We start from the raw sequence: 288,358 nt of genomic DNA, 5'->3' as shown, positions 1-288,358 counted from the left end.
ATAGTGTCCTTAGTCTTCTTTCTGAGAAGATTGTGAGCCAAGTGATGGTTAGAGTAAGGGTTCCTCAACACTGGCACTATTGACATTTGGGGTCAGGTAATTCTTTGTTGAGGGGATCTGTCCTATGCATTGTGGGATGTTTAGCAGCATCCCTGGCCTCTACCCTCTAGATGAGAGAAATGTCCCCTGAGTTGTGACAAGTGAAAATGTCTCCAGGCATTGCCAAGTGTCACCTGGGGCAAAGTCTATTTAATTGTGTCCACTTTTTTACCTTGCTTGTGGGTATGCTATTTGATACCAATCTTTTAGTAAATTAGGTGGGCTAAATACCAAAGGCCTTCATATGTTCATGGCCTTGGCTCGATAATTTCATTTCTTGAGTTCTGCCACACGGAAGCAATTTGTAAAGGACTCTGCCCAGAGATTGCCACTGGAATATTGGTTTCAATAAAGAAAAATTGGAAGCAATAAAAAATGTTTAAACAGTAAGTAGGGAAACAGTAAACTATAGTAGATCCATGTACCTGCTAAAATATGTTTATGAGTTTAAAATAGCATGGGAAAATACTTATGATATAATGATAGGTGAGTAAACAAAAAACTGTGCAGAGAAAAAAAAGGTAAAGAAATTCACTAAAATGGCAGACTCTGGGAAATGGGATAAAGAGTGACTTTTCCTCCCTCCTTTAATTTTTCTATAGTTTCCAAACATTCTAAGCTCAATATGAATGACTTTATACCAAACTACAAAATAAAATAAACCAACAAACAAGAAAAGATCCTTATTTAAAAAAATACATTTCGGTGCTTAAAGGAGGAAGGCTGTATGTACAGCACTCCTTGGCAATTAGCATCTCTCCTGAGGGATCCATGAGATGCTTACAGACATTCCTGCAAGTGGCGTGTTCTGGAGAGAAAGGCACCGTATTCCTTCCTGCTCAGAGCTGACACCCTCTATGCACAGTGACCTTGTCACCCTGGCCACAGCCCACTGGACCGGGGATCTCTGTTGAAGGGAGGGCTCCGGCGGGCTCCGGCAGGCCAGATATAAGGCAGCCCAACCACCTGTGAGAAGGCTTGACCCAAGACGCTGCCAAAAAAGGAGCCCTCCATAAGGGGCAGCAACAAACAGGGCCAATCAGATGCTCGCTGAGGAAGGATGCCTATAAAAAGCTCAGGTAGAAAGTGTCTCTGCCCAGCCTTGGAAAGGATAACAAGGACAACCAGGCTATTAAGCAACAGTAAATCCTAGCAATGAGAACCATTATTCTATTTCTCCATGAGGCTGCAGAGGTGGCTCTCCCTGCACCTTCATTTTCTTACAAGAAGCGTCTACCACCCATGGAGATCTTGGCAGATGTGACCCAGGGTCTAAACAAAGCTTGTTTTCCTTTGGGTGTACCTAATAGACACGACAGTGGCAGCTGGAATCCTCCTCCCCACCCTAATGGCCCCAAAGTCCACTCACGGATGGGTGGCATGGGAAACTTGTTAAAATTCAGCATTCCCACCTACCCCCTCCCACCAGGTAATCTCATTTAGTAGGCTTAGGGGGCGAGGGGCCCAGGAATTTGTATTTTAACAGTTCTCAAGTAATTCTGATGCATGATCCGGTTCTGGAAACATTGTTTCACCCACTGCTCAGTTGTTGGATCCTGAGATGTTAAGCAGGATTACTTAAGAGTTAGAATGTGAGGGTGCGGTTATCCAGGGACTCCACCAATTTCACAGGGGCTGCTTAAAGCACAAGTGGAAAGACACTCCATTGCAGGTACGTTAGAGACTGGCAGTAATTGCTTGCATGCCAGCCTGCTTCCTGCCTTCAGCTGAGATAAAAGTCCCATTGCTTTGCCTGTTGGTGTCACTCTACATACAGGGGTCCTACCTCCATGGCAACTATCTGTCCAGGAAGGAGGCTTACCCCTAATGACCCCCTCCACCCCATCCCTCCTCTCTGCACTCCCTTTGCCCGGTGCTGCCTGTGCCTGGCTCTATGAGGTCGAGTCTCTGCCCTCTTCGTCAGCGTTCTCACCCTTGCTCGCCTTGCACACGTTGGCTGCTCTGCATCCTATTTGAGTGATCAAGGGTTACCTGAAAAGAGTCCCCCCTTTTCCCCTGGAGAATGGGGGCACTCTAGACACTGCAGCCTCCTCCTCGTCACCTGCAGCATGCCCCTCTTCAGTGGATCAGCAAACCTGCTCCTCCTCTCCCTGCTACCCTTTGTGAACAGTAGTGGCCAGAGCCCTTCAGGTGGGACCACACATCGGAGGATACTCCTAAGATGAGCACACTTACACAAAACAAAACACGCACCATCAACAACAGACAAAGCAAACCATGAGATTCCTTCTAGTAAGGAAATGAATCACTGCAAAGGAATCACACCCAAGAAAATGACTTTTTTTTTTCATAAAACACTGTCAGAGATAGACATTTTTATAATAAGAAATGAGCAGAAAACAAGCTTCTTTTATTATATCAGGGCCCCTCATCATAAAATAAACGAGAGAGAAACAGGAAATGGAAGACTGAGAGAAATCTGTTCAAAGAAAAATCATTCCAGAAGCTTATGTGGAGGTCTTTCTGGATCTTTAAAAATGTCTCTGAAATGGTGCGAGTTTAAAGCAATTTAAATGCTGCGGTCTCCCCCCACATTCCCCAAGGCACGTGTTGACTTCCTCTCTTATAAACAAAATCTTCCCTTGCTGCTTGAATACATTTGGTGACTCTGAGGTCTCCTTGTGGTGGACACCCCATAGGAAAGCCCCGTCCCTTGAATCAGTTGAGAATTGAGAAATCCTTCGTGGTGGGTGACGACTTGTTATGAACAAAAAGGAGACATTTGGGGAGCAGGTGCGAGGTGAGATGTTTTGAATGGAGGGAGGCATTTGTCAGGTAAGTTCAGAAATGTGACAGACTACGATTAGGGTGATAAACTGCTGGTCTTTGTTTTCACAGAGGTGAGGAAAAAAAATCAGCTTTAAGTGCAGGATGAGGGATGTCTGAGTTAGGATTAAGTCTGTCTGCAGATGGGTGGAAACTCAAAGCAATAGGGGATTAAACAACATAGAAGTTGTTTTACCTCCTGTAAAAGAATCCAGAGGTAGGGTGTCTGGGGCTGGTGTGGTGGCCTTGTGAAGTTGTCATGGATCCAGCTCCTTCCGTCTTGCTTTCTGCCATTCTTAGCTCATGGTCCAATACGACCATACGGCTATTCGAGCTTCAGCTGTCAAGCCTAACAGCTGGCCTGGGGGAGGAGGGAGGGGTGAAGAGGCCCACTCCTTCCAATAACTGAAGTTTCCCATGGCACTGCCACATATCTCACTGGCCAGAACATATTCTCACAGCCACGCCTCACTATAAGAGAAGGTGGAAAATAAACTCTTTATTCCAAGGAGCTGTGCTGCCCATCTAAGAAGGGGAGAACTGATGTCGGGGGAGACAATTAGCAATCTTTGTCGGTGGGGAGTTGGTTGGAAGATAGGACTCTGAAAGGAGTTCTTATGTGGTACAGATACTGAGACCTTCTACACAGAACGCTTATAGATGCTGCGGCCTAATTGTCTCATCTAATCCTTAAACACAAAGGTACTGAAGTTCACGAGTTTATGTTACTCCAGAAACTACCATTGGCCTCCAAAGCCTTCATAATGAGCGCAGTGTGAACCCAAAGGCCCTTCCTTTGTAGCACTAAGAGACGGTAAGTAGAGTGTGGCCTGGGGGTGGTTGTTTTGCTCCACTTTCTCTGAACTCTGGGCATGGTCACTTCTAAACATCTATTTCCTCCTATCTCCAAAGCCTGCCATGGAGAAGCCTGGGAGCCCAGAGCATGGTAAACTGGACACATCACTACAGCACTTTTACCCTTGAGGCCTGAAAACCTAGCTTGGGCAGCTGGCTTGTTGGTGAGCATTCTGGGCTGGACTTATTCATGGTAGGCTTGATCCTGGGGGCCCCTTTAGCTGAGGACATGCTTGCTGCTGAAAGAGGAGGGTGGTCATCGCAACCTTGGGAGGGCCACTGAGGAAAAGGAGCACCAACCGCTCACGGGGCATCCCCCCAGGGCTGAAGGTCTGTGGGTAAGAGGGAAAATCCAAAACCAAGAGAGCTAGAAAGAAGCCCCCTTTTGCTGACACTATTCTCCTTGATGGTTATGTGGATTCCTTTCCTATTGTCCAATAACTCCCTTGGGGGATTAGGAAATTTGATGTTTAAATTATTGATGATGAGAAAGAAGCTAAGAAGAGGAAACCTAAAGAAAGACACCAGTGGCCTGAGTCTTGCTCCTGACTGGGGCTGCTCCTCCATTCCCGACACCCTGGCAGAGGGTTTCCTCTTTGGGAGATGGCTGGATGCAGCCTGGCAGTTCTGAAAGAGTGCAGATGGCTCTGCCTTGAGGGGAGGATCACAAAGGCTTCCTATTGGTTCTGGGGCAAGTCCGTTCCCATAGGAGTTTGGGCTGACTTCCTTAGAAGGATACCTCCTTTGAAAGAGGACAGAATCTGGGTTGCTGGCTCCCATTACAGACCTTCTTTATTCCATGGCTACACCTTCACCCCACTGCGTTTAGGCCATTACATAGAACCTTCCAAAAAACTTTTAATTATTGTTTGTTGTTAGATAATTCTGTAACAAAAAAATACATAAAAGTTAGTGCTTGTTTATTATAAACAGTTTAGAAAATAGAGACAATTAAAAAGAAGGAGAGACAAATTACCTGTTACTCCATTACCTGTAGATAATTGTGGTAAGTTTTTCATATATTTTTCTATGCATATATACATGCATGTATGTATGTATGCATATGCATGTGTATATAAAATATTTTGAAAGCTAAAGTGGGATCAGACTATGACCAGCTTTTTGTCACTTAGCAATATGTCATAGACATGTTTTCTGTGTCAATAATTCTGTATCTGCAATATTGTTTTCAATGGCTGAGGATATGCCATTGCACCTTCATTTTTAAAAATCCCCTATTATTTGACAACAGATTAGTTCATTGCTGTAGTTTGTTTTTTTTTTTTTTTTTTTTAAAGTGTTATTGTTATAAACAAGACCTTGTGGCTAGATCTTAGGGCACATCCTTGATTATTTCCTTAGGGTAAATTCCTAGAAGTGGGATGCTGGGCAAATGCTTTGCAAACTTTTAGGGATTTTTTTCACAATTATAGTCAAATTGACCTACAAAAAAGTTGTAATAACTTACACACCTCCCTACCATGTGCAGATCCCCTGCAGTCTAATTTATTCCAGACACTAGGTTTTTCCTTAAAATTCTGAAATGTCAATGTCATGTAGTCTTTTGGGACAGGACTGCAATTGTGCTTTCCTTCCACAACGACTCCATCAGAGAACTCAGGACCAAAGGCTGCTAAAAAGGAGCCGATAAGAACCGAATTTGGATGTCTGTGTCTCAGAACATCCTGTCATTTCACATCACCCTCTGAACACGTCCCCAGCCAAACATCTCTCTGTTAATTGTGACCTAGAGGGGAGCCAATGCTGACCTCTCAGATAGAGAATGCCTGCTATCTCATTACCCGCTCTCTGAACATCTGGTCTTGGCTGGCTTACCCACACAGTTGGAAACTTCATTACTCAACTAGCTTCTCTCATGCCAGTTTTCTAATAAAAATTCTTTCCTACCTTGCTGTTTACACAAAGAGAGGCTACGAATGTCTTTTGCATATTTGTTTTCCTGATAGCCAGGTCACTTCTTTTTTTCCCCTCTTTTCTTTAAACCTTTTTTTTTTTTTTTGAAATAATTGGAAACTTACAAAACAGTTGCAAAAATAATATAAATCCTATCCTATACAAAAAACTCCAACAGCTCCCTCTCCCCCAGATACCCTGATCTACAAGATTCACCAGTTTTAACATTTTGTCACATTTGTTATCTACCTGTTTGTATGTCTATACATCTATCAATGCATCCATTTATCTGTCTTAGCTACCGATCTGTCTGCCTACATGTCTATCAGGTTATTTGGATATTTTCTGAATATTTGAGAGTAGGTTGTATGCATCATGCTTTTTGAACTTTAATACTTCCATGCAGGTCGCTTATTTTTTAAACCTTGACAACCCTATGGATTCTATCATAGCTCCCTAAAAGCTCTGGGAGACAGAAGGGGAGAAAGAATGGATTCCAGCAGTCACAAGGACTTGGGACTGGGAGAGTTGTCCCTGCAGGCTACCTCATTTAAATATTTAAAATATTTGTGGGTGGGGGGGAAATGCCAATTATCTTCAAAACTGGGGCTCTGCTGTTGACTACAAGTATTTTTCCAAATTCTTAGAACTAAAGCAGATTGTTCTCCCAAGGGCACGAGCTATTTTTGTCTGTAACAATATGGAAGGCGCACACCTATTTGCACGTACGTCTGTGCACACGGAGGCTTGTGTCCCTTACGCTGAGGCAGAGCTGAGCCACAGTCAGCTGGGTGCTTTACCCCTTCATGGAAGTATAGTGCTGTGGATTATTAAGGATTATTTTCCTTTATAGTTACTCATTTTCTCAAATGATAGTTTGAGATCTTAAAATCAATCTTGTGAAACAAATTAGGCCTATTTTTAGAACCCTCCATTGTTAATTGTGTTGTGTTCTGGTCGTCTCTATTCTGTTGGCTCAGGCATTTATTTAATCATGCAAAACATCCACATGGAAGGTCAAATGTGGGCAAAGCCCTCTGCCGGGGCTGTGGGAGGCATCAAGACTGAATCCCTGGTCCAGCTCCGTCTCCGAGGCCCTTTGCCTCCGCCAGGCTCATTCTATGCACCCTTAAAATTAGGCACCTGGGCTTGTTGTCCCAGCGGGCATCCACCCCCCACAAGTCCGAGAGGCGGGGGCGGGGGCGGGGGCTCACTCTGGAGTTGAGGAGGTCAAAGCCCACTTGGAACTGTTGGCCAAGCTGTGGCTGCAACCCTGGGGAAGCCCGAAGGATGCCGGAAGTGTCCGCATAGCACATAACAACAATTTGAGGTTATAGAATTGTCTGCCTATTTTTAAAATGTTTTGTTATGAAAATTTTCAGAAGTATACAATGTAGACAGAGGAGTATACTGAACACCCAGCCCTCCGATCACTCCGCTGCCACAATCATAACTCTACCCACCGCTGACTCCCTGACCCTGTAAGTCCCAGACATCACGAGGTTTACCCATAATTATTACATCAGTGCGCCTCTGTAACTGAAAGGACTGTGCAAAAATACAACCACTGTGCCATTAGCCACCTCACAAAGTTAACCATCATTCTTCAATTAGATTAGTTCTCTTCAACATGTCCTCATGGGGTTGTGTCTTCAAATCAGGATCCAGACAAGGCTCACACATTTCATGTGATGCATTTGGTGGTCGTATCTCTTCACCACCTTTTTTTTCTTTTTATTCTTTTATTCTTTATTCTTTAACAGTTTTATTCTTTTATTCTTTAACAGTTCCCACTCCTTGTTTTTTTCTTTCTTTTTTTTCATGCCAATGGCTTGTTGAAGAAACTGGGTCATTTCTCTTACAGAATGTGGTGCTTTCTGGATTTGGCTGATTGCTTCTTTGTGGTGTATTTAATTTGTTCTACAATCCCCCAGATTTCCTGTAACCTGGAATGGATCTAGAGGCTTGATTAGATTCAGGTTCTTTTTTTTTTTTCTTAAGGCTGGAATGTGTCATGATAATGCCATGTATTTTGCCTCCCCTCACCTCTGGAAGCACATAGGGTCTGGTTATACCACGTTTAGTGATTGATCTGTGTATTTAGTGATGTCAGCCTGACCCCCCTATTACCAAGTTCCCCATCAGCTTTTCCCCTAAGGTTTTCAGCACCCAACGATAATTGTTTTCTAAGTCCATTATTTCATTAGAGCTCACAAGTGGAATGCTGTCATTCCTTCTGCATTTAATAGTGGAAATTCTTCTATAAAGAAGAGATTTCCCCACAGCAACCAGTTGGCTACCCTAAAATACAGTTATAGGAAAAGATAGACTAAATGCTGATGGTTTCTCTTAATTTACTAATTTTTGAAGAAGTGAGTTAAAATCCTAGCAACCACTTATAGAGACCAATGCTTTTCTTTTCTTTTCTTTTCCTTTCTTTCCTTTTTTAAAGGAATATTTTGAACTCATGGATTTTTATGCATTCTATGTGTTTTTATCAATTGCTCCATTATTCTTTTTGCTGCTGAAATTGTTCCACCTTTGGCCAGTGGAAATCCCTTTAAACTGACCCCTGGGTCCCTGTGACATGACCCCATTAGTCTTCTGCTGTTTTACAGAAAGTTCCCTTTCTGGTGTGAGCTGACCCAGGCTCTTCTGGTATATTTCCTACCCACCCTTGGAATCAGTTATTTCTCTAAGTACTGTGGCACCTTATTGGAAAATAGTATTTTAGAAACCACAGTCTAGGCACCAGGCACTCATCACTGCTAGGCCTTTTCAGTGGATAGTGCTACAGATAAGTACTTTTTAAAGAGGAAAAAAAAAATGAGTTCATATGCTATTTCCAATTCATATGGAAATATGGAATCTTTAGTTAACTTTTTTGATTTTATACTTTTCATTCTCTTACACCGAAAATCTTGGTTCCCAGGACTACTGACATGATTACTTATTTTTTTTATTCTTCAATATGCCTTTAAAAATTTCATAATATCAATACCAATAAGCAACTAAGTATGTATATATTCATATCCCACCCCCCATCCTGATTCTTACTCAAAAGGTGACATAGCATAAACACTATTCTACCTCCTTGTTTTCTTCACTTGGTATATATCCTGGGGATCACCCCATATCAGTATGTAGAAATTGCTCTTATTCCTTTTTATTGCTGCATAGTAGTTCAATATGTGGCCCTATTACAATTTATTTAACAGTCCTCTCTATTGTATGTGTTAATGCATGTGTGATGTCTGCTTTTACTCCCCCATTCCTGCATCTTGCCTGGAAAAGTACATGCTGAACAAAAACATTTGGGATGAATGGATGCATGAATGTGCGAAAGTCCCTTCCAGCCCTGAGATTCTGGCCTTCTTTGACCCAGCTCCAACTCACCAAGTTACAATCCAGAGCATTCTCTTTGTTTTCATTTTAAACCCATGATCCAGATGCTTAGCTGTGTTCAGGGAGCTGGAGGGTTGTGGTAAATGGCAAAAGGCAGAGAGAGGGTGTGGGGGCATCTGATGGGAAATAGAGAAATATATTACACCTGCCTCTGGCCCCCTCTGTGTTTCTGCTCAGTCAACCCAGGATTGTGTTCCTTTAGTTCAAGGACTAGCCGTGCTGGCAGATCCCCCCATGCTGTGGGCCAGGACAGAGAGGGCCTGTGAGACTTCCCTTTTCCACTAATTAACGAAGGCATTACATTGCCCAGTGGCGCCTCCATGGGACACATTCCTTGTTGTGGTTGCCTTTTTACTTTAAAAATAATATTTTCTCCACTTCTTGTATGTGCTTATTTTGAGACTATTAGAGAATAGAGAAAAGCATAAGGTAGAAAAGGAAGCTTGCCTGGTCTCCTGCTATCCTGGGCCACAGTGAGGGCTTTGGTGGCCTCATGTTTCTTCTTTGGTCCACGCTCCATGTGGCTCTGGGCCCAGAGCCTCACCCACAGACCCTGTGCCCTCATGTATGGCTGGGTTTGGTGACTGGGAGGCCTGGCAGGAGGGAGGAGAGCAAGGTTGGGGAACTCAGCCTCTGGGCTCCCTCCCTGCGCAATCACCTCTCCTGGAGCTCAAGGAGCTCTCAAGACCCAGGGGCCCAATAAGACACTCTCTCCTGCCAGGCTCTGGAAATGGCCCCTCCTCTCCTCCCTCTGGGCCTAAGGGTGGTCAGGCCTGAGATTCTGCACTGTTGATTTGTCCCTTCCCCGCACCTCCCATTTGTGGATAATCCCTCCCAAGCCATCCTATTTTGAGTGTGCCTTCTGTTTTCTGTTGGGAACCTGATTGACTTACCTTCTGACACATTGATATTTTGAGACCTTTCCTTTGAAGCTTCCATTGCTATGGCCTTTTCTGAGATTTCCAAAGCAATGTAGGAAGTGGTGCCTAGCATAAAGCTGGGGGTCCTTGGATGAGAAGGCACTTAATTTCCTGACTCTTCCCCAGTACCACCCTCACCTCGCCTTGCAACCAAGCTGGCCCAAGCCCATGTTCACTTACGTGGTATGAGGGATTCCATACCTCCACCCACTTCCTCAACTCCTACTGCTACTAGCCCTCCATTAAAGTCATCTCTTCCTTTCCAGAATTAGCTCCAGAAGGTCCCAGATGGAAAGGAAGTTGCAGGGGATAAGGAATGAGCCATGGTTTGCTCGCTCTGAGGCCTTTGCACATACTGTTCTGCCTGCCTGTAATGTCCTCACTCACTGCCTGGCCAAGTCCTGCTGATCTCCCCTGTCTCAGCTTTGAAGAGGCCTCCCCACCATGAAGCCTTCTCTGAACTCTCCACCCTGGTTAGGGACCCTTCCTCTGTGCGTCCTCATGGATCTTGTTACAACATGTTCTAACCCTCCTTATGAGGCTGTGAAGTCCACTAAGGCAGGAACTGTGTCCTTGTCACCCTTCCACAGCCTACTCCTAGCATAACATCTGGAATATAAAAGCACTCCAGAAATATGTCTTGAATATCACACATTTGGGATGCCCTCCAGAGTCAAATTTCCCCATTAGACCCATTTTGAAGGACTGTTTCCAATTGGGAGAGGTCTTGATTTGAGTGACTCGGTCACCTCCTCCATGAATGCTGTGTACATGAGAATCCATTTACCCCATCCCACAGGTGCCAACGGGATGGGACTCCGGACAGGTGTTTGTTGGGGTGCGGGATGTGTAGAACAAAAGGTGGACCTTGGTCAGAGACCTCTGTGGAGGTTGTTGACATGAGGGTGCAGAGGGGGTAGAAAAGTAGAACCAGAAGGATGAAAGAAAACTTTCCATTCCACCAAATGTAGGAAGGACTAAATGTAGAAAGAAAGGTCAGTGCTGCTGAAGGTCATAGGAAGACAGACTTCAGATGCAATTTCAGTCTTCGAGGTCACTTCTGAGTCACTTCTTTTGTTTAACTTTACCTTCTAATGTAGGGTCAGGGGAGCTTTGTGCATTATTGAAATATTTAAAACCTCCATTTTAGAGGAAAATATAAATATCTCTATTTGCATAATGAAACACTGGAAGGATATGCAGGAAACTAATAAAGTGGTGGCTTCCAGGGGGTGAGGAGGAGGTTTCAGGCAGACTGAAGCTGAAATAGGGGTGAAATTTCTCAATTATACCTTTTGATATTATTTTGACTTTTGAATCCTGAGAATTTATGACCTATTTAAAAATTACATTACATTAAAAAAATAATCTCAATAACCCTCAAGCATTTTTTACCCCCTCAACTCACTTAGGTGGGGCAAAAGACCTCATTGTCCACCATTCTACTCTTTCCCACTTGTCAGTGGATAAAAAGACGAGACCTGTTTATAATAAGGAACTGTCATTGTACAAGTGGGTTATTTTTGGTGGAATTATTTAATATTTGCCTTTGCAATAGTGGTACCAACGATTCCTATTTGAACCGCAAAGTATGCATATCTTTTAATCTAGTTATTAGAAAATTACAGGGCCCACATACTGATATGGCAAATGTAGAATCCTAAGCATTTTAGGAAAAATCGGATCGTCTGCAGCCAATGCATGGACAACACTAGAAGCAACTCATGAAAGACAAAAAACTGGCATCCTCCCAAGGGTGAGCATTCCAGTGAGCCACAAGTGTTGATGCACAGCGGGAACTTTGCGAGTTGCCACGGGTTGCGTGGATGATGGATTAGAACACAGAATTAAAGAATTCTAGTCACACACTGATTTTGGTTCACAGATTCCAAATCCAGTCACCCATGTTGATTCACTTATTAGGTTACTAGCGAGGAGTGATTAGTTCTCCATAAAGAATTACAGTTGAAGGCTTATGCAGCATTCACACAGAAGAGCAGAAGAAAGCACTTACATGTTTGGAGGGCAGTTGGCACTCTATCCAGAGAACCCTTGCATCCCACCAGTGGCCATAAAGCCCTCCTTTGAAAATGACAATGTTAGAATGACTGCAGAAATGTAAAAAACTGCTCTGTTGTCAGTCAGCCAAAGTTCTAGAGAATTTGGCACTTTGTGATGGAAAAGACCAATCATCCACATCATGCCTTTTCCCACTGGGAAGCAGTCCTACAAATGATAAAGGTCCTTCTGATGCATTGGCTTTGGCATCTGGGACTTCCTTTCCAGAAAGAACTTGCTGTGTGAGCTGTAAACCCTTGGCAAAGTCTTTTCACAAGAAGCAGGTTCTAAGAGCTGATGAGTACAGAGGAGCTCCCTGCTCTACGTTTATGACCACAGCTGAGCTGCCCATGCACAGACATGGTGGAAGCTTTTTAGGTTTTGGACTCTCTTGCTTCATGATCCTCTGGTCTTCCTGACCCTCGTATTCCAGGATCTCCCCAGCATCTGCCCTGCTTTGTCCTGTCTCTCAGATCTGATTCCACCCTTGTCCTTTGGACTTGGGAACCCCTTTAGACCCTCCAAGCTTTGATCATCTCATGCTGTCACTCATGATTTGCACCCACTCTGTTGTTCTCCCTACACCGTTCACCTCAGGTGTTCTTCCCCTACCTGACCCACCTCTGTTTCCATCACCAACCCCAGGGGGCTTGAACAGGCCTTCAGAGGGGCCCAAACCCATCTGCTTCTTGGCCTGCCACAGTTAACCTCCTTGCATGCTTAGGGACTGGTGTGTGTTCAGTCACATGCTGTGGAATCTGTACTTTCCAGGAATTGAATATGTGTGAATTCATTGTTGATAACTGGTTAGATACTGAATTATTTCATACCATTTGGTAAATAGGCACTGTCCCACCACTCCTACTAACTAGATCCCTTCCCTTGGACCGTACCCTAATCTTGCAACTAAAGGGGCCATGCCTGGCCAACTGGGGTGGGAGTGGGGGCAGGGCTCTGGTTGAGTACCAAGCCAACATCGCTTCTGATTAGTCATTACCTGAGCCATCTTAACTGTTATATATCTTAAATATCAACCCTGTGTGTGAGCCGTGGTCCTAGAGATTTCCATACAAGTCACACAGGTGACTGCTTTACCAGATACCCCCAGCAGCAGCCTGTTCTTTTCAAAGTCTGCCCCAGAGGCGTGAAGGTTTATTTGCATCAAGCAGATGATTTGTAAATATTGATCTTTGCCAAGTCCCCAGAGGCCCTTGAATGTTGGGTGCTAATAAAGCTCAAGTTATTATTGAACATGCAGTCCATGCAGGTCATTGCCAAGGACTAACATGATGAAAAGCAAAGAAAATGTGCCAGCCCCACATAGTTAGAACTGCAACCCCTTTTCCAAACAGGTCTCAAGCCTGAAATCTCTTTTCTCTTTAGTCTCTCAGAAAGACTTGATTTCCCCACCTGTAAAACAAGACTCATATGAACAACCCCCTTCACCAGCGTCTCAGGATTTTTGACAAGAAATAGGCCTCTCGAGAAGAAAGTGGCAGAAAGCCCCCCAGGAAATAGTATTGGGAGATTCTCCCTCATCCTGTAGCTTTAGGTATTTAGTCCTGGCCACGTCATTGCACATTTGGCTTTTTCTTGCATGACAACCCCAGAGAAGGAACTTGGCCAGGAGTGGGAACGGGAAACAGATTGAGGCATTCAAGGACGCACTGTAGGAAACTGCAGATGTGTGAGTGTGATTCTGCTGTGGAGGCTTTTTTCAGAAGCTCACAGGAAGATGACCCATGTCAAGCTTTCAGCCACTTGAACCACTTGAACCCCAAGGTTCAAGGGTATTCTTTTGGGCGACCTCTTACCAAATAATAAGGAACATGCTCATTTCCCAAGCATCCTGCTGGGTGGTGACAAACCCTTCCTTACCAAGGTATTCCAAGCATAAGTGTGTCAGTGCAGGCAGGAGAGGCAGCTGGACTGTCTGAGGTCTAAGGGTGCAATTGAAGGCATCTGGGGGCATTGCTGAATCCTAGATGTCCTAGTAGGACAATCCTGGGAAGAAGAAAGAGGTTGGACCGGGAAGAGGTGGTGGATCCATCTCTGCTAATATGGCGGTGGGAGGGAGGTTTCCAGGCTGGGTCATGCCATCTGAATGCGGCAGAGAATGGGAAACTTTACGGAGAAAGAGCAGGAAGAGGGGAACCCAGGCTGACCCAGAGGAAGGCTGGGGCCTGGGGATTTCTGCCATAGTGGAACCCAAACCTGAGTTCTGAGTGTGTTGTTTTTTTTAAAAAAAAAAAAGAAAAACAAAAACTCAGCTAATGTACACTCCCTTCTGTTTTACAGAATATTAGAGGTGAACCTGCATCTTTGGTTTTATTCGTGTGTTAAATAAACGTATGTAGTGTTAATTCGGTGCCAGGCACTGTTCCAGTGCTTGACAAGGTTTAACTCATTTAGTGCCCGCAGTGATTATAGGTTCTTAGTGTGATTACTCCCATTTTATGGTAAGGAAGTGGAGACACAGAAGGGTTAAGTGACTTGCATACAGTGGCAGTGAGAGAAGGAGCTGGGAATGGACCCCAGGTGGCCTGGCTTCTGAGTCTGTGCTCTCAACCCTGGGTTTTTTTTTTTTAATAGATGTTATTTTTAGAACTGTTTTAGATTTGCAGAAAGATTGAGAAAATAGTACAAAGGGTTCCTGCACCCAGTTTCATATACCTTGCACCCACTTTCCTATATTATTAACATTTTACATGCGTATGGAACATTTGTGATAATTAATAAACCAGTACTGATACATTATTATTAAGTAAAGCCCATAGTTTATTTGGAGTTCTGTAGTTTTTACCTAGTGTCTTCTTTCTGTTCCAGGATTCTTTCCAGGATACCACATTACATTTAGTCATTATGTCTCCTTGGGGCCCTCTTGGCTATAGCAGTTTCTCAGAATTTCCTTGTTTCTGATGACCTTGACTGTTTTCAAGAGTGCTGTCCAGGTGTTCTGTAGGACGTCCCTCTATTGGGATGCATCTCATGTTTCTAGCATGATTAGACTGGGGTTCAACCCTGGACTTTTGATAGGTCCGGTGACCTCTTACAAGGCAGGATGTGAGTAAGAGAGACACCTGTGCTGGTTTCACCATTATATGCATAATTCCACACCAGGTATTTTTTCTTTACATTTGTGTTTCTTTTCAGAAGGAAGAGGAGAGACCTATGTTATAGTTTCAGCAGATCATCTGGTTCCAATTAAACAGATTCACCCCAACACAGACACTTGTCTCATCTCCAGCTGGTGTGAGGCAGAAGGGCCCTTGGTCTATGCTAGTGTCCACATTCAGGGTTGCAGGGTTGCATTTGGCTCTTCAGCATGCCTTGCTTATCCCTGCTCAAACAAATGTGTAAAAGGAACACTGTTGGGGACTTGGCTTGTAGGGAACTGCTCTACCCAGTCATCTGTCATTTCACTCTTCCTCGGGGCCAAACCTTGTTCACACGTTTGTTTCCTTCCTCTCTTAACCCAGAGCCACAGCCCATGACCTGTGCGAGCCAGGTACCTTCCAGCTCCTGACCCTTGGCTCTGGCTCTGGACCCCTCCATCTCTGCCACCTTCCTGGAGGCATCTCCTCAGTTAGCCCTTTGAGTGCACATTTGTAGGACACCCCCTCTTCCTCAGGTGCTATGCTGGCAGATGGATCCAGACACCCATCGAACCCACCTTCCCAGGCTCTAGACCCATTAAATGGGTCCTTATGGTCCAGAATGGGGATACATCCACTTTCTCTTGCCAGAAAGAATTCAGATCACAAAGATGTCTACACGTGGGAAAAGTGCTTGAAAGAGAGTTTTGAGATTATTTACACCAAAAGCACAAGCAACAAAAGAGAAAATAGATAAATGGGAACTCCTCAAGCTTAGAAGTTTCTGCACCTCAAAGGAATTTCTCAAAAAGGTAAAGAGGCAGCCAACTCAATGGGAAAAAATTCTTGGAAACCATGTATCTGACAAAAGACTGATATCTTGCATATACAAAGAAATCCTACAACTCAATGACAATAGTACAGACAGCCCAATTATAAAATGGGCAAAAGATATGAAAAGACAGTTCTCTGAAGAGGAAATACAAATGGCCAAGAAACACATGAAAAAATGTTCAGCTTCACTAGCTATTAGAGAGATGCAAATTAAAACCACAATGAGATACCATCTAACACCGGTTAGAATGGCTGCCATTAAACAAACAGGAAACTACAAATGCTGGAGGGGATGTGGAGAAATTGGAACTCTTATTCATTGTTGGTGGGACTGTATAATGGTTCAGCCACTCTGGAAGTCAGTCTGGCAGTTCCTTAGAAAAGTAGATATAGAGTTACCATTCGATCCAGCAATTCCACTTCTCGGTATATACCCGGAAGATCGGAAAGCAGTGACACGAACAGATATCTGCACGCCAATGTTCATAGCAGCATTATTCACAATTGCCAAGAGATGGAAACAACCCAAATGTCCTTCAACAGATGAGTGGATAAATAAAATGTGGTATATACACACGATGGAATACTACGCGTCAGTAAGAAGGAACGATCTCGTGAAACATATGACAACATGGATGAACCTTGAAGACATAATGCTGAGTGAAATAAGCCAGGCACAAAGAGAGAAATATTATATGCTACCACTAATGTGAACTTTGAAAAATGTAAAACAAATGGTTTGTAATGTAGAATGTAGGGGAACTAGCAGTAGAGAGTAATTAAGGAAGGGGGAACAATAATCCAAGAAGAACAGATAAGCTTTTTAACGTTCTGGGGATGCCCAGAAATGACTATGGTCTGTTAATTTCTGATGGATATAGTAGGAACAAGTTCACAGAAAGGTTGCTATATTAGGTAACTTTCTTGGGGTAAAGTAGGAACATGTTGGAAGTTAAGCAGTTATCTTAGGTTAGTTGTCTTTTTCTTACTCCCTTGTTATGGTCTCTTTGAAATGTTCTTTTATTGTATGTTTGTTTTCTTTTTAACTTTTTTTTTCATACAGTTGATTTAAAAAAGAAGGGAAAGTTAAAAAAAAAAAAAAAGAAAGAAAGAAAAACAAGGAAAAAAAAAAGATGTAGTGCCCCCTTGAGGAGCCTGTGGAGAATGCAGGGGTATTCGCCTACCCCACCTCCATGGTTGCTAACATGACCACAGACATAGAGGACTGGTGATTTGATGGGTTGAGCCCTCTACCATAAGTTTTACCCTTGGGAAGACGGTTGCTGCAAAGGAGAGGCTAGGCCTCCCTATATTTGTGCCTAAGAGTCTCCTCCTGAATGCCTCTTTGTTGCTCAGATGTGGCCCTCTCTCTCTGGCTAAGCCAACTTGAAAGGTGAAATCACTGCCCTCCCCCCTACGTGGGATCAGACACCCAGGGGAGTGAATCTCCCTGGCAACGTGGAATATGACTCCCGGGGAGGAATGTAGACCCGGCATCGTGGGACGGAGAACATCTTCTTGACCAAAAGGGGGATGTGAAAGGAAATGAAATAAGCTTCAGTGGCAGAGAGATTCCAAAAGGAGCCGAGAGGTCACTCTGGTGGGCACTCTTACGCACACTTTAGACAACCCTTTTTAGGTTCTAAAGAATTGGGGTAGCTGGTGGTGGATACCTGAAACTATCAAACTACAACCCAGAACCCATGAATCTCGAAGACAGATGTATAAAAATGTAGCTTATGAGGGGTGACAATGGGATTGGGAAAGCCATAAGGACCACACTCCACTTTGTCTAGTTTATGGATGGATGAGTAGAAAAATAGGGGAAGGAAATAAACAAACAAACAGACAAAGGCACCCAGTGTTCTTTTTTACTTCAATTGCTCTTTTTCACTCTAATTATTATTCTTGTTATTTTTGTGTGTGTGCTAATGAAGGTGTCAGGGATTGATTTAGGTGATGAATGTACAACTATGTAATGGTACTGTAAACAATCGAAAGTACGATTTGTTTTGTATGACTGCGTGGTATGTGAATATATCTCAATAAAATGATTAAAAAAAAAAAAAAAAAACACATGCAATCTTTTAATACCATGGCAACACAAGAGGCAGGGATGCTGCAAATTAAAGTGTATTTAAATTATGGCAACAGGCTACAGGGTTGGAAATGAAGTCTACTAGGAAAACAACTGGAGGGAATAGACTCCCACCTTCATCCTCACCTATGTTGTACCCCAGCTCAGAGCCTCAGAAAGTTCCAAGCCTAATCCCCAGTAAATGTTTGCTGGCTTCATGAATGAATGAATGTACAGAAGACATTTTCCAGCCGCCTCTAGTGGGTCACAGCCTGTACTTCTTTCCATTCCTTTCCCTCCTTTCTTTTGGTCTGGACAGTCAGATAGTAACAGCTTTGTGGCTCATGTTTCCTTCCCAGCCCTCCTTGTGCTAGGTGGACTTACTGGCCTCAGTTCACTGCCTTTTGCTGCATCCACACCCTTTGCCATGTGACTTTGCAGATCCTCCCCCAATCTTGGAAGCAGACCACATCCCTGCCCCTTGACTTTGGGCTTAGCCATGGGATATTAGCAGATGTGACGTATGCAGTGTTTGGACCATGATTGTGTATTGGCATGTCCTTTTGTGCCTCCGTCACTGCTACAGGAAGAACATGCCCCAGCTAGCTTGCTGGTCCGAGGAGGATGAGAGCCATGTGCAGCAGACCTAGACGCAAACTGCAGCTTGGAGCCCAACCCAGCTGATCTCACCAACAGCAGCCAAACCCCAGCTGACGCGCACATGTGTGAGCTGGAAATAAATGCTCATTGGTGTGCTGTCTAGCAATAGCTAAGGGGTACCCTCCTCCACCTCCATATCCCTCTTGCCTCCCTGAGAACAGGAGTCTTCATGTGAAATCCTGCCCAGGAGGCCATTCCTCATGTGGACCTTGCCAGTGATGTCACAGTTGCTGTGACTCACCTCTCCCAGAAAAGCATTAGTGTATTAGTAACAATAGTAGTTAGCATTCACCTGGAATTTATAAGCAGAAGGTAGCTGCAATGTACAACAGCCTCAGGAGGTAGAGAGGCCAGGATTATCCTATCCATTTTGCAGAGAAAAAAATTAAAAAAATTCAGACAGGGTGGTTGACTCACCAGGAGTGGCCCAAAAGCAGAATGGGATAAGGAGTTCCTTACACCCAGGAGCAGTCACATTTGCGTGTATATATTTTAATCATTATAACTTTTTTGTTATAAAAGGTATACGTGCGAATTGTAGAAAAATCAGAAAATGTAGAAAAGCATAAAGAAAATAAAATTTCCCATGCTACCTATTAGTATTTTGATTTATTTCTCTTTATTTTATGTATTTATTATATGTTTATAAATTCAAATCATACTTTATATGTAAGAGGATTCCATTTAGAAATTTAACATTTTTAAAGTCAGAATTTTCAATGCATGCAGTTACATTCTATGGATTTGCTCTCATTTGTTTAAGCATTCTCTATTATAAAAGTAGCTTGTTTCTAGTTTTTTTGCTATTAAAAGCAATGTTTTGGTGAACATCTTTTTACAGGAGATAATTTATGTGCATGGCACATAGTAAGGGCTTAATAAATGGCAGTTAGTGTAAATATTTGTTTAAATCTCTGATGGTTTCCTTGGAAGAAACTTCTAGATGAATGAGCTGGGCTAATGAATTTAAACATTTAAACAGTGTTGATACATATCATCAAAATGATTTCCACGAAGTATGTCCCTAATTCTATTACTAATGACAACATATGAAGGTGCCTCCTCACTCACCTTTAAAAGAGAGCACTGCTAATTTGCTAGTATCTCACTGTTGCATTTTGAATTACTAGTGAGCCTAAAAATCCCCAAGTAATTATTAACCAGCAGTCACAGGCTGACCCAGGGGGGCATTTGGGTCAGGGCCTGGCATAAGAAGTAGTTTTGAATGAGTGAACGATAGAAGGCTACATGCTAAGGACTGGAGTTGTTCAAGAGCTGACATGTGGACAGCGGTTTATTCTCAGTCCTTACTCAATTGAAAGTACTCTCAGATGGACAAAATTCTGAGGTAGAAGTGAGTTTGGGGTGTCTCTTGGGGTGACAGTACTGCAAAGGGAATGCTGGGCTTTGGAGCCGGACAACCAGCCGGGGAGAATCTGAGTAGGAAAAGGGGCCAGGAATACAGCCCCTGGCCCACCCTTTGGGGCCTGGCACTGCCACCTGCCCCCTCACTCTCCAGTCTCCCGTCCTCACCCCAAGCAGGCACCTGTGTGGTCCACGGAGGCTGTGCTGTCTGGACTCTGCGCTTCTGTTCTTGGTTAGGAGGCTCAGATGTGGCCTTGAACTTTCCCATCTGACCGTGTTGTGGTTTGACTCAGCCACTAGACTGGTTGAACTGGATCAACCCCTACCCCGCTCCAGTTTTTCTGTCCCTCTAGGCCTCACGGAGACTCTCTCTCTTCCAGTGTCTTCCCTCCCACCCCATCCCAATCCAGAGCTCTGTTGAACTACTTATGACTCTCCTATGTAATTTTTCATTCACAAGTCACACCCTTCTCCTTGATACAAGCTACATGAGAGTAGAGATAGGGTTTTATTATCTTTTATCTTCAGCAGCTAAGTGTGTGGGAATGAATGAATGAATGAATGCCCAGGAGCTGCCAGAGTACACCAAGAAGAAACCAGGACCTGGAGACTTGGAGGAAATAGCCAGTGCTCCTTCTTTATTGATCAGTTTCATCGCTGAGTTTTGCTGGATGGAGAAGTTACAACTTGGATATTAGCCTCTGTGGTTGGTTGGTTTTTTGGCAGATACTACACCATGCATCCCCCTGCATTGGAGGTTTCTGTTTTTGCTGTGGTTTGGCTTTCCACCGAAAGCCAAGCCTCAGCAAAAGCAGAATTTAAAAAAAAAAAAAAATTCTGCCCAGCTTTCTTCTAAAGTAGTGGTCTTCAAACTTTATTGAGAATCAGAATCACCTGGAGGGCTTGTTAAACCACAGAAAGCAGAGTCCTACTTCTAACAAGTTCCTGCTTATTGTTCATGCCGCTTGTCCAGGGACCATTCTTTGAGACCCACCGGTATAAATGTTTTAATCTGGTTCCTGGGCAGGGTGTGAGGTTGAAGTGCCTGATCTCCTCTTCCAGTCCAAAGAGCTGGGTGTATAAAGTTTCCTGCCACCCTGCCAGGCCCCAGCTCTATTCTCATTCATCCCCCCAGCAGGCTCCAGCTGTCTTTTCCTGGAAGTTAGGCACAGGCAGACAGGGCCTTTGGGGCCAAAATATTACCACTGTGGGGACTGAAACTATCTGGTTACTGTCTAGCTTTCTGGAGAAGCATGTGAAGCTTCAGGGATGGTAGAATTTTACACCTTGGAAAAATCCCGAGCTCCAAGAGCAACCTTTGTACTTGGGGCCATAGCCGAGTATCTCACCTCCCCTTCCAGAAGATGGAGACCCCCAGCCATTGTCTGAGAGGGTCTTTGTGAATTCCCCACTCCCCCGTGTCTTGTGACATAATCCCTCATTTTCTTCTTGACCTTGACAGGAGAAGGGGAGAACCAGGTTAAGATTTGCTTGCCAGATGCTTCCCTATCACCCTTCAAATAAAATCCAAACTCCTTTCCATGGTCTGACCCCGCCTGGTGCTCAGACCTCCTTCCCCTCCTCTCCAACCTGCCCACACCACTCTGGCACCCTGGCCTCCTTGCTGTCCCTCAAACACCAAGCTTTTACCATCTTGGGGCTATGCAGACACTGTTCCCTCTACCTGCAAAGTCGGGGCTCCACGGGAGATATGAGGCTGGTCGCCCATCCCCTGTCCGGAGTTTCAGGTCAACCTCCACAGAGCAGCCCACCTCCCACTGCACCCCTGTCCCCATCCTCAGGGTCCTTGTTGCCATCTGACAGGTGCTTACTAATCTGTTTGCTTGTTTGTTATCTGCCTCCCCCTCCCCCACCAGGACATAAGCCTCAGGAAGGGAGGACTCTTGTCCGTCTTTCCACTGTGTCCCCAGCACCTAGGACATGCCTGGCACGTGGGACATATCCAGCAAAGGTGTATGGAATGAGTTTGTGGGCTCTGCCAGGGTCACAACGGAAGGCAGGGTCTGGGATCCTTAAAGGATGTATCTCAGAACTTGACTCTGACCCCCTGATTCGGGCTCCAGGTTTACTTCCTAACAGCTTCGGACGGGAAGAGCCGGGGCCAGGAATGGGGTTTCTGTCACCACCCCGCAGTTCTGGAAAGGCCTCTTGAGTTACGTCGGCCCCATAGGAGGCAAATAACATCCATATTGCCTGCCCACAGGACTATCTCGAGGCTCAAGTGAAGTAACTGCTGAGAAAGTACCCGGCCAGGAAAAAGGTGATGAGCCAGTTCAAGGTTTGGGGTTTAGGTTACTTCTCTACGGCTTTAAAAACTGCCCGTGTGACAATTTTAGATGAGCTTTTCGTTCTTACTGTGGTTTAAAAAATAAATCATTGTTTAACTTTCTCATAAGCTTAAGGCAAGCCCATCACAGACCAAAAAACTAAGGCATTACATTTGGAAAAAAGAATTCTGGAATTTGAAGCCCTGCTCAGGGAGCCTCACCTGGTCATTTCTCTGCCTCCATGTTCCTGACCATCAACACACTCACCTTGTCCCCCCCAAAAAGGGCCAGGCTTGCTTCCAGGGTATTAGGGAAATTAAAACCGGGAGGCCAAGCTCCCTCGGTCCTAGTGTAAGTCCATATCTGGGACCCAGGAACAGTTGTGGGAGGACCTCAAACAGCTATTTAAGTTGACTTCAGATAAATGGCTTGATTGGAGAGAGCTGGACCTCCCATGTGGCCTGAACAGAGTCCTCCAAAGTTATCTGGCCTCCCACTTCTGACCTGGGCAGGGAATTAAAGTAGAAAAGTCTTTCTGGTGAAGCTCTTGGGGTAGGGTTGCCAGGCATAGCAAATTAAAATACAGGATGCCCAGTGACATTTGAATTTCAGGTGAACAATGAATAATGTTTTAGGATAAGTATGTCCTATGAGATACTAAGCCCCTCTCTGAGTTTTTAGTTCTAAGAATAGAGGGATTGGAAGACTGCTTGCCCTTTTCCTAACCCATTTTCCTGTACAGATGAGGAATGTGTTGCTGAGTCTCCAGTCACTGCAGTCCTTTCCCACCCTCCTGGTCCTGGCTGTGGGTCATGGGCAATAGATGGGCATGACCTTAAGTAATCCCAACACAGCTGCACTCCTTAGAGTCTGCAGGGCACTTGCCAAGGCACGGATGCCAGGAAAATGCTCAGGTCCTAAGACAAATCAGTTCCGAAGAGTTTTATTGCTGTTGGGAGCATTTGTTTTTTAGATAAAGGGACTGGGATGCACAGGATACTCCCCTAAATGCAGAGCGAAAGTCCTGTGTTAGCTTATTTATTTTGGTATTATTAAACATCACTTCTTTAATAATAACACCTTGCATTCATGTTATACTTTCATCTGGGGATCTCTGGGTGATTTATTAACATTAAGTAGCATAGCCATATAACCCCTGGATTATATAATTGTACACAGAGCTTCTCTGGGTAGAAGGCCTGGGTCTCCACGGAAGAGACCTGGACAGAAGTTAGGAGTAGCTGGGCCCAAACCTGAGCTGGGTGGTGAACTTGTAGATACATGCTCCTACCACACCCTGTTAGGCTATAAGCATGAGGACAGTGCTGCCTTGTTTTTGTAGCATGATTACTGGAACATATTAGGTACTCAATAAATGCTTGCTAAATGAATAAAGGAGCAACGAATACATAAATGAATAAAGGAGTGACGAATACATAAATCTGGAAGCAAGCTTTGGGTTCCTTCCTCCTCTTTAGTTTCCTGGGGGTGTAGCAGATGCTGTCGGTCCTGTGCCCGTATCCCCACAGATCCTTTTGACATTGCCAGGCTCACTGGTGCCCCAAGGACTTCTTCTCCCAACAGCACCTTCATCTCTTTGAGGGAGGATGACTGCAGGTTGCTGGAAGTGCTTTGCCTGGGTGCACTGTATGCATCCCCACCCTTGTCACCCCATCCTGCAGCCCTTGACCAATGACTGCGGGGTCAGGAGTATGAATTCCCCAAAGCCCTCATCTCTCATGGGGACATTTAGTTGTGACCTATGCTGTGCCTTGGGCCCCCAGGTGACTTGCGCAGCATTATCTTCCAGGGGACTTGGCTCGACGTCACATTCTCCTTCCCTTGTCGGTCTCATTTCCCCTTTCTACTTTGGGTTTTCCTGAGAACACATCCCAGTGAGTCACACTCACTAGAATCTCCCAGGGTCTGCTTCTGAGGAACCCAGCTCGAGACACGGGCATTTGGATTTCTAGCCTGTAGCTCATGTTCTCAGTCATGCTGGCCTTTCTTTCCTGTACCAGGAAGGACCTTCTAATAGAAAACAGTAACAAACCATATTACTATTGGATGAGAAGCAACAATCAGGACTTCACATCCACTGTGAAGGGGACAGGAATACAGAATTCAACCCGGAGTTTTCCTGAGCAAAGACAGCACAGTTATGGATCACTGCAAAGTAACCTTCACATTCTTAAATGCACACGAGCATGTGGCCCTTCTTACAGGCTCTCCACCTAGAGGATGTCTTCAGAAAAACCTCTGTAGGGATCTAAGGCTCAAGTCCAGGGGTTGCTGAAACATCAAAGCAGGGCCCTTTGGTGGAAGGACAGTAGGTCTTTAGATCAGGGAGTGTTTCTCTGCCTCCCCCATCCAAATCAGAGTGGCCGTGTTTATTGAGAAAAACTATTAAAGAGTCATTTCTGAATTTCCTGTTGCTTTCTGGTTCAAAGGCTTCCTTCCCATTTGTAGACAGAATCAAGCTTAGGTGTTTGGAGGGGCATCATTCTCTCCATCTGAGAGTGTCAGGCAGACAAGATGGAATGGCATTTAATAACTTTTCTGACTGTCCTACAGGGACAACGACTGGGTTAGGTGTCCCTGAGCTCCCTGAGATGTTATGGGTTTGTTATATTTTAAAGGGCTCCAGTGATACCGCCGTAACCTACTTTGGAGGAAAACATTTATTATTAACACAGGTTTAACACTTAACTTTCTAGGGTATTTGTGGATGACACAGTCATACATCTGCCTTTTTATAGTGCTTTGCGGCAGAGCACAAGACCTTCCAGCTGACACCTCATAGATCATCAAAATTAAGACCTCTAGGCAAGTAGAAGAAAATAGGGCAGGGGTGGGTTGGGGACAGCAACTGGGGATGACGTGAATGGTTTTCAAGTTAACTTTCCTTTAGACAGAGACCATATTCATTAAGGATCAAATTATTCTAAAAATTAAGACTTCCTTGTTTCCCTGGCAACCCATAACAACTTGTAAGGAATGATCCATGAGGCCATGCAGCAAATGATGTTTCCTACTTGATTGGTGGCTGGTGGAGATTAACTCAGAGCTGGGGTCAGCCAGCCAGGGATCAACCTCTAACTGTTTGGCATTCAACACCCCAGCCCTCTTGTGTTAAAGCCAGAATAAATCAGGAAATTAGCAAGCCAGGACAAAAGTAGTTCTCCATCTTTTATAAACATAAACTGGACCATCATATTGTAAGAATTCTGGCTGGAGACTTAAAAAATGATAATAGAAAATTATTAGCAAAGGAAGAAAAACATTTAATTTTTTTTACTGAACTGCCCTTCAAGGTCCAGTGTTGACTGACAATATAAAAAGATGGGCCCTTGCTCCAAGGGCCAAAGTGGCAAGAAGTAAGTTCTTTTCTGCTGCTCTTTAGCAGAGATCATGTTGGCCATACTTGATCTGGGCCAAAAAACCTACTTTGTAACAAAGGACCTGATGTTTATTTTGGGAGGAAGCAACTTTTATTGTCCTAAAGTCCTGGGACCACCAGCAATTTTGAGGAGGAAAAAAATAGACCCATGAAAGGGAAAATTTCCTGAGAAGCAGCTAAAAACCACAAAATAGCCATTTGGGGAATTCTTGCTTAAGGTGACACAGAACCTTATACCTTTTCCACTTACAAAGGATCTGCTGTTTGCCCTGGGTTGTCGGGAATCAAGTGTGTGTAGTATGAAATGTAAAACCAGTCCATCTGCTGGGACCCCTTTCTTCATCTTCTTTTGTCAATGATGTGATATTAACATCACCATGTGATATTTGCGTCATATACCAAGTACAGTGTGGTTGGTTTTCACACAATATGTCCCGAGAGAAAAAGCATTAGAACCCCAGAAAGGAAGCGATCAGTAAAGCTCTCCTAAAAACCCATGCAGTGAGAGAGGGGAAGAATCAGGGATTGAGAAAGCGAAGCTTCAACTGCTGTCAGAATGATGAAAACAATTGCCTTAAGCCGTAGCTCTCTCCTTCATTGATATCCTTTCTCCTAGTTCAGGCGTATTCTCTGTAGTTGTCCATTCCCCCTTATACTTAATGTTTTAATTACCAAATGATGGGGCAGTTTTCTATCTCAATTGTATGTGTGGGCAGGAATGTTTATAGAAAAAACTCAGACTGTTGTATTAATCCAGCAGGGCACAGAAGCCTTTATGGAGGACAAGACTAGGGGTTTTTGCCCATCACCTGCATGCTGAGAGAGGGAAGACAAAACACTGAAACTGAAACGGAAGGTTCCGAACACAGCTCCCTTTTGACATTGTTAGGGTGGCTAACCATAGAGCACGTGCTTCTGCTGAGCAACAGGTAACCAGTTTGTTGGTCATAAAGATAACTGAATAGGCCTAGATTGTTTGGTGACTGCTAATAAACCATTCAGGGCCGATGAAAGACCATGGGGCTGGCATCACATCAATCCGTTCATCTTCCAGGAACTTTGTGTGAAGTGCTCAGCTGATCTCTGCACCCTGCCTCCAGCCCTCCCTGAGCTCAGTCCCTCTCCTATCTGTACAAGCACCAACAGGAAGCTGTCGTTTCCCTCTGTCCTGGCTGTCCCCTCCCGGTGCTGACGCATCAAGGCCAGCGTTCAGGATGGAAAGGACTTTTCCTCTGACCCTGTGCACCCGGCGGGCACAGCCTCTCCAGAACTTCGGATGGGGAAGACTTTTGAGTCGCACTGACAAAGACAAAGTGTGGGTGTGGTGAAGGGCACACTCAGGTTCTAAGAATGTGGCCTGGAGGAGGATCTGGCTTGTGTGTGTGTGTGCATGCATGCACGCGTAGAAGCCATTTACTAAAGGACAAAAAAAACAACAACCCACAAACAAACCAGGACTTACCTGGCTGGGGGCCTGTGCAAACCCCCCACATTCCCGAGTGGAACAGCAGCTGGCTTCCTCAGCCTCCAGCTTCCATCCCTCAACTCACCTGGACCCCGCAGACTCCAAGGCCTCCCACTGGGATTCCCTCCTTGTGGTCATCCTTAAATATCTCTAAGCCCCACACCCTGGGCTTGAACAAAGCCAGCTAACATTTTAAAGAGATAAAGCTACAGATTCCCACTTGAAGGGATAGACACTCTGGTGTGTAGGCCTGATGACAGATACAGGGGAAAGAGAAATGTGTGATTTCCCCCCCAGTCTTTCCTTAATTTATCCTGAGAACTGGTTTAGTGCAGTGACTGGGATCATGGACTCTGGGGCCAGCTGCTTGGGTTTGCATCTGGGCACTGCCAGTGGCTGGCTCCAAGACCCTGGGCATATCATTTAACCTCCCAGGGCCTCAAATTTCACATCTGAAATAAAGGGAGTGATAACTCACCTGCCATATGGGGTTGTCAGGAGTAGTCAATGAGTTAATACACATAGAGCACTGAGAACAGTACCCGGGTGTTGTAAGCACTACCTAAGTATCAGCCCTCATGTTTGGCCACCCTGACAGGCAGGGCCAGCTCCATAGGCCTGAGACCTGTGCAGTCACACAGGGCCATGCACTCAAAAGGGCCCCACACTTGGTTTACTGCTCTGCTATCACCATCTTGAAATTCTCAATAACTTTATCTTTGAACTTGTGCTTGGAAGTGAAGTCCAATAATGAAATAATGGAACATGCACATGAGCAGGGGTGATACGGGTGGTGTCTGTGCCCGCCGGGCCTTGTTGTGCCATTTGCACTTTGCATTTGCGATGCTCTGTGAGCACATAGTTCCAGCAGATCCTCAATGCCTGGGAGTTCAGTGAGATCCAAAGCGAGTATAAGAGAAGCGTATCACCTGCAGGACTAAGTAAGGGGTCACTGCCAGCCCAGAGAGGCCATGCTTCCCATTCAACCAGAACTTTCCTTAATGCAGAAAAGAGGTGGTGCTGTTCTAAGAATGACTAAGGAACCCTATGACAGCCTTTCTTTCTCATGTCACTTCCCTGAATTAACCAATCACTTATACTGAAAATGGTGACATGGAGAGGGACAGACAGGACAACCCATGGTTTCTTTTCCTTTCAGTCCTTCCTTACCCAACAGTAACATGAAGGTAGAGAGCATTGGTAGAATGAATGCATATCAAGAAGTGGCATAAGGAGAGTTGAGTTAGTTCTGTGCAGTATTTCCACTGTTGTAGTATGAAGGAAATAAGCATGTATGAACTATGAAAATTGTGTCATTTTGGTGATTCCACATCCTAGTTAAATGCTCTTATATTTGCATCTTTATGCAATAGAGATGAATGGCAAAATTCATGCTAAAAATGAAAAAAAATTTTTTTACTTAGAATTATATTATATAGAAAATAAAAAGCATGGTGATAAGTCAAAAAAGAGACCATGGAAGAAATGGAAAAGCTGTATATTTCAGTACCTTTCATGGCACTTTCTCTTGCTTGCTCAATCAAGGGGTCCTGCATTTTCATTTTGCACTGGGCCCTGCAAATGATGGAGCTGGCCTTGCCCACAGGCATCCTCCCTTGATGCTGTTGCTCTTGAGCCTCTTTTACAGCTAGAGGGGTGGGTGGGGGTGGATTGGGTTAAAGAGAGGAGCTGGGGGAGATGGAAGGAGGAAGGAGGGCTATTGAGATCTTTTTCAGCAGGGGTCTGACTTCCTAGGGGCATCCAGTTCCTTTGAGGGCCCTTGGCAACCTTGAACAGTGCTGTCACCAAGTCAGAAAATGGCATGGTCCCCCACTCCTGCTCACCCACCCCACACCATACCTCCCAGCCCCGCCCAGGTTTGCTAGGTGTCAGGCTTGAAAGGACTTTCAGCCTGAGGAAAGGAAGAATGCCACTGAAGATGGGAGTCATGTAGGCAGGCATTGCCGGCCAGCTGGAATTCAGGCCTGAGGACCAGCCTGATGCCATGCTTTGAATGGCAGGAGTGGAGCAGGGTTGTCATTTTTCTTCCTCGGATCAAAATCAGACAAATCTCCTATTTGGCTTACCAGGCAATAAGTGGATAACGCCAGTGAGAATGTCACTGCAAATTACAGTTCCAGCCTCCTGTCGTCAGCTGTGTGCTGCTTCTTGTCACTTTAATGCAAAGAGACAGCACGGAGCTGATAACAAGCCAGGAGGGTGGGGGATCAGAGGGGGTGACTGTGTCAGAGACAAGACAAATGCATGCCAGAGAGACCGATTCAAGACAGTGAAACCCCACAGAGACGCTTTTCTCTTGATTTCCTGTTTGAAAGGGGGCATTTAAGGGAGGTGGGTGCCTAGACAATGCCACTTAGATAGCCACAAAACCCAGCAGCTACCTCATCCATTCATTTACCCACCCATCCACACACCCATCAACCCATCATCCGTCTCCTCTGTAAGTGAGAGCTAGACTTGGGCCTCCTGGCACACTGCAAATTCTGAGGGACTTGTCTACTGCTTGCAGCCACTTTCCTGGAATTGATTCTAAGAAGTTTGAAGAACTATTGGGAGAAAACACTTCACTTCCTAACAAAAGCAAGAGTTTTGGACCTTTTAATTTTGTTTAAGATTGTCCAGTGACCATTCAAAATCTCCAGTTCTACTCAATTAAATTGTATTTTCTAAGTTGCTGGGTGGATGTTACTATCTTGGGGACTCCTTAGCTAGGAGATAAGATCTCTTGTTCAGCCCCACTGAAAGAAGAGGGAATCTTGCATTTTGCATGCCAAGATTAGAGTGTGTCCATCTGTCTTGAGTTTTCCAAGGGTCACCTCACATTAATATGCAGACTCACTGTGTCCCACCTACGCTGAATGTCTAAGGAACTGATGCAGTCAAGACAGCCCTTGAGGCAGTCAAAGGCTGTGCGGGGAAATTAGTATCAGAGGAATTGGTAAAGGGACCAAAAGAGTAACTGTGTAGGATGCACACCTTGTATGCCTTCTTAGGTTCCCTCAGTGGCTTCCTTATCTCTCTTGACTGGTGCTCTACTGGCTCCTGGATGCCCTCCACTCTTGGACTTGGATGAAACACTGCACCATGGGGTGTGGAATCTGGCTTCCTGGGCAGTTGTCAAGGGGCTGGATGAAGCAAGGGAGGTAACCTCCCATGGGGTGAACACTGACCAGTACTAGAGAGAAGACAGGCAGGGGCAAGGCAGATAAATTCCCCTACCTTCCTTTCCCCCGTGGATGGCTCTAGGTGGTGATTCTGCCTTGCAGTCTTTCTAGAGAAGCCCCCATGCTGATTAAACAAGCAACCTGGTATCTCATTGCTGCTCAGGGTGAAGCAGATGCCATCACAGTAACTCATTGCATTGTAGCACATCACTTCTTCTCCTGCCTCTCTTCCTTTTTCCTCAACTCCATTGCCCTTGGCTTGCACCTTCTAAATAAATTTTTAGATCCTTAATCCTTGCCTTAGGTTCTGCTTTTTGGAGGACCTGGACCAAGGTGGTAAATGATATTTGTTCAAAACCTGCCTATGCCCACAGACGCTTTCGATACATGCAAAACTGATTATGAGGTTTGGAAAATTCACTCAGGAGGGCAGGAAATGTGTTCCAAAAAGCAGAGTGGGAGTCAAATTGTTGAAACTAAAGTAAAACAACAGCTGGTGAGAAAAAGAAAGAACAGTTGTGGGGGGGGGGGCGGGGGGGGGAGGTGTTGGAGAAGGTCCCCAGGGGTTAAGTGAAGAAAAGAGGGACTTCTATATTCCTTGAGACTTTGGGTCTACATTCCAGGCCCCCAAAAAAGTTCCCAAAGTAAGGAAGATTCATTTAATATTTAGCCTATGCAATGTGTTTGTTTTCTTCAGAGCAGAAGTGAAGAGTGAGAAAGGGACAGTTCTCAGTGTCAGTGTATTAGTTACCTATTACTGCCTAACAAATTATTCCAAGAACTTGGGGGTTTACAACAACAGTAAATAATTGTTATCTTTCACAGTTTCCGTAAGTCAAGGATTTGGAAACAGCTAGGCTGAGTGGTTCTGGGCTCAGGTGTCTCATGAGGTGAGGTCAGATATTGGCTGGGGTTGAAGTCAACTGAAGGTGTGACTTGAGCTGGAGAATCCGATTCATGTAGCTGTTGCCAGGAGGCCTGAGCCCCTCTCCATGAGGGATGTCTTCACAGGGCTCCTTGAAGTCAGCTAGGGTGGCTGACTTCTCCTAGAGCAAGTCACCCAAGAGGCAAAGCCGAAGCCATAATGCCCTTTTTCAGGAGTCACACACTGTTCTCTCCACCCTACTCGACTACTGGGCACACGGAAACCCCTGATTCAACACAGGAAGAGACTATTCAAGGGCAAGGATACCAGGAAGTGAGGATCCCAGGGGCAGGGATCATTTATGAAGGTTTGACGGCAACCAACATCCTGGAACATTGGAGCTGGAAGGGTTCTTAGAGATCATCTGTTTCAACATCTTTAGTAATTGAGAAGCCCAAAGGTCAATGAGGTTAAGCAACTTGCCCAAGTCACTCAGTGAATCATCTATTCACCCTTAATTCAGGACTCAGCAGGTCTGCGGGAAGCACGTTTTATGGGGCCATGTGAGAACTGTAGCCCATGGTTAAACAGTGTTACTACTGATAAAGAAGGAAGGAAGTCAGAGGTGATGTTTATGCGAGAGCTGCTGAATGGAATCCATTGCAAAGCTGAATACAGTTCATTCATCCAGTGAAAATACATTTATTGAGTGCTTACTTCATGTCAGGCACTGTGCTGGGTGCTAGGGACACAGAGGTGAACAAAAAACTTGTTCCTGCTCTCATGGACCTTACAGTCTAGTGGGGAAAATGGATTTTAACTGTGTAGTCCCACAGATAATGGAGCAATTACAACAAGTGCTTTGAAGTAGAGGCTGAAGCCCTGCGAGAGCACAGAATATTGGGTTAGTTCCTGCCAGAGAGGCTCCTCCAAGGAAGTGATGACTCAATTATCACTCAGCAGCCTGAAAGTTCCAATGAGATTGATGACTTTTTGTTCATAATTTATTTGTTTTTCAGATATCATATTTTCTACTTCTAGATGTTCATTTGGATTTTCTTTTATATCTTCTGTTTCTCTCGTAATCAAGTTCATGTTTTCCTTTAACCATCTTGAATATATTTATAAGATTTAGAATAGCTATTTTAATGTCCTTGTCTGCTAGTTTTATCATTTATGCCATTTCTGGGTCTGTTTTTATTTTGTTCTCCTGATTATGAGTCATATTTTCCTGCTGCTCTGCATGCCTGGTAATTTTCAATTGGAAAACAGACACTGAGAATTTTTTGGTATTGGGTGTTGGGTTTTGTTGTATTCTTTTAAAGAGCATTGGAAATGTTACTTGGAAACAGTTTGATCTTTTCAAAGCTTGCTTTTAAACTTTGTTATGATTGGTCCAAAACCACCTTCAGTCTAGGATAATTTAGCCCATCATTAAGGAAATACTGTTTTGAGGGCTCTACCCATGTATTACAAGGTCTCTCTAATTTAGCTGGAAAGAACACCAACCATTCCTAGCTCTGTAAGTTATCCAGGAATTGTTGTCTTTTCCTTTCAGGTGGATCTTTTTCCCTGCCTTAAGGAATTTCTTCACATTAAGCACTGATCAGAGATCAAAGACTGGAGGTCTTTACCTGATGACCCCTGAAGTTCTCTCTCTGGTACTCTGAGAGTACCTGCCAAGCTGAGCTGCCTTGGCCTCCCAGAACTCTGAACTCAGTCTCCCCGAATCCAAGAGAACACGGGCTTTGTTTGGGTTTCCTCTAGGGAGTGAGCTGGCACCATCACAGGGCTCACCTTGCTTCCCTGCTCTCGGGGATCATAGTCCTGCCTTGACTGTTGTCCAATGTTGACATTTGTTGTTTTACATATTTTTTCTGGTTTTCTGGTTGTTTAAGGCAGGGTAAACATCTAGTCCCCATTACTGCATCATGACATGTTTTTCCTTTAATATTTTGAACAGCTTTATTGGGATAGAATTGATATAATAAACTGTACCTATTTAAGGTGTACAACTTGGTATGTTTTGACATACATATATACCCATGAAAATGCCATCTCAATCAAGAGAGTGGACATTTCCTTCACCCCCTATGTTTTCTCATGCCCCTTTGTATTCCCTCCTCCCAACTCCCCGGACCCTTCTTCCCAAGGCAACTGCTGATCTGCTGTTACTCAAAACAGATTAGTTTGCATTTTCTAAACTTTTATATTTTCTCTGACTTCTCTCACTCAGCATAATTATTTGGAGGTTCATCCACATTGCTGCGTGCATCAAGGGTTTCTCCTTTATATTGCTGAGTAGTGTTTCATTGTATGCATGTACCACAATTAGCCCACTTTTATTTATTCATTATTGATGGACATTTTATTGTTTCCAGTTTTTGGCTATTACAAACAAAGCTGCTCTGAACATTGGTATAAAAGTCTTTGTATGGACACTTGCTTTCTTTTATCCTGGGTAAATACCTAAGGGAGGAATGCCTGGATGATATGGAAGGTGTATGCATAACTTTTTAAGATACTACCAAACTGTTTTCCAATGGCATTTGTTCTAAAGCCAGTTTTGTTTGTTTGTTTTTAGATCCATGCGGGGATGTGGTAAATCTGTGAGAAGTTTGATTGTAAATATCACCTTCTTCAATTCCAAAGCAATATATGCTATGGCAGCCATTGTGCTGATATATGCAGGGTTGGTGCCCACCGGGTGCCTTGGAAAGCAGACTTTCATCACAACTCGGATAAAGAAGAGGGGAACATACGAGGAGCTCTCAGCCTGCCTGACAGCAGTGGGAAAAAACCTTCTGACCCTTGGACTTTTTGCCTTGAGGCAAATTAAATGGAAATAAAAGTGAATTTGTTCTTTTCGGATAGCTCATCCTTTTCTTGTGATTTTTTGAAAATCTGAAATGTTGGAGAACTTAGGTTAGGGTGGTTTTTTGAAGTTTTTGAGCTGTTTCCTTGATGTTTCCACTTTGAAGCTCCTGTCTGCGAATAAATTCAGCCTTTGTTTCGCCTTTCCTGACTGAACAATGCCAGTGAGTTAGAAGGAAATATCCAGCAAGGATAAGTAGTTTTTCTTTGATCCACACGCAAACCAAGCTCTGTTTAGCCAATAAAAAGTGGGATTCCCAAATGCCCACCTGGCTCTGAACCATCCACTGTATTTAACAGAACGGGCCTACAGTAACACCATCCATCTCTAACTACCCACTTCCCCTTCTGAAATGCCCCAACACAGGTGGGTTCCCTTAAAGGAGCTTCCTTTTGACAGCCACACACAACAACCAATATTTTTATCCTTCCATTAATACCTCACATGGTTTGAGATTTCTGGCACTTGGCATAATTAAGCACAGAGAATCTTGAAAGCTGCATAAATGCCTGGGATGGGAAGATATAGTTTGAACAAAGTGCTGATTTATTCTTCTTTTCAGCTATTTGTCATCTCAACAATGTGGAAGAAATCAGAGACGAGATGGTCCTGAGGATGCCTCCATCTGATTCAAGGGTAACCAGTGGGGCCCTCTGCTGTGGCCAGGGTCTCCTGACGGCCTCCAAGGAGGTAGCTGCCTCTCTGGGGAAGGCAGACGCTGCTCGCCGAGAGCAACCCAGTCCTGTGACAGTGTGGCCGGCTTAGCCCACGATGCAACAAGGAAAATTGTAATAGATCATTGGTGTCTGTGAACATAAACCACCTCACACAGAAATGGTGAACCGTCACCACAACGCTTTTTCTTAGCCTGACCTTATGGCAAATCTTCAGCGCTGTGATTTTGGCTGCAACTGGAACAGGACCTGCTAATTATTCTTAGCTTCCTGTCGTTTGGCTTTAGTTTTATTCTTCATGAGGATGGTGCTTCCTGTTTAGCTGTGTGGGTTTAACCTCCCACCTTCCCACCTTCCCACCCACTCCCGATGGTAATGCGGGTAATTTGTTTGGACCCAGCCTTCATAGGCCCTGGGGTAGAGGCCACTGACCCCAAGCTTGCGGCTGAACCTCCTCTCCTGGGTTCCCAGCAATCTCCCGATGGCAGGAGATCAACGGTGGCTACAGATAAAGAGTTAGACACAGACACGGCTGAAAGAGACATCACAGTGCACCCGCGGGCAGACTGGAGAAAGAAGGGCCAATCCCCGCCAACCCCCAGCTCTTCGGCAGGGGACGGGTGGAGGCCCCAGGGCGGCTCCCTCTTGGCTTCTGCCTCCTTAGGGATTCTGGTTGTGCTGGAAAAATAAATTGGTATTTATTTCAATCGATATTGTTGCCTCTAAACCCTCGATACTGGGCTGAATGATGCTGGTTGTCATGGCAGCGAGCAACATTTTTATTATCACCTGTGACCTTTTCCCCTCCCCTGGGAAGCGTTTGACGTCATTCTGGTCCTCCACTCTAGTTGTCTTCCTTGCCTTTTTGGGATGGCTGCTTCCTCCTTGCCCCTGACTGGAGAGAAGTTCTGTTGGTTTGGAGGGGCTGGATGATAGGTGGGAAAGATGGGGGTGGGGTGAGGAGAAAAACAGAGGGGAGAGAGGCGATAAACATTTGTGTATTGGAGGAGCCTGGGATGTGGGGACAAGGGAAGGGAAAAGGAACCAGTGGGGAGGCAGGGACAGAGAGAGCTGGAGTAGGGAGAGATGCAGGGAGGGGAGGGAAGACGCCTCAGGACGCTCCTTGTGTCCACATCCACATAAGCCCCTACACTTCTGACGGGGCCTCTGTCTCCCACCTCCCTGCACTCGGCTTGCTTCAGAGGCCCTGGCGCAGTGCCCGCTGCCTGCTGCTTTGTGGGGCAAGGCTGTCCTTTGTCCCTCAGTCACTACCACATAGCCTCTACCACATGCCCTATGGCCATAAGGAATTCAACACTGGACAAATGAAGGCTTGAGAGAACGTTCAAAACCATTTACGAATTATTGCTGTTCAATAAGACTTTGCAGGACTGATTCATGAAAATCCAGGTCACCATGCTAATCATCACCACACTGCTGTGACCTTAGATTCCTCAGCAGCGTCCCAGGGGCCAACCAAAGGGGGCAGTGGGACCCTAGGACAGCTCCGTTGTCATCTGGGGATGGTGTGGCTCCCAGTGACTAGCAACAGTGGGGAAGGAGGAATTGGTGTTCTGTGTGTCTCATGAAAGCTGGGGCCTTGGAGGAGGGGCTGTGGCTGCAGAACCCAAGACCAGTGGAAAGCCAGCCAGCCTGGGCACCCACTGAGGCTGTCCGTGGAGGTCAGTCCCCTGGTACCCATCAGGGCAAAGACAAGCAGAAAAGAGCTCAGGGGGTCAAGGGAAAAGGAAGAAAAACCATCCACAGAGCAGACATTCTGATGCCAAACAGGGAAGAAAAAACTTGGAGAGCCCTTATTCCAAACTCAAAATCTGTGTTCAACTCCTGACTCTGTATCTCACTCACTTTATCTTGGTCAGATCTCTGAACTGCTCTGATCCCCCGGTTTTTATTGCTACAGGGGGATGGTAAGAACTGTAAGGCACTTTGGTCCTGGACTGCCTCTTGGAGTAGGGATGGTGACTGCTCTGGGCACATCACAAGGGCCTGGAACCTGGGAGAATACTTGCTGGCTCCTAGAACAGGGCGAAGGTGATGGGGAGGACAGGATGAAATGAGGAAGGCAAGGTGAGGATGCCTCCAGCCTTTCTTTCCTAGGAGAACCCCACATGTGAGGCTGGACTTTTATTTCTTCAGAGATGGTCAGAGCTATGTGTGACCTCATGTTTAAGCCCAGCCTTGGGAAGAGGAAAAGGTTTACAGTGGAAAAATCCCAGTTTATGTGCAGGTATCAAATAAGGAATCTGATTCGTGCTGACCAAACTCACAGGGGGCTGATGGATAAATCTGACCACTACTTTAGACATTTGTACTGAATTCTTCAACTTCCTTGATATCTGTCAACCTTCTCTCTGTCTGAGAAAGATCAGAGCCTCTGCATGACTTATCATGTGGCACTGTCTATAAAAGAAAAACAAAAGGGTCCATTAAGCCTTGTTCTCGAGAAAGGCAGGAAATAGGACAGGGAACAGGTTTTTTGTTCTTTGCCCTTAATAATTGTAGTTTTTTGACCCAAGCAAGTGAACTTGATTAGAGAAGAAAAAAGATGAATTTCCACAAAATGAAGATACCAGTACTTTCCTCATGGATATGTTAAGTAAAATAAAATGGCCACCTGCATTGGGCATTGCCGGGAGGGACTCATTTCTGAGAAAGGATTTTCCAGAAGACAAAACACAATTGATTTGCATTGGCTTTCCAAGAAAATGGAGCAATGGAGCACACCCTACAGAACTGCAGACAAACAACACCTGGTGAGAAACCAGTTTCAGTCCAGGAGAGATAACTTACAGAATGGACATACCATACAAATATATCTACTCCCCACTTTGTAAGACCCCACTGTATAAAATGGAAACTTAACATCAGCCAGTCAGAACGTTTCCTTGCTTGCTCCCGCAGTTACCCTGTATAAGCTTCCCCTTTCCAGCTCCCTTGGTGACACTCCTTTCCCTGTGCTGTTTGGATGCTGCCTGATTCATGAATCATAAACTGTTAAAATAAACTCCTATAAATTATACATTCTCTAATATTTTATTTTAACAGATATAGCCCAGATATTAGTGGCCCCGCCCCCTGCCTGGTGGAAATCCAGCCAAAATTGGCTTGAGCCATGAAGTTTGTGGCTTTTGGGAACCCAAAGCTCTCCCCAAGATTTCTGTGCATCCATGGGGGGATTCAGGGGTTGTGGTTCCTTGTGTCCCCATCCCCCGTCCCAGCTCCTCCTTGTATGTGTCACCCCTGACTGTTGCAAGGCACAACGTTTGTCAATTTACCAAAATTTCCTCTCACGCAAAATATTTACGAGCAAAGCAGAATTTTCCAACCATTTCAGAAGTGAAAAGCTAGGAGGAGAGATGAGGCCAGGTTTATATCATAGCAACACAACTCCAACATCCAACAAAAGAGCATCTCCCACCCCACAGGCCCACACAGACATGCCCCTCACTTTCTCCCAGCCTCTCTCCATCTTGTCCTCTCCCTTTCTCCTCCTTCTCTCCATTCCCCAGATCTCTTAGAAGCGAAAATTTAGCTTTATTATTATTTACGACAGAGCAGCTTCAACCTTAATGTTCCACTTTGCTAATGCTCCCTTTATGCAAAATACCAGAAATGGACTGGCTTTTATAAAGGGAGCTTATTTGGTTACAAATTTACAGTCTGAAGGCCAAGAAAATGTCCAAATTAAGGCATCAACACCAGTATACCTTCATCGAAGGCTGGAAAACCTCTGTTAGCAGGAAAGCACATGGCTGGCATCTACTAATCCCGGGTTGTGTTCCAGCTCCTCTCTCAGCTCCTGTGCATTCTTCAAAACATTGCTCTTGGGGTGTTTTGTCCTCTCTTAGCTTCTCCAAAGTATCAGCAAAAGTCTGCTTTCAATAGCTATCTCCAAAATGTGCCTCTCAGCTGCAGCTGCTCTGAGTTCCTTCTGTTTGTGGGCTCTTTTATATGCCTCCAGTGATTAAATCAAGACCCACCCTGAATGGGTGGGGTCCATATCTTCAAGGAAACATTCAATCAAGAGGTCACACTCTAATCAAAGATGTCACTCGGGTGGGTCACATCTCCATGGAAACACTCAATAAAAAGATTCCAATCTAATCAACACTAAATGTATCTGCCCACAGAAGATTGCATCAAATAACATGTCATTTTGGGGGCCATAATACATCCAAACAGGCACACTTAAGATCTCACTTTCTACCCCAAGCATTTAATAAGTTATTTTTTCCAAACAAAGGTGGTAGCCTCCTGAAGAGGCATGCCCATGCTGCTAAGATAATAGAGTCATTTGCATTTCTTTACTGCAATTCTCCACCCCAGTTTCTCCTCCCAAAAGCTTAGCTACCATTGGTCAACTGATACTCCTTTTAGGGAAGGTTTCTGACCAAACCCCTCATTATTTCCCGACTGCTTCCAGAAGAAGCATTTACCAGCGAGGCAGGTGGTAGGAGTGCAGGGGGAAGGAAGTTCCTTTTGTGTGTGCTAGGTGTTGGCTCTTGGACAAATACTTAACCCCTCTAAGTCTCCTTGAGGTGAGGAGGGTGGTAATAACAGGTAACATACAAAGCTGTTGCAAGTAACACCATGGATGCGAAAATGCTTTGTCAGCCACGAAGCTCAGAGAAATTTATGATTGTTTACTTGTGGGGTCATGCCTGTGAGATACCAAGCAAAGGTCCACTGATTGTTAGGAGTCTTTGTGTGTCTTCCTTTCTTGGTGGCAGCAGCCACACTGATGCACTGGTCCAAACACTCTGGTACCTCTTACTCACATCCATTCAGAGGTTAGTCCAGCTGGTGAGTAGGGAACTAACAATCCTGCCAGAGACAGAGTATCCTAGACTATGGAAATTCTCTATTTGAAGGGCTTAAAAATACTTACATGCCAACATACAGCCTTTCTTCCAAGTACTTTATAATTTATAGCAAGCACCAGTTTTTTAAAAAACCATCAAAACTATTCCTCTATTTTAACTTTGTTTTACAAACAACATATTGTTTATTAGAGAGAAGGAGAGAGTGAGGGAGAAAGAACAGTCTTTGCCCCCATGCCAGTTTAGATGTATTCTATCCCCCAAAATGTCATGTTCTTTGATGCAATCATGTCGGGGCAGACGTATTAGTGTTGATTAGGTTGGAACCTATTGATTCAATGTTTCCATGGAGATGTGACTCAATCAACTATGGGTGAGACCTTTCATTGGATTATCTCTGTGGAGATGTTGCTCCACCCATTCACAGTGGGTCTTAATTGGATCACTGGAGTACTTTAAAAAGAGCCACACAGGCCCGGATGCTGCTGCTGCTTACACAGACATTTTGAAGATGGCCACTGAAAGCAGACTTATGCTAGCCCAGAGTTTGATCTGGAGAAGCTAAGAGAGAACAAAATGCCCCAAGAGCAACATTTCAGAGAAAGCTATTTTGAAACTCAACCTAGGAGCAAGCAGACACCAGCCACATGCTTTCCCAGCTAACAGAGGTTTTCTGGACACCATTGGCCATTCTTCAGTGGAGATACCCTATTGTTGATGCCGCTAGCTTGTACACTTTTATGGCCTTAAGACTATAACTTTGTAGCCAAATAAACCCCCTTTATAAAAGCCAATCCATTTCTGGTATTTTGCATAACAGTGGCATTAGTAAACTGGAACAGCCCCCTACCCTGAAAAAACCACTGTAATACTTTACTATCAGTGTGGTCATATTGTTTCTATGTATACTTCACTTGAACTCCTCCAAGACATTTTTGTGCATAGTAGGTCATGCTTCTTTAATTTTTCCAAAGTTATGTTTAAACTACCTCAGTCACTCATCTTTTAAATCCATTCACTCAACAGATATTAAATGCTGATTACATACCAGGCTTGCTTCTGAATGCTGGAGATATAGCAATGGGAGAGAGAGAATAAATCCCAGCCCCTGTCTAGCTGACATTCTGGAGGGAAGCACAGACAATAAACAAATGAATAAGAAACATGGATTGTATGGCACCTGGAGATAAAGTGCAATGGAAACATCACAGCAGGGGAAGGGTTTCAGGAGTAGTGGAGGCTGCGATTTAAAATGGGTGGTTAAGGAAGACCTGAAGGCAATGATTCCTGATACCAAAGCTGTATTAGTCAGGGTTCTCGAGGGAAACAGAACCAACAGGAGAGATCTATAAATATTATAAGATTTTATAAAAGTGTCTCAGGCTGTGGGGATGCACGAGTCCAAATTCCATAGGGCAGGTGTAAGCTGGCCACTCCGATGAAGGTTTTTGATGAATTCCCCAGGAGAAGCTGGCTGGCTGAAGTAGAGATGAAAATTCTCTCTTCTGACAGCTGAAGTCATCACTTCTCCTTTTAAAGCCTTCAACTGATTGGATTAAACATCTCTCATTGCTGAAGACACACTCCTTAGTTGATTGTAGATGCAATCAGCCATAGATGCAATCAACTTACTGATGATTTAAGTCCATGAAATGTCCTTGCAGTAACAGGCCAGTGCTTGCTTGACCAGACAACGGGGCACAATTACCTGGCCAAGTTGACATGTGAGCCTAATCGTCTCAGTTCACCCCTTGTCAACTTGGCAGCTATACACGTCACCTTAAACCATGCTTAATCTCTAAATAAAAAACAATAACAGTTATATTTTTTGCCTAACAATACTCAATTGATATGATAAGGGGATAAGATAGGGAAGAAAACAAAGATATTTGCTTTATGTGCATACACAGACATACTCATAACAAAACAAGGAAGAAATATTATAACATTACAGTCCTTTCTGTGACTAGTCATGTGGCCATCTGGAGATCTGGGGGAAGAGTATTCCAGGCAGAGGGAACAGAGGGAACAGCAAGGGTGACAGCCCTGAGGCTGCAAAACCGAATACCACACTTATGTGTAGACGACCAGAGAGGCACGCATGCACATTCACACACATGCACACAGACAAATGGGATCATATTTTATAACTGCTCCTTTCACTTAATAGTGTATCATGACTCTCATTCAAATAAATATACTTTAAAAAATAATTTTAATGGTCATGTATCATTCCATTTTGTGGTATACCCACAATTTCGTAGCCAGTCCCCTATTGTTGGCCATCTGGCTTGTTTCCAAACCTTTGCTACTATTAAAAAACTGAAAAGTCAAAAACAAAGCAAAGCTACTTGAGCTAAATTGGTTCACATCCTTGATTCTTTCCTTAAGCTAAATTCCTGAAATTGGAATTGCTGGGTCAAAGGGTAGGCATGTCTTTAACACTTTGGTTACACTTTGCAATATTATTCAGCAGATGCCATTGACATAGCTAAATATGCCAAGAACCAAGAGAATAGAAAAACAAATCAGTTTACTTTGTAGGCTGACGCCCACTGGGGACTTCCTCTGTCCTCCATAGACCCTTGCACTGTGCTGGCTACCTTAGAACTGCAGCTCACTGCGCATGGGCTGAGTGGTGGAGAAGAACCACTGGGGAGGGACGCGTAGGAATGGGCTACTGTTCATGGCTCCCAAGGGTGAGCAGGGCCCTCCCCTAGCTGGGTAGAGGTAGATGTGACGGTGCCGGGGCCCAGCCTTGATGCTCTTTCTCTGTGTCTGAACTGATCTAAAATCAGAAAAGGGACATCCTCTGGCTTCCTTTGTCATGGGATCCTCCAGATGACCTGCTACCAGGACAGCTATTTGTGGGCTCAAGAACAGACATGGTGTTTGCTTTGTCTCCAGGTCCATGGCTGGAACCTGGACCCTTGTGAGCCATTTTCACTCTCAACGATTCCTGGAATGTTTGTGCTCTTTGGATCGCATCTCTGAACAGTTGCTTAGCTAATATTTTCCATGAAGTGCCTCCAAGGAAAACATGAGCACGCACAGCCCCATGGAGGAGCTCCTGGTCATGGGAATGTTTTTTTGGTAGCTGGAAACAGAAGCTACCGAATGGCTTTTGGCTTCTGAGGGAGAGAACTGAGGTAAGTCTTACTGTGCCCAGGGCAGGCGCCTCCAGAACAGGGAGGGACATCTTACTCCCCCGGGCTCCCAAGAGTGTGGTGGAGGGGTTAGGATCAAACAGAGCTCGATTCATAAGACCTCCGTTCAAATCATGGTGCTGGCACTTCCTCACTGCAGGAATGTGGGTCAATTGCATTTCCTTAGCCAGAAACTAAGGTGACAAAACTTGGCACCTGGGGTTGTACAAGGGCCTAAGCGGTAATGCGTATACACTTGGCCCATGGTAAATTCCCAATGAGATGTTACTATAGCATCAATCCTACCATATCAAGACAATCAAGAAGCCAGAAAAGAAAGTCCAAGAAATGGATAAAGAGGCCATTGGTCATTTTGCCATCATCATTCAAATATTACATACCAATATGTCCCCAGGGACAGTACTTAGTAAGTATTTGATGAATGAATGAATGAATGAATGAATATGGGCTAGACCATGCCAGACAGGTAGATAGAAGCAAAGGTGAGGAGCTGGTCCCTGGAAAAGCTAAGAAAAACCCCATGACAATAATAATAGTATTAACAAAAGTAGCAAATGATTACGTAACACTCTATGCAGGACACTAGACCCCACCACACCCTTATTAGGTGGGTGTTCCCCCTCCATTTTACCAAAGAGGAAACTGAGGCACAGAGAGGTCATGTAACTTGTCCCACGGCATGTAGGCAGGAAGGTTGGAGCAGCATCCACATCTGGATCCCAGGATGGGGGGCTCAGTCCTAGGGATGGTGGACCTGAGGATCCCCTGGCTTGGCTAAGGTGGTGGGCAAGGAGAGTGAACTCAGGTCGGCATGGATGGGGACAAAGATCCAGTCTCAGAGAGATGGCATTTGCTCACCCAGGAGAGGAAGAAAAGGCGAAGTGAAGGAATAGAGCAAAGCCGGGAGGACTGGGAAGAGCCCATGGTTTAAGCCTCTGAACAGTTTCCTCTGCTATAAGGTAGGAGAACATATTTATGCACAGGGTGCCAGGCCCTGTTCTAAGGGTGTCATGCATAGTAACTCATTCGATCCTCATAATGACCCTCTGAGCCAAGTACTATTATTACCTCCATGAGGAAATGGAGGCACAGAGAGGGTAAGTGATGCTCACACAGCCAGCGGATGGTAAGCAAGGATTTTCTCCCAGATGGTTTCACTGCACAGGCCACAGCCCTTCTGCAGAGCCATTCTGCTTCCAAGTCAGGCCCCCTGGGGGATGGGTGACAGGATTGTCCACAGGTTAGCACGTGTTTTCTGAGGATCTACTCCATCACCAGCCTGCTTTGGGTGCTGGGGAGACAATGATAAACAGGATGGGGGTGTCGCCTTCAGGATGAGAGCCGGATGCAGCCGGTTGCTCAGCTGGGACTGGGTTACGTGCGTGGTCTCGCCATGGTTGGTTTCTACTGGACCTGAGCCTGGAGCTGCAGCCCCTCAACACCTCGAGGATGGTGAGCCCCCAACGTGCCCCACTGTTTGGGGTTGAGGAGCACACTGCCCTTTGTAAGATGATCCAAAACACTCTGGCAGGCTGTGTGCCTCAAGGTTTGTTCAGTCGTGTTGCAGTTTGTTTTCATCACTTTGGATCATCGGGTTGATGATTTTTAGCTAGAATGACAATACACAACTATTTAAAAGATCTTTATGACTGACAGTCTTACAGGGGAAAAAATAGTGTTGTTATAAATCTGAAACTCCCCAGACCACAACCTCATTAGCCATTATTTTAAAGCTTGGGAACACAATTTTGTTTCTGTGAGGTTTCTTGGGGACATTTTTATGACCCCTATCTAAGCACATGCAGGAAAATACCAGGAGCAGCAAAGTCGTCTCCACAAGGCCAAAGGTGCTGGATGGGGGAGCGCTGCGGGAGCTGGGTGGGGTCACCGAGCCCCACAGCAGGTCAGTGAAGCCACCTGCTTCCCAGTTTACTTGGACCTCAGCTGTGAGTGCCGAGCCCAAGCCTTGGCCAGCTGCTGGGGTGTGACCAGACATGTCAGCTGTGACACCTGCCATCTGTCCTGGCCTTCCTCGGGGAGGACACTGGCTGGGTGAAGGGTGTCCCAAGGAAGCCTGCTCCATGGCTGGCATGACACACATGTGTGAATGTCATTAGAGCTGCCTCCCTCTAGGTTGTGACCCAGGCATCCAGGAAAGAGACCATGAGAATCCCTGGAGAGGTGGCCCATCCTACAGTCATAAACTTCTGAGAGTGGCTGCTGCTGGATCTGGGTCTCTGACCTCTGTTTCAGGAATGCCTCACCATCCTTAGATCCCACAGTGTTATTCCCAGAGCATCCTAGGCTGAAGCGAGAGACCCTGCCTCCCTCCTTCCCCTGTTCTGTCTCAAGTCCTGGCTGGAGCAGGCTGGGAAAGGTCCAGCCATGGGCAGCTTGGGCAGCTGAGTTTCCTCCCCTAGGTGATCTGAGGGTCCAAAGGGCTTTTCTGGGCTATAAAAGGACCACATGTGACTCATCATTCCCAGAGAATAGCTCTTGCTTTGATCCCAAGACTGTGCACAGGAATGTGGAGCACTTGTGGCCTTTGACCAGCCAAACACCAGCTAGTATACATGAAGTACAGCTGCACTGACCTTTGCTTTCAGGAAGGCAGTAGAAATTGGCCATCTGTGGGCCGCATCACCTCTTTAGGCCTCAGTGTCCACGTCTGCACCTGGGGACAGGGGCTTTGATTCTTTGGGGGATGGGGCTTTCTGGCTCCTTTGGTTTTGTCTTGGATGTCTGATTGGATGGCTTAATGCCTAGCTTATCAAAATATAGTCCCTGGACCAGCATATCGGCATCATCTTGGAGCTTGTTAGAAACGCAGATTCCTGGGTCTTCCCCAGATCTGCATTTTAACAATATCCCTGGGTGATCAGTGTGCACATTAAAGTTTGAGCAGCTCTGGCCAAGACTTGGCTGTTTTTAAACCTGGCTGCATGTTAGAATCACATGCATGTTAAATTTTACAAAATGCCAATGCCAGGGATACCCCAGATCAATCAAAAGAGTAATCTGGGGGTGAAAGGTGGGACCTGGGGAGTCTGTATTTATTCAAATCTCCTGGGCATTCTAGAACCACCATTTACAGCTTCCGTATACCCTCTCCTGTCTTCCCCTGGGAAAATTGAATCAGCAGTTTCCTTCCCATGCCTTTGCACTACTGACTCTTGCCTTCCTTTCCTTCTGCTTTTATCAATGGACTTGTTTTTCCTTCTGTTCTAGGTGGAGTTGGGAGGAAACCCCTTAGATCTGGAGATTACTCAGGCCCATCAGCATTGCCCAGGCGCTGGCTACCCCCCACCAAATTCCCACCTTGGCCTTGGTTCCAGTCACAGGGCATGCCTTGAGAGAGGTGCTGGGTACACCTGGAGGGTGTCAGATGCATCTTGAGAAGGCCTAACTCATGACCAGCTAGCTCTAGTAGGAGAAAAGCAGGTCTGCCTAAAGTTCAATTCATGGGCATGACTGGTGACCTCCCAACCCGCAGCCCCCCCACCAAACTGGCTTCAGGCTCAGGTGCCATAGGAACTGTTCCTGGTCTCCATCCGGGATAAAGAAGTGGCAGTGAGTTCCTGCCAGGGCCTGGCCATGCCTCCAAGGACCCCTGTGGGGCTCTTAAGCTTGTTTATGTGATAGGGCTAGATAGAAAAATAAGGACCAAGAGCAGATTCCTATCTTCCTTGGGACTTACTTTCTCTATGTGAAGATAGAGCCTTTCATTGTTCTAATCAAGGTCAAACCTGGAGATATGTGAGCCAAAGAGAAATATGGGAGTCTTGAGGGAATGGTTGAGGAGACCAAGCTTTGGTTCTCAGAGAGGAGGACCGAGATGGTTTGAAGCTGTACACACCCCAGAAAAGATCAAGTTCTTAAAGCTAATCCATTCCTGTGAGTGTAAACCTATTGTGGGTGGAACCTTCTGTTAGGTTATTTCAGTCAAGGCATGCCCCAGGTGGGTCGTAATCCTGGAGCCCTTTATAAGAGCAGGAAATAGAGAGAAAAGCCAGAAGCTAAGAGAGAAGGAAACACACAGAAGCTCAGAAAGAAAGCCACAGACAGAGCAGCCAGAAGCTGAAATCAATGAAACTGGGCAGGGAAGGACCAGCAGACATCGCCATGTTCCTTGCCTTGTGACAGAGGAGTCCCGGATCACCAGCAGCCTGCTTTCAGGAAGAAGGTATTGTCTTGATGCCTTGATTTGAATATTTTCGTGGCCTCAGAACTGTAAGCTTGTAAGCTAATAAATCCCCATTGTAAAAGCCAACTCACTTCTGGTATATTGCAATTCAGCAACTTGGGCAAACTAAAACAAGGGCCTAGGATGGGGCTTGGGCAAGATGGCTCCAATCCCTGTGGCCTGTTCGTATGTGCCATGTCCTTATCACATCAGCCAACATTCGCAGTTTGTCTTGTAGGGTCCCATCTAATCTAATCTAGCTTTCTGCAGGGCTGCCCCTTCTCCTCCACCCAAGTCTCCCCAACATATAGGAAACTTTTTTGCAGCTTCTGTTTCCCTCCTGAACTTCTTCCCCTATCTCTGAGCCCCTGGAGGTAAAGAAAAAGCAAGGCAGCCACTTGTGGGGCCCCTGAGATTGGGATTGACTGCAAGCAACAGAAATTGATCAGCCCTTAGTTGACTTGAGCAAAAGAGAAATGTATGGGAAAGACAGGAAAACAGCCCCAGAGAAAGGCATGAATCGGTTTATGAAGTGATTTTCATATTTGTGCAGCTCCACCAAGATTGAAATTCCTGGGAAGAGGAATGGCCTAATGGGTTGGGGTTAGTGGGGGTGCTGGGCTGACATTTCCACTGATGGTGGAAGCATTTCCCAATGGAAAATTGTCAGGTAGGCAAAACAACTGATTTCATCACAAGGTCATTGCTCCTTGGAACATTCTGGAGACACTTTATGCTGATAAAGGGAGGGAAGTCCTGCTATTTCTGGTCTTTGAAACTGCCAGTAAAGGGGGCTTGGCTTTTAGAATCCCACTTGGCCTGAAGACTGATATTTTTACTTTGTTGGTGTATCTACAGTGATAATGCCTTTCTTAATGGATTCAAAGTGTTTCACATCCCCTGACTTATATTTTCCTCAAACTACTTGTTACAGAGGTGAACAAGGCATATTACTCCCATTTTTCAGGTGAGAAAATGGGGACTAAACAACATTAGTGGCAAGAACCTAAAGGACAGGCCCTTTCTCCTCCTTCTCGGACCGAAACCAAGACCAGAGGAGCTTCTGGCTCCTTCATGTGCCTTGGTTTCCACGATGAAGATGATGATTATCAGAAGATTCCCTGGCCATGTCTTTAAAGGGGAAATGCCTGCCTCTGAACTTTGAGAATTCATCAGCTTTCCTCTCAGATACATCTCTCATAGTGATGATGCCAACCACCACACTTCTTCCTTTCCTTTGGGGAATCATGGAGTCTCGGGTTTGTGAGTGTGTTTTGCATTCCAGTTACCAGTGACTGCAAGCAACTTATTTTGGGAATCCGAGGTCAAATGTTTGTGCCTGTTTGGGGTTATTGATGTTCCAGAGAGCTCCCGGAGCCAGCCTGGTGCTGTCCCAGGATGGGAGAGGCCCTTATCCCCCGGGCTGGCAGCCCAGCTCCTGCATCAGGTACAGGAATCAGGAGGTAAATGGTTCTGAATTATTGTTTTGCAAGTCAGCAGTGAGTTTAGACTTAATTTGCTATAGGCTCTTGTTGTCTCTCTCTTGACTGCCACAGTCAATCCAGCCGAAGGAGATATTTGCATTCCCTCTGCCTGTTGCCCTTATGTCCTTCTTTCTTTCTCGTTCCTTTTCTCCTCTTCCTTGGCTTTTCTGCCACCCTCCTTTTTATGCTCCCTAATCCTCTTCTCTCTTAGAATCCCAGCACTGCCACAGTTTCCCCAATCCCTGTGGGTTGGAGTCTTAGACTCTAGCCCATGGGGAGGTGCCTTAGCAAGTGTGCATCACATATTATCTATTACACAAGCGGTAGTGTTATTGTTATTGTTTGGGTAGGCTATCATAGAAAACACACGGACACTGGGACAGGCTGTGGGTTAAATCTTCCTCTGCTGTTTGACTTTGGGCGACTTGTTTGACTTTAATGGGCTTCAGTGCCTCATCTGTAAAATGCCTAATAATCACAGCTCATCTGCTGTGTGGGTGAACAATGTAAGAGATCACAGGTGTAAGGGCTGGCCGGTGTGGGTGCTGGTCACTGCCAAGGCCTCCCCTGCTATGCTTCTTCCTGCATTCTCCTCCCACGCATCCCTGTGCCCAGGAGGTGAGGCAAAGGCCAAGCAAAAAATGCAGAAATGTTTCTGCTGAAATGTGTCCCTTCATGCCAGGTCCCAGGGAGCCCAATTCCTCTTCTAGTTTTGTTCTCACTTTTTGGTTTTCTCATGTAACTGTCCTGACCCCTTCCCACTGGGGCAAGCAACTGGGGTTGCTATTGATGGAAAAAAAAAAACATACCTGCCCCCCCCACCCCCGCTGAGAGTCATGAGTGAGAAGCCCCAGCTTCTGCTTCCAAGGCTGTGGTTTAATCTCCAAACAACCTGAGCAGGGGTGAGGAATAAGAATTCAGGGCTGGCAAGCTCCAGGAAGGAAATGTGAAAAAATGCAGATAACAGTGTTTAGAGCCAGGCTGGTACCAGCTCGCATCCTGAGTCCTTGTCTCCAAACTCTATGACCTTGCCTAGTTATTTGTCTTGAGTCTTGGTTTTGTCTCTGTAAGGGATTGTTGGGGAGGATTGAAGAAGATCATCTGTGAAAACCCTCTAATACATAGTGGGTACACAATAAAGCCCCTCCCCTCCCCATGAGCCCTACCCAGGGCCTCGGCCTGAACAAGCAATGTCAGCAAACACTGACAAGGGGCTCGCTGCTTGCCAGGGCTTTTCTAAGTGACTTATGTTGTATTCCCAGCACAACTCCCCATGGTAGGCTGTACTGTTATCACACTCATTATCCAGGTAAGAAAACGAAAATGGAAGCACAGAGAAGTTGAGTGACTAGCTCAAGGTCAGCTAGCATCTAGCTTGCAGAGCTGGGAGTGACTGTGGCCTTTTGCAGCTTGGTGCACAGGAGCTTTGGAGGAGGGATGGGAGTCCCACGATCCAAAGTGGACATAGGGCTCTGGTCCCTTCCATGGACCCCTGGCATAGGGAACCCACAGGGAATGAGGAAGTTGCTGTCAGGCCAACCCTCTGGAGCCAACTTCTGTTGACCCCCACCTTCCTCCCACTTCACTTGCTTGGCCATACTTTACCAGGACTGCCACTCTTGTCTGGAGCTCCTTCCAGTGATTTGATTAAAAGATGGATGAAGTGAGCAGGACCAACCTGGATCTCAAAGGTCAGGAGGCTTCCGGCCACAAAGCCTGAAGCATTTTTGCTTTACCTGAAATCATTTTTTCAAACATGAAAGGGTTAATTTAGAATGATCCAGGGCTCCAACTGGTGAAGAAAAATGTATTTCAAAAGCCAAATGCAGATGAAACAGATTTTGCCTGTGCAACTCTGCTGGGCTGCCTCCTGGCCGGGACGTTACAATAGCTCAGGTTGGGCTCTGGCCGCCTCTGTGCACGTGGTCAGGATTTCCCATGCCTCCAGCTCACCGTTTCCTCTCTGCCTCTGAGCCGGTGCCTTCGTTCCTTCCTCTCCCTCCCCCCACAACTTGTGCAGGAATGTTCTGGGAAGTGGGAGCCTTTAGGCTCCAGCCAGATAGGGGTTCAAATTCCAGCTCGGCCATTTTCCAGCTATGCAAACATGGGCAGCAGATTACTTCTCTGAGTGATGGGTTTTCATCTGGAAACTGTGAGAATACATGACAACGATTTAGCCTGGAGCCTGGCACAAGGTAAAGGGACATCAGTGAAAGCCAGTGGGGACAAGCCTTTCACCCAAAGCTAAGTGTGGGTCTGAGACAGACAAAGTTTGTCTTTAGGGCTCCCTGGCTCACTTCCCTTTAGTCTCTCCCCAAAGCCTTTCCCCCAGTCATGGGATTTCTCCCACTCTCCAGTCAGCCTCTGACATGGTTGGGGACCATCTCCCTACAGAGCCTTCTGTGGCTCCCTTCTACCCAAGACCAGCTGAACTGATGAACTAACCTAACACTTAAAGGACTGAGGACTTATCTTACCAGGGCCCAGGATGTCCCTCGGCCAGGATCTCCCAAATGCCTTGGACCAGGAGCTTGCTTTTGGCAATGCTGCCGTGAACCATGCCATGAAAGAGCAGCAGAGGGTCCATGGGGGAGGGATTTGTCCTTGAACTTGAAGTCACACTGCTTAGGTAAATCCTAGGCCAGCCTGAGATCCATTACCTCTACCATTCCATGGCAAGCAGCGAGCCAGGGAGAGGACGAGCTTCCCTAGAGCCCTGTAGGCAGAGCACCCTCTCTTCCTCCTCTTCCACCCTCCCTCCCTTGGGGTTGAGGGCAAGGATCCAACACGGCACCAGGAGTCAGGGGTCAGGGTTCAGCCCTGCTCTGCTCATGACTCATGAATGACAGAGGGCAGCTCATTAACCCAGTCTTCTGGCTAAAAGGCTATCACAGCATGTGGCTATCCCTGCCTTGTAATGGTGACTCTGAGGATTAACGAGGGAATGAGTGCGAAGCTTTGTGAATGGGAGCTATGCTGCCCTGCGGGTTCCTCTGATGATTTGACCAAGCTGATGAGACATGGCCAAGGTCAAAGTTCTCTTTATGTGAGGTTGAGAACTTGCTTTAGTTTCCTAGGCTGCTCAAAGCAAATACCATGAAATGGTTCGACTTGAACAATGGGAATTTATTTGTTTACGGTTAGAGTCTGGGAAAATGTCCAAATCAAGGCATCATCAAGGCGATGTTTTCTTTCCAAAGACTGGCTGCTGGTGATCCTTGGCTCTTCTGCCACATGGCAAGGCACATGGTGCTGTCTGCTGGTCTCTCCCCTCTCTTCCGGGTTTCTTTGATTTCAGCTTCTTGTTTACGTGGCTTGCTTTCTCTCTGTGTACGTTCCATTTATAAAGGACTCTGGTAAGAAGATTAAGACCCATCCTGAATGAGTGGGTCACACCTTAACTGAAGTAGCCTCATCAAAAATCCTTCTTACAATAGGGGCACACCCACAGGAATGGGCTAACTTTAAGAACATGCTTTTCTGGAATACATCTGGCTTCAAACCACCACAGGCCTCACATGGCAGGAGGCACCTGTCCCGGCTTGGTGTGGTTCTGAGCTCTGCTTCAGGGTCACTGTCACCAGAGAACGAAGACATGTGTGAGTGGGTGAACATGCTCCCAGCTCAGGCCACGTGCCTGGAGTGTTTACTGTCACCGGGCAGCCAAAGGTTTTAGAACCTTCCAGCAGCAAAAACTTAGAGACTCAAGAGCACCTCTCAGGGCTGGAGTGAGCATGACTGTTGTCCTATATCTTCTTCTGAGATGCTGCTTTTCAGAGTTGGTTCCACCTGTTTTCCAAGGTCAACTTTCCTATGACATTTAGTTTTGCTATCTTTCTTAGTGAAAAAACCCGGTGACACCACCTCTGGGATACCAGCGGCTGAGGCTGGAGCTCTGGAAGGGCAGGAGGAGGGGGAGAGAAGCAGCTAGGGCAGCTGGTTGTGGCCCTGTGTTATGGAACCAACTTGAAGCAGCCACTTCCCTTGGTGTCTCGGCTTTTCTGGCTAGAGATTTGGAGCTTTTGTGGAGAAAGATCTGGATGGTATCCAGCAGATTATCCTAGAGAATCAGACTTGGGGTAGAGCAGGTTCTTTCAAGCTCAGTTTTGTTTGACTAGATAATGATTCATATGGTACAAAAATCAAAATAATGTAAATTGGATACAATGAAAAGGCTTGCTCTACCTCTGCCCTGGTCCACACAGATTTTCCCACCATCCCCCCTTGAATAAACGACTTTTATTAGTTTCTTGTGTATACTTCTAGCATTTCTTTGTGCCAGTACAAATATGTATGGTCATTCTGCCTCTTCTCTAAATTACACAAAAATTAGCATATGGTATACCCTGTGGATCGGTCAGGGTCTCGGTAGGAAACATGTAGCAGACTCAAGCTGGATAACTGGGCAGGGTTTAATAAAAGCACTGCTGGCAAATGGTCATGATGTGGGGGGAGAGCAGGAATGGTGCTGTGTCCCAGGGCCGCTGACTGCCCGGAGCCCTGGGCCTGCAGGGGTGAAGGGAAGGAGCAGATGCTGGAAGCCAGAGAGAGGATGAGTCAGAGAGACAGAGAGAGAGAACCATGTGGACTGGGCTCTAGAGAGAGACAGCCTGCCGCAACCCTGCAGGGAGGGAGCCAGGGAATAAACCGGCCAACCTCACTGCCCTCCCACTCTCTGGATCTTCTGCAGTGCCTCCATTGGCCAACCCTACCAGAAGTCGTAGGGCAAGGGGGCCTGAGGATGTGGTCTTTGCAAATTGGCCTCCTGGAACCAGAGCGGGCTGGAAAAGCCTGTGGGTGACCCTGGAGTGACATATGGAAAACGCACAGCACACCCCTTCAAGGACCTTGCTTCTTTGTTCACCCAGCAGCATGTCCTGGAAATCGTTCCGTATTATGTTTCAGTATGGATTTTTAACATCGTGAATGTTCCACTCCTCACCTTCCCACCCACTACTGCCACCAAATTTTTCCAACGACTGCTGCCCACCACTGCACAGGGTATTACAGCGTGCCGAACTAACCAGAAGGTCCTGGTGTCTGCTAGCCTGCTGGGGTAAACCTTTCCTTCACAAACCAAATGAAAATCTCGAGTCCCACTGCACATCCTGTCAGCAGTCCAGTGCTCTTCTAGACCCTTCCACGGATTTCTGGGGAGTCGCATTCTCCTTGCAGCATAGTGAGCCCCTCATGCTGTGCTCTGACTCCTGGCCTCCCCCTCCCCTCTGGCTCCATGGCCATTGCATCTGTCCTCTAGGGGCCCTGTTTGCAAGTCACAGCTCCCCACCCCCACCCGGTGTCTGTATCCCGTGCCCTTGGGGTTTTGTGACAGTAGAGGGGTGTTATGGCATAGAACAGGAGCCCATTTAAAATTTATGAAGAGACCTCATTGCTGGCAAAATTCACTCCCGGTCCCGCCTCAGGGAGCCCTTTCTTGGCCATCTGTCTCCTGGGCTCAGGCCACTGCCACGTTGCTGGAGCCTCCCTCCCACACTGTCTCTATTTCCTCTCTCCCTTGAGTCTCAGCCCCATACTGGGCTGTCCTCATCCAATTCTGCTACTCTCCACTTCTACTTTCTTATACAAAGCCATTTTGCTCCTGTTTGCCTGGGAGTGTCCCACAGTCTGGTTGCAACAACTTGTTCTCTCAAACCCCTTGTTCCCTCAGGCTGTTTTCTCTCCACCTGATTCCTGCTGAACCCCCAGATCAGTGCTGTCCGACAGAAGTATAATGTCAGCCACAAAGGTAACTTTAAATTTTCTATTTAAATTAAAGTTAAATTTCCTATTTAATTTTTAAATTGTTCTGTTTAACCCAGTATAACCAAAGTATTATCATTTCAACACATACTCACTATAAAAATGATAAATGAGATATTTAGTTCCGATATTTCATAAGATATTCTCAATCTGGTGTGTATTTTACACTTAACAGCATATCTTAATTCAGACTAACTCCAAGTGCCCAATAATTTCACACGTGGCCAGTAGCTGCCGTATTGGGCAGCACAGCCCTAGAATACAGAAAGAGCTGCAACTAGCTTTTTAGAAGAAACCAGACTTCCCAACCTCTACCACGCGGGTGCACGCTCATGCCAACACCCCCTATTTTGGTGCTCTTTCTTCTCTTGCTGTGCAAGACTATTGTGTCCCCTTGCAGCAGGCACAGGTGTTTCTGGAGATGAGTCATGCTCTTCTCCCCCAGTCCCCTGAATCTTGGTCTCCTGTCCAAGAGAACACTGAGGCCAGGGCTACCACTGCCACTGCTGCTGGAGCTGCTGGGGAATGTCGGCCTCGGCCCCCAGGCCCCAGGCTGTGGTCCTCCAGGTGCCCAGTGGCCTATGGCTGTGGGTTGTACTGAAAGCATTTACCTCTCAGCACCAGAGAGGAAGACACCAGGCTCCTCGACTCCCTGCCACGCTTTAGCAGTGGGGCCCACAGCAGTGTTGTTTGAGCCCCAACTCTCCCTTTGGGAAGGACCAGTATCTAAGGCAGGCAATCTCTTGTCCTCCCACTCCCTGCTCTCTCCCAAGCACCTGTGCAAGCCTCCTTGCCTTGCCCCATTCACATGCATTTTTACATGGAGAAAAATGGAAAGAGAGAGCACAGTGCTTCCCAAAGTAAGACATTGTTATAATAACCCTATTATTAGAGACAATGGTGAGATGGTCCCATAGTCAAATACATTTGGGGAGCACTGAGTTAAGCAAGCAGGTGTCTTAGCTATGATTCCAAGCCTCAAATATCCTAGTGTGTATCCTAATGTCTATGATAGGCAGCACTTCCCAACTTATTTTGGGAAATACTTCTTGAGTGGCCTGTGAAATAAATAAAAATCTCTCTTTAAGTCTGGTTAGACATATCCCCCCTTCCTGGGGAGGTGCAGGACTTTGGGAAAGAGTCCTTGACTAGCTGTCCTACCCCAGCCCCAAATCATGCCCCATATGCTTTTCAGGGGCATCACGACTCCCACCCCCTGTGTCTGCCAGTTCTGGGCAGTCATTTGACTGATGTGGGGGCTGAAGCCCCCAGACACCCTACTCAAGACAGACTCTCAGAAGGCACGAGCCTCGGGATGGTGGTGTCCTAGAGGCCTTGAAAACAAGCTCATTCTGCCATTTGTTTATCTTATGGAACTTTATTTACTTTAAATCATAGACATTAATATAGGCTACTTATTAACATTTGAACAATAACTCTTCCTTAACATCACCCAATCTCACTGCCCAGGGAGAGCTGCTATTACTGGTTTGGTCTTTAACATCCACTGTTGTCCATGCATTCATTTCCACAGGTATGTCCTGATGGAAACAGACTGTGTTTGTGGGCTTGTTTTTGGTGTAGCACACTGTATGTATTGTTAGGCAACTTTTTCGCCACTTATTAGCATGTTTTAGAGATCTTTCCATGTCAGTATGTATCAGTATTTCATTGTTTTCAACCAAACCGTGTAATATCATAGTATTTATTTGACCATTTCCCAACTAATGGACATTGATGGTGTTTCTAATTTTGTGCACACAGGTGAGGATTTCTATAGGATCTGAAGCTAAAAGTTTTAAACAAAAGTTATGCATTTAAATTTTTAAATAAATTGCCAAATTGCCCTCCAAAATGATTATGCCAATTTACACTCCCACCAGCAGTGTGTGGAGACCCCATTTCCCCAAAACCTAGACAACTCTTAGAATCATCAAACTTTCAATTCTTGGTTAATGTGAAGGTGAAGGAAGGCAGGAGACCAACATGTTTACAAGCCAGCGTCGTGAGAGGTAGGCTCGCAGACTGCCAGGGAAACAGGGTTAGCAGAGAAAATGTAAGGAGACTTCAAAAGCAGTGCAATTAATAGCCCCAGAGAAGCTGAGGAGGACATTCTATCCATAAAAGAGCTGGGTGATATGAAAAGAGAAGCAATTAGAGATACTGGAAATGAAAGTTGGATTATCAAATTTAAAAAAAAACCCTCAATGATAGAGGTTCAATATGGCTAATGATTCACTGATGTTTACCTCTCCTCTTCCCCAAAACCTATTGAAATGAGAGAAGAAATATAGAAATAAAAATCGAATCAGAGTGGCTGTGGACAGCTAAGAGCAGCAGGAACAAAGTCCGGAAGATTAAGGAATTTCTGGTAAGTATAAGACAAATAGGAACAGATTGAAGACAAACAGAAGCTGTGAAGCCCCAGAGCTGAACATGCATTCACCCCGCAGTGAATTCTCCCAGCAAAATGCCAGAACACAAGGCAACAAGCACTGAAAGGGTGAGCTGCAGGGGCTGTAGGACAGTTGGGTTATTCTGTCTACTAACTGTCCACTAACCCCTCTGTACACACATAGCCATATTGAACTGTAAGACACTTAAGCTGCATTTAGGATTTATTTCATGAGACTAAGTTACCAGAAGTGGCATTAATTGGATCAAAAGCAGGAATGTTTTTGAGGTCGTTGATGCATATTCTCAAGTGCTTGCTAGACTGAGGAGCAGAACAGAGGGAAGGCATTGGCTTTGGCGTGGGAAGAATTGGGTGACAATCTTGGTTCCTTCTCTTGCCAGTTGCATAATCTAGGTGAACTAGGGAAACTCTGAAACTCGGTTTCCTCATCAGTAAAATGGGGATGGTAATGGCACCAACATTTATGAATACTATGGGGATGAATATGTATAAAGCATCTTTCCTGGGGCTCAGCCTTAAAAAGTTGCTTGATAAATGCTGTTAGTTCGCGTTGTTTCAAATGAATGGTTTGTCAACATCAAAGAATGTTGGATTCAAAAAGGGGCTTGGGAAGACATTCTCTTTCTTGGTCACCAGCATTTCATGCTCCCAGACAAATCACTTTCTAGCTTGGTACCTCCATCCCCAAAGAAAGAAATCCTATTCCTACCTGCCTCTCTTTGGCTTCTCTGATGATTTGCTCTTATTTAGAAAGTCCTTTGAGATGCTTAAATGAACACTCCTGTGCGTACAATTCCTGTGTGTACAAAATTCCTGTGTTGTTTCATAGGAACGATGGGTCCTGAGCACGTGCCCCCAGCTCCAGACTGAGTCTCTACAAGACAGATCCCACCTTCTGAGCTTGGGTCTAGTCTCTACAAGACAGATCCCACCTTCTGAGCTTGGGTCTGATCGAGTGTAACCTTCTGTGGAAGAAAATGTCTGCTCTTTATTCCGGGCAAAATTCCAGAAATTCAATTTCTTCCCCAGCAGGTATGTTGGTTTTAATGACTTCCTTTTCCCATTGACAACTCTAATCAGAAACCCCCCAGCAAATCTGCTCCAGGGAGGCCAGCTGCACCCTAACCACGGCCCCATGCCAGTCCAGACCCAGGGCTGTCAGGAACCATGTGTTTCCTCTATGTTCCATCCAGAGCAAGGGCTGGAAATGGCTTTTGCTAGAACTTCAGAAACCACTGGCCAAGGCGATGTGAGAAAGCATAAGGGATAAGACTATTTACAGGAAACCAGCTCAAAGGCAGAAAGCTTGAGGGAGGGTGGGGGTGTTACTTCTAGAACAAAGACAAGCCCAGCTCAGTGGTCAGCCGGAAGCCGGCACCAAGAAAGGTCACTGAGGCAAGGTTTCAGCAGATTGGAACTGGGGTAAAGTGGGGTGAGGTGGGAGGAAAAGAAAAGGGGAAAACCATTTGGAGAAATAAAGTTGTGGGGCAACCACAAGGCCTGAAAGGTTTTACTTTCTTTTGAGTCAGTGAGAAGTCAGAAAAAACCAAGGTGCAGGGTATGAATTTGAGCAGGAGCTGGCCTTTGCTCAGGAAGAGCTGTCACCATGAAGACCTCTTCCTTCTTCCTTCCTTTTTCCGCACACTCACAGCAGGGCTGGCAGCCGCCAACCTGGGAGGAGGCTGATGGGGACAGGTGGGGCCAGCAGGAAAAGCCCTCCAGAGACTGAACACACAGAGGGTGAGAAGGACACGGGGAATGGGCGAGTCCTTCAAGGAGACCGGTGATTAATTCACAGAAGAGCCCTTCACTCCCCCATTCCTTATCCCTTGTCATGCAGCCAAGTGCACAGGGATGAGGGTGGGGAGACCTGGGAGCCTTCCTCCAGTAACAGGGATGGCGGCGATAATGGCTAAACTTTCCTTGACCTCACCACATGCCAGGAGATAGAAACTGAGGCACAAGTTCATACTGCTAGGAAAGGGAAAGCTGGCAGTTTCTAAGGCTTCTGCATAGTATAAGTGGCCCAAGTAAAATGGCCCAAGAGGTTCTAGAAAAAGGCAGATGTTCTAGTTTGCTAATGCTGCAGAATGCAAAACACCAGAGATGGACTGGCTTTTATAAAAAGGGGGTTTATTTGGCTATACAGTTACAGTCTTAAGGCCATAAAGTGTCCAAGGTAACACATCAGTAATCAGGTACCTTCACTGGAGGATGGCAAATGGCGTCCGGAAAACCTCTGTTAGCTGGGAAGGCACGTGGCTGGCATCTGCTCCAAAGTTCTGGTTTCAAAATGGCTTTCTCCCAGGACATTCCTCTCTAGCAAGCTTGCTCTTCCTCAAAACGTCACTCACAGCTGCACTCCGTTCGGTCTCTTTGAGTCAGCATGTTTTATATGGCTCCACTGATCAAGGCCCACCCTGAATGGGTGCGGTCACGCCACCATGGGAGTATCCCACCAAAGTCACCACCCACAGCTGGGTGGGGCACATTCCAAGCAAATCTAACCAGCACCAAAACGTCTGTCCCACAAGACCACAAAGATAATGGCATTTGGGGGACACAATACATTTAAACCGGCACATTCCACCCCCTGGACCCCGAAATGACATTATCTTTCCAAATACAAAATACATTCATTTCATCACAATATCACAAAAACTTAAACCATTTCAGTAACAAAAGTTAAGTACAAAATCCCATCAAAATCAAATATAGGTGTGGTCAGTCCTAAGGCATACTTTTCCTTTAGCTTGGATCTGTGGACTTAGAACAAGTTATATGCTTCCAATATACAAAGGAGGGACATTCATAGGATAAACATTTCCATTGCCATAAGGAGAAATAGTAAGGAAAACAGGGTTAACAGGACCAAAACAGTTCTTAAAACCTGCAGGACAAACTCCATTAGATTTCAAAGTCTGAGAGTCATTAACAGAATAACGTTGCATCCTTGGGGCTTGAGAGAGCGGGAATCTAACCCTTCCTAAGGGCCTTTGTGGCAGCCCTTTCCTCTCCAGACGCTTAGGTGAGTGCTCCAACATACCCACACATTGGGGAGACCACCTTCTCGGCCCCAGCCTCCTCAAACATCGGGGCAGCTCCCGGATTCCCTTCCATCTCCGGGGCACACGCTCAACCCCTTGAGAACAGTGTGGTGGCAGCCAGGCTCTCCCCAATTCCCTGGGAATGTGCTCCACCCTCTTTGGGACCTGAGGTGGCAAAACTCTTCCAGAGCATCGAGGTGGAAAGCCCGCCCTCGACCTCCAGGGCAAACTCACCCTTTCCATGCATGTGGGCTGCTCCGCTCTCCCAGCTCAAGACCTCCTGACTCCAGACCTCAACCTCCATGGCTCTGTCTTTGAAGAAATTTTTTCTTTCATTTTTTCCTTGTCTGTCTCCTCCAGTCCAGACCGGCAATGGCTCTGTCTATAAAGATCTCGCAAAAATTCTGTTGGCTTTGCATGAAGCACACAGGGGTCAAAGCCATCAGACAATAGGAGTTTCCACAAATCCTTTCTGGATAATTCCATCTCCAATCTTGGCTTGTACTGAAATGGCGGCTGGGTTCCATGTTCGGTTACATCCTCACGTTGGGCTGTAGCTTCTGGGATTCCACCCCCTGGAGGCTCGTAATTTTCAGCTTCTGGTCTCTTTGAACCCAAGAGTTCAGTTCTAAGTTTATCTCTTTCCGCTCGCATTTTACTATAAGCTGCAAGGAGAAGCCAGGTTACATCCTCCACACGTAGTCTGGAGATCTCCTCAACTAAGTATTCCAGGTTGTTGCTTCCAGATTCTTCCTTCCATCTGACACCAGGACTCAATTTTGCCAAATTCTCTGCCACTTTAAAACAAGGGTCGCCTTTCTTCCAGTTTACAACAACATATTCGTCATTTCTGTTCAAGGCCTCATCAGAAGTATCTTTAGAGTCCATATTTCCACAAACAGTCTCTTTAAAGCAGTTTTGGCCTTTTCTATCAAGCTCCTCACAATTCTTCCAGAAACTTCCCCTTATCCATTTAAAAAGCCGTTCCAACGTGTTTGGCATTTGCAAACTCAGCAGCAAAAGCACCCCACTTCTCTGGTACCAAAATCTGTCTTAGTTTGCTAATGCTGCAGAATGCAAAACACCAGAGATGGACTGGCTTTTATAAAAAGGGGGTTTATTTGGCTATACAGTTACAGTCTTAGGGCCATAAAGTGTCCAAGGTAACACATCAGTAATCAGGTACCTTCACTGGAGGATGGCAAATGGCGTCCGGAAAACCTCTGTTAGCTGGGAAGGCACGTGGCTGGCATCTGCTCCAAAGTTCTGGTTTCAAAATGGCTTTCTCCCAGGACATTCCTCTCTAGCAAGCTTGCTCCTCTTCAAAACGTCACTCACAGCTGCACTCCGTTCGGTCTCTTTGAGTCAGCACGTTTTATATGGCTCCACCGATCAAGGCCCACCCTGAATGGGTGCGGTCACGCCACCATGGGAGTATCCCACCAAAGTCACCACCCACAGCTGGGTGGGGCACATTCCAAGCAAATCTAACCAGCACCAAAACGTCTGTCCCACAAGACCACAAAGATAATGGCATTTGGGGGACACAATACATTTAAACCGGCACAGCAGAATATAAGGTTTCCAGAAGGCTCTCAGAACATCTCAGCACTGTGGGCCAGGGCAAAGAGTTTTGTTTGGGGTTGGATTGGAGAGAAGGAAATGACTGCTGTCAGCATGGTAGGGCCAGGTGCAGCCCTTGGGAAATGAGTTCTGGCTCCACTGTTCCTGCAAAAACTCAAATTCTTTTTATATTTGGGGAGATTAATAGTGAAAAAAGAGAGAAGGAATGAATCTTAAATCCTACTGGGACACATTTCTTGGTTCCAGCCTATCTCCCTGGAGACAGGCACCCCCCTCCTCCCTCCCCTTCTCTCCCCCAACTCCCTTCTGCTAACAAATGTTGGGTGTCTTGGTTTCCTTATGCAAACTTCTCTGGGTGCAAATATGCCCAAGCTCCTGGGCACATTTTGCCTGGGCATACTATTCACTTCTCTTAGACCTGCATATTATTCACTTCTCTTAGACTAAATCCTCATACACCTCTTTTTGGGAAGTAGAATTTGTTTTTGATTACAAAATACCTGCTAAATTAAAAATTAAAAAAAAAATTTAATGCATGAGTTTAAAGAATCTTACAAATGGTGCATCTACAATATGGAGGCCTATTCAGCCATAAAAAAAAAACCAAGGCCTCTTGTTATGATCTGATATGGACAAGATTCATCATTAAATGAAGAAAGTAGGATGCTGGACACTGTGCAGAGCATTTGCCGTTTGCATCAAATTCCCCAAAGCATACTCAGGCAACCGATAAGACTGGATGCTCTTTGGAAGGAGAACTGGGTGGCTGGGAGACCATAGTGCTGTGTGATTGTATTACTTCTTCAAAGCTTCAGTAATGATTTGAAAAAGAATAGTTCATCATGCATTACTCAGTGAAAATCTCTCTTTTAATATATTTCCTTCCAGATTTTATTTCCTGTGACACACATGCATGCACACATACACACACATATGCATACACACACATGCATTTTCTTTACATCTGCAAGGATGAGATCATGTTATGAATTATAGCCTTACTATATGGTGGACTACTTTTCATATCAGTATATACAAGTCACCATTATTAATTTAAGTGGCTGCAGAGTAATTTCCTTTTACCTTAATATTTTTAACCATCCCTTATTATTTTTAACAGCTTTGTGACAATTCACATACTATAATATTCATTCACTTAAAGTATACATTTCAATGGTTTTTAGTATAGTCACAAAGTAGTGCAAGCATCATCACAATCTAATTTTAGAATATTTTTATCATCCCCCAAAGAAACCCCATACCTATTAGTAGTCACTCCCCATCTCTTCTACCATTCCCAACCATGTGCTACCACTAATCTACTTTCTGTCTCTATGGATTTGCATATTGTGGACATTTCTTACAAATAAAATCATACAATAGTGGCCTTTGTGCCTGGTTTCCTTCATGTAGCAAAATATATTCAAGGTTCATCCATTCTGTAGCATACATCAGTACTTCATTCTTTTTTATGGTTAAATAATATTCCTCCATATGGCTATGCCATATTTCTGTTTATCCATTCATCAGCTGATGGACTTCGAGTTGTTTTTACTCTTTCACTATTATGAATAATGTGCTATAAACATTCATGTACAAGTTTTTGTGTGGACATTGGCTTTCACTTTTCTTGGGTAGGTACCTAAGAGTGGAATTGCTGGGTCATACAGTAACTCTAAGTTTAGCTCTTTGAAGAACAGCCAGACAGTTTTCCAAAGTGGCCGCATCATTTTACTTTCCCACCAATAATGAATAGGGTTCCAATTTCTCTCCATCTTCGTTAACAATTATTTTCCTTGTTTAAAAATTGTAGCCACCCTTGTGAGTATGACGTGTTATCTCATTGTAGTTTTGATTTGCATTTCCCTAATGACTAATAATGTTGAGCATCTTTCCATGTATTTATTAGCCATCTGTGTATCTTCTTTGGAGAAATGTCTATTTAGTCCTTTGCCTATTTTTAATTGGGTTATTTGTCTTTTTATTATTGAGCTGTAAGAGTTCTTTATATATTCTGGATATAAGTTCCTTATCAGCTATAATATTAACAAATATTTTCTCCCATCTGTGGGTTGTATTTTCACTTTCCTAAACCATTAGGAAAGTGAAAATACATTTGCAGTAAAAAAGGTTTTCAATTTTGATGCAGTTCAACTTATATATTTTTTCTTTTATGAATCATGCTTTTGGTGTCATGTCTAAGAAACCATTGCCTAACCCAAGGTTACAAAGATTTACACCTATATTTTCCTCTAGCAGTTTTATAGTTTTACCTCTTTTATTTAGGTCTATGGTTCATTTTGAGTTATGTTTTTGTGTGTTTAATACAAGGTAGAGGTCCAAATTCATTCTTTTGCATACAGATATCTAGCTATATCAGCACCGTTTGTGGAAAATACTATTTCTTCCACATTGAATTGTCTTGGAAACTTGGTTTACAATCAATTGACCATAAAAGTTTTTAGTTCCTTAGGGTGGAAAGTTGCATTATATATTTGAGATCTTTTTAAATACAGGCATATACAGTTATAAAATTCCCTTCAAGAACTGCTTTAGCTGCATTTTGTAAGTTTTGGTATGTTGTGTTTTTATTTTCATTCATTTCAAATAATTTTCTAATTTTTCTTTTGATTTTTTTTTTTATCCATTGGTTATTTAGGAATGTGTTTTGTAATTTCCACATATTTGCAAATTTCCCAAATTTTCTTCTTTTATTTATTTCTAATTTACTTTCATTGTGGTCAGAGAACATGATATCTATGATTTCAATCCATTTAAATTTATTGAGGCTTCCTTTATGGCCTAGCATATAGTCTATCCTATAGAATGTTTCACGTACTCTTGAGAAGAGCATGTACTCCGCTGTTGTTGGCTGGGGTGTTCTATAGCTGTCTCTTAGGTCTAGGGTTCATAGCTTTCAGGTCTTCTATTTTATTGCTGATCTTCTGCCTACTTGTCCTATCCAGTATTGAAAGTGGTATTGTTGTCTCCAACTACTAGTTCTGAATTGTCTATTTCTCCCTCCAATTCTGTCAATTTTTTCTTCACGTGTTTTGGAGCTTTGTTGTTAGGTGAATATATGTATGTATTCATTACATTTTCCTAATGGTTGGACCCTATTTGCCTCTGTAAATAATTTTTTTCTTAAAGTCTATTCCATCTGATATTAGTATAGCCAGCCCAACTCTCTTCTGGTTGCTGTTTGCATAGTATACCTTTTTCCATCTTTTCACTTTCAAACTAATTGTGTCTTTGAATCTCATGGATAGCATATATTTGTTTCATTTTTAAAACCCATTCTGCCAATTTGTGCCTTTTTTTCTTCATTTTTTAAATTCATTTTTATTGAGATATACTCACATACCACGCAGTCATACACAGCGTACATTCAGTTGTTCACAGTACCATTATATAGCTGTGCATTCATCACCAAAATTAAGTTTTGAATATTTTCATTACCACACACACAAAAATAATAAGAATAAAAATTAAAGTGAAAAAGAACAATTAAAATAAAAAAGAACACAGGGTTTTTGTCCCCATTTTTTTACTCATTCATCCATACACTGGACAAAGGGGAGTCTGGTCCATATGGTTTTCCCAACCACATTGTCACCCCTCAACCCCTCATAAGCTACATTTTTATGCAATCGTCTTCAAGATTAATGGGTTCTGGATTGTAGTTTGATAGTTTCAAGTATTTACCACTAGCTATTACAATTCATTAGAACCTAAAAATTTATGCCTTTTAATTGGAGTATTTAACTCATTTACATTTAATGTACTTACTGATAAGAATTACATTTGCCATTTTACTATTTGTTTTCCATATATCTTATGTCTTTTATCCTCTTCCTCCATTACTGCCTTTTTCTGTGTGGTAAATAGATATTTTCTAGTATACCATTTTAATTACCTTGCTGTTTCTGTTACCATATATTTTTAAAATTTATTTTCTTAGTTTCCTGGTGGATTACAATTATTATCTTAATTTAAAACAATCTAGTTCAGATTAATACTAATTTAATTTCAATATTAAGCAGAAACTTTGCTCCAATATTGCCCTGTTACCTTCCTCCTCCTTTGTGCTATTATTTTCAAATGAATTTCATCTTTATATATTCTAATTCCATTAATCTGGTTTTATAATTAATGCCTTATGCAATTATGCAATTGTCTATTAAATCAGATAGGAGAAGGAAAGAGTTACAAAACAGATACATTTGTACTGTCTATCATATTTACCTAAGTAGTGACTGTTACTAGCACTCTATTTCTCCATGTGGATTAGATTACCATCTAGTGTCCTTTCATTTCAGCCTGAAGGAATCCTTTTAGTATTTCTTGTAAGGCAGGTCTATTAGTGACTTTCTCTGTCTCTCTCTGACTATCTTAATTTCTCACTCAATTTTGATGTACAACTTTGCTTGTGATAGAATCCTTAATTGACAGTCTTTTTAAATTCAGCACTTTGTATATGACATCCCACTGCCTTATGGCCTCCATGGTTTCTGATAAGAAGTCCTATTAATCTTATTAAGGACCCCTTGGACCCTATGAGTAATTTTTCTTTTGCTGCTTTCAAGATTCATTCTGTGTCTTTCAAGATTCATTCAACAGTTGGCTATGATATGTTTTGGTGTATATCACCTTGAGTTTATCCTTCTTGGAGTCTATTGAGCTTCTTGAATGTATGGATAAAAGGTTTTTCATCAGATTTGGGTGTTTTCAGCCATTATTTCTTCAAATATTTTCTTGGTCCCTTTCTCTCTCTCTCCTCTCCTTTTGGGATTCCAATTATGCATATTTGGTACACTTGATATTGTACCACCGGTCTCTGGGGCTCTGTTTATTTTCTTTAGTCTTTTTCTCTGTGTTCATCAGAGCAGATTATCTCAATGGATCTATATTCAAGTTCACTGATTCTTTCTTCTGCCAGCTCAAATCTGTCATTAAGCCCTTCTAGTGAATTTTTAATTTTGCTTAATATACCTTTCAACTCTAGAATTTCTTTCAGTTCTTTTTTAAAAAATAATTTCTATATCTTTATCAAAATTCTCTATTTGGTGAGACATTATTGTCATGTTTTCTTTAGTCCTTTAAACATGGTTTCCTTTAGCTATATGAACAAATCAAAGAGCTGATTGAAGCTCTTTGTCTAGTAAGTTCAGCATCTGGGCTTCCATAGGGACAGTTTCTACTGATTCCTTTTATTTCCTGTGTATGGGACATAATTTCCTGTTTCTTTGCTTGTCTCAAAAATTTTTATTGAAAACTGAACATTTTAGATAATGTGGCAATTCTAGAAATCAGATCATCCCCTCACCAGGATTTTTTGTTGTTGCTGTGAGAAATGGGAGATCCCTCATATTTTTCCCTGGGCATGTACAGAGCTCTGCACATGCCTGCAACTTTCTAATTCCCAGGAATATGTCAAAACTTTTCAAAATTCACTATGGGAATTCCATTCCCTAGATATTCCTTTTAAAATTTTGACCAGGCTCTTGATCACCCCAACTGGCAGCACAGCCTTAGGCAGCTGTAATGTTACACACTTATTGCTGATTGTTTTTGGACAAACATGCTGAGGATAAAGGTTTTCCCACAAAGCAAGCTCTGAGTTAGGTCAACAATGGTCTGCAAATGGGGTGTTTCCAGGGAGCTGTGGTCAAATAGTGGCAATGCTCTGGGGAAAGGGATTTTTCGACAAGCTCCAAACCTAGTCTGTCTCCTCTGGTGGCTGCTAGGCTGCTGGTTTCCATGGTTACTGTGGAGCTGGTGGAAGGCGATTGTGAGTAGGTCAAATTACAAAGCCATAAACTGGGCTGTTCTTATTGCAGCTCAGCAGTTCTTTTTGAATATATGCTCCTCAGATTGTTGCAAGCCTTTGATGAGTTTTTAGAATTCAAAAAAAGTTATTTTAACAATTTTGCAGTGTTTTTATTGCTTTTATGGAGGACTAGATTTATGGAGGTCCTTGTTCTGCAATTCTGGTCCCCTATTAATTTATATTTAGCAGTTTTCACTTTTTTGCTAGTCTCACAATACTGCTGTAGACATTCTTGTTCACATGTCTTTTGGGCATTTGTCTGATTACTCTCTTGCTAGATGAGTGAGGTCATATTTAAAATTTTGTATTTACTACCAGCAAGGTAGTTACTATCTACAGTCTCATCAACAATGACCCTTTCCAGCATTAGGTATGATCATTCTTTTTTACTCTTTGCTGATCTGATATGCAAAAATGGCTTCTTCTTTGAATTTGCATTTCTTGATTACTGGTGAAAATGAACATATATTCCAATATTTATCTCCATTTGCTCTTCTTTTGTTTATAGCACTTGTCCATACCACCCCCTACTCTCCCCATGTGAAGCCTGAACTCTTTGGAAGTTTCCATCCCATTAATTGCTTTCTAACCCAATATAGCTAAGCACCAATAGAAAACTTAGATCAAGTCACCAATAGAAAACTTAGATCAAGTCAGAAATGCATGATGAAGTCATACCTAAACATTTTGGTGTAATCAGATATTGCAGCTTCAGCATCAGTAATGGCACCGCTTCCTACAGTTGCTTGCAATGTCCTGGTTCCCTGGAGTGGCATGGGCAACACTCTCACCCTAACAGGAGTTGGTTTTTCTGCTTTAGAATGTACTTAGTAACCACCAGTTAGGTCTGTCATATCCCAAGCTATTGTTAGCTCTTAAATTTTTCAAACTGAGAGATGGGGTGGGGGTGGAGGGATAAATCTAATCATCTAAGCGGCAGAGGACAGCCTGTAGTAGCCCCACCCAGACCCTGGATGCAATCATCCCAGGCACAGCTCCCTGGAGCCCATCTCACCTTGAGTCACCTGAATACCAAGTGGAGGAGGACCCTGCCTCACCCTGCGGTGGGAGGCTCCCTCACAAGGTCCCGTCTCCTGCAGGAGCAGGAGACCCAGAATACTCACATTCTGGTTCTGCTCCTAGAGGAAGGGAGGACACCCTAAGGCAGCCACCTTGACCTCTTGTAGCTTCTGCTCTGTCAGTGAGAAGATGAGGGCTTGAGGTCCTGTCCAGCCTCAGCCACTTGTGATTAGATCAAAAATGAACACCAGACTCTGTTTTAACATGCTGAACCCAGGGAAGCACACCCCACCCCCAAACCCCATGCAGAGAAGCTGGTTTGGTCTGAGGAGTCAGGCTACCTGAACTGGAATCCAGCTCCACCTCCCATTGCCTGTGTAACCTTGGGCAAATTATTCAGTCCCCCTATTCCTCAGTTTCCTGCAAACTGGCGACAATGCCAGTCCCTACCTCAGGGAGTTGCTGGAAGTGGTTGTGAGTAAGATAACATATGTACAGGGCTTCCAGCCGAGCCTGGCAGACAATAGCATTAAAAAATGTTACTGTTAAAAGCTGTCCTTTTAGAGTTTAGCTGCTGCTCCAAGCCCTGCCCTCTGTAGCCACCATCTGTCCCAGCAGCAGGGGGAAACGTGCTGCGACAGGAGCATACTGGGCACTGTCCATGATGCTCACCACCCAGAGAGCATTGAGAAGACAAGCTGGTGGAATCCCAGAGCCCTGCTCTCCACCGTTTCAGGGAAGGGGCATCCATCCAGACCTGCTCTTGAGTGCATTACAAAGAGCTCAGTGATTTGGAGTCAGAAAGACCAGCCTTTGAGTGCCACTCTGCCATCTACTCCCATGAGACCCCCAGGAGGGCAAGTTCCCAATCTCCAAGTGTCAATTTGTTCATCATTAATATGGGAATAACAGGGCCTTCCACTCACTGTGTGGGGGAGACCATTAAGTCACTAATACATACCCCGAGGAGCATAGGCCCACACATACTAAGGATTAATTTCTGATCATAAGAGTTGCCTTTCTGCTCCTACCTTTTCTCTTTTATCATAAAGAGCCCCTTCAATCCCCATGACCCTATTTCACATAAAGGACATAACAAAGTTTCTGAAAAATGAATCTTACTTGAAGCCAAGCAGAGATAGCTTTGATGTGATAGAGATAAAGATTCAGACTGAGCCCTGATTTGTCCAAACTGTGTCCCCTATAGCTGATAATGTGGTCTGGCTGCCGGGTGAGGCCTCACTTTTACTCCCCAGAAGCTCAGGTTGCTAAAATCAGAATGGGTCTAAGGTTTCCCATCAACTCAACCTGAGTTTCTTCTTTGGTGGCCTCAGTGTCACATGCCATGGGGCCAGGCACAGGGTGTGGCTGTGCTGACAGCTCCTCTGCCCCTTGCTGGGATGCGGGACAGGGAGCAAATGACCTACTGCTCGGAGTAGAGCCACCTACAGACCCATGCTGAGGACTCTAGCAGGGCCACCACTTTGTCTCAACAGAGATCCAGGCCCTCTCCCTTAGAGAAACCATTTCCAGAATGCAGAGCAGTCTCTGGAAAGGTCCAGCCCTGAGCCTTTGCCTCTTCTTGGTGCTGAGCTGGTTTGGCAGGGAATGTGGCAGGCAGCAGTTGGCAGCACAGAGAGGCAGGCTGCATTCTGTGCCATTTTACAGAGTCACGTTTCCGACTTGATTGAAAGGAGAATCTTTAATAATATATATATTTTAAGTGCTTGAAGGCTTGCTGTTGCCGAATCCTAGCATAAAGCATATTTTTACAGCTGGTATGATAAATCCCTGAAAGACGGCACTTACCATGGAAACGCTGACACAGCCTTTCATTCCCTTCACAGTGATTAAAATCCTCATTTCAATTTGTTTGTCTTTATTTTTGAACTGAAGTCATTTGCAAGCCCAGGAATAGCTCTCGCTGTGATAGAAAATGAAATGCTGCCCTCTGTCAGAAATAAGACGGAACTGTTCTTAATTCCTTGAAGGGGGACCCATCTTCCCTTTTAAGGGAAATTTTGATTTGGAGAATCATGGAAACCCCAGGAAAGGGGGTTTTCTTACTAAAAATCCTGCCAGGAAAGAAACTCCTGCAGGACTGACACTGTTTCCCAGGGAAGGGAAAGCAGTCAATAAAGGGTGTTATCAAATCAGCAGCGCTGTGGGCAATCCCCAGGGACCTCTGGCAGCCAGTGTAGACCAGGCACCTCAAAGGCAGCCTGCCTGGGGGGTGCAGGAGCTGGGGAGTTCAGGCACTAACTCCCACCAGCTGGCTGCGGGCTCCCTTGATTCTCAGGCACTTCCGACCTGCTGGACAGAGCGGGCTCTGTTGGCCAGAGGAGGCCCTCAGGCCGAGAGCTGCAGATACTGGCAGCTGGAGGTCCAGCCCCCATGATGACATCACTGGGGCTCGAGTGGGTGTGGGCGGCCAATGACCTGTCTGCGACACCCCCTCTCCCTTCCTCCTTTCATCCTCCTTTGAAGTGTTTTATTTGGGCGCACATATTGTGACCTGGAATTCAAGGTTTTCTCCTTTTTTCTTTCAAGGCCTTTGGTCTCTACTGAACCAAATGCTCGATGATCCTATGCCAAGCAAAAGTAGCTAAGCAAAAATAGAAAGGATGTCTTTCTTCTTTTCCAGAACTTTCAATTGGTAATAAAATCCGTAATAGATCTGGCCCTACTTCTTGGTCTGCCGGTGAGATCCCAGCAGTGTTCCAGGTCTGAGAGCTGACATGGCCTCAAATTTCCCAGCCTAACGATGAGTCGTTCAGCCATGCCGGTCATGTCAGAATGTGGCCTAAGGGGACCCTGACATTCTCTGATTCTGCACAGGGTCAGGGCTTTGAAATAAGCTTTCCAAAAAAGGTGTTCCACGGGAAATCAGTCTGGAAATAGATTCCTCAGAGAAGGGTTTGGAGACCAAGAAGTGCTGCTAGCTATAGTACCCTCTTAAAGATGGTCATATTAAAGTCTTCGGCATATCAAAGATTCTGAGGAGCCTGCAAGGCAGAAATCGATTCGCTTTAACTCAGTGTTTCCCAACTTATTTAATCACGGAGCCACTTCTGCACGGAACATCCACTATCATCCTGTAACCCACTTTGCAATTGTTAACCGAGTTATAATACACTTAGAATGGTTTGTCTCTTGTCTCTTTTCCCTAGCTTGCTAGATTTAAAAAATATATTTTTATTATGCAAGTATTGCGTGTTCACTGTAGAAAAACTGGAAAAATGCAAAAATTGAAAGGCAGGCACTGGGACATAATTACCATGAACATTTTGGGTTCCATCCCCGCTTGTTTCCATGTTGCAGCATTCCTTTCTGAGAATGGGAGTCAGTCTGTATTCCCCAGACTATGTTCAATTTTCTGACCCCTGATTCTATGTTGCAGGTTCTAACGATGGCCGAGAGAATCATTCTGAATTATTTCCAAAACTCTTTGAGGAGGAAAATTCCTCTACCTTATTTTGAAAATTCCACTGCTGTTTGTGGCAGGTCAAGAACATAAAAGAACAGCTGAGAAGATTTTAAAAGTGACACATGATGATTTACAAAAGAGGCCATGGTGCTATCCAAAGTCATGGGGCGAAATCTAATTTGTAATTCCATTTTCCTTTTTTTTTTAGATAACGGATTTTCTGAAAGGGCTGAGGACAAGTCCTTTGTTGGTTGGAAGGCTGTTCTGGGGGTACAGGCTCAGAAGTGACAGTCAGAAGCGACAGCCCCCTGGTTCTTACAGCAGGAGCCAGCCGGGTCCTCCGGGGTCTGCGGCCACACAAGCCCTGGACCCAGAGCAGGCCTGCCAGGCAGGGCAGCCAGCCACTGGCTGCGGGCCGCCGTCCCTGAGTGCCATCCAGGTGCCTCACTGACTCCGCCATTGATGCTTAAGTATGGCTCTATCCTGACTTGGGAGAGAGGACCTAGAGAAAAATGATGCTCAGGTGAAGAAGCACTGACACGTAGTCTCATGCCCTTTTGTCCCCTCCTCATGAGGACCTCCCTGAGCCCCTAATAATGCAGCCCCTCCACTCTCCACCCCCTGCTCCCTGAGTATTTTTCTTCCTGGTACTTGATGTTCTAGCCCTCCCTCCTTCATGAGAGGCACATATGTGAATCTTCTTGTTTACCTTAATTTTTCAGCACCTGGAACACTGCCTGCACAAGGCAGAAGCTCTATAAATACCTGTGGGTTGAATGTCTACCCATCGTTACAGCAGAGTGGGAGTGGGTCAGAGCATCAGGCCTCCAGGTAAGGGCTGTTTTGTGTGATTCAATCAGTTTGGCTCAACTCCGATTTCTGACCCTTGGCTTAGTCATTGCACTGGGCAGCTCAGGTCCCTTCCAGCACCAGGTGTCAGAGCAGCAGAGAAGGAAGCTCAAGCACCTGAGAGATTCTGAGACTTGCTCCTAATATTACAGTATCGCTTTCTGCTGCAACCCCCAGACTTCAGTGGCTTAACACAACCAAAGTCTGTATCTTCCCCCACCTGATAGTACAATCTGGTGTTTCTAGATTGCAGTTAGGGACAAGGTTGGTGGAGGACTTTGCTCGGCTGACAGCAGTTCTGCCACTGTTTTGGTTTGCTAAAGCTGATGAAATGCAATATGCCAGAAATGGGTTGGATTTTACAGTGGAGATTTGTTACCTTACAAGTTTACAGTTCTGAGGCCATGAAAAATGTCCAAATTAAGGCATCAACAGGGTGATACCTTCTCTCCAAAGACTGGCTACCAGTGGTCTTTAGCTCTTCTGTCTCATGGCCAAGCATATGGCTGGTGTCTGCTGGTCCTTCTCTCCAGGGTTTCATTGCCCTCAGTTTCTGGCTTCAGTGGCTTCCTCTCTCAGCTTCTGCTTGTGTCTTTGTCTCTCAGCTTCTCTGGCTCTCTTAGTTTTTCTGGGTGTTTCTCTTCATTTTCTATGTGTCCTTTATCCTCTTTTTCAAGGTTGGTCACATCTCAATTGAAATAACCTAATCAAAAGATCCCATCTAAAATAGGCCTTCGCCCACTGGGATGGATTAAAAGAACATGACCTTTTCTGGGGTACAACCTTTTCTGGGGTACATAACAGCTTCAAACTACCACAGCCACCTTCATCATGTAGCTTCCAAGGTCACCCTGGGTATTGACCTTGAGCTGACCAACAAAAGTAGAGAAAGGGTCACACAGGGGAGGGTTTCATGAGCTAAACCATCCCATTCCACTGGCTGGAAGTCAGTCACATGGCTGCAGCTATTGCAAGGGAGACTGGGAAACATGGTCTAGCTGTGTGCCTTGGAAGAGAAGGAGAAAGTTTGGTGATGAGCAAGCAGGCTCTGCCATGCACCTGAATCTTTATGGCTGTCATCTTGGAGATGTGAAGCTGCTCTCAGTAATTCCTGCTTTTAAAGTTTTAGTCTGTCCCTCGCCTGCTCCTCCTGCCCCAGTCCCACTCTTTTGGGCGCCATGGCCCTGCCTCCTCGCACTGCCCATACCTTTTGCTTAAAGACCAACTCCTGGATTCCTGCTTTTCTCTCACCTGGAAGAACCTCACATATTAGGTTCTTTATGGGAGCTATGTTGTGTGTCTCCTGCTTTTAAACTGCTTAAAAGTTTCTCCTTCAGACTTTTACTACTTAATAGATAATATTCAAAGTCCCCTAAATCAACATTTAAACATAGAAAGTTCTTCCTTTTCCCCCTTTGACTCCTTCCAACTCCTGCCACTTTTGGTTTGCTGTTGCCTACAACTTGTAATCGCCGTTTCAGAAAGAAAGTGTGGTCTTACTTGGTCTAATGCAGTTCCAACACCTCGATACTTCAAAGGAAGAGGGTGGCTGGAAATAGGATTTCATTTCACCCTCAGCACCCATAGACTATGAATATTTCATTTTATCTGCAAGATAAGCCAGGCTCTGCCTGGGAGTCAGAGACTTGCCTGTGGAGCTGAATTTCAAGAGAAAGGCTGGGTTCATGACTAATGAAAGACCTGTGGTTGCTCAGATCGAGAGAGGGGCTTTTGGATCTCATGCTTCAGGACATTAGCTTGGCTTCTAAAGGGTATGAAACAGAACAACATATTCTTCAGGAGCTTCTGCCCCATCCCTTTATCCTGCATCTCTAGAGTCTAGAAGTAACTATGGTTGGAAGTTTTCTCTGACAGATAAGGAACTAGATCTCTATTTATTTGTTTCTTAATTCTTCTTCTGGAGCTCAGATTCTTTGGAATTCAACCTGTTTGAAATGATAAATAGTGACAGAAGTGATAGCCAAAATCACATAGTTGGTTGTGGACAAGTTCCTGTAATATCTGCAGTTATACCATAAGCGTGAATCCTCAGGGGCAACCCCTGTTTCCCAGGTTGGGAGGTAATCATGGGCTGTGGAGAGCATCGGTAACTGTGGCACAGGAAGCTCAAGCCCACTGATGTGGCATGAGACCCACAGTAAGTCCTTTTCCTCTGGGGGCCTCAGTTTCTTCATCTGTAAATTGCAGCAACTGCACCAGATTATCCCTGAAGTCCTTTCCAGCTCTGATGCCCTCCCACTGGACATAGGCCTCCATCAATGGCTTCTTCATCCTTGGAAGAATAAACCAATGCTTGTAGTTCCTTGAGATGCCAGCAGAGGGCAGCAGGCAGTAAACGCAGGTGCGGCCAGAACTGCAGCGCACAGGAGGAAGGATTTGGAGTGGAAAAAGTAGCATTGCAGCCGCTGCAAACCTTGAGATTGTTTCCCCTTGTCACAGAGGCAGCCCCACCGTGACAGAGCCCTGAGGTGCTGTCTCCTGCAGGGTTACCTGATTTTCAGCCCTCTTGCCTGCTTGGGCCCTGAAGGACCCTTTCCCCCCTCACAGCCACCCTGCCCACCCAGGTACCAGCCCTGGTTTACTCTCACACCTGTGCCCTCCTTTCCCATCACCTCACACTCTCAGTTTCTCCACCTTTGCCCTCCACCCACCTCCACCCCAGGGGAGCAGGAACGCGGCTTAGAGCACCTCCCTAACTGAGAGTACCAACTGCAGCCTTGGCTTCCAAGGAGGGCAGGCCAGGGCCGGTCGCCCGCTGGCGACTCAGGGTCTTGTTTCTGGAAACTCAAAGGAACTTTCTAGAAAAGCCCACTGACCTCTGTGCTCCATGCCCATACCTTGTGCTCTGGTATTCCAGCAAGCAAACACTTGGGATCTGTTTCACAAACACGGAAACTCTGCTATTTTCCCATCCTCTGTGTGCATTCCTAATGGTGCCAGGCTTTCCCTCACGTCCAGCCCCTGCACATTCCACTGCTTCTCCGAGGAGTGTCCCCACCCCACTTCCCCTTGCCAGCTCCTCCTCACACTGTAGACCTTGGCTTCATAGACCCCCTCTTTTTGGCTTCTCTCCCATTTCTTTCCCCTGCCCAAGTCTGTATTCAGATTCTGATTCAGTTAGGGGTCGACAGTCAAGATAAGATACACCCTCTCTGGCTGACATAGCAGAATAGGGAATTTGTTTCAGGGATTTACGATATTGCCAAGTGTGCAGAGGAAGCTGGAGAGTTAGCCGTGGGGACAGGGCAGCAGGACCAACAAGGCAACCGGTGCAGGTGCTGGGCCTGTGTCCAGCATCTCATGTCCCTCAGCCCAGCTGCAGAGGCCTTGGGCCCTGTGGTCGCTCCTGCACTAATAGCCCCTCTCGGACTGTCACGATGTGGGAGAGGCTACGCCACAGTCAATCGGGGTGCCAGTGGGAAGGAGGAGAACAATGCCGGGGTCAGAGAGCAATGCAACCCACCACGGGGCCCTTTGTGCATGCCAGCAGCACCCCGTGCCCACTCCAGTCGTGGCCCCTGCCACACTGTGCTGTAACGCCCTGTTTTGGGGCTTTCTCCCCACTGGTCTGTGAGTGTCCTGAGGCCCGGGAGGCCCTCCTGCCCCCTTCTTCAGCCTAGAACAGTGTCTGGTGCATGGTTTATGTTCAACGAGTGTTTCATGAGTGGATGACTGAGTGAATAAATGACTGGGGTAGATTAGATTCTTGTTTTCTGCTCTTGCTGCCTCCTGCTGCTGCCTGACCTTACAGTGCACGCCGGTGGGCAGAGCCTATGCCCCCTGGCCCCATTGATATGAGGCTTGACCAATGGGGTTTGTTTTGGCCAATGGAATGTGGGCAGAAGGGACAGTGCCAGTCCTGAACCAAGGCCTTAGGAGGCCTTGTGCGTCGGGGTCCTGACCTCCTGTGATCTGGCACAGAAAGAACGCGTCACTTCTGGTCCAAGGAGAACGAGTGAGGTGCACGTGCAGCCAATCTGAACCCAACTCAGAGCCTGAAGCCGAGCCCAGATGACCTATGGCTGGGAAGCATAAATGCTGGTTATGGTAAGCAGCTGAGTGGAGGGTTGCGTTTAGGCAGGTTATAGCAGCTGTCTCTCAGGTGGAGGAGGTAACAGGTCCTTCCTACCTGAAGGAGGATCTGGGCAGTGCATCCAGCATCCACGACCATGGGTGATGGACACTATGGTCTCCATCATGTTTCAGGGCTGCCTCCCCAACACCTGTAATGCTGTGTATTCATAGACTTCAAATACATTTGATTATTTCTAAAATAAAACACCATTAAGGAAATGAACCTGCTTCCATTTAATAAACTTCAAAGTAAAACACAATTTTGGCTTGCATGCTCAATTTTACATTGCCTGTGCACCCAACCCTTGCCCTCCATTAGAAGGGGAGCTGCCTGGTGAGAAGCCACTTCACCGAGAACAGCCCTCTCCCGGGCAGAGGGCCTTCCCTTGTGTCATTTCTCAGACGCAAATGTGTCCCTCACCAACTGACTGAGGGCACTCGTCTTATGAAGCAGCCGTACACTCCCAGCTCCCCTAGGAGATCCCAAAACAGTGAAATGGGGTCCTGACCTGCTCCAGACGTCCCAGTGCCCATGGCTGGCAGGGAGGCGGGATCTGAAGGATCAGCCTGGAGCCCAGGAGTTATTGCAGGAACTGCCCCATCTGGCCTCCACGGAGCCAAAACCTGCCATGGAAGATGCCTGCCTGCCTGTCAAGAGCTGCCTGCCTTGCCTCCATCCCCTGTGATGCCACCCGCACAGTTGGCCTTACCCTTGGGCACCACTGGACAGTCTGCACCTGAGGGTCTCGGGTCTCTCCCCAAGGTCACCCAGTGACTCACTTGCTGCATGTTAGCATCATCTATTGTTCCTTCCTTTTCTTCTTGGAAGAAAAGCTGTAACACAGCAGTTGTGTCAAGGGGGTATTAGAGCTGCACCAGGGAAGTCAGTACTGAAAACTCTGCAGGCTTTAATAACTAAAGCGTAGGAAACCCAGCTCATAAATTAATTTTGCAGTTGTCTATGGACTCTCATGTCATGGAATTTTTGCAAGTCATCCAGCGTCCCTCTGCCATTGCTCAAGGCTATAGTAAATACTGACATCTGACACCCAGAGAGGGGCAAGTTTCCAAGGACAGTGCACAGCAGGCACTGAGGCTGACTGAGGAGTGTGGTGTAAGATCTCAGTTTTCAGTTATTTCCCCTGTACATACCCTCTCCGTATTGTCTTCGGGAGTGAAGAACCAAAAATAGCCTTCAAAGAGATTGGTGCTCAGAATCATTATCCATTTCTAATCTGAATACATTATCAAGCTAAAGAAAAATTCAGCATGCAGTATGCATCAGACCCACTGGCCCTCATTTCCCATGTCTCAACCCCAAGTTTGGCTCAGTGGCTGAGCACAAACCCCACAGACTAAACTAAGGCAAACTGAAGCTGGAGGCCATTCTGGCTGTGTTTGTGAACTCTCTCTGGGGGCTGGTAAATTTTCAGACACCCATGCTGTGCATGGGACACACATGGAGCGTGCAATATCAGGCACCACGAGGAAGACGTTTCCATGTTAAAGGAGCAGCACTTTGCAGATTGCAGTCACAGCTTTTTGCAGTGAATAATCCTGAACTGCAAAGGTTTTCTTGAGTTCCTGCCAATGTGAGTCTCTGCAAGACAGAATTTGATTTAATGCATCAGGCACTGAAGCCCTTACTCTTCAGGGACCCTAATTTTTCTTGGAATTTTTGGTTTCAACACACTTTCCGGGAGCTACTCTTTTGGATAAATGTGGCACATCATTGGATCCTGGTCCCAGTTCTTCCATTTATTAACTATGTGAGCCTTGATCATGACATCTCATCTCTTCACACCTTACTTGTCCATATGAGGTGGCTTGACATTTTGAAACATGGACTGAGTTTTTTCTTACCATATTTCCCTGTACTCATGGCACGTCCCCATTTCATCAGCCATGCTAGGTTATACTCAGCTTCATTGCCTAAGGAGAGGGTAGATTAGAGAAAAACAAATATTTTTCTGGCTTTTGAGTTTCTAAAGCTTAGGCCCAATGGAACTTGGCAAGGAATATGCCAAAGGGAATGAATTTGGAAGAATGCATGGTAATGTAAGAGCAATGATTTCTACCTCTAAAACTAGAGAAGACTGCACTGGCTGGCAGGAAGAGAGGGTGACACTGGTGGGGTATCCTGCCCCTACAAGTGCTGGCCCAGAAAGCAAGCTTCATCCTCATGGAGGGAGCACTCCCTTCCCCAGCCAGCGGTGCCAGCTGCTCTGGGTTTGGGAAAGTTCCTTCCGCTCCCCAGGCCGCATCGGCAGGGACGAGAAGAGCCCCAGCGGCACCAGACAGACCAAGTAGGTCACATTGCAAAGCACGGGCTCTGGAAATTAATGGAGTGGATGGAATGTTGGGCCTTCCCAACCATGGCTCTAGATATCATGGAACATAGATAAGCTATCCCTGATGTGCTGTTTCTGAATTCCTGACCAGCAGAATTTAGGAGCATAATAAAATAATTGCTGCTTTATGCCACTAAGTTTGGGTTGATTTGTTACTCAGCAATAGTAACTGGGACAAATACTGACTGGTTGTTTTGCTTATTTGATGCTATTTAAGTTTTTGTACTTTTACATATATATATATTTATTTATCTACAGTAAATTATGCTGTTTTCCTAGTTCTAAAACCTTGTATTTGTGGTAGCTCCATCATACTGCATATAGAATTTTTCAGTTAGTTTTATTCATTTAACATTATGTTTTCAAGATTATGTTTACACATGAGGCCTTAGTTCGCTAGTTTTAACCACAGCTTTGTATAAAGATTGCACAATTAACATATCAGTTCTTCGATTGAGGGACATTTAAATTATTTCCATTTTTTTTCCTTTTGCAAGCATAAACTCTCCTGGGAATGTCTGCTTGTGCACAAGGGTGAGAGTTTTGCAGGGCATACACCTTTAAGCAGAATTGTTAGCATTCTAGGACTCAGGCTGCCAACACCTTCAGCTTTACCAGATATTGTAACAAAGTGGTTGTAGCAATTTACATTTTCACCAAGGACAATTAAGAGCTACCATTCCCCCAGATCCTTGTCATTATTGATATTGTCAGATTGTTTTGTTTTGCTTGGGTTTACATTTTTGCCAATCTGAGGCCTGGTATCTCATTTTTGTTATAACTTGTATTACCCTGGTAACGAGGAATTTGAAAAACTTGTCATATGCTTATTAGCCATTTGAATTTCTTCTTCTGTGACTTGCCTTTTTGTATTCTTTGCTTACCTTCCCCTTGGAGTTTTGGTCTTTTTTCTTATTAATTTGTGGAAGTACTGCCCTGAAATTTTGGGTATTATCCTTTGAAAGTAGTATAGGTTACAAATATCTTCTAACAGTCTGTGGCCTGATTTTTTCTACTTTTTTCCCCCTTTATTGTGGTATATTTTGCTGTGTAGGTGGGCTGGTTGTTAAGCTGTCATCTCTCAGCTTCAACCCACCCTTCTGCTCTGTGCTGCTGGAGCTGGGCCAGCAAACTACATTCTCCTTCACCAGAACAAGAGGTTTTAAATTTCACACAACAAAAATGTCATTATTTTCCTTTATGGTTTATATTTTTTTGCTTATTTAAGAAAATATTCCCTATTCCAGAGTCATAAAGATATTTTCCTGTGTTTTCTTTAAAAGCTTTAAAGTTATGCTTTCCACATTTCTTTTTTGAATCCACTCATATATTATTTTTGGATATGGCATTAGGTAGGAATCTACTTAAATCCCATAAGCATTACTGATGTTCCTAGCATTATTTATCAAATACCTCACCTTTCCTCTACTGATTTGTAATGTCATCTCTGGCATGTACCCTTTCTACGTATGTATGGCCTGTGTCTGAGCGGTTTTGTTCCATTGGTTCACCTGTGTATTCCTGGGCAAACATTAGGCATCGTAATTAGTGTAGCTTTATAATAAACTTTGGTGTACTATAGGGTAAGTCCTCATTCCTTTGTCTTCTTCCATATGATGTTGCAAAATCTTCAGATAGTTAGAATATGCAAATTGACAGAGATAGGTTACCAGTGGGAGAGGCAGGGGATTGGGGAGCTAGTGCATCATGGGGATAGGGTTTCTGTCTGGGGTGATGGGAAGGTTCTGGTAATGGATGTTGGTGAGCATAGTACAACACTGTGAATGTGAATAGTCTTCTTGAATGGTAGGCTTGGAAGTGGTTGGCATAGGAATGTTTAGGTTTTACATGTTTCTACAACCTAACAAAGAAGAAGGGTTACTAAAGATACACTGAAGATGAAAACAGTACATGATCCTACATAGTATCTATTAATGGAAGAGAAAAGACTGAAAAGGATGTTATTGGGACATATGAAAAAATTGTAATATAAGGCTCTAAGCTTTATATCAATGTTAACTTTCTTGAACTTGCTAAGTGTACTTAAGGTAATTATCTAAATGAAAATATTTGTTCTTAGGAAATGTACATCAAAATATTGGCTTCAAAGAACATGATGCATACAACCTCCTCTCAAATGTGTATATGGGGAGGGGAGAGGGAGAGAGAGGGAATAATACAGTAAATATGGTAAAGTGTTAAATGTTTGTGAATCTCTGAATCTGGCAGGCTGTGTTAGAGTTATCTCTCTGGGTTTTTCTTATCTTTACAACTATTCCATATGTTTAAAATTATTTCAAAATAAAAAGCATTTAGAAATAAGCCCATGAGCAAACCACGGGCACTCATTTTACAGGCCCTAAGGTACAGGGGAAAGCAGTGGCTCCATGGAACTCTTAGAACAACCAGCACTGGGCAATTCAGACTTGCTCAATGGAGTTACATAATGGACTTATTTCCTCCGAAAAATGGAATCTTAAAAATCAAATGCCTCTCGATCAGAGTGTCCATGAAATGGGCTGCTCTGAGTAAAACAGGGCAAGTTAATCTCATACAATTTACAGAAAGTTAGGAAACCCTTGAACTCGTGAAGCCACACTGCCCATAAAGAAACATGGTTGATGACTCAGAAGGCACAATGGGATCTCACAGTGCCTTAGGATGTAGTGGCCAGGGTCTGAATTACAGATGACATTAAAAATTATATATTTTAATGTTATTATTTAAGAATAGATGAAAAATTTAGAAGGAAGTGTTAGCACTGTGCTAATGATTTATTTAGACTCTCTTTAACGTTACCATGTGCATGGCATAGATGTACACAGTAGGCTTGTGTTAATCTAATGTTCATTGGGATTAATAGTTCCCATTCAATATGCAACTTAAACTTACCAAGTTATCAGAAAAGAGAAAATTGCTAGATCAATCATTTCAAAGTGGTGCATTTTTTAAATCTCTGAACTAACCTATAAGTAGGTTGGAACACCCTAGAAAAACACATTCTTAAACTTAATCCATTCCTGTGGGTGTGAACCCATTGTAAGTAGGACCTTTTGATGACGTTACTTCAGTTAAGGTGGGGCCCAAATGAATCAGTAATCCTATTACTGGAGATCTTAATAAGAAAAATGAAATTCAGACAGAGAGAGAGAGAAAGCCACAGAGGGAACAGCCAGAAGCTGAGCATCTATGGAACCAGGAAGAGAAGGGCGAGACCAGGAGATGCCACCATGTGCTTTGCATGTGACAAGCTGAGGACTGAGTGTCATCGGCAGCCAGCCCCGGAACACCACAGTCTTCAAGGAGAAAGCATCGTCTAGATAATGCCATGATTTGGACTTTCTCTTAGCCTCAAAATAGTGAGCAAATAAATTCCCATTGTTGAAGCAGAACCATCGCAGGGTATTTGCTTGAGCAGCCCAGGAACCTAAAACACCTTGCACATCAGAAATTTTCCCTAATATTGGACCTGAGTCTTTAGTGAGAGCTACAGTGTACACATACACAGTGAGAGACTACAAGGAAAAAAGAGACAGAAAAAGAGAGAAGGGAAGACAGAAATAACTAAGAGAAGTTTTATACAAATTGCAGATGCTAAGTACATGCTTAGTGAGAGTTAAATTCTGAGTAGTGACTGTGACAAAGACCTGCTGATGGCCCTTTGTGAGTTGGACCAGAAGTTTAGTGCTGGACTGTGAACAGCTCTTTAGCATTTCATGAAGCAACTGCTTTTCATTCCTTTTGGAGCCAAATAATTTGCTTTCTCTTTCCTAGAACCTTGAGGCCTAGATTTTCTTTCATTATAAAAATGTTCAAACATGTATAAAATAGAGAGAATAATAGAAATAAGCCTACAGGTACCAATTACCTAACTGTCACAGTTATCAACCTTTTGTTAGTCCCGTTTTATCTACCCATCTCTTTGCGTATTTATTTTTTGCTGGAGCATCTTAATACAATTCCCACACATCATGTCGTTCCAAATTGCTTCAGTAGACATTTCTAACTAAGGACATTTTTTAAAATGTGACCACCATGCCATTAACACACCTAAAAAAATTAATTTTTAAAATTCTTAATAAAAAGCCTTGATTAGAGAGAGCCTGTTTAGTTTCTTTAGCTATGAATACCTCAAAGCTGGTGCTTTCTAATCCCCGTTGCATCATAGGAGTGGGCTGGTTGCTCCACTTTTAGTATGTGGGATTGATCAGAGGATTCAGGTGTTGTCAACTCCATCCATCCCTTATGAAATTCCTTATCACCATTTCACACAATGGTTTCAGCATCCATTGATGATCATTACCTAAATACTTCACTCTAAAAATTTACTATTTCTATCATTCCATCTGCATTTACTAGTAGAAATTCTCTATGAAGAACTTTCATCAACTATTTGGTTACCCTGAAACGCAGTTCATTCAGGAGAGACAGGACAAAAGCTTTCTGTTCTTTGTCAGGGCCCCTAGCCACAACAACAGGTGACCAGTGAACTTTTCTTTCTTTAAGTATCATTATAAAATAGACTTTGATTCAATTAATTTTAATTTCAGTCATTTGCACTAATTTTTTAGATTTAAATTATCCCATTTTTGGTCAGTGGAGGGGCCCTTCAAGTTGAACTGCAAGTTCTTTGACGCGACCCCATTAATGTTTGGCAGTTTCCTACACTTCTGGTACAACCAGGGGTCCCAGGATTATCTTGTACATGCCTCAGACCTGGAATCAGCCATAGCTCAAGAATTCTTGATTCTTTTTAGCGGAAAGTGGTGTTTGGAGACCAAAATTCAGGCACTAGAGCTACAGTTGACCTTTTCAGCAAACAGCTAGAAAATACATATTTCCTTTTAGAAAGAAACAGATGATGAGAGTTTGACATTTCCTAAATTTAATATTACAGAGTTTTTCCATTTGTTTCTTTGAGTGTACACTTATATCTCTTTCTTCTTATGCTTTCCCAGCTTTTTCTGCCTTTCTGAATTTGGATCTATAGGCCCAAGACCTAAACCCACAGCAGATTCAGATCCATCTCTTACTCCCCTTTCCACTCTCCCATCCGAGCACTATATCCAACACATAATGAGGTGACTGATGCCATGGAAATAACGTGGACTTGAGGGGACATGGTGAAAAATTTCCACCCGGGTCCAGCCTAAAGTCATGTGAGTCCTCAGATCCCATAGCACCAACCACTTCCATACAAAACCTCCCCAGGCTTCTCGGGAAATTACTCCTGGTAGAAACATCTCCCCAGGGAAATCACAAGCAAAAGTAATTAAATGAATGTTGTAGCTAAGAGCATATTGCCAGAGAGCCCATCTCTGATAATCCCCTGAGACAAAACTGAGTGTTTTTCCATTCCTTCTTTGTAAAAAAATCTGATCCAGGTTAAATTATGTTCCATAGCAACTTGCATCAATGGAGTTGTCATGGTTACAGGTGAACCGGAAAGTGAGCTGTGATAGGCTGGGCTCTGAGCTCTCTGAGCTGCAGGTCTTAAAGACACATCCATTTGTCTTCTTGTCGCGGCAGAAAAAGTAATGAGAATTAATTGCATTTCCCAGTAAGGTGCAGACTGTGGGCGGACACAGGCCAAAGAAAGATGGAGCTAGGGGCCTCCTCAAATAATTGTTCTCCCCCAGCAACCAGGGCAGTGGCCTAGGACACATCACATAATCTATCCATGCCTTCATCAGTCCACGCATGGGGAACAGGACAGACTCGCCATGTGCTAGCAACTCTCCAAATGGAGTAAGAAACTCCCAGGAATTCTCCTTAGATGAAAACTGAGAGATAGCATCCCTTGTCCTCTATGGTAATATTACCCAGTAGAAATAGAATGTGAATCACAAATGTGAGCCATATATGTAATTTTACGTTTTTTAATAACCACATTTTGAAAAGCAGAAAGAAACAAGTGAACATTCTAATGAAATATTTTATATTTAACCCAATATATCCAAAATATCATTTAACATGTAATCAACATAAAAATTATGGAGTTATTTTACATTATTTTTCATATTAATCCTTGGAATTCAGGTGTGTGCTTTACACTTCAGCATCTCTCAGTTCAGATGATAAATTTTCGTTGGAAATATTTGATATATGTAATGATTTCATTAAATTTGCAATTGAAAAAATTAGCTTTGCATGCTCAAGTCAAGCTACACACATGCATTTTTTCAATAACAAATCATTCATTCGCACTAGCCATGTTTCAAGTGCTCAGTGGCCTCATGGGGCTGGTGACTACCATATTTAGACAGCGCAGATCTAAGACTCCGCTACTCAAAGTGTGCTCCTCAACCAGCAGCTTCAGACACACGTGAGGGCATATTAGAAATGTAGATTCTCAGGCCCTGCCCCAGACCCACTGATCCAGAATCTGCATTTGATCCTCATGCACATTACAATTTGAGAAGCTCTGCTCTGAGAGATAATATCCAAAACTCTTCACTTGACTTTTAAGGCCCTTGGTGAGCGGACTCCTGCCTCCTCTTCCATGCTCATCTCCCCACCCATCAAATCTATTTGATATTCTCTTCCACACTTCAGTGTCTTTGTCCCTCCTGTGCTCCACTGCCTAGAAAGTTCTCTTCCTTTTGTCCCTGTGGGAAATTCCCACTCATCCTTCAAGACCCACTCAGATGCTGCCTCCTCTGTGACAGTTTCCCTGATCCTCATGGCCTGGATGGTGTTAATCCATCTTTCTCATTCTGTAGAGATCTCTGCCTTTGCTAAAGGTTTTAATCTCGACTCCAACACCCTACTCACTGGGCAGGCAGGTCACTCGACTTCTTCGAGTTTCACTTTCCTCATTTGGAAAACAGAGATAATGATATTTCCTTCTTGTGATGACACCTGATGCAATAATATCTCCATGTAGCCATTGCCTTGTGGAAAGTGTCATTAGTGCCTGAGGCACAGGGAGTCTTTGGCCACCTACAACGTACATGACCTTGACAGTCACTTAAGCCCATCAGGCCTCAGTTTCCTCATCTGTAAATGAAGGGATGGGACAGGAGCTCTATAATTTTAGATTTCTAAGTCCTGCATTGTGCAGTGTGAAATTCCCTTCATGGTCATCATTAAATCATGCTGAGGTCTTTGCTCGCTTCAGCTTACATAAGCACAGCCTTTATTTCAACATCCTTGAGTTTGTTCTTCACCCATCTCTTTGGCTCTTCTCTGGGATCCTCCTCTGGTTTTGATTGGTTGGATTTTCTTTGCCTGATTGTTTAGAACAATAATAACATCTCTTCCCAGAGGGGTAAATGAATGGAGTAATTGAGGTGATAAGTCACTTTTTAATCATTTTGCATAGTCTGATACCATTTTATTCATCCTAAGTGCGTATGTGACATATGCAACCCAAGAGATATTGGAGAAGAATCATGGAAAACATGAACTCACATAAATTAAGGTTGAAAGCAAGTGCATGTTCATCTAGTAGATTAGGAGAATTGTGTAAAGACATGGGAACATGATCATTTGCAACAACTCCTTCAAGCGCTCAAATTAGGCCAAGAGGTGGTTGCTTGTGAGGACCATTGGTGGGTTCCGTCACCACTGGCCTCTTTGGGATTTCCCTACCTGCTGTATTTCCCTGGTATTGCCCAGGAGGTGCTGTTTTATTTTGTGACCCTAATCTTCCCCATCCTCTATGCAATTATTTGCTCCCGGAGAGGCACCTGATCCAGTGAGAGTCCTTCTTTGGAACTTTTTTTTGGAATTGAGAAACAGAATAGTTCTTCATTGGCCCAGCATTTCCAGTGCAAAGCTTGAGGGCCATATTTTCTCCCATGTGATAGAAGCTGGTCAATGGTGAGGAAATAAATGGTGTCAATTTATAGAAAGACACTAAGACAAAAGAGGGAGAGAATGTGTATTGTCTCACCCCTGCTCTTTCTGTACTTCATGAGCCAATAAGTTCTGTTTCTATCCATGGTCTTTCCAGTTGGATTTCTGGATGCCTCTTGTACATGGTGACCCTGGTGTCACTGGTGACCTCAGGCTGGAGACATAGGTACTGGGAGTGCTGCCCAGGGGACAGGACATGACCTAGAATCCCAATGGCAGGGTCATACTTGCTGCACAGGTATTGCTTCAAACCATCAGAACATGAAGCTATTAAGTGTCCAAGTCATCGAGCCAACTCACCTGGCTCTGATTCATACTGATGCTGTCCCTACAGGGAGATAATGTGCAGGCCAGAGGATTTATGTCCAGGCTCCCAGTACTTACCTTTCTCCATGCGGGTTAAAAAGCTGACCCATGGCCTATGGTTATCAGTTTTTTGTGTGAGTATAATCAGTTTGAGTAAACCTCCCTCCAACTGATCAACTCAGGGCACTGACAAGATAAGTTTTCCGGACTGAGGCCTGCGTGGTACCCTGGGAATGCTGAGGCCTCCTGCTGCTGCTTGGCCTTTCTCTCCCAGCATCCACAGCCTCACCCTGTGCCTGGCTTCAACCTTCCTGAGAGCTCCTGGGCCTTTTTTACTTATTCTTTTTAGAAGCTCATATATACAAGAACTGTGTGGTAGGCAGTCTCTAAGATGGGCCCAAATGACCCTGCCTCCTGGTACTCACATCTTTGGATAATACCCTTTCCTTGAATGTGGCTTGAATATAATGAATATAACATAGCAAAAGGGATGGGATGCCGCTTCCAAGCTTAGGTTACAAAGACTGTGACTTCCATCCTGCTGGCCCTCTCCATCTCTCTCTCAGAGCCCTTGCCATGAAAAGCTAGCTGCCATGCTGTGAGCTGTCCTATCAAGAGGCCCATGGCAGTTGGAGGACCTCCCAACAGCTATGTGAGTTAGCATGGAGGGCAATCCTTCCCCAGTCAAACCTTCAGATGAAGTAGTAGACCCTGGCCCAACAACTTGTTTACAGCATTGTGAGAAAACCTGAGTCAGAGGCCCCCAGCTAAGCTGCACCCAGATTTCTGACCCACAGAAACTGAGACAATAAATGTTTGTCATTTTAAGTTGGGGGCAATTTGTTATGCAGCAACAGATAACTAATGCCAGCAGTGATGTGAAGGACCAGGGAGAAAGACCCCTGCCTACTTCTGCAGCCTCATTGTTCCCCATTTCTCATCTTTTGCTCCAGCCATAACAATATATATTTTTTTCATTTTCTTACAGTCTCTTTGCTCTGGCTCATTAGGAGGTTTTTTGCATACTCTGTCCCTTCTTCCTGATAAACTCTTCATTACCACCACACCCACCAAATCCCTTCCTATGCCCAATTCTTACTTACTCTTCAACTCTAAGTTTAACTATCACTTTCTTTAGGAGCCCCTCTCTGATCCCCCAGGTCTGGTTAGTGCCCAGCCTAGTGCCCCTCACAGCCTGTGCTGTATTTGCCTAGCAGATTGTCTGTTAATAGACCCCAAGGGGCAGTGATTGCCACCATGTCGGGGAGCATGACTTTCTTACTCACCATTGCACTGTGTCCCCCGAAGCAGGCACAGGGACCTGGTGTACAGCAAACAACAATAAGTATTTGTTGAACATTCTAGTTGAGAACTAGAAACAGAGAATCGTAAAGGACTGAGAAGGACTGGTTTTGCAGTGGAGAACTGGAGCAATTGACTCTCAGAAAAGTAATGAAAGCAACAACAGAGGAGACCCAAGCTCAGACATTTCTGAGGGTAGGGCTCATGGGATAGTTTAGGAAGCTTAGCTGTTAGTAGGGCAGTTAAATTGCTCTCTGACATTCAGACAGAAGAGGAAGTTGCTCTCTGTGGCTCCCTAGAGATGTTGGTGAACTTAGCCTAGGCCTGGTATGGAAGCAAGATGCACTGGCAAGAATGGAGGGAGACCCAAGGCGTGAGTGTTATGTGATCAAATGGGGCAGAGGGGCTTGTGCAGCACAGCATGTGGGCCGCTGTCCATTGTCCTGAATATGTGCCTCCTGGGGTACCGTTGGCTCCCCTAGCCCTGTAACACTGGTGCCTCCTGATGAACCTCTTCAGAGATTCTGAGTCAGGTGGAAAGAAGAGAGGGATAGTGGAAGGACAGAACTAGAGAGATAAGAGAAAGAGGAAAAGAGAGAGATAAGTGCAAATGCTGCTGAAGATGCAGATCCACTGAGATTCCTAAGGGGGAGAAAGGTGGACTGCTGTTTTCAAAGAATTTTCAAATAATTACAAGAAACACAAACACCAATCAACTGCTGTTGAAAATAAAAAATGCTGATGGAGTGCAAGATATTTGTGTACCAAGAATTATGAAACCTGTGTGCAGGTCGATGAGAACAAACAAGCACATACCGGCAGCAGGCACCAGCTGGCTAGAGTTGCCGTGACTCAGTGTCCTTGACTCTGAGCCATACCAAAGTGTTTCCAGATTTTCTTCATTTATACTATTTACCTTGATGAAAAAGTCTATGATTTTTCCACTGTTGCAGATCAAATAACACCATAGCTGACAACTCACAATTTACATGGTGGATTTCATTTAACTTTTACATGACCTTCATGCAATAAGAATTTTATTTGTCTTCTAGGAAGTTGCCCCCACACACCCTGGATACTTATTCTCTCTCCCTCATGCTGCATATAAGCCCTGAAGATATAACTCAAAGGAAAATCCATCTGATTGGAAGAAAGTGAAAGACAATGAGGCGGGAAGAGGTTTATGAAGAGACTTGAGAAAAATGAGACACTTTTTAAATGCTGGGTTACTCTCTTGGTTGTAAAGAGATAGTGTTCATTTTTACAAAGCCTGAACTGCTCTGTGGAATGTGGAAGGAGGTTGGAAGAAAGTAGATACAAGAAAGGCTGAATAAGAGCTTCTAGATGAGTAACTTCTCTCCTTGCATCCATCCCTCGTTGGTGGTACCAGCTGAAAGTCACGCCAGAGAAAGCCCAGTGGAAACCCACACGGGGCCAGTCCAACCCTGCCTTGTTCTCCTGTATCAGTGGGTCCCATCCATCTCTGGCAGCACATGAAAATCACCTGGGAACTTTGAAAAAAAAAAAGATGCTTGTGGTCCCACTCCCAGACCCATCAAATCAGGATGTTTGGCTGAGGAACCCAGAACTGGAGATTTTTTAATGTGCAGTCCCAAGAGTTGAGAACCACTGCATTAGACCAGTGATTCTCAAATGTAAAAGTGCATGAGAATCACACAATTGGCTTGTTAAAAACAAAACAGATTGCTCTGCACCAGAGCTTCTAATTCAACAGCTCTGGGGTGGGGTCCAAGTTCCCAGAAGTTGTTGATGCTGCTGTCCAGGGCCACTCTTTGAGAACCACTGCTCTAGGAAGATACTTCCAGCCCCTGTGCCTTTCCCTCCTGGCCTTGCCTTGTTCCTTGCTTCCTACTCTGTTTCTGAGGTTACAGGATCCTGATCATTGGTTTCCCAGCCCTTTGCTTATGCCTAGATCTGACATTCATTTGACTTCTCTATTTTGACTCTCACCACACCCTCCTGAGCTTGATTTTATACTAGTTCCCCTTCTCCATCCTACTCTGGCCTTACTTTTGCTAGACCCCACTGCAGCCCCCGGGATCTTCTTCTGTCATCAGCCCACATGGCCAGGGTGTCTGTGGGGGTTACCTGGGCACCTGCAAAAGGGAGTGGGATACAGCTGGGGTGGCCATTAACTGGATGTCCCCACTAGGGCTCCCTATCACATTGCAGTGTTGTTCAGGACAAAGTTAACATTCTCATATCTTATTTGTTATGCTATTCCCAAAAGTCAGAGGCATTTGGAAAATGTGCAAATGATTTCTGGGATCTGAAGATGTGTCATTGCCAGCATTTTGACCCAAGTCCAGTATCATCACCTATCTGGACCTGAATTTTCTGACCCATAAAAAATGGGGATTGGGCCAAATCATTGCTAAAGTCTCTTTAACCTCTGTGAAATAAATAATTTCCTTATGATCTGAAAGAGTGAGCAATTAGCTCACATTGCTGATATAATGAGACCCACCTCAATGGAATAAAATGTCTTAATCCTGAACAAAGTAAAAACTTGCACCCATGGCAACAAAGAAAATCATGGGTTTATTAAAAATAGAAAACTATAATTTAAAATGTTTGTATTCACCTTGAAGGCACTTAAAGGAAGGTGGTTTTGGCCAAGGCAGATGAGTCAGCTCCCTCATTCCAATCTATTTGTGATTCTCATGGGAACTGCTCTTGCTTCCCAAAGACTCTTCTCCAAGATGCTCATGACCTATTGTTAAGTGAAAATGGCAGGTCACAAAACAATGTGCACAGTATGACCTCACTTTGGGTATTGCGTGTACCCTCACAGAATAGCGAGGAGGGTGATACGCTAAAGCTAACTGTGCCGCTCTCTGGATGGTGAAATTTCGGATAATTTTAAATTGCTGTGTTTTAGCTGATAGTGGTTTTTACCTCTCATTGTAAACATATTACTACTGCCTCAATAAAGAAAGCACAGAAGCTTTTTCAAAAACCTTTTATTTCCAAACGTGCACATCAGGAAACCTTGCAGAAAGGAGAGTATCTTTTTACCAGCAAAGCTCCAGAGAGCTTGCAACATGAGCAGGTTGGGTTTCCTGGGAGCCCATGTCCAAGCCATTACTGCCTGCCAAGCCTTCACCTACAGCACCGTCTATGACTTCCCCTTGGGGAAACAAAGGGATTATTTCCTCATGTTTCCAGGCTTCTGTGCGTGTAAAAACTTTGAATAGGCAAGGGAGGTCTTTTCCAGCTTTTAGTTATTATGGCACCCATAAACCTCTGTAAGTAATGTTTTCCCTGACTTAAAAAAAAAAAAGATGATTTATGAGTTAATTACAGAAAATTTGGAGACTATGAAAAAGAAAGGGCAAAATAAAAATCAGCTCTAAAGTCTGTCTGGGAAGAGACACCTGTTACCACCTCCAGGGGAGGAGTCCTAGGATGTCAACCCACTCCATGGTGTGCAGGCGTCCCCAGCAAAAGCACAAGTCACACAGGCACTGGACAGAACAATCCTTTACTAGCATAGAGAAGAGACAGAGCCAAGTCAGCTCTAGTAGTGGGCGCTGGTCCCCCTTGGCCAGCGGGCCTCCTTCTGCAGCCCATGCAGGCAGATTGTAAGGGCACATTCTTCTTGTGCTACAAGCAAAGGACCCTGCTCCCTCCCTGCCAGGAACAGGCACAGCAGCAGGGGTGAGCCAGGTGCCACAAAGTGGGCACACTTAGCCAAGCAGACCCCACAAATGTTTACATACACAGGGGAAAAGGAGAAGGAATGTTCTGGCAGACCACTCTCCACTACGGGATGTGTTTTATGACAAGACGCCCCAAAGAGGGAGTCAGCCCATGTTTGTCATCCATCCTAAGTGCCAGGCCCACACATCTGGTCTCTAGCACAGGGCTTATTTGTAGGTCACAGGGAAGAGCTCAGATTGTCCCCTTCCACAATCTCACCACCCCGAGAGAACCACCGAAACATGATGGTGTATGTCCTGTTTGAATTGTTTTCTTTGCACACTTCCAAACTTATATATGTGTCTTTACAAATTATGTCATTTTTTTCACTTAAAATTGTTTCATGAGCACTCTCCCATGTAGTTTTTCAAAAGCATGAGTGCTGGTTTGAAGCCATGATGTTCCCCAGAAAAGGCCATGTTCTTTTAATCCATTCCTGTGGGTACAGACCTATTGTGGGTGGGACCTTTTGGTTAGGTTGTTTCAATTCATATGTGACCCGCCTCATTCAGGGCGGGTTTGGACCCTCTTGCTGGAGTCCTTTGTAAGAGGATAAAACACATACAGAAGTTTAGAGATGAAATTTAGAGAAGCTCACAGAGAAACACCCAGAGAAGTTTAGAGAAAAAGCCATAGATGGAGAAGCCAGAAGCTGAAGCAACCGGGGCTTCAGGGCCCCTAACGTGGTGGGAGAGAAGGACCAGCAGACGTCAGCCACGCGCCTTGCTGTCTGACAGAGGAGTTGCCGGTAACTGATCTTCAGGAAGGTAGCATCCTACTGATGCCTTAATTTGGACATTTGCACAGGCTTAGAATTGTAACTTGTAAGCTAATAAATCCCCCTTGTTACAAGCCAGTCCATTTCTGGTGTATTGTATTCCAGCAGCTTTACCAAACCAGAACAGCATGGTGTTAAATGTCTTCATAAGATGCCATCATATTAATGTGTTACAAAATATTTAATCATTCTCCTATTGTTGGGCATTTGGGTTGATTTTGATTTTTTGTTGTTGTTGTTACTAGCATTATTATATCTTCCTGATATATTTTGTCATAATGAAATGGCTCTCTCTATCTCCAGTTATGCTTTTTGGCTTTTTAACACTCCTCATCTGATATTAGCATAGTTACAATGGTTAGCTTCCATTTGGTTAGTTTGCAATGGTTTATCTTTTTCAATCCTTTGCTTTCTTGTAATAAGCATATAATTGGATTTCATTTTCCTTAATCCAGGCTGACCATCTTTCTCTTTTAATGGAATATTTAGTTGTTTATATATAAAGTGATTACTGATATCTTTGGGTTTAAATCTACTATCTCATTACTTGTTTTACCTCTGTGATGTTCCTTTTCTTCTCCTTTCTTATAGTCTCTGATTTAATATTTTTGTGGTTTTGTTATTTCATTTTCTCCTTTTTATTAGCTTTCAGTCATCAATTGTTTTACCATACTTTTAGTGGTTGCCCAAGAGAGTTCAACATGCATCCTTGACTTTCAGAATCTAATATAGATTAATACTCCCATGATTTCCTCAGTTTTGTAAGGACCTCAGAACATTTTAACTAAATTTATCCTGCTTCCTTTTGGTTAATTATTATAACATATTTTAATTCCACATGTACTTTAAACCTCAAATGATATTATTATTAATGTTGCTTTCTACAGTCAATATTCCTTTATATACTCACATATTTGCCTTTACTTTTGTTCTTCATTCTTTCCTGAATTTCCATAGTTGCCCTGAAATCACATTCTTCTGTCTAAAGAGCTCCTTTTACTATTTCTTTTATTGTAGGTTTGATAATGATAAATTATCTCAGTTATTGTTTGTCTGGAAATGTCTTTATTATGCTTTGTTTTTTAAAGGATATTTTGCTTGGTATAGAATTCTAAGTTGGCAGTTATTTCCTTTCAGCATTTTAAAAATGTTTAAATGTTTAAGTTAAACATTTAATTTAACTTAAAATTTTAATTCAAAATATCTTTAAAATTTTATTTAAAATATTTATAAATGTCTTCTGACTTGCATTATTCACTTTGAGAAGTCAGTTGTCATTCTTAATGTTGCTTCTTTAAAGGCAGTATGTATTTCTTCCTTTGTCAGCTTTTAAGATTTTCTTTTTCTTTTTTGTTTACAACAGTTTTACTATGATTTGCCTATGTATGGCTTCCTTTGTATTTATCTTGCTTGGATTCATAGAGCTTCTTGATGTCTTTCATCAAGGTTGATGTCTTTTCATCTGTTTTGGAAAATACTTGGTTATTTTATCTTCGAATACAACTTCTGTCCCATTCTCTTTTTCCTTTACAATGCTGCAATTACATGCATGTTCGTCCTTTTTTTAATCATATCTCATATGTCTTTTAAACTCTTTTCTGTATTTTTTTTTCATCCTTTTTCCTTTCTCTGTGTTTCCTTGGTGTTTTCTACCAATTTACCTTCCATACCCCTATTTGTCTCTTCAACTATGTCTATTCTGCTATCAAACCCATTCACTGAGTTCTTAATTTCCTTTATTATATTTTCTAATTCTAGAATTTCCATTTGAAGCTTTTAAAAAAATTCCAGCTCTCTGACAAACTCTTCATTTTGTCATCTATTTTCTTATATCAATCACAGTCATTTCTTTTTATTAAATTCAGTTTTATTGAAATACATTCACACACCATACAGTCATCCATGGTATACAATCAACTGTCCACAGTATGATAACATAGTTATGCGTTCATCACCACAATCCATCGCTGAACATTTTCCTTACATCAGAAAGAACCAGAACAAGAATAAAAAATAAAAGTGAAAAAAGAACACCCAAATCATCCCCCCCATCCCACCCCATTTGTCCTTTAGTTTTTATCCCCATTTTTCTACTCATCCATACACTAGATAAAGGGGGTGTGATCCACAAAGTCTTCACAATCACACTGTCACCCCTTGTAATCCACATTATTATATAATTGTCTTCAGGAGTCCAGACTGCTGGGTTGGAGTTTGGTAGTTTCAGGTATTTACTTCTAGCTATTCCAAATTCATTAAAACCTAAGAGGTGTTATCTATATAGTGCATAAGAATGCCCACCAGAGTGACCTCTCGACTCCATTTGAAATCTCTCAGCCACTGAAACTATTTCATCTCATTTTGCATCCCCCTTTTAGTCAAGAAGATACTCTCAGTCCCACGCTGCTGGGTCCACATTCATCTCCGGGAGTCATATTCTGCATTGCCAGGGAGATTTACACCCCTGGGAGTCAGGTCCCACATAGCGGGGAGGGCAGCGAGTTCATCTGTCGAGATGGCTCAGTTAGAGAGAGAGAAGGCCACATCTGAGCAACAAAGAGGTACTCAGGGGGAGACTCTTAGGCACAATTATATGCAAATTTAGCCTCTCCTTTGCAGTAACGAGCTTCATAAGGGCAAGTCCCATGATCGAGGGCTCAGCACATCAAACCGCCAGTCCCAATGCTTGAATCACAGTCATTTTTAAAGACTATATTTGATAACTCTGATATCTGAATCACCTCTGGATCTATTTCTATTTCCTGATTTTCCCCCTACAACTGTATTTTTATGTCCTGGGAATTTTGGTTGAATACCTGACATTGTGTATAAAATATTGTACAAGCTCTGAATGAATCTTTAGCTATGGCAGACAGTTAAGAGTTATAACAAATCACTTTAATTCAATCATATATTGAGGCTGGGTAGCTGTCTTTGTAGTGTCTGGTTTGTTTTAGTTCAGCTGTACTCCAAGGATGTAAGCCTTTAGGGGTTCCATTTGAAATCCTGGGGTGTTTTCAACACCAATTTTTATCCCCCATTCTCTCTGAAGCTGCAAAACTGTTTAGTTCCTTAACCTCTTGGCCGCCACTTTCTGTTCAGCTTCCCTCTGCCAAAACTGTTAATGAATTGGTTAATGCCTACAGCAAAGCAGCTCATTTTCTGTATTACTCTTCTAAAAGGGTCTTAGCCTCCCAAGTCCAAGCTGTCTTAATATCTCTGAACTCTAAATTTTGTCTTCTTGGCTTTTCCTCAGACTGCTGACAGCTTTGATCAGATTCGGTGTCTCCTAGCAACCTCTTTTTGTTGCTTAGCTTGTCTACCTACATCACACAAGAATCCACAAATGCTCTGAGAGGAAAAGCAGCATATGATATAAGACTCACCTTAATTACCTTTCCATGTCTCAGTAATCTTGGATCCTCAAGTGGTAGCTGTTTTGGGAACTCTTCCAACCCTCAAACAGATATTTTTAAAATCCAGGCTTCTAATAGTTTTCAGTGAGAGGTTTTGTTCTGCAACAAACTAATCTGGCATTATCCTCTTTTTTCAGTCACTCTAAATAGCACATCAATGAACATCTTACATATAAATCTTTGTTTACATCACTCTTATTTCTTTAGAGTAGATTTTCTATAATGGAAATTTCTGGGTCAGAGGGTACACATTATTAAGGCTTTTGATATATATTTTAAATTGCTTTCTAGAAAGATTATATTGATTTACATTCCCATAGCAGTGTGTGAGGGTGCTTCCAAATTGTTAATTGGTTGCTATTATTATATAATATGCCAGAATTCATAACGAGCAAGGATAGATTCAAATACTTGGAACCAATTTATTTTTATTCTTAAAGTCAGAGTCACTTACCCAATATTTATTGAAGAGGGGGAGCAGATATAGTTATTGAAAATCATAATGTGCTAGGCATATGTTAAACAAAATAATATTGTTTTGTAGTTGCAGTAGGTTACATTAATGTCTCAATCCTTGACTATCTCTGTATTCACATTTTTTTGCAATGTGGCTTTTCATTTCAAAGAGGTATAGTGTACTGTTCTGGTTTGCTAATACTGCCGTTAAGCAAAATACCAGAAATGGATTGGCTTTTATAAAGGGGGTTTATTTGGTTACAAAGTTATAATCTTAAGGCCACAAAGTGTCCATGGTAAGGCATCAATAGAGTACCTTCACCAAAGGATGGCCATTGGCATCTGGAAAACCTCTGTTAGCTTGGAAGGCACGTGGCTGGCGTCCGCTTGCTCCCAGGTTGTATTTCAAAATGGTGTTCTCCAAAATGTTGTTCTTTGTCCTCTCTTAGCTGCATCTCTTCCAAAATGTCACTCTTAGCTGCTCTGAGCTCCTTTTGTCTGTGAACTCCTTTATATGACTCCAGTGATCCAATTAACACCAACCCTGCATGGGAAGGGTAACACCCCCATGGAAATTATCCAATCAAATGTTTCGCTCACAGTTGATTGAGTCACATCTCCATGGAGACACTCAATCAAAGGATTCCAATCTAATCAACACTAATACATCTGCACCTACAAGATTGCATTAAAGAATACGGCTTTTTCTGGGGGACATAATATATTCAAACTGGCACATATACTTTCCTATCCCTTGATTCTGAGTTCAGCAATGTGACTTTCTCTGGCCAATAGAATTGTCAGCAGATGATACGAGCAGAGGTGTTAAAAAGAATTTATGTGATTGGGCCTGTGCTCTTGCTCTTTTGCCGTCTCCGTGAGAATGACATGCTGGTGCAAGTCTGTTGGCTCCAGTAGGAGGTTGACAGGTGTGGGGCAATGCTGCCCAGTCAACCTGCAGACACATGAGCAAGCTTCCTGTTGACACACAGATATGTGAGTTATAATAATAAATTATTGTTATTTTAAGCCCCTGCATTTTTTAATGATTTGTTATGCAGCAGTAGCTCACTGATAAGAAGGTTTCATTCTTACTTACCTGTGTCAGGCAGGTAAGTAAGTATATGTGCCAGTTTGAATATATTAAGCACAAGGCATATGCTATTTTTTTTTACACTTGTGAGGAATGTCCAATAATTAATATTTTCTCTTATAAATTAATTTAGAGTTCTGGGCAACTCTGTGGACTAACATGCAATTGATATCCTGATATAGTCATTTATCAAGGTATTGGATGTTCTCGGTTCAAAGATACAGATTTTTTCTTTCGGTTATTTTATAACAATTTATATACTATGCTAACAATATTTGTTTTTCACATGGCTAAAGAAGGGGAAAATATTAGTGTTTATACAAACCATAAACTTTGTGTAGTGGGGAATATTACACCTCATGTTTCTGGATAGTTTATTGGCAAACTTATCAGACAATCCAATTTTTTTTCCTCCATATTGAACAAGGTCTGGAAGTAAGGAAGTTTTCCAATTAGAAATTACAAATACAGGTGGAAGAATCATACAGAATTGGGGCAGATTTACTTCTTTTTTTTTTTTTGTTTGTTTGTTTGTTTGTTTGTTTTGTTTTTTTTTGTTTTTTTTTGTTTTTTTTTTTAATCTTCATTTTATTGAGATATATTCACATACCACGCAGTCATACAAAACAAATCGTACTTTCGATTGTTTACAGTACCATTACATAGTGGTACATTCATCACCCAAATCAATCCCTGACACCTTCATTAGCACACACACAAAAATAACAAGAATAATAATTAGAGTGAAAAAGAGCAATTGAAGTAAAAAAGAACACTGGGTACCTTTGTCTGTTTGTTTCCTTCCCCTATTTTTCTATTTATCCATCCATAAACTAGACAAAGTGGAGTGTGGTCCTTATGGCTTTCCCAATCCCATTGTCACCCCTCATAAGCTACATTTTTATACATCTGTCTTCGAGATTCATGGGTTCTGGGTTGTAGTTTGATAGTTTCAGGTATCCACCACCAGCTACCCCAATTCTTTAGAACCTAAAAAGGGTTGTCTAAAGTGTGCATAAGAGTGCCCACCAGAGTGACCTCTCGGCTCGTTTTGGAATCTCTCTGCCACTGAAGCTTATTTCATTTCCTTTCACATCCCCCTTTTGGTCAAGAAGATGTTCTCCGTCCCACGATGCCGGGTCTACATTCCTCCCCGGGAGTCATATTCCACGTTGCCAGGGAGATTCACTCCCCTGGGTGTCTGATCCCACGTAGGGGGGAGGGCAGTGATTTCACCTTTCAAGTTGGCTTAGCCAGAGAGAGAGGGCCACATCTGAGCAACAAAGAGGCATTCAGGAGGAGACTCTTAGGCACAAATATAGGGAGGCCTAGCCTCTCCTTTGCAGCAACCGTCTTCCCAAGGGTAAAACTTATGGTAGAGGGCTCAACCCATCAAACCACCAGTCCTCTATGTCTGTGGTCATGTTAGCAACCATGGAGGTGGGGTAGGCGAATACCCCTGCATTCTCCACAGGCTCCTCAAGGGGGCACTACATCATTTTTTTTCCTTGTTTTTCTTTCTTTCTTTTTTTTTTTTTAACTTTCCCTTCTTTTTTAAATCAACTGTATGAAAAAAAAAGTTAAAAAGAAAACAAACATACAATAAAAGAACATTTCAAAGAGACCATAACAAGGGAGTAAGAAAAAGACAACTAACCTAAGATAACTACTTTACTTCCAACATGTTCCTACTCTACCCCAAAAAAGTAACCTAATATAGCAACATTTCTGTGAACTTGTTCCTACTATACCCATCAGAAATTAATAGGCCATAGTCATCCCTGGGCATTCCCAGAACATTGAATTTACCCACGAGATAGCTTATCTATTCTTCTTGGATTATTGTTCCCCCTTCCTTAATTGCTCTCTATCTCTAGTTCCCCTACATTCTACATTATAAACCATTTGTTTTACATTTTTCAAAGTTCACGTTAGTGGTAGCATATATTATTTATCTTTTTGTGCCTGGCTTATTTCGCTCAGCATTATGTCTTCAAGGTTCATCCATTTTGTCATATGTTTCACGACATCATTCCTTCTTACAGCCACGTAGTATTCCATCATGTGTATCTACCACATTTTATTTATCAACTCATCTGTTGAAGGACATTTGGGTTGTTTCCATCTCTTGGCAATTGTGAATAATGCTGCTATGAACATTGGCGTGCAGATATCTGTTCGTGTCACTGCTTTCCTATCTTCGGGTATATACCAAGAAGTGCAATTGCTGGATCGAATGGTAAATCTATATCTAGTTTTCTAAGGAACTGCCAGACTGACTTCCAGAGTGGCTGAACCATTATACAGTCCCACCAACAATGAATAAGTGTTCCAATTTCTCCACATCCCCTCCAGCATTTGTAGTTTCCTGTTTGTTTAATGGCAGCCATTCTAATTGGTGTTAGATGGTATCTCATTGTGGTCTTAATTTGTATCTCTCTAATAGCTAGTGAAGCTGAACATTTTTTCATGTGTTTCTTGGCCATTTGTATTTCCTCTTCAGAGAACTGTCTTTTCATATCTTTTGCCCATTTTATAATTGGGCTGTCTGTACTATTGTCATTGAGTTGTAGGATTTCTTTGTATATGCAAGATATCAATCTTTTGTCAGATACATGGTATCCAAAAATTTTTTCCCATTAAGTTGGCTGCCTCTTTACCTTTTTGAGAAATTCCTTTGAGGTGCAGAAACTTCTAAGCTTGAGGAGTTCCCATTTATCTATTTTTTCTTTTGTTGCTTGTGCTTTGGGTGTAAAGTCTAGGAAGTGGCCGCCTAATACAAGGTCTTGAAGATGTTTTCCTACATTATCTTCTAGGAGTTTTATGGTACTTTCTTTTATATTGAGATCTTTGGTCCATTTCGAGTTAATTTTTGTGTAGGGTGTGAGGTAGGGGTCCTCTTTCATTCTTTTGGATATGGATATCCAACTCTCCCAGCCCCATTTGTTGAAAAGACCATTATGACTCAGTTCAGTGACTTTGGGGGCCTTATCAAAGATCAGTCGGCCATGGATCTGGGGGTCTATCTCCGAATTCTCAATTCGATTCCATTGATCAATATGTCTATCTTTGTGCCAGTACCATGCTGTTTTGACAACTGTGGCTTTATAATAAGCTTCAAAGTCAGGGAGTGTAAGTCCTCCCACTTTGTTTTTCTTTTTTAGGGTGTCTTTAGCAATTCGAGGCATCTTCCCTTTCCAAATAAATTTGATAACTAGCTTTTCCAAGTCTGCATAGTAGGTTGTTGGAATTTTGATTGGGATTGCATTGAATCTGTAGATGAGTTTGGGTAGAATTGACATCTTAATGACATTTAGCCTTCCTATCCATGAACATGGAATATATTTCCATCTTTTAAGGTCCCCTTCTATTTCTTTTAATAGAGTTATGTAGTTTTCTTTGTATAGGTCTTTGACATCTTTGGTTAAGTTTATTCCTAGGTACTTGATTTTTTTAGTTGCTATTGAAAATGGTATCTTTTTCTTGAGTGTCTCTTCAGTTTGTTCATTTCTAGCATATAGAAACATTACTGACTTACGTGCATTAATCTTGTATCCTGCTACTTTGCTAAATTTGTTTATTAGCTCTAGTAGCTGTATCGTCGATTTCTCAGGGTTTTCCATATATAAGATCATATCATCTGCAAACAATGACAGTTTTACTTCTTCCTTTCCAATTTGGATGTGAAAGGCCTGCTTGTAATTTTTACTTAAGTTAAGTGACTTATTTGTTAAAAAAATCTATCGTATTTTTGATAGATAAATATTTGGTTAAAAAATAAATGCTATCTTACTAATTCTCTTCAGTAAGCTACGAAATAGGTTCCATTGTTATAATAGCCATTATTGCCATTATTACCAGGAAACAAGTAATTTGCCCAAGTCCCCACAATTAGTTAGTGGTAGGTCTGACATTGAAATCAGACCTCTGTTATTCCAAATCCCATGCTTTATCTGCTTCATCATGTGCTTCTACTAAAGTAGATATAGTGTGGTGGTGGTGGAGTGGGTTGTACAGCAGAGAAATAAGGGAAAAATCCTACCCCCACAGAGCTTACAACCTAGATGGAAAGACAAGATATAAACACATGAAATATTAATGAGTATAAGATAATTATATAACATGATAATGCCAAAGACTTTCGAGGTCATGCTTACAGCTGGACTACTTCTTCTGAGTTCCAAACATGGTGAGACACAATTACCTTCTTAACGTCCCCTCTTAAATGTCTCAAAGGTCCCTCAAACTCAGCGTGCCCAAACTGAACTTACCATCTTTCCCTCAAACATGGTCCCCCTCCAGCCTTCCCTGCCTCAGTGATGACCATCCATCCAAACCACTGCTCAATCTGGCAATATAGATGACAGCTTTTGTGTCCCCTCTCCTTTACTCACTGTATGCCATCCATTGCTAAATACTGCCAATTCTGTCTGTTAAATATCTATCAAATCTGTCTACTTTTCTTCATTTCCATCACCAACTTGGTCCAAGCCATATCAACTCTTTCTTTAATCAGGTTGATTGAAGCATAACTGAAATAGAATAAACTGCACATATTTAAAATGTACAAGTTGATGAGATATGGCATATGTATACCACTGAATACACATACGAAACCATCACAACAATCAAAATAATCAACATGTTCATCACCCCCAAAGTTTTCTCTTGTCCCTTAGTAATCATTCCCTTCTGCCCCTCCCTCTGATCTGCTTTCTGTCTCTATAGATTAGTTTGCTTTTTCTAGAATGTTATATAAATAGAATAATACAACAGTCTGGATTCTTTCACTCAGCATTGTGTTGTGATGGACATCAAAATAGTTCATTCCTTTTTATTGCTGAATCATATTTCTTTGCATGGGTATACCACAGTTTGTTTTAGGTTGTTTCTGCTTTGGGCTATTACAAATACAGTTCCTATGAGTATTTGTGTGCAAGACTTCTTCTTGGATAAATACCTAGTGGAACAACTGCATTATATCATAGGTGTGTGTTTAACTTCTTAAGAACCTGCCAAACTGTTTTCCAAAGTGGTTGTACCATTTTATAGCTCCATCAGCAGTGTATGAGAGTTCTAGTTGTTCTACATCCTCACTGACACTTAGTATAGTTGATTTGTTTTTTATTTTAGCCATTCTAGTAGGTGAGTAATGGTATCTCACGATGCTCGTGATTTCCATTTTCCTAATAGCTAATGATGTTGAACATATTTTCATGTGCTTATTTGCCACTCATATAGCTTCCTTGGTGAAATGACTGCTCAAATCTTTGGCCCACTTTTTTAAAAATTTGCCTTTTCATTATTAAGTTGTAAGAGTTCTTTAATATTCTAGATGCAAGGCCCTTGCCAGATATACATTTTACAAATATTTTTCTCCCAGCCTGCTTTTTCATTTTCTTAACAGTGTCTTTTAAAGTGCATTTTTTTTTCATTTTTATTAAGTCCAATTTATTAATATTTTTATTTTACAGGGGCATCCATGTTATCTTTTTTCTTTTTCATGTTATCTTTTTTTTCTTAGTTTGTAAAGTTTTTAATTTGTTGGCATAAATTTGATCATAATTTTGCTTTATTAACTTTTAAATATCTTTGGAATCTGTGGTGATGTCACTTCTATCATTCATGATTTTGATAATTTTTGAACTCTCCTATAATCTGATCAGCATGACTAGAGTCTATAAATTTTGTTGATATTATCAAAGAACCAGCTTTTGGTTTCATTGATTTTCTCTATTTTTGTGTTTTCTATTTCTGTTGCTGTTCTGATCATCATTATTCCCTTTCATCTGCTTTTTCTGGGCTTAATTTGTCTTTTTTTTTTTTTTTTTTCTAGTTTCTCTTTTCTTCTTTTATAAGGTAGACTTTTAGTGACAAACGTTTCCCTTTCAAGGTTGCTTCAGTGGCATCCTACAAAGTTTAGTATGTTGAGTTTTCATTTTCATTCAGTTAATATTTTCTAATTTCCTTTTTGACCCATAAGTTATTTAGAAGTATGTTATGTAGTTTTCAAAAATTAGGGGATTTTCCATATATGTTTCCATCATTTGTTTCTGATTTAATTCCATTGTGGTCAGAGAACCTTTTAATTTTAATCTTTTTAAATTTATTGAGACTTATAATAGTGTATGTCATGGTAAATGTTCCAAGTGCACTTGTAAAAAATGAGTAATCTGCTTTTGTTGGGTAGAGCGTTCTATAAATATCAGTTAGGTCAAGTTGATTGATAGTTTTCTTCAAGTCTTCTGTATCTTGTTTTATTAATCGTTAGGAGAAGGGCATAAAATCTCCCAGCCCTTTGTGTCCTCTGTTCCCTCTAATTCTTTCTGGCCTCCATTAGTTTCCTCGTATGCATACCCTGATCAATACTTGACTGAAAACTCGAGCAGGACCCTATGCACACCTCTCACCCCCTCTGTTGTAGGGCTCTCCTTCCTAGCACTGTTCTCTGTGACCTCAAGCTACTCCTAGATGTGTCTCCTCAACTCAGGAAGACAGTCAGAACCACCTGTGTCCCTCTCCCTGCTCTGTGGCCTGGAAACTCACTGCACACAGTAAGCTGGGGTAATCATAGGGCTCATTTTGTTTCCTGTCATTTTTTTTGTCCGGTTTTATAATTATTTCAGGCTGGAGGCTAAATCAGGTCCCTGTTAATCCATGGAGGGTAGCACAGGAATTTTACCATCAACCCTTGACTTCCTGACTTCATATATTCTCCTGTTCTGATCCATTCACAGCCCAAAAGCTATCCTTTTTTTTAAGAAGCAGCTCTCTTTTGAAACTCAATAACTAATCATGCCTCTTTCCAGGTTAATACCCTTCAGTGGCTTCCATTACTCTATAAACAAAGACCAAAATCTTCAGCAAGGTTCACATGGCCCTGCACACTGTCCCATGCCCAACTCGTTAGCCCCATGTAGCCCCAGTTGTCCCTCTTGCTCTTTGATCTCCAGTTCCACTACCGTGGTTCCTGCTGCCTCAGAGCCTTTGCACATGCTATTTCTTCTACCTGAAATATTCTTCCCATAGCCCTCCCATGTTTACTTACTTAATTCTCACATTAAGCCCTCCATGATTCCTCAAACTAGCTTATGTTTTCCTGCCACCCTCTTCCAGAGCTCTCAGTTCTTTTCCTTCATCTCTTTGCCACTGATTATATTATATACTTGTCCACTTATTTGATTAGCATTGGTCTTCCCTGCTAGATTTTAAGTTCCAGGAGATCAAGTGTCTGTTTTGTTTCCCACTGCCGCTAGAGTATTTGGCACAGCACCTCGTAGAAAGTGATGAATTAATGAATACTTAAGGGAGGAGGTAGCAGATGCTGTCAGTGCCTTCTCATATTTCCCAGCACACCCAATTCCCTTGCACATTGGCGGTTTCCTGATGCAAGCACCTGGGATTCTCCATCTGAGGTCTTTCTCCGAAATGTTCAGCCCATAGGTTGCAGAGCAAAAGGAAGTACAATGGAGTTCTTCCTGGGAACAGCTCCTGCCAAGAGGGATGGGAGCTGGAGGATAAAAATCTCTGCTCCTTTCCCCTGAGGTGAGATGACTCTGAGGAGTATTCTGTGCAGTCTCCAGATTTTCCCAGTGGGTCTGAGCCACCATTTCCCACAGTGGAGGCATTAATTCACCCTGCATTGGTTTCCTTCCCATCCCTACCTCACTTCTCCACTGGAGCTTTCTGGGATCATCTCTCAAATAAGCCACTTGCCCTCAAATTCTTGTTTTGGAGGAACCCAACTTAAGAAAATGATACAATAAATGGAAGTGGTGGGGGAAGAAAGATTCCTATAGTTGGGGATAGTTAGGAAAGTTTTAGAGTTTCATGGGCAGCAAATAGCATGTTAATTGGGCTTTGAGAGTCTGGAATTGGAGGAGGAACATGGAGGGAACTTCGTGTGCAGACGTTCAAAGCAAAGGTGTGGAGAAATGAGCAGCTCCTAATTGGGTCTCCTTTTCTGCTCCAAGGAAGTAATGAATTTTCTTCTCTAACAAACTCTCTCTGGTTAGTTTTAAGAATTCTTCTCTTTTGTCTTTAGAAATAATGCCCCTTCCTTTTCTCAACTGGTAAGTTTTAAAGATGCCAATGAGACCATTTGCCCTTTAAGTCACATCACCCAAGTCCTCCTTTTACTATTTCTGTTTTTATAAAATGTCCCTTTCAGAATCCAGGATCAAGTACTTGACAGAAGAGCAAAAAATGAGAGAGAGCAAATTAAAGAGCCTGGTCTCCTCCCCTCAAAGTCAGGCCAAGGGCTGGCAATTTCTCCTGTCAACTAGGGAGAGGGTGATGGCAATCTGAGTAGACTTGGACACATACAGTGTTTCTATTTCTTCCAAAAATGATTTAGGGTATTTCTCAGACACTTGTCCCCATCCAGCTTGGCTGTGAACCAAGATTCGGTCAGACTAGAAAATTTTTTCCAAAAATATGGGAAGCAAAGCTCGCAAGACTTCAACCTTCTCTTTGATGGATGTAGCTCTGCCTTTGTGAAGAAGCTGTGTGGCCTGAAAATGTACATTGCAGATCCCCCAAAACACTGATAAATATCCCAACTGATATACTGCAGAGTGTTTGCCAAATAAAGGAAATTGTTGAAGAACAGTGATCACCGTGTAGAGTTAGAGACCCAGGGCTCCCTCTTCACTTTGGCGGAGACATCCAACAGCTGGGCAATGCTGTCCCACAAAGCCTGTGGGTGAAAGTCTACTCACCTGTAGCTGTGACCTCACAAACTCAGGCTGCCGGAACCTGCAGATATTGTTGATGGAATTGTTTTTCATATGTGATGCACAGCAGCTCATTTAGGTTGTTTGAAAAGAAAATGCAGAGTCTCAGTGGGGAACTCAACAACTGAGCATTCATTGTTATCTTCCAAGCTTGCCAGGGCATCATCCAAGGCAAGGCCATGTCTACTTGCTTCTTCTGGAGGTTTCATCTGGGTATAATGCCTTCTCCAGTCATGCTGCCTCTGGACAATGGACTTAAAATAGCTGAAGGCTGATGGAGATACAACAGTGGAAACTAAGTCAGGGACTATGGATGACTCTGGAGTCTTACGAAGGACTGACTTGTTCAGAAAATTCAGCAGGAAAATAGATGCCAAGTGCAGTTCTAGCAGAACGAAAAGACACTCTGGGAGAATTGACATGGACCACACAGAGAAAAAATTTAAAGATCAACACTTTAATAATTGCCCCACTCTCTCTCTCTCTTCTTGGACTGCTCTCCTTAAGCACGTGGGGTTGGGACTCCTCCTCCACCTTGAAGGGCCAGCTGGAAAAGTACTCCCTGTTGGTTAAGAGTTAACATTTATTGAACACTTGCTATGTGACATTGTGCCAACAGTATCACAGTCTTTTTCTATTTAATCTTCACAGTGCCGTGTAATAAGTTAGAAAAAATGTCATAAAATCTGGCAATAGAATTCCACTTATGAAAGGAATCGTCTTTTGTAAAGCAACTACATAAGGCACTTGGTGAGTGAGGCAGATACCACAGATTGGCTCCCTCAGCAATCACCTCAAAACTGCTGTACTGTGCCCTCCACACTGGAGATGGAGAACTGCAAACTCCATCTCCCAGACTCCTTGCAGCCAGGGTTCCACCTGTGACCCAGGCTCCACCAAGCAGGTGCACCCTACGAAATTTGGAAGAACTAAACCACCTCCATGAGGTGGCTCCCCTGCATGGGAACCATGGCAGAGGAGTTTGGTTTCCTGCTCATGGCAGGGCAGCAGGACATGGGTGGGGGTGGCAGCAGTTCTTTTGGCAGTCCAATTTTCCACCACAGTTGTGGGAATTGTTCCTAGAAGACAAACCTAGAGTCTGTTTCTTCAACATCCCAGTGAATCTGCAAGTCACATTTTGCTCGTTTGGAACTATGTACCCCAGAAAAGGCCATGTTCTTTTATTCCATTCTTCTGGATGCAGACGTATTGTGGGTGGAACCTTTTGATTAGGTTGTTTCCATGGAGATGTGACCCCTCCCATTCAAGATGGGTCTTAATCCCCTTGCTGGAGCCCTCTATGAGAGGGTAGAAGGCAGAGATTTTGGAGGGAGCTCAGAGAAGCTGAGACAGAAGCCCAGAGACGTTTGGAGACAACCATTGAAACAGAACCCAGGAGAAGAAGGACCAACAGATGTCACCACGTGCCTTTCCATGTGACCCCAGATGCCATAGGTTTTTCCTCAGACACGGTATCTACCTCTTGACGCCTTAATTGGAACATTTTCATGGCCTTAGAACTGTAAATTTGCAACTAATAAATCCCCATTGAAAAAGCCAACCCATTTCTGGTATATTGCATTCTAGCAGCTTTAGCAAACAGGAACACACCTAGTATCCCTTAATAGATTGGAAGGGAGGAATGAGGAGAGGAGAGAGGAAAAGAAGAGGGAGAAAGGCAGACAGCGCACCCAGGGCGGGAATGCAGGAAAGGCCACAAGAGTGCCCCCTGGTGGTTGCAGACGAGGAGCATCCTGGGATTTTAAGTTTGGTGTGTGGTGTGATACATGGCCCAACTCTCAATGCCAGTTCTTCAGTAAAGTCTATTACTCCCAAAATGTTTTATGTGCATGAGGTTTGTTTTTTTGCTTGTTTGTTTGTTATTATTGTTTTTTGAGAAAACCCTTGAAGGGGTGAAGTTTCCCCCATGAGGGTACAAGTCCCTGGAACCCACAAAGTCCTGGAGTGGCCTTGTGTTCAATCAGGACCATGAGACTCAAGGTGGGGCAGGGGCCAAGATAATGTTCCCTGTCATCAGCCTGCAAAGTGGATACTGTCATTATTTCCATTTTCTGAGTGAAGAGTTGGAGGCTTAAAAAGATTGCATAGTGAGTCAGTGTTCATACTCATATCTCCTGGCTCTAAAATCTGAACTCCAACAGCCCCACTCATAATGAGCTGCCAATTCCTCCATAAAGTCAAATTAAAGTACCAGGAAAGAGCAGAAGACAAATACCAAGTCCACAGATGGAGTACAAGAAGGGAGATTCCCCTGCTGCCCAGCCCATTCTGGGAACCCCTTCCCTCCTGATGGGCATTGAAGAACTGAGATTCTTCCTGAGTTGGCTTCCCCAAGGTTTTGTGCATGCTCTAACATGGAGCACTAGATCCCACCTTCTCTGGGGCCTCCCTCAGCTGTGGGGTCCCTTTTGGTTCTCTGAGACAAATTTGTCTCTGAGGACATTATGACCTGAGTCACACCCTTGCATCTGTTCTTGGCTCCCTGGAGCCCTTTGAAATCAGCTTTCTGTCCTCTTCCCATACCTTATCTTTAACTGTTGGACTCATTCCTAACAGTGGTTTAAAAAAACCCACTCAAGTTGGATCAAGCAAAAAGAAAAAATAGGGGGAAAGGCATTGATTGGTTCATGTTTCAGAAGAGTCCAGAGATTTTAGCTTCAGGTCCAGCTGAATCCAGGAGCTCACTGTCCTACTCTTTTCTTTTCTCTTCCATCTCTTTACTCCATATCTTTCATTCTCCAGTAGCATCTCATTTAAAGTGGCTTTTGGTGTCTCTAAGCTCACATCCTTAACAACCCCAGAGGAAACAACTTCTCTATCCCAGGAGATCCAACATAACTTCTAGAATTGAGGTTCAGTGCCCACTTATGAACCAAATTCTGTGATCAGAGAGTAGAACTGCTCTGACTAACCAGGACTGGGTCATGTCCTGCCCTTAGCACTGGAGACAAGGCCAGGCTGCCCAAACCACATGGACTCCAGGGAGCACACCCACGAGGAGAATGGATGCCAGGTGGGCTAAAACCAGAGAAGTCTGCTCTTCTGCCTTTACTGTCTTCTCTGCTCCCCAATCTTCCCTTCTCCCTCACCAAATATTCTGCTAGGAGCATCATTCCTATGCCCTATTGGGATCTTTCTCCACCACAGCTCCTTCTCAGTAGAACTTTCCCAGGTTGTGTCTCTGCTGGGCACAAGCCCTGACTTGTTGGCCGTGCCCATCTAGTACCACCTCATTTTTATCCCCAGCATTCAGCACAGTGCCTGGTACAGGTATGGTGTTCAGGCAATGCCTGTGGCACATATGGATGAAGCTAGGGAAGCAGAGAGGCCACCCAGCCCTTCTACACAGGTGGAGCAGACCCAGACAACCCCATGGTGTTGTCCTGCTCTGCTGGGGGAGACTTCAGACTCCAGTTCAATAGAGCCATCCGTGTTGGGATTTCTCTTGGTTCTACTACCCCTTTCAAGTTAAGGAAATTTCTCAGAGTAACATATGCCTAGGGGCTTCCAAACCATGCTTGATCCCACATAAAATGCATCCCTTGGTTTAAAAGGACCCTGGAGCCTGGAGTAGGTGGAAAGAAGCTAGGCTGGGTGGGGTAGGAGTAACGCTGCTTGAGAGTCAGGTGGAAAGGAAGGATGGCCCTGGTTTTGATGCTCTCTCCCTGCCTGCTGAGGCCTTTGATGTTTTCATGGGGAGAGAGGAGAAGGAAGGAGGGACACCTGTTATACTCAACTCAGGTGTGCCCTGCCAGGAATATATAACCCAGTACAAATTTATAATACTTCACCAAAGTGACTCTCAAAGGAAAATCTCTCTTCTGATCAGCCCTTGACCAGTCAAGGGCTGTAAAGTTGTAATTTCTCCCATGCCTCTAAAATCACAATTTTGAGCTCTTTTTTTCCAGATGCCTCATTGCTTTGGACAAAGTACAAATCTGTAGTTGGATGATAACTCAGGCCTATTACTCCCCATAGGTGGGGCTGTTCCCATACAAATCTCCAATTCCCTTCCCACAGGTCCTTCCAGGTTTTTATGTAGAAGGAGCAGTGGTGAAAGGAGCAGCCAGGAGCCAGGATTCGAGCTGTTCTGCTGTGTCTTTACTGATGGTCAGGCAGGTCCCCACAGGACACAGGCCTAAGTTTCCTTGTGGATGAAATTCCAACTTAGCACCACCAGCAGCTCCTCTGAGAGTATGGAGACCACTGATGTCAACAGTGCACCATTATGACCTGTAACTATCTTAAGGCAGAGAATCTCCACCACGTGGACCCTGGAAATTCCCATCACCATTGCTCCTACACCTCTCCAGGTGTGGCCTTCCTCCTCTGAAGAGGAAGGGTGGGCTCGATCATCTCCAAGAGCCCTGAGCACTGATGGCTGCAGTCTGAGCCTTGCCTCTCCTGCTTTTCTTACCCAGAAGAGTACAGAAGGAAGATAGTTATTTTTAGACCTTTGCACCACCCTCTTCAATCTTGGAGATGCTCTGCCTCCCCTTTGCCTTCCTGTTGAGGGGTCATTAGGGGAGTACAGAGGAAACATTTATGATCCTCTTCTTACTTTTGCGCCTCGGCTCAGAGACGTGAACCTCCACCCACACGTGCTCCCTGCCTTGCACCTGCCCTTGGGCAGAGAGGCTGATAATCCTATTGATCAGAGTCTGGTGTTTGTTGGGACATGGCACTTAGTGAAAATAGATTTCCAGGAGCCCGTTCCTGCTTCAAGTAACAGCTTGTAACGTGCCTACACATGCACAAATGTGAGAACACGTTTCCAGGGTGAATTTCCAGCTTGGAGATTTCTTGGTCAAGAGATGAGTGTATTTAAAGTTTTTAATTTTGATAACTATTTCTGAATTGTGCTCCAAAAAGGTTACAACTCATGGCAGAAGGTGCTAGTGACTTACCCAATATCAATTTTCCCTTGCTGCCTTACTAATAAAAAAGCTTCATTTCTGGCCCTTCCTCACAGATAGGGGTGGCTAAGGAGATGGGAGCCAATGTCTTGAGAGACACTTCTAGGAAAGCTCTCATTTTTTCCAGACCTTCCTCCTCTTTCTGCATGGATCCCAATGTGATGCCAGGGCCTTGAAAATGGAAGCCATGCACTAAGGACGGGGAAGCAGAAAGGCCAAAAGAGACTGGGTCTCTCTTTGAGCCTGCAAACAGCCCTGGAGTGTTTCTCATCCAGGAGCAAACTGAGTCTTGATTGTTTTAAACCACCTCAGGTAGGCCTCTGCTACTAATACTCGAATGCAGCCCCTAGCTGATTTACTCTGAATTACTTTCTCACTAACAGTGTATGACAGTACCTTTCTCCTCAAACCTGCACCATAAAAATAGGTATTATAATGTTCATATTTTTGACTATTAAATTTCCAAGAATTATCCTCCAAGGAAGTCAATATATGGGGCTGGAGAAAGTGTGTGAAGTGAATTACTGAACTGAAGATTTCAGGAGCAGCTATACTCTGGGTGTAGCTGCATCTATTTGAGTAAATGAGTCATGAGAGAGAGAGAGAGAGAGAGAGAGAGAGAGAGAGACAGACAGACAGACAGACAGACAGACAGACAAGCAAGTGACCCAACTTAGTACTGTATGGTCTGGGGAAGCCAATTTCTGGGAGCTGCAGGCATGTATTTCCCAGATATGTGCACCAAATACACTTTTTTTTCCATATAACTCAGCATTTACCTCTAGAAGATGTGTCTTGCTTCCCTCTCATGTTCAGAATAAAATCTGCAAGCCTGAATAGGAAGGACAATTCAAAAACAGTCTTCAGTGGGAGTGAAAGGAAAAAGACAGCATTGGGGATGAGGAAATGAAAGAATGGGATGATTCTGAATTACACAAATTGCACATGGCTTCCCCCACAACTTAAAGTTTATTAAAGGCAGTGCAATCATTTAAGCTTTAGTTTCAGGAAATGAATGTGTTCTTTACAATTATCCTCCTCCCCAGGTAACATTTAATTATCTACATGAGTCAGTGCAGAGCAGGGCCTCACCACAGACCTGATTACACTTCCTGCTCATGGGGGCTGGTTTGCTGCTACCATGGAAGGGAACGTGGGGCTCTCCCCACAGCAAACAGACTCGACAAGCTCCAGTGTAGGCCAAATGCCTAATCACTCTGCCAAGGAGCTGGACAAATACTACCTTGAATCAAAAACATCAACTATGGAAGGTTTACAAAAATTGCATTTTCCCAAAAGTAGTAAATTTTAAAAAGGCATTGTTTATAAAACCCTTCAGAACCTCGTTCTGTTGCCAAATCTGGAGAAACCAGCCTTGGATTAATGTCTGGGGAAAGTGCTGTCATGCTCTGCCTCTCCTTTCAATCCAGCTCTCCCGGGCCCTGCTCTGCCCTCCTTTTTCCGATTTGGGCATAGATTCCATTGAGATTTTCTGGTTTCTTGTTTCTCCATTTGCTGAGGATTCCTTTTAAAGATCTTAGTAGACGCATGGTTTTCAAACTGAGTAGAGTTATGATAGGTCGGTAGAATTTATTCATTAAATTCCGTCTTGGAAGTGGGTGCTTCTGTTGACTGCAGCCTCCACCAACATCTGACCCCATCTTTATGAGAGATCTTGAGCCAGAACCAACCAGCCAAGCCACTTCCAGATTCTTGACCCAAAGAAACTGTGAGATATAATAAGTGTTATTATTTTATACCACTAAGGTTTGGGGTGAGTTGTTATGCAGCAATAAATAACAACCTATGGTTTAGGTGTCAGGAGGATGATACTAATTATCTAATATTAATAACAAATTACTCCAAAACTTAATGGCTCAACAATAACAAAATTGTTTATTATTTATCATGGTTTCTGAGGGTCAAAAATTTAGACCAGGCTCAGCAGAGACAGTGTATCTCTACTCCTCGATGTCCGGGTATCAGCAGAGGCAGCTGAGGGCTAAGGACTGAGATCAACTGGTTGAGAAGTGACGGCCTCACTGGGCTGTTGTCTGGTACGTGCTGGACTATTCCCTGTGGCCTGGGCTTCCCCATGCTGTGCTGTCTGGGTTCAAGCACAGCCACCCTGAGAGAGAGAGAGCAAGCCAGGAGGAAGCGGTTTTCCTTTTAGGACCAAGCTTCAGAAGACACATAGCATCATTCTTGCCATATTCCATTCATTTAGAAGTGAAGCACTGATCCACAGTCAAGGGAAGGGGAACTAGACTCCACATTTTATAGGGAAGAGAGTAAAAGAATTTGCAGACATATTTTAAAACTATGCCAATCAGTACCATCATCATCATTTTCATCTTGTAGATTTTTTTTTTTAATTTATCATGGTAGTATATATACAACATAAAATTTCCATTTTAATCACTGTCAAGTATACAATTCAGACGTGTTCATTTCATTCACAATGTTGTGCTGCCATCAACACCAACTGTTATCATGTAGATGTTAGGAAGCTGGCAGGCCAGCCAGATGGAAATATACCCCAAACAACCCGGATCAGGAGCAGGGATCTGGAACTCAGGGCTAGAGACATGGGTTTGGGAGCCAACTGCACAGAGAAATAGAAAGGAAATGAGACCTCAGAGAAAGGGAGAGGGGCTCAAACTGGAGAACTGCTTAACCTAATTTGGTGTCCTAAAATATTCCTGATTTACTGAAAGTAGTAGGCAAGATTTCAAAAACCAGCTACCCAGCCCACCTTGGATATTTAATAAAAATCAAAAGTATCTGTGTTTTCTGGGCTATTAAAGCTTCTTGGCAGCAAATAAAACATTACCTAATGTTCAACAATCAGAATAGTTTTTAAAACCTGATAGATTCATAAGATGAATCATCTCAGTTGTCTGCAAACTAGGTCCTAGGGCTTTGCTTTCCTCACCAAGAGACTCTGCTTTCCCCACGGCCACAGCCCCGCCCATGCCTGCCCCTGGTTTTGGGCTGCTTTGTGCCTCTCTCCACCAGTTGGCTATCCCTGGGTTTCTAGTAGCAAAGCCTGAACTCAACAGAGGAGCATTTCAAAGCTAAAAAAAACCTTTCATTTAAAATCACAAAGCTTGTTCATTGCAATATATGTATACATATATCATGCAAAGTAATCAGCAAAAAGAAAATAAAAATAACCTGTAATCCCATGATACAGGGTCATCTACCATGAACATTTTGTCAATAGTCTTCTGGGCTTTTTAATCTATGCACAAATATACCCTTTTAATAAAGGGGGGATCGTGTCAAATCCTTTGCTTTTGATGTGATTTTTTCATTAAACATGATATAGTGTGAAATATCTTCCACAGCAGTAAATATTATTTTGCAGCATCCTTTTAACGACTTCTTTGATGGTCCATGATTTTATCTAATTAATCCCATATTACTGAGGAATTAAGCTGTTTCCAAGTTTTGTTTCTTTTTTCTTTTCTTTTTTTAACTTTTATTTTGAAATTGTTGGGGAAGCAGCCACTGTGTGACCTGCTGCTGCTCCCCAGGCTTGCCCAATCTGAGCCCTGGGCTCAGAACATTCCCTACGTGGAAGCTGAGACCCCGGAGGCTTCTTTCATTCTGGGGTAACCTTTCCAAATTTCTGTCTGTCTTTTAAGTGCATGTGTCACATGGCACGTGGCTAACCCGTTAGTATGTCTGTTTTCAGTGGGGGAGGTGTGCCAGTTTGGACAGATTACATTTGAAGATGCTAAGCTAAGAGATGAAGCCCAGAGTTTGCCTCTAGAAAAGCCATGTTCTTTAATGCAATCTTGTGGGGGCAGATTTATTAGTCTTTTGATTAGGGTGGAAACTTTTGATTAGGTTGTTTCCATGGAGATGTGACCCACTCAACTGTAGGTGAGACCTTCTTATTGGATGATTTCCATGGAGGTGTGACCCTGCCCCTTCTGGATGGGTCTTAATTAGATCATTGGAGTCCTTTAAGAGAGACATTTAGAGAGAAGTTAAGACAGGTAATCCAGAGTTTGCCCCTTGGAGAAGCTAAGAGCCGACACATACCCAGGTGCTTTGAGACACTGGGAGATGCAGACAAAAGTATGTTTGGAGATGATAAGCTAAGAGATGAAGCCCAGAGTTTGCCCTGGAGAAGATAAGAGAGGACCCACAGACTCTTAAAGAGAAAAGCCCCAGGAGAACCAAGCAGAGAGCTGAGAGAAGCTAGGAGAGACAGAAGCCCAGGGACATTTTGGAGAAAACCATTTTGAAACCAGAACCCAGGAGCAAAGGACCATCAGACACCAGCCATGTGCCTTCCCAGCTGACAGAGGTGTTCCTGACGCCATCGGCCTTTCTTCAATGAAGGTATCCTCTTGTTGATGCCTTAGTTTGGACACTTTCATGGCCTTGGAACTGTAAATTTGTAACCTAATAAACCCCCTTTATAAAAGCCAATCCATTTCTGGTATCTTGCATAAGGCAGCTCTAGCAAACTGAACAGGAGGGAATGGAGTCTCACATTGCTCCCACGAGGGGTATGCGCAAATAATCCCCCGAACCGGCTGTTGGGAGGGACCCACTGGCCATGGAGGACCCAGGCCCACTACTGAAGCTGACCTTGCTTTCTTTTCCCTATCTGAGTAAATCGCTGTTCCAACCAGTGCGTGCGTGTGTTGCGTCTTCCTGTTGCGGCAGGAGTGTCCGCACTCCCACTCCTGGTGACTGGCATATCTTTGCCGTTCCCCATGTGGTAGGACTTCTCCCCTAGTGGAAGCCCTTCTTGACAGAAATAATTACGGATTCCAAAGAACTTGCACAGATAGTACAGAGAGGTTCTGTGGAACCTCCTTACCAAGCATCCCTCCATGGTTATATCCTATATAGTTATATCAAACCCAGGAATGTGACATTGGTATAAAGTTTGTGTATAGCTCTTCGTCATTTTATCACATGCAAAGATTTCTTAACCATCACCACTATCAAGTGACAGGTATTCCATCAATATAAGGAACTCACTCCTTCCACCCCTTTATAATCACACCCTCTTCTTCCCCCTTTTACAAAAATCTGTAAATAATTTCTTAGCTTTACACTGAATTATGTCATTTTTTGACCAATTGTAAATGGTTTAATTGTAGCATACATGTGTTCATTGACAGTATATAGAAATACAATTTATTTTTCAATGTTTATCTTGTATCCTGCAATCTTGCTGAATTTTTATTAGTTCTAGGAATTTTTTTGTAGATTCCTTTGAATTTTCTATGTAGACAATCATGTCATCTCCAAACAGAGACAGGTTTATTTTTTCCTTTCTGATTTGTATGCCCTTTATTTTCTTTTCTTGCTTTATTGTTCTGGCTAAAATTTCCAAGATTATGTTAGATTGCAGTGGTGAGAGGAGACATCTTTGTCTTGTTCCTGATCATAGGGAAAACATTCATTCTTCCCCGCTAATTATGACATAAGCTGTTTCTTTATCAGGTTGAAGTTCCCTCATTCCTATTTTTCTGAGTGTTTTTATTATGTATGTGTTGAATTTTGTCCAGTGTTTTCCTGCATTGACTGATATGATCTTGTAATTTTTCTTTTTTAGCCTCTTAATATGGTGGATTGCATTGATTGATTGATTTTTAATATTGAACCAGCCTTGCATCCCTGGAAAAAACGAAACTTGTTCATGGTGTATAATTTTTTTATATCTTTCTGCATTTTATTTGCTATATTTGCTAATATTTTATTGATGACTGTATTTATATTCATGTGGGATTTTCGTCTGTAGTGTTCTCTTTTTTTGTACTGTCTTTTTCTGGTTTTGGTATCAGAATAATACTGGCTTGATAAAATAAATTACGAAGGGTTCCTTCTTCTGTTCTCTGGAATAAATTGTGTGAAATTGGTGTTAATTCTTTAAACATTTGGTGGAAATGTTCAGTGAAACCATCTGGGTTTAGAGATTTCTTTTAGGGGGTGGGGTGGTTTAAAATTATGAATTAAATTTCCTTAACAGCCCTATACAATTTACGTATTTCACATTGGGTGTCATAGTATTTTGTGTTTTTTGAGGAATTGGTCTATTTCATCTAAGTTGTCAAATTTATGTGTGTAAAGTTGTTTATAGTATTCTTTTGATGATGGCTGGGTTTATACTGAGAGTCCCCTGTTTCATTCCTGATATTGGTGATTTGTGTGTGTGTGTTTTTTTTTCCTTACTTCACATTCTTGCTAGAGGTTGTCAATTATTGATCTTCTTGAATAATGAGCTTTTTGTTTCATAGATTTTCTCTATTATTTTTCTGATTTAAATTCCATTGATTTCTACCCTTATCTATTATTTTCTTCTTCTGCTTGCTTTTGTTTTGTTTTGCTCTTCTTTTTCTAGTTTCTTGAGGTGGGAGCTTAGATAACTGATTTAAGATTTTTCCTCTTTTCTAATGCAGCATTTAGGGCTATACATTTCTCCCACAGCACTGCTTTAGTTGTCCCATGAATTGTGATATTTTGAATTTTCACATTGATTCAGTTAAATGTATTTTAAGTATCTTTCTTCAAACTTCCTCTTTAATTCATGGATTGTTCAGAAGTGTGTTTAATTTCCAAGTGTTTGGACATTTTCCTATCGTCTTTCCGTTATTGAGTTTTAGTTTGATTACATTATGGTCACAGAATACACCCTGTATGATTTCAATTCTTTTAAGTTTGTTGAGATTTGTCTTATAGCCCATGATATGTTTGATATATGTTCTCTGGGTGCTTAAAAGAATGTGTATTCTGCTGTTGTTTAGTGGAGTATTCTATAAATATTGATTAGTTCCTGTTGGTTTTGATATTGTTGAGTTTTTCTATATCCTTGCTGATTTTCTGCCTACTTCTTCTATCAATTATTGAGAGAGGTGTTTTGAAGTCTCCAATTATAATTGTAGATTTGTCAATTTATATGTTTCATGCTGTCAGCATCTGATTCATGTTCTTTGAGAATCTGTTTTTAGGTACATGCACATTCAGGATTGTTACGTCTTCTTGGTAAATCAATCCTTTCGTTATTGTCATGAGCTGAGCTGAGCTGCCGGATGTTGAAGGTAGCTGATTAAACAACAAGCAAGCCAAACTGGGAAGAACAGTAAAGCCTTCAGTCACTGCAGTGGTATAAGCAAGAGGCTAACGGGGAGAAAAAGCACTGGCTCCCCCTGTTCTGTGTTCTCCCTGGAATGCTGCCACCAGGCAAGGATCAGATGGACCAGCTCAGTCCTGGGGGGTCCTGAACAAAAGGCTCCTGTGGTTTTACAGACCTGGGGGTTGGGGGAGGGGGTGGGACAGAGAAGTGGTGGCCAAGTCTGAATATTGAGTCAGAGTGGAGAAAAGTATATTCAGGGTCTCCTCCTGCTTCACCCTGATAAAGAGGTCTCAGCAGAGGTGGCTGAGGAAGGCCCCAGGCTGGGAATGCAGATATTGGTAAGAGCATAACTCAGGCCAGGGGACCTGAATTCTTGACTGCTGCTCCTTTCTGAGACTCAGTGCACTGGCTGTGCACCGAGTCTGCTGGGGAGGGCAGCTTTCCCCAGTGCGGCCTGTCGGTAAAGCCTTTCTGATGGCCTATTTCAGACAGGCTTGAAAGATCACACGTAGAATTTTGACCTGGAGCTGGACTTCTCAATCATTATAAAATATCCCTTTTTCATGACTGGTAATTTTCCTTGTTCTTGATTCTACTTTGAAATTGATATAGCCGTTCCAACTTTTAAATTTATTGTTATTGTAAATAACCCTGCACAGCCTTTGCAATCATTCATGATTATTAGGATTTCTTGGTTAAAGGTTTGCATGTTTTTAAAGGCTTTAAATTGTATTGTTACAAACTTGCTTCCTCAACACTAGGACATAATCATTTAAAATAATTTTAATGAAAGCAGGGCTTTTCCTTTGTAATGGGTAGAATCATACGGCTAGTCATAATGGACATCTAAGTGAGTTAAACTCTCATCCATCCTAGAGAGATAAGGTCTAAAATTCTAAAATAGAATAGGGGCAGTGGTTCCCTTTTGGGAACTGGACGGCCAGAGTGGGATAGGGTGTGGGGGTGTTGGAGTGGCAAAGCAAGGAAGTGGTGCTTTTTTTATTTAAATCCCCTGTAGTACTATACTTTTAAAAGCATGTGAATGTATTACTTACTTTGATTTTGTAAACGACATCTAGTTGTTGATTTAACTTGCATTTAAATTTGTTATCATGTTTCCCACAACTGTGTAATCCTAACGCCCCTAAAACTCAGTCTTTCCGGGCGCAAACTTTAACTCCCAGGATTCCGCGGGCCGAAGGGACGGCTTATCCTCGGACCCAAACTACAACTCCCAGGATTCCTCGAGGTAAGGTGTTCGTTCTAGTCCAGGGCCGGGACGGCGGAGCCCGCAGGCCTGCGCACGCGCACAGACTCCTGTGCTGGGCTCGCCAGCCGGCCAGGCGCGCCGCGGGCACCCGTGAGGCCGGTAGCTGCGGACAGTATGGCGCAGCGGTTCCCGCGTCTGCTGCCGGGGCTTCTCCGGCTCTGAGTGGGAGCCCGGGGTGGCAGCGGAGAAGAGTTCGGCCGTAGCTGCCGCCGCGAAGGCGCCCTTTGGATGCGTGGCGGAGGCGGCTTTAGCTCAGCGGAGCCGGGGCTTAAGGTGAGAAGCGCGCGTTCGAGGTTGGCGAGGGCTCCGCGACCCGGCTGGGGTTTGGAGTTGAGGGTTCAGCCCCAGGAAGAGAATCCTGGATGCGCTGGGCCCCTGGAGTGAAGGGGAGAGTTCAGGACGCCTTTGGGAACCGGGGATAGTTCGCAGAACCGAGGAGTGGCATATAATGAGGGCCGAAGGAGGCGTGGGAGGTGGGCGGGGTAGACCATTGGAGTCCAGCAGCCACAGGCCTGTAGTTCGTGGCGGGCACTGGCAGCCTGGTCCCCACGCCTTTTTGCTTGGGAGGTGATGGTGCTCATGAGGCGCGGGTGGCCAGGAGCCAGGCCAAGTGCACGGAGAGGGCCTTGGTTGCCAGAGCTCCCTTGAAAGCACCGAAAGTACCTGGGCAGGCCTGCAGCTGATCCCTGGGCTGCTTGAGGATCGATAGGTGCCCGGTGGTAAGATCCTGTCATCGCCTACTCGGCAGTGTCCAGGTAGCCTCTGGAGGGAGGGGACCCAGTGGACTCCTGACTCCTGCATGGGTTTAGGGATCCATCCCCGGCTACTGATGGGAGTCTTCGTCTACAGTCTGGGCTCTCAGGCCAGAGTTCTGCACCTCGTACTTACTTTATGCCAACCAACTCTCAGAGCCTATATCTGGGGAAGGAAAGCCCGGCATGGGAAGGGCTGACTTCCAGGGTTATAGGGCAAGATTCATAGGAATTAGTGGCTAAGAGCACAGACAGACCAGGGTTAATTCATGAAATGTTTACTGTCACATGTGTAGGGCATTCAAATCCTGGGCTTTCATTTACTAGCTGTGTGCCCTTTAGCAAGTCACTTATTTTCCTGAGCCTCTGTTTCTTCCTCTACAAAAAATAGGGATAAAAGTACCTACTGCACAGGTTGCTCTGAGGATTAAGTGAAATAATGCTGGGCAGGTCCCCAGCCCACTATCTGGTACACAGTGAGTGTGCAGTAAATGTCAGCAATAATGGTCGCTAATGACAGGAAGTGTTGCAGGTGAAATTGGAACCCAGATTTGTCTTCACACTGGACAGAGCTGCCCTCTCTACCTCTCATGGATCTTGGAGATCTTCCAGCTCATCCTTTCATATTATGGATGAGGACTCTGAGTCCCACTTAGTGGCAGAGCCAGAACAAGAACACAGGTCACCTCATCCCCAGGAATGGCCCACATATCAGTTCCTGAACCTGGGGCCCCTGGAAGGGTGAAGAGAAGCTAAGAGTGGAGATCTCCAACAGAGAAGAGGGCCAGGTGCTAGTGGCTGGGTTCTGGCACACCGTGACCATATAGGCATCCTCGTGGCCTTGATGTGACAGGCTGTCGGAGCAGCTTCAGCAGTTTTTGAAGTGGCCTCTGGGTTGGTAAGTCCTTGCTCTGAGCTGTGCTTTAGAAAATTTTTGGCAATAAACAAAGGCTTCCAGTGAATATTGAGATAACTACAAAATGAAATTAACCAAATGGTCTATTCCCAAAGGTCCTCGTCAATCTCAGTTTGGTTATCAGGGGAATATTGTCCCCTGGGACCTGCTGATCCTAACATCATCTGACTACCTGGTTCCCAAGGTTTTTTTAATTGGATGAAATAATGAATATGAAAGGTGGAACCCGCCTATATCGAACATCTGTCATCATGGGCTTTGGATCATACTTGGATTCGAATCCCAGATGTACCACCTAATATGCAGCCTTGGGCAATTCAGTCTGAGTATGCTTTCTCAAATGTGAAGTGGAATGAATAACACCTACTTTAGGTTTGTAATGGGGAATAAATGAAATAATGCATGGAAATAAAGCACTTAACATTGAGCCGGGTATACAAAGAGAAAGAGTCAGTAAAAGGTAGTTGTTATATCATTGTTGTTAATTATTATGATTAATAATTATTGTTCTAAAAATAACTGTTGGGTACTGTGTTTTGCCTGTGTTGACCCATTGAATTTACAGAACCACCCTGTGAGACAGGTATAATTTCAGACCAGGAAATGGAGGCTTGGAGGGGTTCAGAACTGGCCTAGGGTCACACAGATCTGTCAGGAGCTCAGATCCAGACATTTCCAGATTCAGAGCCAGTGCCATTTTCATCCTGGCTGCCTGTGAGATGTCAGGGGCAGAACAAACTGCCTCTCAGGATCTCAATTTTACCTTTTATAAAATAAGGAGTTGGAGCAAATCATTTCTAAGGGCTCTTTAGCTCTTGAAAGTAGTGGCTTTGTGATTCTGAGATTGGTGGCTTAACCTTCTCAGCATAGCACCAAGGCAGGTGGAATAATTATCATCCCAGTGTGCTACCTAGATTTTCCTTTCAGGGAGAGAATGGTCACAGCTCCCTAAACCACCTGCCATCTCTGGGTACTCTCTGTGGCCAGCTTGGCAGGAGATAATTGCAGCAAGAGAAGCCTTGGGGTTTCCAAGTTACAGTTGAGGGCTTGTTCGTTTGTGTGTCTGTGTGTCTTGGGTTTCCAGTGACATCCACATCTGCTCTGCCCTTGAGTGATAAAAACTCATTACCCTGAGGTTTGCCTGCTTTTCTGTCACTGATTTTACTTCCAAGTCTGGCAGATGAAGTGCTTAACAACAAGAACCCTTGATGTGGGTTCAGATCCTTGTGTTCCTGCTTGAGCTGTAAGACTTGAGCACCCACTAACCCTCAGTTTTCTCTTGGGAAAAGAAAATGGGGATAATACCAGTATCTGCATTGGAGGACTTTTATAAGGCTTAAATGAAATAGGACAGGAAAAGGACACATAGTAGGTACTTGCTAAAATAAGATGAGGGCAGTGTTAACTCCCACTCCCCTGCACCAGAAGCCACCTTCCTCTTTTCCTGAGCCAGTCTGGGTAGCCATGGAGCCTTCCATTCTGTCTAGCTTCCTGTGTCCTCACTGGTACATATTCAGGGCCCAATATCTGCAAGAAAATTAGACATTTCACTCTGCCTGTCGTGACTACCTTTGGTACAATCTTATGCAGTTTGTCTTTTTCTCTGTTTTGAAAAGCGTAACAGAGAGCCCTTCCTATCCCAGCTTGGTGTGTAGCCAAGCCTCAGGAAGCGTGTGGGGGACACTGGTCTGCCGTGTCGCCACCATTCCTATCCCTGCTCTTACCACTCCAGGTCCTCGAATGGGGCTCCTTTAGATAGACCCAAAGACGAGACACACCCTGAGATCCCTTAGGAGTAGAGGTTTGTGGCGGGAATCATGGCACAGCCTGTGGCGGCATCAGGAATTACAACAGTTGCTCTGGGCCCCGAGTTTCTAAGACGAGTGTACAGTAACCATGGTAAGGAGCCGGAGAAGCAGTCCAGCCTTGCTTTGTTCAAGGGTTCATTTCTCAGGGAACCTTCCTTCTCTCTGCCAGCCTCCAGGTGTGAGCATCCAGTACCACTGCTGCCAGTGGATCCATCCTCTCCCTGCAGCTCCACTGGTGGCTGCTTTAGACCCAGGCTCTACCATTGGTCCATTTAGCCGTGGCCGAGAAACCTGGGCTAGTTTCCTGCCATTCCCACCCCACAAGTGATGCGGCTTGTGTGGGAAGGAGTGGGTTGGGGCAACTTTTATCAAAAAGGGGCTTAGAGTATGGCAGGCTTCTCAGTGTGCCCTAGAATTTAGGCTTGCACATCATCTTAGCAGAGGCTGGGAACAGAAGTTATTTAGCCTTTATTGATGGGGCAGGGTTATCCTCAATTGAATTAATTGTTTACTCTGTGCTGTACAGAATTGCCTTGCTGGGTGTTTAGAAATGGAATTACAGAATTGTGGTATGTTAGAAGAGCCTCAGAGCAGTTCCTCTTAAAATTGAGCATGTGTAAGAATCACCTGTGAGCCTTATTAAAAAAACAGGTTCCTAGGTTTCACCCTTAGATTCTGGCTCAGCAGGTCTGGGGTGAGGCCCAAGATTCTAACATGTTCCCGGGTGATTCTGATACTGTGAGTCCTGCTTTAGAGGACCCCATGACCAGCTCCCATCCCCCGTCCCCTCAAATTTGATCTCATTCTGCCGACCGCTTCTAGGCAGGGAGTGTCCTGCCCTCCAAAGTAGCTTATGCCTCCATCTTCAGATAGTTCTCACCCATAGAGAAGGCGCTTCCCACCTACCACACTGAAATCCACCTCCTTGTGACTTTTTTCTGCAGGCCTGTTGCAGGTCCCTCGGGTTGCCGACACAGTTGTACTGGGGCCCGGGTGGAGTGGAAGGCCGCTGTTGGGAATTGTGTGTACTCACAGGCTGCCTTACACCTGGGGCTCCTGCAGCTGCATCCTTCTCCCTTCCTTTCATCAGAAAACCTGATGTCCTACAAATGTTAGTCTGAGTTCACCAGTAGTGTTGAATTAATAAATCATTTTAGAATACATGTCAACATTGCATTATTAGTACCAGTTCCATGTACTACTCTGGTAAACACACACACACACACATACACACACAAAACAAAGGGAAGAGATCATTCTGAGGGTATGCTTCAGTTATTGAAATTAGTTTGCTCTTTACTAACTCACCATATGTGAGACACATCAATACAAGACCAACACCTTCCATAATTGGTAATTCAGGACAAATTCAGTGACAAAGCACTTTTCAGTGACAAAAATTCTGCAATTTTCAATTGGAATTATGAACAACCCGTAAAAGTTGAATTACTGTAATATTAATGTAAAACCTTCTACAGGTGCTGTTGCCACTCTCCTCCACACCCTGCGCACAGGCCCTGCCTGGTGGGACCACAGGCCAGCCTGGGTCTGGCACGTGCTGGCAGCCAGTCCCCTCACATCGGCAGCCCTGCTGCTAGAGGGGTGAGTGGTGAGCAGCAGCTGATTCAGGCCGCCATGCAAGTGGCAGGCCTGCAGGAAGGGGGCTTCGCTTTAGATCAGAGCTCACAAAAGTATGTACCTCCCCCTACACCATCCCACCCCAGGCAGCAAGTGAGTTCGGCCAGCAGGCTCAGCTCTTGGGCCTATACCCTGTTGTCACTCAATCTTACTAGTTTCCCGTAGTCACAAATTAGGACATTTTACATTTTAAGTGGCTTTCTGGCTTCTCGGGAAAAATCAGAAGAGCTAGTATCACCAGATCACTTTTTTCCCAGGCCCTTGTCAGCTGGAGTTTTAACCTGGGGGTCCGCTCTCTGGTCACCATAGCCCCCATCCCTGGCTTCACTCTCCCCATTGGCTCCAGTAGACGTGTGGGTTGGACTCCCTGCATCTGGAATTCCTGGTGCTTTTACTCCTTATCAGACCCTAAGGCCCTTGTGGATGGCTTATCTGCGCCCAAGTCTGGGGCTGGTTAGGGCCTCCAGATGGAGTCTGTCCCCAGTGTAGTATGGCCAGCCTCCGGTGGGGAGCTCCTGCCCCAGTTGCCCAGCTCAGTGGGGGTGGGGGTGGGGTGGGGATGGGGGACTATCTGCAGGTGCAAAGGTATTATCGACATTGTCCTCTGATGCTTCTTGGAACAGAAGGGATCCTAGAAAGGAGGATTCACTATGTCTATGGGAATCTGATAATGTTTAGCTGCTCTGGGAGCTGACTGGTGGTGTAGGGGTTGAATTGGCAGCATCTGTCTGCCTGCCTTGGTTTCTAAAGGACTTTTTAGGTATGTTTTTAATCTCTTGTTTCTCTTTTTTTTTTTTTTTCTTTTGAAAAATATTCTTGCTCTATCAGGCTTTTCCTGGCTGAGCCACTGAGCACTTTATTTTCCCCTACATCAGTCAGCTCCCAAGTCTGGTGCCTGAGGTAGAGAAGGCAGAGAGTAATAAACGTGGTGATACTGGAGTGCCCTGGAATGCTGAGACAGTGTGGCCCACGTGTTGCCAAGGCTGGTCATCATAAGACAGCGCTTACAAGCTCTGTATTCAAATTCTGACTCTGTTGAATACAACCTTATTGGCTTGGGACAGGTTCACTTAACTTCTTCCAACCTCCATGTCCTGGTGTTAAACTGGGATAATACCAATAGTGCTCTTAATGTGGGTTTGAGGATTAAATGAGAAAGTGTACATATAGTTTTTACTATAGTTCCAGGAATAGAAATTGTTGGAGGTGGTGGTGGTTCTCCTTGTTAATTTTATACTGAAAGCTGACTTCTCAGGGCAGGAAGAAGCTTTTTCTAAATTTATGGGACAGTCTTAACAGGAGCAGGCAAATCAGTCATTAGGGACACTGAGTGGACTTGAGAGTGTGAGTGTGCCACTCCAAAGTGACTTGTTATTCCCATTGAACAGATGAGGAAATTGAGGTTTGAGGAGGTAAAGAAACCTTCCAAGGTCATAAAGCCCATATGTGGTAGGTCTGGAATGCACACCCAGAGTCTGAAGGAAGGTGAGTGCGAGCCTACATGTGGCCTGGGTAGAATTCTTGACACCACCACTAGGGAAGAGGACTTAAATCTCCACTGCTGTACAACCATCTATCAGGATGACCGGAGGTGTCAACAGATGAGTTGGGTGGGTCTTACTGAACAAGGAAAGATTGGAGCCTATGCAGAGTGCCTCCCTGACATTCCCAGGCAGCAGGAGGGCACCCTGCAGTGATGACCCCCACCCCATCTCCAGCAGATAAGAGGCATTCTCCAGTGGCACTCCAGAGCATGTATTCCCTTCCTCTGTGTGATGGCTGTGACACATCAAGGTTGGCAGTGGCCTCTCATTTCCTCTGCCACAGCACCTTGAAGACAGGGATGATGTTGTTGTTGTTGTTATTTTGTGTCCCCAGTGCTTGTTGCGTGTTTGGTACTCATTTGAATGGAGAAGATGTGCATTGCTAGTCTGTTCAGCAAAGACTGTGCTGCTGGGAGACCCAGAGAGAATGAGAGAACATATTCAACCACATGGAGGAGAGCTCTTCTCTGAAGAACTGATGTTTTGGCTGATGCCCAAAGGTTGAGGAGCCAGCTCAAGTCCAGTGGAGAATCATTCCAGGCTGGGAAATGGTGAGTCCAAAGGCAGACGTGAGCTCAGCTAGATGATAGTAATATCTAGCATTTATTGAATACTCACTGTGTGCCAGTTACTGTTCAAGCACTTTACATGTATGAACTCATTGATGCTTCATTAGGACTTTGGGAGGCGGGTATAGTCATTTTACAGATGAGGAAACTGAGGCACAGAGAGATAGGGACTTGGTTACCGCTAGCTAGGGACCAGTTTGGGATTCAAACCCACGTAATCTGGCTCCAGACATTTCACTTTAATTACCATACTATTCCGGTGCGTCCTTTCCAGCTCTGAAGGTCTGGATTTTGAGTCTCATTGGCTAGCTGCACATGCACACACACACACACACACACACACACACACACACACAGAATTTATTTTTAATGAAAGCTGTTTGTATCATCTGCCATGCTTATGGTTGTAACCCTGAGAACAATCCAGTCACAGTCAAATCTGCCATCAATATGCTAACACTTCAGAAAATGGTTCCATGTTCCCTGGCATCTTACCTCGTTCAGGTGAAACACCCTCAGTTTCTTCTACTCCTCCCTAGGTGACATGGTTTTGAGTTCCTTATTGTTTTCATCACTTTGTTCTGATGGTCTTCATCCTTCCTAATGGGTGGTTCCCCACATGGGCCAATTGAGAGTAGAAGTGCACCCATCCCCTCCCTTTCCTTAGGAACTGACAGCCCCCAGCTTATGACCTGGTTGATTCCTTGTCGGCCCTCACACTTCAAAGGGTGGCTGGGACTGGTGCTGACAACTCTCCAGCCCACCTCTCCCAAACCCTAATGCATTCAAACCAGTGCTGGATGGTTTTGCTACCTTACCATTCCAGTTTGTAAGGACCTTGGAGAAGAATGGTCCCTTTCCCAGAATCATCATCTGGACCCAAGTCAAGTGGATTTCCCACCTCTGATTGTGCTTCCCTCTGGTCTGGAATTCTGCACTAGGAGTCTACCCACCATGTTTCCACATTGCCCCAAGGGGCCTTGGCACTGTGTTGGTTGCTGCTGTGGTTGTGGTTGTTCAGTGCTTGTAAGTACAGGTTTTAGTTGAGGGGATGGGTGTGTTTTTGGTTTTAAGTGTTCCTAAAAGTGGGAGAGTTGGAAGTCCAGCCATGAGATCGAGGGTTACCTGTCCTGTTGCGTGATATGTACCAAGCACTCTCCAGCTTTTCCAGTTCCCAAGACTGTATCAGCTCCCACAGGCCTTACGTTGATGAACACGCTCCACTCCAATTTGGACTGATGCAAAGTCCCACTCCCCCATTCTGTTTGTCCTCCTTAAGTCTTTGGACCTGGGTTCATGGCTTCATTTACATGCATATGAAAAAACATATACTGACATGTTTAATAAATGTTGTGAGCTTTCTCAGGAAGGTTATCTGATGGTCCACATCAAAGACCCTTCACCTTATATGTATTATATTCCATTGGAGGCTCTGCATTGGTTTTTAAGTCCAGAGAGTGGTGTTTTCTTCGGCTCCTCACTGACCACCAAACCTTCCCTCTCACCTGCACATCCTAAGGAACCAGCATATGTTTTCAGGGGTCACTAGGTAGGAGCAAAATAGATTATCCTGGGTGGTCCATGCCTCTAAGAGCAACCATCTTATCTCCTCCTTGTCTAAGAAGCCTCATGACAAGACTCCCGCTGGGGCAGCCCTCATTCGGAGAAGCTGCATAGTGGAAGTACAGAGGGTCACATCCTGGACTGTGGACATGTGGCCCAACCACTGAGCCTCTCTTTCTGGGTAGAAAATGGAGATAACATGAGCCATCCTGCTGAGCGGTGGTCAGGAACAAGTGAGGTGACATGTGCATGTGAGGAACTGAGACTTAGCAGTGGGACATAGCAGGAGCTCAGTAGGTGTGATGTGCCTGCTATGTCTGACTATAGACAGAGATGGAGCCTGCCCCACTACTCAGATGTGCATTCAGTGGGGGAGATGGGATTAAGGACAGCAGGTGAGGGAGAGGGGCAAATTCTAGCCCTACTTGGCCAGGAATGAGCTTTTGAGCTCTAGGAAGTATACAGAGGAGGGTGGACTGCTTAAAAGTAGGAGGGAGTACCCTTTCCCTGTCACTGCAGGGTAAGGTTTCCTCCACCTATTTCAGCAGAACCAGGTGACAGGTAAAGTGGGGCATGGCATCCTTCAGTCTGGGAGAGTTCTTATCCCTAAGGTCCCCACTGTCTACCCCTAGCAGGGGCTACACCTTATTCTGGGTGGTGGCTTGTACCCTGGCTGGGCTCCCATTTCCCCTCCATACGAAGGGGTAGAAAATGGTACATGGAGTTGCACTGAACAATTGGTCAAACATCAGGGCAGAACAGACAGCATGTGCTACCCAATCAGACCAAGTCACAGTCCTGCAGGAGCCTTTTGGCAACTGAGTTGTCTCTCACTGCCCCTGTCCTGTTGTCACTGAAACCAGAGTCTCTCAGGTACCACCTTCATCCTAGTAGCCCCCAGGAGCAGTAAACACTGGCCTGGAGATAGGGAACATTATTGGATCTTTTGCCCAGTAAGCAACTTGGCCCAATTACTCCTTATCACTTTGATTTTTCCTCCTGGGGAATTGTGTGCTTATCCAGGAACATTTTCATATGGTGATGGGGAAAGGCCTCTTTTATCTTCTTTAGGACTTGGGGTCTGGTTAATGTACTCTTTGCCTCTGTTTTCTTTTGAAAACCTTTCTGAGGATTTTGCTTGATCTCGCAATTCTGCTGACTTCTGTAGACTGCTGCAGGGCTGGGGGGTGAGGGTAGGGGGACATAAAAGGAGTGTGGGAAAAAATGGAAGGATTTCATGGTGACCATTGAGTGCCAAATGTTCTTTGGCTTTCTCCTTCAACATCTGGGTTATTTCACAGCAGGTAAAAGAACAAGGGTGACTTTTCATCTGCCTCAATGATGGTGAAATACAGTATCTTTGTTAAGGTTCTCCCAGAAGTAGATCCTGAGACGAGGATTCGAGTGCAAGTAAATCACTTGGGAGGTGAACCCAATAAACATGAATAGGGAAGTGGAGAAGTGAGACAGGGAAGAGATGGCAGCCGAAAAGGGTATCAGGCCCATTACTGCTCTGGGCAACTGGAGCTTAATCCCACTGGGGCACTCGGAGAGCCTGTGTAGAATGTGCCTTGGAGCTCTCCCACCTGGGGAGTATGGGAGTGGGGTATTTATGCATCAGTTCCTGTCACACAGTGGTGGAGGCCGCCTGGTTTGTAAGTGGTAAAGTTGGATAGAAACCCAGGCAGTCAGACCTGCCAGGACCAGTACTTTAACCACTGCACTTTTTCTAGCAAAATGGCCTGTCCATTCCCAGCAAACCTTCCTTCTCTTTCTCCCTTTGGAAGGGTAACTTGGGAATCTGAAGTTCCCTTTGGGAGCCCATGTGGGCCAGTCTGTGTTTGTCCTGCCTTCTGTCAGTGCCATCCCAGCAGGGTCTGAGGGTGGTGGAGGGCTTAGCATCTAATTGGAACCCCTCCCCACTTGAGAACAGTCTCGAAAGCTAGTTTCTGCCTAGTTGCCCATTTGCCCCTCCTCACCCCCTCCCCCCGCCCCATGTTTATTAGTTCCTGTAAGGTCCTGAGCTCCATCCTCTACACACAGCCAGGTCCAGGAGGAGGACCCTGGCCTTCTTTCTGCCTGTGACTACTGCTCTACATCCCTGCAGCTGCCAAGCTTGCCTGGGGCCACAGGGACACCTGAGGGAGGGGCAGGTACTGAAGGGTCACTGGAGAGATGGTGGGTACCTCCGGGATAGATGCCCACTCAGGTTGGAGGTGGGTCTATGCTCACCTCCCTGAGGCTCTTGCATTTTGATATTCTCTAGGGGTGTCTGTTTTAGCTTTAGCTTCTGTTGGAAGCGGTTGCTTGTCTGTGACCAGAGCAAACACACATCAGCTCGTGCCACATGCATCCGCTGCTGCTTTCTCCGGGGAGAGCTTTATTTCTTTTATTTTTTTGGAATATTAATTTATTGTCTACTCCCCAGAATTCTCTCAGCATTTGCAATAGTGACTTATTCTTTGTTTCTTTTTTTAACTTTTTATTATGGAAAATACCAAAAAAACACAAAGAACCTTGTGTACCTGTCATCCTATCCTCTTCTGCAGTTATCAGTATCCTGCTGTTCTTGTTCCATCTGCCTGCATGCTTTTTTTGCTGGAGTATTTTAAAGGAAACCACACATATGTCATTTTTACCTGTAAATATTTACCATTCCTTGTGTCTTAAGGAATGCTGTCTAACTTTATAATAACTTTTTGTTTTGAAATAATTTCAGACTTACAGAAAAATTTAAAAAATGCCCTTCATCCAGCTTCCCCTAACGTTAACATCTTACATAACCATAGTATAATTGCCAAAACTAGGTAATTAACATTAACACAACACTATTAGCCAATCTACAGACCTCATTTGGATTTTGCCAGTTGTCCCAGTAATGTCCTTTTTCTGGTTCAGGATCCAAACCAGGGTCCCATTTGGCATTTAGTTGTTGTGTCTCCTTTGTGTCCTCCAATGTGGGTCAGCTCCTCAGGCTTTCTTTGTCTTTTATGATGACTTGAAGATTACTGGCCAGTAATTTCGTAGAATGTCCCTCATTTGCATTTAATGTTTTCTCAATCAGTCAATCTCTAGACCTTACTCAGAGCTAGAACTGGAGCTAGAACTAAGTTTCTCCATTTAGGAATATAAACTGAAGTTATGTTTGGGGCAAGAACACCACAGAATATGGGCCCTTCTTGGTGCATCATATTGGGAGGTATATGATATCAATACATCTTATTACTAGTGGTGCTAATTTTGATTACTTAGTTCAAGGAACATCTGCAAGCATCTCTGTTATAAGATTTCTATTTTTACCTTTGTAATGCATTAATATCTCATGGGGAAATACTTTGAAACTATGCAAATATCCTGTTTCTCTTCCTACTTTCACCCACTAATTTTAGCATCTGTCAGTGGATCTTGCCTGTAACAGTTATTACTGTGATGTTTGCCAAATGGTGATTTTTCTCTCTCCGTCATTGCTTCTACATTAATAAATTGGAATTCTACTGTAGGAAGATCTGTCCCTTCTCCCCTATTTATTTACTTATCTCCCCTGTTTACTCAATTATGTATTCGTACCAGTATTGACTCATAGTAGGTGTGACCAGAGCTCTCTCTGCTTCTCCTTCCTTTGGTGCCTTATATTACTTAGTATAGCCGAGCTGGGGGTAGAAACCAAGTGTCCTAATTTTTTTTTTTTAAATCTCTTCTCCAAATTTCTGTCTTCCCAAATTTCTGTCTTCCCTACCTCAAGTTCTCAGGTGTTCCAAAGCTGGTCTGGATGTTTCTCAGTCCTGTAAACTCAGGGAATCTCCCAGTAGAAAGAGTCCTTAAGACCTTGCTACTCACAGTGGGGTGTGTGGACCAGCATTACCTCCTCCTGGGGGCTTATTAGAAATACATCTCTCAGGCCCCATCCCAGACTTGTGTAAAAAGACTCATTTAACAAGCCCCCCAGGGGATTCGTTTGCACATCACATTACCGAGGTCCAGTCTCCGAGTCCCTGACAGACACTTGGCAAGTGGTCATTGCAGTTCTGCCCAAGCAGGGGTGGGGTCCCTGCCTGGGGCAGCCCTTCCCCAAAGACCTCACTAGGCCCTCCGGGTCTCGCTCTGCCTCCACCTGCCAGCCCTTTCAAAGGTTCGAGGACACTTGTTCCCCTAGTCTTCTTTTTTCTCTGAGGACTGCCTGAGAGAACTTGAGCATCCGTGCCTCCTGTTAGGATTGTTCAACGTATTTTCTTAATTTCCTCCAGAACCACCTCCTTTACTTTGGCTGTTCTCCCTGTCGTTCCAATGTGAGGTCCCTCTCCAGTTCCCTGGCCCAGATCTGCGCCAAGACCTCAGAGTGGTCTCACCATCCCAAGGAGACACCCAGTTCTCCCCGTCTTTGCATTTCCTTCTTAAACCCTTCTTATCCTGTCCCTTGTTTTCTCAGTTTTTTTCTCTCCTGACTTTAAGGATGAGTTAACTCTCCTTTGGGCCTCTTTCTGGCTCTGGGTTCTCTTCCTTCCTAGAGAGAAGATGTCAAGAACTCAAGCTGAAGTCAACCACGCCGAGCACACAGGTTTTTCTCTTGAGCAGCCTTTGTACCACAGTGGTGGTAAGGAGAGCTGGAGCAAGTAGTAGAACCATGTGACACCTGTCAAAAATCGTCACATTTATTGTGGTTCAACTTAATAGAACCGTAGTTGCTAACTGGTGGGGCTGGGTGGGGAGAATTTCCAGATGGGGGCACGTACTTTTGAAAAAGCATATGCAACAATATGATTTTACATTGGAAAAGTGAAATAAAAAGTCAAAGTTGATGAAATCCACTGGTCTTGGGGGAGGGTAGACATTGCAGAAAGAGAGCCTCTTGTGGATGAGGGATTCTTCCAGGAAGGGAACAGTGGACTTTACGGGTGACTTTGGGGCGTGAAAGAGTTTCTCTTTATTATCAATGAGTGCATGGGTTCAGAAAGGCTGAGAAACCCTGACAGGTTGAAGCAGATTTCTCAGCTGCAGGGTTTCTGGGCTCACGGACACCCTTTCTGGAGAAGAGCAGGGCTGACTGGAGGTGCCACCCCTGCTCTGTCCTCTCACCCTGTGGCTGAACCAGTAATTCTTAGCCCTTGTTCCAGAAGAGTCTTGAAGACCTGCATGGGCCCACTACTCTCCTTCTGAAGAGCCCTGGGGGGTGGCTGTGACTGTGTGCCCTTCTCTTAGAGCTAAGAAGACCTGCTGGGATGTGGAAGAGTGGGCATTTTATTAAAGGGTTAGCTTTGAGTCTTCAGGAGTTTATTTGAAATTTAAATCTTCTGTAGACTACAGGACTTCGGCGACCACAAAGATTGAGCTCCTTGGGGCCCTCTTCTGCAGAGTATGCCCACCAGGTTCCTATTCTCCCACTCCTCTAGACCCCCCATGCAAATCCCCAGGCTGTCCTCCTATATTGAGTGGGGAGACACTGGGGCTTGGAACTCCTGATTGGATTTTCTACCTCTGTTCTCCCCTTCCCGCTCTCCTGCCTCCAGGCTACTTTGCCCAAAAACTTTCAACAGCTCCCCAGTGCCTGTAGGATCGAGTGCAGATTCCTTGACCTGGCATCATGGTCACTGGCATTCGGGCCTTAGCTGAGTTTTCTGAGTTTCTCTCCCCCTCCTCCTCTGTGCGAACCGTCCATTCCAACCAGACTGGACTGTTTGGTCTCCTTGGATCACACTCCCTGGAGAGTCTCCCCCACCCCCTTCTTTCTACCTTCCAGATCACATTCTCTTCCCTCTGGAAGCTCCAGGAAATGACCAGACCTGAAGGATGTGTTTCTTTCTCAGAAGGATTCTGGTACTTACTGCCCACAGGGCTCACTGGGGCCCTGCCTGCTACCCTTCACCGTGACGCTTCAATTGCTTTGGTCACATTTCCTCCATAGACCGCCAGCCCCAGGCAGATGGAAAATTGTTGTAGATCCCTTTTGGTCCGTAATAAATGTTTGATGTTCTAATTTCTTATACAAGGGTTTCTTAAGACGAGGTCTTTGTTTACCACAGTTAAAAGAGTCACAGGGAAACTGACACCAAATAACTCTGCCAGACACAGAGCTTGGAAATAGGAGACACAGGCCAGAGCCTCATGTATTTGCTTCACGCTCAACTTTTTACAAAGAGGTCCTCCCTCTGTACCAGTTAGGTTGTTCTTGGCTGTGAGAAACCAAAACCCCAACTCCCAGTGGGCTTCGGCAATGAGGGAAGTTATCTCTCATGGCAGAACTCCTAGAGGCTGGGCTCAGGGACGTTCCCAGGGTCCTTCGTCCTTTGTCTCTTCCCCGTCATCCCATCCTTGACATTCTGGCTTTGCCCTCAAGCTTCCTCATGGTCAGCAGATGGCAGGCAGCAATCATGACAGTACCCACCCTTGCTCTCCAGGGGGTGGAAGTGTGGAATGTGACTCCTCCCTAGTCTGATTGATCCAACTCGGATAGTGTGCCATGGGTTACCTGCTGATTGGTCCTCCAGAGAAGGGTAGGGGAGCTCCTGGCTTCCTCCAAGCCCTGTGGGTGTCTGGAGGAAGGACAAACTCGGGATTTTGCTAGGAAGAGGAAGGGAGGGAGTGGCTGCTGGGTAGGAAACAACAGTGTCCACTCTGTCATTTATTATTAACACACTTGATTTGGAGGCCCAAGAAGCCAGGGGTAGGTGGCTGACTCCGGCTCAGGGTGCCACAGCCAACACAGGAGACAGCCTTCGTTGTCTAGTCTCAGTCCCCATCTTTGGAAAGAATCTTCTCCTGCTTAGATTTAAAATCCTTTGTTTCACATGACCCTGATGAACAGTGGTTTTCTGCCTCAGCACTGATCAGCTTTGCTTCAAGTGACAGGAAGGCAGTTGAGTGTGTCCAAAATGCTTTAAAATGCCGCATTTCATTTTGCATCTCTTTGGCTCTTTATTAACCATTTCTTTTCCTCTCCTCTAGATGCTTTACCTAATAGGCTGAGCCTAAGTGTATGAAACTGCTGTTTTGGCACACCAAAAGCATCAAATATCAGTGTTTACCAGGTTCAACTGAGAACATTATTTCTAACCTCCTCTACAACCTCATTTTGCAGTCAGGAGCCTGAGTTCAGAAAGGCCACACAGTTAATTAGCAGTGGAGCTGGGGTTTGAACCTAAGTATGTCTGGCTTTTCATCTTCCAGCTTTCCCAGACACCACACATCCTCTTCTGAGACGACTTACAGTTCAGTTTTGCAGCAGGAACTCAGAGCCAGGCTGGTCTGGGATGCCATGAGATAGCTACCAAGTGATTAGTGATACCTTCACGGGCATCTCCAAAAGAGCAAACCAGTTAGGCAAACTGATCTGTGGAGTCGGCTTCCTGAGACTGAGGTGCTCCGACTGTACCTGCCCCAGGCCCTGCGCCTCCCCAGTGGAGGGTCAGCAGAGGGTGCAGCAGTGTTGGCAAGAGGAGAAATCCAGAGGAGTTTCCTCCGGGAGGGGACACTCCAGGGAAGGGAATGGGCCTGCTGTCCACAGCAGCCCGTGCCCAGGAGGGTTCAGAGCAGCTCGTTCACATCAGACCTGGCCCGGGACATGGAGCAAAGCAGGTGAGTGAGAAGAGAAAGAGGAGCAAGGCTGGCTGGGCGAGGGACTGCCAGATAACCTCATTAGAGCCTGAATGCAGAAGCGACATGGCCAGGCCTAGGGACCTGCTGTCTCCCTAGCCTTTGGCACTCCAGCCTCGCTGGCAAGGGGATAGGTGAAAGGCTGTGGGTTGGCTGCTCCCTGGAGGCAGCACTGCACCAGGAGTGTTTAGGACACCTAAGTTTTTCATCCTTGCTGAGCTGTAGACTTACTATGCAAATTTCTACCCATCTTCTTAAAAGAGCTAAAAGCCAGCAGGCATGATTTCTAAACAGGAGCTTTAAGCAGGAGCAGATGTGCAGATGTGCTGTGTCTCTCAGAAGTAGCACACAGGGGGTCTCAATGTGCCATCTGGGAACAGGCCTTCAATTCCTTGGCAGTGCCTAAGGGGATTTTCCCCGGGGCTTCTCATCGCAGAGCTCTCTTTCTGTTAGCTCTTGCTGCGGGAGTGCTTGCATAACAACCAACCAAAGAATTCCAGTGCCATACACTAACAAGCACTAACATAGCTCAGGTGTCTGTGTGTGGGCTCACCTTGGCCAGTGCTCACTCAAGGATCTGGGGGTCAGCCGAGCTAGGCTGGGCATGGCTGGAGCAGCTCTGCTCACGCGTATCTCACTCCTCCCCTGACCAGCAAAAGTTAACCTGAACATGTTCTCATGGTGGTGTTGAGAGTATAAAGAGGGCAAGGCCGGTAGTACAGCACTCTTCAAGCCTTTGATTATATTCTTTCTGCTAATATCCCATTGGCCAAAACAAACTACATGGCCAAGCCCAAAGTCTTGGAAGCAATGGGGATAGGAAGTGAGTAGTTTTGAACAATTCTTGAATCTGCCATATCTACCCATGTGCAAAATGGTTGTAGGGAGCCAGTGCTGGAGCAGGTGTGTGGAGCCAACCTAGCACAGTGCCCGGCACGCAGTGGGAGCTTACAGTGTCTCCAGACATGGTTCGTTTTCCTTCTCTCCTCCTGCAGGTCTTTGCTGGTTCTCGAGGTGCCTACAGTGATGGATGAGGCCCACCCGACTTGTGGCTCTCTTCAGCAGCCGTCATCCCACTAGGACCCCACGGTGGTGTTAGGATGCACCTCTCGGCCGTGTTCAATGCCCTCCTGGTGTCGGTGCTGGCGGCAGTCCTGTGGAAGCACGTGCGGCTGCGCGAGCATGCAGCCTCTCTGGAGGATGAAGTGGCCCTCAGCCGACAGGCCCCAGAGCCAGCCCCAGCACTGAGGATCGAGTACCCAAAGGCCCTGCAGAACCTGATGGAAGGCGGCACACACATGGTGTGCACAGGCCGCACCCACACAGACCGCATCTGTCGCTTCAAGTGGCTCTGCTACTCCAACGAGGCTGAGGAGTTCATCTTCTTCCACGGCAACACCTCTGTCATGCTGCCCAACCTGGGCTCGCGGCGCTTCCAGCCTGCCCTGCTCGACCTGTCCACCGTGGAGGACCACAACACGCAGTACTTCAACTTTGTGGAGCTGCCGGCCGCCGCCCTACGCTTCATGCCCAAGCCGGTGTTTGTGCCTGACGTGGCGCTGATCACCAACCGCTTCAACCCTGATAACCTCATGCACGTCTTCCACGACGACCTCCTGCCCCTCTTCTACACCCTGCGGCAGTTCCCTGGCCTGGCCCACGAGGCCCGGCTCTTCTTCATGGAGGGCTGGGGTGAGGGTGCACACTTTGACCTCTACAAGCTTCTCAGCCCCAAGCAGCCACTCCTGCGAGCACAGCTAAAGACCCTGGGCCGGCTGCTGTGCTTTTCCCATGCCTTCGTGGGCCTTTCCAAGATTACCACCTGGTACCAGTATGGCTTCGTCCAGCCCCAGGGCCCAAAGGCCAACATCCTTGTCTCGGGCAACGAGATCCGGCAGTTTGCACGGTTCATGATGGAGAAGCTGAATGTGAGCATCGCAGGGACCCCCCTAGGTGAGGAGTACATTTTGGTCTTCAGCCGCACCCAAAACAGACTCATCCTAAATGAGGCAGAGCTGCTGCTGGCTCTGGCCCAGGAGTTCCAGATGAAGACAGTGACGGTATCCCTGGAAGACCATGCCTTTGCAGATGTGGTCCGGCTAGTCAGCAATGCCTCCATGCTGGTCAGCATGCATGGGGCCCAGCTGGTCACCGCCCTCTTCCTGCCCCGTGGGGCAACTGTGGTTGAGCTCTTCCCATACGCTGTCAATCCTGACCACTACACCCCCTATAAGACGCTGGCCATGCTGCCTGGCATGGACCTCCAGTATGTAGCCTGGCGGAACATGGTGCCAGAAAATACAGTTACACACCCCGAGCGGCCCTGGGACCAAGGGGGCATCACCCACCTAGACCGAGCTGAACAGGCCCGTATCCTGCAAAGCAGGGAGGTCCCACGGCATCTCTGTTGCCGGAACCCCGAGTGGCTCTTCCGGATCTATCAGGACACCAAGGTGGACATCCCATCCCTCATCCAGACCATACGGCGTGTGGTGAAGGGCCAGCCAGGGTCGCGGAAACAGAAGTGGACCGTTGGCCTCTACCCTGGCAAGGTGCGGGAGGCACGGTGCCAGGCGTCAGTGCAGGGTGCCGCTGAGGCCCGCCTCACCGTCTCCTGGCAGATCCCGTGGAACCTCAAGTACCTGAAGGTGAGGGAGGTGAAGTACGAGGTGTGGCTCCAGGAACAGGGGGAGAACACCTATGTGCCTTACATCCTGGCCCTGCAGAACCACACCTTCACTGACAACATCAAGCCCTTCACCACCTACCTGGTGTGGGTCCGCTGCATCTTCAACAAGATCTTCCTGGGACCCTTTGCAGATGTGCTTGTGTGCAACACGTAGCAAGTGGGCCATGGCCAGGCCCCGGGAGGCCAGCTCTACCAGCTCACTGTCCCTGGGTTGGCCAACTCCCCACCGTGATGACATCTGAGAATTATTTATTTATCGAGAAGGCTGGACCCAGGCCTGCACCTCAGGGCCTTCTTGTTGCATCTGTGGGTGGGGTCCGCAGCCCTCCTCTTTGTACTTGTGCAGTGGGTCTCTCCCCAACCCTTCTCCCATCCTAAACATCCATACCCCTGGAGGGGAGTTTCTTAGAGGGGAGGAGGAAGGGAAAAAGGAGGAAGGAAAGTAAGACTCCCAATGAACGTCTTTGACTAAGTGATGATTCTGTTTCCTCCGATGTCTTGCTGGCTGGTGTCCAGGTTTCTGGAAACTGAATAATCATGTGGTTGTGTGAATGGATGACTCATCAACTTCCACCATCATGGAATTCACCTGTAACCCAATGAGGGGTGTGTTTGGAACATATCCATTAAATGGTTATAAACATCCTAGTCAAATCTTATTTGGAGGGTAGGTGGGGCAGGGGGTGAGGGGGACTGGTAGTCAGTACCCTTTAATCCTGGTTGTCAGCTAAGGAGATGTGGCAGTGGGTAAACATCAAGGACTGTGAAGCAAGGCAAGCTGGTTAGGTTTCATCTTGACTCACTGGATTAATAATCATATTTCTTGGAGGTAGTGGGAGAGGGCTGTGATAAGAGACAGCAGTGTCCACCAGACGTTCTTCTTAGACTCAGCTAGACATTCAGACTCAAGACCTGGATAGACCACACTTGGCGTTGGGTTCTCTTAGAAGGGCATAGGACAGGATTCTCGGCAGGCAGTTATCAAGCAATTTTCTTCTGTAGGAGAAGACCTCACATCAGTCCCAAAAACTGTTCTCTTATTCTCTCCCCACAAGTGACTGCTCAGGTGCAAGGAGATGAGATCCACATCAGAAAGGGGAGCCACCTTGGCTTAGAAGCCCCATGCCCCATAGGAGCCAATATGTCTTGTAACAACTCGCCATCATAGTTCACAGGGTCCCTCGAGGGACGTGCCCAGTTATAAGACTCCTCACATTCAGGGAAACCTATAGCCGTGACTTCCTATCAGATATTTTAGTTCATTCATAGTCCTTCCAGTCCAGACATAATTGATCAATCAGGTTGTTTTTACTGTCAATAGTGTTACCACACTGACATTCAACCTGTATCTGGTTTCCATGGAAACTGGTGGAGAGTTTACCCAAGGTAAAATTTCTCCTTAGAGAAGGAGAAGTGGTTTTAACCTTTTATTCTTAGGAAGACCCTGTTGCAGGTCTGACTCCTGTGAAGGAGAGAGGGAAAGGGGGATTGAGTAGGAAGTCTCAGGCCTGTAGCACAGTCAAGAAAGTTTCACCAGGCCTTCAGGACCTCATGAAGGCCGTCCATTTGAGGAGTATCTCTGCTGCGCTCTGTACTGGCTGAGAGCTGCTGTGGGAAGTGACACCTCAGTGCCTGTGTGATGCCGGATTCAGAGCACAGCAGCTGGGATGGCCATCTCTTAAATCTCCGCAGCAGATCAGAGTGCTGCACTTCTATGGTCTCCGTGTGCCTCCAGGACATTCCTTTTACCCAGAACACCTTCCTCCCTAACCACACCCTCCATCCACCACCACCCCGGACTGCCATGTGGAATCCACACGTCAAAACTCAACTCAAAGCCAGAACTCTCAGGCACTGCTGGTGTGGAATTAAGGTAAACTATTTGGCAGTTTCTACTTACGTGAAACAGCCACCCTCTATCAGCAATTCCACTCCTAAATATATGCCTGAGAGAAATGAGTGCTTATGTCATCAAAAAGACATTTATAAATGATAGATTTACTCATAATAGCCCCAAACTGGAAACAACCCAAATGTCCATCAAGAGGTATATTCATGCAGTGGACACAATTTAAAAAAAGAATGAGCTGCAGGTACATGCCCCAATATGGATCAGTCAGACGTAAAAAGAAGTTAAGAAATTAAAGAGAGGAAAGAGGACATACAGCACAGTTTTATGTGCTTGGTTTTCTATTTGTGGCAGATAATGTCGACTGGCTTGCTCAGCACCTCATCCAACTTCTTGTGTTTTAGGGATTGGATCACTTAAAGCACATTTCCCAGACCCCTTTGCAGTGGATTTCCCATGTTGTTTAGATTCTGTAAAAGAGATGCACTTGAAGACTGGTGGTATCCAGCCAGAGCAGGAGAGGTGCGTGGGATTTCCACCATGGCTGTGTTTTGCAGACTCCTGCAGTGGCTTGGCTGCTTTCCTGTCTCACCAAAGGCAGGGAATCTAGGGCCTGGGAAGTTCCACACATAGCCTGTTCCTCCAGCGCTTCCAACCAATTTGTAAACCACTTAATAACTGATCGTATATCTCTTACTTAAGCTATGTAGAATGGTTTCTCTTGCCTGCAGTTGAATCCTACACAATACACTATTTAAATAGCATTAATTTTGAAAATAAGTATATGATCATTATATAAAATTTCAACTATATAGGAAGGTATAACAAAATAAAAATCATCTCTAATTCCACCAGAGTCCTGTCAACATTTCCTTTCTTCCAGTTTCACATGTGCACTTGTAAAGAAATTGCTTTTTCCAAATTTGAAACTGCTTTATATGAAACATTATGCCGTGTTTTTGTTTGTTTGTTTTCCTTAACATTATAACATGAACAATTTGCTATGCCACTGAGCATTATCCTTGAAAACAGGATTCTGGTTGGCTATAAAACATTCCATTTTGTGGAATCAGGAAAAAATTAATGCCCCTCCTGAGGTCACACAGTTAAGTGGCAGGAGCCCAAACTGTACCCAGCAGCCTGCCCCCATGACCACCTTTTGACAGCACTATCACCAGGTATTTCTTTCCTTCTTTCTCTCCCCTTTTCCTCTTCAATATATTTCTTTTACTGAGGTTTATGTACTGGGAAGTGCACAGATCTTCAGTTCACAGTTCTATTAGATTTGACAAATATGTTCACCGGGGCAGCCCACACCCCTCCATGGTATAGATCATTTCTGCCATCCCCATGTCTGCAGGTTTTGAAGCTTTGGAAATGTATTAAGCAAAAATGGTTTTTTAAAAAATTATACAGGAGTTATAAGAGCTCACTTAACATTAAGGGTGTTAGTATTTTCTCTGTGCTATCCTGTGTGTTGGAAACCTGCATTTTATTTTGCTCCATCAAAGAATCCAGTGAAGAGAGCAGGGAGGTTGAGAGCTGAGGTCTGAGGTGCACAGGAAGCTGCTCAGGCCAAAGCCCGTCACACGTACCCAGCGGCTCCCTCTGCCACGCTGCCACAGCCTGGGCCCCCCTCTGCCCACCCCAACGAGTCAGCTCTGAGGGCACCTCACTAGCTCTAGGATGGGTGGCAGCCAGGGGCACCAGGCATCGGAAGAGAGCCCAATGGAAACCCTAATCCAAAGGGAACACACCAGCTGTGTTCCTTGGTCACTGACTGTCCATTCTCCAGCCATAACTGCCCCCTAGAGCCACCCTCCGTGTGGATGGACACTCCAGGCATGCCCACTTCTGCACCAGGCATTGCCTGACAGCGTGGCCCCACGGCTGGTGGAGGCCCCTGCTGTCAGCACCCAGTCGAATGAGGGCTTCCACTTCTCAGGACTGGAGAGCAGCTTCAGGCCTTCAAATAATCCTCTTCCAGTTGCTGGGAAAGCGTCTGCCCAGTCACCATTGTCTCTGTTGGGATTCAACCCTGAACCTTCCCTGTCCACAGCGTTGCTGGTGAAGACGGCCGGGCCAGGCTCTCAGTCAGCACCAGAGGCAGAGAACCAAGGCTGCATCACACCGAGGCCAGCCCTTTGGGTCCCCCTTCAGGAGCAGTGCAGGCTGTGGGGCCCCAGGTCACTCCCCAGCTGGCCACACAGTCAGCTCAGCCACAGTGAGACTACTTGGAAGGCAGAGGGATTTAACTTGAAGAGATGTTGTCCTAAGCCTCCTGTGGTTTCTTCTGTGTATGTTATTTTTTTGTTTTTATTTTTAATAAATAAATTTTCTAAAGCCCCCCAAATTCTAATTAACGTTAAGAGTTCCCCCATTCTGAACAGTGGAACAGTCAGAAAACTGTGCATGTGTCCTTTAATCAAAGGAGTTTTATTTCTGTTCTCAAAAAAACTTCATGAAATCACACACAAACAATTTTAGAATTTGAGATAATTATTTTGGATCCTGGGAATAGAAAGCCCAAAAAAGATGTAGTCCTTGCCTTTGAGAGCTTACATCTGGTGGAAACAATCAAATGATCTGTTTTGAATGTTGTGCTTTCAGACTTTTCACTGGTTCAGGTCAGCCTTATTTTAGATTTGCTTGACGTAGCAAATAAAAATGCAGGATGCCCAGTTAAATTTGAATTCCAGATAAACATTGAACAATTTTTTTAGTGTAAGTATGTCCCATGTAATATTTGGCAACAGTACTTTTCACCTGCTAATGGAAAACGGAGAAAAGGGTTTTGCTGGATAACCATGAGGTTAATAATCCCCCCAATATTTCCCAAACACCCCATTTTCCAAGTGGAGATACAAAGACACTGGTGGGGAGGGGAGACTCAATCTTGCTTCAGCTAAAATAAAAAAATGGCAATGCTAAATGCCATTGAGGATGTGGAGCAACTGGATCACTCATACATTGCTGGTGATGTAAAATGGTATAGCCACCCTGGAAAATATTTTGGCAGATAAGTAAATAAACAAGCAAACACACACATACCATATGACCTAGCAATTGCACTCCTGGCCTTTATCCCAGAGAAATGAAAACTTATAGCCGCACAAAACCTGTGCGCAGATGTTCATAGCAGTTTTATTTGTAATAGCCAACGACTGGAAACAACAAAGATTGTATCCATGCCATGGAATACCACTCAGCAATAAAAAGGAACTAACTCCTGATACAGACAACACAGATGCATCTCAGAAGCTTTATGCTGAGTGAAAGAAGTCAGACACAAAAGGTGACATACGGTATGATTCAATTATGTAACATTCTCTAAATGATAGAATTATGGCAGTAGAAGACAGATTTGTGGTTCCTGGGGTTGGAGGTGGGGAGGGGGAGGGGATGGGTGTAGCCCGAGGGAGATCTTTGTGGTGTTGAACTATCTGTCTTGATTGCTGTGGTGGTCAACGAATCTGCACATGTGATAAAGTGACATAGAACTATACACACAGTGTACCAATGTCAATTTCCTGGTTTTGATATTCTATAATAAATAATGTGAGATGTAACCATTGGCATTACTGAGTGAAGGGTACAATGGGACTTCCCTATACTATCTTTGCAATTTCCTATGAATTTATAATTATTTCAAAATAAAAGTTAGGAAAAAATCCTTGGAAGGACTGGAAAAGTGGGCTCCAGGCTGTGCCCCAAGGCACAATTCTGAGGACACCCCAACCTCTCGTACATTGCTGCACTGGAGCTATGAGTTCCAGAACCTCAAGAGGAGCTGGGATCCAGAGGTCAGGATGCTGGTGTCACTGTTGCAGCTGCTGCCACTGTCACAGCCGCCTTCCCACCCTCAGAATGGTGACTGGGCATGGGAGTCGGAGTCCACACCACCTCTGCTGCAACTGCCCCTCAATACCCAGGAAGTGGGAAAAAGGATCCGGGATCCTGCCACAGAAAACCTTTCCTTCCCACCACCTTGCCTTTGTACCACCCCCACCCCCACCCCCCAAAAAAGGGCTTTATAAAAGGGGCAGGAGGATGGCCTCTGCCTCACTTCCACATTCTGACCCTCTCATGAGTGCATCTAAATGGCGAACCTAGTTTGCAGCCAGAGCCTGCTGCGAGGGGGTCTGGGTAAGCGAACGCGTCGCTTTGCAGCCTCGGCACTGCGGGAAGGCTCCCTCAGGAGGACCCCGTGCAGGTTGGGCGACCCAATCTCTGACATCCACCATTGTCACCCCAAGGCGGGGCCCTTGTTTTCTGGCGATGCGAAGGGTTTGCTGTCCTTTTGACTAATGTCACTGGGAAGACATCTGCCCAGGAAATCGTGTTTTAAAATTTCTCTCCTATCCCCAGCCAGCCCTGGGACTTCTGTAACAGCCCCTCCTGGGTACATTGACTCTTTCCTTTGAAGAACTCTGACTCTATTTCTTTCCACCGCTAGGGGGCAGCATCTACCACCTGGGTTTCTGTAGGGAAGCACCAGTGAGCGTCTCACCCAGCTTTCTTCTCTAAGCAGGTGTGAGCTCTAGAGACACTCTTCTGCACACTTGGGGACTGCCCTTTCCAGTAGAAAATGTTTAACTGGTTCTCAAAAGAAAAAAGCCCTGAATTATAGCATTTGCTGATTCCTGTGGCATAAATACATGCATAAATACTGGCCAATTCCAAGCTACCAACATGACATGACAGAATGTGGAGCTGGGAAGCGATGTGTCTAGCACACCATATATGGTGTTTACCAGAGACAATGGATGTAAATAACCACAAGAGCACAGAAAATAGGGAAAAGTAAGAAGATAATTAGAAAGTGATGAGTTTTAAGTATGTACTACTTTTATTTTAAACATAATTTAATTGTAACTTTGCATAATTTAATTTCTAAATAATGATTGTATTTAACAACATCAGCCCTTAAGGGCAGGTGTAAGCCAGCTATAGCCTTCCATGCCACATCCCCTCTCATGGGGAGGATATTTGTCCTGCCCTTGAGCAAACCAAAGCCAATGGCTGACATCTTTGCAGAGTGACTTGTTCCTTTGCATTTAAAGCTGAGTTAATTTTCTCCTCACTTCCAATCTTCCTAATTCCATGATTCTCCTGGAATTATATAGTTCAGGTTTTGCCAGAACAGGCTGTTTGCTTAATTCTGAAATGCGTTGTAGAACTATTCAAATCTAGTATCCAAATTGTCCCTGACTTTCACACAAACTCCAGGGAGGCTCCACATTTTCCTTAACAGCAAAGTCTGGCTAGTGTTCCTGGACCAGCAGGGCCAGTTGGAACCTGGAACTTGTTAGAAATGCACATTTTCAGGCCCCTTCCCAGATGTGCTGAGTTAGAAACTCTAGGGGTGGGGCCCAGGAATCTGTGTTTTAACAAGCTGGCCAGGTGATTTTGACGCTGGCTCAAGTTTAGGGACCATGGCTGAATCAAGGATCTGAAAACAAAGAAACTCGCCAGGGAGGGAACAAAGAGGCCTTCAATTAAGGTATCAGCCATGACAGTAAGTCAGCAAGGACCTCCTTGTTTTGTTTCCTCTGGCTTTGTTTCCTTCTGATCTCCCGTCTCTGTGGTCCACATCGACCTCCAGCTCTTGGAGACCTCAGGGTAGGGGCTGTGCCCGCAGGACTAGGACATCACCATCAGCCCTCCAGTGAAGGAGCCACTGTCCTGGGTGTCCTTGCTCGAGACCTTCTTTCCCCGAACTTCAGGATCCTGGTCTGCAGAACTGAGGGGTTTGAACCAAGTCAGGGTGTCCCAAAGTGCATCCTGAGGAATGTCAGTAGGTGCTGTAATGACAACAACAAAACCCACAAAAAGAGAGGACTCCAGGGCAGAATAAGTTCAGGAAATGCTGCAGTGATCAGGGGCCTTGACTGAGGTTGCCACAGAACCCTTAATATGCCGACGAGGTGCATCCCCAAGAGCCACCACACTCCGAGCCACCCTCGGAACTAGCAACCACCTTGGAAACTTCTCAAGTCGTGGATCTCAGGGAGCCCTTAGGAACCACCCAGCATCATGGGTAAGAGTCTATGGGGAGAAAAGACAGAGAGGACACAGAGGCTGAGAGAGAAAAACACAGACAGAAGCTCAGAAGGAAAGCTACAGATGGAGCAGCCAGAAGCTGAAAGCAACAAAACCCGGGAGAGAACCAGCAGACGCCACCATGTGCCTTGCCATGTGACAGAGGATTCCAGAATTGCAGGGCAGTTTTCTTCAGTATCATCCTAGATGCTATCTCAGATCATTTAAACAGTGGGAAGAGAAAGGAATAATGAGTTAGATGGTGAAGCAGATAGAGCAACAAAGGCTTCTGGGAAAAAAGCTCTTCTCAGCAGGAGGCTTGATCTACTTTTATCAGAAGTGGAACTCTCAAGTCACAATATTCTTCACTATGAGGATGGGCATGCCATGGTAGATTTTGGAGAATCAAGATTTCTAGTCTTTGGATGAAGACATATGACAAAACAACCTGGGGTTTGCTGCCTCTTATGTTCCCTATAACTCTAAAACAATTAAAATGTGTAAACTCAACCTGAGAGGAAGTGAGAAGAGAGTGGCTTTAACTGGAAAAAATGTCATTGTCCCAGTGACAGGATAATATTTTATGTTTTTATTTGCAGTAAGCCCACAAAAGAACTATTTCAAGCCTTTGCTAGAAAAAATAGATTAGATACATATTTGGAAAATGTTGTGGATAAAATAATACTGAGTTTGTTTCAAATATAACTGAAAAGCACATGGTGGGCATGGATAATTGGCTTTCATATTTAGATCTTATTAAATAGTAGGGTTAACATTTAGTAAATAACTAACTATAAAATTAGTTGTTCACTAGCATCTATTAACTATTCATAGTTCTCCACTGTATCATTATAAGCTAATAGGTGGTATAGTCAAGCATTAATGTTTAAATAAAATATAAATTATGATATCTGAAGCAAAAATAATTATACTCAAAATGTCCACAGTTAAACTCATTACCTGCTCCTGCCCCAAAGGAAAATGTATGCTTCTCTTTCTGGATTATGTATGTTATTTAATTGCCTGAGCTTGGAGTAATTTTTGATTTCTTCCTTTCCTTCCTTCCCCTTACACATTAACATTACTCAACCACTTTTTCTGGTTGTTTCTCTCTCTCAATGTTTTTTGTTTGTTTGTTATGTTCATCTTGACCTTTCAATTTTCACCTCAGGTCCCTATCATCTCTTTTCTAGACTATTGAAATAGCCTTCTAAGGCCAATCCTCTCTTCCAGCTCATTCTTCGAACATCAGCCATATATTGCTGTTCTGAAAATTCCTTCTCTACACCATCAACTTCCCTCCACTTCCCACAAGCTAAAATCCAAATTCCTTTGCACTCCCCAGTCAGGCCCCAGGCACCTTTCTGGTTTCATCTGTTACTGCAGAGTCTCTCAAGCCCCAGTGCTCCAGTACACAAGCCACCTGGCAGTTCCCAAAGCACACTGCTTACGTTCACATCCCTGTGACTTGGACCTTGTTGTATTCTCTTGGAAAACCTGGAAAACCCTTCACTACACCCCACCTGAATAAAGTTTACTCATCTGGCAAGGCCCAGGCAAATTTTACCCATTTTAAGCAACTTCCTATTCCATAATGATCCCCTACCCTCCCTCCTTCTTTCTCTCCACCCCACAGACACTCCCACAGAAAATCCTTTTCCCTCTGTGATTTTTGTAGCACTTTGTACATAGTGCTAGTCTGTACTCTGATTCATTTATTCAACAAACATTTACTGAGGCCCCACCATGTGTTAGGCATTATGCAAAAGTCCAGGAATACAAAACATGAATAAAAACTTGGTCCGTAAGCTCAGGGAGCTCATTGTTTAGTGGGAGAAAGACTGTAATAAGCAGAGAGAATTGAAAGCAATGTGGAAGTTCAGTGATAAAGGCACACTAGAATATCATGGAAGCTTAAAACTGGATGAATGGGAATTAATCAAAGTAGAGCAAATGAATGGCAGGTGATGGGGCAGAGTTTAGAAAGGGTGACCGGGAAAGATAACATTTGATAAGGTAACATTTGTGCAGACCCTGAAGTGGAAGTCATGCATGTGACTCTCTGGGGTAAGAACACTAGACGGGGAAAACAGTAAGTGCAAAGGCTCTGAGATGGGAGCGTGCTTGATGGGTTCAAGGCCAGAGTGGCTGGAGTGGATGAGCTGGGAGGAAAGTATGGTAGGAGATGAGGCAAGGGAGGTGGGGAGAGTGAATTCTCATTTGGCAGGACCCACAGGGCCTCTTCTAGTCCCTGGGACACAGAGATAGCTAAATCTGTGTTCTCAACCCTGGTTGCACATTAAAATCCCTTTGAGAACTTTTAAAAAGCACAATACCTGAATCCAACCCCCTAGAAACTCTGATTCAGTTGGCCTGCTGTTGATCTTGGGAACCTGTATCGGTTCAGGTTTCCCTCAGGTGATTCTAATATGCAATCACTTGAGACTCACTGACTAAATAAACTTCTGTAGTCTGGACTGAATCGAATTTCACTAACAGCAAGTAATATTAATTCTTCTATCCTAGAGGCATGGTCTTTAAGCACAGGCACTACACTAGATTTATTTTGAAAGCTATTTTGCTTCTTGCAAGTTATGTGAACTTACGTGAGTTCTCTAATTATTATTCCCCTGTGCAAAAATGGGCATACTGTATGCCTACTTCTACTTATGCAATGTTGTGACATAATGCATAATCTTCTGTATACAGGGAGGCTATTTAGAATACGAAAGTTTATGTGGAAGAATTGCATTTGAGCATCATAATCGAAATAAAGATATTCGTGGAAAAAAAAAAATCTATGGGGCTCATGCGGGACTTGGTCACCTCCCATCTGGGAAGTGAGGACAATAATAGTGTCTGTCTTTTGGGTGGTTGTAAGGCATTCATGAGATTAACTGTGTAAAGCCCTTAGCACATTGTCCAGCATGGAATAAATTAGTTTTTACAGGACCTCAGCCGCATACCGAAGTCCTCAAGGCCAAATGTGATTCAGAATTCTGAAATTTTCACATTTAGAAAGGTGGTGTGGTGCACAGATGGGCACTGTGCAACCCCCTCCGCGGTTCCTGCACCCAGTAACCAAGCACACTGCTATTTCTGCAGCAAAAGGGATGAACATTCACCCTGAGTGAGACAAGAGTTTTGGCACCAAATCTAAAAAAAGGTTTTGGTTTTCAGAACTTTGGAGATTGTTGAAATTGCATCTAAAGGACTGAGGTCCTGTGTTGCTATCAGCAGCCCCTTCAGTGTGGAAATGCTATCAATTTCCTTGGAATAGGGCTGTTCAGGGTGAAAGGCAGGGGGAGTGAGGCCGCTCAGGGTGAAAGGCTGGCTGGGCAGGTGCCTGGGCACAGCCCTCCGCTGTCTTCTCACTTAAGGTCGATTTGCCTGAAGACAAGGGGACAGCACAAGGCAGGTGCCACCGCAGCCTTTTCTACTTCTACTTCTAAGGTTGCTAAGTACGTCCTGATACGCCTGCCCCAGCAGTTTGCTTCACTTGGCACATCTTTATAGTTCTCATTCCAGAGGCAGTGGCTGGGGGAAGCATAGGGGAAGGGGCCAGAACTGAAGCTTAACATTTTTTTCTCTAAAGGGTAAGAAGTGGATGAAGTTTCAAGTTTGCAAGAAAGACACAGTTAATGGACTAAGCAGACTTTAACTAGCAAAGATCAGTGGGCGGGGAGCCAAATGCATCTGAATGAGATTGACAGAGAGTCACGGTTTGCTGCTGCATATTTCAGGCAACTGGCCCTGCCTGGTCCAGGGCTCCCAACCCAAGGGACTGCAGGAAGAGGAGCTGTCGGAGCAGCTGGGGAGGGCAGTGGTGGTCCTGGGGTTGGGATTTGCTAGCATAGTTCCTGCCTGCATTTTAATTCTGGCCCTTCTACTTACAAGCAGGGTGACCCTGGGCAAGTTACTTAACTCCTCTGTGTCCCATCTATGAAAGGGAGATAATAATACCTACCTGTTGGGTGGTGGTAAGGTTAAATGCTTTAATCCATGTAAAGCAAGAATCACAGTGCCTGCGCATAATTAGTGCTCAATAAATATTACTGATTATTATAGTGGGTGCTCGATAGATATTTGCCAAGTGCACAAGTGGCCCAGCCCAGATGGAAACCCAGAGTTCCTGTGCTCAAGTGCAGTTCTCTTTTTGAAGTTATTTGTCTGAAGTAGTTATGAAAAGCAAAATATAAATTATTTTAAGGACTAAAAATAAGATAAAGAGTGTTCTGAGACAGAAGGTAGGGACTCAAGATACATATAACCTGTTGAGAAAGAGCACACTGAAGCCGAGGTGGTTCCCAGCTGAGGAGTAGCCGAGGTAGCTGCTGGGTGGGCGGCACTTGGCCATCGAGCTCTGTGGAATCTGGCAGGGCTGTGCTTAGAGCCCAGATATGCAACCTAAAATCTATTAATTGTAGAAACATTTCAAAAACGTAATCAAAAAAAAAAACAAAAACAAAAACTTATTCTCAACAGCCATAAAAATTATATCTTAAAAATGAGCTTTTTCTGTTGAAAATTTAAAATGCTACAGGAGGTTATCAAAGAATAAATGGACTGGAAAACCATGCACCTGAATGGGAACATTCAATGGTGCAAAGGAGTCAGATCCCCCCCCAATTAATCTATAAATTCAATACAATCCCAATTGAAATACCAATGGGGGTTTGAGGAGAATGGAAGTGGGGTAATCTACTAAACAGGTTGACACTATCATATTAAAGTCAAATGCACCAAAATAGCAAAGAAAAAAAATGTTCAAGTAGAATAAAAAGACAGGAACCTTCCCTACCAGATAGCAAAACAAACAATAAATTAACTTGAAGTTAAACAGTGTCATGTCAATGTAGGAATTGCAAAAAATATCAATGGAACAGAACAGAGTTCACAAAAGGACCTATGAACATATGAGAATTTAGTATATAAGATAATTTCAGATCAGTAGAGAAAGAGAAGACTTGAAAAATGATGTTGGAATGACTATCCATTTGGGAAAAAACAAGTTAAATCTCTACCTCCCACCATTCTTATATATGAATTTTATATGGATTTAGAATGAACCTAAAAGAAATCCTGCATAAATACTAGAACAAAACACAGAAGATGATTTCAACAATCTAGAACTAGTGACAGCCTTTCTTGGAAGGCATGACATGCAGAAGACTTAGAGGGAAAGATAGATTTAACTTCACAGAAATGAAAATTTTCTCCTTGGCAAAAGACCCCATAAATGAAGTCAGAAGACAAATCACAGCGCGGAAGAAAATATTTACAACATATCTAACAGAGAAAAGATTGATTGCACTAATTAGATTCCAAGATTTCTAACAACTTAATAAGGAAAGGAAAAACATTGGAAAGGCAATTCATGGGAAAAAACATAAAAATGATTAGTACAGAAATGGAAGATTAAGGAAATACAATTTTTAAAAGGTTTTCCTATCAGATGAATAGAAACAAAAAAGTCTGAGAATATCAAGTATTGGTGAGAGTGTAGGGAAACCATCACTCCTCTCCTCTCTTGGGAGGAGATTGACACCATCTTGAGACCCAGAAGTCCACTTATGGGAATCCAGTCGGCAAAGCTACTTACACACCATGCAAAGCATTCATGGCAGCATGGCAGATAAGTGGTGAAGAGTTGGAGCCACCCAAATGGCCATCCTTATGGGACCAGCTAAATAAAAGACCATGCATCCCCGCCTTGGAATTCCACACAGTCATCAATGAGAAATAGGTCACTCCAGATGGCTGACACTGAAACTGTGCAGGATTTAGTAAAGTGACAATAGTGAATTGATAAACATGGTATGAACCTACTTTGAATGTTTTTTAATTTGCATGTCGTGTGAGTGTGAATAACATACACACGTACACACCTCTAGGGAGTTTCTGGGGCTTTCACTTTATATCTTCTATGCTTCCATTCTTTATGAATTTGTTTTTGGTGAGCCATGTATTAATCTTTTATAATTTTTTTTTACCATTTATAATTTTTAAGCCAAAAATCATAATGAGTAAGAACTGAAAATGATTTGTGTTTAATTTCTTAGATGGGCAAGTCTGGGCCACAAGCACTATTGTATGAAGAGCCTCGCTAAGCTAGCCTCATGCATGTGTGCACACACGCCACACCCACCCACACGCATCTGCATGCACACACAGAGTTGTCCAGCTCTGCATATGTATGTGGGACCATAATTTTACAGTATCTGGAGCAGTTCACAAAACATTCTTTATGTATTTATTGGTGTGAGGGAGTAAATAGCCAGAGCCAAGAAGGCAGAAAAGGCAGATATTTCCCTGTAGGAATGTGGTGAGACTGAAACCCCAACACCCACAACCGCCTCCACCACCCAAGTAGGTGGAACTTTCCGAGGCATCCATGGTGCCCTCTGGTTTGTTTTCTGGCTTCTCCCAGTTGTCCTCAAGAAGGCTGAGCCCAAGACAATGTGGCCGTCCGATGGGTGATTGTGGGCTCAGGTTTGTGTTGTGAGGTGTCCCCAGTGGTGAGGCAGGAGGGCTGCCTGGGCAGTGGCAGCACTCACAGGTCCTCATCCCTGAAGAGTGTCAGGTTGTGCTTCTGAATGTGTCCCAGCAGGACTTGTCCTCGCCGCTCCAGGGTCTGGAGAACCTGCCTCAGCCCCTCGCGCCCGCCGTGGATCTCCCAGAACACTGGGTCCATCTGCAGTGACTTGAGCAGCATGTTCTGTAGACACCCAGATGCAAGAACCTTCACAACAGACTCCGGAAACCTGGAGGAAAGTCCCCCAAGTCCCGTGACAGAAGGAAACACAAAATTACTCTCAGAGAGCCTCAGTGAAAGGTGAAGCCAGATGGCCAGAACATGCACAGCTGGGGAGCCCTGGCAAAGTCAGCCTTTGAAGTCCTCAAGGGACCCTGGGCCCACCCTCCTGTGAAAGTAGGGGTAGAGCTTTTGGATAGGTCTGATGCCTCAGAGAAGCTGGAGGGATTAATTCTGCTACCCCAGGTGAAATGCCCACTGCTCTGCTTGGCAAGTGCAGGGCTACAAAGGGCTCTGGGAAGGCTGAGTTGCCTGCCAGGAGTGAGCAGGGAAGGATAGGGTCCCCAGGCTAGCTCTCCCACCCAGAGTGGGCTAGCCTTCCCACTCCCCAGCAGGGCCAAGGTGTTCTTCAGGCCCAGGAGGCCCTCTGGACTCTGGGGAAGGTACTCCACTAGGAACTGGCAGGCCACTGGCTGTATCCACTCTTGGCATTCTCAGGGCTCCCCTCCACCCCTCCCCACCCCAAGCTCAGATCCAGCAGGTTTCGTCTGAGGGACTGTGGACTTCTCGGGGGCCACAGTTCAAGGTCACACAGGCAGGGGCAAAGCTGTCAAGCCTCAGTCCTGTGAACCTCCAGGCTCCTCCCAACCCCTTTGCCCCAGTCTCGCGGCCTTTGGCTCTCACCCGTCTATGCCCTCCAGCAGCCGGAAATTCAGCTTGTCCTCAGGGTGCTGAAGGTTGCCGGCATTATCGATGTAGACCAGATGAGACGGGTCGCTGCTCCGGACCTCAGGGGAAGAAGGACAGAGGCAGAGGTGGGTAAGGGTGCAGCACGGTTGGTGCCTAGGACCCAGTGCGGGTGAAGTGGTTTGAGGGCCCTGAACTGCCAGTCCCACAGTCCACCCAAGCTCTGAGCACTTACACTATGCTGAGCACGGTGCTAAGTGCTTCCCAGCATCATCCCAGTGAATCCTCCCAGCCTCTTCAGGAGGCCAGCACTAGGATTAGCTCCATTTCACAAAGAAGTCAAACAATTTGCACAAGCTCACACAGCACATAAGTTAGCTGAGCTGGTTTCAGATCTAAACCTATAGCTCTACACCATGACACCATCCTGCTAACCTGCAATGCAGAGGGATGGTTCCTGTTTTGGTTACTTCTTGGGAAGACCTGAGAAGAGAGTTGCCTCTTAGTTTCCCACACCAAGTGGCTAAAAGGGTGAGGAGCATGGGCTGGACTGGGCAAGCTGCTCGTCACGCATACACACACAAACATGCTCACACATACAAGCACAACTCACACACATGTATATACACAGCTACGCACACATGCATGCTCACCCACGTGTTCACCCAAATGCTCACACAAATGCACACACATACATACATGTACACACACACATTCACACACACGTACACACACACGCCACCATCTGGCCTGGGCAGTCCCCTGAGCATCATGGGTAAAACATACAACCAATGTCCTTTATCCTCTGACAACACTGACTAGACTCCATTTCTACAGGAGAAGCATTCAGTTTCTGCTAAACCTTTTCACAACTAAAATCGGCAAATTTAAATGATTTAGTACCTTAAAAATACAGTGTGTTTGGGAGTGTGAGGTCATGTCTTCTGCCCACACAATCCATTCCCACATATTTGCTTAAATTCCATGATAATTTCCCAGAATCCTCTCCAGCAACCTAGGCTGAAATTATATGATGTCTCCAGGGCTCCAGCTTCCCTTATCTCTGCCTCTTTTCCCTCTTCACCCTCTTCCACAAGTCAGGCGTTGCCTTTTTCTTGAAGCTTGATAACTTCTCCCTCTGAAAACCACCACAGTGCTAATGGATCTGCGACATGGCTTCCACCAGGGGGTAAATGACTGATATGGAAGATTTACCTATCCCAGGGATACTTCCCTTTACAGGGAAAAGGAGAGATGGCTCTGGGGCAGGAGACTGAGAAGTCCCTCCACCGAGTCCTGGTCTCTGGGTTGGTGAGGTCTACCTGGCGCTCAGCCCCCGGCACCATGCTGAGAGCCACCCTCCAAAAGCAGCTGGCCGAAGTGCAGCTCAGGATGCAAGGCCTCACCGAGAGAGTCAGGTGGGGAAGCCTGCCCCCAGAGTAGCACCTTCCTTCTGTGCAGAAGTGGCTGTTGGGCCACCCCAGCCCCTCTCTCTGACAGCCTCAGCATGTTTCTTCCCAGCCTGGTCTCTAGTTTTAATAGGAGGCAGCACGGCCTTTGGACAGCACCAGCCTGTGAGTCACTGGGGTCTTGTGTTGGAGCCCTAATGCTGCCACTGACCAGCATGTGGCCCTGGAAACTCCCTCCCCCCAGGACACAATGTCCTCATTCACTAGCACTAGACAAACAGTTCTCAGACTCTCCTTCCAGGAGCCTTAGGGGTTCCCTGGAGTCTCTCGGGGGCCACAGGGCAGTAGAAACGGTGAAAACAGGGCTCCGTGCCCATCCTCCACTCCATCACAACCACATTCTCAGAGCTCACTTTTGTCAGTTTTATAAATTCAAAACATTTCCTCAAAGAAAGTGTTGTGCTGCTAAAAAGAACAGGATGAGGAAATCCCAGTGTCAGATGACCTCTGCAACTCGCTCTTCCTCTCTTCTGCACGAGAGAGGAAGACCCGGGGCTGGAGTGATGGGGAACGGCAAGGAGGAGACATACCAGGATGTGGACCAGTTGCAGCTCAGCCGGGTTCCGGCATTTCTCCCGGAGCCTCTCTTCCACGCAGGGGTCCGAGGGCTCAGGCTCGAAGCCACAGCAGTAGCGATCCAGGCGGTCATGGACCTGTGGGGACACTCAGCCTCCGAGGGGGGTGGCAGGGTGCCTGCCTCCCCCAGCCTGACCTGTCACTCCCTGTGTAACCTCTGGGGCCTCAGGCCGGGGGCAAGCCGCAGTGGCTCTGAGCAGTCAGCTCAGTTGCAGGCCTTTGGCTAGTACTAGGGCTTCTGTTTTGCAACTCTGGCCACCTCACCCTGCATACCAGGAGCTGTTTGCTTGTGCCTCAGACCAGTGTGGATTTCTGCCCAGGGCCCACTGCCTGGGCACAAGCCACATGCTTGGGCTTAAACCATTCTGCTGCTCTTGAACTCTGGTCTGGGGCCAGCAGGCCTCCAGATGCCCACTGCCTGTCGGTCTAACTGGGAAGACTGGCCCATGACCCCATTTTTCTCTTTAAGCAGCAGATGCTGTAACAGGGATTTCTCCTGACTTCAGAGGTAAAAGTCCTTTAACAATCATCTAGCTTGTTCTCTCACCCTGCAGTGGGCCCGAATCAGTCAGGGAAGGAGGAGGACATTCCAGTCACCACCTTATTTTACACTAGACAGCCTAATGCAGGAATTCTTAAGTGCATGTGGGGTCCATTCAGGCTTTGCCACCCATCCCCCCACATATACACATGTAATAACACACACACGCGCGCGCGCACACACACACACACACACACACACACACACACGTGGATCAAAGGATTCGTATGATAACACTTTCCACTCACTTGCTTCCAGGATCCTTCCTTCAGAAGGGAAGAGTCACAGCCTGCAGGCCAGGAATGAAGGAGACTGTGCATCAAGGACAAAGAAGTTGAGAATGGAGGGGCCTAAAAGCTGAGGGGGTAAGTCCTCTGGGGATGGAAGAGGGTTTTGCTCTGGCGAGAAAGACAGGAAAGGGCTAGTTTGTAAAAGACTCGAGATGTGCTAGGAAGTGGATGAAAGATGGACCAAGGACTGGGTGAGCAGCAGGGATTCACCGTCACTTACAAGATGAGCAGGGTGGAGGAGACACCTTCATTTTCCCTCTTAGGAAAGAAACTCGGTTTGCTAAAATACTTTGACGAGTGCTTAGGATAAAAGGTGAGATCTCAAGAAGTCTGGGGTGTAGGAAGACTTGCTTTGCCTGGGACAAGAGGAACACTTGGTTTGTTGCTGTAGAAGTCAAGAGAGGAGAAAAGAGAGGATTAGAGAGGGTGATGAAAAGCAGGGAGCAGTAGGAGGCTAAGGGGTATGAGATGCGCCCTCCTGTAACTCCTCCATCCTGCAGTAAAGTTGCTGCCCTTGTGACATGCTTGGTGGTCACTGGTGAAGGGCTGAGCTTTGAAGCCAGGTTTGGTGTGGGGCAAATCAAGTATTCACGGCATGTGAAATAGAAGTCAACTGCCTGGGATTTGCCCAAGTCTTAGGGAGGGTTCCTGACTCCCACAGGTTGTAAGACCAAGGTTTTGAGTCATTTTCTGGAATCCCCAGGGGGATGGGATGAGAGATGGGAGCCCCCTGGGCTATAACAGTCAGAACAACGAAAGGAAAATGTACGAAAAATCTCAGGTTTCCTGTATACCAAAGAATTTAATCTTGTCTAAAGAGAGGTCTGGCCTTAGCCCTAGGTCCTAGGAGGTAATCTCTAAACCCTTGGAATGCTCTGCCTGGTAGGAGTGTCTTGGTTTACCTGGGGCCTTGGAACACACCATAAAGTGATTTATGGCAGGGGCTTTGGGTTATACAGTATCAGTTCCATCTACAGAGGGGCTGGAAACTGAGGTCAGCTGTATGAACAGCCAACCACGTCTATGTGACCCAGCCCCAGTAAAAACCGCAGACACCAAGGTCTATGTGAACTTTCTTGGTTGGCAATATTCCATTCCATATATAATTGCTGGAAGGAGTTACACTGTCTGTGACTCCATGGAGAGGGGCAACTGGAAGCTCAGTGTCTGAATCCTCCTGGACTCGGCCCTATGTGTCTCTTCCCTTGGCTGAATTTAATCTGCATCCTTTCACTATAATAAACCATAACTGTGAGTATAAAAGCTTTATAAGTAAATTATCAAAATTGAGGGCAGTTTTGGGGGCCCCTCAACTTGCAATTGGTGTCAGAAGTGAGGGTGGTCTTGTGGACTGTCCTGTAATGTGATAGTGCCTGACTCTCTTGATCACTCATGCCACAAATCCTGAAAAAGCCTTGTGTGGGGAAGACCCAGAATGGAGACTCATGCCCAGCCCTTGCAGAAGGACAGGTCCAGATTAGAAAGCCTGGGAACACCCCTGGAAAAGAAGATGCCAGCCTGGGAACTTGGAAACTAGCTCCAGTTGACATGCTATGCTTGGGACAACTGTCCAGATCAACTCAGAAGGGACACAGGATGGAGGTGAGTGAAAGTGGGGAAGAGGCAGGCAGCGTGCAGAAAGCTACATGGCACCGCACCGCTGATGAACCCCTTGGACATGGAGTGCAGACTCCCTCTCATTTCTCAGGAGGGTCCCGGGATTTCCTGGTCTACCATATAGTTATAGCAGGATCTCAGGCACACCCTGTCCTCTATGGTGGAGATAACCCAGAACACCTACAGGCTTACCCTGGGAAATACAGCATAATTTTCATTAAAAAAAAAAAATCAGTGATGGAGTGCCTCCCTCTCAGAGATGGCAATGACTACCACCAACACTGATAACGCCTCCTCTAGTTCATTTACATCTCACTGCAGCCTTGCAAAGGAGGCATTATTATCCCCATTTTACAGATGGAGGCACTGAGATCAGACATGCCCAAGGTAGTAAAAGCAGTAAAAGCAGCACAGCTAGGATGTGAACCTAGATCTTCCTGGCTCAAAGCCCAAGCTTTCTCTATTATTGTGCCTTGCAACCTTGAGGAACAGGAAGGTGAACCAGTCCCCCAGGCCAAGGAAGGTCTCCACCCTTACTCGTCAAGGAATTAATTAATTTGGTCTCAGCCTTGCTAACTGAATCTGGAGAAGAGCTTTAAAAACCACAAAGGAGGAAGAGGAAGCACAAGAAGTCTCAGAGCTCACCATCTTCCATAACAACTGAGGCAGCAGCAGGCATGGATTTTGTTTACATGGTCCACATCTATCTTCTACGGTCACTGCTTATCCATCCTGAGCCACAGACCTGGTCTAGTCTTAGTCAGCACCACTATCTTGTCTCCCTCTGCCCACATGCAGCTGATCCTTCTCCACAAATGGGAGGGTGGGGGAAAGGGCATGACCTGTCACCTCCAGTAGGTAGCACTCAACAAAGCAAGGCCGGCCACCTCTCAGTCCTCTCAGCCTCAGGTCAGAACTGACCAATAGAAGACCATTTCTCATTGGAGGAAAACCCTCATATGTTTCTCAGGAAATGCATACTTGATTTCCTCCAACAACAATCCTCTAACTCTTCAAATGGAAGTCAGGAGTGAAAATAGAATACAAAACTCCCCAAATTCTTCAATCCATAAAAGCAATGAAAAAACTGGCAAAATTTGTCAGACTCAGCATTTTCAAACTCTGGAAATTAACCAAAGGCTTGCAGCAACCCAGGGAGAATTTATGCAAGAAAAACAGCTGAATCTTGATAAGAACAGCAAGCTTTGTGGTGTTTTACCCTGGTCACAGCTCAGCAGTAACCTTGAAAATAACAGACTGCATTTCTGGCATTGGAGGGAGCAGAACAGGCTTCATATCCAAAGAATTCTCATTATTTGACCTCTTGGTGGTTCCCTGGAAGATCTCACTCAAAAGACTTGTCTTTGCAGCCTTCCAGTTCTAAATACTCTTCCAAGGAGAGTGGAGGACTTTTATTGAAAACTCTTACTGTGTTTTAACAGCACAGCTGTATGAGGTGATGGATAACAGTGAAGACAAACAATATGCTGACCAAAAATCTAAAAAGGAAAATCTGAGAAATCAGATGTACAAAGGGGCTTTGAGAAGTTCTGACATATACCTGGAAAGTTAGAAAGCCAAGCTTACTTGTAGGGCTGTGAGAATGCTCAGGAAAATAAGAAAAAACTCTAAGCTTTCATCCCTGGCTGACCCTGGAGCTTTGTGCAAGCAGGAAGCAAGGAATAAAGCAGAGGTGAGAAAACTGCCTGGCTGAGTGTTGAAAGCATGGTACAACACACACACACAAATCCCTCAGCGAAGACTGGGAGATTTATTGATTCTAGGCATTTAAGGACATCTCTGTTCATTAGCTAACCTCTAAGATAGCTGAATAAAGACATATGTAGCTACACATGACAAAGAACAGACTATACAGAAATAGTTCAGAAAATTCACTAAAAAAAACAAACACAACTAAAAAAAACTCAGTGGAAACATCAACAAGCCCTGGTGAGGGAGAAGAATCTGATTTCCAGAGTTGCCACATTATATTATCCAAAATGTCCAGTCTTCAACAAAAAATTTTAAGACATGGAAAGAAACAAGAAAGTAAGGCCCGTATACGGGTAAAAAAGCAATCAACATACTGGTCCCTGATGAAACCCAGTTATTGGACTTAGTAGACAAAGTCTTTAAATCAGTTATTTTATATATGTTCAAAGAGTTAAAAGAAACCAAATCGAAAAACTAATCCAAAGTAGAGAATATCTCACCTAGTACAGAAGATCAGTGAAGAGATAGAAATTCTTTTAAAAGGAACAAAATGGAAATTATTGAGTGGAATGAGTGGGAAAAGTACAACTAAAATGAAAAATTCACTAGAGGGCTCAACAGGATATATATGAACAGGCAGAATAAAGACTCAGTAAACTTGAAGATAGGTAAATTGTAATTATTCCATCTGAAAAACACAAAGAGAAAGAATAAAGACAAATGAAAGAGCCTCAGCGATCTGTGGGACACCATCAAGTGCGCCAGCATATACATACAGAAGTCCCAGAAGGAGAGGAGAGACAGAATGGGGCAGAAAGAATGTTTCAAGATATAATGGTCAAAAACTTCCCAAATTTGATGAAAAACATCAACTTATACGTCTAAGAAGTTCAACAAACTCTAAGGAGGATAAACTCAAATAAATCCATATCTAGATCCATCATAGTTGTTCTAGTTTGCTAATGCTGCTGGAATGCAAAACACCAGAGACGGATTGGCTTTTATAAAAGGGGGTTTATTTGGTTACACAGTTACAGTCTTAAGGCCATAAAGTGTCCAAGGTAACACATCAGCAATCGGGTACCTTCACTGGAGGATGGCCAATGGTGCCTGGAAAACCTCTGTTAGCCGGGAAGGCACACGGCTGGTGTCTGCTCCAAAGTTCTGGTTTCAAAATGGCTTTCTCCCAGGACATTCCTCTCTAGGCTGCAGTTCCTCAAAAATGTCACTCTTAGTTGCACTTGGGGTATTTGTCCTCTCTCAGCTTCTCCAGAGAAAGAGTCTGCTTTCAACAGCCATCTTCAAACTGTCTCTCATCTGCAGCTCCTGTGCTTTCTTCAAAGTGTCCCTCTTGGCTGTAGCTCCTCTTCAAAACATCATTCACAGCTGCACTGAGTTCCTTCTGTTATGTCAGCTCATTTATATGGCTCCACTGATCAACTTAGACCCACCCCAAATGGGCAGAGCAGTTACCTCCATGGAAATTATCCAATCAGAGTCATCACCCACAGCTGGGTGGGGTACATTCCAAAAAAACACTCAAAGAATTACAATCTAATCAACACTGATAACATCTGCCCACACAAGATTACATCAAAGATAATGGCATTTGGGGGGACATAATACATTCAAACTGGCACAATAGTCAAACTGTCAAAAGACAAAGACAAAAAGAGAATTTTGAGAGAAGTAAGATAGAAGTGATGCATCATGTACAAAATATTCTAACAAGAGTAACAGCTGATCCCTCAACAGAAACCAGAAGACAGTAGGATGCTATTCAAAGTAGCTGAAAAAAAAAAAAACAAAACAAAACAAAAAAAAAAAACTGTCAACCAAGAATTCTATATCTGGCAAAACTATACTTCAAAATGAACAAGAAATTAAGACATTCCCAGGAAAATTCTGAGAGAGTTTTCACTAGCAGACAGGCACTACAAGAAACACTAATGGGAGTTCTTTAGGCTGAAAGTAAAGGATACTACATAGTAACTTGAATCAACATGAATAAATAAAAAGCATTAGTAAAGTTAACTGTGTAATATAAAGACAGTATAAATGTATTTTTTTGTTCATAGCTCCTTTTTACCCTATCTGATCTCCATAAAGCAATGATAATAAATCTATTTGAAGGGCACAAAATATGTAAAAATGTAATTTTAACAATAACAGCATAATGGAGGAGGATGAATAGAGCTATATAAAAGCTTATAATATTTAAATTAAGCTGGTATTAACCCAAACTGGAGTCTTATAAATTAAGTTGTTAGTAGTAATCCCCAGGGAAATTGCCAAGAAAACAACTGAAAAATATGTAGTAAAAGAAATGACAAGGGAATTTAAATGGCTCATTAGAAAATGTCTATTTAATACAAAAGAAAGCAGTAATGGAGGAATAGAGGAACAAGAGGGACAGAAAATTAGAGGAAGCAAACGGAAAAGTGGTAGACATAAATCCTGACTTAATAATCATATTAAATGTAAAAACATGATCCAATTATATGCTGTCTACAAGACACCTTAGATTCAAAGACACAAAAAGGTTGAAAGCAAAATTATGGGGAAAAAATTTATATACCATACAAACACTAACCAAAAGAGAGCTGAACTGGCTATATTAATATCAGACAAAATAGATTTTAAGACAAAATTTATTACTAGATAAAATAAAATTTAATAATGATGAAAATGTCAACCCATCAAAAATATATAACAATTACAAACACGTGCACCTAACAACAGAACCAAAAAAAAAAAAAAAAGTGAAGCAAATAGTGAGTTTAGATAAAATTCTAAATTCAGTAATGAACCAGAGGACATTACTAGCAATTTTAAAGAAGTGAAAAAGATTATAAGGGAATACTAAGAGTAATTGAAGTCCAACAAATTAGATAACCTAGGCGACATGGACAAATTCCTAGAAAGCACAAACTACCAAAACTGACTGAAGAAGAAATAGAAAATCTGAATAGACTTGTAACAAGTAAAGAGATTGAATCAGTAATCAAAGAACTTCTCACAAAGAAAAGCCGAGGACCAATTGGCTTCACTGGTAAATTACACCTAATATATATATAGAAATTATAACACCAATCCTTCACAAACTTCAAATTATAGAATAGAAGGAAACACTTCCCAGCTCATTCTATGAAGCCAGTATTACCCTAATACCCAAACCAGACAAATATCACAAGAAAATAAAATTACAGACTAATATCCTTTATGAATATACACACGAAAATCCTCAACAAAATACTAGCAGACCGAGTCCAGAAGCATAAAAAAAGGATTACCCCCATGACCAAGTGAGATACATCCCAGGAATGCAAGGCTGGGTCAACATAGAAAATCAATCAATATAATACATCATATTAATAGAAAAAAAAAAAGGAAAAAAACATGCTTTCTCAATAGATGCAGCAAAAGCATCTTACTAAATCCAAAACCCTTTTATGATACAAATGTTCAACGAACTAGGAATAGAAGGAAACTTCCTCAACCTGATAAAGGGCATCTATGAAAACTCACAGCTAACATCATACTTAATAGTGAAAAATGAAATCTTTCTACTAAGATGAGGAACAAGATAAGGATGTTCACCCTCACCACTTCTGCTCAGCATTGTACTGGAAGTTCTAAACATGGAGATTAGGATAAAAAAAAAATGAATAAAAGATAATCCACATTGGGAAGGAAGGAGTAAAATTACCTCTACTTGCAGATAACATGATCTTATATATAGAAAACTATAAAGAATATACATATAAAAACTATAACAGCTAATAAGTGAGTTTGACAAGGTTTCAGGATGCAAGATCAATATACAAAAATCAATTGGCTTGCCATATAATAGTGATGAACAATTTGAATATGAAACTAAGGAAACAATTCCATTTGCAATAGTATCAAATAGGATAAAATACTTGGGGATTACTTTTTAAAATGAAGTGCAAGATTTGTACACAAAACTGCAAAATCAAATAAGACCTAAATAAATGGAAATACATTCTGTCTTCTTGATTGGAAAAAGTAATATTGTGCAGATGTCAACATCCCTCAAATTGATCTACAGATTCAATGCAATCTCTAACAAAATTCCAACAGCCTTTTCCAAAAAATTGACAAGCTATCTTACAGTTCACAAGGAAATGCAAGGGAACCAGAATAGCCAAAACAATCTTGAAAAAGAAGAGCAAAGTAGGAGGACTCACGCTTCCTAAATTCAAAACTTACTACAAAGCTCTAGTAATCATTGCAGTGTGGTACAGGCATAAGGATAAACATAGATCAATGGAATAGAGTTGAGTCCAGAAATAAACTTATACATCTATGGTCAGTTGATTTTCCTTAAGGGTGTCAAGACAATTCAATGGGGGAAAGAATAGCCAGGACAACTGGAAATCCACATGCAAAAGAATGCATTTGGACCTCTGTCTCATACCATATATAAAAATCAACTCAAAATGGATTGAAGACCTAAAACAGTAAGAGCTAAAACAATAAAGCTCTTAGAAGAAAACCTTAGTATAAATCTTTCTGACCTTGGGTTAGGCAATGGTTTCTTAGACATGGCACCAAAAGCACAAATACCATAAAGAAAAAAATGGATAAATTGGATTTCATCAAATTTAAAAGCACTTGTGTCAAAGACACTATTACTAACAAGAAATTGAAAAGACAAACCAGAGAATGAGAGAAAATATTTGCAAATCATGTATCTGATAAGGGTCTAGTGCCCAAAATATATAAAGAACTCATACAACTTGACAATAAAAGACAAATAGCCCAATTAAAAGTGGGCAAAGGATTTGAATAGACATTTCTCCAAAGAAGATATATGAATGGTCAATAAGCACACGAAAAGATGCTCAACATCACTAGTCATTAGGGAAATGCAAATCAAAACCACAATGAGAAAAAAACCACAATGAGATACCACTTCATACCCATTAAGATGGCTAAAATAAAAAACACAATAAGAATTGTTGGTGAGAATAGGGAGAAATTGGAACCCTCATTCACTGCTGATGGGAATGTAAAATGGTGCATCCACTTTGGAAAACAGTTTGGCAATTCCTCAAAAAGTTAAATGTAGAGCTACCATATGACCCAGCAATTTACTACTAGGTATATACCCAAGAGAAATAAAAACCTATATCCACACAATGTTCAGAGCAGCATTATTCATATAACCAAAAGAAGTAAAGAAGTAAACACACAAATGTCTATCAAATGATGAATGGATAAACAAAATGTTCAGTGGAATATTATTCAGCCATAAAAAGGAACGAAGTACTGACACATGCTGCAACATGGATGAACCTTGAAAACATTATGCTAAGTGAAGGAAGCCAGACACAAAAGGCCACATGCTTGATTCCGTAGACATGAAATCGGGTCATTCTCGCTGCAGACAAGAACACTACTCATTGTGCCCCTGGTGAAGATTCCCTTTTCTGAGGACAGATAAGCCTCTCTTTGCACTGTGTATCTCATGCTTCACCTTGACTTGAAAACTCTCCCATCCTACCAGCTACATTCCTGGTTTCTTCCATAGATAAGCCTCTAAATTAGAGAGCAAAGTGGCACATAGAGGCCTCTGAAGCTAAGTTGATGAATCAAGTTGGAGGTCACCTGAATAGATAATGTGTCATTAGGCAGGTGACCCACTAGTGAGATGCAGCCCCTTCCAGGCACTTCCTGCAGGAGAGGAGGGCTCTACCACCCTGTCCTACTCTCACCATGCCCTCCAGGGGCCAGTGACCCACACTGAGAAGACAATACTCAGCATAAGCCTGGGCAGCATCCTCTGCTCTACCTCCAGAGGAGCCTAGACTTCCACTCTTCTCCTCTTACCAGATGTATTGCACCTACTGCTTTACTGGTCTGTCTTCCCAGCTAAACTGTAAGCTGTGTGAGGGCAGAGACCGAGTCTGTCTTGTTCACTGACCTATCTCCAGCATCTAGCATAGTCCCTGATATATATTGGCCATCTAATGATATTTATGATTTAGTTAATTCATTAATCCAAAAAGAGGGTTCTGTGCTCTGGGAATGTTACAGAGTAAATCCATTTTTATGAAAATATAGCAGGAACTGATCTATAAATAAATCTCTATACACCAACGAACCTCACCAAACCAGACATCCAGAAAGGAGACAACGATCAACAGCCCCAAGGGCTAAATCTGACATTACTCTCTCTGTTTTACAACAGAAGTCACACCTCAGGCCTACTGCATCCACTGGCTCTACTGAAAAAGGTGAGGTTAGCTCAGAGGCCAGTGTGCAATGAGCCCATTAACAAGACTTCCAGGGGTGAACCTCCATTGCTTTGGCCTCCTCAACTTTGGATAACAATGCCTGATTTTCCTTCTTTTCTCCCAATGTTCTATTATGAACATTTTCAAACATACAGCAATGTTGAAATAATTTTATGGTGATCACCTATGTCCTCACCACTGAGATTCTACTATTAATATTTTACAATACTCACTTGATCACTTATCTACCCATCTATCTATCCCTTTATCCATCCATCCAAGCCATCTTATTATTTTTAATGCATTTCAGAGTAAGTTGATCAGAAAATTTCCCCTAAATACTTTGGCATGCAAACCATTCATTAGAGTCTCTAGCTTTTCTGTGAGAGGACTGGCCTGCCCTGCCCTCCTACAGCCATGGGGTGTCCTTATTGGACACCCTTTTCTTGGAACCTGAATCTGCTCCAAAGGTTGATCCTGGGCCTGGCACCCTGAACTTCTGACCTACCCCTGATTCCACAGGGTTTTCCTGAGCTTTTTTCCCCACTTCCTGAAGTCATTAATATTTTAAACAAAATAAATCAGTTTCTTCCTTAAGTCAGAGTTAGTTTCTGTTGCTTGGAATGAAACTCCCGTAACTGATGCACCCCTGATTTTTCTCTTTTCCAGGTTAAGCATGCTTAGGTTCTGAAACTAGAGCAGATGCTCTTGGTGCCCCACCCATGGCCCTGAGGTTCACCTGCAGACAATCTCCACCATACAGTCACCTTTCCTGGAGGCATTCTCTAGTCACTGGACAGGCTCAGCTCACCCACGCAACAGTCTGCAAGGGCCAAGAAATGAACATGTTCCAGGAGCCACCTTCAACCAACGATTTATGAGAGTTGGTGTACAAATATCACAGCCCCCTCACCCATCAGAGGAATGATATTGAAGAGTGTTCTTCACTGTCTCTCGGACAGTCCTCATCAGCATTAAGCCCCCTTTACTGGTTTTCCTCCCTTCCCTGTTTCTCTTCCTCATTCCCTCATGCTTCCTCAGGCAACCTCCCATATAATCTATTTGTACCAAAATCCCTGTCTAAGGGTGTGCTTCTGGAGGATCCCAAACCTAGACAGAAACCCCTCATAATCTCAGTTGTTCTCATCTGTCCATGCTCTCATTGGTCAACATTCTCATCATACTTTAGCACCTTGTGATGGGCACGATATTCCAGATGAGAGCTGGACTAGGGCAGTGCAGAAACATGGCCTTCCTGATCTCAGATGGCAAGACTGCAGTAGCATCTTTGACAATCCCACTGCATTGTTGACACCTATTCAGCATGTCAGAAACTAACATATCCAAGGCTCTGCGTGTGGCCATTCAGCCAGGTCTTTGTTAAACTGCATTTATACCACTGACTTGCAGGACCCAAGTGCAAGACTCTGCATTTAACACTATTCGATTTTCCCTTTTGGTCTTTCATTGCAACCTGTTGAAGCCTTTTTGGATTGTTTTGCTGTCCCGTGCATTTGCTTCTCTTGCCTCTGCCAGTTTTAGGTTACATGCCAACTGGATCAGTAAGCCACTGCATTAGTGGGAGTGTTTTCAGCTGCAAGTAACAGAAAAACCTGACTCAAAATGGCTTAAACCATACAGAAAATTGGGATCGTCTACCCAGGAAATTGCAAGGTAGGGCAGGCTGGGTGGATATAGCAGCTCCATAGTGTCATAAGGACTCAGGTTTCTTCCTCCTCTTCCACATTACCACCCATGATGTTAACAACATCCCAATATTGTTTCAAGAAGCCTGCAGGTGGCCACTTTTCTTGTTCATGTCCAGCAGGAGAGAGAGAGAAAAGGAAAGCATGAGGGAAGGACAAAGGGAAGGAGTCAGGGAGGAAGAGAGAGAGAGGGAGAAGGAAAGAGAGAGATAGCCACCCACTAACCATGGCATAGAAGTCCTTCCCTTCAGACTCCCTGGTGTCCAAATTAGGGTACACATTCATCCCTGGACCAGTAGCAGTCACTGGAAGATGGTGATGCACTGATCAGCTGAAGTTAGAATCCCTGAACCCATCACTCCTGAAGCCAGGAATGGGATCAAATCAGGGCTTTGAGAGGGAGGAACATAGGACATTGAGTGGTGTCAACTACAGCCCCTATATTTTAAGATACCAATAAAATTGTTGGCTGGGACAGGGCTGAGGACAGATCCCTGCAGCATGCCCTAGAGACCTCCTAGTCACCCAATTGGTTTTAAATCCACCCATATTCCTCCATATTGTCCTTGAGCTTAGCAAGGGAGGCCCTATTCCATGCTTTTACATACACCCCATCTCTGGATAGCAGGAGCCACATCAGAGGCTGCCAATACAGTGATTTAGTGGAGAGGTCAGCAAACTTTTTATATAAAGGACCAGAAAGTAAATATTTTAGGCTTTGTGGGCCATACAGTCTCTGTCACAACTAGTCAACTCTGCTTCCATAAGGCATAGATAATATTTCTTAGACAATATGAAAAGAAATGGGCATGGCTGTGTTCTAATAAATCTTTATGTACATTGAAATTTGAATTTCATATAATTTGTACATGTCACAAAATATTACTCTTCCTTTGATTTTTTTCAACTGTTTAAAAATGCAAGAACTATTCTTAGCTATGAATCATAGAAAACCAAATGGAAGGGTGCATAGCTTGCCATCCCATGTGTTTGGAGTCCAGACAGATCTGGGGCTGAATTCTGGCCCCATTATGTTCATTAGGACCTGAGGAAGTTAGTTAACCTCTCTACGCCACAAAATGGGGCAGTGACAGCCCATGGAGCCCTCTGAGGACCACAATTCATGATGATCGATGTAAAGTAGGGAGGGGAAGTTGGTCTCCGATCCTGGGGTACTTCTTGAGGAGTCTCAGGGTTCTGTCCTAGGAAGCGGCTATGGGCCTGAGAACCAGTGTCTGGCATAAGGCAAGTGCTACAATAGTTGAGACACTCTCTTCTACATGCAGGCCTAATTTTTGAAGGGGGGACATATCTGAGACACAAACCCATCTGTTGAGTTCTCTTTGGCTGGGACAGTAAATGCTAGGGCAGTTCTAGCCAGACTGAAATGTAATAACTGCTCTGGATTTTGCTTTATGTGTGATGGACAGCCAGCCAATTCCCCTTCCTCCCACCAAACCTTCCCTGACTCTGTCCCTAGGCCGTGCTGTGCAGGGCATTTCATCTTGAAGCTGCATTTATTTCCAGAGCAAGCTAAAAGGAATATTGGCCCATGAGATACTTGCAGCGCTAGCTTCCCGAAATCTACACCCATTTGTACGTTGAGCAGGAAGGGTCTGGCTGGGTGCAGTTGCCAGTGCAATCATTTTGCCACGTCGCCTGGTTATTTTTTTTCCACTGAAGAGAAATTCAGTTTAAATGACAGCTGACTAGCCGCCAAATAGCACTAAGCTTAAGTTTCATTTCCATATCCCTTTAAGATTTGACTCTTTTTTTCCTCTTTTTGAAAAAAATGAGGAGTCACTGAGAAATAAAATGACAATCCTTTGCAGTTTTGGTTTTCTAAGCCAACCTGGTAATGCTGCATAATCATGAAACTGCATTGAAGTTTTTGTTTGTTTTTTTAATTCAATGGCTACAAAGCTCTTAACTCTGTGCCAGTCACTGGTTTGAGCACTTTCCACATGACAACTCATTTACCTCCTCTCAACAGTCAAGAGGTAGGTGCCATTGTTATCCCCATTTCAAAGATAAAGAAACTGAGTCATAGAGGCCAAGTAATGTGCCCGAGACCACATGGCTAGGAAGTGGTGGGTCCTAGACTCAAGCCTGGGCAGTCTGGCTCTTGACCCCTAGTCAGACTGTTTGGCAGGCATGTGTCCCTCTGGCATCAGAGCCTGGGGGTGCTCCTTGACAGCTAAGATGAAAACTTGGTTCAATCTCATCCCTAGCACCCAGCACATGTTTAGAAAACCTAGAGAATTAGTTGAAGTTTTTGATGAGTGAATAAATACATGAACAAATGAATGAATAAAGCAAATGACTGGCTGCCAGGATGAAGGGTATAATGGGATCTTCATGTGAGGATAATGACCGCTGAAAGCTCGCCCAACACATCTTCCCTCCCTGGCCCTGATGCCAACAGCAAAAGGCTTCAGTGGAAGGCCTGGCTCTGTTGTCCTCCAGCAGGACATCTGGGAGGAACAAAACACTGCCGTCTGCCAGGGAGGGTAGTGGAGGAGGGGACGTCAGGCCCAGCTGTGGGTGGAGGGAAAGTCTGGGGGCACCAGCACAGAGTGTGGGGGGTGGCTCAAGTCCTTTAACCAGGCCCCTGGGCCAAGACAGTTTCCTCAGCCAGGTCCCAACTGCCCAGTCTGGGTCTTGTCAATCCCAAGAGCTCCACTTGCTGTCCCTGGGCTCATCTCTAAGGATGGGTCCTCCCCTGGGCCTCTGCACTGGCAGCTGGCACCACCAATGCAGGGACCCTTCTCCAACGTGGGAGCAGTCACAGGCTCGGGTCCTTCTAGGGCAGGCTCGTTGCGAGGTAGCAAAGAGTCACAGGGTGGCTGGAGGCAGGAGGCTAACCAAACTCTCCTCCTTGGACCCATATCCCTCCCCAGGGAGGGCAGCAGGCTCATTCCATACCGACTGACTTGCTGTTAAGGAATTCAGCGAGGCTCTGGGGAGGTCTGAGTGTGGGGAGGAGTGAGCTGTTGGACACTGACTCACATGTCTTCTGAGGATTCCCCGTGCAGCGCTCCCCACGTGGACCAACAAGGGCAATCTTCCCGGGAGGCTCCGGGAAGGATCGTCTGGACTTTCTCATCCTCCCCAAGCCTGAGGCCAGAAGTCACGTCATCAGCTTGGGACGCAGGGTAGGCTTTGAGGTCATGGATTGAGAAGAACCACAGTTCATTTAAAAACACATTTGCAAACCACTCTTAATTTTGAACATCAACACAAAACAACCAGCAGCATATTGAGATAAATCCACCACAGCAAAGCAGGTTCTGATCAAGAAAGCTATGACAAGTTACCATTAGCAGGTTCTGATCAAGAAAGCTATGACAAGTTACCATTAGAACACCTTTCCATAAAAAGTCCCCATGTTAATACATCAAAGGGGAAAATATTGTGATCTCCACTGATACTTGATTAAATTATACATCCATTCCTGACATGAAAACTCTTAATAAAGCAGGAATAAGGAATAGTTCTTTATCATCTCTCCAGTCCAAAACCAGCATCATGTTTAATGGTGAAACATAAGAAATAGTTCTAAGATTTTAAGAAAAGTCATGTCAATCACCCTATTAATATTTAACATTCCTCTGGAGGCACAAACCAGTGTAGAGAGGTAAGAAAATGAAAGAAGAGGAAATGAGAGGACAGCATGCCATTCATTACAGATGAAATGATGTATACTTGGAATACCCTAGAGAACAAACTGAGCAACAATTAAAAGAAATATTAATCTAGTAAGGTGGCAAGTAATAAAATTAATATGCAGAAATCAATGGCCTTCATAAGACAAGGAGCTACCAGCCAGGACATATGATGGAGGAAAAGGTCCCATTTTGAATGGCCCCAGGAAGATGAAATATGCAGGAGCAACCAAACAAGTGAAAATCTATATGAAGAAAATAGTGAGATGCTTCTGAGGAACATGAATAAATGGAGGGAAATGCCTTGGTCTTGGCTAGAATGACTCTACTTCAAGATATAAGTTCTCTATATTAATCTACATAAATTTAATTTGATTCCAATAAAATCCCAAAAGGATTTAAGAAGGAGGAGGAAGTAACAAGCTGACTCTAAATTGCATATGAACAAAGTATGCAAGAATATGAGGAAAATTCTAAAAAAGAGTAATGAGAAAGAACAAGTCCTACAAGTTATTAACATAAAATATAAAGCTCAGTAATTAAAACAGTGTGATTCTGGCATATAAATAGGCAGACCCCTTAGTGGAACAGAAGAGAGTCCAGAAATAGACCTAAATACATATGGAAATTGGCTATATGATAAAGGTAGCATTACAAACTGGGAGAAGGATTGATTATTCAACAAATGGTCTTGGGACATTTGGGTCGCCATCTGAAAAAAACAAAAAAGTTTTTTCACACCTTATCCCTTACCCCAGAATAACTTCCAGATGGATTAAAGATACATGAAACTATAAAAGTACAGATGAAAACATGGGGGGATTTTTAAAAATAATTCTGAAGTAAGAATTGTCTTTCAAAGTATGAAATATAAACCTAGAAATCATAAAAGAAAAGCTTGATAATTTTAACAACATAAAAAGTTTTAAATCTCTGCACTGCAAAGACTATGAACAAAGCTTAATGACAATTGAACCAGAAAAAGTATTATAATACAGATGATTAAAAAGACTAATTTCCTTAATCTATAAAAGCTCTAAAAATCATTAAGGAAAAGGCCAACAACCCAACAGAATATGGGGCAAAGAATATGAACAGATAGTTAAGAAAAAAAAAAAAAACTTTTAAACAGAGGCAGAACTAGGGTGAAGGAAAAAAAATTCAAGCATTCACTCTCAGGGTCATGCAAGTGCAGGGTCAGCAATTGAGAGTGAGCACTTCCTAAAATTTTGTACCTTGGGCAACTCCCTTGCCTCCTAATTAGTTTTTTATCACTGTGTAAAAAGTTACCACAAGCTTAGTGGCTTAAAAGAACACATCTCTTAGCTCACAATTTTACGTGGGTCGGGAGTCCCTCACATTTTTGCTGTGTTCTCTGCTCAGGATCTCACCAGGCTGAATTCAAAGTGTTGGTTGGGGCCATAGTCTCATCTGTAGCTCAGGACCCTCTTCCAGGCTCATTCAGCTTGTGGGCAGAAATCAGTTCCTCGTGGTTGTAGGACTGAGTCCTTGGAGACCCCAGAGTCTTCCTAGAGTTCTCTCCTACACATGGGCAGTTCATAACAAAGCTGTTTGCTTTCATCCTTGAAGCCAGCCCAAGAATCCCCCTGATGCTCCACCTTCTTTTAAGGGTTCATATGATTAGGTCAGTCCTACTCGGAATAGTCTCCCTTTTGATGAACTCAGAGTTAACTTATTGGTAATCTAACCACCAGAGCTATTCCATCACAATCACAAGTCTCACCACACAGAAGGGGAAGGGTTAATACCAGATGGCAGGAATCTTGAGGGTCATCTTAGAATTCTCCCTATCACACTTCACCCTAATTAGTCTCTGCTTTTAAACATATGAAAAGATGTTCAATGTCATTCATGATTAAAGTTCTCTTTTAAAAGTCTAACATGTAGGCAAAGATCAAAGAAATTGATGATAATCAATTTATTCAGAGATGGGAAAAGAGGTACCTCATACATTGCTGGGAAATGGGGATCTCTTTGGAGAGAAATTTGGTCACATATATTGAGCTGGTATTGCCCGTTTTTCCTTGAGGTCTGGGGGCTGACCCAAGGGTTGTTTCACCCTTGGCCATTGGCTTGTTTGGGTTGGACCAGTGGGAGGCACCAGCAGGATACCAGAGGGCTGGAGGAGAGAGGTCTGTGTACTAATTCTCGACTCTCTATCAGTTCTGTGCTTCGGTTCTGGCAATGGCTGCATCCCTCCGTTATCACAGTTCCTGTTGGGCAGCCCCTCCTCCACAGCTCCAGTTGCTCTGTCCTGACAATTCCCATTCAAGGGTGGTAAGGCTAGTTTCTGAAGTTCCAGCATCCCTTGCTCACTCCTTGAACCCTGCCCACATCTTCATTAAATCTTCCTTAAAATCTCTTCCTTTAAATTGCCTGAGCTGTATTCTGCTGGAATTCCAACAGACACATCTATCAAAACAAAACAAAACAAAATTCGCCCTTTCCCAAGCAATTTCACTTCTAGGATTTTGTTCTACAGTAAATCATTCATATATATAGGGATTTATGCTGCATAACTGTTCCAAGCAACAAATGACTGGAAGGAACATAACTGTTTTCCAAAGGGAACATGAATAAATCATGGCATATCCAAACAATGAAATACTTTGTAGCTATTATATACTTTTAACTGGGCAGAAAGAGATACTGTATATGGAATGTCAGCATTTCTGTAAAACAAAGAAGTGGGATTGGGTTTGCACATATATGCTTGAATGTGTATGGTATCTCTCTGAAGTGACATGAGAAAGAATGATAAAGGTTTGCCTTTGGGGACAGAAAATGGTGGACTGAAGGATAGAATAGGAAAGAGATATATTTTCACCCTACAGTCTTTTCCACTGTTTGAATTCTTTGTCATGTGCTTATAATAATTATTCAAGAAATAAAACCTAAATACTATCTTTAAAAGAAGAATTTTTAAGCATTAGGACAATTAAATATTTATACAATGAAATCTTTAGGAACACAAACTGCTTTCCTGGAGCGAATGGTGACAAAGGAAAATTCCAGGAGATAATGACTGAAAACTTCCAATTTAATCTATTCATCCAAGAAGTTCAAAGAACTCCAATAGGTAGATCTACATCCAGATATATCATAGTCAAAATGTTGAAAGACAAAGATAAAATCTTGAAAGTAATAAGATTTAAGCAATTCAGCACATATAAGAGAAATCAATAAGATTAACAACTGACTTCTCATCAGAAACCATAGAGGCTAGAAGGCAGTGGGGTGACATATTCAAAGTGCTGAAAGTAAGAAGCTTTCCACCAAGAATCCTATATCCAGAAAAACCGTCTTTCAAAAATGAAGGCACTCAAGATGGCAGAGTGAGATACTTCAAGGCTCCCTCCCCCTACAGAAGCTTTGAACAACCAGAAAAAAATGACAGAAAGGTCTTTCTAGAATCCCGCCCCAAAAAAGTTTAGGATTGGTGTAACAGCATAAGCATTGAATCAAGCAAAAGGCTACTTAAAAATTACAAGTTCTCCTGGTGTCCTGGTTGACCCTCTCCCACTCCTCACTGGCTCAGTGCAGAACCAGCCTACACTCCCAGTGCAGATCACTGGTTTCCTTTACAGAGGAAGCAGAGTCACCCTTCTGCACATACTGGGAGCATGTATGTCTGGCCCAATCTGTATAGTGGTGGTCTGTGGGACTCACTGTTCAGAATTTGCCTTGCATAGAGAAGGCAGCTCACCAAGCTCTCCTATAAAACACTGTTGGGGAGCAGTCAAGTCATGCTGCCTAGGGCAAGGGATTGCTGGCTGTATGACATCCAGTGCAGTGCCAAGTACTGCAAGGAATTATTTCCTAAGGAGGAGGTGACATTCGCATCTTTGTAAACTGGGAATTCTTAGGACCATAGGTGCATGCACCAAGAGGAGAGGTGCATGCCCAAGACAAAAGGCTCCTACGCTTTGCCCTAGAGCTATTCTCCAAACATACAGTGTGGAAAAGCCCTGAAGGAGAGCAGTCACAAAAGCCAATCTTCAAAGACTAGGAAATGTGTTTTCTTTATCTCCATCTCCTCCTCCTCTTCCTCTTCCTCCTCCTTCTTCTCCTTCTCCTCTTCCTCCTCCTCCTCCTTTTCCTTTTCCTCCTTTTTTTTAATTAGGTCTTGGCATTCAGGGAAAGCTCTGTCATAATACTAGCTGGATACAAGCTTAAGGAACAGATGCATGAGAATTCAAATTCCAGTGATAACACACTAAAATATCATAATGTTCAGGTTTCAAAAAAAGATTACAAAATATACAGAAAACAGGAAGTGATGGCTCAGGCAAAGATGACAATTAAAGCATTATAAACCATCAGTGAGGAGGATCAGACCTGGATCATTCCAGACAGACTTTTAAAAAATGGCTCTAAATATGCTCAAAGAGCTAAAGGAAAACATGGACAAAGAACTAAAGAAATCAGGAAAACAGCATATGAACACAAAAAGAATATCAATATAGAGATGGACAGTATGAAAAGGAACCAAACAGAGCTGCAGACCACAGTAACAGAAATAAAAAAATTCCCTAGAGGGGTTCAACAACAGATTGGAGCTGGCAGAAGAAAGAATCAGGGAATTTGAAGATAAGACAATTGAAATCATCCAATGTGAGGAGCAGAAAGAAGAAAGAATGAAGAAAAGTGAACAGAGCCTGAGGAACCAGTGGGACACCGTCAAGTGTATCAATATACATATTATGGGATCCCTAGAAGGAGAAAAGAGAAAGGGACAGAGTAAATATTCAAGGAAATAATAGCTGAAAACTCTCTAAATTTAATGAAAGACATGAATATACTGATCCAAGATGCTCAGTGAATTCCAAACAAGATAAAACCAACACAGTGCCATGTTATAATTAAACTATCAGACGACAAAGATAAGGAGAGGATTCTGAAAGTCCCAAGAGAGAAGCAATGTATTACATACAAGGGAGCCCCAATAAGATTGTGTCAGTTTGTCACTGGAAACCATAAAGGCAGTGGGAAGATATATTTAAAGTGCTGAAAACAAAAAAGTTACCAACTGAGAATTCTGTATCTGGCAAAAATGTCTTTAAAAAATGAGGGAAGAATTAAGACATTCTCAGATAAACAAAAGCTGAGGGACTTCACCACCACTAGACTGGCCCTACAACAAATGCTAAAGGGAGCTCCGCAGACTGAAGGAAAGGACACTAGACAATTGTCTGAAGTGACATGAAGAAATATATCTGGTAAAGATAATGCCACAGGTAAACATAAAAGCTAGTATTACTGTATTTTTTATTTGTAACTCCTCTTTTTACTTCCTACAGGATCTAAAAGGCAAATGCATAAGATGTAATGATAAATCAATGGTTTTAGACTCATAGTGTGTAAATACATACCGTGACAAGAACTACATAAGAGGGGGGGAGATGAGGGAGTGTGTAGGAACACAGTTTATGTATGCTAATGAAGTTGCTAAGTTAGTATCAAAGCAAATGAGTGTGTTACAAAATTAGAATGTTAAATTTAAGCCCCATGGTAACCACAAAGAAATTACAGAGAATATACAAATTCATAGAGACAGAAAGTAGAGTACAGGTTATCAGGGGTGCAGGGCAGGGGCACTCGGGAGTTAATGCAAAATGAGTTTAGGATTTCTGTTTGAGGTGAAGGGGAAGTTATAATAATGGCAGGTGGTGAAAGTACTGCAACATTGAGAACATGATCAATCCCACTGAATAGAATGCTTGAGAAGGGTTGGGATGGGAATATTTATGATATATATACACAATTATATATAAACAATTATGTATATATATACAATTTAAAAAAGAAAAGCCAAAAGAAAATGACAATTAAATGTAATAAATGATACTGGATGAAATCTAAGCATGGAGGAGTAAAGGCTCAAAAGGATATTACTGAGACATAAAAAAAAATTGCAATATAGATTGTAAGCTTTATATCAATTTTAAATTTCTTGAACTTGATAACTGCCCCTAAGGTAGTTACATAAGTGAATATCCTTGTTTCTTAGGAAATATACATGGCAGTATTGTGTTCAAGCAGCATGATGTATACAATCTACACTCATATTCAGAAAACTGATTGATAGACTGATGGATAGAATGATATAGCAAATGTGGCAAAATGTTAAAATTGGTGGATCTAGGCATGGGGGGTGGTTAGGGGTATGTTGGAGTTCTCTGTATGGAGTTTGTATTATTTTGCAACTGTCCTGTAAGTTGAAGTTATTTCAAAATAAAAGGTTAAAAATTTTATTACAAAGCTACAGTAATCAAGAAAATGTGGTACTGGCATAAGGACAGTATATATATATCAATGGAATAATTTAAGATTGATTGATTTTCAACAAGGATGACAAGGCAATTCAGTGGGGGAAAGAATAGTCTTTTAAACAAATGGCTCTGGATCTCCACACGCAAAAGAATGTAGTTGGACTCCTTATTTACACCATACACAAATATTAACTAAAAATTGATCAAAGACCTAAAATGAAAGAGGTGAAACTGTAAAACTGCTGGAAGAAAACAGGAGTAAATCTTTATGACCTTAGGTTAGGCAATGGTGTCTTAGATACTAGTGACAAAAAAGTAGATTAATTGGACTACATCAAAATTAAATTGCTGCAATTGATATCATCAATAAGTGAAAAGATAACCACAGAATTGAAGAACATTTTTCAAATCATATATCTGATATATATATAAGAACTCATACAACTCAATAGTAAAAAGACATATTACCCAAGTAAAAATTGGGCAAAGCATTTGAATTTCTCCAAAGAAGATGTACAAATGGTCAGTAGCATATGAAAAGATACTTAACATCATTAGTCATTAGGAAAATACAAATCAAAATCACAATGAGATAGCACTTCATACCCACTAAAATTAAAAAGACAACAATAATTTGTTGACAAAAATGTCAAGAAATTTGAACTTCAAATATTGTTGGTGGGAATGTAAAATGGTACAACCTCTTTGGAGAACAGGTGGCAGTTCCTCAAAATGTCAGCATTATTTCTAATAGTCAAAAAGTGGAAACAACCCAAAGGTCCATCAATTGATGAATGGGTAAACAAAATGTGGTATATCCATAAATGGAATATTATTCAGCTGTGAAAAAGAATGAAGCTCTGATACATGTTAAACATAGCATGTATCTATGCTACAGAACCTTGGAAATATTACCTTGACTGACAAGGAAGCCAGTCACCAAAAAAGCAAATATTGTGTGATTCCATTTGTATGTAATGTGCAGAATAGACAAATCTATAGATTTGTGTTTCTATAGAAAGTGGATTAGTGTTTGCCTAGAGCTGGAGTTGGGTGGGGATTGTCAATGGGTGCAGGGTCCCCTTGTGGGGTGACGAAATTGTTCTAAATTTAGATTGTGTTGATGATTGCACAACTCTATGAATGTACAAAAAAACTACTGAATTGCACATTTTAAATAGGTGAATGGTATGTTATGTGAATTATATCTCAATAAAGATGTTTACAAATTAATATATAGAGAGAAAGCAAATGCTCGGTTATTCACTGGGAGTATAACAATAAGGGTACCAAACATCAGAAGACAAGGATAGTGTGGTGGGCTCAAAGGCTGGTTTTATCACATAGCAGCTGTGTGACTTCAGGAAAGTTCTTTGGCTCCCTGGCTGCACCATCTGTGAATAGGAGTGCAATCCCCATCTCTTGGGCCTGTTGTGAGACTCAAGTGAGTTCATGTGTGTGGCTTGTATTAAACATTACCAGACAGGTGTAAGCAACTCATAAATGTTAGCTGCTATTATCGTTCATGTCTGGAAACCTGTGGGGTCTTCAGTGGTCACAGATCTGGGATCCTCTCTAATTGACAGAAGATCTGATGCCCAGGAAAACCAAGCTACCTAAACTAAAAGCCATAGATTTGGACTCAAAATAAGGAACACACACAGGATCACACGACTGAAATGGCTCCTCAGAAAGGCAATGGGCTGATCTCACCCAGAAAAGACAGAAGAAATAACTTTTTCAGTTAGAAAATGTGGTACTCTGCTCAAGACGGCATTGGACCAAGTCCCTGCTCCAACACTTAAGAGTGTAACTGTGGGCAAGTTCCTTAGCCTTCTAAATCTCCATGTTTTTTTTTGTCTATAAAATAGAGCTAAGAATGTCGTCTGCTTCCTAGGGCCATCCTGCATTAACACATGCAAAGTGCTGAAATAGTGCCTGGGGGCCAGGACATTCAGGCAGCGTTAGGAGTCTTCTTCAGCTCTGCATGCATAAGTGAATTACCTGCCAAAAGGCAGGGGCTGGACAAATAGTCATGATGTAGTTTTGTACCTCTGTGATTCTACACTGGATTCTAAAAGAAATGTAGAAAGCCTTGGGTTTAGAGGGAGCAGAACACAGCAGCAGCTAGAGGGGAAATCACACAGAGACCCTGTAAGTTCATTTGTTCATTCATTCATTCAACAAGGCCTTATCCAGAACTAACCAGGAGCTTGGCTCTCTGCTGGGCGCTGGGCATGTGGTGGTGAACAAGGAAGAGAGGGTCCCTGTTCTCAAGGGGTTTACATTTTAGTGGGAGAGACAAATAATAAATATGTGAGCAAATGAGTAAAATACTTACATACTGTGATAAGAACAAGAAAGGAAATAGGATGCTATAAAAAAAAGAGAATGACAATGGCAGAGGCAGGGGTGGGGGTGGGGGCAGGTAGGGAAGGGAAGGTCTGGAAAGTGGGGCCTGAGGAGGAAGACTCAGAGGCAAGACAGAGCAAAACTTGCTCCAGGAGAGGGCAAGAGCCCTGGAAGGAGCTGGGTGTGTTTAGAGACTGCCCAGGCTCAGGGCCTAGAGATGGGCTGGTGTTTTAAGCCATTGAGTTTTGTGGAGGTGTGTCATACAGTGCTGATTGCAACAATTGCTAACTAATAAATGGGATTTGTGAAGCGTAGGTATGATTTGTGGAGGATAAAAAGGTGTATGTGTGCAGTGCTTGTGTATTTTGCGTGTGCATAAATGGCATGCTGTGATACACAAACACAGAAAAACAGAGCTATATGTTGGACAAAACAAAACAAAGTAAAACGAGCAAGCACACTCCAGAATGGGCTGTCTACAGAGTTTGTACTCAGCCCTCTGGTCAGAAGGTACCTTGGGTTCCTCTGCAGGGAAACCTACAATTTGCAGCCCTGCCTCTCCTCAACTTGCCAATGGTTTTTAGGAAAGGAGGTGGCGGCCACTGGACAGGGTTGTTTGACTTGACTGGTGTTCAGCAAACCAGGGAAGAGGTGGCACCAGCCCAGCCTGAGGCATCGGATCACACCCGCCACCGTGTGTGCCTTGGCTGCAGAGACTTCCGTCCCCACAGCAGGGCTTGGCAGTTGAGGAACGTCCCCCACTGCAGCCCTGGGAGGCAGACAGAGGGGCCTTGTGTGGAGCAGAAAGTTTCTGTGTGCCCTTCAGCAGGAACGGGGCTCAGGTCTCAAGGCCCCAGGGCATGCCTGCAAGAGTCCCCTTTCCCTGCCTTCATTCATGGTCAGCCAAATAGTGACTGTGATTAAGGGGGTGAGCTCTGGGGTCAGACTGCCTGGGCTGCATCTCAACTTCACCAGCCTTGAACTAGGACAAGTAACTTTACCTCTCTGGACTTCAATTTCTCAATTTAATAATAGGGATAAATGGAGCATCTCACTTGTAAGGTTGTCATGAGGATTGGAGGAGTGAATTTCTGTAAAGTGTTGGGAATGGTGCTTTGTGCCTGCTTATTGTTGAGTGTGTGTCACAAAACAAATATTACACAAATGATCTCACTTGATTCTTGCAAAACCCACAAAGGTCAGTGTTATCAGCTGACTTAGACTGGGCTCCCCCAGAGACAGAGCTTGAGACAAGGATTCACATGAAAGCAGTTTGTTTGTGAGCTAAATCTAAAAAAAAACACAAGTAAGGAGTGAGGAAGGCCGGCAGATACCATTGTGGGTAACTGGGGTCAATCCTGCTGGGAACCCGGAGAGACAGTGAGACTACACACCTCAGAGCTATGGCAGCAGGGGGCTGGGGGATTTCTGCCCCTTCTCCCATCAGTCGTGGGTTGAGGACTGCTCCTGGAGGAAGGGTGACCTTCCCACCCAAACTGCCCACAACTGTCCTGGTTTTAGCTCTGAAAAGCCTATAATCCTGGAAACCCTTCAGTCCCAGCCTGATGGTGACCACCCAACCTGGAGGGTGTTAATTCATGCCAGCACTTCTGGTTTGTCCCACTTTAGGGCTTGGCAGGACCCAGGGCCTCGAGCAAGCCCTCAGGCAGAGATGCGGGTCACTAGGAGACACCATGCGCTAAAAGGGTAAGGCCCAAGGGGATGAGTTCGGCCTCCTAATCCCACTTTAGAGGTGAGAAAAGGGAACCTCAGAGAGGCAAAGTAACCTGCTCAGTGTCACACAGCAGGAAGTGCCCTGGAGGTGGAGGGTTCAAACCCAGGTCTGTCTGATGCCCTTGATCACCAGGTTCCATGGCTCCTCCTTCAGAGCTCAGCTAGTCCAGTGACTGGAAACAAAACATCTACAGGCTTGGATAGGAAGGCTAAATGTCATTAAGATGTCAATTCTACCCAAACTCATCTACAGATTCAATGTAATCCCAATCAAAATTCCAACAACCTACTTTGTAGACTTGGAAAAGCTAGTTATCAAATTTATTTGGAAAGGGAAGATGCCTTGAATTGCTAAAAACACTCTAAAACAGAAAAATGAAGTGGGAGGACTTACACTCCCTGACTTTGAAGTTTTTATAAAGCCACAGTAGTCAAAACAGCATGGTACTGGCACAAAGATAGACATATTGATCAATGGAATCAAACTGAGAATTCGGAGCTAGACTCCCAGATCTTATCTTTGATAAGGCCCCCAAAGCCACTGAACTGGGACATATTTCAATAAATGGGGCTGGGAGAGTTGGATATCCATATCCAAAAGAATGAAAGAGGACCCCTATCTCACACCCTATACAAAAATTAATTCAAAGTGGATCAAAGACCTCAATATAAAAGACAGTACCATAAAACTCCTAGAAGATAATGTAGGGAGACATCTTCAAGACCTTGTATTAGGAGGTCACTTCCTAGACCTTACACCCAAAGCACAAGCAACAAAGGAAAAAATAGATAAATCAGAACTCCTCAAACGTAAAAGTTTCTGTACCTCAAAGGAATCTGTCAAAAAGGTGAAGAGGCAGCCAGCTCAATGGGAAAAAATTTTTGGAAACCATGTATCTGACAAAAGACTGATATCTTGCATATATAAAGAAATCCTACAACTCAATGACAATAGTACAGACAGCCCAATTATAAAATGGGCAAAAGGTACAAAGAGACAGTTCTTTGAAGGGGAAATACAAATGGCCAAGAAACACATGAAACAATGTTCAGCTTCACTAGCTATTAGAGAGATGCAAATTAAGACCACAATGAGATACCGTCTCACACCAATTAGAATGGCTGCCATTAAACAAACAGGAAACTACAAATGCTGGAGAGGATGTGGAGAAACTGGAACTCTTATTCATTGTTGGTGGGACTGTATAATGGTTCAGCCACTCTGGAAGTCAGTCTGGCAGTTCCTTAGAAAACTAGATATAGAGTTACCCTTCGATCCAGCGATTGCACTTCTCGGTATATACCTGGAAGATCTAAAAGCAGTGACACGAACAGATATCTACACGCCAATGTTCATAGCAGCATTATTCACAATTGCCAAGAGAAGGAAACAACCCAAATGTCCTTCAACAGATGAGTGGATAAATAAAATGTGGTAATACACACGATGGAATACTACGTGGCAGTAAGAAGGAATGATGTCGTGAAACATATGACATGGATGAACCTTGAAGACATAATGCTGAGTGAAATAAGCCAGGCACAAAAAGAGAAATATTATATGCTACCACTAATGTGAACATTGAAAAATGTAAAATAAATGGTTTATAATGTAGAATGTAGGGGACCTAGAGATAGAGAGTGATTAATGAAGGGGGAATGATAACTCATTAAAAACAGATAAGTTATTGTGGGTAAATTTAACATTCTGGGAATGCACAGGAATGACTATGGTTTGTTAATTTCTGGTGGGTATGGTAGGAACAAATTCACAGATATGTTGCTATATTAGGTTACTTTCTTAGGGTAGAGTAGGAACACATTGGAAGTAAAGTAGTTATCTTAGAAAAACAAAACAAAACAAAACAAATCTACAAGCTGACAGGTAACACGCAAGGAGGGCAGTGGACAGTGTAAGACAATAAGGAGATAGGGCCTGTGGCCAAAAGGCGAGTATGGCAGCTTCTAAAGAGGGTAGAGGCTGCTCAGCTCAGGCTGATTACTCCCCACCTGGGAAGGAATGCCCCATGTTGCTAAACCATCCAAGTTTTCAACAGAAGTTGGATTTTTATGGGAAATCTCCCAAGTATTAAATGTTTTCAAGGAATTTTCTAAAGCACATGTGAACCAACCCTGTTTGGGCTAAACATGACATTGGCCCCTGGCTGCCCGATGGGGCCCTGTGTCTAGCCCAGTGGCCCCTCTGCTCCCCTCCATAGGTGAAGCTTGGGATGTGTGTTGATCTCTCACCTCAGTAGGGGTCCCTACAGAAATGGGGGCTGGCTCAGTGTGCATTTAGGGCACATATCCACCTCACCCTGAGCTTCACTCATGTTCTGTCCTTACTTCTTTCCTAGCCCATTTCCACATGTGAGTATCTAGCACATAGGCACCAGAACAGCCACCCTAGTCATGAACCAGTTAGTGAACAGCCATGCAGTGGTCCCCAGTGACCCCCTGCTGCCCTGACTGCCGGGACCCCTTCCCTGGGATCCTCTGACTTCCCCTCAATCCAGTAACCCCAGGGTTCACTCCTGGCACAGCAGGGACCCCCTCTGGCCCTATGGCTGGACCAGTATCACTACTTTCTCTCTCTCCCTCTCCCTCTCTCTTTAAAATTATGTGACCCTCTGGAAACCTTGTTGAATCAAGGATGGTTATAAACCATGGTGTGCTGGTAAATGTTTAACCACCAGCTCTGCAGGAGTGGAGGGAGCCCTGATCAGTAGCATTTGCTGATTTCCATAGTTTTAATACTCTCACGCTGGCCAATTTCAAGCTTCCAACATGACGTGACTGAACATGGAGTTGGGAAGGGACACGCACACTTAGTATTATGTACCATTTACTACATAGATACAAGAGACATATATAACCTCGAGAGCCCAAATAGTAAAACGTAGATTAATTAGGAAGTGATGAGTTCTGAGTATTACCTTTGTTCCAATATAACTTATTATAATAGTAGTTCATATAATTTAATTTTTAATAATGTTTTTAATTATGTTGTCAACAACCAGCTCTTTTTTAAACAATCACCTCTTCTGAGCTGGTTCAAGCCAGCTTCAGCACATCACTGGATGAATCAACACTGGCAGATAAATAACAAAAATGGGTCCCGGGTGTTTGGAGGACAAGGATGGGGAGGCAGTCTCCATCCATCCTCGGGGGGCAATTCAGGCCTCTTCACCCCACATACCCCTCCTGCACCCGGCCAGCCCCACCTACCTGCAGCAGGAAGTCAAACAGTGCCAGGCGAGCCCATTCGCTGTGGCGGATGCCCAGGCACGGGGCCGGGCCTGGCCAGCTGCAGCTACGCGCCAGCAGGGCCTGGTACTGCAGCCAGCCCAAGGCCAGAGAGTTCTGGTCGTTGTCCGGGTCTCCCAGGTGCTGTACGTCGGGTGCCCACCAGACGACCGGCCTTGCGGCCCCATCCGTGTAGCGGTAAGGCAGCAGCGGGCTGCGGAAGCGCCGGGCCACAGCGGGTAGGCTCCGGCGCAGCCCCAGCACACGGTCCACATGGAAGGACAGGACCTCGGGCAGGTCCCCGGGCCTCTTGATTAGGCCGCAGAGGCCTTGGGAGCAGAGCTGGCTGAGCCCGGGAGCAGACACACCTTGAAGGCTCCCTTCGGGAGAGAAGCCGACCTGCAGCACCTGCCCATGGGCGGGAATCCTGGCTTTGCCCACCACCTCCCCCTGGGCCAGCAGCCAGAGGGCCTCTACATCGTGTTCTGTGAGCCAGGGGGGCACCTGCCCACTGGTTAACAGCCCTGAGTGCTCAGCGTCACACCATACGGATCCTTGCAGCTTCCCAACAGAGCCAGGCCACTGACGAGCCCCCCACGCCGGGGCAGGATCCTCTGCTTGTCGACCACCAGCCAAGACTGTCCTCTCAGCTCCTGGCAGACTCCTGCCTTCGGCTGGTTGGGGCTGGAGAGTTGGTCCAGCAGTAGCTTTCCAAGCCTGTGAAGCCGCTGTGTGGCTCCCTCCGAGATGGCTGACCAGGGTGCCCGTCTTGTTCTGTGACTCCCGGGTGGGATCAGTGTGCTGGGGGTGGCCCAGGTCTTTGGTTCCTGGACTCATGGCCTTATCCTCCCCCAGGAGCCCAAGACGCCAGGTACTGAGTCTCAAATTTCCTAGAGATGCCGAAGGAATGTCCCTCCTGACCCTCCCTGGACGTCTGTTGTCATCTCTCAGGGACCTCCTGCTTCTGTCCACTCTTCCTCTGTGGGCTTGCTCCTCAGCACAGACCAAGTTGGAATTCCTGGGCAAAGCCGAGCCTTTCCAGAACACCAGGTTTCTTGCCCACTGTCTCTGGCTAGGGCTCAGAGCTCGCTGGACACGGGGGTCATGTGTGCCAGTGACCCCCTGGGGCTCCATGGGCCCAGGATCCATGCTGGTGGCTGGACGCAGCGGCGGAAAGTGTGTGACAGCCATGAAAGACAGGGTCATCAAGAGGCAGAATGCCATCACTGATCGCCTTTTGCCACGAAGCCTTCTCTTGAGCCAAGGTGCCTAGGGGAGGGGGTAGAAACAGAAGGCTTGAGACCTGGGAAAGACAAAGCCCCAATGCTCAGAACAATGGGGATGATGATCAAAGGAGCACCTTGGGCGCATGAGGGAGTGAAAAGAGCGTAGGTGGAGTCTTATCATCTAGCTGCCTTCCAAAGAGGAAATGGACAACCTCAGCCAACTCCACTCATGCTTCAAGGCTTAGCTTGCTTTATCTCTCAGGGTAGGCTTTCTTGATGCCTGTCAGCAGGCTTGTGCTGCCCCTACACCCTTTGAAGAAATGGCTATTCAGACATTGGTCGCCATGCACCTTAAGGGTCTCCTTCCACATCTGCCCCCTCCCATCAAGTACTGGTCCCTCTCTTTTCATTTCCATTTTCATGTGATTCCTAGAGCCCACTGTAGCAGTCCCCACAAATATGCTCGCCCCCTTTTCCAGGGCACATGGCCTCCAGTTAAGGAGGTTTTTCCCAGCCCACCTTGCAGTTGCATATGGCCAAGGTGGCTAAGTCCTTGCCCATGGCGTGAGAGTCAACCACTTATGCCTGCCTTATTTGCTTAGAAGGAAATTGGCTGCCTTGGCCTTTCTCTCTTCCCTTTTACCTGCATGTTGGCACCTGGATGTGGCAGTGTCCACTCCATACATGTGGGCAAGAACACACCCTTGGGGCAGTGATTTTTCAAAGTGTGGTCCCCAGACCAGCAGCATCGCCTGGGAACTTGTCAGAAATGCACATTCTCAGGCCCCACCCCAGACCTGGTGAATCAGAAACAAGGGCCCAGCAACCTGTGTTTTAGCAAGTTCTGCAGGTGGTTCTGATGCTCGCTCAAGTTTGGAAGCCATTGCCCTAGGGGGCTGTGGGGCCACAGTGAGGAAGGAGCCTGGGTGCTGGGGCAGAGCCACCCGAGGGCTGTTTTAACCACTATATTTTAGAGTCTCTGATCCTTCAGTTTAGCCTTTACCCTAATGACACACCTAGTGGCAGAGCACTGGTACACAGTAAGAATCAACAAATATGTGCCTGGCTGACTGCATGAAAACCATAGCCCATGCCACAAAAACTCCCCCAAATCAAGTTTACCAACTAAATTTGTCAGATATTTTTTATATTCTGTGCAGTGTGAGGCAGGCCACTGGAATACATAGAAACGGTGTGTGGGTGGACCGAGTTTTAAAAGATCTCCCACTTCATGGAAACCATCCCAACAACAACAACAACAATAAATCAGATTCTATTTTTCTCACATGTGTTGCTCTTCTGAAAACATTCTCTCATTGGTTGAAGAAATGGGATTGGCCGAGATCCGGTCTGTAGTGTCCTCTGTGGGTGAGGCCCAGCACCCAGAGCATCTCTCAAAAGAGCTACCTCCACCCCCCACAATCCTCCCCAGCAGCCACATGGGCCCAGGCATCCTGACCCCTGACCAAAGCTGATGGGGCTGTCCTGGACCTTGGCCCACACAGGGCCAAAGAGAGCCTCGCACCACCTCCCCCACCCCTGGGAAAATGGGCTTGGGACAGGTCAGCAAGGATGGCTTGCCCTGCTCATGAACTAGGGTGCCGAGTGCAAAAGGGCATAATCTGTTTAGAGCCAGTCTGCAGGGAGAGAGAAGGAAAGTTTCACAGACAAACCAGAGACCCAAAACAGCACAGATGTCTTTGCCCCCCTTCTGGAAACTTCTGGTTCAGGTCCTGAGCTTGCCCCACTGCCTGGAGCTCTGTGAGACTAGCAGCAGTTATGAGGGTAAAGCCCATTCATTTTCCTCTTCGCTGGGGTTGTAGATCAAGACAGTTTCTGCTGCAAGCAGCTGAGAAGTCCTAATTAAGATAATCTTTGAGTTCCCTTCCAGTGTCAACACGCTATGATTAAAAGAGCCTCTCCTCTCCCTCCCTCAGTCCCCATTTGGCCCTCCCCTTCCCTCCAAACTCATGGGCTGCAGTAATGAGCCCCTCACACATGTTCTCATTTGTCTGTGCTTTCTATCCCTTTCTGGGTCCTGCAGGAACTGAATACATTTTCTCTTCTCATTACATTGAACATCAGAAGAGAATTCAAAAACACGGGAAAGCCAGTGACAGCACCACCCAGAAAGCTCCCCACTACTCCCTCCTACCTCCAGCAACTCCACACCCGGCCCACCCCTCAGGCCTTCTGGAAACGAGGCCTTCACTCACCCTCTTGGAGCCTGGCTTTCCAGAGTCTCTAGGCACCTCTTTGTGTCAGACACCCCAACCTCTGGGAGCCAGCGTGTGGTGACGGGAAGAGCACAGGACCAGGAGTCGGCAGGCTCAGCCTGCGTTGACCGGTGACCTCACTCTCTGGTTCCTACTTCCTCATCTACAAGGGTGAGGCTGGGTGAAATGACCTTCACGGCCTCACTTTCCCCAACATCCAGTTATTCCAGCTCTTGGCGCCTCTGGAGCCGACTGCCCATCTGTGGGCTTTCCTGGGCCCCCTCACCTCCCTGTCCCATCTGCCGATGAGAAGCATCTACAGCAGAGCAAAGATGGGCAAGAGGATCCCCATCCCCACCTCACAAAGCATTTTGGCTCTTGAGTGTGGCTCTTGGAGGACAAGGGTTGAAATGAGTGAGATTTTCTGCCTTTGCCCCATCACCACTAGGAGACCCAATCCCTCACCTTGGCCTGAGCAGTGAGACTGAGGCAACCAAAGGTTTTCGCAGCTCTGTGCTGACGCCCCCAGAACCCAGTGACACATGTCATCAGCAGGGTGGCAGGTGAAGGCTCAGAAACATCGTCCTGTCCACCTGGTTCTACGACCTGAAGCTGTTACTAGAACAGCCTCCTAAGACCTAAAGTAACTGCCTCCCCACCACTCCCCACCTGGAGGAAAGTCCTGCCTGGTCTCTGGCACCCTCGTGCTAAACTCTCCCCTGTGCAGCTGTAAAGCCAGCAGGTGACTCTATGTCCCAGAGTCGAGCAGTCCCTGAGCCTGGACAGCCTGCTTGTGGCAGAGGGGACCACTGAGCTGAATAAGCAGTGGGGAAATCAGGTGAGCAGTAGGTTTCTGATTCCCCGCTTCACCCCCCCGACTCAACCGAGGCTTCCGGGGCCACAGAGCAGGAGACAAAGCCTGGGGAGTATTTCCCTCATGAATTGTGGGGTCCCCTAGACATCCTGTGCTCCCCAAACTTGTATGTCATTTGGTATCGCTCTCCTTCTTACTGGAGATAGGTCAGAACAATGGTTTTCAAACTTGCTCAGGGGTCCACCATGGGGCAGCAAATTTAGGAGAGGACTTTTTGCACTCTGCATTCCCTAAACACACACACATATAGATATTCTCTCTCACACACGTATCTATTCAGACAAATACACATACACTTCCATCAAAACAGCTCTATGTTCTTTTTTCATCAGGTGAGTTTAGCCCATTTACATTACTTGATAGGCCATGTTTAGCCTTAGCTCTGTCATAGTATTTTATGGTGTATTTTCTGTATTTATAATTTTTGAAGATTTTCACCATGTTTTCAGTTTCCTTTACTTTGCTTTTGTGTGTATTTTTCTCATAATATTTAGGAAATTTTGATTTAGGTCCTAATGATTACCTTTATGATTATAAACCTTAGTTGTCTAGTTCTTTAAACAATAGTTCTTAAAACCCTACTAAGAGCAATGATAAAATTAGTATATTTTCTCTTCCAATTTTAGTCAGTAGTTATCTTTGACTAAAAAAATAGTTATCTTTTTTAGTGTTTACCTTTGTAATATTAAATATGCTTACACATCTAGTATATTATCAAATTTGGTCCCCAGTGAGAGATTGATGTACAATGGTCAGACTAGATATAAAAATAGAACTCTAACCCTCTATCTAAGCAGCCAGTCCAATCAACTACACCATGATCTGCAGCAACTAGTCCGGGGAGCTAAATCACAGTTCCTGTATTAATTGGCCCCAAATATCCAGGACATAATCAGTAAGTAAGAGATTCCTTACTTTTTCCCCCAATTCCAACTTAGGACCAACTGGAGAAAGAAAAGTATGCTCCCTTAACTAATCACAGAAGATATCCCACTGCTAGGTAGCCTGCCTCCCGTTTCCCCATGCCTAACGCCTCCAATGAGGGTGCACCCGATGTCTTCCCTTTTTCCCACTAAAGAGCTTTCCAACTCCTCTGCCTGCCTTTGAGTCTCTGCCAAACACAAGTGTTGGTGGCTGACTCCCCTGCTACGGCAAGCTCTGGATAAATACCCCTGCCTTGTACTCAGGACTTTTTTTTTTTTAATATCCACACTATGTATTATTAATAAGGCAAACAGCATCTTTTATTCTTCCTCCTGCCCTTTTTCTTCATTCCCTTTCCAATTTTTAAGATCTGTGTCATTTCTACATTGTTAGAATATAAAACATGTACATTTTATTCCATTACTCTAATGCCCACATTTGTTATGGTCTTAGTTCTTTGGCTAAATACATTCTATGCATACTCCTGTTCCTCTCACCCTAGTTTCTGAATATTTCTTAGTTGACTAAAGTTCAAACTCTAGTAATTCCTTTAAGAAGTGCTCATAGAAACAATATTCTCTGAGTTCTTTGTATGTTCAAAACTATTTTTCTATAACATTCATATCTGAAGGAAAGTTTGACTAGATATAAAATAATTGGCTCAGTTTCTTTCTTTCCTTGAATAGCTTGTGGGTCCTGCATGGCTTTTTGCTAGTACTGGATATTGCCACAGAGAAATCTAAGATAAATTTAATTTTTTGCTCTGCCTAGCTGTCCTGTGTATTCTTTCTTTTTCTTTGAAATCCCATAATATTATTAGAACATATCTTAGAGTTGACTGTTCTGGGTAGATTTTTTCTTAGTATGGAGTATACCTTATTAGAATAGGTAGATTCAAGTATTTTTTATTTCATCCAAGTTTTCTTGAACTAAATAGATCAATATTTGTTCCATTCCATTATTTTATTTTCTTCTTTGGGCTCTTCAATTATCCATATGCTGGATCTTCTTTGTCATATATCTTTCATTTTCTCTTTATCCTTTCTAAGATTTTATTTTCATTTCATTTTGTTCACTCTTATTTCTATACTCTCATTGCATTATTATATTTTACCCAATATTTATTCACCCTTGTGTACTTTCTGATTTCTACCTATTTTCTTAATTTCTATTTTCCCTATCTATTTCCAGTTCATATTTTATTTCTTCCTGCTCTTACCATTCCTTCCTTGGATTCTTGCATTTCTGTTATATGGTGTTCCTCCATACAGGGTATTTTTTCATTAAGTTTTTCAAACTCACAGAGAAATGATTATTCAAAATAGTCACCTGTTTCAGAATAATTTTTTTTAGATGACTGGCCTTTAACTGCGAATACATTTTTGTGCTCTCTGTCTCATTTTTTCTTTAGTGTCTCTGTATGGATGCTAAACTTGCTTTTCTTTATTGTATGATGTGTACAGTTAATTGGAAGAGGTTCCTATAGGTGTGGAGAGGACCAAATAACATTTTAAATCAGCTGGCTTCCATAACACAAAAGTTCTCATCTCCTCATCTGCCACACAGCCAGGCTGGTTCCAGCAAATATGGCTTGTTAGCATGGTTCTTCAGGAATCACAGCCTCCTCTGCTTCTCTAACCCTAATGGTCCAGCTGGGGCCTTTGTGCCACCAAGCTTCCCCCCCATTTCCAGGCTCTCTTTTGCAGGCAAGAAGAGATTTTGCTCCTCAAGGTGAGTCCCTCACCTTTGGGTACATTTTTTTGGTGCTCTCTGATATCTGCCACCATTTGGGCTCTCTCCTACACCCTTTTTCATTTCTTCCTACATTACTCCTGCATGAACTCGACTGTTTTTTATACTCCTCCAAAATATTATGATGACTGCCTCCTGATTTAACTGAAAAGGAAATTTGACTTTGCCTTCCATTCTCTTTGTTGCTTTCTGATGATTTCCAGGAGTAGAAGGAAAGGACACAAAGTTTATGTGGCACTGGTATGAGCACTGGCACATTTTTAAGAAGACTTTCAAAGAAGCATGCCCTTACAGAATGCAGTGGCTGGGCCAGCCCACAGAACATCCAACTCTTTCCAGCTTCTGTGTCCAGGAGCCGCAACACCCAGACAGCCCAGGAAATTCTAAGACTTTTGCTCCCTCTGTACATTTCCATGAGATCCAGGCCAGTATACTAGCTGCTGTGAGAGTGCAGCCTCTAGGTGGGCTGACTCCTCAGCACTCCCCCCAAGAGACCACCCTTGAAGCCCTTTGAAAAGTGTCATAGAACAGGAAGTAAATCCACTGAAATTTTTTCACTTTATAATTTACTCACCACCAGACCACCAACACCAAATGTGCCCCTCCTTCTGTTTTCAATCTGGCTGAAAGGTAGTGCTGTACACTACGATACCCAAGCCAGAATTCTGGGCCTGACTTTCATTCCACCCCTTCCTCTGACCCCTACATCCAAGTCTCATAAATCTTCCTTCTAAACATCTTTTGGATCAGTCCATTTCTCCTGACCTCTCTGTGTCTACCTTAGCCAAGGTGCTGTCTTCTTTCACTGGGACACTTACAATAGTTCCCTAATTGGGCTTCTCTCCATCCACTGGCTTAGATTCATCCCAGCCTTTTTAGATAAAGTCTAAAATGCCTTACATGCTCCAGCCATACTGAACTTCTTTCAGTTCCTGGACAGTGTCAGGCCCTCCAGACATTAACACATGCTGTTCCCTCTGCCTGGGACATCCCCCTCCTCCCTATTCTCACCCTTCAGGTCTTAGACACCATCTCTCCCAGGAAGCCTTCCCCTGAGGTCCCTGGATAGGTCAGATGTCCTTGCTGTATGCTCCCATAATGTACCATTTCTCTCCTGGCACAGCCCTTTCACCCTGTACTGTTCTTCAAAGACCATCTCTCGCAACAGACAAGCTCCTCCACGTGAGTGGGACGCTGTCTTATTTGCTGCCATATCTTGGGCTTGTCACAGTGCCTCGCACACAGGAAGTTTTCTACACTGAGCCCTCAGATAGGAGGGGATCAGGGAGACACAAACACCGTTCTCTCGCCTATGGCACTGCAAGTTTGGTTGTGAAGAGGGCTCCTTCAATCTCTGAGGACTACCTCAAACAGGCCTTCCCTGTGTGGGGCTCTAGAGGCCTCCCTGTCTTTCTGTGCTCTAGGTTGTGTCCCTGTGGCCCCCAATGATTCCAGCTGCTCCCACAGTGACAGCTCTCCTGCACACTGCCAGCTTCCCACCTCAAGCATCTGAATCGCCCCCTGCTTTCTTGCCTGCTCTGCCAGGAGGTACAGATGAAATCAACAACTTGGCTGACAACCTTCAGACACTAGGGGACAAAAGTCAGTGGACAGGCAGTCTTTACATACACCATGATGAAGAAAGACAAGAATTCCTTCAACGAGAGCCTGACTGAGTGGAAGTTCTTCGTCTACAACTCGACCATCAGGGAGTTCCTGGGGTGCACCACCAAGAGCTGGGGTTTGAGCTTGCTCCTCTACCTAATCTCCTATGGGTTCCTGGCCGAACTCTTCATGTTCACAATGTGGGTTATGCTTCAGACTTTGAATGATGAGGTTCCAAAATATCATGACCAGATTCCTAGTCCAGGGCTTACAGTTTTTCCAAAACCACTTACTGCATTGGAATATACAATCAGTTTGTAAGATTCAGGTTCCTATAAAGCATACATTGAAGATCTTACTATTTTTCTAAGGCCATATGATTTAGAGGAAGAGAAGAATCTCACAATCTGTCCTGATGGAGTGCTTTTGAATAGAAGGGCCCAGATTATCATATATTTTAGTTTCTTACTTGAAGAATGCAGTAGTATGAAAGATCCTGATTTTGGCTATTCCAAAGGAAAACCTTGTATTCTTGTGAAAATGAACAGAACAATTGGATTAAAGCCTGAAGGAGAACCAAAGATAATGTGTGTTTGTAAGGATGGAAATATGGCAGTTTTATCAACTTATCCTCACCATACAATTGTAGACTTAAAATATTTTCCATATTATGGTGAAAAAAAACTGCATGTGGGCTATTTACAGCCAGTAGTTGCTGTGCAGCCAGACTTTAGCTCTAACAGTACCAAGAAAGAGACGACAGTTGAGTGCAACACTGATGGGTCACCCAACCTAAAAAGCCAAGATGATCGCGACAAGTTTTAGGGACAAGTTATGTTCAAAAATCACAATGAATGCATAGTATTAGTAGGATATTTCCAGAGTAAATTTTGTTTTGCCTTGTCTTCATTTTGTATCAGTTGGAACTGCCATTCTAGAATTATGAGACCCCTTTGGAAAAAGGTAGGTGGTACATGACATTGGGGTAACATCATAATGTGCTTCCAGATCATAATGTTCAGTATCCTCTGAAGTAACTGTCTGTTAACTCTGCTGCCCTTTGAACCAGTGTAAAGACGTCACATTAGGGACTGGTAAATACCTGACTCAGAACATGTAGAATGGGGGTCTTGTCCTGTTTTTATGTGGTTCAATTGCTAGATGTCTAAATCTTAATGTGCTGTGCTCTGTAAATATTTTATGGATCTATCACTGGTTAACTGTCATATTTTGATGCCAACAAATGCTAAAAGAATAAATGGTACATAACCAACATCAAGTGACTTTATAGCTGCAATAAATGTGGTTGTACAGAAACCCTGAGGTTCTGTATGGTGAGGAGGAAAAAAGAAAATAAAAATGGATTGAAAGTGGAAAAAAAAAAAGTCAGTGGATAAACGCTCCAGCCTCTGTCCTTCAGAGGGACAATTCGAAGGCACATCTACATGGCAATGCGGAAGGCCGCATGGAACTCAGCCTCTTTTCCATGAAACAGATGAGGTTTTTCACCCCCTAAGAAGCCTCTATCTGATGAGCCTTTTAAAATAAGATCCTACATTTTTTCCGTCTGAATAGATATAGTTTAAATTTTGATCTTTATTACTATTCTTAAAAACCATACAAGTAATACATGCTTAGATAAGCACTGTGAAAAACCCAAATATTACTAAATAAATTAAAGCAAATTTGAACATCTTCTATTCCCTAGAGCAAGCCACAGTTAACAATTTGGGGGGACATCTTCCCAGGCCTATTTCTTTTCTTTGCCTTACAACACATGCCTGTGTCACGATGTGTTAGTTTTCTGTGGCTGCCATAACGAATCGTCACAAACTTGATGGCTTAAAATAACACAGACACATTCTCTCATGGGCCTGGCAGCCAGCACTTCAACATCTGTTTCACTGCGCTGGAATCAAGGTGAGGTGTCAGGGGGCCGTGCTCCCTCCAGAGGCTCGAGAGGAGAATCTGTTCCTTGACTCTTCCGGTTTCTGGTGGCTGCTGGCACCCCTTGATCTGTGGCTGCATCACTCTGATCTCTGCCTCCATCACCTTCTCCTTTTCTGTGAGTCACCCTCTGCCTCCCTCATATAAGGACACTAACCGCACTTAGGGCCCACCTGGATAATCCTGGATAATCCCCTCTTCTAGCATCCTTAACTTAATCACATCTGCAAAGACCCTTTTTTGAAATAAGGAAACATTCACAGATTCCAGGGATTCGAATATGGATATAGCTTGGGGAGCCATGTTTCAGCTTTCTATACGTGCTAATTATTTTTAGCATAAAGGAGATGACTACTCCACAGCTTGTTTTGGTTGACGTAACAATATGTCCTGAAGATTTTTCATCTCTGTCCTTGTAAAGGTTACCTTATTCTTTTTAAACTGCTGCATAATATTTCACAGTGGAAATGTGCTGTTATTTTTTTACCCATTCCTGTACTGAAGGATCTTTGGATCATTTACAATTGTGTATTATAACAAACAGTGCTGCACTGAACATCCAATGCATGCATCTCTGGGGAGAAATATGAGGTCTTCTGTAGAGATGATCCCATGAGATGAAGTTGTTGGGTCCCCTCTTTCTTACTGATGTTAATTTTTCTTTGTATATCAGTTATCTCCTTTAATCCTCACAAAAACCCAGGGAAATGGGAACCATATAATTCCTGTTTTACAGATGAGAAAACAGAAAGGTCCAGTGTGCTAATGTTTTCCCAGGGTCAGGCAGCTAGCAAGAATACCAACACTCTTAGTTAAAACTAAAAGGAGAGGAGGCGGGGCAAGATGGCAGACTGGTGAGCTGTAAGTTTTAGTTACTCCTCCAGGAAAGTAGGTAAAAAGCCAGGAACTGCGTGGACTGGACACCACAGAGCAATCTGTCTTTGGGCATACTTCATACAACACTCATGAAAATGTCGAACTGCTGAGATCAGCGAAATCTGTAAGTTTTTGCGGCCAGGGGACCCGCGCCCCTCCCTGCCAGGCTCAGTCCCGTGGGAGGAGGGGCTGCCAGCTCCGGGAAGGAGAAGGGAGAACTGCAGTGGTAGCCCTTCTCGGAAACTCATTCTTCTGATCCAGACTCCAACCATAGATAGACTGAGACCAGACACCAGAGAATCTGAGAGCTGCCAGCCCAGCAGAGAGGAGACAGGCATAGAGAAAAAAAAATAACACGAGAAGCTCCGAAATAAAGGCAGAGGATTTTTGGAGTTCTGGTGAACACAGAGAGGGGAAGGGCGGAGCTCAGGCCTTGAGGCGCATATGCAAATCCCGAAGAAAAGCTGATCTCTCTGCCCTGTGGACCTTTCCTTAATGGCCCTGGTTGCTTTGTCTATTAGCATTTCAATAACCCATTAGATCTCTGAGGAGGGCCCTTTTTTTTTTTTTTTTAATCCTTTTTTCCTTTTCTAAAACAATTACTCTAAGAAGCCCAATACAGAAAGCTTCAAAGAATTGCAATTTGGGCACGTCAAGTCAAGAGCAGAACTAAGAGAGCTCTGAGACAAAAGGCAATAATCCAGTGGCTGAGAAAATTCACTAAACACCACAACTTCCCAAGAAAAGGGGGGTGTCCGCTCACAGCCACCATCCTGGTGGACAGGAAACACTCCTGCCCATCGCCAGCCACATAGCCCAGAGCTGCCCCAGACAACCCAGTGTGACGGAAGTGCTTCAAATAACAGGCACACACCACAAAACTGGGCGTGGACATTAGCCTTCCCTGCAACCTCAGCTGATTGTCCCAGAGCTGGGAAGGTGGAGCAGTGTGAATTAACAAAGCCCCAATCAGCCATCATTTGAGCAGACTGGGAGCCTCCCTACACAGCCCAGCAGCCCAGAACTGCCCTGGGGGGACGGCACTCACCTGTGACATAGCACAGTCATCACTCAACAGAGGACCCAGGGTGCACAGCCTGGAAGAGGGGCCCACTTGCAAGTCTCAGGAGCCATACGCCAATACCAAGGACTTGTGGGTCAGTGGCAGAGACAAACTGTGGCAGGACTGAACTGAAGGATTAGACTATTGCACCAGCTTTAAAACTCTAGGATCACCAGGGAGATTTGATTGTTAGGGCCACCCCCCCTCCCCGACTACCCAGAAACATGCCCCACATACAGGGCAGGCAACACCAACTACACACGCAAGCTTGGTACACCAATTGGGCCCCACAAGACTCACTCCCCCACTCACCAAAAAGGCTAAGCAGGGGAGAACTGGCTTGTGGAGAACAGGTGGCTCGTGGACGTCACCTGCTGGTTAGTTAGAGAAAGTGTACTCCACGAAGCTGTAGATCTGATAAATTAGAGATAAGGACTTCAATAGGTCTACAAACCCTAAAAGAACCCTATCAAGTTCAGCAAATGCCACGAGGCCAAAAACAACAGAAAATTATAAAGCATATGAAAAAACCAGACGATATGGATAACCCAAGCCCAAGCACCCAAATCAAAAGACCAGAAGAGACACAACACCTAGAGCAGCTACTCAAAGAACTAAAGATGAACAATGAGACCATAGTACGGGATATAAAGGAAATCAAGAAGACTCTAGAAGAGCATAAAGAAGACATTGCAAGACTAAATAAAAAAATGGATGATCTTATGGAAATTAAAGAAACTGTTGACCAAATTAAAAAGATTCTGGACACTCATAGTACAAGACTAGAGGAAGTTGAACAACAAATCAGTGACCTGGAAGATGACAGAATGGAAAATGAAAGCATAAAAGAAAGAATGGGGAAAAAAATTGAAAAAATCGAAATGGACCTCAGGGATATGATAGATAATATGAAACGTCCAAATATAAGACTCATTGGTGTCCCAGAAGGGAAAGAAAAGGGTAAAGGTCTAGGAAAAGTATTCAAAGAAATTGTTGGGGAAAACTTCCCAAATCTTCAAAACAACATAAATACACAAATCATAAATGCTCAGCAAACTCCAAATAGAATAAATCCAAATAAACCCACTCCGAGACATATACTGATCACACTGTCAAACACAGAAGAGAAGGAGCAAGTTCTGAAAGCAGCAAGAGAAAAGCAGTTCACCACATACAAAGGAAACAGCATAAGACTAAGTAGTGACTACTCAGCAGCCACCATGGAGGCGAGAAGGCAGTGGCACGATATATTTAAAATTCTGAGTGAGAAGAATTTCCAGCCAAGAATACTTTATCCAGCAAAGCTCTCCTTCAAATTTGAGGGAGAGCTTAAATTTTTCACAGACAAACAAATGCTGAGAGAATTTGCTAACAAGAGACCTGCCCTACTGGAGATACTACAGGGAGCCCTACAGACAGAGAAACAAAGACAGGACAGAGAGACTTGGAGAAAGGTTCAGTACTAAAGAGATTCGGTATGGGTACAATAAAGGATATTAATAGAGAGAGGGAAAAATATGGCAAACATAAACCAAAGGATAAGATGGCCGATTCAAGAAATGCCTTCACGGTTTTAACGTTGAATGTAAATGGATTAAACTCCCCAATTAAAAGATATAGATTCGCAGAATGGATCAAAAAAAATGAACCATCAATATGTTGCATACAAGAGACTCATCTTAGACACAGGGACACAAAGAAACTGAAAGTGAAAGGATGGAAAAAAATATTTCATGCAAGCTACAGCCAAAAGAAAGCAGGTGTAGCAATATTAATCTCAGATAAAATAGACTTCAAATGCAGGGATGTTTTGAGAGACAAAGAAGGCCACTACATACTAATAAAAGGGGCAATTCAGCAAGAAGAAATAACAATCGTAAATGTCTATGCACCCAATCAAGGTGCCACAAAATACATGAGAGAAACACTGGCAAAACTAAAGGAAGCAATTGATGTTTCCACAATAATTGTGGGAGACTTCAACACATCACTCTCTCCTATAGATAGATCAACCAGACAGAAGACCAATAAGGAAATTGAAAACCTAAACAATCTGATAAATGAATTAGATTTAACAGACATATACAGGACATTACATCCCAAATCACCAGGATACACATACTTTTCTAGTGCTCACGGAACTTTCTCCAGAATAGATCATATGCTGGGACATAAAACAAGCCTCAATAAATTTAAAAAGATTGAAATTATTCAAAGCTCATTCTCTGACCACAATGGAATACAATTAGAAGTCAACAACCATCAGAGACTTAGAAAATTCACAAATACCTGGAGGTTAAACAACACACTTCTAAACAATCAGTGGGTTAAAGAAGAAATAGCAAGAGAAATCGCTAAATATATAGAGACGAATGAAAATGAGAACACAACATACCAAAACCTATGGGATGCAGCAAAAGCAGTGCTAAGGGGGAAATTTATAGCACTAAACGCATATATTAAAAAGGAAGAAAGAGCCAAAATCAAAGAACTAATGGATCAACTGAAGAAGCTAGAAAATGAACAGCAAACCAATCCTAAACCAAGTACAAGAAAAGAAATAACAAGGATTAAAGCAGAAATAAATGACATAGAGAACAAAAAAACAATAGAGAGGATAAATATCACCAAAAGTTGGTTCTTTGAGAAGATCAACAAGATTGACAAGCCCCTAGCTAGACTGACAAAATCAAAAAGAGAGAAGACCCATATAAACAAAATAATGAATGAAAAAGGTGACATAACTGCAGATCCTGAAGAAATTAAAAAAATTATAAGAGGATATTATGAACAACTGTATGGCAACAAACTGGATAATGTAGAAGAAATGGACAATTTCCTGGAAACATATGAACAACCTAGACTGACCAGAGAAGAAATAGAAGACCTCAACCAACCCATCACAAGCAAAGAGATCCAATCAGTCATCAAAAATCTTCCCACAAATAAATGCCCAGGGCCAGATGGCTTCACAGGGGAATTCTACCAAACTTTCCAGAAAGAACTGACACCAATCTTACTCAAACTCTTTCAAAACATTGAAAAAAATGGAACACTACCTAACTCATTTTATGAAGCTAACATCAATCTAATACCAAAACCAGGCAAAGATGCTACAAAAAAGGAAAACTACCGGCCAATCTCCCTAATGAATATAGATGCAAAAATCCTCAACAAAATACTTGCAAATCGAATCCAAAGACACATTAAAAAAATCATACACCATGACCAAGTGGGGTTCATTCCAGGCACGCAAGGATGGTTCAACATAAGAAAAACAATCAATGTATTACAACACATTAACAAGTCAAAAGGGAAAAATCAATTGATCATCTCAATAGATGCTGAAAAAGCATTTGACAAAATCCAACATCCCTTTTTGATAAAAACACTTCAAAAGGTAGGAATTGAAGGAAACTTCCTCAACATGATAAAGAGCATATATGAAAAACCCACAGCCAACATAGTACTCAATGGTGAGAGACTGAAAGCCTTCCCTCTAAGATCAGGAACAAGACAAGGATGCCCGCTGTCACCACTGTTATTCAACATTGTGCTGGAAGTGCTAGCCAGGGCAATCCGGCAAGACAAAGAAATAAAAGGCATCCAAATTGGAAAAGAAGAAGTAAAACTGTCATTGTTTGCAGATGATATGATCTTATATCTAGAAAACGCTGAGAAATCGACGATACAGCTACTAGAGCTAATAAACAAATTTTGCAAAGTAGCGGGATACAAGGTTAATGCACATAAGTCAGTAATGTTTCTATATGCTAGAAATGAACAAACTGAAGAGACACTCAAGAAAAAGATACCATTTTCAATAGCAACTAAAAAAATCAAGTACCTAGGAATAAACTTAACCAAAGATGTAAAAGACCTATACAAAGAAAACTACATAACTCTACTAAAAGAAATAGAAGGGGACCTTAAAAGATCGAAAAATATTCCATGTTCATGGATAGGAAGGCTAAATGTCATTAAGATGTCAATTCTACCCAAACTCATCTACAGATTCAATGCAATCCCAATCAAAATTCCAACAACCTACTTTGCAGACTTGGAAAAGCTAGTTATCAAATTTATTTGGAAAGGGGAGATGCCTCGAATTGCTAAAGACACTCTAAAAAAGAAAAACGAAGTGGGAGGACTTACACTCCCTGACTTTGAAGCTTATTATAAAGCCACAGTTGCCAAAACAGCATGGTACTGGCACAAAGATAGACATATAGATCAATGGAATCGAATTGAGAATTCAGAGATAGACCCTCAGATCTATGGCCGACTGATCTTTGATAAGGCCCCCAAAGTCACTGAACTGAGCCATAATGGTCTTTTCAACAAATGGGGCTGGGAGAGTTGGATATCCATATCCAAAAGAATGAAAGAGGACCCCTACCTCACCCCCTACACAAAAATTAACTCAAAATGGACCAAAGATCTCAATATAAAAGAAAGTACCATAAAACTCCTAGAAGATAATGTAGGAAAACATCTTCAAGACCTTGTATTAGGCGGCCACTTCCTAGACTTTACACCCAAAGCACAAGCAACAAAAGAGAAAATAGATAAATGGGAACTCCTCAAGCTTAGAAGTTTCTGCACCTCAAAGGAATTTCTCAAAAAGGTAAAGAGGCAGCCAACTCAATGGGAAAAAATTTTTGGAAACCATGTATCTGACAAAAGACTGATATCTTGCATATACAAAGAAATCCTACAACTCAATGACAATAGTACAGACAGCCCAATTATAAAATGGGCAAAAGATATGAAAAGACAGTTCTCTGAAGAGGAAATACAAATGGCCAAGAAACACATGAAAAAATGTTCAGCTTCACTAGCTATTAGAGAGATGCAAATTAAGACCACAATGAGATACCATCTAACACCGGTTAGAATGGCTGCCATTAAACAAACAGGAAACTACAAATGCTGGAGGGGATGTGGAGAAATTGGAACTCTTATTCATTGTTGGTGGGACTGTATGATGGTTCAGCCACTCTGGAAGTCAGTCTGGCAGTTCCTTAGAAAACTAGATATAGAGCTACCATTCGATCCAGCCATTGCACTTCTCGGTATATACCCAGAAGATCGGAAAGCAGTGACACGAACAGATATCTGCATGCCAATGTTCATAGCAGCATTATTCACAATTGCCAAGAGATGGAAACAACCCAAATGTCCTTCAACAGATGAGTGGATAAATAAAATGTGGTATATACACACGATGGAATACTACGCGGCAGTAAGAAGGAACGATCTCGTGAAACATATGACAACATGGATGAACCTTGAAGACATAATGCTGAACGAAATGAGCCAGGCACAAAAAGAGAAATATTATATGCTACCACTAATGTGAACTTTGAAAAATGTAAAACAAATGGTTTGTAATGTAGAATGTAGGGGAACTAGCAATAGAGAGCAATTAAGGAAGGGGGAACAATAATCCAAGAAGAACAGATAAGCTATTTAACGTTATGGGAATGCCCAGAAATGACTATGGTCTGTTAATTTCTGATGGATATAGTAGGAACAAGTTCACAGAAATGTTGCTATATTATGTAACTTTCTTGGGGTAAAGTAGGAACATGTTGGAAGTTAAGCAGTTATCTTAGGTTAGTTGTCTTTTTCTTACCCCCTTGATATGGTCTCTTTGAAATGTTCTTTTATTGTATGTTTGTTTTCTTTTTAACTTTTTTTTTTTTCATACAGTTGATTTAAAAAAGAAGGGAAAGTTAAAAAAAAAAAAGAAAAACAAGGAAAAAAAAAAAAGATGTAGTGCCCCCTTGAGGAGCCTGTGGAGAATGCAGGGGTATTCGCCTACCCCACCTCCATGGTTGCTAACATGACCACAGACATAGGGGACTGGTGGTTTGATGGGTTGAGCCCTCTGCCATAAGTTTTACCCTTGGGAAGACGGTTGCTGCAAAGGAGAGGCTAGGCCTCCCTATATTTGTGCCTAAGAGTCTCCTCCTGAATGCCTCTTTGTTGCTCAGATGTGGCCCTCTCTCTCTGGCTAAGCCAACTTGAAAGGTGAAATCACTGCCCTCCCCCTACATGGGATCAGACACCCAGGGAAGTGAATCTCCCTGGCAACGTGGAATATGACTCCCGGGGAGGAATGTAGACCCGGCATCATGGGACGGAGAACATCTTCTTGACCAAAAGGGGGATGTGAAAGGAAATGAAATAAGCTTCAGTGGCAGAGAGATTCCAAAACGAGCCGAGAGATCACTCTGGTGGGCACTCTTACGCACACTTTAGACAACCCTTTTTAGGTTCTAAAGAATTGGGGTAGCTGGTGGTGGATACCTGAAACTATCAAACTACAACCCAGAACCAATGAATCTCGAAGACAGTTGTATAAAAATGTAGCTTATGAGGGGTGACAATGGGATTGGGAAAGCCATAAGAACCAAACTCCACTTTGTCTAGTTTATGGATGGATGTGTAGAAAAGTAGGGGAAGGAAACAAACAGACAAAGGTACCCAGTGTTCTTTTTTACTTCAATTGCTCTTTTTCACTCTAATTATTATTCTTGTTATTTTTGTGTGTGTGCTAATGAAGGTGTCAGGGATTGATTTAGGTGATGAATGTACAACTATGTAATGGTACTGTAAACAATCGAAAGTACGATTTGTTTTGTATGACTGCGTGGTATGTGAATATATCTCAATAAAATGATGATTAAAAAAAAAAAAGCCTTCCTGACCAAAAGGGGGAAGAGAATTGAAACAAAATAAAGTTTCAGTGGCCGAGAGATCTCCAATGGAGTTGAGAGGTCACTCTGGAGGTTACTCTCATTCATCATAGAGATCTCCCCTTTTAGTTTTTAGTGTATTGGAATAGCTAGAAGGAAATACCTGAAACTGTTGAACTGTAATCCAGTAGCCTTGATTCTTGAAGATGATTATATAACTATGTAGCTTTTATGGTGTGACTGTGAGATAGTGAAAACCTTGTGGATCACTCTTCCTTTATGCAGACCAGTGTATGGAAAGATGAGTAAGAAAATAAAGACAAAAAATACATAAATAATAGTGGGAGACAAGGGGTATGGATTGTTTTGGGTATTCTTTTTTATTTTTGGAGTAATGAAAATGTTTAAAAATTGATAGTGGTGATGAATGCACAACTATATGATGATACTGTGAACCACTGATTGTGCACTTTGGATGATTGTATGGTATGTGAATATATATCAATAAAATGGCATAAAAAAATAAAGTATGTGCCCCCCCCCAAAAAAAAAAAAAAAAAAAAAAAAACTAAAAGGAGAAATGGCCATGGACAAAGAAGGCTGTTTGGATTTTTTTCCCCTTCTGAAAAGAAAAATGCCTTTTCAAGTTGGATTCATAATCTGTATTCTCAAAGTTTTGGATACCACTAAGGAAAAATAAATCATCTTTTCAAACTGTCTCAAGAAGACAGGCTGTTTTGATCCTTCTTGGCCCTTCTTGGCTTCAAACAACCTGGAGAAAGTTGGCAGTTGTGCAGCTGGGCAGAGAGAAAGGTTCAAACAGCCATGAACAGATATCCTCATCAAGGCCACCCAAGTAAAGCTTTGGAAGAAGAAAAACATCTTTGATCAAACTGTTAAAAAAAAAAAAAAACATCATCTGGAGAGAGATATTCAGCTGAATAATAAATAGTACATTAGAGAAAGGAGAAAGGGGAATGATGCATAATATATTAGGAAGTTTGTTAGTGGGACCCAAACTAACCCCATCGCTGCACACCTGCTAGCTGACAACCAATCTCTGCCCCCCATTCTCACCATCCAAAACACCACTGCTGTCTTTTCTGCCCTGTGATGGTTGCAGCAGGATGGAAAGATAAGAGGCATCAACTCCACTGTCTGGTTCTACAGCTGCTCTATTTCTCTTCTCTCTTCAAATCCCCAACTCCCACTCCTTTATCAAGAATCCTCTTCTTTCCCCAAAGAAGCTGCCTCTTGGCCCAACAGTCACATCACCCACAGCTGCAGAGTAGAAGGAGTGAAGAAGGCAGGAGCAGGAGAAGCATACAGCACAGGCTGTGGGGATGACAAAGCTGAGTCCTAGTCCTGCTTCTGCCCTTCCAAGCTGTGTCGTAAGTGGCAAGTTATACAACCTCTCTGCCCTGTTTCCTCAGTTATAAAAGGGCTGGGTGGGAAATAAATGAGTTAAAATATGTAAAGGGCCCACTACATGGTTTGGCACATTTAAATAGGTGGCAAGATCAGGGGTTTTCTTCCCCCATTTTCTGAACACCCTCCAACTTTCTGGGATCTGAAAAATACCTACACACTTCTCCTTCCTGGGATATGGCACATTGTCCTGTCAGAGTAAAAAATGGGGGTATTTGGGAATGCAACTCAAGGTAGACACAGAAAGAGCAGAAAGAGCAATTCTTTCATCATAAAACCACACACATGAGCAGGAGGAAACGATCCTGGCAGTGCAAAGGGTCTCACTGCTGTGCAAAGCTCCATCCAAGGATATCCAGAATGGAACAGGAACGAATCACTTGGCTGAAAAGCATGTGGGAAGGGGAGGAGAGAAAGGGACCCAGGATGGGAGGAAGAGGAGAGCTTAAAAAAGGAAAAGACTGAAGTTCCACCCGGAGTGCGGTTTGGGTTCCCTAGCAACTGTGAGAAGGGAAGCTATGAGCATGGTGATCCAAAGGGCCCAGCCCACTCAGAAGCTGGGGGCCATGCTGGGCAGGGGACAGGAGCCACCACAAAACTCCCTGACACTGATTCCATGCCAGGTGGAACACAGCTCTCAAACATGCAGTGAAGGACAGTGCCATTGATGGTACTATTTGCTCACAAGTTTTCCTTCCTCTCCACCTTGCCATGGTTTCACAGCAGGGGAGTATACTTCCCCACCATCTTTAGTCTTGGCCATGTGATTCAATTTGGCCAAAGGAATGTGAGCTGACATAGCACATGCCACATGTCCTACCAGAGGGTTAACTGTGCTTGTGTCATTTGGCTTGCTCCTTGCAAACCTGCCCTCCATCATGAGAAGAGCAGACCTGAACCCAACCCCTACCATGGAGGCAACCCAGCCACACCCACTGAGCCTGGCCTACCCACAACCCTGTGTCCAAGAAAGAGATGTATGTTGTTGTAAGCCATTGAAATTGTGAGGCTGCTTGTTATGCAGCATTATTACAGCAAAACCTGACTAATACAGATCTGTTGACAGTTTCTATTGGGTTCAGTGTGTACCCTTAGTAAGATAACAGTAAGATAGTTTAGTGACAAAACATAGAACCCTCCCTTGGCTAATAAGGCCATAGTGCTGGCTTTACAAATGGGGTTCAGGCTGTGACGAACATGATAGTGTGACCTGGTCACAGATATGTCCCTCCCTTGAACGAGTGTCCCCCATAAGATGGACAAATAGCATGGAGGGAGCACTCTGTCAAATGGAAACAGGAGAGGTCTTTTGAGGACATTTTGGAGGCATTGAAAAATCTCATCAAAAGCTGGTGGCCTTTGCACAATGACAGCTTGAGCAATAGGGACACTTGGAGGGAAGGACTCAATTACAGTTTGTACTAAAACAGCCAGCAAAAAGCTTTTTCTCACCTCCTAAGGGTCCCTTGAAGAAACAAACAAACAAACAAACACTATTCTACTTTGGGAAAATCCAGTCAGGATATTGCCTCACTTTTGGGCGCTAGATCTCCACTCCCCCGACCACCTCCCAGAATGTCCTCCTCTAAACCCTGACAGCCCAAATGCTTAACAGAGAAGATCTAGTCAGCCTGGATGCACAGGAGCCAGCTGGCAGGGGCAGAGAGAAAGCCATCCTTTCTCAACGCCCAGGCATCAGAAAAAGATGACAAAAACCTGGTCCTCCACCAGACTGCCTTGGACGAGGAGATAACATGCTGGGCAGGGAAGTAGGAGAGAAGACAGAGAGAGATGACATGTTCCTCTCCCCTCTAAAATAGACAAAATGACAATGCACACGTGGAATACTCTTGGTAGGAGATTTCTGGGAGGGAGAAGGGGCAGAGGGAAGTTATGTGACGTGTGTGTGCTTAAGAAAAATCAAGTTTGGCTCCAGTTCTGGACGTCACTAAAGGTGTGACAGCCCCTTATGTTCTGTACCCCAACCTTTGTCCTCTTCTGAGCAGTCCTCACTGACTAACCACTGATTGGTTAGACCACTATTCAGACTCTGAGAGAGACTGGCAGAGGTTTTAGAATTTGGAGTTTCTGTTCCATTTTTTAAAGTTCAGTTAAATAATTTTCATAACAAATCCATGGCTGGGGTGAGAGGGAACACGAGCAGATTTTCAGCGGCCTGGATTAAAACCACATGTCACGGTCCTGTGAGTAACAGGCTAGATCTGGTTGAACTCTGGTTTCCTTGGCTGTACCCAGAGTCAGACCCCAGGCAGGGGAAGCTGGTCTGGCACAGGGCTCTGGTGGCAGAGGCGACAGTCACAAGCCCATTGGAGCCCACTGGAGTCTCTCCCAGTCAGATCTGTTGGTCCCAGGAGGCTGCAGCTGTTGGTTCCACTGTGGGCAGAATCCCAGGCAGCTGAACCCTTGCTCAGCTCCATTGAGGGCTTGTGATTTTCCTTCCACATCAGCAACTTCAAGAGAAGAAAGGACTTTTGCCCCTGTAATTTCTGGTCTGGCCAATTTCCAGGAAATTGCATGGGACTGTTTGAACAACTTTACTTACATTAACTCATTTAATCCTCGTGCCAGTCTTAGCAGGTAATATTGTCCCCATTTTACGGGTGAGGAAAGCAAGGCATAGGGGATCAAGTGATCCAAGGCTCACACAGCTAGCCAGGGCAGCAGCAGGCATGAACCCAGGCAGTCAGCTCCAGAGCCAGCTGGGCAGACCACTCTGCTACCCTGGGAAAGGGCTGCTCCCCAAAGCCCCCTGCTCCAGCCCGGTTTCCCAAAGACTGCACTGAGTCTGAAGGGTGGGGCCTGCTCTCAAAGAAAGATTCTGTTGGACTGGTCAACTCATCTGTAAAATGATTCTTGAACAACATCAAGAATGAGTGGCAACCTTTTTGCACTGATGCCAATTCAGGGAAAACAAAAATATACAAGCTACATCTGTTTTTCATTCAAAATGAAAATATTTTTTCTGCTTCTCTTGTCCTAATTTATTGAAAAGAAGACTATCAATGAAAAAATTGCTATCACCTTACCCTCTAAAAGCCCAAATCTGGGCACATCTCAGAGATAGCATCAGAATCAGCTTTCTAATCTGTTATACCCCAGTTAGGTCTAAGGCTCAGTCTCAAAACCTGGCAGGTTCTATGCCTCCTGTTTGTGCCAGAACCAGACGGTGCCCAGGTTCCTTTCAGCTCAAGCATTCTCAAGACACTAATAGAAAATACAGGAAATAGAATATACCTGACACGTGAGGTGAATACAGCAGATCCTAATAAAAATAGCCAACCACTGAATACATCCCTTGGGCCAGGCACTCTGAAAACCCCATAATGTATATACTAATATGATGACTTTACCATTGTATAAATCAAGATTAATCAAAGTATATGCTCAAGGTAACATAACTGGAAAGTGGCAGTAGACTCCAGAGCTTCAGAGACAGAGGTGAGTTTAGGGACAGGCAAAGCATGGCAAAGGGAACTGGGATTTTGTTGCCTCGTTTGCTGCCTCTTTCAGCAACTTCCTGTGACTTTCTACAGCTATGTCCTGTGACTTTACACAGCCACCTCCTGTAATTTCAGACAGTCTTGACTGCAGCAAGTCAGTGGATGCTAAGTCCAAGAAGCCAGCTCATCCTTATAAATGGCAGCCCACAGAGTGAGTTCTTAAGAACAGGGAAAAGTCCCTCTTGAAAATGAAAATCTCTTTCCATCTCCTTCTTGTCCTTCCTTAATCTGCCCAAGAAAATGCCCTCCTTGGCACATTTGAAGAGAAGCATTTTGCACAGGTAAAGGCACTACAGATATTTGGCCTTAGGGGATTTATTGGGGTGCCCTAAAAGTCCATGTCAAGGTAATTTGAAATTCTGCTGAGGTTCAGATCTGAATCTCATTTACCTCAAGCAAGTGTGGTGGGAAGGGCCAGTGCCTGATGCTTAGCTCCCCTAAGCATAACTTCAGGGACACAGTAACCTCCCAAGTGATGGAGACCTCCTTGGTGACAAACGGCAATAGCTAGTGCTGGGGATAGATATGAAGACTGAAAGAAGTCTTAGAAAGTGATGGGTCTCAGCCAGGGGTGGGAGGGAAGAAACAGGGAGAAGAGCCACAAAAAATACAAGCTTTAGAAAAAATAAAGAGTGGAATGTTGAATTTAGAGATGGCATAAATCTAGTATCCAAATGAATTCTCTGCACCCTCATGGAAATAAGAAAAGCAGTTCAAGAAACTTTCGGTCAAAGTAAAAATTATTTGTCAAGGAGAGTAAGAGAAATTGCAAATTTAACTATCTCAGCCCACCTTGCTGTATTTTTATGGGAGAACATAAAATGCTTATTGTAATGGTGTTTCCAATCTGGGGATTTGAGAAAGCCTTAAGAAGTGGTCCTTGAAAGCATTAGGAGTCTTCACCAGGTCATTGCCTGGCAGAAAGAAGGCTCTGGCTGGATAATATCTGAGCATGGGTTCACCTTTTCTGTCTCCCTCCAATAGAGTGGTTTCTATTATTGGCAGCTGGGCTGTTATCTACAACCCAACACATGACTAGTAGCCACAGTGGAGTGGAGGGTGCTGGAAAGGCATGTGCCCTCAGAGCACCAGCGTGGGGATTCAGGGCACCCCAAGGCAGGAGCAGACAGCTGTAGGCACCTCCAAGGGACAGAGCCAGGCTGAGGCACAGAGAAATGTTGCTGCCCAGACAAATTCTGCTGCATCATGATTTTATCCTTTTGTTCTGAGCATCCTCCCTATGCCCAGCCCTGGGCCAGGAAATAAGAACACCAATGTGAAGAAGGCTTAGCCCTGCCCTCAAGCACCTTGATGTCTAGTAGTAAAAGTACAAATGGTCCAATCATTTCCTGGGTCAGTTCTGCCCACCCCAAAGCCTCTCAGAAAATTGGCCTTTCCCCACTCAAGCAAGCAAACTTGGAGTGTTGGAAGCCGGCCTCCTCCTGCTTCAGGGGAGAATCAAAAGGCCTTTGATTTCAAAAGTCCATGCTGCTAGAGACAAATTGAGCTCTGCTGTCTGCCTCACGTTGGGTCACCTAGGTGATGGTGGGCTTGGAGCCAGACTTAATTTGACAGAAAATCAATGCTGGTATCTAGCTAAAAATGGTGTATTAAACACATACTATTCCTTCTCTTCCTCTTTGAAACACCTCACTAACATGACAGTAAAGGGGTTTTATATTTAAGGAACAAGTCCATAAGGACAAAGAAAACAGGAGAGGGGGCAGTTGTAAGCCTATTTTGAGAAGCTGGAAAGCTAGTGAATGAGTGGAAACTGCCTTAGCAGACCCACAAAAGCTGAACCCTCAATTGGAAAGCAGAGGGCAAGACTCAACACGATTTACACCAATAAGCTCCCAATGGGTCAAGAGTTGGTGCCACCAGGTACCTCCAGAAGTGGGGGTAAAGATGAATCAGTGGTTGAGGATTGGTTGAAGGTCTGTTAAAGAAGAAGCTAGATCCCTGTATCACTTGTTCCACACTGAATCCAAGCAACTGTCCCTCTTCCACCTAGCAAAAGACTAGGGGTTTATTCTATGGAGAGAGAAAATAAGAGGATCTGTATACTGGGGGACACCTGATACAGTTGAAGGCAGTGGGACTGTACTGAAAACAGGAGTTTAAAGAGAAGATTACATACCGAACATTGAAAGATTGAAAGGTTCTCCCCAGTAACCAATGCAATAGCTAAAACTAGACCTGTAGTATCTTGAGTTCAACTATTTGCAACCTCCCTCTCACCATCCATGCATTTTCTTGATGGGAACAACTCTAGCAGCAACATGTCCTGCTTTGCAACCGTGGAGGCAATTTGTTGCTTAAGCCATTAGAAGCCAAAACTTCCATGACATTATCTGCTCGGGGTTCTTTATGTCAGCTATAGGCACATTTTGACAAAGTTTCACCATCTAGCAGGGCTATGCCTCTCACCTGCTCCCCTATGACTACCAGGTGTACAATTATTGAGGGCTGTACACCCCGTATTGTGGGGAAATTTATGCCCATTGCAAACCTTTGACCACTGGGAGACCGAAACCAGTGGATAAATTCTTTCCCTTTCTCCTGGACAAGTGATCCTAAATTCAATTTATGCAGCCTCTTGGACAGGTCCATTAGATCAAGCAATAAATTGCCAGTTTAATGACACATCCTCCTGTCATCTGTACCTACATTCCTATTTTTGTCCGTGTGCTTTCTGAGATTGCATTCCCTAACAAAATAACACATAAGCCTTCTGCCTCAGGCTCTGTGATTGGAAAGTAAGATTAAGTCAAACAAAACCACCTCACTGTGAAATTTCAGAACACTGGGGAAAGAGTGTACAAGTTTTCAGTAGGAATGGGGAAAAAAAACAGGTTTTATACAAAGTAATGAAGAATCAGAGTGGCTTTGGACATTTTAATTGCACCACTGGAATCTAAAGCACAGTAGGGGAAAGCCTTCAAAATTCTGATGGAAAAGTGATTTCTAGCTTAGAATTCTGTACAAAGCCAAACTATCAATCAAGTATAAAGGTAAAATAAAGAATTTTCAGGCATGCAATGTTTCAAAAAGGTTTACTCCTCATGCATCATTAAACTATCATATAAGCTATAGGATGAAATGATCTACCATAATCACAGGGTAAACCAAGAAAGAGAAAGACATGGGATCCAGAAAACAGACTGATGGTAAAGGGAGATCCTAAGGCAAGAGCTGTGCAACAAACAAAGAGAGCAGCCAGTTTAGGAGGGACCAGGTCAGAAGGCTCTGGGATAGGGGATTTCCTAAGAAGATGAAATTGATGTATGTGCTTGAATCTATTGAAAGGAAGTTGATATGGTGATTGCAGTTATATCACATACATCAAGTTTATCAACTCTACAAGTATACGAAAAACTAAGCAAACAAAAGAGACAATTATTAACTCCAAGGGGAAAAATTGTGCATAAAAGGAAAAATAATCATATGTACTACACTGCTCAGCTGTGAATAGCTTTTTTGTGATCAAAATTATGTAAATACTGATTAATAATCTAGTCAAAATTATTATCTGATTATACTGGGAGAATGAATGGATGGGAATGGTTTGTATGGTGGAGGGGAGGAAAAATGCTGAAAGACCCAAATCCTCGTCTACCATTGTGGTGGTTTGAAGCTGTATGTACCCCCAAAAAACAGGTTCTTAAATCTAATCCATTCCTGTGGGTGAGAACCCACTGTAAGTAGGACCTTTGGGGTTACTTCATTAAGGTGTGGCCCAGCGCAGTCAGGATGGGTCTTAATTCTGTTACAGGACTCCTTTACACACAGAATGAATTCAGACAAGAGAGTGGGAAAACCACAGGAAGCAAGAAGTTGAATATCAACAGAACCCAGAAAACAACAGAGAGATCAGGAGATTCTGCCATGTGTCTTGCCACATGACAAGATAAGGACCAAAGATTGCCGGCAGCCAGCCCCAGAATGCCACAGTCTTCTGGAAGAAAGCATCACCTTAATGGCACCTTGATTTGGACTTTTTCCCAGCCTCAAACCATGAGCGAATAAATTCCCATTGTTTAACCCAACCCATTTCATGGTATTTGCTTGAGCAACCTAGGAAACTAAAACAACCATAGGGGAAATAATGGCAAAAACTGAAAACATCAAGAATTAATAATATAAACAAAAACTTGGGCTTGTATTTCATGTATTTTTTATTGAGTCATGCTTTTAATTTTATTTTTCTAATAGTTCATTTTTATTATAGTTTATAAAATAGTTTATAAAATTATTAATCTACAAAAGAATCACATTCTTTAAATGGTCCTTAACCACAGATTGTTCGAGAAACACTACTCTAGTTTCCCCACTCTCATTTTTATAGATGAGAAAGAAACTCGGGGAAGCTGTGATTGGGTTACCCAGTGAATTGTCTTGTTTTGAGAAGACAGTAGGTGGATCTGGGCTCTTGTGTGCATATTTCATTCTTTGTTTTATATTTTGGGTCTTAATTAATTAATGACATCTGACCGGTTAACCTAGACAACTCGGGGAATTGAAGGCCAAGTATCATGTCTAAGCTCTCCAGAATCTCAACTGCTAAGTGAGGTGCAATCAGCTTTGCCCTGAATATCTCAGCCTGTCCCCAGTCAACTGACCAGCTCTCATCTGAGATTACCTGGTTTTATTTTCCATGGCCTGACCGAGGCATCCGTCCCTGGTGAGGACATGCTAAGTACTAAAACTTCATGTTGGCAAGCCTAAGGAAAAAGGCATCTGTCACCCCTACCTGTGAACACCTGAAGCCTGCTGAAACTTCTTCCAGCCAAGAGACAGGTGGAAAAACCAACAGGTTCAGAATCCAGGCTCCCAGCATGCAGGTAAATGTCACCAAAGCAGCCAACACCAAGGAGATCCTTGTGCCAGTTTGGATGTACTATGTCCCCCCAAATCCATTATCTTTGATGCATTCTTGTGGGGGGCAGGCTTATGAGTGTTGATTAGATTAAAACCTATTGATTGTTTCCATGGAGATGTGACTTAATCAACTGTGGGCAAGACCTTTGATTGGATAATTTCCATGGAGGTGTTACCCTGCCCATTCAGGGTGGGTCTGAATTAAATCACTGGAGCCATATAAAAGTGTTCACAGACAGAAGGAGGTGCTACAGCCAAGAGGGACACCTTGAAGAATGCACAGGAGCAAAGAGAGAAGCTGCAGCTGAGGCAGATATTTTGAAGATGGTCATTGAAGCTGACACAGACATTTTGGAGAACGCTATTTTGAAACACAGCATGGGAGCAAGAAGACACCAGCCACGTGCCTTCCCAGCTAACAGAGGTTTTCCGGATGCCATTGGCCATCCTCCAGTGAAGGTACCCGATTGTTGATGCCTTATTTGGACACTTTATAGCCTTAAGACTGTAACTGTGTAACCAAATAAACCCCCTTTATAAAAGCCAATCCATTTCTGGTGTTTTGCAAAATGGCAGCATTAGCAAACTGGAACAATCTCAATAAATATAAGAATGAACGGATAAATGAATGAAGTGCATATGCTCAAAGAATGACACAATAGTGGGGTTCAATTAATACTTGAGGGAAAAATCACCTTCTTTGGACCAATGGTCTCAAAACATTTTGATCATATATCCTTAATGGTAAAATAAATAAATAAATAAAGCACAACCCTCCAATGTAGGTTTATTAATTTACAAATTATAAAAATGCATTACTGCATGAATATATTCATTGCAAAACATAAACCTGAAGTGAAAATTGTAAAAGAATTAGGTAAAATAAATGTAAACAGAAGTTCTAATATTTTCATACTGTGCCCTTTGATCTAGAAGCAATGTGCCTTCTTCACACATAAGATGTCTGGCAGGCAGTGACTTGAGTTTGTGTCCATTTATTATTTTCTTAATGCATACATATCCATAGTGTTATAGAGATAATTTGAAGGGGCTATCGCACCTAAATAAAGAGGATATTTTCCTGTGTAAGTCAGGAGAATCAACAACATTGAGGTTAAAAGCCTAGAGACTCCATCAGAAATAAATGAATCAAATGAAGTCTGGGTAGAGTTGAATAGGAAAATCAGAATCTGATGAAACCTGTAGTCCCCCAACAGTAACAGATGAAAATGTGAGAACAAGTCAGGATACAGGGAACTTGAGAATTGTTGAGCTTGATTTTTGAGAATAAAAAAACTAACGAATGAGGTTTCTGCTGTGAGCCAGTATTTATCTAACTTGGCACTATCCAATAAAAACATAATGTGAACCACATATGAAATTTTAAATTTTCTAGTAATCACATTAAAAATGAAAACAGGTGAAATTTATTTTAGTAGTATATTTTATTTAACCCAAAGTATCCAAAATATCATTTTAACATGCTATCAACATAAAAATTATTGAGATATTTTAAATTTTTTTGTACTAAGTCTCCAAGATTCAATGTGTATTTCATACTCACAGCACATCTTAATTCAGACCAGCCACATTTCAAGTACTCTGTGGCCATACGTAGCTGGTGGCAATCATATTGGACAGCACAACCCAAGGCACATATCCTTGGAACCCCAGGAGTTCAGGGAGCATTTAAGAAACACTACAATAAAGGATTAACAGCACCAGCTTTGTGCTCATGGATCACTCAGACCAATGCAACCACAAACACAAACGCAGACAATATTTGTAGTATGTGGAATCCCAACTTACAGATCCTAAAATTAGGCAAAAATTAAGTCTAGATCAAAATTATCCTGGAAAATCCCTGAAGAAAGAGACTGAAACACTATCAGTTTCTCCTACTGACTTAGAACAGATGCTGTGCCTTTTGTCCCAACAAAATGAAACCACAAAGTTGGAATATTCTTGCAGTGCACCCAGCCTCCAAGATTACACATTAGCCCTTCTAGCAAGGGACTGTGGGAAAGGGAGTGTCTGAACATGGACCTGCCCAGCTCTGCTCACATTTGAAAGGACACTAGAGGTGATCAACACCAGATTTCTAATCAGCAAGTTTTCTATGCTGTCTAGTTTCTAGTAATAAAAAGCACCCACTTTGGATGGATTGTATGGTTTTATTAAACCATAATAAAATGCAATAAATTGCATTTTTTTTTAAATAAAAAGCACCCAAAGGGGAAGGAGGTGTATGTGACAGGGCAAGAAGGAAGCCAAGGACCTGTCTCATGGGCAGCAAGAACCCTTGAGGAGACCTGAGGTGGGAGCAAGGGTGGTTGAGGAGAGAGGCAGGGGCCAGATCCTAGTGATGCAGGGTAAGAGGTAGAGGTGTGTCAAGCATTCAACTGGCAGGAAGCCTCCCTAGTGCTCAGGATTTCTTTCTCCAAAGCTAAGCATGACTGCCTCCCCTTTCCCCTGCCATTGCCCCATCAATGGAAAGAGTATTTTGCCCTGGAGGTCCCTAATGTGTGGTCTAACTGGATGTGCTGAGTCCTGTCTGTCCCCACCTTCCCCTTTACCCCTCTTCACCTCCTTGGTTCCTGGCAAACAAAGTGCTCCTGGAAGTCGTAGCTACTGCACCCCAGCCTCATTGAATTTCAGTTCCCCTCTTTTGAAGGGGATAAAATCAATCAACATTTCCCACCAGCTCCTCGTCTGCAGCTTTGTGCTCATGGATCAATAAGCAAGCACTGTATTCCTGTCCACACATTTGCTGAGGGCCACGCGAGCCCGCAGAGCACAGACCAGTCCAGTGTTTCCTAACACCTGGCTCCTTTTCCTCTGTTCTGGCCTCCTGCCCTGGTCTGGCTGAGCCAACTCCATTTCAGGTTGGATGTGACCACATGCTGTTCGGATTAACTTGCATCCCGTGTTAGGAGAAACGATCCCTTAGCCCGGACTATGGATCACCAAGTTCTACTGAGAAAAGCAGGAGCTGGAAGGGTTACACGCCTGTCCTCGGTGTCATGAAATGGTAATTCTTGCCGCAAGCAACCCAGGGTAGGCTTTCTGGACTAGTTCCAAAAGGCCAGGGCCCTAGTTAGACAGAGCTCTGCCAAGGAGAAGATCTGGCACTGGGTTTTCCCAATGCTGGGGCATCATGTGTAGTTGGTGGGTGGAGAGGGGCAAAGCTAAAAGAGAGGCCAAGGAAAGAGCGCTGCTTCCATGCAGGAAAACAAGGGCTGCACCCCATCTGCCCTCCTGCAACGGGCATCTACCAGCTCAGGGTTGTGCCATGGGGTTCCAAAAGAATAGACTTTTCCCTGCCTTCAAGAGATTTAAATTTAGTTAAGGAAATGAGTCCAGGGCAAGGCCTTAAAAGGCAAAGCTGGCAAGTAGGGAAATTAGTCTTCCACTCTCACACCTCTCTTGTCCGCGTGCCCCATCCTGACCTGTAACACAACGAAAACTAACTATTCCATAATCTCAGCCATCTGTTGAATGACTATACAGTTAACCTCACGGGAGCAGAGCACTCTAATACAACTAACGTGAGGAGAGTATATACAAATTATTAATGTCCTTTTCCTATTTGCCTTCTTGAGAAACTGAGCCATCTGTAATCCATCTGCCTAGGGCTGTAATAGAGGAATGTCATGAAAGACTACGCAAAGAGTTAGACCAAGATGATGTTCACCTTCAGGTACACAAAACAATATATGCAGAAATACATGGTCTTGCAGGCATCACTGTTTTCTTGGGAGAGGATTTCCCAGATTCCTTCATCTCTCTTTAGCATCAAAAGCCAAGCTTGGAGGGCCTCGGGCAGGACAACTCAGAGGCATGTTCCACACGGTCTCCCAGGAGTCCTCGGCAGGATGGAGCTCTAGCTGTCCACAGAGATGACCTGTTCAGTAACGCACCCTGCATTGGCTACTTTCCTTTCCCTGTCCCACTTCCCTCCCTTACCTACTGTTTTCTGCTGTCTTCCAAATAAATGACCTGCACTGGATTCTTTATCTAGAGGTCTGCTTCTGGGAAAGCCAACCTAGGACATAACCTTAAAGGGCAGTTATGCTAATTAAATGAGGTAATTGCAAAGGGCTTGCAACATACCCAACTCATCGAGGATGCTCAGTGTGTCCTCCAGGAGGAGGAGGACTCCCCACCCTGTGCTGCCAGCAAGTGAGGTACATCTCTGGAGGGGGGAGTCCGCACAAAGTGGGGTCAGAGCAGCCTGTGGGTGTGAGGACATGCATTTTTGGAAAATCTGAAGTATCTCCCCACAGATTGGGAATCACAGATCTCTCTCTCTCTCTACCCCCCCCACCCCCACCCCAGACAGCAGGTTGCACACTAAGTATCTCCCACTTGAAAAACAGAAAAGTTGGGCCAAGAGGGAGCCCCCATAGAGCAGGGAGCAGAGGCCAGAGGTAGAACCAGCAAGGACCTTCTGGGGGCCTCTCACCCTCAGACGTGGCAATTCTACCCCAGGCCCCCAAACTGGATCCCCAGACATAGTCACACCCCAAACTACCTTGCTGGGACACTCACAGAGGGAGCTTTAGATGTCACCACAGGTGAGGGGCACAGAGAGAGGGCAGGAAGGAAAAATTCTACATCAACTGCCCCAACCGAGGAACCCTGGCTCATGGGGTTGCCCATCTCAGGGCCCCTTGGCCCTGCCACAGAGGGAACATTATTCCAGCCAGGGCCTTCCAGCCCAAATTCCAGCCTCAGCTCTGATTTACTGCTCAGCACACAAAGGAGCATGGGGTGTGCAGTTCTGCACAAGGGTCCTTAGTACACACAGCTCCACGGGCAGAGTGACCTACTTACCGTCAGAAAGATAAACAGCTTCTCAGAGTCTGTGCACATTCTCCAGGGAGACCACAAATCCTCAGGCTCGGTGGGGATGGCCCGAGGCCCACAAAGCACAGGCTGAGAAAGGAGCTGAGTACTGGATTGAATTCCCCCAAAATTCAAGTGTCCCCAGAACCCACATCCACCTGGAACCTCAGAATGTGATCTTATTTCACATGACGGTCTTTGCGATGTAATTAAGGTAAGGAACTCAAGATGAGGTCATCCTGGATCAGTACAGGCCCTAAATCCAATAGACACGTGTCCTTATAAGAAGCAGAGAAGGAGAAGACCCACGGGAGAAGATGACCATGTAAAGACAGGCAAGTCTGGAACGCCAGGAGCCTCCAGAAGCTGGAAGAGGTGAGGAGAGTTCTCCACCAGAGCCCTGAGAGGGAGCAGGGCCCTGCCGACACTTTGATATCTGATTCTGGCCTCCAGAGCTGTAAGAGAATAATTTTCTCTTGTTTTAACCCACCAGGTTGTGGTAATTTATTATTGCAGCCCTTGAAAATACTACAACCCCACATCAAAGGTCTCAGGGGCAGCCACCCAGTCCCCGACCACAGGGCTAACCCCCAGGTTGAATCTGCTCACCAGGACCTTCCTCCAAGCCCCAAGCTTTCCCGAGCTTCCTCTGAAACACAGACTCAGAGGCAGCTGCCCCAGGTGTGAAGCCCAACTCCATTCTGTCCTTACTGCATGAACTTGGGCCCCAATTTCCCCATCTGTACAAAGGGGACAATAACAGTACTCCCCTCGTAGGGTGAGCCGTTCATTAATTCATTCAACAAACATAGTCAAATACTATTCCAGGCAGAAGAGATGATGCATCATGAACAAAACAGACAAAAGCCCCTCCCTTTACAGTAGTGACATTCTGGTGGGAAAAGAATGTGGCTAGTCACTCATAAAAATAAAATAATTTCACTGAGTACCGGGAGGGTTATATGAGCGGCTATAGGTAAAGCATTAAAAAAGAGCCTGGCATAGTTAGGTTCAATCAGTGTTAGTTGTTGTGAGTACTGTTACTATTTCTCCATTATTACTGTTGGCATATATCAGTATATATATATACTATACTATCTATACTATGAGTACATATTTGTATTATTACCATGACCAGATCATGACATCCTAGCAGTGCCCATGGCTTACCTCCACTGCAGGGATACTGGAACTGTGTTGAGAATGAATGGCCTACGGGTGGGAGTGGGAGCTCTGCCTGCTCCCCAGGATGGACGGGAGGCAAGCGAAGGCCCTTTATCTCCCCCTCCCTGTTTGCTGGTTGCTCTACTTCAGTCTCGAGGTTGATTATATGTTGGGATTTTTGCAGCCCTGCTGGCCCCAGGAGTCCTCTTTGTATCCTTAACTGAATTACCATTTTGTTCCAGCTCACAAGAGCTCCAGTGTGGGAACACCACAGGCCAGATGGAATTTTGGAGATCCCATCATTTGTTGGAAATTTCTCTGGCAGCTTTTGTACTAACCGCCACTCGAATGGCTCACAGGCCCAGGAGCGGGGTTGGAGTGGGAAGGGGTGGGGGCTGCTGCTGAAATAATAAAGCGTGTTTCTCTCCAGGCCGTTCCATTCCAGCCTTGCAGAGATTTCTACCCTCTGGCTGCTCTGAAGCTAGGACCCAGCCCCAGAGAAAGAGGGTATAAAGGCAGATCTGTCTCTTCCAGAAATACTTCTCCTCTTCTCTGACCGAACTCATGACAAAAGGGGAAGCTGAGTCAATTGGAGACACCTCTGGAAAGAATCCACCTCACTCTCCATCCTAAATCCCATCCCAGTCTCCAGCAGGTTGAATGGGCTTCTACAGGATTAGCCCTAGAGGAGACTTTGCAAGCTGGGATCCACAGGCCAAATCTGGCTTGCAGATGTGTTTTGTTTGGCCTGAAGTTTTTTAAATAAATTCAAGTCAATGTTTAAAGACCTGGATTTTTCACATAAAAATCCAGATTTCCAGCTTCCCTTGAAAAAGTGGAAATTGTACCCACACCTTGGGCTCATGTTCCCACATGGCTTGAGTGTGGCTTCCGTACTCATTGATGTGCTCTCCGTAGTTCACCGCAGGCCCCACCACTCCCTATTGCCTCTCAACACTTGCTTTATTGCTTTTCTTCTAGAAGATAAACACTTCTCTGACCACAGCTCAATAAAACTTGAGAAAATAAAACATAAACTGATTTTTTTGTTATTATACCCAGCTGATTTCATTCACTTATATCAGCAGCCTGGCCCCTTCAGCACTTCAGTTCTACCTCTTGGTCCAGGGCTGCACTGTCCAATACAATAGGCACAAGTCACATGTGACTATTTAAATTTAAGTTATTAAAATTAAAAATTTCCATTCTTCAGTTGCACTAGCCACATTTCAAGTGTTCAATAGCCACCTGTGGCCAGTGGCTCCCATATGGACATACAGGATAGAACATTTCCATCACTGTAGAAAGTTCTACTTGCAGTTCTACATTACAGAAAGACAACTCTGGAGAGATTTAAATATAAGTTAGAGGAGACTAACAACCTATCAAAACGTGTTGAACACGTCCTCTGCAACTACGGTGTGCTGGGTGCTGAGGGGTGACAGGGAGATGATATGCATTGGAGCTGCTGCCTTCCAGGAGTTCTCTAACTGGGGAGAAAGCCATAGCCACAGACAAGGGGTCATGGGAAAATGCCCAGGATACCTACCCCAGAGCCTTTCAGAGTCAGGGAAGAGGGTCAGGTCTGTTTTTACTACACAAAGAAGATGTTCTGCTTGTCCATCCATGCCCTCTGGGCCCAGCCCCAGGCAGAAAACTGCCAAAGGCTTCCAGAAACAGGAGCTCCCTCAGCCTCCTCATGGAGAGGCTGCTCAGTAATTAGATGTCTGAGGCTCAGTCCCACTCATATTTTGGAGGCTCTCCAACCAAAATTCACAGTCAAGTTTGGCTTTAGAGCTTGCACTTCCTATCAGGGCTTCTCCCCCAGCACTGTCCCTCCCCATCCCCACCCCTAGCTCCAACACTCCCCACTCCACCTGCATCTGCTCTCACAGGTCTCCTCCCCGGGGCTGTCCTCTCCCCAGGGTTTCCCAGTCCAGCTCTAGCCTCCTGTGTAGTGAGGAATTAGTGATGTCCAAAGAGATCTCAAGCCTTTGCCCTTGGAAAGTGTCCCACTAGGAAGTGATCACTAGGTCTCTGGAATGTCCTGCCTGTTAGGAGTTGTCTTTGCTTGCTTGGGGACTTTGGCCACTGGACAGCCTAATAGTGTGACCGATGATGGGAGCTTTCGGCCACGTGTATCAATTCCAACCTCCGAAGGAACTGTAGACTAAAGGTTTTGGCCAGCTCCAAGAAGGGCTGGAGACTAAAGGCTAGCCACGTGGGCAGGATGTGATGGAGACTGGGTACCAAAAGTCTCAAAAGCTTGGGTGAGTGTCCCTGGTTGGCAATACTCTACGCTGTTACCCATTGAGGCTGGGAAGAGGCGATGCTCTCCATGACACCTCAGCGGGAGGACGACAGGAGGCTTCACCTTTGGGCCCCTCCCCGACTCTGCCCTCCTAATTTGGAACTAATTTGTATCCTTTAGCTATAATGAAACTATAATTGTAAGTATATCTCTTTCTGGAGTTTGATGAGTCATTCTAGGGAATTATCAAACCTGGGGGTAGGTGAGGGAACCCTGAAATTTGTAGCAGGCTGGTGTGAATGAAGGGTGGTTCTGGGGACCCCCCAGCTTGTGGCTGGTGTTACATTTCATGGTTTGGCTAAATTCATGGTGTCTCCCTTCCAGGGCCTCCTACTCCAGCCTTGCCCTTCCCTCTCCTCTCTCTAAACTGGATGCTCCTGGGACCCGCATCCTCAGAGCAGTGTTCTATGAAACAAGCTAATTTCCAAGGATATTTACCTTTAAAAGAAAATTTCCAAAGACAAGATATCAAAATCAAAGTGTGAGTATTTTGAGTCTGCGTGCGAATATTTTGGGGTTGACTGAAGGGCCCATATTGAAGCCCTTTGTAGTTATGAACTGCACGATTGGCCATTACTCTGTCGTTGATTCCATTTATTTACTTCTAAGAGGGGTCAGATTACAGCAGTCTTGACCTTTAAAGGATTAAGGATCCAATGAGCTAATGGATCAGAAAGCTGCAAAGCCACAGCAAATATATGTTATTAGTGTTAAGGGGAGATTATCTTCCAGCACCAGCAGACACTAGAAGTTTGCTGAAGGTTAAATTTCAATGACCCTGGAGTGGAGGCTGAGGGAAGACACTGTCAGGCAGAGCAGGCTTTTGGTACTCCGCCAAATCGGATGGCACCGATGAATAGCTACCCAAAAGGCAGCTTTTCTGAACATTTTTGGAACCAACGTCCCCTCTGGCAGCCTGGGGGAGCCTGTGCCAGCATGAGTGTGTATGTGAGAGGATGTGTGTGGGTGAGTATGAATAAGCATGTTTGAGTGGGTGTCTATGTAACTGTGTGGGAGTGTGAATGGCTGAGATACCAGCAAGAAGGAGACTCATAAGAGAAGCCCCAGGGGCCTCTGACACCCCAGACAACATCCTTACAGGAATTTTCTCCAGTCCAGGGTGGTCTGTCCCAGCCCCCACCCCACCCCCACTCGTTCCCCTAGACATATCCAAGAGACTTCAGGGGTCCTGCCTGGGCTGTGGGGCTCTAGGCATCCCCTGACCTCCTCCCCACGGGCTGGAAGCAAAGAGCCCCACATGGTCAGATCAAGAACACAGGCTTAGGACTTGTTCAGGTTAGGGTCCAGCTGTGACCTGGGCAAGGCACTCGGTTCCCCTAAGCCTTAATTTCCTCATTTACAGTCACACGTGGATCACAGAACCACACATCTGATAACTAAACTTAGATTACAGAGAAGGAACTGGTGCTGCCGCCCCAGGGGCAGCTGGAGAACAGCACTCCGTGAAGCTGGGGGGCAGTTTACCTGGAAGGACACACCGCGCCCGTGGGACCTGGCCACGCAGACTGCCCACCATGCAGGTGGGTGTGCGGTGGCTCTCACGCCAGGCAGCACCACTTGGAGCCCCTCCAAAGAGACCCAAAGGCAGGTGGGATTTTCCACAACAAACAAGCATCACTCATCATTCAAAAAGAAAAAGAAAGCGAGAGATTTTCAAAGTCTATCAGGCCCAAGGGAAAATGTTCTCCTATAATTAGGTCAGGAAGAGAAACAGCAGGCAATAGTCAAGTTTCTAAGAATTCCTACGTCAACTCTAAGTTCCAAAAAAGAAAGATTAATGGGCTTCTGAACCCTAGAAGAGAAGCCCAGACAGGCAGAATGGGGGCTTAGAAGAAAGAGACCATGCAGACTGGAATCAGAGAGAGTAAGGACACACTCCATCCACAGAACACACCTCTTCCAATGCCTTACAAGAAACATTCCTTGCAAGCTCGGAGGGCTCCAGGCTGGAGGGGGATGCTGGTTTTGCTCCCTCCCCACCTCAACACCCCCTATGCTCCCCCATTCCCCCTCCTTCCACCTGGCTGGTAAAAGGGTTTTCACATAATCCCTGGGGATGGAGTTCATTCACCTCCTGTGGGGAGAGGGAAGAGGCTGTGAATCCCACACTTGTTAAAATTACAACCCCCCAGTGCCACAGGTTTGACGATATTTGGGACACATCTTCCCATCTCAAACATACCACCAAACAGTTGTAAGTACCAAAGCAACTAAAATCTTTCCAGAATATCTTGTGAATCTCCAGGGGCCTCCAAGGCACTGGAAATCTCTCGTAGCACTGGAGTTAAGTATGTCCTGCTGCTAATGCTCCCGTGCAGGAGCATGGAGCGGTGGTCAGCCTTCATCCCAGGCCAGCGGGAAACAGCACTGCTCTGTCCGAGGGCCAGGCTGCCACTGCAGCCCAGCTTGGAACACGGTGCCAGCCTAGGCTGGAGCCCCGCGCCTGGCTGCATGCCCGGCTCAGGCTCCCGCGCAGGGCCCACAGGTGCAAAGGCCTCTGTGTTCTGTCTCTGTGCCTCGTTCCCTTCATCTCACATCCATTCATTTCTGGCTCCGACGCTTCTCTTTCTTCTCTCCCTTTCTCTTTCCTGACCCTATCTCCTCTGTTGTCTTTGATTAGTTCTTTGGCTGATGGCTTTTCTGGAAGATTCCCTACCCACCTTAGCTCCTAATCATGGATCCATGAACCCACTGCCCAAGCCAAGGATTTGAATTCTCCAGATGGTTCTGGAAGAGGCTGTTTGCTCATTGCAAGCAAACACCCTCGAAAGCCAAACAAAAACTGCCCACAAGTAAACAGCGTGTGACACAGTCCCTTTCTCCAGCCACTTAGCAGAAACCCAAGCCGATTGCAGGCAGGGAAGTTGGGCTAGGCGGGATGGAGCAGCCACAGCCCCTGCCCACTGTCCAGCAGGGGTGGTCGGCTGGGCCTGGGGCCAGGCGGAAAGGAACCGCCGTGGCTGTGCGGACTGGCAGAGGGCACCAGGGATAGCAGGCAAGGCTGCTGATTCAATCTCTTTACTTGTGATTGGTCTGTTGAGGTCTTCTACTTCTTCTAGAGTCCTTGTAGATTACTCATGTGTTTCTAGGAATTTGTCCATTTCATCTAGGTTGTCTAATTTGTTGGGATACAGTTGTTCATAGAATCCTCTTATGATCCTCTTTATTTCTGTGGAGTCAGTAGTAATGTTCCCCCTCTCTTCTAATTTTATTTGTATCTTCTCTCTCTTTTTGTTTTTTCAGTCTAGCTAAGGGTTTGTCAATTTTATTAATCTTCTCAAAGAACCAATTTTTCATTTTGTTGGTTCTATTGATTTTTTGTTCTCAATTTCATTTATTTCTGCTCTAATCTTCGTTATTTCTTTCTTTCTGCTTGCTTTGGGATTAGTTTGCTGTTCTTTTTCTAGTTCCTATGGGTGTGCAGTTACATCATTGATTTCAGCTCTTTCTTCTTTTTTCAATATAAGCATTTAGGGCAATAAATTTCCCTCTTAGCACTGCCTTCACGGCATCCCATAACTTTTTTTTTTAATGCAATTTTATTGAGATATATTCACATACCATACAATCATCTGAAGTGTATAATCAATTGTTCACAGTATCATCATGTAGTTGTGCATTCATCACCACAATCAAATTTTGAACATTTTCATTACTCCAAAAAAAATAAAAATAAAAATAAGAATAAAAATAAAAGTAAAAAAGAAAACCCAAAACATCTCATACCTTTCCTCCCTCACTATTATTCATTTACTTTTTGTCCTTATTTTTCTACTCATCTGTCCATACACTGGATAAAGGAAGTGTGAGCCACAAGGTTTTCACAATCACATCATCACACGATATAAGCTACATACTTATATGATCATCAAGAATCAAGGCTCCTGGGTTGTGAAACTTAAGTCTCTTTTATTCCATAACATACCTCCTCCTCACTACACCTGATCATCCACATATTTTTTCCCTCCATGCCATTTGTTTGTTGAGCAACTTGGGTTGTTTGTCTAGATTTGGTGCAGTAGACACTCTTAGTGTTTAATGTGTTCCTCTATCTCTTTATTTCCTGAAAACTGGTAGTTAGATTACAGTCTTGATTGGGTTCAGGTTGCGTGTGCATGTGCGCATATGAGTATGTTTGTACACTTGTGTGTATCTAAATGTTTTTTTGGGGTGGCCAAGACTCTTGCCTAGGTGGTGACGTATACTTGCTTTTTTTTTTTTTTATCTTCATTTTATTGAGATATACTCACATACCACGCAGTCATACAAAACAAATCGTACTTTCGATTGTTCACAGTACCATTACATAGTTGTACATTCATCACCTAAATCAATCCCTGACACCTTCATTAGCACACACACAAAAATAACAAGAATAATAATTAGAGTGAAAAAGAGCAATTGAAGTAAAAAAGAACACTGGGTACCTTTGTCTGTTTGTTTCCTTCCCCTATTTTTCTACTCATCCATCCATAAACTAGACAAAGTGGAGTGTGGTCCTTATGGCTTTCCCAATCCCATTGTCACCCCTCATAAGCTACATTTTTATACAACTGTCTTCAAGATTCATGGGTTCTAGGTTGTAGTTTGATAGTTTCAGGTATCCACCACCAGCTACCCCAATTCTTTAGAACCTAAAAAGGGTTGTCTAAAGTGTGCGTAAGAGTGCCCACCAGAGTGACCTCTCGGCTCCTTTTGGAATCTCTCTGCTACTGAAGCTTATTTCATTTCCTTTCACATCCCCCTTTTGGTCAAGAAGATGTTCTCCGTCCCACGATGCCAGGTCTACATTCCTCCCCGGGAGTCATATTCCACGTTGCCAGGGAGATTCACTCCCCTGGGTGTCTGATCCCACGTAGCGGGGAGGGCAGTGATTTCACCTCTCAAGTTGGCTTAGCCTGAGAGAGAGGGCCAAATCTGAGCAACAAAGAGGCATTCAGGAGGAGGCTCTTAGGCACAAACATAGGGAGGCCTAGCCTCTCCTTTGCAGCAACCATCTTCCCAAGGGTAAAACCTATGGTAGAGGGATCAACCCATCAAACCACCAGTCCCCTATGTCTGTGGTCATGTTAGCAACAATCGAGGTGGGTTAGGCAAATACCCCTGCATTCTCCACAGGCTCCTCAAGGGAGCACTACATCTTTTTTTCCTTGTTTTTCTTTTTTTTTTTAACTTTCCCTTCTTTTTTAAATCAACTGTATGAAAAAAAAGTTAAAAAGAAAACAAACATACAATAAAAGAACATTTCAAAGAGACCATAACAAGGGAGTAAGAAAAAGACAACTAACCTAAGATAACTGCTTAACTTCCAACATGTTCCTACTTTACCCCAAGAAAGTTACCTAATACAGCAACATTTCTGTGAACTTGTTCCTACTATATCCATCAGAAATTAACAGACCATAGTCATTCCTGGGCATCCCCAGAACGTTAAATAGCTTATCTGTTCTTCTTGGATTATTGTTCCCCCTTCCTTAATTGCTCTCTATTGCTAGTTCCCCTGCATTCTACATTATAAACCATTTGTTTTACATTTTTCAAAGTTCACATTAGTGGTAGCATATAATATTTCTCTTTTTGTGCCTGGCTTATTTCGCTCAGCATTATGTCTTCAAGGTTCATCCATGTTGTCATATGTTTCACGAGATCGTTTCTTCTTACTGCCGCGTAGTATTCCATCGTGTGTATATACCACATTTTATTTATCCACTCATCTGTTGAAGGACATTTGGGTTGTTTCCATCTCTTGGCAATTGTGAATAATGCTGCTATGAACATTGGCGTGCAGATATCTGTTCGTGTCACTGCTTTCCGATCTTCCGGGTATATACCGAGAAGTGCAATCGCTGGATCGAATGGTAACTCTATATCTAGTTTTCTAAGGAACTGCCAGACTGACTAACAGAGTGGCTAAAACATTATACAGTCCCACCAACAATGAATAAGAGTTCCAATTTCACCACATCCCCTCCAGCATTTGTAGTTTCCTGTTTGTTTAATGGCAGCCATTCTAATCGGTGTTAGATGGTATCTCATTGTGGTCTTAATTTGCATCTCTCTAATAGTTAGTGAAGCTGAACATTTTTTCATGTGTTTCTTGGCCATTTGTATTTCCTCTTCAGAGAACTGTCTTTTCATATCCTTTGCCCATTTTATAATTGGGCTGTCTGTACTATTGTCATTGAGTTGTAGGATTTCTTTATATATGCAAGATATCACTCTTTTGTCAGATACATGGTTTCCAAAAATTTTTTCCCATTGAGTTGGCTGCCTCTTTGCCTTTTTGAGAAATTCCTTTGAGGTGCAGAAACTTCTAAGCTTGAGGAGTTCCCATTTATCTGTTTTCTCTTTTGTTGCTTGTGCTTTGGGTGTAAAGTCTAGGAAGTGGCCGCCTAATACAAGGTCTTGAAGATGTTTTCCTACATTATCTTCTAGGAGTTTTATGGTACTTTCTTTTATATTGAGATCTTTGGTCCATTTTGAGTTAATTTTTGTGTAGGGTGTGAAGTATGGGTCCTCTTTCATTCTTTTGGATATGGATATCCAACTCTCCCAGCCCCATTTGTTGAAAAGACCATTATGACTCAGTTCAGTGACTTTGGGGGCCTTATCAAAAATCAGTCGGCCATAGATCTGGGGGTCTATCTCTGAATTCTCAATTCGATTCCATTGATCTATATGTCTATCTTTATGCCAGTACCATGCTGTTTTGGCAACTGTGGCTTTATAATAAGCTTCAAAGTCAGGGAGTGTAAGTCCTCCCACTTCGTTTTTCTTTTTTAGAGTGTCTTTAGCAATTCGAGGCATCTCCCCTTTCCAAATAAATTTGATAACTAGCTTTTCCAAGTCTGCAAAGTAGGTTGTTGGAATTTTGATTGGGATTGCATTGAATCTGTAGATGAGTTTGGGTAGAATTGACATCTTAATGACATTTAGCCTTCCTATCCATGAACATGGAATATTTTTCCATCTTTTAAGGTCCCCTTCTATTTCTTTTAGTAGAGTTATGTAGCTTTCTTTGTATAGGTCTTTGACATCTTTGGTTAAATTTATTCCTAGGTACTTGATTTTTTTAGTTGCTATGGAAAATGGTATCTTTTTCTTGAGTGTCTCTTCAGTTTGTTCATTTCTAGCATATAGAAACATTACTGACTTATGTGCATTAATCTTGTATCCCGCTACTTTGCAAAATTTGTTTATTAGCTCTAGTAGCTGTATCGTCGATTTCTCAGGGTTTTCTAGATACAAGATCATATCATCTGCAAACAATGACAGTTTTACTTCTTCTTTTCCAATTTGGATGCCTTTTATTTCTTTGTCTTGCCGGATTGCCCTGGCTAGCACTTCCAGCACAATGTTGAATAACAGTGATGACAGCGGGCATCCTTGTCTTGTTCCTGATCTTAGAGGGAAGGCTTTCAGTCTCTCACCATTGAGTACTATGCTGGCTGTGGGTTTTTCATATATGCTCTTTATCATATTGAGGAAGTTTCCTTCAATTCCTACCTTTTGAAGTGTTTTTATCAAAAAGGGATGTTGGATTTTGTCAAATGCTTTTTCAGCATCTATTGAGATGATCAATTGATTTTTCCCTTTTGACTTGTTAATGTGTTGTAATACATTGATTGATTTTCTTATGTTGAACCATCCTTGCATGCCTGGAATGAACCCCACTTGGTCATGGTGTATGATTTTTTTAATGTGTCTTTGGATTCGATTTGCAAGTATTTTGTTGAGGATTTTTGCATCTATATTCATTAGGGAGATTGGCCGGTAGTTTTCCTTTTTTGTAGCATCTTTGCCTGGTTTCGGTATTAGATTGATGTTAGCTTCATAAAATGAGTTAGGTAGTGTTCCATTTTCTTCAATGTTTTGAAAGAGTTTGAGTAAGATTGGTGTCAGTTCTTTCTGGAAAGTTTGGTAGAATTCCCCTGTGAAGCCATCTGGCCCTGGGCATTTATTTGTGGGAAGATTTTTGATGACTGATTGGATCTCTTTGCTTGTGATAGGTTGGTTGAGGTCTTCTATTTCTTCTCTGGTCAGTCTAGGTTGTTCATATGTTTCCAGGAAATTGTCCATTTCTTCTACATTATCCAGTTTGTTGCCATACAGTTGTTCATAATATCCTCTTATAATTTTTTGAATTTCTTCAGGATCTGCAGTTATGTCACCTTTTTCATTCATTATTTTGTTTATATGGGTCTTCTCTCTTTTTGATTTTGTCAGTCTAGCTAGGGGCTTGTCAATCTTGTTGATCTTCTCAAAGAACCAACTTTTGGTGATATTTATCCCCTCTATTGTTTTTTTGTTCTCTATGTCATTTATTTCTGCTTTAATCCTTGTTATTTCTTTTCTTCTACTTGGTTTAGGATTGGTTTGCTGTTCATTTTCTAGCTTCTTCAGTTGATCCATTAGTTCTTTGATTTTGGCTCTTTCTTCCTTTTTAATACATGTGTTTAGTGCTATAAATTTCCCCCTTAGCACTGCTTTTGCTGCATCCCATAGGTTTTGGTATGTTGTGTTCTCATTTTCATTCCTCTCTCTATATTTAGCAATTTCTCTTGCTATTTCTTCTTTAACCCACTGATTGTTTAGGAGTGTGTTGTTTAACCTCCAGGTATTTGTGAATTTTCTAAGTCTCTGATGGTTATTGACTTCTAATTGTATTCCATTATGGTCAGAGAATGTGCTTTGAATAATTTCAATCTTTTTAAATTTATTGAGGCTTGTTTTATGTCCCAGCATATGATCTATTCTGGAGAAAGTTCCGTGAGCACTAGAAAAGTATGTGTATCCTGGTGATTTGGGATGTAATGTCCTGTATATGTCTGTTAAATCTAATTCATTTATCAGATTGTTTAGGTTTTCAATTTCCTTATTGGTCTTCTGTCTGGTTGATCTATCTATAGGAGAGAGTGATGTGTTGAAGTCTCCCACAATTATTGTGGAAACATCAATTGCTCCCTTTAATTTTGCCAGTGTTTCTCTCATGTATTTTGTGGCACCTTGATTGGGTGCATAGACATTTATGATTGTTATTTCTTCTTGTTGAATTGCCCCTTTTATTAGTATGTAGTGGCCTTCTTTGTCTCTTAAAACATCCCTGCATTTAAAGTCTATTTTATCTGAGATTACTATTGCTACACCTGCTTTCTTTTGGCTGTAGCTTGCATGAAATATTTTTTCCATCCTTTCACTTTCAGTTTCTTTGTGTCCCTGTGTCTAAGATGAGTCTCTTGTATGCAACATATTGATGGTTCATTTTTTTTGATCCATTCTGTGAATCTATATCTTTTAATTGGGGAGTTTAATCCATTTACATTCAACGTTATAACCGTGAAGGCATTTCTTGAATCAGCCATCTTATCCTTTGGTTTATGTTTGTCATATTTTTCCCCTCTGTCTATTAATATCCTTTATTGTACCCATACCGAATCTCTTTAGTACTGAACCTTTCTCCAAGTCTCTCTGTCCTTTCTTTGTTTCTCTGTCTGTAGGGCTCCCTTTAGTATCTCCAGTAGGGCAGGTATCTTGTTAGGAAATTCTCTCAGCATTTGTTTGTCTGTGAAAAATTTAAGCTCTCCCTCAAATTTGAAGGAGAGCTTTGCTGGATAAAGTATTCTTGGCTGGAAATTTTTCTGACTCAGAATTTTAAATATATCGTGCCACTGCCTTCTCGCTTCCATGGTGGCTGCTGAGTAGTCACTAATTAGTCTTATGCTGTTTCCTTTGTATGTGGTGAATTGCTTTTCTCTTGCTGCTTTCAGAACTTGCTCCTTCTCTTCTGTGTTTGACAGTGTGATCAGAATATGTCTCGGAGTGGGTTTATTTGGATTTATTCTATTTGGAGTTCACTGAGCATTTTATGATTTGTGTATTTATGTTGTTTAGAAGATCTGGGAAGCTTTCCCCAACAATTTCTTTGAATACTCTTCCTAGACCTTTACCCTTTTCTTCCCCTTCTGGAACACCAATGAGTCTTATATTCGGACGTTTCATATTATCTATCATATCCCTGAGGTCCATTTCGATTTTTTCAATTTTTTTCCCCATTCTTTCTTTTATGATTTCATTTTCCATTCTGTCATCTTCCAGGTCACTGATTCGTTGTTCAACTTCCTCTAGTCTTGTACTATGAGTGCCCAGAATCTTTTTAATTTGGTCAACAGTTTCTTTAATTTCCATAAGATCATCCATTTTTTTATTTAGTCTTGCAATGTCTTCTTTATGCTCTTCTAGGGTCTTCTTGATAGCCTTTGTATCCCATACTATGGTCTCATTGTTCATCTTTAGTTCTTTGAGTAGCTGCTCTAGGTGCTGTGTCTCTTCTGGTCTTTTGATTTGGGTGCTTGGGCTTGGGTTATCCATATCGTCTGGTTTTTTCATATGCTTTATAATTTTCTGTTGTTTTTGGCCTCTTGGCATTTGCTGAACTTGATAGGGTTCTTTTAGGATTTGTAGACCAATTGAAGTCCTTATCGCTAATTTATCAGATCTACAGCTTCGTGGAGTACACTTTCTCTAACTAACCAGCAGGTGGCGTCCACGAGCCACCTGTTCTCCACAAGCCAGTTCTCCCCTGCTTAGCCTTTTTGGTGAGTGGGGGAGTGAGTCTTGTGGGGTCCAATTGGTGTACCAAGCTTGCGTGTGTAGTTGGTGTTGCCTGCCCTGTATATGGGGCGTGTTTCTGGGCAGTCAGGGGGGGGGGGTGGCTCTAACAATCAAATCTCCCTGGTGATCCTAGAGTTTTAAGGCTGCTGCATTAGTCTAATCCTTCAGTTCAGTCCTGCCACAGTTTGTCTCTGCCACTGACCCACAAGTCCTTGGTATTGGCGTATGGCTCCTGAGACTTGCAAGTGGGCCCCTCTTCCAGGCTGTGCACCCCGGGTCCTCTGTTGAGGGATGACTGTGCTATGTCACAGGTGAGTGCCGTCCCCCCAGGGCAGTTCTGGGGTGCTGGGCTGTGTAGGGAGGCTCCCAGTCTGCTCAAATGATGGCTGAATGGGGCTTTGTTAATTCACACTGCTCTACCTTCCCAACTCTGGGACAATCAGCTAAGGTTGCAGGGAAGGCTAATGTCCACGCCCAGTTTTGTGGTGTGTGCCTGTTATTTGAAGCGCTTCTGTCACACTGGGTTGTCTAGGGCAGCTCTGGGCTATGGGGCTGGCGATGGGCAGGAGTGTTTCCTGTCCACCAGGATGATGGCTGTGAGCGGACACCCCCCTTTTCTTGGGAAGTTGTGGTGTTTAGTGAATTTTCTCAGCCACTGGATTATTGCCTTTTGTCTCAGAGCTCTCTTAGTTCTGCTCTTGTCTTGACATGCCCAAATTGCAAGTCTTTGAAGCTTTCTGTATTGGGCTTCTTAGAGTAATTGTTTTAGAAAAAGAAAAAAGGATTAAGAAAAAGGGCCTTCCTCAGAGATCTAATGGGCTATTGAAATGCTAAGAGACAAAGCAATTAGGGCCATTAAGGAAAGGTCCACAGGGCAGAGAGATCAGCTTTTCTTCGGGATTTGCATATGAGCCTCAGGGCCTGAGCTCTGCCCTTCCCCTTTCTATGTTCACCAGAACTCCAAAAATCCTCCGCTTTTATTTTGGAGTTTTTCGTGTTGTTTTTTTCTATGCCTGTCTCCTCTCTGCTGGGCTGGCTGCTCTCAGATTCTCTGGTGTCTGGTGTCAGTCTATCTATGGTTGGAGTTTGGATCAGTAGAATGAGTTTCCGATAAGGGCTGCCACTGCAGTTCTCCCTTCTCCTTCCTGGAGCTGACAGCCCCTCCTCCCACGGGACTGAGCCTGGCAGGGAGGGGTGCGGGTCCCCTGGCCACAAAAACTTACAGATTTCGCTGATCTCAGCAGTTCAACATTTTCATGAGTGTTGTATGAAGTATGCCCAAAGTCAGATTGCTCTGTGGTGTCCAGTCCACACAGTTCCTGGCTTTCTACCTACTTTCCTGGAGGAGTAACTAAAACATACAGCTCACCAGTCTGCCATCTTGCCCTGCCTCCCCCATAACTTTTTATATGTTGTGTTCTCGTTTCATTCATCTCAAGATATTTACTGATTTCCCTTGCAATTTCTTCCTTGACCCACTGATTGTTTAAGAGTGTGCTATTTAACTTCCACATATTTGTTAATTTTCCAGTTCCCTGCCTGTTATTGATTTCCTGCTTCATTCCATTATGGTCAGAAAAAAATGCTTTGAATAATTTCAATCTTTTTAAATTTATTGAGACTTGTTTTGTGACCCAACATGTGGTCTATCCTGGAGAATGATCCATGTGCACTTGAGAAGAATGTATATCCTTCTATTTGGGGATGCAATATTTGTATATGTCTGTTAGATCTAGCTCATTTATCATTTTATTCAAGTTCTCTGTTTCCTTACTGATCCTCTGTCTAGATGTTCTGTCTACTGATGAGAGTGGTATCTTGACACTTGCAACTACTATTGTAGAGACGTCTATTTCTTCCTTCAGTTTTGCCAGTGTTTGCCTCATGTATTTTGGGTTGCCATGGTTAGGTGCATAAATATTTATGATCGTCATCTTTTTTTTGTGATTGTCCCTTGTTCCGGTTTGCTAATGCTGCCATTTTGCAAAACACCAGAAATTGATTGGTTTTTAAAAAGGGGGGTTATTTGGTTACAAAGTTACAGTCTTAAGGCCATAACGTGTCCAAGGTAAGGCATCAACGATTGGGTACCTTCACTGGAGAAAGGCCATAGGCGTCCAGAAAACCTCTTTTAGCCGGGAAGGCATGTGGCTGGTGTCTGCTTGCTCCCAGGTTGCATTTCAGCTCCTCTCTCAGCTCCTGTGCATTCTTCAAAATGTTGCTCTTGGGGTGTTTTATCCTCTCTTAGCTTCTCTGGAGCAAAGTGTCAGCAAAAGTCTGCTTTCAGTGGCCATCTCCAAAATGTCTCCCTTGGCTGTAGCATCAAGCTCCTTCTGTCTGAACTTTTATAGGGCTCCAGTGATTTAATTAAGACCCACACTGAATGGGTGAGGCCACACCTCCATGGAAATAATCTATTCCCACAGTTGGGTGGGTCACATCTCCATGGAAACAACTTAATCCAAAAATTCCAGCCTAGTCAACACTAATATGTCTGCCCCCACAAGACTGCATTAAAGAATATGGCATTTTGGGGGACATAATACATCCAAATTGGCACACCCCTTTTATTAATTATATAGTGTCTTCTTTGTCTCCTATAGCAGCTATGCATTTAAAGTCTATTTTGTCCAATATTAGTATAGCTACCCCAGCTCTTTTTTTGGTTACTATTTGCATGACATATCTTTTTCCAACCTTTCAGTTTCAACCTATTTGTGTCTTTGGGCCTAAGCTGAGTCTCTTATAAATAATCTATAGTTGGATCATGCTTTTTCATCCATTTCTACCAATCTGCGTCTTTTGATTGGGGAGTTTAATCCATTACCATTTAGTGTTATTACTGTAAAGGCAGAACTTACTTTAGCTATTTTATCCTTTGCTTTTTATATGTATATCTTTTTTGTGTCTCTTTCTTTTTTTTTTACACTTTTAGTTATCCTTACTGATAATCTTCATTTCTTTACACTACTCCAAGCCAATCTCTCCTGTATTTTCCTTTCATCCTGCACAATTCCCTTTAGTATTCCTTGTTGGGCACATCTCTTATTGACAAACTCTCTGTTTCTGATTATCTGTGAATATTTTAAACTCACCCTCAGTTTTGAAGGAGAGTTTTACTGGATAAAGAATTTGTGGCTCAAAGTTTTTCTCTTTCAGTAGCTTAAATATATCATAACACTGCCTTCTCTCCTCCATGGTTTCTGATGAGAAATCAGCACTTAGTCTTATTGCACATCCCTTTATGTGATGAATCACTTTTCTCTTGCTACTTTTAGAATTCTCTCTTTATCTTTGGCATTTGACATTCTGATTAGTATGTGTCTTGGAGTAGGTCTATTAGGGTCTATTCTGTTTGGAGTCTGTTGCACTTCTTGGACATATATATTTATGTCTTTCATAAGAGTTGGGAAATTTACAGCCATTATTTCCTCAAATATTCTTTCTGCCCTTTGCCTTTCTCTTCTCCATCTGAGACACCCATGATACATATGTTTGTGTGCTTTGTGCTGTCACTCAAATCCATGGGACATTGCTCAATTTTTTCTATTCTTTTCTCTGTCTTCAGTGTGTAAGATTTTGATTGGTCTGTCTTCTAGCTTGCTGATTCTTTCTTCTGCCTGTTCAAATCTGCTGTTGTATGCCTCCAGAGTATTTTTAATCTCTTCTATTGTGCCTTTCACCCCCCAAATTTCTGTTATTTTTCTATTTATACTTTCAATTTTTTCTTTATGCTCACACATGGTCTTCCTAATATCCTTTATCTCTTTAGCCGTATTTTCCTTCATCTCCTTGAATTGATTTAGTAGATTTGTTTGAACTTCTTTGATAAGTTCTTCCAAATTCTGTGTCTCCTCTGAAGTTTTAATTTGGTCCCTTGACTGGGCCATACCTTCCTGTTTCTTAGTATGGTTTGTAATTTTTTGCTGATGTCTAGGCATCTGATCATCATGAGTTTATTCTGAGGGTGAGCCTCTCTCTCTTGCTTAGAATTTTATTGTTGATTGGCTTTGTGTTAAGGCTCTTCTCTGATGCTTAGTCTACCTTATTCTAGACATTTAAAATAGCCCATGTTTAACTGATCATATTTTTTCAGCTCTTCATCATCTGAATCTTATCTTGGATATGCAGTACAATTTTTGAGATTGTACTTTTTGTGCAATTGTTTCACCTCCAGGAGAATGTTTCCTTTCCTCTGTTCATTGTCCAGGAATCTTGATCTGTTCTGTTTATTTTTTGCAGAATTTTCTCCTCAGCTCCTATGATTTAAGTTCTCTTCCTCACTCAGTGCCCTGTTTTCCTTGCACCTTTTAATTAGGAACCTCCTATCTTACAACAGTTCAATTTAATACTCTCCCCTTTTTAATTCTCTCCCCAAAGCTTTTCTGCTTCAGTTTCTTCCCCATTAGGGTATCTCTCCCTGGGAAGCTGGATGGGGTCATTCCAGAAAGGTGGGTTACTCCAGAAAAGTCCATTTTGTGTTTAGGTGGTCCAGCCATCAGTAACTGGATTGAGTGAATGCACCACATTCCAGCCGTGGCTTCTTTTTTCTCCCCCTTGGGGGCCTTATGCATACGGCACTCTCAAGGGACTTGTGTTCCACCCTGGGTTTCTGCAGACTTGGAGCCTGGTGCCTGGAAAAGCATAGCGTTCTAACACACTCTTGCAGTGGCTCTAAAGTCTGTGACCATGGTGGGAAGGAAGGATCCTAGCCTCTCTGTGCCTGAGGGACTCCTAAGTTTTGTGGGACCAAGTGAGGGGCAGGAGTGGGGCCAGCATTCCAGGATGGCAATTTCCTACCTGGTATTTTTCTTTTTCTTCACTTCAGTGTTTGTGCAGTCCTTCTCCAGTCGCTAACATCCTCTAGAGTTTTAAGCAAGTGGAGATTGTCCTTTTGTTCACTAAATCTCTAGAGGGGATTTTTCAGGGAATGTCTTACACTGTCATGTTGATGACATCTTCTCCATTATTTCCAAGACTTTGTCTTGACCTGAGCTTGTGCTTACTCGTGGTCTTAGGGGTTCCTCCTATTACAGGAATTCAAATGCCTCCTCTACTAACTATGAAATAGAGTTTCTCCCCTTCCTGAGGCTCTAGTGTATGACTTAAAGCAGGTATTCCTTTGCCCCAGGCTGTTTTGATTTAATTATTTCTTGTATTGCTTTAGCTGTCTTCAAGCTGCTTCTGCCTGCAGGGCAAGTTCTGGGAGGGTGAGCCAGAGCTGAGTTTCCTGAATCAATGTTTCAGGATGTTTCAGGCTTTCATCCAATAGATTGGCACAACATACAGGCATCCCAGTATATGCCTAGTGGTTACTCTGCTCCCTGCAGAAAAGGGCCAGCGGCCCACAATGGGAGCACAGACTGGCACCACACAATGCTGGGGAGGATCAGGAGAGGGGCCAGCAAGGGCACCACTAGCTTTCCTAACATTTTTTTTTCTTCATTTTATTGAGATATAGTCACATACCATGCAGTCATACAAAACAAATCGTACATTCAGTTGTTCACAGTACCATTACATAGTTGTACATTCATCACCTAAATCAATCCCTGACACCTACATTAGCACACACACAAAAATAACAAGAATAATAATTAAAGTGAAAAAGAGCAATTGAAGTAAAAAAGAACACTGGGTACCTTTGTCTGTTTGTTTGTTTGTTTCCTTCCCCTATTTTTCTACTCATCCATCCATAAACTAGACAAAGTGGAGTGTGGTCCTTATGGCTTTCCCAATCCCATTGTCACCCCTCATAAGCTACTTTTTTATACAATTGTCTTCGAGATTCATGGGTTCTGGGTTGTAGTTTGATAGTTTCAGGTATCCACCACCAGCTACCCCAATTCTTTAGAACCCAAAAAGGGTTGTCTAAATTGTGCATAAGAGTGCCCACCAGGGTGACCTCTTGGCTCCTTTTGGAATCTCTCTGCCACTGAAGCTTATTTCATTTCCTTTCACATCCCCCTTTTGGTCAAGAAGACGTTCTCCGTCCCACGATGCCAGGTCCACATTCCTCCCTGGGAGTCATATTCCACGTTGCCAGGGAGAGTCACTCCCCTGGGTGTCTGATCCCACGTAGGGGGGAGGGCAGTGATTTCACCTTTCAAGTTGGCTTAGCTAGAGAGAGATCTCCTAACATTTTTAAAGCTGTGTTTTTCTTGATTCAGCACTCATCAACTTACTAAAACCATTTAACTATTTTCTGGAATTTTGAGGAATATGGCTTTTCCAGTTTTGGGTAGTTGTTCAAAGATTCTGTGGGAGAACAGCTTCCTGGAGCATCTTATGCTGCCATATTTGTCACTCTGAAGCTCCATCCAACTTTTTTTTTTTCATTTAAGACTTTTTTTTATTGTAAAGTAAAACATATATACATTATACATAGAAGTGATAACTTTCCAAGAGCAATTTAACAAATAGTTAGAGAACAAATTTAAAAGAATATTATGGGTTACAGTTCCACAGTTTCCCTCCCCCTGACATGGGACAGGACCACCCAGATGAATGAGCCTTCCTGGCGATGTGGGACATGGATTCCAAGAATGAGCCTGGATTGAGAATGCCTTCTTGACCAAAATAGGGAAAAGAAAGACAATAAAATAAGGTTTCAGTGGCTAGGAGAATTCAAATAGAGTCAAGAGGAAATCCTGGAGGTCACTCCTATGTAAGCTTCACCTAGATATGCCAAATGACCACAGTATGACAAGCCCAAGCCAACAGTAGTCCTGAAAACCCTAAAGAATACCCAGATCCCTATCTGAGACTCTATAAAAGTTTCACTCACTAAGTTTATTCTTCAAAAACATAAATCCTTCAGAGAGCTTCTATGCCAGCTAAGTCCCCACACCCAGAGGCAATAGCCTCTTCAAGAACATCAACCAGATGTGTCCCCTTTCCTCAGAAAGTCAACACCCCTTTTATACATGAACAAGTTAGGGTGGTCACTGCCTCCACCCAACTTTTGACAGCTCACTTTTGTCTCTAGGGCTTTGCCCTTGCTGTTTCTTCTTTTAGAATGCCTTTGTCTCTTCTTTTTGTTATTATTTTTAAATTTACATACTTAAAACTAAAATTTTTTGCATACAGTACATACCACCACCACAATCAGGATACAGAATAGTTTCATCACCCAAAAAAACTCCCTGTCTTGCCCCTTTGTAGTCATAGCCTCACCCACCCCTAACCTCTGGCAAATACTGATCTCTTCTTTATCCTTATAGTTTTGCTTTTACAGAATGTCATACAGGTAGAATCATGCAGAGTGTAAACTTTTGAGATTGACTTCTTCCATTCAACTTATTGCCTTTGAGACTCATTCGTGTTTTTGCATGTATCAATAGTTTCCTCTTTTTAAAAGCTGCATTGCCCATCCCACAATTGAGGGACATTTGGATTGTTTCCACTTTTGGTTATTATGACTAATGCTGCTGTGAACATTTGTGTATGGGTTTTAGTGTAAACATACCTTTTCATTCCTAGTAAGACAATCCCAATTTTCAATGGGATTGTTGGGTCATATGTTTAACTCTATAAGAAACTGACAATTTGTTTTCCAGGGTGGCCGTATCACTTTGTATATCCACCATTAATGTGTGAGAGCTCTAATAGCTCTGCAACCTGGACATAACTTGATATTTTCAGGTTTTTTGTTTTGTTTTCTAGCTATCCTAATAGATGTGTAATGGCTTCCCCTCTCATGTGGAGCCTCCCTTGCCCCCCACCCTCACTTCCCAGTCTGGATCCATTCCTTCTCTGCCCCTCCATCAGATCACTTAGCTCACAGGACTGAAACATTTCTTTGTGCTTCCCTCTCCCCTGAACCCATCATTTTCTCCTGCCACACGTACATACACACAGGCACACACGAGCAGCCTCACTGGACTGGGTCTAGACTAGGCAGGGTCTAGGTTATTTATTTTAGTGTCTTCTGCCCTTGCTCAGCATCTGCATAAAAGCAGATGTTTTCTGAATGAACACATGAATGAATGAATGAATGAATGGTCAGGCAGCAGGGAAAGAGGAGTACTAATGCACACTTACACAGAGATTATGAGTTCCCTTTTAGTGACCTTCTAGATATGCTATCCAAGAATTCCTAAGGAGCTTGGGAGTAAGACTCCACCCCTGCCCAAAGGAGATGCATGTTCATTTGGAACCAGTCAAGGCATGGAGACCTGAGTGAGGCCTTACTGTTTCCTGACCTTCCCTTGTCCCTCCCGTTCCCTCAAACACCTCCCCCCAGGATTGACCAATTGCTATCAAACAAGCCAGGCACCTTCCTGCTCCCATCCAGCAAGCAGCTATGGAGCCAATAGGCCCAGCTCTGGGGACAACGGTGTGAGCATAGGAGAACCCAAGGCATGTATCCCAGGCACCAAACCCCAGGCCACTTCCAAGAGTTTGGTGGAGAGTCCACAAAGAACAGGGCAGCCTGGCGGTTACCCACAAACCATTGTTCCCACCCTCACTCTGGGCCAGGGAATGCACCCCATGCTTCCTGGATGGAAACACTTCAGCAAAGACAGCCCCAGCTCACAGCAACCAGGTCTCAGGCAAACCTGATTCCCTCTGTGCCTCCCATGGGCACCGCAGGGGTGGGGTGGGGTGGGGGGCTGGGCCTCCCATGCCTGTCCTGAGGGGATTGTCAGGATCTTTGAGTCCGACCTGTGGCACATTTCTCTGACAGGGCCCTGAAACAGAGGGCAAGGAACTAATTTCTGGGTGAAGCCTATCTTCCCAACTGTTTTTGGACCAACCCCTTGTTTGGCCTGACAGGGACCACTGGATTGTTTAAAACCCAGCCCTGTGCAGGGCCTGAGTGGTATATCCAACAGGAACTGCAAGCACGGGTGCCTCAAGGGCGGGAGAGATGGTGTCCAATTCCCTCACAGGCTCCAAGGGCTGGATTTCAGGGCTCTTAGATCTGATTGCAAAACCAGTTTAATCTCTTTTCTGTCTGAGCCTGAGAACCTGAGGAACACACTCGGGCCTTCCACAGGGAGAGTTGCTGGGGCACCCCAGTATCAGAACCTTGGAGGCCTGTGGCCTTCCGGGGCTGCATTCTCATCTGGTCAGCATTCAGCAAGGAGGTCCCACAGACACACGATGGGGCAAACTCCTCCTGCAGGCTGCATTTCTCCTGCCTGGTGGGAAGAGAGACTTAAAGCAGCAAGAAAACTATTTTTGAATAGTATCTGTTTATACTTGACCACACTAAGAGACGTGTCCCAGAAGCATAACCTGGATTGCTACTGAATCAAAGATATCCGTGACTTCATTACCATTCATTTTAGGTCCTGACAGAAAGAAAACAGATTTTTGTGGGTTCTCAGTAAAAACCCCCATTCTTATAGCACCTCTGAGGCACCAAGTGTTTTCACTTCTGATTCTAACCCGCTTTACTGATGAGGGGCCAAGGGCCCAGAGCGCTGGAGGGTCACCCAGAGTCACACAGTGGCCCAGGCTGGCACCAACCTTGCTGTGATTTCAAACCCTGTGCCTTTTCTCCGCAGCTCCAAGCTGCACCAATCCCTCAAGGTATGAAGAGGCCGCAGTGTTTGTGATGGAACCTGCATGGTGGGAGAGCCAGGAGACCTGAGCTCTGCCCCAGCAGTGAGCGACCTGGAGTTAGTCACACCCCTGCTCTGGCCTCAGGCCCTTCACTGAAGTCTTAAGCCCTGAGTCTTAACCTCCAGGCATTTTAGCTGTCGGTTCTTCTTCCGAGGAGGACTGACCCATCTGTGAGTTCTCCTGGAACCCCCTCTCCTATCCCTGCCTGCCTGAGGACAGACACTGCACAGGGTGAAGACAGACAGGAGAAACTCCTGCCCTCAGGGCAGTTTGGGCCTCTGAGGGTAGTTGCCATAAAATGTTTGGTAGAGGAGAAGACTGAAGTGTCTCCAACTTCTGAGTTTGCTGATTTCCACTTAACTGTACACCCAGAACTCCATTTCCACAGACGATCAGAAACTGGCCACACGCTATTGGAAACAGTCTCAAACTGGACAAAACTTAAATGTTCACAGACAGGAAAATGTTTATGAAAATCATGATACCATGCATTGAAAGTATGCTTATGAAGGTATTTAAAGATTTAGACATGTAAACATGCTTATTGATATAAAGTGATGTAAAACAAATCACACAGCAAAACTGCATGTTTGGTATAATTTCTTAACTCTTTAAAATAATATTCAGGGAGAGAAGGAAATGCACCAAAATGATAATCATGGCTACCCATAGAAGTTGGCAGTAAAGCTGTTTTATAAATATACATATATATAGATATATATACACACACACACCCACACACACACATACACCCACACACACACATACACCCACACCCACACAAACACATGCATATACATACATATATTTTCCCCCCAAGAATCAGGAGGAAAACTTTTTTTTTCTTAAGTTGGCAGTAATAGTCTTAACTTCTTCTAACAATATTTTTTTACTGAAGAAGTTCAGAGTTATGGGCACCCATTGAGCCTCCCACCATTGTCCAAGGAAGGAGGTAGCAAGTGACCCAGTCTTAACTTCAGAAATACACACACCAAGCCCTGGTAGGAACTCACATCCTCATCAGGATAATAAAAAATGTCCCCACAGGTCCTTCAGCTCATTGTCCACTTTTTCAAAAAGATACATAAGGATTCCAGATGTTTAGCTTTATATTTCTAACCCAGGATTTGCCACCTTGTATTCCTTGAATCAGTAATATGATGGTCTCACCAGAAAAGTCTTAATAAGGAATTATTGGATAAAGGATACCATATTCACACAAGTTTGGGAGGTTTCAATCTCAGTTAAATGAATTAAGAGATTTCTCTTGGGAGGACCCTCCAGGAAGAGCTCTTAGCAGGCATCATTTCCTAATCTAATTTCACCAAAACCTCCTATTTTATATCTATCTAAAAGAATGAAGGTTCTACAGATGTGGGGATATCTCGGGAAGTGCAGCTTAGAGCCCCAGCCTTCTCCATTCCCTCAGCCTTCTAGCCACCACTGGCTGCACCAGGAGAGTCTTAAAAATCCCCTGGTTCAGTTTCCACACTGGATTTGGTCTGGGTTTCAGTCAGGGCTAAGAACCACTTCTTCCTCCCACCCTTTCGGTTGTCCATGTTGGGGAGAGATCAGTAGCAAGGTTGGGATCCAACCTCAGAATTGTTTACACATGACTGACTTTTGGAGCTAAATGGCACCTAGAAGGACATCTGGTTTAATTCCTCATTTTACAGAAGAGAAAACTGAAGCCCCCAAAGGATTGGGCTCTCTGCTTCCTACCATGCTGTTTCCATGGTATCAGGCTGCCCCGAGGGCCCTCGGGTCTGTGGGCTACAGAGCCCTTCGTTGGAGAGAAGAAGCAAAGGAGACCCTTCAGATCCCCAAGGCCATTTCACTGACAGAGGTTGCCCACTGCCCCTCTGACTCAAGTTCTCTTCCAGGCACAGCCTGAGAATCTGGGATGTGAAGCCAGGAGGCCGTGCTGCCTCACGGAAACAGGAATCTCATACTGGCAGAGGGGCGATAAACCCATGCTCCCTTAGCCCACAAGCAGAAGGTGGGTACAAGTCTCCTTCAGGAGGCTGGTGGGGCTCTGCCACAAACTCCTTTAAATCTGGGAGATCCTGCCCACTGGTACTGCCCCTCTGCATGGATGGCCTTGGCCCTCATTTTTTTGAAGTAAAAATCTCCATGCTTTTCAGTTTCCAATTCAGTACCTATGATCACTCACCCTTTTCAGTCATGAGATTCCATTATTTCTTTCTCTTTAGTGGTTTTGAAGAAAAATCAGAAGAGAGTGTTGAAGAAGGTCATACACACACGTGAACCCCAAAACCCTCACCCCACCCTCCCACCTACCCCCCAACACACACACACAGCTTCACATGTACCCTTCCCTGAGCCCCCAGCTCCTGTTGACCAGCCCTTGGCCACAGGTCTCAACACTGGCCATGCCGCCCTTGCACACATGAGCTGTTCCCATAGAGACCCTACCCCCTCCAGGGAAGTCTGTAAGTGCTCTTCTAAACCTCACATCCATTGTTAAACTGCTGGAGAAGTAGCTGAGGTGGGCCCCCATCTGCCCTCTGTGAACTTGTTGGGTGAGCCCCTGTGCGTTCCTTCAGAGTTCAACCTCATCCTAGAGGATAATACACAAGGGAGATGAACTGCAGGAACAGGATGGGGGTGGGAGTGAAGGCTACAGGGAACCCCCACCCCAAGCAGGGCTAAATCTGCCACCAGTCCGGAGGGAAGCCCCTTTCCTAGGGTTACGCATGTGTTTAGCGAAGTCACCTGGGCCACAGTCTCAAAGGGTTTCTCTTTTCTGTTTGTGTCTGTGAGGTTTATCAATGGAAGAGTGACATCCACAAGGTACCCAGCTTCTCTATTACAACCCAGACCAACCACGTCTGCCTGATAGCCCCAGAGGGATGTGGTCCTGTCCAGGAAGTGGAAGGAAGTGGGACACTGGGAGCAAGAGGATAAACAGATGAACTTTACAAGTGTGAATTTAACACTGCAGTAATAAATGTAAGGCATTATTATTAATAGGAAATAGAATATAAAATGCTATAGATTATACCAAATTCACAAGCATTTTTGAGAGAAAAAGAAAAGTAACTTCAAAGTCTTCTCATCATCGGAGGCTGCCTTAGGTGCTCTGCGAAATTCTCCGCCCCTCTCTCTACCCTGTGTGTGTTGCCTGAGAGTTTGCCGAGCGCGGGGCGTGAGTTATGGTTCAGCCAGAGCGTGCTGGCCCGCAACGAAAGCTCCCTTATCACTGTCCTTCCCGCCAAGGACTGCAGCAAAGCTGATGCCCCAGGTCCTTGGTGCAGCAATGAAAGATCACCTCTGCCCCCGCAACCTTCGGGGAGCAATTCACGCTCTAGGAGGCTGCGAAGGTTCCGCGTGTCCAGAACCTGAGCGCGCTTCCCGCAGCCACCTGTCCGGATGCCCACTCCACTCGCTGCCGCTCGCCCGCCCGCGCGTTCCCTCGCGCGCATTCCCTCCCGCGATTCCTACCATGTCCCTTGCGGTGGCCGGGCCAGCTCCTTGCGCGCTCAGCCGACTTGAGGGCTCATCTCGCTGCTTCTGGCTGCCCCGGCTCCTTTCCTCGCCGGGCTTCTAAGGACGCGCGGCTGCACTCGACTCAGGTTTCCCGGACCGAAGGTGCACAGCGTCCCCGCAGACACGTGGCCTCGCCCCAACTCCAGGGCGTTGGGTGATCGCCGGGATGCTGGGAGTTGTCAGAGGTCTGGAAGGATGCACGCGTAATCTGTGGGGTCTGCAAGGATCTTCGGTGCTGTAGGCTCCCTCCTGCAGTCGCAAGCCTCGGCGATCTGTCCCGGACTTTTGCAGAGTTTGCAAAGTCCCTGCCGCGCGTCCCGGCCCAGCCTCGCCACTCCCTCGAAAGCGCGGGAGGGGGGAACTCCTTTCACAATAAAAGCCCTGCCCCGGGCCTCGGGAGCCGCAGTCGCCTGCAGCAAAGGCCCAGGTGCGAAAAGGGAAGCGGTCCCGCCCTGCCCGCTCCGCCAGTGGTGCCAAGGCAGGACAGAGAGGGGCGCAGCGCACGGGCGCAGCGCCTAGCCAGGGTCGGGCTTCCAGAGCGTGCGCATCCACGGTGAGCTGCGGCAACACGGAGCCCTCTTCGCCGAAACTACCACCCTCCCCTGCAAAATCTGAGGAAAGTCTTTTTCACTGAAACCTCCTCACCTTGTTTGGGCTGAGTCCCCAGGGTAGTTTGGAAGGAAACACGGGAGGAAAATCCGTTGACCACATATAGTTATTAACAATGAATAGTTTTCCCCCTTCAGAATTAGTCACTGCTTAAGTCACTGCAGTAAAGGCAGATACGGATCCCTCCAATCATGAAAGCACAGAGGGTGCCACCGTGTCTCCTGGGTCACTCATGGCCAGCTGTGGTGGGTCAGGGCAGGACCCAAGAGTCTACATGCCTGGCTACTCTGAGACAGGTGTGGGGAGATTACTGGGCTCTGAGTTCAGAGCCCTGGAATAGGGCTGTTAATAGCTAGGTGACCTTCTACCAGTCCCTCCACCTCTTTGAGCACTTGTGTCTCTCAGTAGCCAAACTTTTGGACTTTGGGATTCTTAAGAGCCTGTAGGCAATGGGTGGAGATAGGGGCAGAGTCAGCAATGGGGTGCCTTAAGAGAATTTGAGGACGGGGCTGAAAATTTATCCTATAAGATTGAATGTATCAGGAATCATCATTAGAAAGATGGAAATGGGTGTCTTCCCGAGTCATTTGCTGCAGAATGATTTGAGAGTGTCTGATGATAATGCTCCTAGAGGATCCCCTTAAACTACAAATGTGAGGGGGCAGATGGAAGGGAAAATTTACATTCCAGATGCTTTCCATAGGTATTTCATTTAATCACCATAAACAATCCCAAGAAGGAAACTTTATTATCACCATTTTACAAATGAGGAAACTGAGTATTAGGGGGTTGAAGTGACTTGTCTGAGATCATATAGCCAGTAAGTAGTTTAACAAACCCAAGTCTATTTGTTAGACCATGAGACAAAAAGGAAGATATTGGTAAGACGGAAACTGGAAGCAGGATAAAGTACAGAAGACTGCAGCTTGTTTGTGCATAGGACACAGAATTTGAGTGCTGGATGAGGAATGTGAGGAGAGAGGGGAGTGGGATGGTACAAACTTTTCAGTGTCTTATCCAGACATCTAGAGAGACAATGTGGTCTTTTGTGCCTCCTTTTCTGACTGCAACCCTCATTAAGATGTACATTTTATGTTGTGACCCTTTACATAAAAAATGTATATGCATATGCATATACAGATTACATATAGCAAGAGTTTTATAAACTATTACTATAATACTCTAATATTTTATATTCTATTCATTTAAATTTTAATGGTAGAAAATAATTGAAAGCAGGGACTTGAAAGATATTTGTACACTGATGTTCATAGCAGCATTAGTCACAAATGGTAGATGAAACCAAGTGTCAACAGATGAATGGATAAACAAAATTTGGTAAATACATACAATGAAATATTATGCAGCCATAAAAAGGAATGAAGTTCTGATACATGAGACAACATGGATGGACCTTGAAGACATCATGTTGAGAGAAATAAGCCAGACACAAAAGAACAATATGATCTCACTGATGAAATAATTAGAATATGCAGATTCATAGAGTCAGAAATTGGAATACAGTTTACCAGGGACAGGGGTGGGGTGGGGAATGGGAAATGCTTAATGGGTATAGAGTTTCTGTTTCTGGTAATTGAAAAGTTTTGGTAGTGGATGATGGTGATGGTAGCACAACACCGTGAATGTAATTAACCCATTGAACTGTACACTTGAAAGTGGTTAAAAAGGGAAATTTTAGGTTGTATATATGTTGCCATAATTTTTTAAAAGATTAATAATGGTCTCAAATAACTAAATTTATTTCATTAATATGTACTAATAAATGCAGTTTGGAAAACACTGTATTAGAGAGTGGAAAAAAAGATATTTCTTTAGATTGATGTTTTCCAAGGGTTTTTGTTGTTGTTGTTGGTGGTGGTGGTGGTGTTCTATAGAGCATAAGTATCTATTATATATAAAAAGAATTTAAATGCCAGGGTCTCTATTGGTCAAGTTTGGGAACACTGAGCACAAAAAGGGTTAAACGGATTTTTTTTTTTTCAGTAGGACTTGTCAGAGCTTTTGATGCTTATGTGCATTGAGACTGTCTGTGACAAGAGGAGAGTACCCAGTGTTTCCCAGGCTTACTGGATATAGAATTCTTTTCCAGGAGAAGCAGCTCTGGAGACTTAAATTCCATTGGACACACTTTGGGAAAAGCTGCTCCAGGATCCAGCCCAGCCAAATGAAATGTCACTTAAGGACAGACAGTCAAAACCACACACACAGCAATCAGGTTCCCAAGCTCATTTTGTTCATGTGATACTCTGCTCAGATAAGAAAGTGTCCAATAAGTGTAGGAATTTCTTTTGTAAATGAACCACTGCCACCTAACCAGATTGAATGAGAGCAGTCAGTACTCCAGGAATGACCACAGCTGGGTAAGCAGGAAAAAATTGAGTTCTGGACCTACAAAGCTAAGACCTACCCCAAATCTGCAAAGACTCTAACAAGGCCCTGCACTTCACAGGATCCTAAAAAAAAAGTACACTTCCCTTTCTTTACTAACTCCTCACTGACATTGATTCCTTCCAGCTCTGAAATCCTCTAATTCATATCACTGGTCCATTTCATTTTAGATGTGACAATTTACTTCCCGGGTAACATACTTCTCCAAAGAACTGAGCTGGTCACTCTGTGACCCAGGACATCTACCATGTCGACAATCCTTGTCATGCTCTTTCTAGTTCCCTGCCCTCCTGCTTCTTCACTCTCCCTCCATACATTCATCGAGGGGACATTTGCTTGTAATGTGCCAAGGCCCCATGTTTGGCGCTGAATATCAAGAATGATTAAGCTCTTTTTCACTTCAATTATTATTCTTGTTATTTGTGTGTGTGTGGTAATGAAGGTGTCAGGGATTGATTTTGGTGATGAATGCACAACAATGTAATGGTACTGTGAACAATCGAATGTACGATTTGTTTTGTATGACTGCATGGTATGTGAATATATCTCAATAAAATGAATATTTAAAAAAAGATTGATTAAGAGGTACTGTGGTAGAAAATTGTTTGGCAGTTATCTACTAAAACTAAACATACATGTGCCCTGTGACCCAGCAAATCCACTCCTAGGCCTGTACCCAACAGAAACGCTGCACATGTTCACCAAAAGACATGTACAAGAATGTGCAGACGCATTATTGACAGTGGTCCCAAACTGAAAACAACCCAAATATCCAACAACTGTAGAAAAGATAAGTAAATTCTGGTATATTCACACAATGGAGTGTTTTACAGCAATGGGAATTAATGACCTAAAACTACATTCAAACATTCTGTTGAGGGAAAGAAACCAGCCACAAAGGTCGGTCTACTGGGTGATTCCATTTATATGAAGTACACAAACAGGCAAAGCTAATTTATGTTTTTAGAAGTCAGGCAAGTGCCTTCCCTGGGGGTGGGTAATGACTGGGAAGGGAATGTGAGGGAGGCTTTTGTGGTGCTGGTGGTGTTTTGTTTCTCAATCAGGCTACTGATTTCACCAATGAAAATTCATCAAACTTTAATACTTACAATGTGTATACTTTTCTGTATGTATGTTAAATTTCAATAAAAACCAATATAAAACAAAAATTAAGGCATACTGTCCCTTCAGAGGACTCATAGTCTATATCAGTGGGCACGAAACTTTTTTGATTGTTCATCTCAGCAGTGACAAGTGTTTGAGTACACCCTCCAAGTTATAGAGGTATAGCACCTTATACCAACAATATAAACATGCACCAAAAAACCATGAACGCCTATGATAAAAATAAATGGAAATAAAAATTTTAATGTTTGCTTGCCATAACCCAGGGGATCATTCTTTACAATATCTGGGCTACTCACTTCCCATTCTAAAGAGCAGTGGTCAGTCAGATGGGAGAGCCTAACAGATAAACATGCCAGTGCAATAAGAGATGATATGGTCACTGCCAAGAATTTGACCTTCTCCCTCCTTCTCCCCAAGAAAGGCCTGTATGGGGGACAGGGCCTGCCTGCAGAGTGCTGGGGGTACTCGTCCTCATACCCCCCACACACCATGCACACATATGTACCAATGGATGTCTTAGATCTCTTAATTATGCAGAGATCTCTGCTGTAATGGAGATTAGGGGAGGCTATGTTTCCAAGAAGCTGAATTATTGAAGTCACTAGAGCTGTTCACCAGCATCTAGCTCTCCATCTTCCAGACAATGGGTAGGATATACTTCTTCATCCCATTTGTATGGCCACATTACTAGCTTTGGTCTATAAGAACCGGTGCATGACTGACCACTTTCCTTCTCTTCCGCAGCGACAGCAAAAGCACTTGCCAAGATGGAACCTCCGTCAGCCTGGGTCTTTGAATGATTGTGATAAGCAGAGTCCCCATGAGCCCTCACTAGATGTGACAGTGAGTGAGAAATAAATTTACTGTGTTAAGCCATTAAGATTTGGGGATTGTTTGTTACCTCAGCATAACCTAGCCCATCCTGATCATGTGAATAAAATTGTTTTTATGAAGAGTTGCTTGAAAAGAATCACAAATCAGATAGATTTTATCACTCTACTGCTCAAAACCTCCCATGGCTTCCCATCTCCCTCACAGTAATCCTCCAAGTCTAAACAGGCTACAAGTCTTTCCATACTCTGACCCACATTGCTCCTCCATCATCACCTGCATCGCCTCTCACGCTCACAGTGCTCCAGGATACACTCACCTCTTTATTGTTCCTTGTACACTCGAGGCACTATTCCATCTCAGGACCTTTGTACTTGCTATTTCCTGTGCCTGAAAAGCCCTCGATTTCCCCATGGTTTGCTCCCTCATCTCCTCCAAGTCTTTGCTCACATGTTACCTCCTTAGTGAGGCCTTCCCTGACCACCCTATTTAAGATTGCATACTCCATCTCCCTTCAGTTTTATTTTGTGGCTTTTGTTTTTTTGTTTGTTTGTTTGTTTTTTCTGAACTAGACAACTTCTTGGAAGCTCTGAAAGGGTTTAACAAACCCCTCCTTTCTGAGAAGCAGCCCTTCATATATTACTTACGTTCAGAATTTCATCTGACTGGCAGTTGGCTGCTCCTAGGTTGCTAGCAAGACTTCTGGTTTCACGGTGGAACTTGCAAGAAGGAAAACACTCACTGACACAAGTTGGTGCTAGTGAAGAATATTTTATTATTTCCACCAGAGGGTACTTTCTACTTTATCAGGAGCGAGTCTATCTTTACCTTTCATCAGTTGTAAGGAGTCAGATTTCCAATTTGCGCTAATGTTTTGGAGCTTCTTATAAATTGGTACCCCAGGCATATGTTCACCTGTTCCATTCTTTAATATGATTCTACATCTGACTCCATCCCAGATTTACTGAACCAAAATTTCCAAGGCTGAGAATCTGTATAATTCTAAAGCACAGACACGATTGATAACTGCTGAGCTAAGCAATTTCTCTTCCTAGGCTCTTATGTCCAAACAGCAGTCCTAAATGACACTGTAATCTCTTTCCTTCTGCCTAGTCTCATTGCCACTTAATTGGCTCAAACTGTGATCACTACTCACAGCACTCTCAGAGAACCTCCAACTTGTCTTCCAGGCTCTACTTTTGCCCCCTCCAATTTGCCCAACGTATCACTGGCAAAATAAAAATGTAGGCTTGCTATTGATCTGCTCTCCAGAACTATCAGGATTAAATGCAAATTCCTCAGCATGGTTTTCAGGGTCCTTCAGGGTTTGACTTCTGATTACCTCTCCAGGCCTCTTACACACTTCTAAACCTTCTCACCTGCAATTCTCACCATCTCAAAGCCTTTTCTTCATACACTCCTATTTCCAACCTGACCTATCTCCCTCCTGAAGACCCAGCACAGTAGTTCCCTGAAGTTACTCTGTTGCAAGTATTACCTTGTTTGACTCTCTCATGGACTTTGAACTCCCTGCAGGAAGGAACTACTCTGAGCCTTCTGTTCCATCTGCCTAGCACCAATAGCTGTTCAGTATTCTGAATAACAGCTATTCAGTAAACGAGACAGAAGACTGGGGTCCAGTGCTGAATGTACCACTCACAAAGCAGGGATCTCAGTAAAGCAACTTTTCCTCCACTGGCTTCAAGTTCCTCATCTGATAAATAAGGACCATCATTCGCACCTCCCTGAGTTTTTGGAAACCATGTAATGTGTTCATATAAATCACATCACCCAGAGCAGGGCCTGTCTCATGGTAACATGTACAAAAACATTTGTTAAATCTATGAATGAATGAATGAATGAATGAATGAATGAAGAAACCTCCTTTGAGGCAGAGACTACAAGCATCCAGTTTGCATCTGTCTTTTTTCTTCACTCACTGAACCCTTATGTTTTAGGGGGCAACAGTGTACTTGGCAAAAAAAAAAAAAAATTATATATTTCACAACCTTACTTGCAAAAAGGGCCAATGAGAATTAAATGAAAGTTATTGGGTGGATCCCACAGAAACCTCTTAAAGGGCGCCGAGTTCTTTTAGATTATTACTCAGCAAATATTCCCTCCCCTTCCTCCCACTGTTAGCAGAGCATGTATCTTTACTCCATTGTTACTGAGGTTGGTCATGGACTCACTTTGACCAAACAGAGGCATTATTTGTGCTTGGGCATTTTGCATGGCTTTACATTCTGATGATTCACCATGAGAAGAACAAGCCCTGTGTAGCTACTGACCCTCCAGTCTGAGCCCCAGAATGAGACACACGGGACAGACTTGAACCTAACCCACTGTGAAGAACAAGACTAGCCACCCAGCAGAGCCACCCAGCTGAGCCCACTCTGAATCAACCAAATCACAGTTGATCTCCAGACCCATGGGCATGAGAATAAATGCTTACTGTTGAACACCACTGAAGTTTGGAGAGTTTTGTTACACAGCATTATTGCAATAAATGCTGACTCTTACAGATAGGATGGCCATATTTTTAGAGTCAACCCAGTACAAAAAGCCTACTGGACCAAAAAAGCCACACCATACAAAACAAACACCTCCCATAATAATATAATACATGATAAATAGTTGCACATATTTGTATTATCACTTTGACATAAAATGTGGAAATGGGTGTGTTCTGGTTTGCTAATGCTGCAGTTTTGCAAAACATCAGAAATGGATTGGCTTTTAAAAAGGGGGTTTATTTGATTACACAGTTACAGTCTTAAGGCCACAAAGTGTCCGAGGTAAGGCATCAACAATTGGGTACCTTCACTGGAGAAAGGCTATTGGCATCTGGAAAACCTCTGTTAGCTGGGAAGGCACATGGCTGGCATCTGCTTGCTCTTAGGTTGCATTTCAGCTCCTCTCTCTCAGCTCCTGTGCGTTCTTCAAAGTGTCCCTTGTGACTGCAGCTAGCTATGAGCTAACAAAACTTTTAATTGATTTAGAAGTATATGTTTGTTTCATCTCAGACTTGGAACATTTAATCTCCATATGTGCTTTTGCTTCTCTTTCTCCACCATGCTCAATCCCCAATTTTTTCTGCATAGTGTAGAGTATCTTCGTTTGGGTTCTTTACTCCCTAATCCAGTTGTATGTGCACTTCCATCTGTCCTTAAAATAAGTTGTTTAGCCTTCTTTTTCGGTGGTGTGTGGATCAGTATTAGTATTAGTGTTATTATTAGCATTAGTATGCTAATAGTTCTCATTTTCATTATTTGAACCCTTAGAAAACATGATCATAAACTCACAATGTTAAAATTAACAGCATGCACACAACTATGGCCAACTGATTTTCAATAAGAGTGCCAAGTCCATTCAATGGGGAAAGAATAGTCTCTTCAACAAACAGTGCTGAGAAAACCCCATATCCACATGTAGAAGAATGAAATTGGTTCCCAGTCTCATGCTACATACAAAATTAACTCAAAATGGATCAAGGACCTAAATATATGAGCTAAAACCATAAAACTTTTGGAAGAAAACATAGGCGAAAATCTTTAGGACCTTGTATTAGGCAATGGATTCTTAGATATGACATCAAATGCATGAATGACAAAAGAAAATGTACATAAATTGGACTTCATCAAAATTAAAAACTTTTGTGTTTTTAAGTACATTTTTGAGAAAATGAAAAGACAACCTACAGAATGGGAGAAAATATCTGGAAATCATTTATCTGATCAGGGTTTATTATTCAGAATATAAAGAGAACTCCTTACAACTCAACAACAGAAAGAAACCCAATTTAAAAATGGGCAAAAACTTGAATAGATATTTCTCCAAAGAAGATACACAAATGACCAATAAGGACATGAAAACATACTCAACTTTATTAACCATTAGAAAAATGCAAATCAAAACCACAAAGAGATACCACTTCACACCCACAATGACTACTATTTTAAAATGGAAAATAAGTGTTGGCAAGGATGTGGAAAAGTAGAAACCCTTGTACATTGTTGGTAGGAATGTAAGATGGAGCAACCACTGTGGAAAACAGTTTGGCAGTTCCTCAGAAAATTAAAAATAGAATTATCATATAACCTGGCAATCTCACTTCTAGGTATATACCCCCCAAAATTGAAAACAAGCACTCAAACAGATACTTGTACACCAATATCCATAGTGGCATTATTCACTATAGCCACAGATGGAAACAACTGAAGTGTCCATCCACATATGAAAGGGTAAACAAAATGTGCTGTATATATAATGGAATACTATTCAGCCAAAAAAAGGAATGAAGCTCTGACACAACATGGATGAACCTCAAAGACATCATATTGAATACAATAAGCCAGACACAAAAGTACAAAAAACATACAATTCCACTTATATGGAAAGGTATATAAGGAAATACCTTGAAAAAGAAAGTAGATTACAGGTTACAATGCAATTGACTAGTGGGGAAGGGGTTTGCAGAGTTATAGCTTAATGAGATCAGAGTTCAGGGTTTCTCTTTGGAGTGATGAAAAAGTTTTAGTAATGGATGGTGGTAATGGTAGCACAAGATTGTGAATATAATTAATATCACACATGAGACTGGTCAAATGGTAAATTTTGTGTCATATATATGCTACCACAATTAAAAATAAACAAATTAAACTAGACTATCTCAATTCAAAGCTGAATATTAATCCAGAGACAAAATCAAACAGTTAACACTCACAGTTACAGCACACTTAAGTTGCACAGTTAAGTCACATAACCCAGAGTGATGCTACAATGGCTTTTTCATTATTGTGAACCACGAAGCATGGTTGCCAGCATCAATGATCAAGACAAAAATAAGCAACAGCAATTACAGAAGGTAAACAATCTATATTATATCCATTTGACACTAAAAACAGTGTTGCTTTAAGCTATGGAGGTACAGTAGTTAGACTTGGGTTTATAATTGAGTTTCACAACTTCTTGGCTGTGTAACCTTGGACAAATTTTTGTACCTCTTCAGTCTCAATTTCCTTATCTATAAAATTGGGATAATGTCTACCTCATGAACTTTATTAGAAGATTTTAAATAGATAATGAATGGTAAGGAGTGTAACACTTAGTAGGAGCTCATCCAGTGCTAGCACCCTTTTCTTCCATGCTCATCAAGGCCTTGCTCATAGTGAGTACTCAGTAAAGCTTTGATTATTCTTTTACCTTCTTCCTGAACTCAAGCAACAGTCTAGAGAATGGATGGAAGGCAGCATCAGCTCAACCTGCTTCCTAATGCCAGTCCCAGTCACTTTTTCTCAAGATCCAAGGGACTTTGTTCAGCTTACCACATCATTTAAGGTCTGAAGATGAATCCTGGGAACTCACTATAATGCGTATCCTGAATTCCTCTCACCTGTCAGACAGTGAAGGAATAAAAAGGAAGAAATGCACTGATCTTCAAGGCCGGCAGGCATTATCTGACCCATCCAGGCTTGTCCCAGAATCAAGGATATAAGAAAGGTTTTAAGTAGTGAGGATTTGAAGAAGCAAACAGCACCACCGTGTGGCCAACACACCATATAAAGTTGTCCTATGCCTTGAATCAGCAATAGTTTTTCCTAGCTACTTAGTTAATGCCCTGGCTTCACCAAGATGGAAAAAGAGCTAGGATCAATTCAGGGCAGTGAGCACAGCTGATACAACAAACTGCTCCTCACCAAGAGGACCTGTGGCTATGTGCTTACCTAGACTGTATAGGGCCTCCTAACTTTATAACCAGGCTCTAATTCAACAACCTCCTCTCACGGGCATTTTACAGACCTCAGCTTGAGTAAGCCCCACTGCATTACTATTAACTGCCAGCTCACCTATCAGTGTGATTCATGAAACTATGGTTCTTGCCACAGTTCTTGCCTTTACCATATATGGCTGTCTATCTACTTGTGGGTTTTCATGAACAACATGAAGGCAGATGCCATGACTGTCTTATACACAGATATAATCTTAGCACCTATGATGGTTGGGTTCATGTGTCAACTAAGATAGGTGATGGTGACCAGTTTCTGGTCAAGCAAATACTGGCCTAACCATTAATGCAAGGATATTTTGTGACTGGTTAATAAAGCAGAAGGCTGGTTTATTAAATCCTCAGTCAATTGATTGCATCTGTGGTGATTACATCTACAGTCAATTAAGGGAGTGTCTTCCACAATGAAAGAATACAATCGGTTGGATTTAATCCAATCAGTTGAAGACTTTTAAGGGCGAAAAGAGAACTTTCACCTCTTCTTCAGCTAGCTGGCCTTCCTGGGGAGTTCATCGAAGACCTTCATTGCAGTTGCCAGCTTGCCACCTGCTCTATGGAATTTCGACTTGTGCATCCTGCCCTACAGAATTTGGACTCATGTAACTCCACAGTTGTGTGAGACACTTATAAATCACATTTATAGATTATCTCCTGTTGGTCTGTTTCCCTAGAGAACCCTGACTAATACAGGACCTATCATGATGCTTGGCACAGAGAAAGGGTTTTAATAAATGTTTGTTGGGTGAACCATTGCAAAAGTGAGTGAACCGCTCCAATATCTACTGTATCTGCTAACTGCAGAAGTCATTTCACTCACTCACTCCTTGATTCAAAATGCATTATGTGCCTCCCATGCACCAAGAACTGTGTAAGGGGCTGGTGTGACAAAGATGACTACAACGTGGTCCTCTGCCCACAAAGTTAATGGGGCATATAGTTGTAGAAATGAATAATATGACTAACACTGTGAGAAAGGAATGAGCAAGCTGCTCTTGACACCTGAAGGAGGAAGAATTAAATCTATCTGAATAGATTAAAGATTCCAGGATTTCTGAGCCAGTTGAAGACTTTAGGATTGTTAGGCAAAACTCCCCACCCCCAACATAATCCCCTTGACATTAACCCCTTATCTTACCCTGAACCCCCTAACACCAACTCTTTATCTTACTCTGACGTCAACTCCTCATCTTGCCCTGAGAAAACCAATCCCCTGACATCAACTCCTTACTTCTCTATCTTACCCCAACCCCCCTCCCAAAAGCTATAAAATTGTACTCCCCCCTTTGTTCAGGACTGTTGCCATTCTTTAGCTTCAGCCCACCTGCGTATAAATAAAACTTTCTCCAATTGAGTTTGGTCCCTTCTCTTCTTGGTCAAAAAGGAGAGGAGACAAAATCTCCATCAGAAAGGTCAGAACCAACTTGCCTAATTTCAGCATCAACACTGGCAAATCACCTCTGGGTAAGGAGAAAGTGCCTCCTCTTTCTCTTCCAGCACTCTCTTTCTCTGTTGTCCAGGACAACATTCCTTGCTGAGAGAAGTTTGCCTTTGCCAGGTCCAGAACTCTAGGTACTGGAGTTTCTCCTCACCCTATCTACCCTCTTTCTAATATTACAATACCACCTAGCCGCAGTACAATTACTGTCAGTGTCTGGGCAAGTGAAGTCCCATATATTCAAGCTCTCTCCAACCTGCTTAAGCGCCCCTCCCTCTGCCAAACTTGTGCCTTCTCCTCCATTCCCTTCTCCCAAAACAGCCTACCTCCAAACCCAGCATTTTCTCTCCTCTTCCTCCCAACTCTTTCTTCAATCCTCCCAAAATCCTTCTCCTCAATTCTTCTGGAGCTTCTCACCTAACTCAATCCTCCAGCTTTCACTGCACTGGGCCCTGAGCCCAGCTCCGCTCCTGCCAGAGCTATCACTGCCGCTGCCGCCGCCGCCACAACCCTCGTCCTCATCCCAGCCTATGCAGCCCCTCCTAGCCAAGCTGAAGCTGCTGCTAAACCACAGCCAGGAAACAACCCTTCCCCATCTCCAGATTCCACCTCAACATTTCAAACTTCCTTTCCTTCCCCATAAAAAACTCAATCCTCCCAGCCCCAGCCTGTCCTCTCTTTACAAAAATATCTGAGCCGGGAAGAACCCATTCATATCCATGTTCCCCTCTTTCCTTCTAAAGTTCCCCAAGTTAAACAGCGTCTAGCCACCCCAGACTAACCAAAAAAACTTAATTGACCTAGACATTAAGGTCTTTAACAATAAAGGTGAAAAAAAAAAAAAAAAAAAAGCCCAGCAGGAAAAACTTATTTGGCACTGAAAGAACCCAGAAAACCCTACTAAACCCGAAAGAAAACCACCACGGGGAGCCTGCTTTAAATGCGAACAGCCCAGGCACTGGGCTAAACAATGCCCAAATCCCCGACCTCCCCGCCCCCACCCCAGGCAGTGCCCACTCTTCAGGCAGGAGGGTCATTGGAAGTCCGACTGCCCTCGGGCCTCTCAAAGCACAGAGACATTGTTTGCCCACCCGTCTAAGACCCCCAGCTTTAACCTCCCAGAGTTCCTGAAACTAGCAGCAGAAAACTAAAGGTGTCTGGGAACCACACAAGGACCCACAATAATCACTCACATGGAACCTTGGGTAACTCTCTCAGCGGCAGGTAAGCCAATTTCATTTCTTATAACACAGGAACCACTTAACTCTGCTCTCCCTGAATATAAAGAGCCAAGAAACAAATCCTCAGTCTCAATAGTTGGGGTTAATAGCATAATTTCACAACCTTTAGTTACCCCACTTCTACCTGCTCACTTAACAACCATATATTTACCTACTCATTCCTTATCTTCCCACACTGCCCCACACCAATCCTTAAAAAAGATATCCTAGCTGAGCTAAAAGCCCAAATACTCATCCCCTCTCCTCAAATAGCATCAGGCATCCGTTAACTAAAGTGTTCTAAGTATTTAACATTATTCCAACAAGTTTAATATTGAGGGTAATTGTATGTTGTGAGATGTTTGCTTAAAAACAGTTCCCAAAATTACTTTGATAACTTAAGTGTGTAAGGTAAAAAGGATGTGTTTTATTAAAAGGAAAAAGATAGCAATTTTGTCCTAAATAACTGGTTATTACAGAATGAAGAAGAAAATGTAGTACAAAACCTGAATAGATATAGTAAGTCACAGAAGGTTCGTTGAAAAGGAAATTATGGTCAAAGTTAAGAAAAATTTGATAGGTCTATCTGAAAGCTTTAATACCAAATAATATGCTAATCTCCTCCCCTTTGAAAGCAATTTTAATTCCGCTTTTAACTCCACTCCTCATAATCATCCTACTCCTCATTCTAAAACCTTGTTTCTTACAACTTGTAACCAAGTTTATTCAAAGAACTGTCCAAGTGGTCGATAACATGCTGTTCCTCCAACAAACACACCCTTGTCAGCCACTACCCTGCAACAAAACGTAGGGACAACTCTACGCCCCCCACTAGCCAGAAGCAGATACAGAAGAAGAGATCTGCACCCCACCCCCAGCACCCCTAGAAAATAAAAGAAAAAGCCTGGAATGTTAGGCAAAACTCCCCACCCCCAGCATACCTCCCCCCACCCCAACATCGACCCCTTATCTTATCCTGAACACCCCTAATGTCAACTCCTTACCTTACCCTAAACACCCCTGACATCAAACTTATCTTACCTGACGTCAACTTCTCATCTTATCCTGAGCAAACCAATCCCCTAACATCAACTCCTTACTTCTCTATCTTACACCAACCTCCCTCCTAAAAACTACATAATTGTACTCCCCCTTTGCTCAGGGCTGTCGTGATTCTTTAGCTTTAGCCCACCTGCGCATAAATAAAACTTTCTCCAGTTGAGCTTTGGTCTCTTTTCTCTTTCAAAAAACCTAAAAAGAATGAATTCTCCAGGTGTGCAGTGGGTAAGGGGAAGACAATCTAGCCAAGGGGAACAGAATGTTGATCACGGGGCACAGCAAGATCATTTCTGGACTTCAGAACACAAGCGAGGGTAAAGCACTGCTATAGCACAGAAATCAAGGCAGAAAATTACACTTTCTGTTGGGTGTGAAGGACACAAAAGGTCAGTCTGCCTAAGGGTAGCATTTGGAGGCATGGTGGGGAAGGATAGAAAAAATAAATAAAAACCCAAAACATTCCCAGAAAAATTAACTATGTCTTGGTGATTGAGAATATTCGAACATATTGTCAAAACAACAGCCACTCGTTTTCCTCCCTTGAAATCCCCCAGCAGCTGTTTCTTTTTCTCCTTTCCCCTCTACTTGTACCCTTTCTCAGAATCCCTGTGAGAGTCAGAAGTACCATTGCCTCAGTTAAGTGAAAAAGGGCCTGGGGCATAATGTTTCAGGACCACAAACAGTAGTGTGGGGTCTACTCAGACCATCAGGCCCAGTGCACACCTGAAAGGACAGCCTCAAATTTTATTGAATAAACAAGGCAAAATGGAAAAATTCAGAAGCATATTTAAAAATATGTCTCTCAATAACTGACAGAACAAGCAGACAAAAATTAGTCAAGGTATAAATGATTTGAAGAATACAAAAAAAATAGTGGGTCTGGGGGATCTATAAAGAATGATGCACTCACAGTCTTGCATTTAATATGTCTTAAATGTTTTAAATTACTTCTATTCCCATGTTTTTTAGTAGAATTGTTTCTTAAAACTGCTCCCTGATCTTGGCTCTCCCTGTCAGAACTGTGTATACTCTGTAACATCCTTGGTTGTGGTCATCCAGTTTTCCTAATAACTTTGTTATATGCTATGATAGACTGGAAATGTGAGTATGTAGTGTGTATGATATTAAATTGTGAATTAGTGGGACTTATGATCTAACAGCTTATCAACATTTGAAGATATTGGTACTTGATATCCTCTTAGGGAAAACTTGCCTCCAAATTTTAAGCTGGAAAGTCACAGGAATAACTTTAGAAAAGAATTACAACTACATGGCTTTTTAGATTTTTTTTACACATACATTAGTTGTGTACAAATTGTTCAATAATGTTTGTGTGCTGATCTTCAGAACAACCAATAAAATCTCAATTATGAAAGAAAACAAAAAGCCATCAGTACAGGTCCTGCAATCATTAAAGAGAAAATAAGAGGACATTATTATGGATAACTTTTACCAGCAAATTTGAAATTTTAACAGGAAATGGGAAATTTTTCAAGAAAATATGACTTAAAATGGAAACAAGAAAATGTGAAATAGTTCTCTTAAATAGACTGAATCTGTAATTAACATCTCCCTAAAAATAAATCCCCAGGCTTAGAGGCCTTCAATGGAGATTTTACCAAATAAATATGGAAGAAACAAGGCCAATCTCACACAATGTTTTCCAGAGAATAGAAGAAAAAGGTATATTCCCCCAACTTACAGTAAGGGGCTATCACAACTTTGATGGCAAAACCTGACAAGGACAATATAAGAAAGAAAATTTACAATCCAGTCTCACTCATGGACATGGATACCAAAATCCTATATAAAATATTAGTAAATCAAATATAGCAATATGTGAAAAAGGGGGAGTATTATTCTGCCTTCCACAACACCACTTACAGTAACATAAAAAAATCAACTATCTAGGAATAAATTCATCAGAAGATTTTTAAGATACTATTCACATACTATAAAGCATTATTGAGAAAAATGTATATTAGAAGAATGCAAATTAAAGCCATAATGAGATACCACTATACACCCACCAGAATGTCTAATAGTGATGGTTAGTCATGTGTCAACTTGGCCAGGTGATGGTGTCCAGGTGTCTGGTCAAGCAAGCACTGGCCTAACTGTTACTGCAAGGACATTTTGACTGGTTAATAAACTAGAAGGCTTGTTTATTAAATCATCAGTCAATTGACTGCACCTGCGACTGACTACATCAACAAAGGGTGTGTCTTCCGCAACAGGAGAATTCAATCAGCTGGATTTAATCCAATCAGTTGAAGACTTGTAAGGGAGAGAGTGAGAGAACCTTCACTTTTTCTTCTACTAGCCAGCGTCTCCTGAGGAGTTCATCGAACACCTTCATCAGAGTTGCCAGTTTGCTGCCTGCCGTACAGAATTTGGACTCATGCATCCTGCCCTAAGGAATCTGGACTCATGTATCCCCACAATTGCATGAGACACTTTTATAAAATCTTTTATTTACAGATATCTCCTGTTGGTTCTGTTTCCCTAGAGAACCCTAACTAATACAGGTGTTAATACTGAGTTTTGGAAAGAATGTAGAGCAACAGGAATTCTCATAAACAGCTGGTGAGAGTGTAAATTGAACTGAAAGAGAACATTTTACAGCTGATGAAACACAAAGGAATCCTAAAAATTTAATATTGAGCAGGGTTGTAAAACACAAAAATATATACTGTATATTTCATTTTTATAAAGTTCAAAAAGAGACAAACTAAACTAAGGTGTTTAGATATATACCACATGTGGTAAAATACCAAAAAAAAAAAAAAAAGTGCAACAAAAGGATTTTCATGAAAGTCAGGATAGTGAGGACCATTTGGAGAGAGGGAAAGGATTATAATTAGCAAGAGGCAAGTGGGGGTTTCCAGGGTGCTGGCAATGTTCTTTTTCTTATCTGGGGAGTATGTTTTAGGTGCTTTTACTTTTCCCAATTTATCAATTTTTAAAAAAGGAAACAATTCTACTGTACTTAGTTTAGCACTGAAGGCCTTTTGGTAATGCCAAAGGGCTCAACACACCTTGCCAACCTTATTTCCTAAGTGCTAGTCACCTTCCTGCACTATTTTCTGTGGCTTGGAAATGCTTCCCTCCAGTTTACACATGTCCTAGCCATTTTTAGAGGCTCAGTTTGAATGCCATCTCCATAATGAAACCCTTCTTGATCCTCTGTAGAAAATTATATTATGGGCTATCTTAAGTAATTTCCAAACAATCTCTTTAATTCTATATACCCAACCATTTGTTTAACCAAATTAAAGTTCAACTTGTTAAAACAGGAATAGGAGGACAAATCGTTGACAAAAGGTAAAAATAGAAATGGCTAGCCTCCCTCTCATCCACTTCCCAAGTCAGAAGGCTCTGTACAGTCCAGAAATGTTTCCCCTAGAGATAGATGTGGTTTTTGGTAGATTGGCTCTTCCAGACTGTAGTAGGTTTGCAGGTATCCATTTATCGCATCTTAGAGAGGCAGAATACATTTAGGCCTCAGGCTGCCATCTTAACAGGAGGAATGTAACTCCAGCTGTCATTGCCCCAGTTTATGACCAGGTCTCATGTTTTATAGTGCTTCCTCTCACAGTTCCAACAGAGCAGAATCATTTCTCTATGGCCCCTTCTGTCCCAAGGGATCCTGCCTCATATTTGATTTACTTTCCTAAAACAGGACCAAAGGATAAGGTGTTAACGAGTTCATCCAGTAAGGTGTACTCCCTGGGTGTAGGAAGTCATGTTTATCAATCAGAGCAGTCCTGACCAGGTTGAACTAAATGGCTCAAAATTATTTTTGAATCATGTTATGTTTTGAGTAAAAAGCATACTTCCCAAATTCTGAGCACAGATTTTGTTGAGAGAAGACAAACAAGCAGATTAGATATTGTTTGGAAACCTATTATAATTACACAGACATGGATCTTGGTGTCAAACACCCTGAGTTCAAATCTTGGCCAAAAAAACTTATTATCTGCATGAGTCTGTCTGTATCTCACATAATTTATCTGTTTTGTTAGACTGGCCACAGAGTCAGGCAAGACCTGAGAGATGTGCAGAATGTAACAAGATGTTATTTAAATATTATAAAGAAAACAGGAAGAATATTAATTCATCATAGAATGAAGAAATAAATAAATTCAATCAAATGATGAATGGGCTAGGACTACAGAATCTCATTGACTCTAACCAGGAGATAACCAATTCTTTTTCTACAATAGTGGCTCCCCTACTGACAGAGAAAATATACAATAAGAGTCAGCCCAGCAAACTCATGAGAAAAATTACTCAGGGTATTTGTAGCTCTAAATCTCACATCCAAACCAAAATCTCCCATTCATATGCAATCTCACCCAGATGAGAAGTGAATTCTAAATTCACAGGGCAAGGAAATCCAAAATGTGATAGGGAAAATAACCTTAGAATTACTTGGAATGGCATAATTATTGCCTTAATGGTTTTTCAGGTTTGTTAATGCTGCCATTACACAAAATACCAGAAATTAACTGGCTTTTATAAAGGATGTTTATTAGGTTACAAATTTACAGTCTGAAGCCTATGAAAATGTACAAATTAAGGCATCAAGAAGAGTATACCTTTACTGAAGAACGGCTGATGGCATTCAGAACACCTCTGTTAGCTGGGAAGGCATGTGGCTTGTGTCTGCTGTTCCTTTGTTTCCAGGTTGTGCTTCAAAATGGCATTCTCCAAAATGTCTCTGTGCTTTGTCTTAGCTCCTCTCAGCTCCTGTGCATCCTTGTTTCTTTATCCCAGGGCATTTTTAAGTGTCTGGGGGTCTTCTCTTAGCTTCTCTGGGGCAAACTCTGGGCTAGCATCTCTGAGCTAAGCATCTCCCAACATCCTTCTGTTCACATCTCCAAGTATCTCTAAGAGTCAGCAAGCATCTCTTGGGGCATTTTTGTCCTTTCTGCTCTCTGTGTGAGCTCCCTTTAAAGGACTCCAGTAAACTAATCAAGACCCACGCTGAATGGGTGGGATCAAATCTCCATGGAAACATTCAATCAAGAGGTCACACCCTAATCAGAAAAATTAATCAATCTGCCCCCACAAGAATGCATTAAAGAATATGGCTTTTTGGGGGACAGAATATATCCAAATTGGCACAACGGTCAAGTACCTTTAACCCCGGGAAGATTTCAGAATTAAATAGAGATGGATCTTTAATTATTCTGAATACAGGGAGCAAAACAGGAGAAGTTCTTCCTCTCATGATTTTAAAATTTAGTAGAAGGAGACAGACAAACAAATAAATATACACTTTTAGGAAACAGAAATCCAAGTAAAAGGGAAAAAGAGTGAAGAAGGTACTATTTTGCATAGGCGGTCCAGGAAGGCTTATCTGAAGACACACGTGCAGAGGCATGAATGAAGTGACAGAGCAACCCACGTGTGCATCTTGGAGAAGAGCATTCTAGGTGGAGGGAGGGGCACTGGTAAAGAACCAAAGATGGGAGTGTGTTTGATGTATTCAGAGAACAGCTAGGAGGCCAATGTAGCTGTATTGGAACAGGCAAGAGGAAAAACAAGTGGGGTCAGAGGTAGCAGAGTTCTTGTCAGTAACCTATTGTAAGAACTTGTGTTTTTCTCTGAGGAAGAAGGTGATACGAGAAGAGGCCTTGAGCAGAGGAGTAATGTGATCTGACTTAGGTTTCAAAAGAATTACTCTGGTGGCTGTGGAGAGATTATATTGTAGTGGGGCAAGGGTAGCAACAAGTAAGGAGTCTGTTGCAGTAATCCAGGTAAGAGATAATGGTGACTTGGACCAGGATAGTAAAGATAGAATTGGTAAGAATTTATATACAGATTGACTGTGGAATACTAAAGAGGAGAGTCAGGGATGACTCGATGATTTGTGACCTTCACATTGCTATTTACGGAGATGTGGAAAACTAAGGGAAGAGTAGGCAAGCCTGGGATGAGGAGCAGATCAGTTTGGGGCATGTTACATTTGAGACATTAGTCACTCCAAATGGGCATGTCAACTAGGCACGGGGGTATACCAGCCTATAGTTCAGGGGAACTATAAGTATTTAGGAATCATAAGTAAAAATCATATTTAATACCATAAAGTTAGATTGAGGCATCCTAAGTAGTAAATGCAATGAAAATAGACAAGAACGAGGGTCTGCATCTTGGAGATGTAAACGTCTGGAGGTCAGGAAGAGGAGGTTGATCTATCAAAAGCTGAGAAGGAGCAGCCAGTAAGTGAGGAGGAATACCAGAAGACTGTGGTGTCCTGGAGCATAGTGAATATAGTTTTCAGAAAAGGAGGGATCAACTGTGTCAAATGCTGCTAAAAGTAAGGTGAGAACAGGTAATTAATCATTAGATTTGGCAACATGGACGTCATCGGTGGCCTTGGCAAGAATTGTTTTTCTGGAGAGGGAAGCCTGATTGGATTGGATTCAAAATAGAATGAGGACTTTGATTTACAGTAATAGTAGACCCAGTAATTCAGATCAACCCTCCATTTCAAGGTTTCTAAAAAAAAAAAGTCTGGATGAAATTTTAAAAAATCTTCCTAAAAGCATAAAAGAACCAAGATCCTGTAGAAGAGGAAATGTGGAGGAATAAACCAGGTCTTTGGAACTGCTTTTGCTCAGGGGCTGTTTGCTAATTTCGGAGAGGTAGCAGAGAGGCTGGGCAGCACTTTTGACAACCTTTAGGGAATGAGGGGATGAAAGTTGAACAGAAGGTCAGCTGCAATTCTATTATACATTGTCTTTGGTTCTGTCTGGGACTAAAGCTGGTAGAGAAACTACTTTCTGAAATACCGTTTGCAGAGGAAACAGAGACAATATGACAAAGCAAGAACCAGCTTTAAAGTATCTGTCCTGAAATGACACATATTACTATTGTTCATAATTTTTAAATATAAAATCCAATAATTTTTTTAGTAAATTTGTAGTGATGCAACCTTTACTACAATCCAGTCTTAGAACACTTCATCAAACCAGAAAGATCCCTTCTGCAATCAATTCCCATTCCTATCCCAACCCCAGGAAACCACTAAACTACTTGCTCTTTCTATAGATATGCCTTTTTTGGACATTTCATATAAATGGTTTCATACAATATGTGATCTTTTACCACCTGACTTCTTATGCTTCGCATGTTTTTGAGGTCCATCCATGTGGAGAAATGTATTAGAAGCTTGTTCCTTTTTGTTATTGAATAGTATTTCACTGTATAAATGTTCCAGTTTTGCTTATCCATTCACCAGCTGATGGACTTTTAGATTGTTTCCTCTTTTGGCCTATTACAAATAATGCTGCAATAAATATTTGCATACAAGTATTTTGTGAACATAAATTTCATTCCTTGAAGAGGAATCTTAAAATTTTGTTTAAAGTTCAGTAAATTTATGTGTAACTTTTTAAAGAAACTGCCAAACTATTTTCCAAAGTGGTCGCACCATTTTACATTCCCACCAGCAATGTCTCAGGATTCTGATTTCTCCACATCCCTGATGATACTTCTTACATTATCTGTCTTTTTGATTATAGCCATTCCAGTAGTAGTGATGTGATATTTCACTGTGGTTTCAATTTGCATTCCTCTAATGACTAAAGATCTTTTCAAGTGCTTAGCAGCCAGACTTCTATCTTCTTTGATGAAATGTCTATTTAAATATTTCGTCCATTTTAAAATTGGTTGTTTGTCTTCTTCTATTGAATTGTCAGAGTTCTTTATATATTCTGGATACAATGTACGTTATCAGATATATGATTTTCAAATATTTTCTTCCAGTCTGTGGCTTGTATTTTCATTTTCCAAATAGAGTCTTTTGAAGCACTAAGTCTTTTAAGTCGAATTTACTTGTCCTTTTTTTTTTTTTTGGATTGTGCAGTATCGTATCTAAGAACTCTTTGCCTAACCCAAGGTCACAAAATTTTTGTCCATTGTTTCCTTCAAAAAGTTTTATAGTTTAACTCCTACATCTAGGTCTATGATCTGTTATGAGTTAATTTTTGTGTAGGGTGTGAGATAAGGGTTTTTTTTTTTAATTCAGTTTTATTAAGATATATTCACATATGATACAGTCATCCATGGTGTACAATCAACTGTTCACAGTACCATCATATAGTTGTGCATTCATCACCCCAATCTATTTTTGAACATTTTCCTTATACCAGAATCAGAACAAAAAATAAAAATAAAGAACACCCAAATCACCTCCCCCTCCCATCCCACCCTATTTTTCATTTAGGTTTTGTCCCCATTTTTCTACTCATCCATCCATACACTGGATAAAGGGAGTGCGAGCCACAGGGTTTTACAATCACACTGTCACCCCTTGTAAGCTACACTGTTACACAATCATCTTCAAGAGTCAAGGCTACGGGGTTGGAGCTTGGTAGTTTCAGGTATTTACTTCTAACTATTCCAATACATCAAAACCTAAAAAGTGTTATCTATAGTATGTAAGAATGTCCACCAGAGTGACCTCTTGGCTCCATTTGAAATCTCTCAGCCACTGAAGCTCCATCTCCTTTCATTTCGCATCCCCCTCTTGGTCAAGAAGATGCTCTCAATCCCATGATGCCGAGTGCAGACTCATCCCAGGAGTCATATCCTGTGTCGCCAGGGAGATTTACACCCCTGGGAGTCAGGTCCCATGTAGGGGGGAGGGCAGCGAGATCACCCACCAAGGTGGCTTAGTTAGAGAGAGAGGGCCACATCTGAGCAACAAAGAGGCACTCAGCGGGAGACTCTTAGGCACAATTATAAGCAGGTTTAGCCTCTCCTTGCAGCAACAAGTTTCATAGCAGCCAGCCCCAAGATAGAAGGCTCAGCACATCAAACCGTCGGTTCCCAATGTTTGTGAGAACATCAGCAACAATCCAGGTGAGGAAGTCCAGCACCTCTGCATTCTCCCCCAGCTCTTCAGGGGAGCCCCAAATATATATTTTATTCTCCACCCAAATTACTTTAGGATGTGTTGCTATTTCATTCTAATCTATACAGACCTACCATAGCTCACCTCCTATTCAAAGTTCCATGTAAGTGTAGTGTTTGAACAAACTGACTGTAGAAGTTATATTGTTTAGAAAATATAGATCCTACACAAATAAACATCTCTTCCCTTGGTCTCACATGGAAGATGAAGTTTGAACACAGTCAGTTTCAACCTTTACCCTTCAGCCCGATTTGCTCTAGTCTTAACCAGATCTGCTTTATTCGTATCTCTAATTGAAGTCTGGGCTCTATTTCAGCTTTTTTTTTTTTTTTTTAAACAGTTGCTGTATGCATTAATACTGACATTCATATCTGCTGAGCTCTAGCTCTGAGTTTCAAGTGTAACACAGATATCCAATGTTCCAGAGACCAGTCAGGTTATACATTATGGGATCAACAACTCAGAGTTTGGAGATAGCCATTACAATTCAGGAATAGATTTGACTGCTGTAAGAGCTTACAATCTAGGGACCATTACAATAATCATTTCCCTGTTAGGCTGTGCTCTAAGATTTTAATTCTGAGTTTACACATTATAGTTAGTCCATATTGGTGATGCATTACAGTGTTTGCCTTGGTTTCTCACGTACTTCACTCATGCTGTCTACAAGATCCATTCACCTCGTTTCATGTCTCACAGCTTCACTCCTTCTTGTAGTTGCTCAATATTCCATTGTATGCATACACCACAGTTCACCATTCTGTTCCTCAGTCAGTGTACCCTTAGGCCACCTCCACCCATTGCAAATCATGAATACTGCCTCCATAAACGCCAGTGTGCAAGTGTCCATTCACGTCTCTGCTCTCAGATCTTCCAAATATATATCCCATAATGAGGTTGTACGACCTTCTGGCCCCACATACTTAGCTTCTTGTGGAGCCACCACAGTGACCTTCAGAAAGGTTACACTATTCTGCCTCCTCATCAACAGTAAATAGGTACATCCCTCTCTCCATTTTTTCTCCAGCACTTTTACCTCTATTTATATTTTTTCCTACAATCTTACAGAGATATATTCACATAACATACAGCCATCCACAGTGTACAATCAGTTGTTCATGGCATCATCACATAGTTGTACATTTATCACCACAGTCAGCACTTGAACATATTGATTATTATGAAAAAGGTTTATTTGGTGAATAATAAAAAGAAAAGTAAAAATGTCATACAATACAATAGTAAGGACAAAAAAACAATACCACTACCTAGAATTCCATATCCCTCCCTTATATCCCCCTCTCATATATATTTAACTTTGGTATATTGCCTTTGTTACATTTCATGGAAGCATATTGGAATGTTACTGTTGACCATAGACTCCAGTTTGCTTTGATTATGTTTTTTTCCCAAATACCATCACTTTTTCAACACTCTGCATGGTTGACATTCGTTTGTTCTCCCACATGTGAGAACATTTTTATATCTGTACATTTAACAACAGTCATTGGCCACTCCAGTTTTTGCCAAGTTATATAGTCCCAGTCTTCATCATCTATCTTTACCTCTGGTGTCATACATTCCCCTATCCCACCTCTTTCAGCTTTACTCACAGACATCTTTGTTCCATGTACTTACAATATTGTGCTACCATTACACAGTATTGTGCTATCTATTTCTGGATCTTTACAATCAATACTGCTGAATATTTCTGTAGCCCTTCAGCATCAAATGCCTGATCTCTACCCTCTTTCTATCTCCTGGTAGTCTGTGTTATCAGCTTTTAACTCTCAAAGTTTGCTCATTAGTGTTATTTCATATTAGTGAGACCACACAGTATTTGTCCCTTGGTTTCTGGCTAACTTCACTCAACATAATGTCCTCAGGGTTCATCCACGTAATTATATGTTCCATGTCTTTGTTCTGTCTTACAGCTGCATAATATTCCATCATGTGTATGTACCACAGTTTGTTTATCCACTCATCTGTTGATGGACACTTGGGCTGCTTCCATCTCTTGGCAATCATGAATAATGCTGCAATAAACATCGGTTTACAAATGTCTGTTGGTGTCTTAACTTTCAGTTCCTTTGAGTATATACCTAGCAATGGAATAGCTGGGTCACATGGCAAATCTATACTTAGCTTCCTGAGGAACCTCCACACTGTCTTCCAGAGTGGTTGCACCATTCTACATTTCCACCAGCAATGAATAAGTGTGCCTCTTTCTCCACAACCTCTCCAGCACTTGCTGTTTTCTGTTTTTTGGATAATGGCTATTCTGGTAGGTGTGAGATGGTATCTTATTGTGGTTTTGATTTGTATTTCCCTAATAGCCAGTGAAGTTGAGCATTTTTTTCATTTTTTTGAGCCATTTGTATTTCCTCTTCAGGAAAGTATCTGCCCATGTCTTTTGCCCACTTTTTAATTGGGTTGTTTGTTTTTTTGTTGTTGAGTTGTAGGATTGCTTTATATATTCAAGATATTAAACCCTTATCTGATATGTGGTTTCCAAATATTGTCTCCCATTGTGTAGGCTGCCTTTTTACTTTTCTAACAAAGCCCTTTGATGTACTTAAGTGTTTGATTTTGAGGAGATTCCATTTGTCTATTTGTTCTTTGGTTGTTCATGCTTTGGGGGTAAGGTCTAGGGAACCACCTCCTATCACAAGATCCTTAAGAGAGTGCCCTATGTTTTCTTCTAAGAGTCTTATGGTCTTAGAGCTTATGTTTAGGTCTTTGATCCAACTAGAGTTAATTTTTGTATAAGGTGTGAGGTAGGAGTCCTCTTTCATTCTTTTGGAAATGGATAACCAGTTCTCCAAAGATCATTTACTGAAGAGGCTGCTCTGTTCCAGTTGATTTGGCTTGACTGCCTTATCAAAGATCAATTGTCCATAGATGCAAGAGTCTATTTCTGAATACTCAGTTTGATTCCATTGGTCAGTATCTCTGTCCTTATGCCAGTACCATGCTATTTTGAGCACTGTAGCTTTGTAATATGCTTCAAAGTCAGGTAGTGTGAGACCTCCCACTTTGTTCCTCTTTCTCAAGATATTCGGGGCATCTTGCCCTTCCAAATAAATTTGGTTATTGGTTTTTCTATTTCTGCAAAGTACGTTGTTGGGATTTTAATTGGTATTGCATTGAATCTGTAAATCAGTTTAGGTAGAGCTGACATCTTATATTTAGTCTTCCAACCCATGAACACAGTATGTTCTTCCATTTTTTTATGTCCTGTTCAATTTCTTTTAGCAGTTTCTTGTAATTTTCTTTGTATAGGTCTTTTGCGGCCTTTGTTAAGTTTATTCCTAAATACTTGATTCTTTTGGCTGCTATTGTAAATGGAATTTTTTTGTTGTTTCTTCCTCTTGTTGCACATTACTTGTGTATAAGAAAACTACAGATTTTTGCATGTTGATCTTGTAGCCTGCCACTTTGCTGTATTCATTGGTTAGCTCTAACAGCTTTGCTGTAGATTTTTCTGGGTTTTCCACATATAGAATCATGTCATCTGCAAACAGTGAAAGTTTTACTTCTTCCTCTCCAATTTGGATGTCTTTTTTTTTTTTCTTTTTCTTGCCTGATTGCTCTAGCTAGAACTTCCAGCACAATGTTGAATAACAATGGTGATAGTGGGCATCCCTGTCTTGTTCCATATCTTAGAGGGAAAGCTTTCAGTCTCTCCCCATTGAGTACAATGTTAGCTGTGGGTTTTTCATATATTGCCTTTATCATATTGAGAAAATTCCCTTCTATTCCTATCCTTTAAAGTGTTTTCATCAAGAAAGGATGTTGAATTTTGTCAAATGCCTTTTCTGCATCAATCGAGATGATCATGTGGTTCTTTTGCTTTGATTTATGGATGTGGTGTATTACATTAATTGATTTTCTTATGTCGAACCAGCCTTGCATACCTGGAATAAACCCCACTTAATCGTGGTGTATAATTCTTTTAACGTGCTGCTGGATTCGATTTGCAAGTATTTTGTTGAGGATTTTGCATCTATATTCATTAAAGAGATTGGTCTATAATTTTGTTTTTTTGTAGTACCTTTGTCTGATTTTGGTATTCGGGTAATGTTGGCTTCATAGAATGAGTTAGGTAGTTTTCCCTCCTCTTCAATTTTTTTGAAGAGTTTGAGCAGGATTGGTATTAATTCTTTCTTGAATGCTTGGTAGAATTCACATGTGAAGCCATCTGGTCCTGGGCTTTTCTTTTTGGGGAGCTTTTTGATGACTGACTCAATCTCTTTACTTGTGATTGATTTGTTGAGGTCCTCTATTTCTTCTTGGGTCAATGTTGGTTGTTGATGCTTTTCTAGGAAATTGTCCATTTTGTGTAAGTTGTCCAGTTTATTAGCATATAGTTGCTTATAGTATCTTCTCATTATCTCCTTTATTTCTGCAGGGTCAGTAGTTATGTTTCCTTTCCTGTTTCTGATTGCACTTATTTGCATCTGCTCTCTCTCTCTCTCTCTCTTTTTTTTTTTGTTAGCCTAGCTAGGGGGGTCCATCAATTTTGTTGATTTTTCTCAAAGAACCAGCTTCTGGTTTTGTTGATGCTCTCTATTGTTTTCCTGTTCTCAGTTTCACTTATTTCTGCTCTGATCTTTGTTATTTCTTTCCTTCTGTTTGCTTTGGGGTATATTTACTGTTCTTTCTCTAGTTCTTCCAGGTGGACAGTTAATTTCTCAATTTTTGCTCTCTCTTCTCTTTTAATATAGGCATTTACGGCAATAAATTTCCCTCTCAGCACCACCTTTGCTGCATCATGTAAGTTTTGGTATGTTGTGTTTTCATTGTTATTTGCCTTGAGGTATTTACTAATTTTTCTTATAATTTCTTCCTTTACCCACTGTTTTTCTAAGAGTGTGTTGTGTAGTCTCCAAATATTTGTGAATTTTTCAGTCTTCTGCCTGTCATTTATTTCCAACTTCATTCCATTATGATCTGAGCTAGTGTTTTTTATAGTATCAATATTTTTCAATTTGTTGAGGCTTGCTTTGTGACCCAGCATGTGGTCTATACTAGAAAATGTACCATGAGCACTAGAGAACAACTCTGCTGTTGTGGGGTGTAGTGTTCCATAAATGTCTGTCAAGTCTAGTTCATTTATCATACATTCAACATCTCTGTTTCCTTGTTGATCCTCTGTCTAGATGTTCTATCCATTGATGGGATCAGTGCATTAAAGTCTCCAACTATTACTGTGGAGTTATCTACTTCTCCTTTCAGTGTTCTTAGTGTCTGCTCATGAATTTTGGGGCACTCTCGTTTGTTGCATAAATGTTTATGATTGTTATGTTTTCTTGATGAATTGACCCTTTTATTAATATACAGTGTCCTTCTTTGCCGCTTTTAATTGTTTTACTTTTGAAGTCTATTTTTTCTGATATTAGTATAGCTACTCCCACTTTTTTCTGGTTGCTGTTTGCATGAAATATCTTTTTCCAACCATTCACTTTCAGCCTATTTTTGTCCTTGTGTCTAAGATGAGTTTCTTCTAGACAGCATATAGATGGGTCCTGTTTTTCAATCCATTCTGCCAGTCTGTGTCTTTTTATTTGGGAGTTTAATCCATTAATATTTAGTGTTATTACTGTAAGGGCAGTACTTTCTTCTTTTAATTGATTTAGATTTGTTTGAACATCTCCAATTAGTTCTTCCTTCAGGTCATTGAATTGATTTAGCAATAATTGCTTCAACTCCTGTATCTCAGTTGAACTATTAGTTTGTTCCTTTGGCTGATCCATATTTTCATGTTTCCTAGTATGGCTTGTTATCTTAAGCTGTCTAGGCATCTGACTTTCTTGATTAGTTTATTCTGGAGCTTGTTTTCACTCTTTTACCTAGGATTTTCTTGTTGGTTGGCTTTATTCTCTAACCTTTGGTGTTTAGTTCAGCTTATTCTAGAATCCTCTAGATTCTGTTTAGTTGATTGGAGTTTTTCACCTCTTCTTTTTCTGTTTCTTGCCCTGCCTCTATGTAGCCTTTTTGTGTGATGATCTCCTCAGATATTGTCAGCTCCAGTCAGGTTTTCCTAGTCCAGAAAGGCCCAGGTCTCGGGAGGAGGGTATGGAGTTCCCTTGAAAATGAGACCCCCCCGCTCCTGTGAGGCCTTTAGACTCTGTGCTTCTCCTATGCTGTCCAGCAGGTAGCACTTGCCAGCCCACAGTTCCCCCACCAGTATAAGGAGGCAGGGAGCCTTTAGTTCTCCAGGTGACCCTAACCCAGTCCAGGATATGGCTGACTGAAGCTAGTTAATGAATTCCAAACCCTGGGATCTGAGTTCCCCAAAGGGCTGGGAAGTTATGGTGTTTAGTGAATTTTCTCCACCACTAGACTTATTGCTTTGTCTCTCAGAGCTATCTTAGCTCTGCTCTTGCTTGGACCTGAATTACAAGTCTTTGAGGTTTTCTGTAGTGGGCTTTGTAGAGTAATTGTTTTAGAAAAAGAGAAAGAAAAAAAAAGGAAGGGCCCAGTATGGACTATTTACAGTCTTTGCAGATCTAACGGGCTATTGAAATGCCAAAAGACCAGGAGTTCAGGGTGATTAAGGAGCAATCAAGAAAGCAGAGAAGCTGGCTTTTCAGACAAGGGCTCTTCCTCCCTGGATTTGCATATGTGTCTGATTCTGTTTGAGCCCTGCCCTTCTCCATATTATGTTCACCTAAAAAGTCTCTGTTTTTATTTTGTTTTCTTTCTTTCTTTTTTTTTTTTTTTTTTTTTTTTTTTTGCTGTTTTGCTAGCCCTATCTCCTCTCCACTGGGCTGACTGCTCCCAGACTTTTCCAGTGTCTGCTCTCAGTTTTTCTATGGTTGCAGCTCTCATTCTCCCTCCTGGTTCCCAGTACGGATGGCCCCTCCTCCCTCGGGATTGTGCCTGGCAGGGAGGGGTGTGGGCGCCCTGGCCATGAGAACTTACAGATTTCACTGATCTCAGCTGTTCCACACATTCCTGAGTGTTGTATGGAGCTTGTCCAATCTCAAATTCCTCTGCGATGTATGGTCCATGCAGTTCCTGGCTTTCTACCAACTGCCCCAGAGGAGTAACTACAACCTAGATCTCACCACTCCACCATCTTGCCCCACCTCTCAAGATAAGGGTTTAATCTTTTTCATATAGATATCCATGTGTTCCAGTACTATTTGCTGAAAAAAACTACCCTTTCCCCATTGAAATATCTTGGCACTTGTGTCAAAGATCAGTTCACCATAAATGTAAGCTTCATTCTGTTCCATAGATCTATATGTCTATCCTTATGCCAATATCACTCAATTATTTTATACTATGTTTTGAAATGGGAAGTGTAAGTCCTCCCAACTTTATTCTTCTTTTTCAAAATTGTTCTGTCTAATCACCCTTTGCATTTTCATATAAATTTTAGGATCACATTGTCAATTTCTGGAAAAACATCAGCTGGGATTTGATAGGGATAACATGGACACTATAGGTCAATTGGGGAAGATAGCCACTTAACAATATTGAGTCTTCCAATACATGAATATCTTTAATTTCTCTCAGCAATGCTGTATAGTTTTCAGTGTGCAAGTCTTGCACTTCTTTTGTTAAATTTATTCCTAGGTATTTTAAACTTTTTGGTGTTATTGTGGGTAGATTTTTTCTTAATTGCATTTTCAGATTGCTCTTTGATAGCATATAGAAATAAAATAAGTTTTTATATATTGATCTCCTATCCTGTGACCTTGTTAAATCATTTGTTAATTCCAATAGTTTTGTTTTGGGGGGTGGTGGTGGATTCCTTAGGATTTTCTTCATACAGATCAACTGTTTTCGTAGAATTCACTAGTAAAGCCATCTGATCCTGGACTTTTCTTTGTGGAAAGATTTTTACTAATTTAATTTACTTTTTTTCAGATTTCCTATTTCTTCTTGATTCAGTTTTTTTTTTTTTTTTTTTTTTTTTTGAAATTCCCTTTTTTGTCTTTTTTCTTTTTTTTTTTTTTTTTTTTTTTTTTAACTTTCCCTTCTTTTTTCAAATCAACTGTATGAAAAAAAAAGTTAAAAGAAAACAAACATACAATAAAAGAGCATTTCAAAGAGACCATAGCAAGGGAGTAAGAAAAAGACAACTAACCTAAGATAACTGCTTAACTTCCAACATGTTCCTACTTTACCCCAAGAAAGTTACATAATATAGCAACATTTCAGTGAACTTGTTCCTACTACAACCATCAGAAATTAACAGACCATAGTCATTTCTGGGCATCCCCAGAACGTTAAATAGCTTATCTGTTCTTCCTGGATTATTGTTCCCCCTTCCTTAATTGCTCTCTACTGCTAGTTCCCCTACATTCTACATTATAAACCATTTGTTTTACATTTTTCAAAGTTCACATTAATGGTAGCATATAATATTTCTCTTTTTGTGCCTGGCTTATTTCGCTCAGCATTATGTCTTCAAGGTTCATCCATGTTGTCATATGTTTCACCAGATCGTTCCTTCTTACTGCCGCGTAGTATTCCATCGTGTGTATATACCACATTTTATTTATCCACTCATCTGTTGAAGGACATTTGGGTTGTTTCCATCTCTTGGCAATTGTGAATAATGCTGCTATGAACATTGGCGTGCAGATATCTGTTCGTGTCACTGCTTTCCGATCTTCCGGGTATATACCGAGGAGTGCAATCGCTGGATCGAATGGTAGCTCTATATCTAGTTTTCTAAGGAACTGCCAGACTGACTTCCAGAGTGGCTGAACCATTATACAGTCCCACCAACAATGAATAAGAGTTCCAATTTCTCCACATCCCCTCCAGCATTTGTAGTTTCCTGTTTGTTTAATGGCAGCCATTCTAACCGGTGTTAGATGGTATCTCATTGTGGTCTTAATTTGCATCTCTCTAATAGCTAGTGAAGCTGAACATTTTTTCATGTGTTTCTTGGTCATTTGTATTTCCTCTTCAGAGAACTGTCTTTTCATATCTTTTGCCCATTTTATAATTGGGCTGTCTGTACTATTGTCATTGAGTTGTAGGATTTCTTTGTATATGCAAGATATCAGTCTTTTGTCAGATACATGGTTTCCAAAAATTTTTTCCCATTGAGTTGGCTGCCTCTTTACCTTTTTGAGAAATTCCTTTGAGGTACAGAAACTTCTAAGCTTGAGGAGTTCCCATTTATCTATTTTCTCTTTTATTGCTTGTGCTTTGGGTGTAAAGTCTAGGAAGTGGCCTCCTAATACAAGGTCTTGAAGATGTTTTCCTACATTATCTTCTAGGAGTTTTATGGTACTTTCTTTTATATTGAGATCTTTGGTCCATTTTGAGTTAATTTTTGTGTAGGGGGTGAGGTAGGGGTCCTCTTTCATTCTTTTGGATATGGATATCCAACTCTCCCAGCCCCATTTGTTGAAAAGACCATTATGGCTCAGTTCGGTGACTTTGGGGGCCTTATCAAAGATCAGTCGGCCATAGATCTGAGGGTCTATCTCTGAATTCTCAATTCGATTCCATTGATCTATATGTCTATCTTTGTGCCAGTACCATGCTGTCTTGGCAACTGTGGCTTTATAATAAGCTTCAAAGTCAGGGAGTGTAAGTCCTCCCACTTCGTTTTTCTTTTTTAGAGTGTCTTTAGCAATTCGAGGCATCTTCCCTTTCCAAATAAATTTGATAACTAGCTTTTCCAAGTCTGCAAAGTAGGTTGTTGGAATTTTGATTGGGATTGCATTGAATCTGTAGTTGAGTTTGGGTAGAATTGACATCTTAATGACATTTAGCCTTCCTATCCATGAACATGGAATATTTTTCCATCTTTTAAGGTCCCCTTCTATTTCTTTTAGTAGAGTTATGTAGTTTTCTTTGTATAGGTCTTTTACATCTTTGGTTAAGTTGATTCCTAGGTACTTGATTTTTTTAGTTGCTATTGAAAATGGTATCTTTTTCTTGAGTGTCTCTTCAGTTTGTTCATTTCTAGCATATAGAAACATTACTGACTTATGTGCATTAATCTTGTATCCCGCTACTTTGCTAAATTTGTTTATTAGCTCTAGTAGGTGTATCGTTGATTTCTCAGGGTTTTCTAGATATAAGATCATATCATCTGCAAACAATGACAGTTTTACTTCTTCTTTTCCAATTTGGATGCCTTTTATTTCTTTGTCTTGCCGGATTGCCCTGGCTAGCACTTCCAGCACAATGTTGAATAACAGTGGTGACAGCGGGCATCCTTGTCTTGTTCCTGATCTTAGAGGGAAGGCTTTCAGTCTCTCACCATTGAGTACTATGCTGGCTGTGGGTTTTTCATATATGCTCTTTATCATGTTGAGGAAGTTTCCTTCAATTCCTACCTTTTGAAGTGTTCTTATCAAAAAGGGATGTTGGATTTTGTCAAATGCTTTTCAGCATCTATTGAGATGATCAATTGATTTTTTCCCTTTCGAGTTTTTAATGTGTTGTAATACATTGATTGTTTTTCTGATGTTGAACCATCCTTGCATGCCTGGAATGAACCCCACTTGGTCATGGTGTATGATTTTTTTAATGTGTCTTTGGATTCGATTTGCAAGTATTTTGTTGAGGATTTTTGCATCTATATTCATTAGGGAGATTGGCCGGTAGTTTTCCTTTTTGTAGCATCTTTGCCTGGTTTTGGTATTAGATTGATGTTAGCTTCATAAAATGAGTTAGGTAGTGTTCCATTTTCTTCAATGTTTTGAAAGAGTTTGAGTAAGATTGGTGTCAGTTCTTTCTGGAAAGTTGGTAGAATTCCCCTGTGAAGCCATCTGGCCCTGGGCATTTATTTGTGGGAAGATTTTTGATGACTGATTGGATCTCTTTGCTTGTGATGGGTTGGTTGAGGTCTTCTATTTCTTCTCTGGTCAGTCTAGGTTGTTCATATGTTTCCAGGAAATTGTCCATTTCTTCTACATTATCCAGTTTGTTGCCATACAGTTGTTCATAATATCCTCTTATAATTTTTTTAATTTCTTCAGGATCTGCAGTTATGTCACCTTTTTCATTCATTATTTTGTTTATATGGGTCTTCTCTCTTTTTGATTTTGTCAGTCTAGCTAGGGGCCCGTCAATCTTGTTGATCTTCTCAAAGAACCAACTTTTCGTGATATTTATCCTTTCTATTGTTTTTTTGTTCTCTATGTCATTTATTTCTGCTTTAATCCTTGTTATTTCTTTTCTTCTACTTGGTTTAGGATTGGTTTGCTGTTCATTTTCTAGCTTCTTCAGTTGATCCATTAGTTCTTTGATTTTGGCTCTTTCTTCCTTTTTAATATATGCGTTTAGTGCTATAAATTTCCCCCTTAGCACTGCTTTTGCTGCATCCCATAGGTTTTGGTATGTTGTGTTCTCATTTTCATTCGTCTCTCTATATTTAGCAATTTCTCTTGCTATTTCTTCTTTAACCCACTGATTGTTTAGGAGTGTGTTGTTTAACCTCCAGGTATTTGTGAATTTTCTAAGTCTCTGATGGTTATTGACTTCTAATTGTATTCCATTGTGGTCAGAGAATGTGCTTTGAATAATTTCAATCTTTTAAATTTATTGAGGCTTGTTTTATGTCCCAGCATATGATCTATTCTGGAGAAAGTTCCGTGAGCACTAGAAAAGTATGTGTATCCTGGTGATTTGGGATGTAATGTCCTGTAGATGTCTGTTAAATCTAATTCATTTATCAGATTGTTTAGGTTTTCAATTTCCTTATTGGTCTTCTGTCTGGTTGATCTATCTATAGGGGAGAGTGATGTGTTGAAGTCTCCCACAATTATTGTGGAAACATCAATTGCTTCCTTTAGTTTTGCCAATGTTTCTCTCATGTATTTTGTGGCACCTTGATTGGGTGCATAGACATTTACGATTGTTATTTCTTCTTGCTGAATTGCCCCTTTTATTAGTATGTAGTGGCCTTCTTTGTCTCTCAAAACATCCCTGCATTTGAAGTCTATTTTATCTGAGATTAATATTGCTACACCTGCTTTCTTTTGGCTGTAGCTTGCATGAAATATTTTTTTCCATCCTTTCACTTTCAATTTCTTTGTGTCCCTGTGTCTAAGATGAGTCTCTTGTATGCAACATATTGATGGTTCATTTTTTTTGATCCATTCTGCGAATCTATATCTTTTAATTGGGGAGTTTAATCCATTTACATTCAACGTTAAAACCGTGAAGGCATTTCTTGAATCGGCCATCTTATCCTTTGGATTATGTTTGCCATATTTTTCCCTCTCTCTATTAATATCCTTTATTGTACCCATACCGAATCTCTTTAGTACTGAACCTTTCTCCAAGTCTCTCTGTCCTGTCTTTGTTTCTCTGTCTGTAGGGCTCCCTTTAGTATCTCCAGTAGGGCAGGTCTCTTGTTAGCAAATTCTCTCAGCATTTCTTTGTCTGTGAAAAATTTAAGCTCTCCCTCAAATTTGAAGGAGAGCTTTGCTGGATAAAGTATTCTTGGCTGGAAATTCCTCTCTCTCAGAATTTTAAATATATCGTGCCATTGCCTTCTCGCCTCCATGGTGGCTGCTGAGTAGTCACTACTTAGTCTTATGCTGTTTCCTTTGTATGTGGTGAATTGCTTTTCTCTTGCTGCTTTCAGAACTTGCTCCTTCTCTTCTATGTTTGACAGTGTGATCAGTATATGTCTCGGAGTGGGTTTTTTTGGATTTATTCTATTTGGAGTTCGCTGAGCATTTATGATTTGTGTATTTATGTTGTTTAGAAGATTTGGGAAGTTTTCCCCAACAATTTCTTTGAATACTCTTCCTAGACCTTTACCCTTTTCTTCCCCTTCTGGGACACCAATGAGTCTTATATTCGGACGCTTCATATTATCTATCATATCCCTGAGGTCCATTTCGAGTTTTTCAATTTTTTTCCCCATTCTTTCTTTTATGCTTTCATTTTCCATTCTGTCATCTTCCAGGTCACTGATTCGTTGTTCAACTTCCTCTAGTCTTGTACTATGAGTGTCCAGAATCTTTTTAATTTGGTCAACAGTTTCTTTAATTTCCATAAGATCATCCATTTTTTTATTTAGTCTTGCAATGTCTTCTTTATGCTCTTCTAGGGTCTTCTTGATTTCCTTCATATCCCGTACTAGGGTCTCATTGTTCATCTTTAGTTCTTTGAGTAGCTGCTCTAGGTGTGTCTCTTCTGGTCTTTTGATTTGAGTGCTTGGGCTTGGGTTATCCATATCGTCTGGTTTTTTCATATGCTTTATAATTTTCTGTTGTTTTTGGCCTCGTGGCATTTGCTGTCCTTGATAGGGTTCTTTTAGGGTTTGTAGACCAGTTGAAGTCCTTATCTCTAATTTATCAGATCTACAGCTTCGTGGAGTACACTTTCTCTAACTAACCAGCAGGTGGCGTCCACGAGCCACCTGTTCTCCACAAGCCAGATCTCCCCTGCTTAGCCTTTTTGGTGAGTGGGGGAGTGAGTCTTGTGGGGCCCAATTGGTGTCCCAAGCTTGCGTGTGTAGTTGGTGTTGCCTGCCCTGTATGTGGGGCGTGTTTCTGGGCAGTCGTGGAGGGGGGGTGGCCCTAACAATCAAATCTCCCTGATGATCCTAGAGTTTTAAAGCTGCTGCAATAGTCTAATCCTTCAGTTCAGTCCTGCCACAGTTTGTCTCTGCCACTGACCCACAAGTCTTTGGTATTGGCGTATGGCTCCTGAGACTTGCAAGTGGGCCCCTCTTCCAGGCTGTGCACCCCGGGTCCTCTGTTGAGGGATGACTGTGCTATGTCACAGGTGAGTGCCGTCCCCCCAGGGCAGTTCTGGGTTGCTGGGCTGTGTTGGGAGGCTCCCAGTCTGCTCAAATGATGGCTGAATGGGGCTCTGTTAATTCACACTGCTCCCCCTTCCCAGCTCTGGGACATTCAGCTGAGGTTGCAGGGAAGGCTAATGTCCACACCCAGTTTTGTGGTGTGTGCCTGTTATTTGAAGCACTTCCGTCACACTGGGTTGTCTGGGGCAGCTCTGGGCTATGGGGCTGGCGATGGGCAGGAGTGTTTCCTGTCCACCAGGATGGTGGCTGTGAGCGGACACCCCCCTTTTCTTGGGAAGTTGTGTTGTTTAGTGAATTTTCTCAGCCACTGGATTATTGCCTTTTGTCTCAGAGCTCTCTTATTTCTGCTCTTGACTTGACGTGCCCAAATTTCAATTCTTTGAAGCTTTCTGTATTGAGCTTCTTAGAGTAATTGTTTTAGAAAAAGCAAAAAGGATTTAAAAAAAAAAAAAAAAAAAAAAAAAAAAAAAAAAAAAAAACGGCCCTCCTCAGAGATCTAATGGGTTATTGAAATGCTAATAGACAAAGCAACCAGGGCCATTAAGGAAAGGTGCCCTGGGCAGAGAGATCAGCCTTGCTTCGGGATTTGCATATGCGCCTCAAGGCCTGGTCTCCGCCCTTCCCCTTTCTGTGTTCACCAGAACTCCAAAAATCCTCTGCTTTTACTTTGGAGCTTCTCGTGTTGTTTTCCTTCTATGCCCGTCTCCTCTCTGCTGGGCTGGCTGCTCTCAGAGTCTCTGGTGTCTGGCCTCAGTCTATCTATGGTTGGAGTTTGAATCAGTAGAATGAGTTTCCGATGAGAGCAGCCACTGCAATTCTCCCTTCTCCTTCCTGGAGCTGACAGCCCCTCCCTGATTCAGTTTTGATAATTTCTGTCTTTCTAAGACTTTATCCATTTCATAGAAGTTGTCTAATTTGTTAGCATAAATTGCTCATATTATTCTCTTATGCTTTTAATTTCTATAAGGTCAGTAGTGATGACCCCTCCTTCAATCAGATTTTGGTCATTGTGTTTTCCCCTTTTTTTTTAGCTAAAGGTTTTCAATTTTATTGATCTTTTCAAAGAACCAGCTTTTGGCTTCATGATTTCTGCTCTAATCCTGATTTCCTTCCTTCTGCTTCTTTGGGTTTAGTTTGCTCTTCTTTTTCTATTTTCTTAAGGCAGAAGCTTAAATTATTAGTGTTAGATCTTTTTTAAAATAGGCATTTAAAGCCATAAATTTTCCTCTAAACATTGCTTTAGCTACATTCTATAAGTTTTGATATTTTGTATTTTTTATTCAGCTCAAAACATTTTCTAATTTCCCTTTATGACTTCTTCTTTGAGAAATGTGTTAGATGTGTAATGTCTATTTTACAAATATTTGTGGATTTTCCAAAGTTCCTTCTGCTGTTGATTTCTAACTTAATTCTATTGTGGTCAGAGAACATACTTGTATGATTTCAATCTTCATACACTTATAGAGCATTGTTTTATAGCTTAGTATAAGAGTTTCCTAGAAAATGTTCCACATGAATTTGAAAAGAACATGTATTCTGTTTTTGCTAGTGGAGTGTTCTATAGATGTCTCGTCAGTCAAGGTCTTCAATATCCCTGAAATCTTCTATATCCTTGCTGACTTTCTGTTTAGTTGTTCTATCCAATATTGAGAGTGGGGTATTTAAGTATCCAACTAATATTGCTGAGTTGTTTATTTCTCCCCTTCAATTCTGATAATGTTTGCATCATGTATTCTGGGGCTTTGTTAGATGCATTTGTTTATAATTGCTATTGCTTCCCGATGAACTGACCCTTTTACCATTATAAAATATCCCTCACTGTCTCTCTTAACATTTTTTGTCTTAAGTCTATTTTGTCTGATACCAGTATAGGCATCCAGGAACTGCCTGTCTGATATACTTTTTTCTATCCTTTTTCTTTTTGTGGATATTCTTTACTTGATGATCACTGTTGTCATACTTTCCTCCAACTATTTAAATGCTTATTTTCATTCTTTGAACATATTTATAACAGCTACTTTGAAATCTTTGTCTGCTAAATCCAAGATCTGGGTTCCTTCAGAAACAGTTTCTATTGACTGCTTTTATTCCCTGGTAATCCTATTCTCCTGTTTGTTTGTTTGGTGGTGGTGGTGGTGGTTTTTCTTGTCTTGTACCTTTATTATTGAAAACTGGATATTTTAGATAATATAATATAGCAACTCTGGATTTTGACTTTCTACCCTCCCCCCCCCCGCCCCGGGTTGTTGTTGCTGGGATTTTTTGTTTAGTGATTTGCTTTGACTAATTCTGTAGTCTGTCTCCCCCACAATATGCATCTACCATGACTCTGCTCTTTTTAAAAAATTCTTTTTATTTTTAAAACTGGCTCCCTAGGGATTACCCCTGGGTTAGTGTAGTGGTTTGGAGCTATGTACCCCAGAAAAACATGTTCTTAAACTCAATCCATTTCTGTGGATGTGAACCCTTGCAAATAGGACCTTTTGATGAGGTTACTTCAGATAAGGTGTGGCCCAGGATGGATCTTAATCCTATTACTGAAGGCCTTATAGGAAGGTCACAGAGAGAGAAAAAGTCACAGAAGCAGCAGCCAGAAGATGAAAGTCAATGGAACCTAGAAGAGAAGGGCTCGGCCAGCAGAGGCCATCATGTGCATCGCCATGTGACAGAGGACTCAAGGACCAGGGAACACTGGCAGCCAGACCCAGAACACCAATCTTCGATGAGAAGGCATCACCTTGATTTAGTCTTCTGGCCTCAAAACTGTGACAAAAAATTCCCGTTGTTTAAGCCAATCCATTACATGGTATTTGTTTTAGTAACCAGGATACTGAAACAGCACAGCTGAATAAGGCTTCCACCCTCTGCCAATGGATCTGTGTGTGATGTTTGGAATGTATTCAAATTTTGGGCAGTTTACAAGTTTGTACTGGCTTTTACTTTCTTTGAGCTTCAGGCCTTATGTACAGTCAGGGATGGATAGCTAGGACCCTCTCCAGTCCCTCCTGAGTGTGCATACAAGTATGCAGCCTTCCAGACTACCTGGGATGTGTAAAAGCTTATGAAGGCCCACTATAGATGCTTCATTTCCTGCAATTCCCTGTTAAATTTCTTGCTGGTCTGTTGCCTGCCCCAACCAGTATCACAACCTCAGACTACTTGCAATGTTGGCCTTCCTGGATTTGTTGGTATTGTTCCCAGATTATCCCACTATTCTCAACAACACCCCTGAGCATTTATTTCTACATACTCTTACTCCTCAAATGAGCACCCTACAGCAGAAAGCTTTCTGGTCATCATGATCTGCCCTGCCCTGGTAAATTACCAGCCTTGGAGGGAGAATAGGGGATTGGGAACAGCTTCAGGCTAAAATACCACAGACCCCCAGTTTTTACCCAGGTTCCGTTGTTTTTCTTGAATAAATACTTCTCAATTTGATGTACACCTTTTGTCAATTGCTAGCATCCTGAAGAAGTCAGTAACATTTTTCTGTATGACTGCATTTTCTATGGGAAGTTATTTGCAAAGCTCCTCCTTTATCCACTCCAGAAGTCTCATCTCTTACTTCCATTCATTATTCATTGGCCAAAATAAGTCCCAGGGCTACCTGACTTCAAAGAAGTGGGAAGTATAATCCTCCCCTCAGAAAAGATAAGTGAATCTTTGGTGAACAGTTATACAACTATTGTGCTAGGTTGTGATTCCCTCACTGCCCAACTGGATGGTCCCCTTCCTAAATATTAAGTTCCGGGACTGGTTGGCACAAGTTGATGTTTCCACTCAGAAATCCACCAGAATTCAGGAATTGGTGGGGAGCAGAGAGAATTGTAGGGTTTGATGCCACCAATCCACCAGATGCAGGCTTTATTAGTTTTATATTTGATCCAGAAACCCTGTAACCTAGCCATTTTGTACATAGTTCCCTTTCTTTTCCTATTCTTCCAAGTCAGAGAGAAAACTTGTCCCTCTTTGACTTTATGTTAGACAGAAGCTGTGGCTAGAACCTCCAGAAAGGGCCACGGACTCCACATGTGGGAGGTGGATCATGGGAGGTGTCCCAGTTTGAGTGTATTGTGTCCCCCAAATGCCATTATCTTTGTGGTCTTGTGTGGGGCAGAAGTTTTGGTGCTGGTTGGATTTGCTTGGAGTGTGCCCCACCCAGCTGTCGGTGATAATTTTGATGAGATGTTCCCATGGACGCGTGGGCCTTGATCAGTGGAGCTATATAAATGAGCTGACTCAAGGAGAGGGAACTGAGTGCAGCTGGGAGTGATGTTTTGAAGAGGAGCAAGCTTGCTGGAGAGGAACATCCTGGGAGAAAGCCGTTCTGAGGCTGGAGCTTTGGAGCAGACGCCGGCTGCCTTCCTAGCTAGCAGAGGTTTTCCGGACACCATTGGCCATCCTCCGGTGAAGG

The 288,358-nt window shown here is 43.4% G+C and overlaps 3 protein-coding genes across 8 annotated transcripts; 2 read left to right on the top strand and 1 right to left on the bottom strand.

The window, feature by feature from the left end:
- The first annotated feature begins 119,892 nt into the window (after positions 1 to 119,892).
- On the top strand, positions 119,893 to 139,567 carry POMGNT2 (protein O-linked mannose N-acetylglucosaminyltransferase 2 (beta 1,4-)). 4 transcript variants are annotated; one of them, XM_037848426.1, is made up of 3 exons: positions 119,893 to 120,129; positions 126,849 to 127,065; positions 137,229 to 139,567. In XM_037848426.1, exon 3 carries the CDS (start codon positions 137,334 to 137,336, stop codon positions 139,074 to 139,076), a length of 1,743 nt encoding a protein of 580 aa, XP_037704354.1. In that variant the 5' UTR covers positions 119,893 to 120,129; positions 126,849 to 127,065; positions 137,229 to 137,333; the 3' UTR covers positions 139,077 to 139,567. The 4 variants fall into 4 exon arrangements, with proteins under 4 accessions (XP_037704354.1, XP_037704374.1, XP_037704364.1 ...); XM_037848436.1 differs by lacking the exon at positions 119,893 to 120,129 and adding an exon at positions 121,098 to 121,506; XM_037848446.1 differs by lacking the exon at positions 126,849 to 127,065.
- Positions 139,568 to 153,052: 13,485 nt separating this feature from the next.
- On the bottom strand, positions 153,053 to 247,046 carry GASK1A (golgi associated kinase 1A). Of its 3 annotated transcripts, none has more exons than XM_037848381.1 (5): positions 246,730 to 247,046; positions 185,702 to 186,988; positions 156,254 to 156,376; positions 154,252 to 154,355; positions 153,053 to 153,577 (listed from the first exon to the last, which is right to left on the bottom strand). In XM_037848381.1, exons 1-5 carry the CDS (start codon positions 246,730 to 246,732, stop codon positions 153,367 to 153,369), a joined length of 1,728 nt encoding a protein of 575 aa, XP_037704309.1. In that variant the 5' UTR covers positions 246,733 to 247,046; the 3' UTR covers positions 153,053 to 153,366. The 3 variants fall into 3 exon arrangements, with proteins under 3 accessions (XP_037704309.1, XP_037704325.1, XP_037704315.1); XM_037848397.1 differs by having other exon boundaries at positions 153,053 to 153,531; XM_037848387.1 differs by lacking the exon at positions 246,730 to 247,046 and adding an exon at positions 225,283 to 225,490.
- On the top strand, positions 194,344 to 195,141 carry LOC119543521 (sodium/potassium-transporting ATPase subunit beta-3-like). The gene is made up of 2 exons (XM_037848411.1): positions 194,344 to 194,581; positions 194,690 to 195,141. Exons 1-2 carry the CDS (start codon positions 194,344 to 194,346, stop codon positions 195,139 to 195,141), a joined length of 690 nt encoding a protein of 229 aa, XP_037704339.1.
- Positions 247,047 to 288,358: the final 41,312 nt, after the last annotated feature.

This window comes from Choloepus didactylus, chromosome 1, assembly GCF_015220235.1.
Source record: "Choloepus didactylus isolate mChoDid1 chromosome 1, mChoDid1.pri, whole genome shotgun sequence".
Taxonomy (NCBI): domain Eukaryota; kingdom Metazoa; phylum Chordata; class Mammalia; order Pilosa; family Megalonychidae; genus Choloepus; species Choloepus didactylus.
This window is presented reverse-complemented; position numbering and strand designations above follow the sequence as displayed.

What these genes read in the sequence shown, in the direction of transcription:
- LOC119543521 (XM_037848411.1), top strand. Translation starts at nt 194,344, where the DNA reads ATGATGAAGAAAGACAAGAATTCCTTCAACGAGAGCCTGACTGAGTGG. An exon ending in TGACCAGATTCCTAGTCCAG is followed by an intron (nt 194,582 to 194,689) that starts GGCTTACAGTTT and finishes TTTTTCTAAGGC; the next exon opens with CATATGATTTAGAGGAAGAG.
- POMGNT2 (XM_037848446.1), top strand. Translation starts at nt 137,334, where the DNA reads ATGCACCTCTCGGCCGTGTTCAATGCCCTCCTGGTGTCGGTGCTGGCG.
- GASK1A (XM_037848381.1), bottom strand. An exon ending in TGTTTGACTTCCTGCTGCAG is followed by an intron (nt 156,377 to 185,701) that starts GTAGGTGGGGCT and finishes GTGTCCCCACAG; the next exon opens with GTCCATGACCGCCTGGATCG. An exon ending in CTGCTGGAGGGCATAGACGG is followed by an intron (nt 153,578 to 154,251) that starts GTGAGAGCCAAA and finishes ACTTTCCTCCAG; the next exon opens with GTTTCCGGAGTCTGTTGTGA.